General features: G+C 42.8%; 1 protein-coding gene and 1 non-coding gene across 10 annotated transcripts; both read right to left on the bottom strand.

Moving 5' to 3' along the window:
* Positions 1–13115: 13115 nt before the first annotated feature.
* TMEM164 (transmembrane protein 164) lies at positions 13116–161467 on the bottom strand. 9 transcript variants are annotated; one of them, XM_072956812.1, is made up of 7 exons: positions 160634–160792; positions 159244–159913; positions 103098–103147; positions 79494–79560; positions 46068–46146; positions 19304–19404; positions 13116–17604 (listed from the first exon to the last, which is right to left on the bottom strand). In XM_072956812.1, exons 2-7 carry the CDS (start codon positions 159631–159633, stop codon positions 17398–17400), a joined length of 894 nt encoding a protein of 297 aa, XP_072812913.1. In that variant the 5' UTR covers positions 159634–159913; positions 160634–160792; the 3' UTR covers positions 13116–17397. The 9 variants fall into 9 exon arrangements, with proteins under 9 accessions (XP_072812913.1, XP_072812912.1, XP_072812916.1 ...); XM_072956811.1 differs by lacking the exon at positions 160634–160792 and adding an exon at positions 160247–160382; XM_072956815.1 differs by lacking the exon at positions 160634–160792 and adding an exon at positions 160225–160382 and having other exon boundaries at positions 159773–159913.
* LOC116279366 (U6 spliceosomal RNA) lies at positions 69097–69203 on the bottom strand. The gene has a single exon (XR_004188724.1). It is a non-coding gene; the product is annotated as a U6 spliceosomal RNA (small nuclear RNA).
* Positions 161468–288358: the final 126891 nt, after the last annotated feature.

A 288358-nucleotide genomic window follows, 5' to 3' on the forward strand; every position in this document is an offset into this window, starting at 1 on the left:
GTGGCAGCATAGCTGTACTTAAGCCTGCACCAAATTTCTTCCAAATCGGTGCGTTACCGGGTGTTTCCGCTCTGTGAGCTGGTAGGGGGCAGTAGCGAAACCATCTGATGAGATGGGAAGGCTTTCTTCTGCCATCAAAGTTTGGCCATTTTCTCAGTTCAGGACAGAACTGGAAAATGCCCACGATGTGGCCACTCGGAGCTTGTCCACATTCATACACTAAGCACCTCACACACATAAACTTATCACCAGTTACTTTCCCAGTCCAGATGGGAGCCGCCATCAAGCAAGAGATCTCTGGGAGTGCTACCTCTATCAGCTGCTGCCTTTTCTCTCTACAGAAAGGCCACTGAGACATTGTTGAAATACCTCTGGCTCTTTCTCAACGATTTGCTGTCTTGGTTTCATCATGCATATTTCAGGATTAATTGCCAGTGAATAAATGCAGGACATTTTTCTGTTACATTGCCCCAAAGCCCCCACTACCCGTGTGAATTTGATGACACGTGCTTGTGTCAATCACAGTGGCTAAAAACAGCCATCTCAGATCTCGGAGACTCTTGTGGTTTTGACTAGTGCTCCATTAAGGCAGCCAGCTGCTCAGGGCCAGTTTCATCATTCAAGTTTAATGGTACTTGAGATTTTTTAATGCTTTAGATGATATTAATAGGTTCAGGTAGAATGAAGTAATTTAATGAGCCTACAGCATTCTTTTTTCTAGCATTAGTGGTTAACTCAGTGGTCTGGACAGATTTCAACTTCAGTAATCACACTCCACCTACCTAAATTCTTCCCAGACTTTCAGCACTTCCTCTTTAGATTTCATGCCTCACTGGGCACCTTTTAAATCGCTCTAGTGCTTCAGAGGACAAGCGTGATTGTGTGGGATGCGGCAGTTCCTCTCTGTTGATGGAAAATACTATCATGTCCACAGGGCCCCATCGCTGTGAGCTGGGGGGAAGTGTGCTGTGGGGAAATCACATCTGGATTCAGAGCTGCTGGTCACAGGGGTCCAGGGAATGACTGCCACTCTGAGAATGGCTTCTCCCACTTTTGACAACTCTGACTCCATGAGCCAAGTGTAGGTTGGGGCTAAGTTGATGGCTCCCCATCTCTGCCCAGGCTTTTCACCTGCAGGAGGAATAGCTGAATGGGAGGATGCAACTGAGGCAGGCCCTGGGTCTACTGCTCCGGCTACTCCGTTCAGAGGCCTTCCTTAATCCCTGTAGCCCATGGTACAATCCCCTGTTCCAGACCCCAGCTTGCAGGAAGAGACCTTTCAAGAATCAGATTAAAACGCTTTAGGGCCCAAGCAGGACCACCTCCTCATCCCCAAAACTTGGTTATAACTATGCTTCAAAATGACACATATAATGTCTGGAGTATATTGACTATCTCAGACTGTTTCAATGGACCCACCCAGAGGGCTGGTGGAGGGCATGCGCTTTATATAAACAAACACTAACCTGCACTTGCAGATCTCCATCATGACGAATGATCACCTTAGCTTGACGGAGGTTAGATGTAGGATGCGCTAAGTCTGGAGCGTGCACTGGGCAGCGGCTGCATTACGTGCCTCTGCGCTCACAGCTGCTCCGGCGTCCTTTAGCTCGTGCTCCACTCTAAAAGGACGCAGCCAAGTCACCCGGGGCTGGTGATTTGTTCAGCCTTTAGTCTCCCTCCATGGTGGAAGAACCACTTTGCTTTTTAATCAAAATCTTAGCCGGCACCTCATTAGTTTACAAATAGGAGATTAAAAACAGGATTTCATTGTTATAAAGTACAAATGTCTTCCAGTTACTTATAAAGTTAATGAGAACGATGAGACTCTTTTGGGGAGTATAAAAATTGGTAACTGGGGTGACAGATGACAGTTACACTTACAGTCTCTGGCGCTCCATTGAGTTCTGTATTGTTTTGGCTATATGACAACAGCAGGTCCTGATTTGCAAGGAGGTGGTATCATACGTGTATAGTTTGATGAATGTGGATACATCTCAGTCTAGATTGTAAAACCCCAGTGCGGTCACAACCTTCTGAACCAGGCCTCATAAGACCTGCAGGAAAGTTCAGGCAGAAGAAGCATCACTCCCGAGGTTTCAACAGAATGTGTCGACTCGATGGTTCCTGCTGACCCAAGGCTCGCCTTCAGTTGCCATTCTGAATATAACATACTCGATGTTTTTGTTCAGCGCTTTTTTGTTCAGTTCTTATTACAGTTTTAAAATATTATACATTGAAACACATACACTTTTTTGAATCAAATGTTTATGGAAACTTCGATCAGTTCCAACAGAATGCCAGGTCCCACAGGACGATCTGAAAACCACTGCTGGAGTCCCAACATGCCCAGTTATTTTGAGAGCCTTTGGCAAAGTGTCATTCCATCTCCTTTTTCATTTTGGCCTTTTCCTCCCAAATGTCAGGCTCAACGTGATCCATCAATATTTACTGAGTGCCTGTGCCCCCAGAGGCACGGCATCGTGCTTGGTTTCAGAATGAAGATCGCATCATTTTGTAAGACAAATGAACAGTCCACTCTGAGCTAATGGTTGTGAGCAGCATACAAGTTTGGTCGAGTTGGAAAAAGCCACTCAGACTGGGGCCCAGGCGACATCAGGCTGGATTTATTGGGTTTCCCTAGATGGCTTCCACTTCAGAGTGGCACTAGACCAGAGTTGTAGCAGCTCTGTTGGGAAATGGCATTTCTTTGCCCCTCCAACATGTCAGCAGCAGAGACCACTCACGACCGGGCACCATCACGATCCGTTGAGTTGGAAGAAGAGATTGTTTCACAGTGTGGCTGTCTTCCCCTCAGCAGGAATGCCAGGGTAGTTGGGAGGGAGATTACATGATTGCATAAGAAACAGGTTTAGGTACCTGCAGAATGGCATTTGGTGGCTGAAACTTTTGTTTCTTACTGCGAAGCTGCCCTCTGAAAGGCATCGGGCCCTTCCCATGACCAGGAGAGGGAGCACAGCCCAGAGAATAGGCCGCTCACTCTACGAGGCCGCCTTGAAGCCCAAAGAGAAGAAAGTTTTTGTACGCCTACTAATTGAAAAATCACCCCAGAGGGGAAAAAGCCAGTCATGGGGCAGGAGGAGAGAGAGGACAGTAGCGGTAACCCCACGCCCAGAGAGAGAAATTAGAGTAACTTTTGGAATCACCCGCTACGTAGAAAGGGCAGGAAGGCATGATTAAATTTGGGTATTGTAAAACAGGAAACACAGCTGGTACACAATAGAATGTTTAAATCACATTTTAACTCGGCAGGAAGCTGCTGAGCGTTGCAGCCATTGCCCAGACACAAGGAAGATCTGAAACTAAGAGTTGCTATCATCACCTTTCATCAAACTAGCATTTCCATCTCCATGATATTCTGGAAGCATCCAATGTTAGCTTATGTGTCAACATGTATGAGTAGGTGGATTTGTGCCTATCAGCATAGGAGACAGGGGCTGGCCAGACAGCTGGATGGGGCAATCGGAGTCCCTGCTCTCACATATCCTGGCAGAGTAGAAAGGGTGTCCTGGCCTGGAAAGAGTGGAAAACCCCTGTCTTTTTCTGAAGGACAGTACTAGTGTGAGTGGGGCCAACATTTCCCTAAACTTTCTCTACTTCAAACATTGAAATGAATTCCAGGAACTCTGCATGCAGACATGGCCACCCTGCTGGCATAGGCCTCAGCAATGGCCCCTTTCCCAGAATTGTGGTCAGGGACAGTGGTGGGTGGCCACAGTGACCCCTGCACATGAAGCCATGCCCCTCGGTGACTTGGTCCATGGTACTCGTGAATGATGGGGTTGCAAAGAGGATCATGATGTTTATCCAGTTGTTCCAATAGGATGAGATTGTTCCTGCTGGGTAGCTGGGCCTCGCTGGTCCCTTCCTTCCCTACTTGGGTGTATACCACTCCAGAAGAATCTGTGGCCTTGGAGAAGGTGAAATAGAAATTGCTTATAGTCATCCCTAGGCTGGGAGAGTGCAGGTAACACATTTGCTCTTGGGAAGGTTACACCATGAGTCCTGTAAGCAAGGTGCACAGGGCACTTGAGAGTTAGAACGAAACTCCCTTCTTTTCACCTCTTTTCTTGTTTACTTATTTTTATTGAGGCAAAATCCACACAACACACAATTACGTACCTTAAAGCATGCAATTCAGTGGTCTTTAGTGTATTCACAATATTGGGCAACTACTGGCTGTCCATAGTTTTAAACTTCTTTCATCACTCCATTAACCACTCCATCTCTACTAAGGGGTGACTCCCCATTCTCCCTCCACCATCCCCTAAGTCACCTCTAATCTTCTGTCTCTCTGAATTGGCTTATTTTGGACATGTCACATAAATGGAGTCATACAACGTGTGACCTTTTGCCACTATTTTACTTAGCATAATGTTTTCACAGTTTATCCAAGTAGTTGCATGTTTTAGTACTTTGTTCCTTCTGATGACTGAATAATATTCCATTATATGCATATACCACAATTTGCTTATCCATTCATCCATTGACGGACATGTGGGCTGTTCTGATCATTTAGCTCTTAGGAATAATGCTACTATAAACATATGTGTCTAAGTGTCTGTGTGGACATATGTTTTCATTCCTTTGGGGTACGTACTTAAGCATGGAATTGCCAGGTCATATGGTAATTCTGTTTAATTTTTTGAGAAATCATCAAACTCTTTTCCCCGGTGGCTGTACCATTTTATGTTCCCACCAGTATAAAGGGTCTAATTTGTCCACATTCTCACCAATACTTGTTATTATCTGTCTTTTTGATTATAGCCACCCTAGTGGGTTTGAAGTAGTATCTCCTTGTGGTTTTGATTTGCATTTCCTTAATGACCGGTGATGCTGAACACCTTTTCATGTGCTTATTGATCATTTGTATATCTTCTTTGGAGAAATGTCTATTCAAGTGCTTTGCCCCTTAATTGCGTTGTCTTTCTGTTAAGTTTTAAAAGTTCTTATATTCACGATATTAAACCCTTATCAGATATATGATTTGAAAATGTTTTCTCCTATTCTGTTGGTTGTCTTTTTCACATTCTTGATGTCTTTTGGTGAGCAATTCAAGAAAATTTTTATGAAGTCCAAAAAAATTTATCTATTTTTAATTTTGTTGCTCGTGTTTTTGGTGTCAAATCTAGAAATCCACTGCCAAATCCTAGGTCATGAAGATTTACCCCTAAGAGCTAATAGTTTTAGTCCTTATATTTAGGTTGCTGATCTATTTTGAGTTATTTTTTGTACATGGTGATGTACAGCAATGGTTGATTTTCTTATGTTGCAACACCCTTGCATTCTTTGGATAAATCCCACATGCATGGTATGTAATCCTCTCAATGTGTTGTTGGATTCAGTATTTTTGTTGAGGATTTTTGTGTCTATATTCATAAAGGGAAACTGCTCTGTGGTTTTCTTTCCTTGTGGTATCTTTGTCTCACTTTGGAATCAGGGTAATGCTGGTCTTATAGAATGTGTTAGGAAGTGTTCTTTCCTATTTTTTAAGAGAGTTTGAATAGGATTAGTGTTAAATCTTTAGATGTTTGGTAGAATTCACCAATGAAGCCTGTTTTTTTTTTTTTAGTTGAGAGGTTTTTGATTACTGATTCATTCTCTTGTTATAGATCTGTTCAGGTTTTCTATTTCTTCTTGAATCAGTTTTAGTAATTTGTGTGTCTCTAGGAACCCATCCATTTCATTAAGACTACCTAATTTGTTGGCATATAACTACTTACAGTATTCTCTTATAATCCTTTTAATTTTTATAAGGTTGGTGCTAACATCCCTGCTTTCATTTCCAATTTTAATTCTTTTTTTTCCTTAATGAGTCTAGCTGAAGATTTGTCAGTTTTGTTCTTCTTTTTAAAGACCCAACTATTGGTTTCATTGACTCAATTTTTTTTTCTATTCTCTATTTATCTCTGCTCTACTCTTTATTGTTTCTTCCCTTCTGTTGGCTTTAGGTGTAGTTTGCTCCTTTTTCTAGGTCCTCAAGGTGTAAAGCTAAGATGTTGATTTCAGAGATTCCTTTTTAATGTAGGTGTTTCTGGCTCTGAACTTAGCTCTGAACACTGCTTTTTCTGTATCCTGTAAGTTTTGGTACGTTGTTCCATCTTCATTCATCCCAAAGCATTTTCTTATTTCCGTAGTGATTTCTTTAACCTGTTGGTTGTTTAAGAGTGTGTCATTTGACTTCCACATATTTGCAATCTTATCAATCTTCCTTCTGTTATTGATTTCTAGCTTCATTCCATTTGGTCAGAGAAGATGCTTTGTATAATTCTAATCTTTTAAAATTTATTGCTAATTGTTTTATGGCCTAACATATGATCTATCCTGAAGAATGCTCTATGTACACTTGAGAAGAATGTGTGCTCTATCTCATTGGGTAGAGTATTCTGTATATGTCTTTAAGGTCTAGGTGGTTTATAGTGTTGTTCAAGTCTACCACTCCTTACAGATATATAAACTGTGTTATCTATTATTTAAAGTGTGATATAGAAGTCTCCACCTATTATTGTAGAACTCTTTTCAATTCTGTCAATATTTCTTTCATATCTTATGGAGCTCTGTTGTTTGGTGTGCATATGAATATAACTGTTATATCTTTTGATGAATTGATCCTTTTATCAATAAAATGCCCTCTTTGTCTCCTGTAAAAAATTTCCACTTAAAGTCTCTTTTGCCTGGTATTATGTAGCTACCTCCACTTTCTTCTGGTTATTATTTGCATTAAATATCTTTTTCCATCCTTTCACTTTCAACCTACTTGTCTTTGGGTCTAAATTGAGTCCCTTGTAAGCAGCAAGCATATAGTTAGAGCATGTCTTTTTAAAATCCATTTTGCCAGCATCTGTCTTTTCATCGGTAAGTTTAACCCATTTACATTTAAAGTGATTAGATAATAAAGAATTTTCTCCTGTCATTGTGCTATTTGTTTTCTCCATGTCATATCTCTTTTGTTACTCAATTCCTCCAATACAGCCTTTATTTGTGTTTAATGGATTTTTTTTCTAGTGTATCATGTTGATTCCCTCTTCTCCTTTTCTGTATCTTTTATTTTCTTAGTGGTTACCATGGGGATAGAGTTACCATCCTAAATTTATAACAATCTAGTTTGGTCAACTTTTAATTTTCCTTTTCAATAGACTATAATTTTAGAGCAGTTTTAGGTTCACAGCGAAGTTGAGCAGAAAGTACAGAGAATTCCCATATATTCTCTGCCCCACCTCCTCTACCTCACACACACATAGCCTCTCCTACTATCAACATCCTGCACGAGAGTGGTACATTTGTTACAACTGATGAACCTACATTGATATCAGAGTTTACATTAGGATTCACTCTTGATGCTGTATATTCTAGTTTTGACAAATATCTATTGAAATGTATCCACCATTATTGTATCATTAGAGTAGTTTCACTGCCCTAAAAATCCTCTGTGCTTCACCTATTCATCCCTCCCCCCAACTCCAGGTAACCACTGATTGTGGAACACCCCGTTTTAATCATTACAATAGCCAACATTTATTGAGTGCCTACTGTGCAATAAGGACCATGTTAGACACTTTCCAACAGCCTTTTGAATCTTCTGCTTTACAGAATCTAAATCAAAGACATTATCAGTTATCCAAGGCCACCTAGCTACAAAGTGGCAGAGCCAGGATTCAAACTGAGTTTGTCAGATGCCAGAAACAGCTTTTTTGTCATTCACTCTGCTGTCTTAATGAAGATGAACATGAGGGTGACAATGGTAGTGGCAGTAGTGGTGGTGTTAATGGCAGCAGTGATGGTATCTAACACCTATGGAAGTAGTGCTTACAATGTGCCAGGCTCTGTGCCAAGTGTCTTATCTATTCAGTCTACACCTGCTCCATGACGTAGTTATTATTGCCATTTTATAGATGAGGCTCAGGTTACACAACAATCTCTCTCAAATGCACAGAACCTACTAAGTAGAAGCTAGTGACTATCACTGAAGACTTCATTTTGACTATCCGCCATCTCTCTCTAGGGCTAAAGACGGCAAAGACATAGGACTAGGTCTTTTGCTGAAAATTGGTTGGGTTGGGTTTTGAAGTAAAAATCCAGGGACTTAGACTTTACGTTATCAGACATGAAGTCTGACAGCACTGCTTTCCCACCAGCAGGGCAGACTCTGCACTTGGCTGTCCAGCCTTAGTTATTGTCTTTCTTGTCACAGGAGGACCGCCTCCAGGCTTCTGGGCACACAACTAGGGCTCAGAAATAGCCCCCTAATCGGCCTCATCAGCTTTGAAGGAGGCCACTGCAGGAGGGGCCTAAGTAGGCCAACACTTTAACCCAGTTACAAGAGGGCAGCTGTAATCCGGGCTGATCATGTCTTGCTAAGCTCTCTCGGGGGGTGGGGGAAATGTCCAAAAACCGCTTCCTGTGCCCAGGCATCCCTGGATCTCACTGCAGACACTCCTTCCCCTTCTGGAAGAGCCTGGCCTCAAGGCTACAAGGGCCGAGCTTAATGAGAGAGTGGCTGCTAGGACTGAGGGAAGGTTGGTGGCAATTTCCCCCTGCAGTGAATGCCCATGGCTTTGGCTCCTCTGGGCTAAGGTGCTGCTTTTCCCTGAAAGGTCCACTGCCTAACCCTTCTTCCACCCTGTTGGAGGAGGTCAGGAAATCGCTGTCTTCCTCTGTGTGGGCCAGACAGCTGCTTACGTCAACCCAGGGAGTTCAGGATAGGCTGGGCTCCTTTCCCTGTCCCCTCCCAGCTCATCCCTGGCAATGACTAGCCTTGAGAGTTCCCCGGGGAAGCAGGCTGAGCTGTCTGGCCAGGCTGTGGTTGGGAAATAAAGAAACCAAAACTGTTGGGGGTGGCTGCTGGGTTTTGTGTGGCTCCCCCCATCCCAACTCCCTTTCTGGCTTCCACCTTCCCTCCTCGTCAGCTGGCATGGTAGGTTCCCCTCTGTGGGTGCCCCGGCCTCCTTTCTCTCATGTCCCACAAAACATCTGCCCCAAGAGACAGCTCAACAAAGTGGGGCCCCTCTGGTCAGGAAGCAGAAAGCTTACCCAGCCTGGGTGGACGCTGGCATGGAAGAAGGGGAGGATGGTGTGCTAGAATGAGGTGCATAGAGATGCTAACAGTTTGTCTAGAATTTTTTTTCAAACGGCTTTTCTCTACCAGGAAGGTAACTCTGATGGAGAAGAGGAAGGAGAATCAAAGTTAACAATGATGGCATTTTGATGATTCTAAGACACCTCAGATTTTAAGATGTCCACTATTTTATGGACCACTGAGAAGAAAAGCAAGCTGCTGATTAAATTATGTCATGCCATTGACTGTAAGGTACATCCCAAATTTGGATATTAAAAGGTTAAAAAAAAGTGTCTTAGAGTCAATGAAATACAGAAAAAGGCCTTAGCACTGAGGTATCACCTCTCTTACACACCCCACAGACTCCAAACACACAGGGCACATTAAGGCACCGTGTGTGCATGTGGTTAAAACCCCAACCGACTTCTGTGCTCTGAGAACAGGCATAGTAACCACACCGCCTGGAAATAGGACCCCCTTACATTGCACAGGACGGTGCAGTTTACAAAGCCCTCTCACGCCCACTTATCTCACTGGATGTCTCCCAGCTGCCCTGGAGTTCAGAGTTCAGAGAGCTTGACAAGGGCACCTGGGACCTGGGAAGACGAAGAATGGGGACTACAGGCCGCCGCGTGTGCTGAGTCCTACCGCAAGGCTTTTCCAGCTCCTAGAGGATGACCCCTCTCTGACAGGGTGGAGACAGAACTAGTGAGGGTGGAATTAGAAGTGGCTTTGAAACCCTTTTCCCAGTGAAATTATTTACAGAACCTCACTGTACAAAACGGAGTAAAACTGGACTTGTTCTGGGTGAAGCAAGGGGAACGGCTGGTACCTCACCCACTCTGCCCCCACCCATCCTCATCCCCAGGTGGCCCCTCAGGCACCTCCCCAGACTCCCTGAAGCTCTGAGGGACCTTCTCCAGACTTCGGAAGCAAGGGGGCTTCAACTCTAACTCTCTGGGCAATGTTCTTTTTCTGAAGCTGGATTTAGATATTGTTCTTCATACTTTTTGGTTTGTCTTAAAATTTTCCTTAAAAAAAGGCACTGGTGTAGATGGTCAGGTCAAAGAGATGACTCACAACCTGGAAGCTTCAAATTGAAACAAAACAAAAAGTTTACTTTGAATTATGAGCTGGGATGAGGTCTTGGTATTAAGATGTCTTTAAAGCTCCCCAGGTGATTCTAGCATGCAGGAAAGTCTACAAGCCCCTGTATCAGAGGCATCCTGTCAGCTGCAACACTCTAGAAATCTGAGGGTATGTCCTGGAGCGCTTAGGAAGGCTCTCCATTCTCAGGCGGCAGAATACTGGCGAGCCCAGGGTCTTTATAAAAATGTCAGGAAATTTGAGACTCTTGGCAACTAGGGAAGGAGCATCTCAAGTGACAGTCAAAGCAGGTAGCATCTTCCGCAGGCCCCTTGGATGGATGCCATGGAGGGGAGAGGCCAGGAGGAACCTGCGGCTGGAACAGCAGTGCAGCTGGGGATGGGTGGTCAGAAAGAACACTGATGTGGCCCACGCTAGTAGCCCCGTCGCCCATCAGAGCTTTGTTAAGGAAGCGTCTGAGTTGACCCTCCTTGCCAAGATCTGCCTCACTGTGAGGCACTGGCTGGCAGCAACACAGGAGGAGCTGGACTGGAGTTAGGAAGCCAGTTATGGAGGGCAGAGCCCTTTGGGTCATCCATTAGCAACTGATGCAGCTTTCCCTACTGTCTCCCGGGGAGATGCTTCAACTCCTCTGCCAAGCTCAGACCCCTGCCCCACATGTGCAGTCTAGATGCTGGACAAATGCTGACTGGGAGAGAGGCTGGTACAGGCAGTAACAGAGAGTCCTTGAATTTGGACTGGGCCGGCCTTACTGGTTGCCAAGGTTAGCAAACCACATATCCTTTGAGTAAGCCACTGCTATTTGTCAGCTTCACATCTGTGGATCTCTCTTCCTCTGCTGACCTTGGCGAAACAGGACAAGGGAAAAAATTCATTGGGGGACCAGGCTGTAACTGTCCAAGCTGCTCCCTACCCCTCAGTAGAGTACGTGACACAGTCCATGGGCTACCGGGGTTTTTGCGATGCAAACACCAACTCTGCCTCTGTGCCCTGGGGAGCAGAAGGGGGACACTGGTGGGGGTGAAAAGCTACCAGGGATGAGGAAAAGCAGTTAGACGCCTTGTCCACCCCCTCGCCCAGAGGTCTAGGGAGGGTTCAGGTGGAACAGATGCTGTCCATCTCTGTTCTCCATCAAACACCGTGTCCTCATCTCAGGAGCCGGGCTAGAGAGCCCAGCTACCAAGAAGCAGGATGGGCCACCCAGCAAGGAGGCCCACAGGCTGGTGCTTGAGGTGCCCAGGCCAAAAACACCCACGGCACCATGCAGGATAACTTGGGATGGGCAAGAGCGTATGAGGCCAGGATTTCTCACTAGGGTACCAATGGTGCCTCCCACCATTTTGCAGGACTCTGGGATAAGATCATTGTTCACTGAACACCTTCCATGACCCAGTCCTGGACCAGGGGCTGGAGGATGAATCAGACCCCGCCCTGCCCTCTAGGACAGGAGCAGTGTCCACAGAGGGAGAGAGAACCAATGGAGTTCAATATGGCTGGAGCAAAGGGTGTCTGTGGATGGGTCTCTATGGGACGTGGGGGTGAGGAAAGGAAGCAGAGATGTTTACAGGGCCCTGGGAAGGGATGCAGTCAGATTGGCATTGGAAAGACTGTTCCCTGCAGTAGGGGACACAGACTGAAGTGAAGACCTCCAGCAGGGGCGGATGCAATAGCCCCTGAGAGGTGGCCATGGCCTAGGTCATGGGTGTTTAGGTCTTTCTGAAACAGAAGACACACAGTAAGGCCACAGGACCAGCTTTCCTCACCTGCTCTGGCAGCCTCTCCCTGGGCCAGCTCCCTGCGGCCCTGCCCTCTTGACTCCTTAGCCTTTCAGCTCTGCTCTGAGGCTCACCAGGGTCCCGTTTGCCAGCAGAAGAGATGGGCCTGACTGCCCTGCCTGGCACAGTCGTGGGGCTCCCCTTCCTCTCTCTCGCCTTCCACATCACTGCCCGGTTCTCCTCCCATGTCTCTCAGGCCTGGGGACCCTGGGCAAGGGTCTGCCCAGTCATCCCAGCACCCCGGGCAGGCAGTGGAGTCCAGGGGAGAGTGCAAAGCAGGCTCTGAAGCCTCAGAAAACTGGCTTCCCAGACCAGCTCCTACACTGATTAGCTCTAGCCTCCGTTTTTCTCAGCTTCGGCCTGTTTCCCAGGGATAGCATGACTGCTCAGCTTTTGCGGGACTCACATCCTGTAATGTGTGTGGACGGACTTAGCACCGTGCCTGGCACATGGCTGAGCTATGGCTTTGCTGATGGAGAACCTGGGGCGACAAGAGAGCAAATGACTTGCTCAAGCTGGTGGTTCTGTGGCCCCACATGGGGGGCCACAGCCCCACTGACGGCTTGAGTGCCCAGCTGCCGGCCAGTGAGGAGCTCCACTGGCACTGGGGCCACTATGGCTAGCTGTGTCCCTTCTAGATGCAGCCACACCAGCAGAGATCAAGCAGGGCCTCTGCCTGGTGTAAAGGTGGGCTGCCTGGCGAGGAGCCCTGGACAGGCAGGTCTGACTATTCCCCCGGGTCAAGGTTACTGCCCCACAGGATAGTCTGACCTGTGCCGGCCACCAGCCTGTGCTGAACCAAGCCGGCCCTCAGGAAACTTGGGTAAGTGGGCCTGATCTCGTCTAGTTTCAGAGGTGTCTTCTCTAGCTCAGTCCTGTGGCTTGGCCCAGCACAGGTGGGGCACCACGAGCCCAGCAGATGTCCCCAGCAGACAAGACCTGCTAAGAGCACAAGGCCTGCCGGGTCCCCGGCAGCCCTGGTGGAATTCAAAGCCGCCCGTCCAGCCACGTGACTCCTAGGGCAGAGGTGTGCTGAGTGCGCCAGCTGCCCCGTGGTGGTCCTCCACAGCCCCGGCGACCAACGGCCCCTCTTGTCTACTTTTCAGAGCAGAAGCCCTTCTGAGAGGGTCCTGGGAAGCAAGGCCAAGACTCCTGGGTTCTCATAAATCTTTTAATAACAGTAAATGAAGGAAAACATTTAACAGTAAGTCCCATGGTGAGGGTTCCTTTTCATTCAGGAATCTTAACAACAAAAACACCTAAGACCAAAATTCAGAATGCTAAGTGCACAAATTAAAGACCTTTTATTTCCAAAGAGGTGAACAAACTGGTGGGGGCACAGAGCACCCAGGAACCAGCTTGGCAAAAATACTCATCCTGCAGCTGCTGAGGGGGATTACAAAGACTGGTTTAAAGGGAGCTGCTGTCGGGGCGGGTGACAGGGAGGGTCTGCCCAGGACCCACCAAGCCCACATTGGGAACGAGCAAGGACTGGGGCGAGGGGCGCGAAGAAGGAACTGCCCATTTCCTGGCAGAAAGAATTACAAATCAGGCTATCTTATTCTGTCTACCACAGTAACACCAACATAAATGAAGAATTCTTTCAAGTAGAATACAAAACAGACACCGAAAGAAAGCAGGTTTCCAAAACAACAGCTTGGCTTGAAATGACTTTTCTGTTTTGTTTGTTTTGTGCCACGAGTAGCAAACCAGTGTACGAAAGTGTCACAAGAGCAACAGCAAGCGACTAGGTTTTCCTGAGCACAAGTGGCTCACTGTATATACAGAAGAGGGAAGGCTGGCTCCCTCTCACGGACCCTACCTGGCTCCCAGAGGGCGGGGCAAGGTGTGCAGTGAGGAAGCTACTTCCCAGTCCTCTGGGGCCCTGCCAAGGAGTGTGCGAAGGCCTGTGGGACACCTCCCTTCCACAGGCTCCCAATTTACTAAAACCAGCCATGGCGTCTTGTCCTGCAATGCCACACCAGCCCTTCTCCGCTCACCCACCTCCCCATCTCGTCTCCCATCTCCCCTTCAGATGACTCAGGATCAGGATCAAAGGCTACAAATCCAAGGAAGTGCTTTTGGCCAAGGGAAGGAGAGGGAGGGGGAGGAAGGGTCTTCCGCCAGCCTGGCCCCAACACCAGCACGTGTGGAGACGGACTGACAACCTGCGACCTGCGGGCAGCTGTGCCCACTCCACACAACACTGAACTCGCAATGAGCAAAACCAGCAAGACCCCTGATGGAGGCTGCGGCCAAAGGGATGATCTGAGAGAAAGACTTGAGCTACCGGATAGGTGAGTGCCCCAACCGCCCCACACATCCTGACTCCCCTGCCAGCAGCTTCTGTGAATGCTGAGAAGTCCCAGGAGAAAGAGAGAAGGTTGACTTAGGGAGACTGAGCCTGTGGCTTCCTTGCAGACCGACAGAGGAACACTCATTGGGCCTCCAAGAAGAAAATGGGTCAGATCATCTTTGGTGTACAGAACCCAGTATCTAGGGTAGATGAGGGGCTGCAAGCAGGTAATTCTGACCTGAGGCCACAAGTTGGCCAGCTGAATAGACTCTTCTCACCGGCCCAGATCCTTAGCCAACGCGACCTGGGAGCTGGAGGGAATACACTTTTCCCTTTCCACGGCTGTTTTAAAAGAAACTGTCCACTTCTACAGATGCTCAGACACACACAGAGTTCCAACACGCTGGCAAATGGAGGGAATACACTTTTCCCTTTCCACGGCTGTTTTAAAAGAAACTGTCCACTTCTAGAGATGCTCAGACACACACAGAGTTCCAACACGCTGGCAAACGGCATATGGGAACTTGGCCAGGCTGGCTGGGGAACCTCCTTGGCATCAGCAGGAAAGCTCCAGGGAGGCACTGGTAAGCCCAGGCCCACCACTGCGGGGGCCATCCTGCAAGACAGGCTGCCATGGGTCTGGCCATGTTACCTCTCTACATGGGCTCGGCCCAAGAGTCAGGTACAGACCAGTGCAGACGCTTGCTGCTCCCCAACACCTCAATACTGGCCTGACTCCCGGGGGAGCCTGGGGACGGGGGCCCCCCTCGGGGCCTTCCCCCTACATGTTGCTGAGCCAACCTGGGGCCCAGAAGCCCTGCACTTCCCTTTGCCCCAGACAGGTGCATCTGTCTCTGGCCTGGCCAAGCCAGGCATGTGGCTTCCATTTTCTCCCTTTCTTTCAAGCAGCAGCAAAGTGCCTGCCAGCATGGGGTACAGGGCTGCAGCCAGGGCAAAGGCGAGCTTTTAGAGGCATGCCAGTGCGAGGAGAGCTCGGGTTGATTGGTATCCTGCACCAGGACACGGAGAGGGGGTAAGAGAGAGCCCTTTGCAGCGGAGATGTCCCTCCCAGGCTGCTGGCCCCAGCTGAGGCAAAGACTCTGCATCCTGGCTGGGTACAGACCCCAGGAGTTCCTCCAGTGATCTCCTTCCAACCTATCTTTTGGTCAAGAGGCCAAGGGGTGCTGAGGCCTTGTGCATTTCCTCTTAAGCCACGCCTACATGCAGCCAGTGGGCGGGGCAAACCCAGCCACACCAGAGGTGCCTCTTCAAGCAAGCGACCCTGGGATGAGAGGCACTAAGAAAAACTCGGCCAGATCCTCAAAGATGGCAGAAAATACAGTGTATTATGAGTCACGAGAAGCTCACAGGGAGCCAAAGCACTCCAGGTTCCCCCTCCTGCAACCCCACACCCTGGGAATTGATTGATGGCCCTGCCATGGTTGCTTTCCTGGGCCTCGCCCTTGCTAGGAAAGACTCCTCCATTCTGCTGCCTCCTGTAGGTCCACCTGTCAAAATCATGACCACTGAGCCAGTGAAACTCACTCTAGGTCTGGTACAAAAACACCTGAAATACTGAATGGGCCCAGGACAACTGGGTTGTCTAGAGTGGGAGAGGGGAGGGAGGCCCATCAGAGGAGGTCACAGAACTACTTCTTCTGTTCTTAAGAAATCTAAGTAAGAGCCAACAAGGAGTCACCAAATGCCCAGCCACTGCCTCCCTTCTTTAGGTTCATGGATGATTCAGGCTGTCTTGCAACAAAAGGTCTTCCTTTCAGAGCACTTCAACCTCCACCTGTGGGGACCTGATTCCTTGGTACCTCTCTTTCAACCTAGACATAGCCTTTGGGGGTGGGCAAGGTGGGAGCCTGTGATGGCCCCCACACTAAACAACACAGTGCTGAGTCTGGCAGCAGAGATGACATCTGGCCCTAGGGAAACAACACAGCAAGATCAGTATCATCCCAAATCCAAGATGCTGATCCTGTAAAATGGGATGAAATGGATCAACAGGAGTCCCTCCAGAAGGACCTAATGCAAGGATTCTCCAAAATCAAATATCCAAAAACAAATGAATAAACAGATAAACAAAATCCCAAAAGCCAAAAACAAACAAACAAAAAAAAACCAAAAAGAAAAAAAAAAACCAACTCTAGCTCATCCTTCCCTGAAGCTGCCTTTAAAAAAAGAGTAAGAAAGAGAGAAACTTCAAGGGGCACTCAAAATTAAAATGGCATCTATTATCAACATTAAACTAAAAGCAAGCATATAATTCAAATCACAGTTTTCTCAAGTTACCACTTCAGTTGATTAATTTCTACGCTCACTTCTGATCGGGATATGGGTCAGTTCTCAGCTCTCACAAGCAGAATTTACCAAAAGTCCTGCTTAGTGTTGGCTGTGGACATTTCAACCTGGTTCACTTTCGGATTCACCATCCCGACAACTCTCCATCCTCCTGGGTGGAATCTAGCCCCTGGGCTGGGTAGCGCCCCCACCTCCCAGCACTGGCAGTATCCTGGATGGAGTGGCTGGTTGGCTACTTGCTTTGAGTCATGGGACACCAGTGGGAAGAATCTGGCCAGTTCTACTTTGGCCACGAGCTGGGAAATCCCTTGGCTCTCAGCTTGCCGCTGGTATAGAAACAAGGCCTCAGTCCCCTTAGGGTGGGGGCTGTGCTGGAGACAAAAGGGGACCCCAGCAGAGGTCCCTGGCAGTGGAGAAACGAAACACACCCCATCTCATCACTTCGATGCCCAAAGGACTACTGCTTGTGTTCCCTTTCTCCTCAACCGGCTGCTGGTAAAGCACCAACAAGCAGAGTGAAAGCCACTGACTACCCATGTAAGGCCACTAGGAGCAGGGAGAGAGCCAAAGGGGAGGAGGACACGTCCAGCCATCAGCCTGACACCCCAGGTGCCGGAAGCTGTCCTGGGGGAAGAGCTGGGGAAGGAAAGGTAGTGGAAGAAAGGGACAGAGAGGAGGGAAAAAGAAATACACCAAATACCCTACTGCCCTCTCCCATGATTTCATCAAGAACTGGGTGTCCTCCAAGTCAAATCAGGACTTGTTTCCTCAGGGATAAAGGAAAAAAAGAAAGAAGAAACCCCAAAACAAAACAAAACAAAAACACACAAGCACCTTCAGTCTATTTTCTTGGCTGGAAGCCGGAGCAAATCCAGCACATATTTACACAAAGGCCCAGCCATGTATGAGAACAGGATGACCAGCTTCCCGTGGGTCATGGTCATGAGAGTCTGGTGTCCCGAGGCCCAGATGCGATACCAGGGGCCGTAGAATGGGTCTGAGATGGCCGGACACAGCATGTTGTTCAAATTCACTTCGGTGACCTGCAGGGACAAGGGAGGTAGAGTGAGCGTTCACCATCCTTAGGCTTCCTCTGGCTTCTGCCAGTTCAGCCGTGTCTACCTAGTGGGGACTAGACAAGGAGGGATTGACAAATCCCCACCTGTTCATAGTTGGGGGTTTTCTCCCCCTAGGTTTTCTGAGTGGGTCAAGGCTAGAGCCCTTTGGAGGTGATGGGGAAGGCCATCCAGCTGAAAAGCTGCTTCGTTCTGCTCAGCCTTGCCTTCTGGTTGGGCCCAGAGCCCGCTGCCGTCCCTAAGCATTTACTATGTGCCTAGTCCCGTGAGAGGTACTATGGGATAAAAGAGCAGTCAGCAGCAAGGTCCCTGCCTCTGTGTAACTAGTGACCAGTCAGGATGGAGTCATCGGTCTACAACATGTGACCTCAAGGCAGACGGTGCTCACCGGGTCTTCCCCACCGTGAGATCCGAGGCATGTACGGAATGGGGACTGAGTCCTCAGAGAAGATTTCACAAGGGAAGTGACACCTGAATGGACTTATGAAGGATGGATGGGGGTCATGAAAAGGAATGGAGCGAACAGAGCCTTCCTTGTAGGAGGCGTGGCCTGAGCCAGGCCCAGAGGTGAGACTGAGGATGGAATGTATGGTGACATGAGGACACTGACTCCTCTGAGATCAAGGAGTCCCCATGGAGAGCAGGAGTGATGGTGAGGGCGTGAAGGTCATACTGCTTCCTCCCTAGAGCACAGGAAGCATTCACGCTATTGACAAGGAGCTCCAACTCCCTCCCAGGCCAGTCCGAGCAGAGCAACATGCCAGGTCAGGGAAGAGAAAACGACTACTTCTCCAAAGGCGCTGCTGACATCAGTTACACGCCCGAGTCCGGCTAGGTCCCGCGAGGCTCCGCATGGCTAGTGCTCCAGGAATGCCGCTTGCACACCAACCCAGACGTGCCACTCCCGCCCGAGGACGGGCACGGTCCCACCATCCAAAGCCCTTCAAGCCCATTCAGGCTAAAGACAAGTCCTCACCACCTCTCAGGGAGGCGGGGGGTTTTCTACCGTGTCACAGCGGGGCAGAGAGCTCTCTGTCCTCAAGGATGAGGTGACTCACCCAGAGCAGTGGCAAAGCCAGGACTTGAACCTGGGTCTCCAGACCCCCAGCTCCTGCTACTCCCTTTGCCACCAAGAGACACGCCCATGCACTCAGCAATCTCGGGCTGTGGATAACTCAACTACTGAGTCCAGCCATCAAGCACACTCCAGGCAGGTATGAACATCCCAGAATGTCACGGGGTCCCCAACACCACACTTACATCGGCCACACGACTCAGGGCCTGGCAGCAGACCCATAAAGGACCCAAGGTCAGAAGCTTCCCCCCAGGCCCAGGGCCAGGGTTAGGATCCTGCCTCCCCGCGGGGTCCACAGCAAACTGCTTTCCCAGGCAGCTCACTATTTCCGATCCAAGTGGCCACAAGGGAAGGGCCTCCTTGCCTCCCCAGGGATGAAAGAAACAGTCATTACTGGAGGATTCAGAAAACTCTCTGAAGAGGCCAAGGCTGTGGATCGTAAATCAGCAACCCAGACACAACAATCTGACAGCCTGGCCTTTGGCATCTTGTATTTTCAAAACAAAACGATACACCAGCGCCAACCAGGATTATCAAGATTTATGAAGAACTCCAAACAGAGGGGATAGAAGGGGATAGAACCAAACTTACCAGGCCCAGGATCTGCAAGATGCTGAAGTGATAAAAGAACATGAGGCCAGTTGAAAGAAGGGCCCACCGGAAACTGCTGAGGGGCTCCGGGGTATAAGCACCTGGAGGAAAAAAGGAGACGATGAGACAGCAGGGTTGGTGACCCACTTCTCCCTTGCCCCGCGAGGGTGCAGGTGCTGAGGCCACAGGTGCCGCCTGCTAATCACCCGCTTCTGCTGCCCCGCCACGGCGGCTCAAAGAGACAGTCGCGCTGATTAGCTGGGTACTCCTATACCCCTTCCCAACCTCCGCTCTGCCATGTGATGCTGGGGCCATTACAAAGGCAGGATTTTTTTACACTGTTATTGTAAATGTAACACAGTTGGCCCTCTGCATCAGTGGATCTCACGTGCCCAGATTCAACCAACCACACTGGTGCTTGGTTGGTTGAATCTGTAGATGCAAAATCCATGGATTGAATGGCTGACTATACGGCACTAGAGCATCATCTGTGGATTTTGGTATCGTAAGGGTCCTGGAACCAGTCCCCCTCAGATACTGCGGGACACGACTGTACATGCCTACTAAAGGAAATCTAGAAAATGTTAAAAAGTAGAAATGAGATGGAAAACAAGATGAACACCCCCACCAGCACTCTACTAGCTGAATGTGACCACTGCTAACACGTGGGTGTCTCTCCTTGGCTGCTTTCCCTAGGCCTTAGGAGTTTCTTTCCTTTCTCCCTTTGATTGCTAACTGGAATCTTACTGTAGGCATAAGTGTGTATCCTTCGTTTCCACACTTACATTTCCTCATGTTTCCAAAGAGAAAGGTCACTAAGGAAGCATGGCGTGGGGGCTGAGAACGTTAACTCTGATGTCAGACAGATTTGGTTTCACACCTGGATTCTACCACTTACTGGCTGTGTGACCCTGGAAAAGTTGTTTCAACTCCCTGAACCTCAGTTTACTTGTCTGTAAAATGGGGCTACTTCTTAGAGTTTTTGTGAGGAGTAAAGGAAAGAATATACTGAGAGCTCTTAGTATGCAATCTGGTACAAAGTGTTCACTGTGTGCCAGGTACTGTCATTACCACATCATTATTAATATTTAAACAACTAAAGAATGTGCTATATTCAATTGCTGTGCCACTTCCCAACCGTGAGACAACTCTCTCCCCCTGGAACAAGAATGACATATTTTCCCTCGATTGTCACTCAGAACTACCATCCCAGGAGGCCTGGATGTATTCTAGACCTTGCAGAGCAGAGGTATGGCTGACAGGATGCTGTGGGAGATTGTGTCCTATAATGGGGGTGCTCCAGAACAAAAGGAACCTCCACCCCAGACAAGCAGGTGGCAACATAACATCTTGGAGTAGGATTTTCCCAAGTCAGTCTTTTGCCAATTCATCCATTCATTCACCAGTTACCCCTAGGTACCTATTATATTCTGAGCCCTGGGCCATGCTTTAGGGACAGGAACATAAAGAAGACAGGCTTCCTGTAGCCTCAGAACCACAACTGGTGGGGAAGGCAGACAAGTCAGGCAACAATGAGAATCCCGTATGATGGTCACAATGACCGAGGTCTGCACCACATAAATTTGGGAGGACAGAACTCAGCTTGGGGAAGGGGGTGGGGTGGGGATAAGGACCGCTTCTTGGTGGAGGGGGCACAGAGCAGAGTGAAGGACAAACATCACTAAAAGAGGGACCTAAGCATTCCAGAGCAGCAACCTACACCAAGGCAGACAGCTGAGGGAGCAAGACAATTCAGAGAACTACGGGAAAGAGTCGGGAGTACAGGGGACAGGGTGATGAGGTAGTGAGCAGGAGTAAGACTCAGAGGTTGGTAGCGCTGGTCCACTCCAAGCTGGGCCACGTAGGACCTCTGGAGCCACACTGAGGGCTCTGGGCTTCATCTCACGCTGTGGGGTCATGACCCTAAACGCCTCAAGTCTCAGGCAGGTAACTGGGAGCAGGGGAGGGACCAGGGACTATGAGGTATAAGGGATGCAGGAGACTGGCCAACTGGAAAGCCCAAGCCCCTTCTGAAGAGGGCAGCCACCACTCCGCTTCACCCCATCACTGCCCGATGGGGACGTGGGCCCAGCATTGCCAGTGTTTTCACTTTTGCAAGAGAAGCCAGAAGTAGGAACTTTCATATGGAATTTCCTGATTTTTAAATGTTGGCAAATAGTTCAAAATGTTTTAAAAATGCTCAATGGATCAAACAAAACATGTCTTCTTGGAAGGATTTCAGTCCATGGGTGGCCAGCTTTGAGCTCTGCTGCAGAGCCGCACAAAGCAGCAGCAGGTCTGAAGCAGGAGCGATAGGATCGGATGTGGGCGGGGGAGGGGCTGGGGCAGACAGTGTCCAGGCGCAGAGGCGGGCAGACCCTGCAGGAAGGAGGGGGAGAGGATAAGTGGCTTTGAAGATCAGAGCAGTGGGGCTGGAGGAGAGTGGATGGAAAAATGACCAGGATGTGAATGTTGGGAAGGGAGGATAAGGAAAGATCCAGGAAGACCCCCCAGGGTTCCAGTTGGGCCATCATTGGGTTGATGGTGCCATTTATTGCAATGGAGAAGAGAGGAAAAAGCAGATTTGGGATAGAAGGTAGAGAAATGAGGTCGATTTTAGACATGTTGAAATCAATGTGTCTGTGAATTACCCAAATGGAAGTGTCTCTTAGGTGGCCGGATACACTCTGGGAAATACAGCATGACAGGTGACAGTGTGGGCACTGAGCCAGGCAGACACAGGTTTGCAAATCCTGGCTCTTGTCACTTATCGACTTCAGGGCCTTGGGCAAGCCTTAGTTATCTCCTGAACTCAGTGTCACTCATCTACAAAATGGGGTACCACTGCCTACTTCACAAGGTTGCCAAGTAGATAAGATCATTCAAGTCATGATTGTAATGTCACACCTGGGACTTAACACATGCTGATTATTTTCATTAGTACATAAATCACAAAGTCAGTGAAAAGGATGGGGCTGAACATCCAGATGTAGGTGTCATAGCGCAGAACAGGACCCGAAGTCACAGGAACACATGGAGACCGAGTGAGCAGAACATGGCGGGGCGAGTGCAGAGGGGAGGAGAGGAGAGAGATGGGGTGACTGAAGCCCGCTGGCTCTTCTTGGGGAGAGGCCAGGCTTGCTATGGAACAAGAGGCAGGCTCACAGTACATCAGGGTTAGAAGGCCCTTGGTGGGTACTGGACTCATCCCTCCATTTTGTAGATGGACAAACCGAGGCTGGGAGATGGGCAGCACTGAAGTTGAAGTCCCAACAGCAGAGCCCCGGGCTCTCGGACGTTGCCAAGGGATTCACTGATCAACGTCCTCATTGCCACTTGTCCAGACCTCCATCACACCAAGTTGTACCATCTCTTTCCTTGTCTGTCCACCTGTCTAGATGAGCGTCTTGGGGTAGAGGACCGAGTGGGATTCATCTGTTTTCCTAGCATCTAGACAGTGCTGGGCAGGCACTGACACTGTGCACTTTCCTGTCTGCTGAATGAGTGGGAACTGGGCACCATGTTGTCACCCTGGCTGCAAGGGACATTATGGGGGAAGAGGGAACCTGGAGGACCAACATGTACTTAGAGCCCTGAGCTGGTTTCCCCAGGTGTCCCATCCCTCCAGCCTCTGCTTGGCTCCCCGCGGTAGCAGCTGGGCAGCAGTGACAGGGCCTGGTGGTGCCTGCAGGGAAAGGACGGGAGGGGAAGTGTGTTCAGCTGGGCTTCAGCAACCCTCCCTTGCTCTAAAGCCCCTGACCCTTTCCCACACTGTGATATGGGGGAAAGGAATGCTCAGACACTGGCTTGGACACTGCCAGGGGTCACGTTTCTCAGCGCTCTCACTGCCTGGAGTCCAAACCCCAGCTTCAGTTCCATTCATTCTGTGTTGCATCATCTGTCTCACATAAGACTATCAGTTCTCTGAGGGAGGGGCCATTTCTGAATCACCTCCCCACCTCCAGCCCCTGGCACGCAGCAGGTACTCAAATGATCAATGCTGCCTGGGAAACAAGTGGCACAGACTTTCTGGAGCATCTGTAAGACTCTAAATCTTTGGCTCAACAATGCTCCTTTGAGGACTACCGGTGAATGCCTCAAACATACAACAAACAGCCCTTATTTGCACAAAGATACTCACACCTGCACCACCTGTAACATTGGAACACTGGAAACTGACTGGGGAGACAAGTAACTCAGGTACCTCAATATTATGCAATAGTCTGCTGCCATTCAAATCACAACCAGACCAGCTACATACCTGTGTGCAAAGTCCCTTGTGCACAATGGCAAGTGTAAGTGACAGAACACCAAACGGTCCGTCGAAGATGGAAATTATAGCTTAGTGGTTTAAAACAAAGGGCTTGGGGTCTTTACAGCCTTGGGTTTGAATCCTGCCTCTGCCACTGCCTACAGGGGTGACCTGGGCCAAAGCGCTGTGCTGACCCTCTAAGCCTGTTTTCCTGCAGGTAGACTGGAGGGAGCAACGTATCTCTTGGGGCTGCCAAGTGAAAGAAGAGATATAAAAAAGTAAATACAGCAGCTAGCCTGGCACACAGGTGGTGGCTATTTTTATCATGGCAACCACAGCCACCCCAAATCTCACAAAAGCCTGCAAGAAGACTGGCAATCTTGTAAAGAGGTGATTTTTTTTCTTCGAAGGGGAACTATCACTGTGATTTCCTCTGCCTTTTCACTGCTCTTGGTACTTTTCATTGGAAAGGTGATCAAATATTCAATTTCTTTGAAAAATAAAAGGGAAAAAAAAAAAGAAAGCACCGTGTGGATAGATGACCCAGTCTACCTAGATGTATGCAAATTGTATGCAAGTGCACATCACTCTTTTTTTATATATACCTGGATGTGGCCCTTGGGATAATCTCAGTGAAAAACCAGTTTTCTTTTAAAGGAAAATAGAAACTTAAGCACTTTCAGAAAAATTAAACACATAAAACTTTTTTTTTTTTACTTTAAGAAAAAATAAATGTGACACTTTCTGCCAGTATCTTCTATCCCAGGAGGATAGAAGCTTTTCAGCTCTAAAGGTAGGGGGAAACCGAGATAATAGCTTTTTCTGAAATCAATTTTTGCCACAAGGAAGCTCACAAAGCTGGGAGAGAAGTCAATTGCACCACCAGCAGCCAAAACCTATCCCCAGGGGCCTCTCCCAAGGGCTCTTTCTTGCATCCTCTAATCCCACCCAGGTAGGACTTACACCAAGGTGCTGAGACTGAGCAGGGTGGCATCTTATTCTCTAATCTTTTTCCCACTTCCTTCAACTCATTCACTTCTGCATGTGATCCATTCAGTCCACACTGATAAGGTGCACACTGGGTGCCAGATTCCATGCTAGGAAGTGGGGATATGGAGGCAAAGACGGACCCTGCCCTTCAGAAGTCCTCTGTAGCTGACATGGGAGCAATGAGATGATGGAATAAGGGAAGCACGCTAAGTCATGGGGATGCCAAGGAAGGGGAGCTGGAGAAGATGACAGCTGCGATGAGGTTTGATGAAAAGGGAGGAGATGGGAAAGGAGCTTAAAGGGAGGAAAGGATGTACTGGGCAGTACAGTCTAAGAAGAGGTGTGGAGGCATGAAACAGCATGCCGTTTGCATGTAATCCCAAGCAGGTCTGTGTTACTGGAGCATCAAGTGGGAGGGGACATGTGTCAAGAGAGGAAGCCAGAGAGACAGGCAGGTGGGGTCAGGTCATGAAGAGCCTTGTCTGCCGTGCCTGGAACTCGGCCTTTAGCTGATACAGAGCGAGAAGGCTTTGAGAGGTTTGAAACAGGAGAGTGCAAGGTCGAGTATATGTTTCAGCTAGCTGGGCTGCTTTGGCGGTGGTGTGGATGGTGGATGGGAGAAGGACAAGACTGAAGACCAATTCAGATGCTGCTGCAGAGATCGATGACTTGGCAATTCATCTGACATGAAGCAGGCATCGAGGGGGACTCCCAGCCAGGTCTCCGACTTCAGTAACTGAGACGAGTTGAGTCAAGGGAGAGAGGAGTTCAAGTTGGGGGCACGCTGACACTGAATGCCTATGGATACCTGGGCGGACTTCTCCGATCGGCTGGGGATGTTCAGGTCTAGCGTTCAGGAGTGAGAGATGTCCCAGAAACAGAGCTTGGGGTCTGGATAAGATCGACAAGGAAGGGCCCACAGAATGAGATTAAATGACCAAGGACAGGTCCTGGAAAACAGCAGTTGCCAGGAGAGAGGTGACCCACGAGAAGACAGGACTGAATACAAGATGAAAAACTGCCATGAGCCACACATGGCAATTTACATTTAAATGAAATTAAAATGAAATACAATTAGAAATGTGGCTCCTCAGTAGCATCAGTCACATTTCGAGTGCTGGATAACCACATGCGTCTAGTGGCTACCATACTAGACAGTGCTGAGACAGAACACCCCCATCATCACAGAAAATTCCACTGGGAACACACTTCTCCACAGACGCAAACACTTCCACTGGGTTTGGCAACACGCTAGTCACTGGTCGTCTTGGCTATGGCAGTCTCAGGAAAGTAGTGATGCAGGAGCTGGATGTAAAACATGAGGAAAAGCTTCCCAGGTGCACAAGGTAAGAAAGGGAATTCCAGTAAAAGGGAACAGGATTTAGAAAGTCACAGAAATCACGAGCCAAATTCCCAATATTTCAGTCACTTCTGTGAATGTCCTCGCCATCCTTTTGCTCTTACCCGACCTACATCTCCCCACAGGGAGCCTCCTTCATCTCTTGCCCTCCAGTCACTGGTTTTTCTCCTTTGGCCCGTGCAGATAGAGTAGGTAACTTCTTTCTTTGCTTTGCTCTTTCCAGACCACTGGCCTTCCTTTCTCCTTAAAACCCTACGACCACCACACTGTCCCACCCACTAGACTTTCCCTTTACAACTGTCTTCAGACATATGGGTCACGGCCCTTAATATTCCTTGAGGTTATGAGTACCTAGGTCAGTACCCTCCTCTCCAAAACCACTCCTGTCATCTCTCTCGATAATATCAACATATGTCTACAGTGAAGCCTCCAGCACCCTGGACTCTCAGTTTCCTGGCCTCCTTTCCTCAGTGATCTTGTCCCCATCTCGCCTCGGCCACTCATTCTCATGGTCTTGCCTGAGATCTAATTATGAGTACCTGCAGCCTCTCATGAAGTCCAGCTTCTCTCTCTCCAGCTCACCCTCTCTAACCCTGACCCCAGCACTTTTCTGACCCCAATACAATCTGTGATCCATTGGTTCTACCGTCTTTTTTGCTGTCCCTCACAGTTCCCGCTTCCCTCCTTAAACTCCATGGCCCATCACTCTCATCATCCCTGGCATCCACCTTTGATTTCAGGGCCCCTCCCACTGTCATACTCATCTGGGAAAACCCCCGCCCTGGTCAACTCCTAACGCCCTCCCCCACCTTGCTGGCACCCACACAGCCAAACGTGGCTGGAGGACAACAGTGCTGCCTATTCTCACTTCAGACTCATGATGGCAAACCTCAGGTGCGTCTTTCCTGGTGCGAGGCAATCTTATACTGCATTTCCCAGGTCCTTTCACTCTTTCAGGCCACCATTTAATATTTTCTCCTCTCTTCTCAGATCTTCAATACTTCTATCTCGGCCTCACTCTCAGATGGATGACCTCGATTCCTATTTCACTGAGAAAAAAAGGAACCAGACAAAAACTTCCAGAAGCTCTCCTGATCACATCTGACTGCTTCTCTGCAGCAGTGCCCACCATGCTCGGCCTTCACCCTGTTACCATGGCTGAGCTGCCCAGGACCCCAGCCAAGGCAGCCCTTCCCTTTCAGATCCAAATCCCATCCCCTCTCACCTATTCAGTATCACTCCAGCAACTGTCTCCTCTTTCCCCTCCATCAACAATTTCTTCTTCTCTACTGGATAGTTCCCATTAGCATATAAACATCCTCTAACAGCTCCCATTCAAAAACAGATGAATACTTGACCTCACTTCCCCCACTGCAACCACCTCATTCCTGAGCTCATCTTTACCGAAGGACTCCTTGAAAGAATTGTTTATATGGTAGCTACTGGTCACATGTGGCTATTAAACACTTGAGATGTGGCTCGTTTGAATTGAGATGCACAATTAGGATAAAATACACACTGGATTTCAAAGGTTATAAAATATCCTGGTAATAATTTTATATTGGAATGATAACATTTTGAATATAGTGGGTTAAATAACATATAAGATACATGATTGAAAATCCTCACCTGTTTTCTTTTACATTGTTTTAGTGTGACTACTAGAACATTTGAAATTACATGTGGCCAACGTAGGTTTATGAGACAGCACTCATCTATATTTCCCAGTTGACAATTCCTCTCTCCCTAGTTTCTCTTAAACTGCTCTAATCAGGCTTCTACTCCTACCTCCCAACCCCTCACTCCACCAAGAGTCCCTATCAAGGTCACAGATCACCTTTTCATTGCTCAATCCAATGGCCAATTCTCAGGCCTCATCATGGCATTTACACTTTCTTTCTTGAAACATTCTTCACTTGGCTTCTGGAATGCTGCTCTCTCAGTCCTCCTTCTACCTCATAGCCTGCTTCTTCTCAGTCTCCTTTACTGATTTCTCATCTCCTTGATCTCTAAATGATGGAGAGGACCAGGCTGCAGAACTCTTCTCTATATACTTTTGATTCCCTAGCTGACTTCAACCAATCTCATGGCTTTAACACAATCTACCAGCTGATGACTCCAACATTTCTATCTCAGCCTGGACCTCTGTCTTGAACTCCAGGCTCACATAGCTCACAATCTACTCAACATCTGCACTTGGATATCTCAGCGGACATCTTATTCTTAAACCCAGCTTTTGATGGTGGCTCCTATGGCAGATCATTATAGTACTGGCTCCCAGTGAATCATACCCTCCCAGGATCCATACCCTTATGTCTTCTTCTCCCACCCTGATTTGGCCATGTGGCCCATCTGGCTCAGCCATGCAACTTGCTTTGGTCAATGGGACTTCATCAAAAAGATGGAGAGGTTTGATAAACTCTCATGCAGTGGGACTTGCCCTCTTGGAATGCTGCTGAGACCCCCTACCATGCCATGAAAGGCCTTATGAACAGAGGCCCAGCCAGCCCAGCTGTCCCAGTTGAACCCAGGCAGGACCAGTAGAAAAATGTCTTAGTCAGCTTGGGCAGCTGTAACAAAATACCATAAGATTAAACAACAGAAAATTATTTCTCACAGTACTGGAGGCTGTAAAGTCCAAGATCAAGCACCAGCAGACTTGGTATCTGGTGAGAACCCACTTCCTTGTTCATAGACAGCCATCTGTTTGCTGTGTTCTCATATGTTCTCTAGGGAACTCTCTGGCCTCTTTGTATAAGGGCACTAATCCCATTCATGAAGGTCCCACCCCCAACCAACCCTAATTACCTCCCAAAGGCCCCACCTCCAAACATCATCACACTAGGGGGTAGGACTTCAACATATGAATTTGAGGGGAGGACACAAATATTCAGTCCACAACGAAAAATGACCCAGTCAACCTACACAACTGTGAAAAATAAGTCATTGTTTTAAACTACTAAGTTCTGGGGATGTTTGTTACATAACAACAGATAACTAAAAGAGCACTTCCTCCCCCAACCCTCCAAAAAAGCAATAAACAAGCACAAAACCCCTTCTCTTAGTTTTCCTTATCTCAATAAACGGTAATTCATTTAAGTTACTCAGGCCAAAAACCTTAGAGTCATCCTTGACCATCCTCTGCCCCCACCTCACATCCCACATCTGACCCGTCAGCAAATCCTGTTGGCTGTACCCTCAGCATGTATCCAGAATCCAATGACTTTCCTCTGCCTCTACAGCTAGTAACCTAGGCCAAGCCACTAGGATCTCCTTCCTCTTTTATTACAAACATCACTTATAGGTCTCTCTACTTCTATCCCCTACAGTCTAATTTCAGCATAGCAACTGGGTGGGTGATCCCTTGAAAAATTAACTCAGATCATGTGAGTTTTCTGCTCAAAACCCTCCAATGGCCTCCCACCTCCCTAAGAAAATGTCAAACCCTACAATGATCTATGCGGCCCTATATATGATCTCCCCTCACCTACATCACCCCTCTGACCTCATCTCCTACCACTTTCCCCTTCCTTCACACAGCTCTAGACATGCTGACCTACTTGCTGTTGCTGGAATATTCTAGAAACCCTCCTGTCTCAGGGCCTTTACACTTGTTATTTCTTCTGCTTGGCATATTCTTCCCCCAGATATTCAGAAGCCTGCAAGCCTTCACTCAAATGTCACCCTCCCAGTGAGGCCTTCCTTTACTCTCTCTCCACTCATTCAGCAGTGCTGTAGCCCCTACCCTGCTTTATCCCTCCTTCTATACACTGAACATCATCTGAATAACTATATATTCTACGCATGTCTTCACCGTCTCTTCCTACAAAAGCAAGAACCTGTATCCACTTGACTCCCTGCTTTATCCCCAGTAAGTGCCTGACACAAAGCAAGGGGTTCAATAAATACTTGCTGAAAGAATGAAGTGAGCAGCTTAGTATGTTCGAGAACTTTACACAGTTCACTATCAATGGACTATCAAGTGGGAAAGAGGGATAAACAGTTGAAGGCCAGCTCTTTAAGAATTCTGTTTGCTACATTAGATTATTTTGGACTTTACAAAATCACCTGAGATGATGGGTGGGTTCTGAGGCAGGAGGTCTGGGGTGGAAGCCAGAGAGCCTGCATTTCTAACTAGCTCCCAGGTGCTGCCAGTCCTCAGACCATGCTTTACTTAGCAAGGGACAGAGCTCGCCTTCGGGCTGCTGATCAAAATAGGGCGAGACTGGAGGTAGGGAGACCAGTGTTGAGGCTGTTGAAATAGACGAAGTCAGGGATAATCTGATCTGAACTAAAGAAAGTAGGAGTATGAACGAGCTTGAGAAATGATCAGGAGGTCCTACTGACAGGATCTGGTCACTGACTGGATGAGGGGAAAAAGAGTCAAGGGCCATTGGTTATCTTCAGATTTGTGGCCTGGGTCATGAGTGAGTGTTGGTACCACCCCACAGGATAGGGAACATCGGTGAAGGTGTAGGTTTGGGGACAGAGAAGAGAATGACAAGTCTAGCTTCCGACAATGCCATCTAATCTTGGGTGCCCTCTAAATGAGACACCTTCATTTCGAGCATCTGCTAGCCTTAGTTACCCAGCAGATAGATCTCTGCGTGGTGCAACCTCAAGATAATCGTGGATGTGTGATTCCAATTCTTGGCCACTAAGTGCAGCAGACCCAAGTCAGCTTTCCCTTCGTCCAGAGTTGTGTGCCCACATGGAAGGTCCACCTTGTTGACCTTCTACCCTGAGGGGCTGGAGAGCCCACTCAGGCCAGGCTTCACTCTCAAATCCAGCAGGCAGACCTGGCCTAGCAGAACAAGCCCTGGAGTCCAAAGACCCAAGTCCCAGCTTCTACTCGTCCCAAGTTGCTCTGTGACCGCTTACATGGATCAAAACCCCTCTAAGCGTCAGAGTCCTACTGCCAGGGAATTTCTAGCTTACTCTACTCGGCAGAAGAACTGTAGGATCAGAAAAGCTAAAGGAACCCGGAGATACTCTAGAGAAAAGTGCTACTGAAGCATAACCCCCACTGTGCCTCACACGTTATGCAGTTAGTATTTGCTGGGTCTCTGTGGGGCTTTCAGCAAGGGGGAGCCAGCTCTTAGATCATTTGAGGCAATGAGCCTGAACCTCCAGTCTGTATCACAATCCCCTGGAGGGCTTGTTAAGAGGCAGCTTGCTGGGCCCCATCCCAGAGTTTCTGATTCAGTAGGTCTGGGGAAGGGCCTGGACTCGGGGATCTGAGAATTTGCATTTCTAACAGGTTCCCTGTTAGGCTGCTACTGCCAGTCCAGGGTCCACACGCTGAGAAAACCTGTCCTAGAAAACCCATGGAAAATGCTGATATCTGGGCCCTGCTCAGAGACTCGAATCGAGGAGATCTGGGTGGGCTCTGGAATTTCCATCTTAGTAACAATAACCTCAGGTGATTCTAATCAACCATTTTTTTTTAAAAAAAAAAAGTTGGTTCTAGGGATTGAACCCAGGACCTTATGCATGCTAAGCAAGCGCTCTACCACTGAGCTGTTACCCACCCACCCCTCTTCAGGTGTTTCTGACGCTAGGTCCTCCAGCCCTAGGGGGCGTCCTGGAAGAGGTACCAAAAGGTCTGGGGAAAGCTACCAGTAGAGGGGCCCCAGTCTGGCCAGGTGTGAGGAGCGGTGTCTGCTGAAAGCTGATAAAACTGAGGCAGGAAATGCCTGATTTAATCCCCTCTCCACAAATCACTCCTGAGCCTCAAATACTTCCTCTTCAGCGGGGAAAACCCCACGGTCTTCAGAAACTCACATACCCACCCTCCCGCACAAGTTTCAGCCCTGAGCCTATTTTTCAAATTCTTCAGCTCTTCCCGCACCCACTCACCCCTCAGGAGCCTTCAGAATCTACCTCTCCTTTACCCTGCCCCTCGCCTGACGAGCAAAGTAGAACTGGGAAACCAGTGAAAGAACTTTCTTGGCATCCTAATGCTAGTTAGACAGGAGGGGCAATGCGCTAGCCTGGGTTGGGGGAGAAACAGGTGGCACAACCTGGAACTGAGGTCGGTACTGAAGACAGCTTTCAAGCCTTCATGGAACAAAGTGCTCTTGCTTTAACTGTCCTAGAACCAACCTATCACAGGGGCTGTATCCCAAACTTCACCCCCCAGGAGAGAAGCTTAAAGCCCATTCAAGAGAAGTGGCTTGCCCAGGTCAAACAACATTGGGGTTCTTATCCCCCAGTTACCTGAAATGTCCCCGAAGGACATATGATTTGTCTGCACTTCAACAACAACCTGCTCACCCCATGGCAAGCCTGAGTCCACTGTTCCCCAAGTGTGAAACCAGAGTGCCCTCTAGTGAGACAGAAAGGGATTTGCAAGCAGGTTGGAGGAAGGACTTCTTACCTTCCTCACACTAGGCAGGGAGGGACCCCTCTGGAAACACGACACTGATGAATCCCTTCTCGGAACAAATGTTTTAAACCCATAAAATTAAAGGCAAAGGGTTACAAAAGAAGGCAATGACAATAACACACGGTTATCAAAATGTTTAAACAGATTTGTAACGTAGTATTTATGTGTTTCTCTACTAATGTGTTTAATAATAAGATCTAGCAACCACCATCATTTCAAAGCAGTGATGATCATAAACAGTGTTCCGAGCTGTCTGCAATGACTGTAACGTGATAGGAAGCCATCTGCGATTGCTATTGACAACAAAGCCGCAGGTATGGCTAATACCTACATTCATGTGCTGCGTTTCTGCTGGAGGTTAGTGAAAACAAAGATGTGATTATTTTTCTCATCCCAGTTAATGGGCCCTTTAGTTCCTAGTTGCGGACCCCAGGTTAAGAAACCCTGCTTAAATAAAAATGGCCACAATGAACCAACCAAAAAAACACACAAAACAAAACAAAACCTGGGAAAAGAGAAAGGGGAGTTTCCGGAGAGGGGGATTTGCGCCACCAGCCCTTCAGGTCCTCAAGCTGGCTTCTGTCCAAGCCATCCCGCTGGAAACGCATGGAAACCCACGATGGAGGCCCCACCAACAAATGCGCCTAGACCTGCTGCCCCTACACAGAATGGCCCTTCCACCTCCTCACCCTAAGGAGACCCGGCTCTCCTCTGAGGACACTGCTTCTCCCTTTGGCTGCTCTGAACAGAGGCTGTTCTTTCTGATCCCTCTAGTCTCACAGCAAGCTTTTTTTGGGGGTGGGGGGGGTACAAGGGGGGTTGGAGATTCCTCTAGCCCCCCATTATTGCTTCTAGATGTTTACTCTTTTCTTTTCTCCTCCTTTCAAGCTTCAGCCCCTCTTCCTCATCACTGTTACCTGCTGTCCTCCAGGTCACGATCAGATTCATCCCAGGTCAGTCTCTCTTGGTTCACAGCCTTCCGTTCCCACGCTAGGCCTTTGGCTGCCAGCATTTTGGGTGATTTCAACAGCCACGGAGGTGCCATTTCCAACATCCTAACCTCACAGCCTCTTGAACTTCCTCAACGCTGCCCACCTGCACCTCTACTCCACCCTGTTCCCCACAACCAGCTTTGGTCAGCACTGCCAACTGCCCCGCCTCAGGCAGGATCCTCTGACCACAACCTCCCAGAGTTTCAGCTCTCATATCCTCATTTCTACCATGCACCTGCCCACGGACTTCCTTGTGACCTCTGAGCCTTTTGGTGGCCCTTTCCTCCCCCTATGGATTTCCTCCTTGTTCATCAGCTCTCTCCAAGCTGAGCCTCCCTCCACACCAGCTTGGACCCCATGACCCATCACCTGAACTCTTGTACTATGGCCGGCAACTCCCTGGTGGGCTGAGGGCACCCTTCACCTCTCCCGTCCCCCCTGCTTTGCATACATTAACATACATACATAATTAATGCTCATTACGACTCTCTGAGGAAGAACAGTTGACCCTTAAACAACATGGGTTTGAACTCTGCGGATCCGCTTAAACGTTTTTTTCTTCAATAAATAAATACATATATATATGCTCTGCAAATGTATTTTCTCTTCCTTGATGATTTTCTTAATAATCTTTTCCTCTAGTTTACTTTATTGTACGAATACACTATATGATACATATACATATAACATACAAACGTGTTAATCGACTGTTTATGTTGTCGGTAAGGTGCCAGTCAACAGTAGGCTATTAGTAGTTAAGTTTGGAGGAGTCAAAGTTATACACAGATTTTTGACAGTGTCAGCACCCCTAACCTCTGTGATGTTCAAGACTCAACTGTATTCTTATATTACAATTGAGGAGACTGAAGCCCAGAGAAGTTAAGGAACTTAGCCAAGGTCACACAGCCACAAAGCACCAGAACGAAGATCTGAAACCAGGCAGTCTAGCTTCATAGCGGGCAGCACGCTCTTCTCATTGTGCATGTCTCAGAACAACCTGCCTCTTTGGGCAGCCAGGCCTGTTCACCTTCCTCTCTCTGCTAGCTTCTCAGTCCCTTTGGGTGGAAAGTAAGTTCAGGCCCGCTCTACAGATCTGGCCACCTTAGGTTCTCAGGGACTGGCTCAGGAAGCTCACCTAGGTGTCAAGACCAAAGCTGCAAGCTCGAGGGCAGCCCCGCCCGCATCAGAGGCCCTTGGTGCCTAGTCAGCAAATAGGAAAGCGCCACAGTTTCCCACTCCTATTGTTCCCTGGGTGACCTGCCCTTGGTCAGAAACCTGAAATATGAAGGGGTGAGTGGCACGTGATGACCAAAACTCTGTCCTGAACTCTGAATACCCCTTGCTTTCTGGATCTTCAACACCACTGAACCTACTTACAAAGCCCCAACCTTGGATGGATTCCTCAAGCCAGATGTTCTGCTCCTCCACTCAGGCTGCTGAGTGCTCCTGGAGAAAACGGGATCCCCCGACAGAAGAGTACTGGAAAAATGCAAGGAAATCTGTTTCAGGAGGGCCCCCTCAGTGCTAGTCACCAACCAGAAGGTTGAAGAGTGTCCAACAGAGTAGCTACTAAAGCCCTGCAGCTATTTCAATTGCAATTCAAGTTCATTCACTGTGAATCAAATCTGAAATTCCCTCAGCCTGGTCCTCCAGCCGCACTGGCCACACTTCATCTGCTCAGGAGCCACGTGGACAGAGCGCATATAGAATCTCTCCCCGGAGCATATCCCATTGGACGGCACTGAAACAGTCTGGACTTTTCTCCTTCTCTCATCTCATGCAGCATTTCCTCGTCTTGTCATTACCGTCCTCGGCCTGCCACCAACCCCTTTCTTTCTCAGGGGTTGTCACCACCTCGTGAGTCACCTGCTCCCCTTTCTCCCAGCACCTTCAATGTTCCCCCAGCACCTGAGCTGAGCATGCCCCGCCTGGGGCGGAGAGGGGAGGGGAGGAGGGGAAAGCAGGAGAGAGAAACCATTCCCCTGGCTCTGCAAGGCCCTTTACCCCTCCTATCTTACAGCCCTTAACTTATTCCTCCCCACTTCTCCAATGGTTGCACTTTCTTGGAACTCTCTGAAAATGTGGCACTCTTGATTGCCAGTCCTTTGATAATAGTTTCTATTGCCTGAGCTTCCAGGACAACCAGCCATGTCTCCTGTTGCTCTGACCATTCCTGCAATCTCCTTACACTTTTCTTCCTCCATCTACTGTACAAAGGTTCAAGTCCCCCCAGGCTTTTTTCGAAGTTCTGTTTCTTCCCCACCTGCACAGTTACCCTGGACCATCTCATCCACTCCCCATGTTTATATCCACTACTTTTATACCAGTGATACTGAAGTCAGTTTCTAGCCCAGACTCCTCCGAACAGCTCCAGAATATTCCATCCAACTGCTTTCTGAACATCTCAATTTGGATAGCCTAGAAGTGCCTCAAACTCAAGCAGAATCATTTTCCTGCCTTAAACATGCTTCTTTCTTCTGTGCCTCATCTGTCAGTGGCACCCTATCCTCCCACAGCCACCCAGCTCAAAATCCTGGGGCCTCTCCCTCACTCTTACAGCATCTTAAATGTAATAAACTCTATCAACTTTACCATTTATTATTTATTTAAACTAAAATAAAACATGATCTTAATTATACATCCTCATCTCCTGAAAAGATGAAAAGACGAGACTGCCACATAGTGGCGAAACACAGATAAACAATTAAATATGACATAAAAAGTGTAAGGAACATTCAAGAAAATGTGCCTTAGGCTGTCTAGGGAAGTCAAACACAGATTCAGACAGGAGGGAACACCTTTGAGCTAACTTGTAAAAGAGGACATGGGGTTTGCCAGGTCCAGGTAGAGAAGCTGGTGTGTGTGGATTGGGTTGGGGTGGGGCGGGGGGACCAGGTGGGCCTTAGAAAGTAAAGTAATGGGAGTTGAAGTCTAAGTGATGGGAAATGAGGTCAAAGAGACAGGCAAGGGTCAGACTGTGAACGGTCTTGAATGCTGCATAAAGGAGTTTAGTCTTCATCCCATATGGGTTTTTTAAGCAGTGGAGCAAATTCTGATCAGATTTGCTCTTTCTTTAATGGTATTCTAGAGACTGGATGGAGGGACAGCCTGGGTAGGAAGTAGGGGCAATCAGGGAACAGAGATGAGAGAAGAAACAAAGTCCCAGGAATGGAGGCTGAGAGCCTGGACTACGACAGGGATGTGGGGATAGAGAGGAAAGAACAAATCTGCAGGGGTGGGGTGTAGCTCAAGTGGTAGAGCACACGCTTAGCATGCATGAGGTCCTGGGTTCAATCCCTGGTACCTCCTCTAAAAATATATAAATAAATAGACCTAATTACCACTTCCCACAAAAAAATTAGTAAATAAAAAAATTTTTTAAAGGTAGAGAGAACAGGAAAAAAAAGAACAAGTCTGCAAATATTTTGAGAATTTGTATCATCAGAACTTCTGAACTGACTGGTATAGGGGATGAAACAGAGGAAGGGACCTGGGAAGATGCCTGGGTTTTGGGCTTTGGCACGGGATGGATGGCGGAGCCACTAAGACAGGAAATAGAGGAAGAAGAGCAGGTTGGAAGGAGAATACCTGTGGTGTTTCTCAAGCCTGAAGTTAGATTTATAGTTGGGGAATGTCTGCATGTCTGGAGCAGGCAGGGCAAAGGAGCCCAGGGAAACAGCCAGAGGAGGAGAACCAGGAAACAGGGGTGTCATGAAGCTCAAAGGAGAAATGGGCATCTAAAAGGAGGGATGCCAGCCATGTTAAACCCAGTGACAGATATGCACTCTGTATGTGTAAGACTGAGGCTTCGGCATTCCGCAAGGCACAACCCTGACCTCAGAAGCCCACGAGCTGGTTGTAAGACAGATGTGAAATTAACAAGAGGCAGTATGACAGTGGTGAATAATCATAATAAAAACAACAGTAATAGAAAACAGAACACAGCATTTACCATGCGTCAGGCACTGTTCGATGTACTTTACATATATGAGCTCACTGACTCCTCACGACACCCTATGAGGCAGGTATTAATCCTCTTCTCATTTTACAAATGAGAAATCAGATTCAGACAGGCAAAGGCACTTGATCTGAACCCACAGTCTATCTGAATCCAGCAACTACATGTAGCGTGGTCATGATGATGCCTGCCTGCCTGCCTGCCTGCCTGCCTGCCTAGTTTTCAATGCCAGTTTCAACTCTACTGCAGGGGTGCCTAACCTTTTTGGTGCCAGTGATCCTTTGGGCAGTTTGGGTCCCCCTCTTAGAATACATCTTTTAAGCATATAAAATAGAAGCTATGGGGTTATAAAGGAAGAAAATAATGTCAAAATATATTTTTTAAAAATATTTTAAAAGATAAGTGTTAAATTTTGAGGTAATGATGAAGTGTGATTTTTCAAGGTATGTGCAACAGCTGTAATGAGAAGAAAATATCTGTGATTTACATAAACAACACAGCAATACCGCTAATGCAATTGTAGGTTGCTGCCTGTGATTCTGAACGAAAGGAAATGCTGCATTTCAGTTGGAGTTAATGCAGGTGAAGACGTGATTTTTTTTTTCCTCATCTGAGGTCACGGGTCCTATAAATCTACTGAACTTTGTGAGGATTCAATGAGATCAAGATCATCTTGTAAAACTCGTACCCAGTGCCTAGTTCATGGAAAGTGCACAATAAATGTTACTCTGTAAGATGCAGAATAGGGTATGTGAAATGTGCAGCGTGTGGATATACAGGCACTCATTCATTCAGCCCCAAAACATCAAGAACAGAAGAAAACCTCCTGTTCTTGAGACAGGCATGTAAACAGACACGTAAGAAGTTCAGCAACAGAGTACTTACAGAGGGCTGCCTGGAGGTGGCTGCTGAGGTGAGTTTTGAAGAAGGACTGCTTTCCAGGCCAACAAGCTAGAGATGGGCATTGCTGGCAGAAGTCATGGCATTTTCAAGAGCACAGAGGAATGAAAGTTGCACAGTAAACTCAGGGGACTCTAAGAATTTGGGCATCACCAGAGTGTGGAGTACCAGGACAGGAGGAGCATGAAGGGAAAGGGGTAGGGCCAGGTGACACAGATCTTTTGTGACCCTGGAATTCTGCACTGTGCTCTGGGGACAAGGGGGAGCCACTAAAGGTTTCCAAACAAGGAAATGCTATGACCCAATTTGGGCTTTAGAAAAAACTTTGGAAGCTGCAGGAATGGGCTGTTAGTGGCAGTTGGGGAGGCTGGAGGCAGATTGGCCACACAGGGCCAACTGTCATGGTGGCAGTAAGGTTGCTGCCCTCCAGATGGTGGAAAGGGGATAGACTTGCGAGCCATCTAGGAGGGAGGAGGAGGAGAACATGGTGATCTCTACACAGCACCGGCACGATGTTTTCCATGAATAGATCGGACCGTGCCGGACTATCTGATAAACAGTATTGGGACAAATAAGAAACCATCCGGAAATAAAGTTAGACCCTTTATCTCACATTGCATACCACGATAAAATCCAAGTGGAGAGAAGACGCAAAGGTATGTATGTATGTATAAATAAATATATCAATCAACCTACTAATATAGCAGAAGAAAATATGGGATTTATTTTTTATGACCTTGGAGTGGGGAAGGGCTTATCTGGCCATGACTCGCAGTTCGGAAGCCATAAAATAAAAGACTTAAATTACATAGAAATATAAACATCCTACCTGGCAAAAATCAATCACAAGCCAAGTTAAAAACCAAGTGACAAAAAAAGTGGGGAAAATATCTGTAGCTCACATCACAAAGGGCTAACTCCTAATACCGATACAGAGCTCGTAGCACTCAACTTTGTAGAAAAGACCAACAACCAGAGGAGAATGAGCACGAGAGGAGCACAGAGCTCAAGGACAAGGAAACCAAATCCCAATTTCAACATGTAAAAAGAGGCTCAGCCTCACTCAAAATAAGAAATATAAATTAAAACGGAATCAATATACCATTATTTTTACCCACCAGATAGACAAAAATGTGGAAAGGTGGGAAATACACTGTTTTGGTGAGGCTGTGTGGAAACAGACACCCTTCCACGTTGCTAGGGAGCATTTAAATTGGTGTAACTTTCATGGGTTTGGAAATATCCAGCAAAACTACAAACGTATATACTGTATGACTCAGCAATTCCACTTGGGGGGATTTCTCCTTTAGATACACTTGCACGTGGGCAAAACAGCATAGGTTCAAAGTCGTTCAGTGCAGTGTTATCCATATTAGCAAGAGATTGGAAATGGCCTGTCTACTAAGAGGAGACAGAATAAATAAATAACGGAAGAGTTGTAGCCATGTGTTTTGCCTAACAGCCATACCACTGAGTTCAAATCCTGGGTTGGCCACTTACTACTTGTGTCAGTTTCCTCGTCTGTAAACTGGAGGTAACAGTGACACCTACTGAGAAGATCATGGGAGGGATTCGATGAATGAATGTGTGTGAAGAGCTTGAAACAAGCCTGGCAGCGCCATTAGTGCCACACAAAGTGTTGCTGTTTTGGTACACTGTATTTTCTCATCCACACGACAGACAGAACACATGCTGCTGCGAAAACGAGCGAGGAAGCTTCCTAAGGGCTCACTTGGAAAGCTCTCTAAGAAACAGTGTGAAGCAAAGCAGTAACAGCCACCACCACAAAACAGTTGTGTGCTGCGCTATTTGGGGATGTGTGTCTTAAGAAGGAAGAAAATATTTTAAAAATATATTTCTATATGCCAAAAAAAAAAAAATCTGGGAGGATAGGGAGAAAACAAAAATGGTGGCTACTGTGGAGTTGTAGGGGGCGCTGTGTGGATGGCAGAAGGGGTGGGAAGGTGTTTTTTTTTTCCCTTTTACAGAATGGCTTTTGTACCTTAGATTTTGAGCTATATAAATGAATTATACAAGAAAAGAACCAATAGGAAAAACCAGCTGATGGTACGCCCCTTCTTAAAGCTTTCACTGGTTTTCTGTAGCTAAGAATAAAGGCCAAACCCTTGACCACAGAGCCCTCCGTATCTGAGCCGTGCCTGCCTCTCACACCAGTGTCATCTGCGCCCCCTCCTCCTTCTGGCACTTATGTCATTTTGTCCAGTTACAAGGGTTCACCTCCCCTAATCCTACATTTGCCTAGTCAACTCCCACTCATCCTTCAGATCTCAGTTGAAATGTCACTTACTCAGAGAACTCTCCCCAGAACCTCCAAAATAAGTCAGCCTGTTTGGCTCCAAGCTCTCATAAAAGCATGTTCTTCTCCTTCAGAGGATTCACCTCAGTCCTAATTACACCTGCATCTATGTGATCATTCAACTCACATCTGGTGCCCACACTACACTGGGAATTCTAAGGGGAGGGGTGAGCTCTGATTTTCACTCATCTGGGCACCCCAAGTGCCAGTGCAGAGCCCAGAAGAAAGAAGACACTCATGTTGCTGGGGTTTGAATCTTTGTGTCCCCTGAATTCATACAGTGACATTCTAGCCCCCAATGCGAAGGTACTGGGAGGTGGGGCCCTTGGGGGGTACTTAGGGCACAAGGATGGAGCCCACATGAATGGGGCAAGGATCTTATAAAAGCCACTCCAGAGGGATAACTTCATCCCTTCCAGCTCATGAGGGCTCAGCGAGAAGGGGTGGGCTGTGGACCAGGAAGAGGGGCGTCACAAAAAGGTGACAATGCTGGCAAGTGATTCTTGGACTTCCAGCCTCCAGAACCATAAGCAATACATTTCTGATGTTTATAAGCCACCCAGTTGGTGGTATTTCATTACAGCGTCCCAAGTGGATACAGACCTATGTGTGAGATGAATGGATGAAACAGATGCGGGGGGCAGGGGATGATTCCCATGTTCTAGCTGGGTGACTGGGTGGTACCATCTGTCAAAAGCCACAGGAGGAAAAAGTAAGTATGATGAGGAAAAGGAGTGCACCTGGATCTGCTGGGTTGGGGTGTGCTCAGGACATTCAGGTGGAGATGTCTGAGCAAACCATATGAAACGGAAGCCCCTAAATCTGGGCCGCGGGTGGTGACGTGGCAGCTATCAGAACACACACTGGTGGCTGCAGTGTGGAAGCACGTGAGACCAAGCCCAGAGGAGCAGAGAGGGAGCCCAGAACGCAACTCGGAAAGTCACCATCCCAGCGGAAAGAGGAAGGAGAACTCCTGCAGGGGACTTGGGAAGGCCTGGCCAGTGAGGTGGGCAAGCCAGGACAGGGGGAGACACAGAGTCCTGAGAGCGGAACAGCCCAAAAAGGAGTGGTTCACAGCATCCCACATAGCACAGAGTGCGAGCAGGATAAAGCCCGAGAGGCAGTCATTAGATTTGGTCACGTAGGTGTTACTGGCGATCTTTAGAAGGGCTGTCTCTGTGAAGACGCGGGCAGTGCGGGTAGATGTCAGCAATGTCCTGATAAAGGGATGGTATTTGAGAAGAGGGCTCATCAGATACAGACAAGCATCAAAGTTATGTCCTATTCATGAGGGGATTTCAAATGATAAACATTTCATTTTTAATTTAAAAGTTATATATGTATAGTGTATTAAACTAGATAACCAGAGAACTAAATTCAGGATTTCATGGAGACTATAAAGCTTCTCTTAAAAACAAATATATTTTCAGGAAAAAAAATCAATATTTAATATTACATAGATAATACAGGTGGTTACATGGATAAGGCAGAAATTATCATGTTCAAAGAAGTGAAATTTAGGAAATATTGTTGGGACTATTTTTTTTAAGATGCTTAGCTGTGAAGGGAAGATGAAAGACAGAGTTGTGTGGAGTTGGACGAAGTTTTTCAGAATAGGGAAGACTTCTACATCCTGAAAAGCCAGGAGTGAAGAAGGAATTGAAGATCCAGGTAAACAGTGGACGAATTGATGGAATGAGGTTCCAGAGGAGGTGGAAGGGATGGGAGGTAACCACACCAGGGCCACGTTCGGGAGGAACACCACTTCCTCCAAAATGGGAGGGAGGAACGTAAGGATGGGTGCAAGCAGAGACACTTATTGAGCGGAGAGAAGTAGCTGAAGGAATTCCCACCTGAGAATCTCTATTTTCTCAGGCACTTATTGGGAAAACATCTACTGAGAGTGGAGAGGACAGGAAATTTGAAGAGACTGGACAGGAAATTTGGGAAGGCGGTAAAGCTTTAGCACATGATTTCTGAGAGCAATGTGTGGAGGGGCTGGTGAAAGACAGAAAACAAGTGTTGAGAACACAATTAGAATAGAGACCATGGAATTTCAGTGGCCCAAATCTGAATGACTTGAGAGATTTCCTCCAGTCGGCCAAGACTGGGCACAGCCATTGGACACAAAAGTTCCAATAATTGGCCATAAAGGTACAAGCTAACTGGAAAAAAGAGGAGGTTGAAAGGAGTAGAGATCTGGGTCAAAGAAAGGGACAGATAGAGGCTATGATCTCAAATAGAGGCATTTTGGGGAAAGGAAGGAGACGAAGTCCAGGTGGCTGAAGAGAAGGCAATGCAGAAGTCACTGTAGTTAAGAAGCCCAGACCTTGTGGGACGAGTGGTCCTCACCGGAAGGCTCTCACGATGCTGGCTGGAGTTGCAATGAAAGTACTGAGAGAGCCACAGGCCAAAGGCACCAAGGAATGCGGGGACAGTGACCAAGAAGTTAGGTGGTGGTGGTGGTGGTAATGGGAAAAAAAAGTGAAGAGAATAGTAAAGGAGAAAGCACTCTCACATAAGCTAGAGACAAAACAATGGTCTAGAAGAGACTGTGGAGAACCGGGGGCAGATGGGACTGAGCAGAGAGAGCAGCCCCCATTAGAGGGAGTTTCAAGGGACAGATAGGAGAACTCTGTGTTTTGTGAAGAGCTGGGGTGGTTATAAAAAATATAGTTCCAGGTGGCTAAAGCCAGAGTTGGGAGGAAAGGAAACAGAAATAGAGCCAGGATGGAGGGAGAAAAGAGCAGTGAGGACAAGGGGGGTCATATTTACTATGGTGGCGCCAGGGCTGCAGGAACGAGGGAGGAATGGGACTCCCTCTCAGCGCCACTCGGTCACCCCCAAACCACAAGAGAAGCAGAACCACGCCTTCCAGGGAAAAAAGGCTCCTGGGCCTGGTAGGTACTAAAGGAGAGCTATCTGGCCTTGTGTAAAAACTCTTGAGCCAGTTATTTCTGGAAAATTACAAGACTTGTAGGGAAGAGAAGCCCAAAATCCTCAGCTTTTTTGGTTTCCAGGGAATATTCTTCCCAATGTTTACTCCAGATCCACGCCCCCTCTGTGTGGAGGTCTGAAGGTGAAAGCAACCTCAGGAAATCCAGATTGTTTTCTCTAAACGCTCACCATTTCCCCCAAGTGAACAGCAGGTGGCAGCAAAGACCCAGAAAGGAAGGTGAGACCAGCCAAGCGCCTAGAAATGGTGGAGGGAAGGTGAGCTAGGCTTCAGAAATGCCATCAAAGCTCTCACAGATGCCTCACACCTGTCTGTCTTCCCCCTCACACAGGGGCTCCCTGCGGAAGGGCTGGGCCTGCCTGGTTCAGCCTGGATTTCCTAGTACAAATGCTTGGCACACAATAGGTGCTAAACAAATCCAGGCAGACCTCGAAGATATCATGGGTTCGGTTCTAGACTGCTGCCATAAAGTGATGGTCACAATAAAGAAAGTCATATGAATTGTTTTGTTTCCCAGTGCATATCAAAGTTGTGTTTACACCATACTGTAGTCCATTAAGTGTGCAATAGCATTACATCTAACCACACAATGTACATATCTTCATTAGAAAATACTTCACTGCTAAAAAATGCTAACCATCCTCTGACAGTGCAGGGTTGCCACAAACCTTTAATTTGTTTTACAAAAAATGCAATAAAGCAAAGTGCAGTGAAATGAGGTATGCCTGTCCGTGCTGAGTGACTGGCTGAAGCAGGACAGGTGGGAGGAGTCTTTTAGGACTGTGCGGTATGCGGAAAACTGCACTGACTTGCGAGAGAATCAAGGCCAGGCTTTGAATCCAAGCTGTGGGCAAGGTACCTAACATTTCAGAGCCTTGATATTTTTCTTTCCTCCATTTAGAAGGAAGATTTTTCACCAGGTTAGCTGTGATGGGAAAGTACATAAAACATGCCGAGTACACAGAAAATAGTCAAGAAAAAGTAGGCATTGGCAGTCCCTGTGGTTGTTATTACTGTTACTATTATTAACAGCCTCTTTTCTGGGCCAGGCACCAGAGGAGAGGGGAGAGAGTCACTAACAGTAAAAACTAAATTGGAAGTAAGACTTGGAATCCCTACTTCGTTAGCTTAGCTCCTCCCAACAGTGCAGCAACAGATTCAGGAGAAGGCTGCCTGGAATTGGCCACTTCGAGACAGTGCAGCTTCCCAGACGGTGGGGTTTTTTGAGGAGGTGGGGGAGATGAAGGTTACTTGGCATTTTTCAAGTCAGACCAGTCTTGCTCATCTACCTGACAGATTTTTATGGCGGCTCAGAGCACAAATAGGTTTAACTAACAGCCGTACACACTTGGGCAGGAACCTGCATCGCACACCTCAGAAACCGGAACCACGGGTGCTGGGGGTCTGGAGTCTTGGGACAGCCGCCTGCCTGGCTCCCTTCAGAATGAGTGTATCTCCCAGACGTAAGTTATTAGGAAGCTATTTCCTGTGCCACAGGGGACAGACCTGAGAGATGTCACAAGTCTCCTGGATTTTGGAACATCTGACTTCTCTTAAAGCTCAGTGGGGAAGAGTGTGTTTAGAGCAAATTAGAAGGAAGTGCTCTTTGATGCTGTGAGACCAAGTGGCTGCACGGGGTAAAAACAGCCTCAAAGAATATTTAGACATGTCCCAAGAAAGAGTTCTAATTGATAGAAACCAGGGACAAGGGCCAATCTCTTGACTGTAGGTAGAGAGACAGGAGAGCAACATGTTCCTGGGTTGACTGGTCCTTGAGGCTACCTCATGCCAGAAGTTCTGAACATTTGCTAGAATTCCTGAGTTTGGGGTCCATGTGGCTTTATGTCATTTTTAATGTGAAGAAATGAAACCCTTGCTGCCTGGGCTGAGGTGGGTCTTCCAGAAAAATCCCAGCGGCCCAGATAGAGAGGCTGGTGGCTAAGACCAGAAAAGTATGTCTTCCAGGTCTAGGGCCTTTCGGGAAGGTAAGAACACTGAGAAGCAGGGCTCTCACAACTAGCCTAGAAGGGACAGGAATGCACCTTCCCTTCTGTCTACTACACAACAGAGGGAGGGAATCGTTTAAGGGCTGGTGGTCGCTCTCTCGTGACCAAATAAAGATTTTCGATGGTCTGTTTTACATGAAGGTCGCTGCTCTTTCACCTGCCTCTTTCCTCAATCCCATAATCCCACAGCTCCTGGACTCTCACCCCTTTCAATATCTTCTTTGGTTCTGAAAGGATGGATCTAATGAGCAAAAGCACAAGGCCCTTCTCTTCTACCCTGTAATGCACAGAGCCCAGGGCAAGGCACAGGCAGGAGGGAGTGACAGAGTGTGGGGGGCTCTGTTCAAGCCTCATGCCACCACCCACCACGGACGAAGAGCCCAGGGCCTAGGCACTAGGCCAGGCCATCAGCAGCCCCGAGCACCCCCGCACAAAGGATGGTCCTGAAAAGCCGCCAGGCTCTTTGTGGGCTCGTCCATACCCATTTTCCCACTGCCTGGTGTCTGGCATAAAACCCGCTGCAGAGATGCAGCTAGGCAGCAGCTCAAGATCCTGATAGGCACCCCAGAGGGTGTGACTCCCCCAGACAGCAGGGAGCGGCGAGAGGCGTGCAGGTGGCAAAGGGGTGTGGTTTGCTGACCTTACCTCCTTTCCACAACAGGTAGATGGGCACCACGTAGAGCATAACATGCTGAATGTAGTAAATCTCCAATTCAAAGGGGAGCTGTAAGGACAGGGGAGAGAGAGGGGGGTTTTAGAGCAGGAAGCACTCATTCCTAAGTGGATCACCCTTGCTCTCAGGGACTCCCACCTTAGCAACCCCCTGCACTTCGACCAACTCCCTTCACAATTAGAGCAAAAAGAATGGAATACTTAGGACCTAGGCCAACATCTTCCCAAGAGTATTTTGCAGAGATGGTACTTGAAAAACGTTCCACTCAGAAAGTTTGGTTAAAAATTTAAGAAATGTTACATACAGTCTATCCCCTTGGAGATTCACCATGTATATTAGTGGTAAATTAAGGACCTTTGCGGTCTCAACAAGTAAGAAGCCTGCTTAACATTATTTATCTAGTGTTTCTCAAACTTATTTAGCCAGTGCCTTGGTAAAAAAAAAAATAGCACTTAGTATCCTACAGAATATACTTGAAGAAACACCACCTTATGTCACTTCCTGCTCCGGTGAGTAGGTGACGGATGACTTAAAAGCTTATTTTTCATCTGACATGAAGAACATATGCGGTAGGATTTATTAGTCCCAATTTCCAGATTTAAAAAAAAATAGATTGCTAGGTTAGGTCTAGATCCAAGAATAAAGAGTTTCTCCACGGGATACTTGGGTTCAGTCCAGAGTTAGCCCGACTTTTGGGTGAAGACCAAGCGGCTGGGCCAATCATGGCAGGGCTTGCCAAAAAGAGCGCCCCCCTCCCCTTCCACCCAACACGCCCACTCATTCACTCCTGTTTCCCCTCTCTCTTAAAAGTGGAAGGTCGAAATTACCAGAGCAGGGCAGTTTCCACCTGGCCTGGGGACCTTGCTATAGCAGTGTGGCCTGGCAGCGGGTGGAGAGTGGAAACAGCTGGACGGCTAACTCAGTTCCGGGAAAAGAACTTCAGCTGCTGGCGAGAGGCCTGGCCTCTGGGGCTTACATAGCCCTACACACACACACACACAGACACACACACACCCCCAGGGGAAGCCCAGAGAGACAAGGACACCCAGGACAAGGGTCAGCTGCCCCCCTGTGCCCTACCGGGTGAGCACAGAACCAAGCCTGTGAGCTCCTGAGAGAACACAGTTCTGGGCTTCCTGGCCCAGGAGCCCAAGCCTGCCTTGCGCCAAGAGCTGAAACCAAAAGATGGCAGAGCTCCCAGAATGGGAGCTGGGATGACTGTGGACCTTGGACAGAGTCACTGGCTCTGGCTCTTGAAAATAAAAACTCACGCAGAAGGGAAATTTCCCACGGACCCAGATGACGCTCGACTATGCCCACAGAAGGAAATGTAAAATCCCAGGAAAATAAATGAGGTTCCAAGCGTCTCTGTAGACCTTGCGGAATAGCTAAAAGAGGTCACGAGGTTTCACAACGGGCATCGGCAGCAAGTCACTTTGAGCTCCCAGCCAGGTCCCAAAGCAGCACCTGTGCCGAACCCTCAGACTCCAGCAGCTATTGACCTACGTGGGCTCACAGGGCCCACTTGATCCTCCCTCCCTCCCAGCCCTCCTAGAAAGCAAACTCCCCACCTGCATGTCCAGGGAGGCAGTTCAGCATTGTGGCCACAAGCAAAGACTTGGGAGTCTGTGAAAATCCCTGTTCTAGATTTGATTCTGCCACTTAATAGCCCCGTGGCCTCAGGCAAGTCACTTAACCTCTCCACCCTAGTTGCGGCACCAGTAACATTCAAATAATTTTGTTATAAGATAGGGATCATTTTTTTAAAGTTTCACCATCACAAACATTTGTAGAGTACTCACTGTGTGCCAGGAACCAAGCACTTTAGTTAAAGTTCACCTGTAACTGTTCCAATTAACTCCATTTTAGAGATGAGAAACTGAGGCACAGAGAAGTTAGATTAACTTACCCAAGGGCACACGACTCATTCGATGACAGAGCCAAGATTCTAACTCAGGCAGTCCAGCTCCAGTTTACAGCCTTTGTCCGTACACTCCGCTACCCTACGCCCGGCTCCTTCCCTCCCGCAAAAGCCTGAGGCCTGGGAGATGCGCAGTGGGGACCCATCTCCACTGCGCATCTCCACTGCGCAAAGGAGATGCGCAATGGAGATGCGCAGTGGCGAGGAGCCCTAACAACGGGCGTGGTAATGGGCAGCAGGATTAGCAATCCTCTTCCACCTGGGGACCAACAGCCCCCCACTCCCCGTTCCCATGTCCCCACCCTAACAGCCGGCTCCCTCTGCCCCACCGTGGCCCCAGGCCCTGCACCACACAGTCACCAAGCCTGGCCCGCAGTACAGGCCTCCCAGCTCCCGCTGGGGTTCTAGACACCTCCTGCACAGATCTCAGCAGGGGTGGCCAGGAGACTGCCTCCGAGACAGTGCCCTTCCTCTGAGGGCTTACTCGCCGCCTATTCCAAGAGTTCCCTACCTCGGTAGGTCACAGAGAGTGTTCCACTAGGTGTGGGCAGCGCTGACAGCCAGGGCCAGGGAGGAGAAAGTGTGGGAAAACAGGGAGAGGAAGTGAAGGGGTTGCAAGAGAAGGGGGCAACAACAACAACAAAAAATCCCCACAAGTGGCAGGAAGAAGGGAGCTGAATGCGAGCAAGAACCTACCAGTGGTCATTTAGTAACAAAGAATATTTAGTAAGTACTTCGGCACCAGGCTCTGCATTACTTTCACGTTAAATACTTTCAAGTGTGTTAGCTCACTTAATGATTGCAAGGTTCCTGTGAAGCAGGGACTATGATCATCCCCATTTAACAGATATGGAAAGCAAGGCACAGATATGTGGAATAACATCCAAAGAAGAAACGGCAGGGAAGAGATATGGGGGTAAAGGACATCCAGCAACAGAGCAGAAAAAAAAAAAAGCAGCTTTCTTTACCGAGCCCTGAATCTGGGCTGAGTCCCAAGAACTTTCTCTCCCCATCCTCTTTTCCCCATTTTATAAATGCTATCTGTAAAATGTCGTTCTTCCCCACTCCCCAAAGAAGTTCTCCTTGGCTAACTCATCTCTCGTACAGAACTCACATCTGGAACTCCACTCTAATGTACATATCCGGGCTCCTTTTCAGCTGGAGGATTCCCGAGGCTTTAGACAAAAAGTCCTACATCACTGCAATTGAAAGCCAAAGCAATAAAAAATGCTTTAAGCGACATAGGTCATAACTTCCTTCTCACGTCCAAGTTAACATCTTTTTTTGGAATCAGAAGAACAGACTGGTAAAGGTCTCTAGGCCTCTGGAGTCAGACGGCCTGAAACATGAGGTGCACGGGGTCCTTCTGGGGCAGGACCCCAGGCCTCCTTCCTCCCAGCCCTCCACCTTGACAGCCGCACCACCACTCTGCCACGGAGACCACCGATCCCAGTGGGCCCCGCATCCCTGGTGACTCCAGTCACCCTAAGAAACCCAAGAGTCCCAGGTCACCACCCAGTACAGAAACTCTAATCATCCCAATGCTGAAAACCCTTCCAGCTCCATCCTCTGGAACCCACTGACCATCATTAGCGAAATCCCCTCTATCTTCAAACTCTTCTCTGAAACATCTCTTCACCTTCTTACTTTGACAAAACCCCGGTCCCCTCTCTGAGGACACTGCTATCCCTACAGCCCTCTCAAGTTGTGGGTGGTTTGCCTCCCCTGTCGTCTTGTTCCACTGGGCCAAGAGGGGACCTGTCTGCTCTTCACTGCTGCTTCGAAACTTCTGTCTCCTCCAGAACATTCTCTTGGCCCCCTTCCTAGCCACTCCCCTGATCTGAAAGTCATGTCACCCAGTCTACCACCCACTACTCTTTTTGTCCCACTTAACTACAGATCCTCCCTGTCACTGCTTTCCAACATACCTTTGTCAAAATTCCTATGTCTTCAGCATTTAGCAATACTCTAGTCTCTCAATGTCTTGACCTCCTTTTCCCTCAAGATCTCACCTCCATCTCACTTCAGCCCTTTATTCCCAGGATCACACCTGTCACTACCAGCACCTACAACCCTTCCATAAACCATCACGCACCCCACTCTCCAACCACCACCAGCCAACCACCACCTACCAACTCACCAGCGCCTCCTTATACCCCAACCCGAGCAATCCTCCAACTTCACTGGGACCTCCACCTCTTGATCACTGACCTCACCAACCTGACATCCTCATTTCTGTGCCTGCCCATTACTCCCTTCCATACAGTCTCAACTCTCCTTACACTCTCCCTTTTTCCTCCTTGTCTCCAAAAACCATATTCCTTGTTAAATCGAACTCTCTCCCTTCATGCCCCTCTACCACGCAATTAAGTACAGCTGGAGAAAAAGATAAGCCTGTGCTGTTAATCCTTTAAATTCATGACTGCAAATTGTGAGTGGGCCCTTAATGCAACTCAGTCCATTCACTCTTCTCGCTCCGACTATTCCTCTATTTCACAACTTCTCCTGGGTTTCTCAAACTTTCCCCCATCCGCCCTCTCAGCTGGTGCTATGACTTTCTATTTCTTTCGGGGAAAGGGAGCAATCAGAAGAAAACCGATGCCCCTCTTCCCCACCTGCTGAGAGTCACTGGAGAGGCTAAAACAGGTCTTCATGATCAGGTCAACTTCGATGCGTTCAGTGTCATAATACGCATATTTCACTGTCAGCGGTGTGAACATCACCCCCATGGTCCTCCCAGGAACACCCACTGACCATCATACGGCCCTATGTCAGCACTTGTGTGTGGCCAGTGTGAGAACCTGGCAGAGATGCTCAAAAAACTATGGGAATGTGGGTCTGGATCTCAAGGAGGCTGGAGAAGATGACAAGAGTTGAAAGGCAAATGATATATATGTATATAAAATGCAAACGGGGAAGAGTAAAAGGACGAGATTCTAAGAGGCAAGTACTGACATATTCCTTAAGCACCCCAACAGAACACCTGAGCCACCCCGCCTGCAGACCCCTGGTCCGTGGTGCTCTTTCAAGAGGGAATGGGTGGCAAGAAATGGAAGTCGTAACTCAAGGGAATATTGATAGAAAGAATGGGAGAGCCTTGAACATATTTATAGACGGAGGGAAGGAGCCAGTGGGGAGAGGGAGGCTGAAGCAGCAGGCAGGGCAGGGGACACTGGCTGATGAAGAGGCCCCAAAGCAGGCAGGAGAGGTGTGACCCAGAACACACAGAACGGTTAGCCTTGGGCTCCAGGAGGTAAGGAGGGACAAACTGGCAGAACTGAGGACAGCCTGAGGGAGGAACATGCTGGAAGTGGAGGCAGCTTACAATCAGGAGCTCCCACTACCCGGCTGGAGACTCGTGTGACCAAAAGGGTCTGTGGCTGATGATGAACTGCAAAGTGAGCATGCGTGGTTACAAAGAAAGGACCCCGCTCCCAACTCAGCCCCAGACTGCAGCTCTCCAAAGAAATCAGGGCATCAAAACAGATCATTGCTACAGTCAGAATGCTTGTGTCCCCCTAAATTCCTGTCCGATGTGATGAGATTAGGAGGTGGTGCCCTGAGGAGGAGATTAGGTCAAGAGGTTATCAGAGGCCTCAGAGAGCTCCCTAGCCCGTCTCACCCCAAGAGTTTTCCCTGGACCATGCCAGCACCCTGATCTCAGACTTCCGGCCTCCAGAACTGGGAGAAATCAACTTCTGATGTTTATAAGCCACACATCCTATGGTATTTTGTTCCAGGAACCGGAACAGACTGAAACAATCATCCATCTCCCTTAGAGGGGAAAGGGAAGAGAAGAGGATGCAGGCTTTGGACATATTCCTGCCAACTGAGTTTGGCTTTGGAACACTTCATCTTCATTAGCTGACCATGGACTTCTGCTGTGGCTACTGGCGCCACAAACTCATTGGGACTAAATACTACTCATTAGAGGAGCCACAAAAGGGAGGCCCACAACCTAAAATCAACCGCCAACATGTTCACAGAACAAAACAGCACACTGCCATGAAAAACAACAGGTGCCACGAGAAAACACTCAGACGAATCCAGAATGTGGAACATTCTGCGAAACCACTGGCCCAGATTCATCAAAATGTCAATGTCATGAATGAGAAGTTGGGGGGGACTGTTCCTAGATTTTAAAAAGTAAATCAACAAAACCTGAAGAGACAGAACAATCAAAAGCAATCTTAAAAATTCAGTGAATCCTGATTTAAAAAAAAAAAGCTAGAAAGACATTCTTGGGACAATTGGGGAAATTTGAATATAAAAAGATGATTAGATAAAGCAGATAGTATTATAGGATTGTTGATCACTTTCTTGAGTGTGATTATGGTATTGTGGTTGTACAAGAGAATGTCCTTTTCCTTAGGAGCTGAGGGCTTAAGTATTTAGAATGGGTGTCAAGATGTCTGCAACTTTTTAGGAAATGATTCAGCAAACTTAGATAAAGAGAGAGAGAGACAAAAAATAAATATGGAAAAACAGCGATTGTTGACTCTAGCTGTAGGGCATATGGTCATTGTTTACTGTGCTCAATGCTTCAGTATGTTTGAAAATTTTTATAATAAAAAGTTGGGAAATTTTTAAACGTAAATAAATTTAAATAAGGTAAATCTGTATGAACTAATTTGGAAAAATCCTAAGGTGTATTAACTGGAAGAAAAAACGGTGCAGTCATTTTGGAGAACAATTTGTCAATATTTATAAAAAGTGTTAAATATCCATTCACTTTGACTCACAGACTACACTCTTCAGAATTTATACTAACAGAGATACTGGCACACATGCACAAAACTGTATAAAGATGTTCATTACAACATTAGTTGTAATTACAAAAAATATCTAATAACAAAAAAGCTAACTGAATGCCCATTGGTAGGCAAGTCATAAAATACTCTGGAAGAATAACTATGCAACCATTTACAAAAAAGGAGGTACAGCCATTTGTAGGTAAAACTGAGCAAATCTATACTGAACAAAACATGATCCTTTTTGTAAAAGAAAAAGGGCAGATCAGTCTTTGTATTTTTAGATGTCTGTCAGTGTATCGTAGGACTGGGATGATATTTACCAAACTGGGCAGGGAAACAGGACTGGGGAGGACTGGTTGGGACAGGGAAGGGGAGACCTTGACTTAGATTCTATATATTTGTATAGCTGGATTTTTACAGTAAATGAAGGTATTCATTTATTAATCATGTAGCTAAGAATTTAAAAGTCAAAGAGAGGTCAAAAGAGGAATGTACTCCTTAGCATCAATTACCTCTGGGTAGTGGGTGGGAGAACTTTCATGTTATATTCTTCATATCTGTGTAGTGCAGGAATCCTTAACCAAGAGGATGCATTAAGCTATTAAGGGTGACCAGTGTGAAGTTTTTCTAGTTTGTAAGAACCCCCTCTGTTAGAGTATCTGAGCACATCACAGACCCCCTCTCAAAACCCTTGTTTTCATTCTATCTTCCCTGTGACCCGACTCCCACCCCCGGTATGGACAGATGCCCACAGCCCTACCAGGCACAGGAAATTCTACCTTATGCTCAAGGTTTGAGATGGAGACAGGGAGGGAAGAGCAACTAGGGTGAGTAGTGTGAGGACTGACCCTTCCTTTTGTAGTCCAAACCCTATCAGGACTACTCCCGACTTCATTCTTGGTGCTCAGAGCCCTGGGGAGGGCAGGAGAACAGAATTGTGGTTGCCAGGTAGCTGTCCCCAGTCAGCCCACTAATGTCAAACAAAATATTTCCCAACTTTTTACTATAAAAATTTTCAAACATACTGAAGCATTGAGTATAGTAAACAATGACCATATACCCTACAGCTAGATTCAACAATTGCAGTTTTTCCATATTCATTTTCTCTCTCTTTCTCTCTTTATGGAAGTTTACTGAATCATTTCCTAAAAAGTTGCAGACATCTTGACACTTCTGTTCTAAATACTTCAGCCCTCAGCTCCTAAGGAAAAGGACATTCTCTTGTACAACCACAATACCATAATCACACTCAAAGTGATCAACAATCCTATAATACTATCTGCTTTATCTAATCATCTGTTTAGACTCAAATTTCTGCAATTGAAAAAAAAAAGTTAAAGGAAACTAGTCAAGCTGAGTGAGGCCTTGAAGGATATGCAATGGCTGACTGACCTGAAATTCCACTCAGTCAAGTTCCATCGGCTTGCCAGGTCGAGGCAGGCAGGCCTGGGCAGCTGTGTCTTTCACACCAGAAAATGCATGTGCACAAGAAATTGCACCACCAGAGTAAAATACTGGCAACAACCGAATACCCATCTCAAAGACGATGGAGAAAGACACTGAGGTACGTTTATATGATGGAATGTTACACCACAGTGAAAATGTAACTACAGTTATACTCAATAATGAGGGTGAATCTTAGAAATATAATGTTTAATAAAATAAGCAAATCCCAGAAGACTACATACAACATGATACCCTTTTTGTAAGGATCAAAAAGCAACTAAAATTAAATATCTTACTTAAGGTTATTTTATATATAAAATATTACAGATTTTATTACATACAATATATATTTTATACATGTATATACATAGTGTATATATATATGTGTTTATATTCTATGTATATGAGAGAGAGATTTCTTTTAAAAACAGTAAAGGAATAATAACCAGAATTCAGGCTACTGGTTCACAGCGGTGGGTAAGGATGTACGGTGTGGGGTGGGAGAAGCATGTAGGCTTACATCTGTAAGTTATGATCAATGTGGCTATTTCTTGGGTTGTGTTCATAGTTGTTTATAATATTATCCATAAATAAATAAATGCACTCATGAATAAAATTAAAGCATTATGGAAGAATGTTGAAATTTGTTATGAATCGAGAATTATAAGTATGATCACCTCAATTGTGTGCACCCAAGTTCTGTTTAAAAAGAAAAAGCAGTGGGAGTTTCATTAAAAAACCTGCCCAAGGTCTCAAGGCTGAGCCAGGATGTGAACCCAGGAAACCTGGCTCCAGAATGCATGATCTGAATCCACTGTTGTCTGTTCTACTAACCCTGATGGAAAAGAAACAGGGTCTACTGTTAAGCCTGAAGGCCTGACCCTACACCTAGCTACCACAAAATAGGCACTAGCTGTCCAAGCGGCCCCAGGTGGCTCTGAAGTCACCAAATCCAGATTTACTACTTCTTTAGACTATGCCAAAGCTCAAATTTCATGTGGAAAAAGGAGAGACGATTTGAGTAAACAAGAAGGTACCTCAGGACTTAGAAGTCCAGCCCTGAACGCGTTATTTGACTTTTTACTCAAGGAGGGAAAGTAAATATTTGCGTGGATCTCTCCACAGAACTCAGGGGAAAGGCTAATGACAGAAATTGTTCAAAAGGCCTACAGAGGAACCAGGGCAGCTGTAAGTCAAAAGACAGTCAGCTTGTGTGCAGAGGCCAAACCACACCTACAGAATGACTGAGCCGGGGCTGGCCTTTCTGCTCGGGCTGTATGACAAGGAGCTCCACGAGGGCCTTTTGTGCTGCTGACAGGACCAAGGCCTCATTCCCCTCTGCCTTGGGTTACAGATTACACGCAGAAAATGTAAGCCCAATGGAGTGGGAGGCACAAGAGGAAAGGTACTAAACTGCCGGTCCCTCGTCAGCCCAGGCAGTCTGCATCTATTTGAGTACCTTCAAAGGCCTTGAGCACGAGATGGTTTGAAATAAGGCTAACCCCACACTCACACTAGAGCAAAGAAAGGTACAAACACATCTGAGATTTGGGTCTTAGCCCAGTCAAAACAGCTCAAGGGCACTCGGTACCCAGTCCACTGCCCTCCACCAACCAAGCAGGGAGTCTGGTTAATCTCCTACTCCTTGGGGGCCCTTACTTGAAGGCAACCAGGGGGCCAGGCAGCCATTTGTAAGGCAGGCCTCCTTGCACTAATGCCTCCAACATCTTCCCCTAAACAAGACCCATCAGCTCTGCTACAAGCTAGAGCCAGGTTCATGAATCCCTAAATCTAGGAAAGGCAAATGTGACATGTTCCCTTGAGGCATGACCCTTGAGAAGAGGCCAAGAGATGGTGCTTGACCACCTCCTGACATGAGCAGACTCTGCTCACTTCTCTCTGCTTCTTTTCTCCTCTTCTCTTCCCTTCTGTTTAACTCTCCCATTCTCCATCTCTTCCCAGGCTCCAAGCCTGCTCCTAGGTTTTCTACAAGTACTGAAGGATGACAGAGAGACTCGCAGCAGCTCCTGGCTAGTCCAACACACAGAAAATGTGTAGAATCTTTATTTTCACAGATTTTTTTTTGAGAAAGAATTGTTTTGTCCCACTGGGAAGGGGCCCAGCATACTATATTTTAATGATGTTCCCCAAGTTAATCTGGATGCAGGTGTGCTTAGCCTATACTTGGAGAAATACATACTACAGGAGGCCAGCCTCCAAAAATCTAAATAGTAGGTGTGAAATTAGAATATTTTCTCATAGAAATGATAGGCACTCCCCTGGAAAATGTCATGATAGAGATAATGATGTGACTAGTGTTCAGAACAGCAATAAAGATAATCAAAACAGTAAAAATAATTCATAATTGCTGGTACATAGCACTTCTCTGCTAGACCTAAGTACTTGTGTTAACTAACACAACAACTCTATAAGATAAATGCTATAATTTTCCTTTTTCCAAGGAGGGAATTAAGACATAAAGAGATTAAGTAACTGGCGCAAAGGCTAGTTATAGAGCCTGGATGTAAACCAGGAGATCTGACTCCAGAGTCTACATTCTTACCCACTGACCTACATGACCTCCACGTGTGCTGAGGCCCTTTACAGTACAGAGGTAGCCCTTGATTAACAAATGACTCAAATCCACGATGGTCTGATCCCACTGAGAATAGATAGATGGCTAAACCAAAGAAGAAATATTATCCTACCTCTTCTGTCCCCACTATGTGAGCCCAGATCTGGAATGTTTTCATTACATTGCCATGGGAACTAATCAACACTGGGATCTACCTCCCTGATCCCCCAGACACCAACCTATTCATTCAGATATTTATTGAGCATCTAGTATGTGTCAACGATTATGAACAAGATACAAATGGTCCCTGTCTTCATGCACTTACACATACCTCACTCTAAATGCTGATTTCTAGGAGAACTCAGAAATCAAAAGATGATTTTAATCAGTGTTCCGCACTACTACATATAAAATAAATAAACAACAAAGACCTACTGTATAGCACAGGGAACTATATTCAATTTCTTGTAATAACATGTAATAGAAAAGAATCTGAAAAAAATTATGTATGTATAACTGAATTGCTTTGCTGCACACCTGAAACATTATAAATCAACTACACTTCAATAAAAAACAAAATAAAAAAAATCAGTATTCCAAGGGCTTATGACCACTAATATTAATGTTGTGTTAGCTACCTGATGGGTTATATAGGCTTCCTAATACCTCACAGGACTTAAAAATACTAGACAGACATAAAGCAGGTATTTATCAACTGATACAGAGATATTTCAGGAGAGCACTGAGAATAGATAGATGGCCAAACCAATGAAGAGAATTAGAATGACCTCCTGACTGCCCCCAACAGGAAGGACACAGCCATAAAAGGGTTGGAAAACAAGGCACAGACTTCCATTCCTGGTAATAACAAAAGCTAGGACTTAAAGAGATCTGTGACCCCAAAAAGCCACATCTCACTGTAAAGGTATGTGCTGTAAATACAAATTATCCCACCCCTAGAATGGTAAGGAAAATTCAGTCTCCAATCTTGACAATGAGTTGGGGTAGTAGTAAGGGAAGAAACTAGTTAGTTCCACTAAAAACTTGGAACCACAAGCCAGCCATCATGTGGGTTTGCAGGCTAAATTTACACTACTTGGGTAATCCAAAAATGTTAGGTTGAGTTTTATTTAGCATGATTCCAGACTGGTAGCCCTCAAGTGCCTGGCAAGAACAAAGACAAATCCTCTCTAGAGAAATGCAGGACTCAAAAAATTCCCACAAATAAAATCTTAAGGAAAATAAGTAATGTATAGTAAAAGAAAAATAACAACTATAATATTTAAAATAAAACCTAAACACACAAGGAAATAAGCCAAGAACCAGTAAAAACAGAGCTTCAAGGACCTCAGAATACTTACAGACTATGTTTAATATTTTTGAAAAAAATGAAAAATAATTGAAATTAAAAACTCTATTGAAATTAAAAACTCTATTGAAATTATTTAAAAAATAATTTTTAAAATAATTAAAATTAATTATAAAAATAACTTTAAATAATTTAAAAATTGAAAAACAATTTAAATTAAAAGCTCTATTGATACAGAAGCAACAGCTGAAGGCAGTGAGAATGATCAGAAACCTGATGATAGACATATGCCCACAGGCTTAAAAAGTTCAGACTCTCAAACAGAATAAGCAAAAACAAATCAACCCTGAAACACAGTAATTACTAAAACTGCAGAACTCCAGAGACAAAGAGATCTTAAAACCAATCAGAATGAAGAGATTACTTTCCAAGAAATAAAAGTTAAGACTGACCAATGATTTTTCAAGGCACCAATGGAAGACAGAATATAGTAAAATTACATCTTCATTGTGCTAAGAGAAAAATAATTATGAACCAAGGATTCTATATCCAGTGAAAGTGTCTTTCAAGAATGAAGAATGAATACAAACATTTTTAGGTAAAGAAAAACCAAGAGTTTGTCATCAGCAGATCATCTCTAAAGGGGATTCTCAAAGATATAATTCCAGCAGAGGCAAAGTAATGTTATATGGAAGGTCTGAGATGCAATAAAAAATAGTGAGCCAAGGAAGTGATAATTATATAGGTAAATCTAAATGAACATTTTTATATAAAATAACATATTATTTTTAAAAAAAGCTAAAATAATACAGAATTAAAATACATGACAGCATAAGCATAAGTTGAGGGTGATAAATAGTTAAAATGTTTTAAGGTCCACATGCAAAAGAATAAAGTTGTAACCCTATTTCACATCATATACACTCCTATGGATATACCCAAGAGATTAAAAAAAAAAAAAGTCCACACAAAATGTTGTACATGAACGTTCATAGCAGCACTATTCACAACAGCCAAAAAGAGGAAACAATCCAAACGTCTATCAACAGATGAATGGATAAATAAATATGGTATATCCATACAATTGAATGTTATTAGCCAATAAAAAGGAATGGGTTACTACTAGATGCTACAACATGGATGAATCTTCAAAACATGATGCTAAGCGAAAGAAGCCAGACACAAAAGGACAAACATTTTATGATTAAATTTATATGGAATATCCAGAACAGGCCAATCTATAGAGATAGATACCAAATCAGTGGTTACTCAGGGCTGGTGGCAGTGGGTGCGGAGTGTAGGCCACAGGGATGACAGCTAAACAGTACAGTTTCCTTTGAGGGTTGATAAAAATGTTCTAAAAATTAATTCTGGTGACGGTTGCACAACTCTGTGAATATACAAAAAAAAATCTACACTTTAAATGAGTGCATTTTATGTTATGTGAACTACATCTCAATAAAACTATGACCAAAAAAGTGCTGTAAGATCCCTGTATTATTTGAGAGAAAAGTAAAGATATTGATTGACTCTAGATCTAGGTAAGTATTTCTGTTTACATTGGTAGGATAACCATTAAAAAAAAATAACTGAAAGAGTGTGTATAACTTCTAATAAACCAGTAAAGGGAAAATAGAATGATAAGAAAATACCCAATAAATCCCCTCGAAAGGCTAGACTGAAGCTTAAAAAAAAGACAAAATGCTCCAACCTGGAGTTTACAACCCATATCAAACGGTGGCAGACCAAGTGACACACAGCGGTCACATCTGTGCTTAGAAGCAGGCTCTTCTGTGTGCGCTGGTGTTCGGGATGATGAGTGGAGGCCCCCGCCCTACCTAACCCGCTTCATTAATAAGGTCCCTGGAATAAAACAAACCCCCTGTGGAAGGCCTGGGTCCGCCAAGCAAATACCACCTTGGGAGAGACGTCCCCGCTTTGGTCATTAGAGACCAAAACTTTTTCCTCCAATTAGTTGAGGCCTATGGTTTTAGGTTCTAAAGGAAAATAAGTCATTCTATGCTGAAAAGTCATCTGAATTTTGACACACAAGCTAGTTTGAACTATTATGTAATGGGTTTTTAGAAACATACCTTTAACAGATGGGTGAGTGACTTATACACACAGGGCTCAGCCCAGGAATGCCTAGCTGCTTCAGTAAAAGCCAAGACTGCACCGAGTGGACGCCACCATAGACAGGATCCCTGGCTCTCTCTCTAGGGCAGCCTATTGTCACAGGGTAAGTGTTTGTGCCGTGGTTATTCCACGTATTAGAGCTGATGAATGGGAATGCTGTTATCCCCTGACCAGAGAAGATGGGGAAGCCTAGCTCTCCGGCTACCCTGGTCTCACTGTTCCTTTTCCCTCGAGGCTGCAGCAGCAGGAGAAGTCAAATTTAAACACATCTGGAATGACTATTCTTGCCTAAGGGCTTACTCAGTTAAAGGAAAAAGGATCTGCTCTTAGTTCCCCCTTTGGAGCTAGGAGTTTAGTCTGTAACCACACTAAAACACCCTGCCAGGACAAGGTTCCAGGCGTTATTTTCTCAGGGACAGCTCTGGCCCTGCATCTGCCAACAGTACCCCCTGGCCCTGCTCCACAGGGCAAGTCGCCATTCCTTTGCTCAAGACTGGAAACAGAACAGGGCCCATCCCTTTGGCCCCAGTTGCAGATGACCTTTGGCCTAGTTTGGAGACTGGGAAACAGCAGTTACATACAGTGAATGTGGTATGAGGCACAAATGGGAGTGGCCTGATTCTTTCAACACTTTCGAGATCATCTACAAATTGATCTTTCTCATCAGTTGTATCTTGAACACCCACTCCATACAGAGTGCATGTTCACACTTATGTCCTCATATCCCTCCAAGACACACACACCCACACCCATAAAGCTCTCTTCATGAATCAATGTTTCCATTGATTGTGTTTCAGTGTGCCTCCAGAAAATGGAAGTGGAGAGCAACAGTTAATGCCTACCTGGAAACAAATTCTGGAAATCAGAAAGCCATGGATAAGACTCTTTCCCAGTCAAATGATGGCTCCTGGAGTCAACAGTCTGTACCTGTCACAGGGCAGGAGCTGCTGTGAGTCTAGAGTTGAAGGTTCCTCCTGCTTTGAAACTCAATGCCCTTGGCAGAGCAGAGAGGTGGGCTCCGGATCAGCAGGAGAAGAGAAGCCACATTCCCTCCACCCTTTTGTCAGCTGACCTCTGTCCCAATGGGAGAGCCCCCCAGAGGGCAGCAGTCAGACCAGAAGCAGGGAGGAGCCAGGCAGCTTCTAAAAGATTCATTGTCTCCTCTTCCTCTCCATTCACCCTACAGATAGCCATGTCTAAGTGGTTGTCATCTTAGAAAAACATCCTGTGGTCTATAAGGACATGTTCTGCTTCTTTAGAACCACCCCCCCAACACCCCCCACCCCTGCCTATTTTGAGCCAACATAATTTACAATTCCCAGAAATGCCTGAGAAGCAGTGTACGCACTTCTGGTGCCAAGCCTGACTGGTTTTACAGATTTTCATTTAGCAGGTGTCTGTTGCTAAATCAGTAGCAGCTGTTAATTGCTTTTCCTCCCTCAAACCTTCAGACAGAATGAAACATCTGGTACTCGTTGTCTCACTTCAGGTTAAAATCAGATACCTTATCATTCCTCCTTTGGGTTCCATTTTTATTAAAAAGCTGTCAGCTAATGCCTGGAACAGGGAGCAGAGAGCAAGCCTGCCCCAGAGGAAGGGGAATGATTCTAAGGGCAACCCAGCAGGCTGAGGCTGCCTCTGGTTCCCAGACTGCATGCACAGATGCAGGGTGGCTAGGGCACCAGTCCCCACAAGGTGGAGCTTTAAGCCCATGCCTGGCCAAGTTACTTGGGACTTCATTTCTTGAGCAAGGACTCTCAGGACCTTGCTCCCCCTCTTGCTGACAGCAGCCCTCCCTGCCCTGAATCTGTTCCAGCACCAGCAACCCAACAGCCCAGCTCGTCCTCCTCTCTGGAGGGAAGGGGAAGCCAGGGCAGCAGGGAGGGAGAGAGGAGGGCACCTATTCAATATGCACATGCTTCTGTGGCCATGAATGGGGATCTCAGAAAGAATAAACTATACAGTGCAGGAAATTACAGGATCCTGTCATTTCTAGCTCCAATTTATACCAGTATTCTCTTGCAGCTTTTTGAGCCATATTTTGGTTTTTGATTCCCCCCACCCCCCGCCAAATACCTGTTTGCTGGGCTCCAAATCTGCTTCTTGATTCTAAGCCAAAACTGTTCTTAACAGTACCTTAATAGCAACTCAAGTATTTTAGATTATTAATAATAATCTTACTTAATCTTTATTGAGCACTTACTACTATGCATCAGCCACTGTGGTAAGCACTTTATGTGCATCATCTTATTGAAGATTTAGAAATTGTGACTGTCCTCATTTTACAATATGAAACAGGCTCAGAGAAAGGCTACTGATGTTGTAGAAGACTGGAACTGTGATCTGGCTGGATTAGAAACTTGTGCTCTGCTGACTGGGTATTTGATAATATTAAGGAATTACAGATATTGTCATAGATACGATAATGGCATTATGATTATATATAAAGTGCTTATATTTTAAAGATGTATAATGAAATATCTACAGTTAAAATTACATGAAATTTCTTTTGAAATTATCCAGGTGTGTGTGTGTGGGGGGACGGACAGTGAGGCAGTTTGAGGTGATATGAGGTATACTGATTTAAAAAAAAATGGCTATGAGTTGATATCTAAATGTTTCTCTGAGTTCAGCGAGCAGCTCTAGTAAGTTAATGGAACCTGAGGAGGGGAGTTGTGGAGCCTCCAGTCTATAGCGAGTCAGTCAGATGCACAGGTAACTAATTGGCCTTATGACAGGCATCTCAAGTGGGGACAGTCTTATAGGACTGAGCACTTAACCTGTGGGATCTGATGCTATCTGCTGATAGTATCAGAAGGAGTTAAACTGGAGGACTCCCAGGTGGTATCACACAAATGTTTGGTGTGGGGACCCCCCCAAACACCCCCACAGAGCATCCCATTCAGTGTTTATGTAACAGGGGAGGTGAGAAGAGTACTGGTCTGGGAGTCAGGGACCTGAGTACTGGTCCTAAAGCTGCCACTCCCTGGCTATATGACCTTAGGCTGGTCATTCACCCTTTCTGGGCCTTAAAATTAACGAAATGACACAGGTGAATGAACTACATGAATTTCTCAGGCCCTCCAGAGCCCTAGTTGACTTTTGAACTCAAGTGTTTGAACTTTACCTTTACTGTGATGCAATGTCCTTTCTGTTCCATTGATGTTATCTTTCAGGACCTTTTAGAATATTGAAACTGGCCCCCAACATAGCTTTCATTCCCAGATTTGGGACACAGGCAAATCTGACAGTTCAGTCATCTGTGCCTTCATCTAGATTAGCTCAACAAACCACTAAGCCAGATAACTGTCCTGCCCATAACCAAGTCCACAGTTCTCTAACTGATCATGAGCAACTTGGTCAAAAGACATATTACTGAAACCCAGATCCCCTCTGGCTTTCTCTAATTAACATTTGATTAAGCCTATTGAAATTAAATATGGAAAATTTTTCAATGTACGGGAAGGGGGATCCACGTGAGCTCCTGGTCCTGTTCCATGGGGCCAGAGACCATCTGCTTCATACACTGTGCCTTAATTTGGCTAGAAACTGTTCTGTATGGGTATAACATGGATCTAGAACTCCCAGAATTCTACCTTTGCTTCTTTTCAAAAATCAAAATCGCTATTCAACCTTAGTTTGGGGCACCTTGCCTATTTATGCTTTAGGATTTTCAAATTCACCTGCAGTGGATTTCAGGTCTTAACTTTTTTTTTCACTTTCTTTTTTTATTGAGGTGTAACTTATATATAGTAAGGTATACAATATCTTAACTTCTGTCAAGCCCTATATATAGTTTAGGCCTCATTTATAACAGCTGAATGCCTGACTAAAAGACCTCCATCTTTATCAGATATTGTTCCAACCACATCTGTTCGAAGACAGGTCTCCTTAAAGGAAAGAACAGAAGCAGAACAGCTGAGTGGTACTGGGTTGCTTTTTCTTCTTTGCACACTACATATTGGTCATTTTGCTTTCTTTGTCTTGCTTTCCAGGCCTTCTCAGACTTTCACGTGCACACTAATCCCCAGGAGATCTTGTTAAAATGCTGACTGTCATTCTGTAGGTCTGGGATGGGCCCAAGATTATGAATTTCTAACAAGTTCCCATGGGAGGCCAATTCTGCTAGTCTGTGGACCACATTTTGAGTTGCAAGGAGTCAGGGTACAGTGAGGAAGGTGGGGTGGTGTAGTGGAAAGAGAATGGGCTTTGAAAACAGAAACCTGGGTTCTAATTTGCAACTTTGCCACTCACTAGTTGAGTGCCTTTGGCTGGATTGCTTAACTTCTTTGTGTCTCAGTTTACTCCTTTATATAAACGAGATCACCTACATTTCAGGGATGCTGTGAGGATTAATTGAGTTGACAGAGGTAATGAATCTAGCACAGTTCTGGGCACATACAGAGGCCCTCAGTAAATGGTAGCTATTATGGTGAATGTCTGATGATGCCCATTGTTCCCTACCTTTGCTGTTATGAATCCTAAAATTTCAAAATTGCCCACGCCACACCTGGTGAATATCATATTCTAACCCACTGTTATGGACTGCATGTTTCCGTCTCTCTCCCACTGCCCACTCTCCCTCGCCCTGCAATTCACATGCTAAAACCCCAACCCCACAATGTGATGAGATTTAGAGGTGGGGCCTTTAGGAAGTAATTAGATTTAGATGAGGTCATGAGGGTGGGGTCCTCATGGTGGGATTAGTGCTGACATAAGAAGAGACACCAGGGAGCATGAGGGTTTTCTCCCTGCCTTGTGAGGACTCAATAAGAAGGTGGCCATCTACAAGCCAGGAAGAGGGCTCTCACCAGAACCCGCCCAGGCTGGCATCTTGATCTCAAGACTTCTAGCCTCCAGAAGTGTGAGAAATTTCTGTTGTTCAGTCTATGGTTTTGTGATAGCGGTCTGAGCTCACTAATACACCTCCCCTCAGCATACCAGCTATCCAATAAACATTTATTGAGCTCCTACTGTATGCCAGTCCTGAAGTATTTTATTTCCCTCTAGTTCCCTCATGGCAATGCAGTACCACTGTTCCTTAACAGAAACTCTATTAGCATTGGCTGTTCTTTTAAATATGCTTAAGATTCTGCATTTTGAGTGTAGATACTGTAATTTGAACCCCTGAAGTATCACAATGCCTCCTTTGGAAAAAAGTAACATTTCTCACCCTAAGCAATTCCAGACTCTGAATGACTAAATACCTCCACATTAAACAAGATCTTACTACCCTCAGGTCCCCAACAACAGATATTTATTAAAGGACCTCCTCAACCTGACAAGGGCACCTGTGAAAAACCCACAGCTAAAATCATACACAGTGACGAAAGACTGCATGCTTTCCCCTTAAGATAAGAAACAAGACAAGGATTTCCACTCTCACCAATTCTATTTAACATTGTACTAGAAGTTGTAGCCAGGGCAATTGGGTAAGAATAAGAAAAAGAAATATAAAACATCCAGATTAGAAAGGAGAAGTAAAATTATCTCTATTCATACATAACATGACCTTGTCTACAGAAAATCTTAAAAAAATCCACACATACAAAATATTAATAATAAGTTCTGAAAGGTTATAAGGTCAATACAGAAAAAATGAACTGCACTGTAGCAATGAACAATCACAAAATGTAATTAAGAAAGCAATTCTATTTGCAATACCATCAAAAAGAATAAAATACATAGAAATAAATTTAACAAAAGAAGTGTAAAATCTATACTCCAAAATCTATAAAACATCACTGAAAAAAATTAAAGAGCAAAATAAGTAGACATCCTGTGTTCATAGATTGGAAGACTTAATATTGTTAAAATGGATGGCAATATTCCTCAAATTAATCTATAGTTAATGCAACCTCTATCAAAATCCCAGCTGGCTGCTATGCAAAAACGGACAAGATGATCCTAAAAGTCATATGGAAATACAAGGGTCTCAGAGTGCCAAAACAATCTTGGGGAAAAAATGACAAATTTGAAGAACTCAAACTTCTCAGTTTCAAAACTTTCTACAAAGCTACAATAATCATTAAAACAGTGTGGTTCTGGACTCGTCCCCATGGCTGCTGCACCGGAGCCCCACGAGCCCGGGAAGGGGAAGGTTCTTTTTTATTTTATCCTAGCCCTTTAAGCTCCTAGGAATTTTAGATGTCAAAAAACATTCCCTATGCATGGGATTCAATCTTAAGTGACTCATTAGGATCTGCTGCGGCTGGCCTTGGACATTTTTTAACTAGTAGAATTAGAAGAGCATGTGATATTGGAGTATGAGGATTTATCTTGGTGACTTTAGGATGCTGGTTCCATTGAAGGCGTAATTATGCAAAGCTAAGAATCCAGGAAACAATTGCCAGAGAAGGAATTAAAAATAAGATTTTATATGAAAGTACCCACCTTGATTCTGAAATAAAACAAATTAATGGTGGTGGCGGCGGCGGCAGCAATTGAGCAGTCTTGAGCACAGAAAACCCAAATAAAACACTTCAGTGTGAACAGAGTTGAGATCAACTATAGAAAACATTTTACGTACCATAAGAAAGCTTTCACTCAAGTAAATAAAGTATGTGTAAGCTGTAAAAAAAAACAAGAAAACAAAACAGTGTGGCAACTGTATATATATCAATGGAATAGAACTGATGGTGTAGAAATAAACCCTTATGTTTACGTTTGATTGATTTTTGATAAAGGTGACAAGACACTTCAACAGGGAAAAGTCTTTTCAACAAATGGTGCTGGGACAACTAGGTATCCACAGGCAAAAGAATGAATTTGGACCTCTTCCTCATACTATATTTAAAAATTAACTCAGGTCTAAATACAATAGCTAGCACCATGAAACTTTATGAAAACACAGTCGTAAAACTTCATGACCTTGGATTAGACAATAGTTTCTCAGCTATAACACCAAAAGCACAAGCAGCCAGACAAATTAGAGATGAGGCTTCAATGTTTAAAGGTTTTGTCCATCAAAGGAAACTACCAATAAAACGCAAAAACAACCCACAGAATAGGACAAAATATTTCAAATCATATACCTGATGAGGGTCTAGTATCCACCATACATAACTCTTACAAATGAACAATAAAAACTAAATAACCCTCCAAAAATGAGAATGTATTTGAAAGGATATTTCCCCAAAGAAGACATAACAATGGTGAATAAGTACATGAAAAGGTGTTCAACATCATTAGTCATCAGAGAAATGCAAATCAAAACGATGGCGAGATACCACTTCACATCCACTAGGATGGTTATAATAAAAAAATCAGGTAATAAAGAGTGCTGGCAAGGATGCAGAGAAACTGGAACTCTCATATACTGTTAGTGGGAATAAACAGTAGAGCCACTTTTGAAAGCAGCCTGGCAGTTCCTCAAAAGGTTAAGCATGGAGTTAAAATACGACCCAGCAATTCCACTGCTAGGTATATACCCCAAAGCAGACAAACAAATACCTTTACACAAATATTCATATCAGCACTATTCACAATAGCCAAAAGGTGGAAACAACCCAAATGTCCATCAGTGGATGAACGGATAAACCAAACGTGGTATATTGTACAAAGGAATATTATTCAGCCATAAAAAGGAATGAAGTCTTGACACATGCAACAACATGGATGTGAAACAGAGCAGGACCCTGTGGGGTCCTCCTGGGTACAAATCCTTTGTGTTGTTCCCCCCTTTCTTGTTTGTAGGAAATAGACTTCATTCAGTCTCCTTGACCTTCCCTGAGTTCTAAAGAGCAGATTCAAACAGTTGCTATTCAGGGAAGTGAGGGAATACAGAGACAAGGGAGGAACAGTCAAGAAACAATAGTGCAGCCTTGGGGCAGGGTCCTGGTTCCTCCTCAAAGAATATATATAACAATATATTTTTTGTCTGTTTTTATCATTTTATTTATTTACTTATTTTTAACACCTCTATTGTGGTATGATTCCTGTACAGTAAACTACACATATTTCAGATGTACACTTTGATGAATTTTGATAAATGTATGTATACACAAGTGAAACCACTGCCAATCAAGGTTACTAACATTTTCATCACTCCCCAAGAAATGCAAGAAATATACATAACAACATCTTTGAGTTCTTCTGCAGTAACTAAGGCCCCCCATCCAGGTGGAGGATGGGAACTTCAGGCTGAGCACAAGATTCCTGGAGCAGCACCCGGTTACCTAACCGCCAACCAATCAGAAGAGAGTCACACACCCTGCTGCCTGCCCTCACCCCCCATTTTGCCCGTAGAAACTTCCCCCCCCTCAAACCATGGAAGAGTTAAGAGATTTGAGCATGAGTCACCCGTCCTCCTTGCTCAACCCTGCAACAAACCTTTCTCTGCTTCAAACTCCAGCGTTTCAGTTTATTTGGCTTCACTATGCATTGGGCACACAAACTTTTGCTGGGTAACAGATGAACTTCAAAACTTTATGCTAAGTGAAAGAAGTTAGCCAGAAAAGGCTACATATTGTATGATTCCATTTACATGACATGTTCGGAACAGGCAAATCCATAGAGACAGAAAAGTAGATGAGCGGTTGCCAGGGTCTGGAGAGGGGAGAGCAGGTGGCGGGGGGTGGGGGGTGTCCAATGCTTTTTGTGGTAAATGATTAAACAATCTAATATTAAATACTGGTGATGGTTGCACAACTCTAAATCATTGAATTGTACACTCTAAAAGGATAAAATTTTGGTATGTAAATTATGTCAATTAAACCCCCCTCAAAATAAAAAACAGACTGAAGGGAGGGAAAACAAGGCACAGATTCATTAGCATTTTGAAATGTTCAAAGTTCTTTGCTAACTCTTCTTTATCTTGTTATCTGCTACCTTTTCTTTATTTTTTTTTTGTTTGTTTTAAAAAAAAATGGAACTCTTCACGAATTTGCGTGTCATCCTTGGGCAGGGGCCATGCTAATCTTCTCTGTATCGTTCCAATTTTAGTATATGTGCTGCCGAAGCGAGCACTGCTACCTTTTCTTTATAATATTCCTGTGAGTTAGAGAGAGCAGATATCACTAATCCCATTTGACAAATGGGGAAACTGACACTTGATGAGGTGAAATGAACTTGGTCAAAGCCCCAAGCCCCAGCCAGAGGCAGCATGGGACCTGAACGGGGCACACAGCAGCGCGGCCCTGGCAGCACGCTAGAATTGCCTGTGAAGCTTTTCGAAAATAATTACGTTTTGCAATTGGCTCTGGTGATTCTAGTCGTGCAGCAAAGGTTGAAAACCACTGGTCCACAGACAAGAGAATGAACTCACCCACAAGATAAGGCTTTTTTACTGCATAAAGAAATGCTGCTTTGGGGTAGTGGCTCAAGGTTGAGGGAGAAAAGCCAGAGGCTGTGCCTTCTAATCTCATTTTAGAAAAGGAGAACCTAGGCAAAGAACTCTTAAGCTCTGGAAGCAAAAAGGCTACTTCCTGCCATTCTCATTCAAAGCTGCCACTCCCTCCCTGCGCTGGGGGTCTTGGATGTTACTGACAAACCCAAAGGTCTGGACATTTTATTCGAATGGGAAGAAAAACCAGGAGTAGGCAAAATTCACCTGTCAGGAGGGAGGAGAGAGGGCTGGCCAGTTCCCTAACCAAACAGGCTGTCTGGGAAACAAATGCAAAAAAACAAAGGCACTCTTAGTCAATGTGGAAAAGAAATCCTGCTAGGGAATTTTAATCTCACTGGGCAAGGCTAATTCCCAAACAAAGCCTCCTTCACTTCAACATCACCCAGCCTCAGGGAGCTGAGGCCCAAGGCTAACAATCCAACAGCACGTGCCAATAGCAATGCACCTCAATTTCTAAGGTGAGGTTAGGGGGAGTAGTAAGAACAAAAGCATCACTTAAACACTATGTGCCAGGCACTGGGCTAAGTGCCTAAGCTACACATCTCCATTCACCTGAGCACCAATAAGAAAATGAGATCACAAGAGATCGCAGAAGTTGGGTAACTTACCTAAGGTCCCATGGATAAAAGCAGAGGAGCCAGCCACAAAAGCAAGGACAGGCTGGCTTCAGGGTCACCAATTGTACCACTACACTATACTATACTAACTCTTCAACACCCATGCAGAGACAAAAGTACTTTGAAAATACACTGCAAACAATGTGAATAGTTGTCACTGCTCAAAAGTTCTATTCTGGTGTTTTTCTGTATTTTCTTTTTTTTCCACTATGAATATACTACTTTTGTAAAGAAAACAACATTTATACAATTGTAAAGACAGAGGCACAAAAGCCTCATACTCTGTGGTGGTTTGTTTTTTTTTTAATATATTGAAAAATAACCACCTTTTCATGGGTGGTAATTTTTATTTTTTAATTCTACTTTTCTGTATTTCACAATTTTTCATCAGTAAAGATGTCTTTTGTTGTAATTAGGAAAACATTATTTTAAGTGGTTTAAAAAATAATTAACATGGGAAAAATTTCATCTATTTGTCCCTCTGTCTTCACACCGAAGATGTCGTCCTGGACATGTATGCCAAAAATCCCTGGAATTTCTCTGAGTAATACAGAGGTTCAGGTTGATTGACTAACTCATTTACTCTATCTGTGGATACCTACCATGTGCCAGGCGTGGGACCCTGCAAGGGACATACCATGATAAACACTATCCTTGCCCACACAGACTAGTTATGATGCAGTGCTGGGAGCCTGGGGACAGGCTGAATATACAGTCCAACCAGATTATGGAGTACTCAACAGCTACTGTAAAAAAGCTACATCTGTACCTGTGGACAATTAGATTCTACTGTTAGGTTAAAGGAAAACATACTGGAGTAATGTTTATAGTGTGATGCCAATTATGTAGGAAACTTAAACCTGAACAAACCAACAACCCTAGAAATGTGAACATCTTTACGCATTTATGGGCCAAAGAAAAATGTGGAAACCAATACAAGCCTTAAACAGAACTTACCCCGGGGGATAGGATTGAAAGCGGGTGGGGCAAAAAGATTAACTTTCTCTTTATAGTCCTCTGATTAAATGGATTTTCAATGAGCATATATTATTCTTCTAAAAAAAAATCCTGAACGTATAAACAACCTTCCAAATCTCTAATGGATATCGTATAAAATTTCCACAAAGACTTGACTTGGCTTACTACTTGAAAATCAATCTAAATAATGAGGAAAGGGGAAGAAGGAAGCCCATGAGCTTTGGTACTGGAAAGATGGAAGTTCTCGGGCCACTTCTGTCAATTCCTGTGTGTCCCTGTGCAGGTTACTTAAACTTTCTAAGGCTTAATCTGTGATATGGAGGCACTAATGAAACTGGGGCCACCGTCATCTAAATCCCTTAAACTACAGCTTGATAGCCATGTCACCCAAATCTGGGTGACAGTTGTGTTTCCGCAGAGGCACCTGATCCACAGTGGGTGATCAATGTGTTAACAAATAATATCGTGTAACCTGCCCACTATAGATAACAGCAACTGTTGCCTAAGTTGTGTTTTAGGAATATGGAGCTAGTCTTGCCCAGTTCAAACTGGTCAAGACCACCAAACTATACTATGGGCCTGAGAGTGTCTGATGGATGATCTTTTGTTGTCAGAGGGCCAAAAATTCCACCCTCAGGTCATGCTAATGTCACCATTTTCTGAACATGCGTCCCATAAAGAACACATGACTCAGATAGGCTTGCACAGAACACCAATGACTTCACCTTCTTCTCGTCTCCAATAATCTTTCCCCATGCCTCAGACCACCCCATTTCCTTGTCCCATAAATATCCCGAGCTCCTTGCCTGTGGGGAGGTGGATTTGAGACTTGTTCTCCTAAAGTGGCTGCCTCGTGAATAAACTTTTTCTCTGCTGCAAACTTCGGTGTCTCAGCATTTGGCTTGCTGTGCATGGGGCAAACAAACCTGGTTCGGTAACACTCAATACCCATTTCCCAGGGTTTCTGTGAAGATCAAAGACTAATGATTAACAGCTAACACTGACTGAGGGCTTCCTATTTGCCAGATGCTATGCTACATGTTTTACACATAAACTGATTTAATCCTCAGAACAGCTTTAGGAGAGAGGCACTATTATCACCCCCTTATCACAGATGAGAGAACTGAAGCCAATACAAATTAGGTAACTTGGCCAAGTTCCCTCCCTCCCTCCCTCCCTCTACACACACACACACACACACACACACACACACACACACACACACACACACACAGCACACACACACACACACACACACACACACACACACACACACACACACACACACACACACACACACACACCACAGCCAGGGTATGAAGTTGGAGGATCTGATCCCTGAGTTCATACTCTTAACAATGACACTAGGGTGAGATATTTATTTGTATTTGTGAAAGCTTTTCTGATTGCAAAGTCCCATCTACTTGTAAGGAATTCTTAGCAGTGGTAGAAAAGAACAGAAACACACATGAAATCTAAACACTACAAGGGCTAAAAGACACGACAGAAGCAGTGTCACTAAATGTTTTCTGGTGACAGACAAATAAGTGTCAAAGTCTATATATACGAACCGGAGTTCATGACTTTCCATCCTGCTCTTCCAACTCTCAGTAAGGAGTTTACTGTTTCCTACCTCCATGCCTCTGGCCACAGCATTCCCTTAGTTGAACTGTTTCCTTCTGCAATTTGCATGCACACTCTAATTGCCCTTCAAGGCTCAGTTTGGACTTTATTTCTAAATGCAATGACCTCTCCAGGCAGCAGTGCGTTAAACTGCAAAGAACTCGGGTTTAGCTTTAGTTCTTACAAACCACGTAACTCTGAGCAAGTCATTTAGCCTCTCCAAACCTCAGTTTCCTCATAGGTAAAATCAGGTTCTTGTGAGAATTAAATAAGAACGTGTATAAATTACCTGGTACACAGTGGGTGCTCCATAAATGCTAATGTTAATCTAATCCTCTTCCCGTTTTTTTAGAACTTGGAACAATTGCAATTTAGCAATTAAGCCTGAATTGCCTCGCGATGTTCCTTTTCCACAATTTTGACTCTAATATTCTCCTAACATCTCGGGCGTTTATACCTCATCTTTCTAAGTAAACTGCAAGGTCCTTGAGGGCTAGAAATGTATGCTGGTTGCTTTTGCACCCCCTGCAGCATATGGCACAATACTTAACACAGAAAAATGCTCAATAAAAATCTGGATTGACTGCTGCGGCTGGGCTGGATTCATGGAGGATCTAAGACTCTCAAAGATTAATCTTAAAATAAAGGCAGTAATGAGACATATTCTAGGGCAGTCCCCAGAATTTGATTTTGGACCAGAAATCCCGGGCTCTTTCTCAATACGCTCCACATCCTCACACACTTCGCATTCCTCTGATCAGAAACACATTGACCTTTGTAGAAGGTTGAGGCACAATTTTGACCAAGTCGAGTCCTCAGAAAGCTAAGGCCTCTTTTGAAAACAAGCTTTTTATATTTTAAGTACTCTCGAGAAAGCTAAGGGACAGTCTGTCCCTAGTTCAGGTCCAAAACCCAAACTCTAACTTTTTAAAATAGCTCAATTTGCCAGTCACAGAAATAACTTTTCTAGGTCAATTAGCACGTTTCAATGTGCCAATTAGCAAAGAGTGAAATTCTCAAGCCTATTTACATTGGTGACAGTGAAGTTTTCCCAGCAGTGCACATGGGTACAAGGCGTGCCGGCAACAGAGTTACATCCTGAGAACATGGAGATAACAGCTGTGGATGGGGGATAGTCGCCCCAGTGATAAAGAAATCATTACTCACCCCTTCCACTCAGTCTGCATGTTAGGAACACTCAAAAGAACCACCTAACAGAGAAAATGAACTCGGCAAAAGAGGAAAAAGGAACTAACGTAACAGATCAGCATGGATACACAATAATGGGCATTTTTGATAATGAGATAATAATATACTTGAGGCTTTGGGCCTTGAAGAAAGAAGCCTGATGAAAAAAATTACCATTCTTATTACTATTATTCTAGTAGAAGACAGATGGCTGCAAACACAAATATAGGCTGGGCCAGAGTTTTTGGTCTGGGAAGGGGGCTGATACAGTGTCTTACGTTTCTTTTCTGTTTCCAACCTCCCTTGCTCAGAACACTCCACATTCACAAGAAACTGTCATGGGCATTTGAGGGCAAAAGGCACAGAGCTGGGGATGCAGCTTGGGCCCAGTGCATCGTTCTGAGGATGAGCTTTGCAAGGTAAGAGCTGTAACTGAAAGCAAATACGTAACCAAGTTCCATGGGCATCCTACTTGGCTCTCACCTCTTGGCTTTCACTTTCAAGAAGGTGGTTTAGACTGGAATGAATGATATGCTTTGCAAAGTCACAGGCATAAATAAGGAACCCAGCATCACCATCAGGCCAAAAAGCCACTGGCTATATCAAGGTGCTCACAAACAGCACATCTATTCTCCAAGCCATGGACAACTGACAGCTTGGGCTGGGGAATCTCAACATGGGACCCATGGATGGGCTTGAGGGGGGAAGGCGCAGGAGGTGGCGGTCTGTACCACACCTGAAATTGTATGCAAACTTGTCTCTGTGCATCTGGGAAGAAGCTCTAGTCCTCATCCACATCAAAGAAGCCGAAGGAGAGAAGCTAAGAAGCATCTCCAGCATCTTGACTCACTAGTATTCCAACTCACCCTGGAAGGGGGTCTAAAGTCTGAGTCAGGAGACCTGGGTTCTGGGGGCATCCACCTTGGCTTCCTAGGCAAGTCATTTCCATCTAAGTTCCCCCTCTAGAAGATAAAATTAGCCCAGATGGGCTTTCAGCTCTCCACATATCTAATAGTCAATAGTTCCATGATGCATTTCCCCTCCTTCCCTGCAAGAAACAAAGGAGAAATCGCCCTTAAGACATCTCATCTGAAGCCAGAAAGAGACCTACTCTAGAATCCTGGTGGCAAAGAGCACTTACTTGTAATACGGGCCACTGGAATACCCATTCCTTCTTCTAAGGTTTCAGCTTCTAAGATGGAGAATAAGGAGGAACTGGGACCTGGGCATTCTCTAGTTGGTCTGCAAACCCCAGTGTCAATGAGGCATAGATAGGCCAGACACGATAGTACATGGAAATTCAGAGATGACCCCAAATCCTTTAACTGACTGTGGCAACTTCCTCCAGCTCCCTCTCTATCTTTATATATGTGAGTGTATGTATGTCTGTGGTACTGGCATACACACTAATTAGTTCACTTTGTTTTGTTTCCTCATTATTGCTAATGAGAAGAAAAAAGGATTAAAAAGATCAAGGGCCAAGAAGGAAAAGAGGGCAAAGGAGAAGGCGAAAAGTTGACTTCCTGCCTAATTGGATCATCAGGCTTAAAGAGTTGCCTACCTTCCTGTGTCTTATTTTAAGTCAAAATCTGAGCTCAAATAAGGGGTTACAGAACAATAAATCCTGAAGGCCAAGGTAGCCTAGGAGGGGTCCCAACCATTTAAAATAACCAGATCAAAGCCAGTTGTCAAGACAGATACAAATGGAGCCACCACCCTGAGCTTTTATCAGCTTCATTTTAGGAAAAGAGCATCAAGATTATTTACCGGAGTGACTGGAATTGCCAGTTAAGAGAGAACTCATCAAAGAAGTTTCCGTGTTAAGGAAAGTTACTTGGACATTATGGTAAGCGGGCTGGCTATAGCTTGACATTTATTTGGAAAATACAAAGAAATGTCATAACAAATGTAACAGCAAATCTGCCACTGGAGAGGGGAAGACAGGAAGAGGAGGAAAAGGGAAGAAGGAAGGAAGGAAAGGAGGGAGAAGGGGGAGGGGAGGGGAAGGGAAGGGGAGAAGAGAGAAAAGCAGAAGGAGCGAGAAACATGTTTTCTCACAGATCAGTAAAGCTGTAAGGGCTGAATTGTGTCCCCCCGGCCCCCAAATTCATGTTGAAGCCCTAGTACCTCAGAATGGGACTGTATTTGGAGATTAGGGCTTTTAAAGCGTGATTAAGTTAAAATGAGGCCAACAGGGTGGGCTCTAATCCAGTCTGACTGGTGTCCTTTCAAGAAGAGGAAATTTGGACCCACAGAGAGGACGGAAGTGCGTGCCCAGAGAAAAGTCCACGTGAAGAGGCAGCAAGCGGATGGCCACCTGCAGGCCCAGGAGAGAGGATTCAAAGGGAACCAGCCCTGCGGGCACCTTGATCTTGGAGAGAATAACACCACCTTGCCTCATAAGTTTATTGTGAGGATTAAATAAATATCAGTCACGTAAAGCACTTAGCACAGTACTGAGCGCACAGAGCTCAGGAAGTGACAGCTGTGGCTGCTGTTGCTGGAGACGGGACAAGGGCTTAGGGAAACAAGGTCTATAGCTTTCGTGTAATACAGAACTAATTAAAAGAAAACTTCGCCGCCAGCTTTTTAAGTGACTTCAGGTATGTGAATGGGCCTTTGGGGGCCTTTATTATCAAGTTTGCACAATGGGAAGGAATTATAACATCCGTTTATGCTCAGTGGTCCTGTAAGGAGAATACAATTTGGCTTTCCCTGGGGAGCAGGTCCCACTAGGAAGAGAGACACAGGCGACCTGTTTAGAGGAACCATATCCACCTCAACTGATGGCAGAGACCGCTTGGCCAGAGCTGTGGGCTGGAAGCACTCAAATTCAGATCACCAACTCTGTGAGCCCAGGGGGAAATTTTCTGGTGTGCCACATCATCCTGGAATCAGAGAGAACTGCGGAAGATGGAGAAAGCAAGCAGTTTCCTCTCCGCTTGACCTCTCGGATCTCCAGAGAAAACAGTAACAGGGTGACCAGAAAGATGGGATAAGATGGCTTTGGATCCATTCCTCTGCCTTACAGTTACCTCTACAGGCAGGGAGGAACTTGGGCCCCAGCACTGCTCCACCTCCCAGTAAGGAACATGTTTTCAATTCGTTGGACTTGCACCGTTTTTGGGTGTTATCACCTATAGCTCTGAGACCAAGGCAGTTCTGATGCTACAGCTCACCAGGTGCAGTCAGTTAAGTCAAATAATGGGGGGGGGGTTGTAGAAGTGAGAGCCAAACTTCCTGTCAGCTGCCTGAGCTCCCTGACCCCAGCTCACAGGACACCACTGACCTCACCTCTACGTGCCGTACCCAGCATTCCCCTCCACAGGAGCTCACAAGGTCCATCTATGAGGTGCTTTGGACTCCTTGGAAGAAAGGGGCTGGGCCAGATAAGTTCCTGGGGATCCTGTAAAAATGCAGATCCTGATGCAGTAGGTCCTGATGCGAGGTAGAGCCTGCAATTCTGCATTTCTAACAAGCTGCACCCATGCAATGTTGGTCCTGGGACTACACTCTGAGTTACACATTTGGAATAACTTTTTATTATGAGCACCTAGGACACTGATTCTCCGAGAGTGGTCTAAGTGGACTCTGCAATTGGCATCACTTGAGGGCTTGTTATAAATCTTCATTTCCTGTCATCATGGTAGGTCCTCTCAATCAGACCTTCTGCGGATGGGGTCAGCATCAGTTTTTAGCCATTCCCTCAGGTGATTGCTGTGGACGTTCAGTTTCAGAACCATTGCATAAAATTAGTGGTTCTCAACTGCAGCTCCACATTAGAAGGTACTTTTTAAAACACTATGCCCAGGCTGCATCACAGATCAAGAACGCAGACCCTCCAAGGATGGGGTCAGGGCACCTGTGTTGTGTTGTATTGTGTTTTGTTTTCCCATGTTTTTTTTGTTCAACAGTTTGTTTTTGTAAAGTACCCTTAACTGAGCCTGGAACATACTGAGGGTTCGAAATCACTGTTTAGGTGAATGCTTTTTCCTTCAACATCTACTGATGCATCTAGTAAAACAATCAAAAGTGTATACATGAGCATTTGTGCAGAAGGAGTGACTAAATCTTTAGAAAGAGTGAAGTGTAGTTGTGGTTGTAGGATCTGGAAGCTTGGGCTCCACTCCTAACTCTGTCACTTAGAATTCATGTGACTCCCTGAACGTCAGTATCCTCCTCTGTAACAAGAGGCCATAATACTTGCCCTTACACAACATAGTATCTGCCTCTCACAACTGTTATGTGGAAAGACCTTGTAAACCATAAAATGCTGTCCAAAGAGGAAAGATTATCATTTTGAGATTTAAACTACAATATTAATGCATGAGGCAAATTTAAGTCATTAAAACTGAAAGCAGTAGGAAGGATTTCATAGGTGATTTCTTTTTTCTTTTTTTTTGTGGGGAGGAGGTAATTGGGTTTATTTATTTCTAGAGGAGCTACTGAGGATTGAACCCAGGACCTTGTGCATGCTAAGCATGTGCTCTACCACTTGAGCTATGCCCTCCCCGTCCCTGAGCTTTCCAACGTGGCCTGCTAATCCCTCCACAGCCCCACATGTGGAAGCAAGACGACAGGGCCCTGCCATCCCAGCCCTGAGGCCCCTGCTTCTCTCTGTGCTGGTTCATCACCCAAGGCCTGCCAGCCACAGTGGGATTCTACCTGCCAGCCACTACGGGGTGGGTGTGGGCCAGACTGCCCTGTGGGTTTGGGGGAATGGGGAAAAAATCTACTTCTTGCCCAAAGGGGCCCTTGGCAAAGCAGACAGGCTTTGATGCTCCCCAGCAGATTATTCTGGACCAATGTGGCTTGGTCCACACCAGAGGCCCTTAGAACACTCAGAAACCTCTGTCTAATGTGAGAGGTCCCCCACCCCCCTTCAATCCAACAAACCCTTCCAAGAGCTTCTCTAGATTTTTGTGGTCTGTTCTGGTTCTGGCCTAGACCCTTATTAAAGCCCCAGGGTTCCACAAAATACTCTCACCCCCATCAAGCTCCACTGCATTGAAACAGGCCTGCATCAAACCTCAACACTAAATATGTAGATATTAAACTCACATGGGGGGGTAGGGAATTAAGAGGTACAAACTACTGTGTATAAAATAAGCTACAAGGATATATTATATAGCACAGGGAATAGAGCCAACATTTTATAATAACTTTAAATGGATTCAATCTATTAAAATATTGAATTACTATGTTGTACACTTGAAACTAATATAATATTGTAAATCAGCTATACTGTAATAAAAATTATAAATAAAATAAAAATTATAAATAAATAAAAACTCACTTGGGCACATGAGCTAAGGATGAAGATAAGCACTGGATATATAGAGGCAAGCGAATACTGTTTTTTAATTTTTTTTTAATGGAGGTACTAAGGATTAAACCTAGGACCTCATGCATGCTAAGCACACACTCTACCACCAAGCTATACCCTCCCCCTGAGCAAATACAGTTTTGTATGTTGCTGGTACATTCCTAAAAGAGGCTACTTACCAGCCGCGTATTTACCACAGGAAACAGCAGGGCCAAGAGAGCTCCATTCAACATGTGCATCTGTAGCCTGGAGAGACAAAAAGATACAGTGCAGGTCACACTCTGACTCTGATGCCAAGGCAGACAAAAATGTGTCAGGTTATGCCATGCCAGATGGGAGAGCGTGGAAACAAGTGGCTGTCTGTGTAAAACGGCGCCAGAGTTGGCACACATGCATAATACATTAAAAGCAGCATATTTTGCATTAACCAAAATGTTCTGAAGAGCACCACCACTGCCTCAAAATCCCCCACTTTGTGAACACGCTTTGCTTACAACACTTCATTGCATAATGAGATCTGGGCTCCCTAAACATTTGCTCAGTCCCAATCTCAGCTCCAACTGCTGCAGCTCAGGCGGCAGCCAGGTGCTGGGTTATTACAGTAGGGACCTGTTTCTTAGAACATGGCTGCTGATTTACCCAATGCTCTTCCCCACACAGAGACCTGGGCATAAAAAGGCTAGCTTGTACAATCGAGGGAGCCAACTGCAGTGTTTTGCAGACTCACTCCCCTACTTTCTTAGAAATACCTTCAGGGGCTGCTGTGGGAGGTGGGGAGGGCAGAAGTGACAGCCGTCCAAGCTTTCTTTGATCTATTTTGCATACTGAGTTCTGTGACTTTTAAAGCAAAACAAAAAAGAAAAAGGGGGAAAAAAAGAGGAAGAAGAAAACCACTGCTGCTCAGCCTTGGGTAGTGATACTGTTTCCCAATACCAGACTTATTAAAACACATGCTAGGAATCCTTTATAAGTTAAGAACAAGCAAATCAAGAACAAACTCTGCTTTTGCGAGCTATGGGGATGGATTTGAGCAGCTTCCTCCATTGTTCAAGGCAAATGGTCCTTTACTATTGAGGAAGAAGCAAGGAATGACAGTCTGTTCCTCCCAGAGAAAAGCTAATTTGTTGGGTCACGTACAACCAGCACTCAGCCAACGTGGCTTTTAGACCTTAAGACACTAGCTGGCTCACCCTTGAGCTGTCTCTCTTACACACACTCACATGCAGCCCAGCCATCCCAGGATCTCTCCTATGCCCTGACTGGAACCTAGAAGACCCCCTCCAACTTTAGCTCCTCTCTTGGGCTTACAGACGTGTGCCTAAGACTAACAGCCCTTGTTAGAAGGAGCCTCAAGAGAACAGCACAGAAGCCCCAAGACTGCTCTTCATTTCCCCCAGTTTGCTTCTTATCACTGCTCATTGTTACCAATGCTGTGATGATGGTGATGATGTGCACTTAACGTATTCCAGGCAAATATCAAATTAACTGCTTTACGTAAACTCTCTTGCTGAATTTTTACTGCAATCTTATGAGATGGGTACCTTTATTTTTTCCATTTTGTGCATGAGGAAACCGGGTTCAGAAGTAAAGTGACTCATCAACACCACATATAGGACAGTAGTAGAGCCAAGATGCAAACCCAGGTTTATCTGACTCCAGCCCCAAACTCTTATACCACCTCCTTCATCCCCTTCCCAAGCTTAATGAGCTTTCAGAGGATGACTGAGGGGAGGATGCTCTTAGGCCAGGTTAGGCCACCAGTCCTCTAATTTAACAGGGCTTAGCTTCATCCATAAAAGGGTAGAGGCACACCATTGCAATTTCACTCCTGCTTGTCTGAGTTGGCTAGGCTACTATGCTTTTACAACAGGGTCGTTCTAGGGGGCATCCCATGCTCTGAGAAACTGATGGTTGAAAATCCTGGCTCAAGCCTCAATACCTGGATCAAGGGTCATTAACAGCCATTCTAGGCCTGCAATGAGGTAGAATGTGGCCTAATTCTGCCCCTGAACCCTCCTACATGACAGCCCCAGCCTAAACACTCACCCTGGGAGAGGAAAACAGTCTCACCACCGGCCCAGGTAAAGCTGAACTCTAGTGCCAGCCTTTGCCATTGGCTTTAAAAGAATGCTGACATTTACACAAGGCCAAGTAAATATTTAGGTACCAAAAGTTAAATCTTGAGGGTGATGGAACTGACCCCAAAAGTCTATGGAAGGCCAAAGAAAAGGAAGCTAAAACCAACATCAAGTTTCAAAATGACTACGAAATTCCAAGACAAAGACAAGCTTTGTTCTAGGTCCTCAAAACTCAGTTCCACAAGCTGCATATATCCCAAAGGGTGAATTATCCTTAATACATAAAAAAGCCTTGCATATCAATAATTACAAAAACACCTGACATACATCGAGCAGTTCCATGGGCCAATCACTGGGTGAAGTAGTCAAATGCATCATCTCATTTAATCCTCAGTTTTTATTATAATCAATATCACCTTCTTCAATTTCAGAGCTGAGAAAATCAAAGCACTAAGTGATTAAGTGACTTGCCCAAGATCAAAGAGATAATGAGTGAAAGAGGGAGAAGTCACACTCAGAGCTCACCAAGTTTTAAGCCTGTGTTTTTGCCACTGTACTCTGCACTTCAAATCTAAGACATGAACATTACACATCTTCTCTCTCTCTCTCTCTCTCTCTCTCTCTCTCTCTCTCTCTCTGTGTGTGTGTGTGTGTGTGTGTGTGTGAGACAGCAGACCAGGTAGGAAAAATGTTCTGGAATGCCCACGGGGCAGGAAAAGTCATACCTAAGAGCAATGGAACCCCTTGTGTGTTTGGTGGTAAAACTGCCCCAATTACACCACTGCACTGCCCTCTACAGACCCAGGGCACAGGCCAACAGGTAAATGACCACACCAGAGGCAAAGCTTTTTTTTTTTTTTTTTTTTGCTTTATACCCTCTGCAGCCTGCCACTCAGACTTCTATTGGGTATTGGAAATGGAAAATTAGCCACTAGAAAGTCCAGTGAGAGTTCCCTCCTCTGTACAATGAGAACAGTAATAGTACCAACTCACAGAATTATTATAAGGACTTGATACGTATAAAGTGCTTAGAACAGTACATGGCATATAATAAGACTCAAACACACGTTTCTTAAATAAATGGTGAAGAGCTCACCTAAGAGCCACAAGATTAAAAGGGGATGGGGATCATGAATCATGTGGGAAAGTCAAACTGTTTTAAAAATTCCAAGTGTGAAAAGAGGTGCAGAGAGAACAAAAGGACAGATTAAAGGCCAGAGCCAAAGAGTAGAGCTTGGAGAGGGACTCCAGGTCAGTTAGTCAAGCTCATAAATCTTCTTTGTGCTGGCTCAAAGACTTGGCCATTACCATTGTCACAAATATTTTGTCGGCTTGTTTATTTCTGTGTAGGATACTCTGCTAAGTTAGCTCAGTTGGTAGGAACCTGGGGCAATATGGCAAGTGTTACCAGTGTTACTGTGGTGATCATTTCACAACATACACAAATATCAAATCATTATGTTATACACCTGAAACTAATATAATGTTATATGTCAATTATATCTCAGTTTAAAAAAAGAATTGGCAGTTAAAACCTTCTAAATAAAATGCAGATGGTTTCAGTGACCAATTCTACCAAATATTTATATAATCTTGTCCAGAAAAATAGAACAGAAGAAAATATTTCTCAACTCATTTTATGAGGCTATTACTACCCAGACACCAAAACTAGAAAGGAGTGGGGGAGGGGGGAGGGGGAGGGGAAGGGAGGGGGAGGGGAAAGGAGGAGGAGGAGGAGGAGGAAAGCAAAAACTGAACTAATTATCCCTTGTGAACACAGACACAAAAATCCTCAATAAAATCTTAGCAAATCTACTGTAGCAATAATAAAAAGAACAGGATTCTATGACCAAGTGGGATTTGTCCTGGTTGATTCAATATATGAAATTCAATTAATGAATTCTACCAAATTAACAATATAAAGAATAAAAAGTGTATGCTCATATCAATTGATACAGAAAAGGCATTTGTCAAAATTCAACATCTATTCATGATTTTTTAAAAAAATCAACAAACTAGCAATAGGAGGGAACTTCCTCAACCTGATAAAGAACACCTAAAAAATACTACACTCAAAATCATACTTAATGATGAAAGACTGAATGCTCCCTCTACTAATATCAGGAACAAGACAAGGATGCCCACTCTCAGCACTCCAATTCAACATTATACTGGTAGTCTTAGCCAGTGCAATAAGGCAACAAAAATAGTAGAGATTGGAAAGAAGGATATAATACTATCCCTTCTTGCAAAGAATTATTACATGTGCAGAAAATCTCAAGGAATCAACAAAAAAAGTTCCCAAAACACATGATTATAGGATGACTGCAGGATTTCAAGGTCAACACACAAACATCAGTAATATTTCTACATTGTAGCAGTGTAAAATTAGAAACCGATTTTTAAAAAAATCCCCCAAAACTAAAATACTTCGGTATAAATCTAACAAAATATGTACAGAATCTCTATGCCGAGAACTGGAAAAATATTGATTAGAGAAATCAAAGACCTAAAGAAAGAGAATGACGTATCATGTTCAAGGATTGAAAGGCTCAATATAGAAAAGATGTCAATTATCACCAAAATGATCTATAGATTCAATGCAAGTCTGTGCAAAACCCCAGCAGGATATTTTGTGGATATAGGTGAAGTGACTCAAAAATGTATACGGAAGGGCAAAGAAAGTAGAGCAGCTAAAATAATTTTGAAAAAGTAGAAGATGAAAGAATCAGACTACCTGATTTTAAGGCTTACTATATAAAATTATAGCAATCAAGACAATGTACTATTGGCCAAGAAAAGACGTATCAGTGAAACAGAATAACCCAGAAATAGACCCACATTGACAGAGTAATTTGATTTTTCATCAAAAGCTTTAAAGGCCAGAAGGCAGTGAGTTAAAGTGCTAAAATGAGAGAACAAAACAAAACACTGTCAACCAAGAATTCTGTATCCAACACTACTATTCTTCAAAATAGAGAAATTAAGACATTTCCAGAAAAGCAAAACCTGAGGGAGGTTTGTTATGATTTGACCTGTCTTGTAAGAATTGCTAAAGGGACTCCTTCAGGTTGAAATGAAAAGACACCAGACAGTAACTCAAAAAACCACATGAAGAGATAAAGATCTCAGTAAAGGGAAAATATTGGGCAAGTATAAAAGCTCGTATTAATGTAACAGTAGTTTGTAACCCCAACTTTTTCTACATGATTCAAGATATTAGTACATTTTTAAAAATACAATTATTAGTCTATAAAAAATACAATTATTAGTCTAAAGGCTAGTGTTACTGTAACTTTCATTTATAACTCCACATTTTGTTTTCTACATAATTTAAGAGACTAATGCATCTTAAAATGATTAATTTTGGGGGCACACATGTATAAAGATGTAATTTTGTGACATCAACAAACTCAAAGGGGTGGAGATGAAACTGTAAAGGAGTAGAGTTTTCGTATATTATTGAAATTAAGCTAATATAAATTCAAATTGAAACATTTTAACTTTAGTATGTTAAATGGAATCTCCATGATAACCACAAAGAAAATAGTTGGAGAATACATAGGAAAGGAAATAATAAGAGTATTAAACTGTTACACTACCAAAAAAATCAATTAAACACAAAAAAGGAGAGTAATGCAGGAAATGAGTGACCAAAAGTTACAAAGTATATAGAAAACAAATAGCAAAATTACAGAACTCCCTCCTTATTAGTATTTACTTTAAATATAAATAGATTAAACTATCCAATTGAAAGATAGAGACTAGCAGAATGGATAAAAAAAATGATCCAACTATATATATGCTGTCTACAAGAGACTCACTTTAGAGCCAAAAACACAAAAAGGTTCAAAGTGAAAGAATAGAAAAAGATACTCCATGCAAGTGGTAACTAAGAGAGCAGAGGTGGCTATACTAATATCAGACAAAACAAACTATAAATCAAGAGCTTAAAAGAGATAAGGAAGTATATTATATATTAGTAAAAAGTTCAATACAGCAAGAAGATATGACAATTATAAACATTTACATACCTAGTAACAGATCATCAAAATATATGAAGCAAAAACTGATCGTATTGAAACAAGAAATAGATAGTTCTACAATAATAGCTGGAGATTTCAGTACTCCACTGTCAATAATAAATAGACAAAAGTAAAGAAATTAGGACTTGAACAACAAAATAAACCAACTAGATCTAACAAACATGTAAAGAACACCTTACCCAACAACAGAATTCACATTCTTAAGTGCACGTGGAACATTTTCCAGGATAGGTCATATGTTAGGTGGCAAACTAAGTGTCAATAGATGCTAAAACCTAGATATCACACAAAATATCTTCTCTAACCATAACAGGATAAAGTTAATCATTAACAGAAGCACAGTTGGCCCATGAACACCGCAGGGGTGGGGCAGTTAAGAGCATCAATACCCCCAAACAGTGGAAATCCCCATATAACCTTATAGTTGGCCCTCTGTACCTGAAGTTCCATATACACAGATTTAACCAACTCCAGATTGTGTAGTACTGTAGTATTTATTGAAAAAATTTCATGTATAAGTGGACTCATGTAGTACAAACACATGCTGTTCGGGCGTTAACTATAAAATGGGAAAATTCCCAAATTTGTGAAAACTAAGTAACACATTCTTACACAACCAATGGATCAAAGAAGAAATCACAAGGGAAAGTAGAAAATAAAATGCAAATCAAAATCATAATAATCTCACACCATTAGAATGGCTACTATCAAAAACACAGAAAATAGCAAATGTTGGCAAAGATATGGACAAATTAGAACTCTTCAACACTGTTGGTAGGAATGTAAAATGGTACACAGCTGCTGTGTAAAACAGTATGGCCGGTTTTCAAATAATTAAAAATAGAGTTACTACATGATCGGCAATTCCACTTCTTGGCATATACCCAAAAAGAAGTGAAAACGGTCTCTGTGGGATATTTGTACAGCCATGTTCACAGCAGCATTATTTACAACAGCTAAAACATGGAAGCAAACCAAGCGTCCATCAACAGATGAATGGATAAATAAAATGTGGTGTATACATACAAGAAATATTATTCTGCCTTAGAAAAGAAATTCTGACACATGTTACAACGTGGATGAATCTTGAGGACATTCTGCTAAGTGAAATAAGCCAGTTACAAAAGAATAAATACTGTATGATTCCACTTATATGAGGTACCTATCTAGAGTAGTCAAAATCATACAAAAGGCGGAAAGTAGAATGATGGTTGCTAGGGACTGGGGATAGAAGGTAATGGGAATTATTGTTTAATGGGTACAGAGTTTTAGTTTTTGCAAAATAAAGACTTTGTGAGATGAGTGGTGGTGATGGTTGCAAAACATGTGAATGTACTTAATGCTACTGAACTATGCACTTAAAAATGGTTAAGATGTTACATTTTATGTTAAGTATATTTTACCACAATAAAAAAATGAAAAAAGATCTCAGATCTGTACACCAAAAAGTCAACTTTACTGTATGATTTCGTAAATAAAATTCAAAAATATACATGAGAAGCAAAACACTGAACTCTCCCAGTCTCAGCTTTTACATCTACAAAATAAGTGATCCAGGATTCTAAGCCTTTACCCATAGCTTTTTCACTCTAGTTTTTTAACATTCAAATTTTCCAACATACAGAAAAGTACAAAAATAATATAATAAAAATCTCTGTGCCCACTATCCCGCTTTAATAAATTTGAACATTACTGATTCACTTGAAGCCCTGTGTATCCTCCCTAAGTACCATTCATCTCCTCTACTCCCTAACGAGGTGGAACCTTCATTCCGAAGGAGTTGGAGTTCTTCCTGTGTATCTATGTTTTTATACATTTGTACATTTGACTATATCCACAAGCCATATACATTGTTGTTTCATGTTTATCCTGTCAAATAAATGATATACTATATATAAATATGTGTGTGTGTGTGTGTGTATCCTTCTGCAAATTATGTTTCATTCAACATGTTTTCCTCTAATTATCCATGTTGGCACATGTATTCTGTTTTTCACTGCTGTATATTATTATTCAGTTGACTACATTAGAAGTTATTTATACAGTGTATGTTGATGGACATCGGGATTTATGTTTTTCCTTTTAGGAACTACATTGAGATTTGCTTCCTGTAATTTGTATTATAAAAATAATAGATATATTTCCATCATCCCAGCACCTAAGGTCCTTCCACTCTGACCTTCTGTTTCCATAAGTCCTTGGTCTGAGATTATAAATGTTTTGCCCACTGTGGGAGGCCCCACAGCACAAGCCTCTCATGTAGCAGGGAATGCAGTTAGGCTCTTACATCTTTTAACTCACTTCTCAGAATGCATGGCAAAAATCACTGAATCTAGGTGGAGGTCATACCAGTGTTTGGTGCACTGCCCTGTTAATTTTTCCATATGTTTGAAAATTTTCAGAATAAAAATTGGAAAACAAAAAACAAGTAAAGAAAAACAAACAAGTATAACAGGAAAGCTTGGCTGGCTCTCCCTGTGGGCATGAAGATAACTTTCTGGTTGCATAACTTTCTGGTGGCAACTGGTGCTTTCCCACCTCCTTGTTCTGGACCAGATGGGGCCATCCAACTGCAGAGACTCTAAAACCTTTCTTCCTGTGAATTTCAGGAAGCTGACCAAAGGTCCCATCTGGAAGGTGCTCAACTAATAAAAGGGGTTACTTATCCAAAAGCAGTTTTCATTCTGAAACTCTACTTATCTGCATGAAAACAGTTGTCCTTCCCTGGGATCCTAATTCCAACAGTAAAGTACACAGACGGTGAAGTGTCAAGACAAAGATAATGCTATATATTATTAACACTTATTGATTACTTAGTCTATGTTAGGTTTCATGCTAAGGGATTAACACGGATCATCTCTCATCTAATTGTCACCACCAAAGAAGTAGTTACTATTCATAGCCTTCTTTGATAAATGAGGAAATAGAGGCTAAGACTTTAAGCCTTGCTCAGAAGGCTCAAGAAGTGGCAGAACTGAGCTCACACAACTCAATAACAACAAAATCAACCCAATCAAAAAATGGGCAGAAGACCTAAACAGACATTTCTCCAATGAAGACACACAGATGGCCAATAGGCACATGAAAAGATGCTCAGTATTGCTAATTATTAGAGAAATGCAAACCAAAACTACAATGAGGTATCACCTCACACCAGTCAGAATGGTCATCATTACAAAGTTCATGAATAAATGCTGGAGAGGGTGTGGAGAAAAGGGAACCCGTCCGGTGCAGCCATTATGGAAAATAGTATGAAGATTCCTCAAAAAAATAAAAATAGACTTGCCATATGATCCAGCAATCCCATTCCTGGGCATATATCCAGAGGAAGCTCTAAATCAAAAAGATACATGCACCCCAATGTTCATAGCAGCACTATTTACATAGCCAAGACATGGAAGCAACCCAAATGTCCATCAACAGATGACTGGATAAAGACATAGTGTGGATGAAGAAGATGGACTGGATAAAGAAGATACATACACATGCCACACTAGTATTACTCAGCCAAAAGAATGAAATAATGCCATTTGTAGGAACATGGGTGGACCTAGAGATTATCATGCTGAGTGAAATAAATCAGACGAAGACAATCATATCACCTATATGTGGAATCTAAAAAAAATGACACAAATGAACTTATGTACAAAACAGAAACAGACTCACAGACATAAAAAACAAACCTATGGTTACCAACGGGGAAGGAAGAAAGGGATAAATTAGGAGTTTGGGATTAACAGATACACACTACTATACATAAAATAGATAAACAATAAGGACCTACTGTATAGCACAAGGAACTATAGTCAATATCTTATAATAACAAATAATGGAAAATAATCTGAAAAAAATATGCAAATGTATAAATGAATCACTGTGTTGTACAGCAGAAACTAACACATTATAAATCAACCATACTTCAATTAAAAAAAAAGTGGCAGAACCACAATTATAACCTAAAGCTATCTACTTCCACTGCTCTCTTCAAGATTCCGTGAAACGTATCTATCCAACAAAGCAAATGTTGAATAGCAGAGTACATCATATATATTCGTTCGAACAATGAAATACTATGCATTCATTAGAAATCTTGTTTAGAAGAATACTTAATAACAATGGGGAATAGTCGTGGCATATTAACTTTTAATAAATTACAAAGTAGCATGTACAGAATAATCCCAATTTTGTTTTGAAAAATGGGTGTATACACACAGAGGACTGGGAGGAAAGTATATCAACATATTAACAAGGAATTATCAGTTATTATTTTCTTCTTTATTGTTTTCTGTAATGTTTGATATTTTCCTCACAGTGAGCATGGATTACTTTTAAAATGAAAATGAAACATCTCTACTTTTTCTCTATCCACTGCACAGCTCCTACAGATCTTACCCAAACCTTATCTATTTTTTCCCCCGCCGGAATTACTTTTGCCCAATAATTAGCACAGTAGATTCTGAAGTTGGCTTCCAAAAGGACCAGGTGGGCTGACAAAGTATAAAGAGGCCCAAAATGATCAATCCCCATTCCTCTGCTGAGAACACCTTGTTATGCTTCCCCAGATGGGAAAAGTCATCTATATCTCCAGCCTCACTTTTACCTTGAGATAATATACATCCAAACACATGTTGAAAGCAAAACAGCCCAGGGAGGGAGAAAAGGAAAAAAAAAAGTCATTCCTGCTCCAAAAACCTTGAGGGAGACATCTAGGAGAAGATTTGGGGAGATGACAATACTGAGTCAGAAACTGTGGGCCAAGACTGTAGAAGTCAAAGCTCCCAGGAGAGAACAAAATTGAGTTTGTATACATTGGGAGGAAAGCCACTTCTGCTGTGTATGGAAGGGGAGGAGAGCCGTGAACAGTCAGAAAGCTTCCCTCTTCTAAGCATTAAGGAACAATATGTACAGTTGCAAGGCAGCAACCTGCCAGGGGCTCCAAGGACAGCAGGCACCAGAATATCATCCACATATGAAAGGGAACTTGTCTCCTTGAATTGCCGCTTATTTACTATGGATTTTCTAGGTTCCTGGTCTTTTTCCCTGTGAAATCTTCAGCATTCATATACAGGGCATCCTCTTCCCTGCAGAGAACAGCCTTAGTGAAGCTGCTCAGGTCAGAGGCAGTCTCCCAAACACCCTTTTCAGTAATGAGTCCAAAGCTAAATTGAAAAGCAGCTACCTCTGAGGTGAAGATGCTGAAAGGCTGATCCTTTGGAGGTTCCAGAGCAGCTGGTCTGTTGAGCACTGGGAAAGGGGGTGCTGAGATGGTAAAACCATCCCGAGACATTGACATAACAGGTTCAGTCTGAGCCTGTCTCATGAACTTTGAACAGTCCGAGAGATATGAGTCTCCCTGGGGAGGATCCTGCTGTTTAAAAATTTCAGAGTATAATAAATGGGATCTAGAAAAAGAGAGGGTCATGGGGCTACGGATCTCTCATAATATCACGTGGCCCCCAAGGCCAAAAGCATCAGTCTCACCATGTTGAGATCACGTCAGGCTGTCCTCAGGCCCCTCTTGCACCCCCATGCTTCCATCACCTACCTTGGCTCACATTCGGCCTACAACCCTGTCTCCATCCAGCAATGCACCCTCTGCTCTTGGCAGCACAGATGAAATTTCCTCTCATCTCCTTCAAAGGCCTGTCCAGACTGACTCAGCAGATACTCACGACCAAATCCTGCTTGCATCACAGATCCACCCCTCTCCATGTGTACATGAGAATGAGCAGATTTAAGGGTTTCAGTGTTGTGGGTGGGCTGGGGGTCCCCATACCCCACACTTCCTGAGGCAGAGGATGGAAGCCAGATCTCAGCTCTATATTTTTCTTACCTGGGGTAGGGTAGGGGGAAGAGCTCTCTGCCATTCAAACTGCCCGGATCAGTGACTTGCTCCCCTTAAGTACCCTTACCCTTGCAAGCACACACTTGGATAACCGGGACATTAAGCAGTGGATGTTCACAAGGCAGCTAAGCTGTGTGATTACAGACCAACGCCTGGGAAATCTTAAGTCATTCCCTGCCCTTCACCTATTCCTTCAAAATACCCCAGCTCAGAGAGAGGAGAGTCCCAACAGGCTAGCTTCTCTAAGAGGCTCCCAGCCCCTTGTGAAACCAAGAATTTCATCCTCCTCTAAAAACAGCAGCCAGGACACCAAAGAGCAAGCTGGAAATTAACAGGCTGCCAGCACTCAGAGCCTTTTATGGTGGCAGGATCCACGGAGACTGGGACGGGGTAGTGAGTACTTGCTACCAAGTTATGACAACACCTTCCTTAAGCCTGGAGAACAGATTCCAACAGAGAGCAGGAAACTCCGAACTCCCCAGTGCTGCCCAAGGCTGCTCCTGGCCACACCTGTAGTTCACTGGACTGGTGGCTCTTCAGCACCAGCCCCACCTATCAGATGCAATGGAGAGCTCCTAGATTTCCTCCGCTTCAGCTGGGGGAGGACCACGTAAATGTATTATCATATGCTAACTCTGCTCCAAGAACAACATTACACACACCAGAGACCTCTCCCCTTCCCCAAGCAGAGGGTTAGACTTCCCAGGTCTTGGAAAAGCTGAGGGCTGCCTAGGCTAGAGCTTGGAAGTAGGAGTATCCTCCCCACACCACTGAAAGAAATGTCTCGGGGCCCTGAGAGCAGCACAGTTTCCAGATGCCAAGAGCCCAGGTCTCCAGCTGACAAGTAAGTCCAGATGGCACAAGAATTTTGGCAAGGAGGTACAGAAACAGCTGACTCAGACCAGCGGCTGCTCCTTTTTATCCAGTGAGCCTGTTGTGGTTAGTAACTAAAAAGCCAGGATTTTCTAGCCTTGGGAAGAGACCAGATCATCTACAGAAAGCATCAACAGTCACCAATAAGGAAGGACTGGCTGGCTTTCAAGTCACATCTGATACAAACACACGTGACAGCTGCAGAGGGTCCCCAAGACTCAGGAAGAGAAAGATCCCTGCTCTGATCCTTACGCCAAAAAGTGTGACTATAAACTCTGTGTATCTATCTGTATCCCAAAAGAGCATGGGATGATATCACCAGGACGAACTGCAGCTTTCCAGAACTTTGCCCCACTCCAACTATGGGATTCCTTTTAAATACTTGAGAAATCTGTCCCGCTGTCTTTGAGCTTATGAATGAAGTCCCTGTCTTACTGCACACATGTAATTTCCTCTTCCATCCTCCCCTCTCTTTCAGGATGCTAGATTTAATAGCTCTAAATGCAGGGTCAGCAAAATATGGTCCTGCTCTTATGTTTGGGTTGGAGGGGGGCGCTTTGTGTGGTAAATACACATAACATAAAATTTACGATCTTCACTGTTTTTAAGCACATAGTTCAGTGGCATTAAGTCCATTCACCATGTTAAACAACCATCACCATCTCCAGAACTTTTTCAATTGATCCTCTTGTTTCTGTAAATAAAGTTTTACTGGAATACAGCCAAACACATATACACAAACACAAACACATATACATGTATCCATATATATACAGTATTGCCATTGCTTTCATGCTACAGCAACAGTTACATGGTTAAAACAGAGATTATATGGCCTACAACATCCAAAACATTTAGTATCCCCTCCTGTACAGAGAAAGTTTGCAGACCTCTGCTCTAAACCAAAATATATACTGGATTTCTAGTTTAAAATAGCACTTGCTTAACAGCCGCTAACACATACTCCCCCGCTTTCCACTAAAATACCTACGAAGATACAGAAAATGATAAAAACTCCCCCCAGATTACTGAAAACTTAGACTGATGGTCATCCTATTATGAGAATCTGACAGAAATCTCCATTAACAATAAAGCTAATGCTGAAATGAGGGAAAAAACAATCTGTGGCCAAGTCGTGCAGCAGAAACCTGAAACAAGATAGGAAGACAGAGTCCTTACACCACTGTCAGCCTCATGGCTTAGAAATGGGGAGTTCATCTAGTAATCAGCAAACTGAACAGCCAAGAATCCACTACAGGGCTACTGCTTGCAAAAGAAACCAACAGCTCCCCAAACTGGGCTATATCCATTCACAGACTCCTCTCATAAATCAGAAGGGCTGAAGGGATGGCTTTGGTGCTGTCACACTACCTTCTGGAAGCAGGAATCTTCACAAGTAAAACTCAGGGGCCAATGCATATAGGAGGTTGTAGTTGTTTACATATTTTATATGTTTAGAGTTTCAAGAGAATCTAGTAGTAGGGGTAAGCGATTCCACATGGGTTCAGCAGAAGCCACAAGATGAAGCTGCTAAATGCTGGAAGGTGGGCTGGAAAGCTCTGTGCATCAGCCTGGCCACCAGGAGTCAAGCTCAGAAGGGGTTCTAACCAATATCTAAGAGGATATGAGGATAGTCAAAGGAAATCCACATACCTTGTGTCTTTAAGAAATAATAAATAAATCTTCCTTCAATTTTGAATAAACATACCCAAAAGATAGCATGGTTCCTATGAAAACCTCTGGCAGCAGAAGGGAAACGCAGATCATTCTGAAGACTTGGAATAAACACAAAAGTCTAAATTTAGTGTCTGAACCAGAAGAAGTATTTTAGAAAACTGTATCCTCAAGAGAATACAAGAAAACATGGACTCTCTGAAACAGGTATAGAAAGCCACTGGAGTAAAACATATTGAAAAGGAAAGATAAACGAGGGTGAAAAGAGAGCTCAGCAAAGCAAGGGAGAATTACAAAGAAATATCGTAGCAGCAGAATTACATTTCACATTGGAGATGGCAAAGAGCAAAATCTATCAAATTCATTGTTTGGAAGCCAAACCTGAACCTCTCCCAAGTATGCAGAGGAAAAGGAAAGCTGACTAGAAATCCAACAAAGGTTGTTATTAGGAAAACTATTAATGTAACATGCCAAATGGGGAAGTCAAAGGAGAAAACCCCAATGAACCTCTCAATAGATTCTCAAAAAGCATTAGCTAAATTCAACAACCATTCCTAATTTTTAAAAGGGGCGGGTGGGGGGTGGGGGACTTGGTAATTTAAGAATAAGATAATTTCTTCACATTATAAAGGACATCTAATCTAAACCAACAACCAACACAGTCAATAGTGAAAGCACTGAAATCATTTCCATTAAAATCAGAAACAAGGCAAGAATTCCTGCCCGCACCACTATTATTTAACAGTGTCCTGGAAGTTCTATCCAATACAGCCAATGCAATCAGGCTTGAAAAAAAGCTTTGCAATTTAAAAAGAAATAAAGTTATGATATGGGTGTTGATACCATTAATTTCCAAACTAATTCAAGTGGAAAAACTGAGAAACTACTAGAAGTGTGAAGTATAGTGGCCAAGATAAAATAAACATGTAAAACCAAAATTTTTCTTACACACCAATAATAACTAGTTTGAAAAGGTAATAAATATTTTCTGATATCATTTATCAGAAACTACAAACCATCCAGGAATGATGTTGATGGGAAATACATGGGATACACAATCCACACACATGGCTAAAGAACATACAAGAAAACGTGAATAAATTAACAAATATACTGGGGGAGGGATAAATTAGGGGGTAGGGATTAAAAGACACACACTATTACATATAAAATAGATAAACAACAAGGACCTACTGTATAGTATGGGGAACTATATCCAATTTCTTGTAATAAGCTATAATGGAACAGAATGTGAAAATACATGTATATGTATATATACATGTATATGTATATGTATATGTATATGTATATGTATATGTATATATAAAACTGAATTGCTTTGCTGTACACCTAAAACTAACATTGTAAATCAACTACACTTGAAAGAAAGAAAGAAAGAAAGAAAGAAAGAAAGAAAGAAAGAAAGAAAGAGAAAGAAAGAAAGAAAGAACGAACGAAAATAAATATACTGTCTTTTCCTGAATAGAGACTCAATATGGTAATGATATTAATGCAATTTTAGGTTTAAAGTAATTCCAATCAAAATAAGAGGATAAAACATTCTAAGTTAATTTGAAAGGAAAAAATGGTTCAGATCAGCTATGAAAAAAGTGTAGGTAAATTAATAGGCTGGGGAGAGTGTTGAAGAGAGATCTGGCCTGCTAGCTGTTGCGAATACAAGTATGAAACTGGTGGCAAACACAACAGAGACACTGATGGGATGGTATAACAAGCCCGCAAATAAACCCTAGTACTGAGAAGAAAGAAATTTTCCTCTATCCTTCTAGGTTCTTCCAGCTGGTCTAAGAATTCAATTGGCATGAGGCAGATTAACAGAAAAAAATCAAACAAAATTTACCAACATGTATACATGGGAGAGACCCAGGAGAACTGAGCAACTCACCAAAGTGGCCAAAACCCTCACCTTAAATATCATCTTCAGCTAAAGACAAAAGAGGATGCTGGGTGTATTGGTTTGGGACTTCAAAGGGAGAGAAAGGCAAGTCACATGGAGATGGAAAAGCAAATGTTTGGTAAAAAAATGTTTGCTGAGCTAGGCAGAGATGATTGGACACAGAGGGGACTCTGATTTCCAGGGTCTGCCTAGAGTTTCCCTCACTATGCTTAGTCCTTTGCACACATCTCTGGTGATAGCTTTATTTCAGAAACAGGCCCTTTACTTAAAATCTTTAGGTAGCTAAGTGGGAGGTAAAAAGAAAGACTTCCTGAGTCTTCTGTTTCCTAAAAATAATCAGCCTAAATTAATCTTCATGCCAAAGAGAAATGTCTTGAGGTGGCAAATTTTGTTCCGCTACACTAGTAGTATACATAAGAATTTATGTATGATAAAATGTAACAGCAATAATCATAGGGAAATAGTTAATCAACAAACAGTGCTCAAATAAATGACAATTGGGGGAAAATATGTTCTATCCCTACCTCACACTACTCACAAAATGAATTCTAGATGAACTGACAGGTAAGTATTTTAAAAAACAATTTAAAAATTAGATTGTTTATCCGATCTTAGAATGGAAAAAAATCTTAAAGCATAAAAGCACTGAAGAAATTGCCATGGTCTGAAGGTGGTTTGGAAATCAGTCAATTTGACCAATAAAAACATAAACATATATCAAAAGCATCATCAACGAATTGGAAGGCAGTCTGGGGAAAATATTTACTACAAAGGTGATAACGGATACTCTTTATATATGAGCAATTCATGAAGATCAACAAGAGAAATATCTCTTTATAAAAAACTGGGCAGAGAATTTGAAGTGACGGTTCACAAATTAAAATACATAATGGGGGGGAGCTCAATGCTTAGCATGCACTAGGACCTGGGTTCAATCCCCAGTGCCTCCATTAAAATAAACAAACTTAATTAACTCCCTCCCCCTCAAAAGTTTTTTAAAATATATTTATAATGAGTAATAAGCACAGGCTACACATTTGGAATCTTCTGTAATGGAATTTGAAGGCAAAATAACAACAACAACAACAACAACAACAACAAAACAATAATAATGAGGAAAAAGACGAGCAGAAAGAAAAAGAGAAGCTACCAGTGTAATATGGGGGGAGCTGAGGAGTACCTGACTGTACTACCACACAGCCCTCTTTCCTCTCCCTTAGGTTTGCAAAAGGGAATCTTATTTACAAAGAACCCGAGAGGCAGGCTGGTTCATATGTGACTGGTCATGTTCCCTAAAGGTAACTGAGACAGGCAACTTTTTTTGAAGTTGCTGGCAGGGCAGTAAGCACAGAATGTTCTCTAAGGATATACTGATTTTACTCAAACCTGAGGAAGAGAACAAATTCTGTGGCCTGCATATTGAAGATGGTAGATAGCTCTTCAGATGAAAACCACCTAAAACAGCCAAATGAATAAAAAGAAAATGGCTCAGACTCAGAGACGCAGAACATTGCCTATACAGACACAACACAAAGAGCAATTCTGGTGCTGCTATATGAGCATCCACAGCATCCAGGAGCCAGGAATGGAAGTGGGGTGGGGTGTGCACAGGCGGGCAGGTGGCAGGATAAGAGATGGTCAGAAGCCAAACACTACCAGGCTGGAATTCTGGAAGCTGGAGATATTAGAGATCAAAAGAGCACCACGCCCAAAGTTGCTACAGTGGTGGGCCAGGCAGAAACCCCTTCCAATCTCAGCACCACATTCTAGTTACATCCTTTTCACTTAGGCAGCCAGTTCTAGCAGTAGACTTAGCAAGTCACATGTCAACTGAGGGCACATAAATGAAGCCCTCCGGGACTCAGCCAGAACACTGGGGAATTGTTATTCCATCTTGTCAAGGGCCCCATGGGAACCCTGTGAAGACTCTTGCTCCTTCACCACCTCCAAGAGAACTGGCAGTCCCTGCCCAGCATGGGGCATGCAGCCTGCTGGGTATACCATACCCACTTCCTGCAGTGACTGGGAATGCCTCCACAAAGAACATGCCAGCCCGAGCTTAGCTGGGAAGCAGACAAACTCATGTGTGGCTGGCACAACAAAGGGCTGATAGAAAAAGCAAGATATGGGTAGACAGAACCCACAGAGCACACTGACCACAGCAGTGCCGTCTGTGTATGGAATTTTCAGTGGGATGTTTTCATGCTAACAGAAGAGCAGAAAACATTCACTTAAGCAACATAAGGCAGTGATTAGGAGCACAGGCTCTGAAGTCAGAGAGAAACTGGATCAAATCCCACCTATACCACTCTTAAGTCACTTAAGTCACTTAAGCTTTCTCAGCCTGTTACCTTGATCTAACTGGGGATACTATTTGTACCACCCACATAGGTTTGTTGGAAGGGTTAAATGAGATAATCCATGTTAAATGTTTCCCACCTTGCCTAGGCACACAGTAAACCCGATTATGAGAATTAGCAGGGAATCACAACTCTACCACTACCCAATCTCAGCCAAACTATTTATTTAGTATCTCTTGGCCCCATCTGCTTTATTTGTAGTAGATATAATGTATTCCCTATCTCATAGCATTATTTGAAGTATTAGATGAGCTCATTTAAGACAAAGCACTTTGAAAACAGTAAACAGAGCTATACTAATATAAGGTGGAATGATTATTCTAAGAGCTGACTACTTTCTAAAACACTGATTTTCAACTTCACACTGCATTTGGTATTTTCACACAGTGGAATCATATGTACCCATTAAAAACGATATGTATGGTAAAAATGTGGATGAATATCCAAGGAATTATGCTAAGGTTTTCTTTAAAAACAAAGCTAATCTCAAAGGTGACATACTGTATGATTCCATTTATATAACATTCTTGAAATGACAAATTTATAGACATGGAGAACAGATTAGTTGCCAGGTGTCAGGGACAGGACACAGGTGGGAGGGTAGTGGATGTGGCTGTAAAACAACAAAAGGAGAGATACTTATGGTGATGGAACTATTCCTTATTTTGACTGGTTGCTATAGGTTAGCACTGGAGGAAACTAGTTAAGAGGTACACGGGATCTCTGTGTTTTTCTTACAACTACTTCTGTATTGTGATATGATATTTATTATAGTATATTTTATATATTTATCTCAAAATATAAAGTTTAATTTTCAAATGATGTGAACAGTGTGAATTTGTGATAAAGTGGGAGAAAAGCTTATGACATCATTAAGTAAACAAAGAATAGAACTATGATGAAAAAAGACAAAAAGTAAAGGAATAAACACAAATCTTGAGGTGAGGAAAAAACCAAAAAGGAAATCAACAGATTAAAAGCTGAAAATGACCTTTATATATACATATAAAAGTAAAAATGATAAATATATCCAAACTAGGTTCTCCAAAGGAACCAAAAATAGATAAAGTACTTACTGGCCTGATTAAAACATAAAGTATAAGAAAGAGAACACAAAACCAGACAAGATTAAGTCCAAGAAAGAAAACATGACTACAGATGAGGAGATAGTTTTTTTAATTATAAAATAAGAGCATATAGTACATGCTCAACTAAATTCATGGCAACATTTTTGAAAACTGAGAACAGATAATTTCCCAGCAAAATACAAATGACCAAAATTGACTCAAAAAGATTTGAATGGTTGAATTAACATATAAAACATTGGAAAGGTGGTTAAGAGTCTATCAACTGAAAAAGGCACAAAGACTTCACAGTCGCGCTTCACAGTTGAGTTATCTGACCTTTAAAGATCACATAATTTCTAAGGGTAATTAAAATATTCCAGGCCAGAGAAAAAGAAGGAAAATTCTGCAGTTCATTTTACATAATTACCATAATTTTAATCCTTCTACCTAAAATGAAAGGAATCCAATAGAAAATGACTCCAATCTTACTTGCGAATCCTGAGACCAGGTTCTAAATAAAAGACTGACAAATAGAATCCAGCAATGTATCAAAATAGTAATATATTATTATATTATTTCAGTAATGTAAGAGTTGTTCAAAACCAGAAAAGCTAATGACATAATTCACTATATCAAAAACTTAAAAAAAAAGAATAAAAAAATTGACAAAGCATTTGATAAAATACAGAACTATTCCTTTTTAAAAAATCTCTCTAAGTAAATGTGGAAATTATTTAAATATAATAGGCTATTTAACAAAAACCAACAGCAAGCATTGGAAAAACACAGAAAAAAATTCTATTTAAAATCAGTTATAGACAGAGTGACCCACCAGCACCATTTTTATTTAATTCTGTCTTTGAGTTTCTAGCAAAAGCAAAAACAGAAGAAAATGACATAGCTAGTATAGCCATTGGAAAGAAGGGATAAAACTAAAATAAAATTTATCGGAAGAAAAACAATTTGGTAAGGTAGCTAGATAGAAAAACTATTTTTAAAATTAATAAACTTTTTCTACTCTAGCAAGTGGCACTTAGGAATGGAAAGGAGGACAATATTCTATTCATAATGAACACAAAAGCTATTAATTCTTTAGGAATAAATGTCAAGAAAGGCATAAAACAAGATCTGAACAGATAGAAGGAAATTACCATTTCTTAGATAAAAAGAGCTATAAATTTTTAAAAAATCAATTCTCACAAAGCTGAAATATAAATTTAATGCAATTTTAATTAGAATCTCAATAGGGCGGGGGTAGGGGTTTGAATAAATGATATTAAAATGTGTATGTAAGAATACCAACGAACAGCCAAGAAAAATATTTTCTAAGCTAATGTAACCCAATCAACATGATTTATAACACAAATAGACACACAGATGAAACAGAATAGAGAATCCATAAATGGATCCTTGTATATAAAAAGTCTGATGACAAAGATGGCAGTTCAGTTCACAGGGGAAAGTAGGGATTATCTGATATATTATGCTAGTACCACTGGTTATCTATCTTTAAGAAAAATGTCTTTGGAGGGAGGGTATAGCTCAAGTGGTAGAGTGCACACTTAGCATGCAAGAGGTCCTGGGTTCAATCCCTAGTACCTCCATTAAAGAAAAATAAATAAATAAACCCAATTACCTCCCCCTAAAAAAGATTTAAAAATTTTTTTAAAAAGTCTTAACAAAGACTGGGAACTGAGAAGCTATAAGTAAATAATCATATTTGGATATGAAAAAGGCAAAAAATTATGTGGAAAAATATATCATCAGTAAAGTCAATATATACAGATTTGGGAAAAATATCTATAATAAAGATGATAGACCAAGAGCCAATATCCAAAATATACAAAGAGGCCTTACAAATTAAGAAAAATACAAACAACCCCTAGGAAATAGGCAGATACTATGAATAGAATTTCAAAGAGCCAATCCAATTGGACAAAAAAGAAAAAGAGGTAATACTGAAATCCATTAGCAGCCAATGAAATACATCCATTAAATTGTCAAAATTATAAAAGAACCATAACACCTTATGTTGGTAGACGTTAAAAAAAAAAGAATAATCTCATATACTACATATAAAAGGGAAACTTGAATTATGCCAGCCTGTTTTTATAACTCAGTATAACAAATATTTTTTATTTATATACAAACATTTGTGTGTGTGTGTGTATAAATTAAAAGCACCAGTATATAAGGGCATAAGCACAACAATGTTTAATTCGGCATTGATTGTAGTGGCAGAAACCTGGAAAGAATGTACATGTTCATTAATAGGGGAATGGCTAAATAAACTGCACATCCATGATATATTTCACAGCCTTGTAAAAGAGTAAGAACTATACCAATAGGCTTTGATGGATTTCAGTGAGATACTGCTGAATGAGAAAAGTAAGATGTGCTAAAGTATATAGATGATTGTATTTTTCTAAAACCGTTAACAAAAACAACAAAATATTTAAAAACCTGTGTGTGTGTGTGTGTACACCTACGAGTAGAGAGAAGAATACAGAAGGATACATACTGGTTTGGTAATACACACGGATGATGTGGAAAGGTAGAGGCAAGGGCCAAAAAAACAAAGAAAAGGAGAGGAGGGAAAAAAAATGACCACTATAAAAAAAACAAATTCAACAACCATATTTATGTATTTTATATGTATAAACGTATACAAATTGAATTAAATTTACAAAAGATACAATAAAAAACTAAACATGATTTCTGCTTGTAAAAAAAATAAAAGGAAGGCAATAACCAAAATAATCTTAGTGGTAGGATTAGAGGTGATGTTTATTTTCTACTTTATGGGTTTCTGTATTTTCTATAATGAGAATTGTTACTCTCATAATAATGAAATAAAACCAATAAATGTTACTTTAAAAACATTACACTGAAAAACTGAGCCCATTTTGGGAAATCAAAGAAGGGAAACAGGGTCAAATACCCATTCCGCTTAGGAGCTGTCCAAGGAAGAGACCTGAAATCAGGATCCATTACCCCTCATCCAGCAGAAAGTCGCTCACCTAAGGCAAGAGACTAAGCGGCTATTCCAAGAAGCTATTTGAAGCAGCAAATGGGGTATATTTTCCCCTACCTAACACTTTAATGACTTAAGTAAATCAGAAAGCCATTTACACCACTCTCAATTATCCAAGGATCTGCTGGGCTCTTTACTTTCTGCCCCCTCTCTATGGCTTGCGGCCATTTCCCTGCTCAGAAACAGCTCCAAAATGGGGGCCAGAGAAGGCGGAAAGAGACAAAATTAATTTGGTCTATTTAGCTTCTCATTAGCAACTCTAATAAAAGGTTTGGTAAGTGAGATGGTCACAACTCTTGGGTTAAAATGAGGGTTCCGAGACTCTTGAGAATTTCATTTAAGCAAACTTTACTTCAGATAAACACGATTTGCTTGCACTACACTTTAATGGATTTGATGCTTCCTATTTTAAAGAAGTCAGGACTTGTAATAAGGTGATATTTTTCTCTCCTCACTTTAATTTGCACTTTAAGAAAAAAAAAAACCAAACACAAGAACAAAGGCCTTCAAAGTGAAGAACCATATCCTCAGTGGAGCAGCAGGACCACATTGCAAAGATTCTTGAGAGGAGGGAAGCTGTCTGGCCCCCAGCATGCTCTCAAGAGAAACTTGAGGGCAGCAACCTTCCAAGGAAGCGTCCCTTGGCCACAAACCACCGCCACAAGGAATCGCTAAGAAGGATTTGTCAGGACTTGACAAAAGCACAAAGGCCAAATATCCACATACAACATTTCCCTATTGCAGCAGGTCCTTGAAGACTTTTGTCCCTTAGGAAACCCAGAGACAAAGCGCTGCAGGCTCAAGGTGTTCAGAGCAATGTGTTCTTCATCCTTTGTTATCAAACAGACAAAACAGTTCAGCAATAGCAACAGAAAAATGATTTTCCCTTACTTGAAGACGACGATAGCTCCCGGACATGGAGGGCAGGCCAGGAGGAAGATCTGCAATGGAAAAAAATTAAGTATGGTTATCAAGAGAAATGTTGGACACAGTGAGACAGTGTTACTTCAATAATAATAATAATAATAATAATAATAATAATAATAATAATAATAATAATAATAATAATTCAAAAAATAATCAAACTCTTACCCAAAAAATGTAATACAAAAAATTTAAAAGGCAAGCAGGTGGTTTTCCAAACATGTTTGCATTAGCACATGAACCTATGTGTGCATGTATGTTCTGGGTGTGTGTGTGTATGTGAGAAACAGAGAAGGGAAGAAGGAAAGAGATGGATGCAGAGCAAAGAAGTGTTTGGTGGGGTAGGAGATGAGGAAAGCCTTGCTTAGGCCCTTTCAGCCTCAGTAACACATCCTCTCAACCTTTAGAAGACTCAATTTTCAACTCTTCAATTTTAGTTATGACACAAGTAGCCACTATGAGAAGCTTTTAACCCAGGACAAGTTAAAAATAGATTCTGAGCATAGGACGAATACACAAATGCTATCTGGTTTGCCTCCCATGGGGGAAGGTGAATTAATCAATACCTAGCATTGTCAGATTTAGCAACTAAAAACATAGGATGCCAGTTTAATTTGCATTTCAGATAAACAATGGATTATGTTTTAGTATAAGTATACCCTAAATATTGCATGGAGCATACATATACTAAAACATTATTCATTGTCATCTGAAATGCAAATTTAACTGGGCATCCTGTATTTATCCAAAATTCCCTTTGATTTTGAAGGGGAGCAGAATTTGCTGCCTCAAAAGTATAAGAATTTGGCATAAGGATTATTTTAGGCTGATTGTTTTCAAGAAACAGCAGACATAGGAAAAGCTCTGAAAACTGTGTAGAAGTGACATAAGAGACAACTATAGTTACAAGGAAAATCTCCATTTGTAAGGATGTTTTCCTCTTCGGATCAGGAGGATGACTTTAAACCTCTAGAAATGCTCAAATGTGGAGAAGGCAAGGAACTAAATCTGCAATAATAATCTTAACCTTGTTTACTGTGCCTTTCCTGTTCACCTCCAGGAACTGCTCCCCCATTGTCCCCACCCCCCAAATCAACACCCAACATTTTTCTTTAGCTGGAAAAGATATTTAAGGTGGTGACTTGGGCCATTTCAGGAAGTTACTCAGTTTTCCTGGATCTCTCCCATGTGTACAGGAGGTATACATGTTATTAAACCTCTGTTTGTTTTTCTCCTGTTAATCTGTCTCTTATTGGGGAAGCAGGGGGTTCAGCCAGGAACCTAGAAGGGTAGAGGGAAAATTATTTTTCCTCCCCCACATTTGATTGGTTTGTTCCTATGCATGACTTAGGTGGTTACTCTCCTATTTCCCTCCCAAGTCAAACCAAACAAAAAGAACCCAGTTCATCTAAGAGACAGATAAGTTCCCTGCTACTAGGAATGCTGATTCCATAATTCTGGACCTCCAGGAATCTGCATGTATCTGGACCTCCAGGAATCTGCCCCAGGAGATTTGACCACTCCAGGCAGCCAGATATGCTGAATGTTTGATCAAAGGCATTCCGGAGGAATAAGGATTCACAAAATTGTTTTGTTTATGGAGTTATTTCACCTACAGTAACTTAATAGTGTGGATTTACAAAATCATTGATATTGGTCCCTATCTTGTGGTGAGCAGTTATGAACAGACATTATCTGCTCTATGGACTGGTTTGGCTTTGTCACGTGTGCATTCTATGGCATTCAGTTCTTCAGTTCTCTCAGGATCTACATTTAGAAGCAAAGGGTACTATAAGGAAAATCACTGTAAGTAAAGACGCCTGCTTGAATTCCTGCCAAGGAGAAAAGAATGGAAAAGAAAGAGTCTTGAAAGGAACACAGCCAGGAGTCCATCAACCACACAATACCTCATCAGAGAACCCTGCCAAGAAAATATCCATGGAGAACGTGCCTTTCCCCTGTGGATCAATTTGATTTAAAAGTGCAAAACCAATGACAATTACAGGTCCACAATCCTTTATCTGTGATCACCAAATCCAAAAGGCTCTAACGACTGGAAGTCTGACTTGTTTTTGTTCTTTTTTCCAAAACTAATGTGATAGCAAATATGACTTGAACTGAGCTGAGGCTATTTATTTTCTTTATTCCACTTGTGATGAGTATTCACACGTTTTTCCACAAACAGAATGTATTTTGATTATGGGGTGCTGTCCCAGACCCCCACTGTGAGTGTCTGTAAAGCACTCCGCCTTCACTGTATTGCTTTTTTAAAATAAAAAAAATGTGGACTTCTGAAATACATCTGACCTTAATGGTTTGGGATAAGGATTGTCAACTTGGAATTTCAGTTATCCAAACATTAACTTATCCCCACTCCCATACCCCACCCCACCCCTCAGGAGCAGTTGAGGAAAGAAACAAAGCTGGTATTAGTTAGCACTGACCCAGCAGTAAAGTTACTCACCTTAGGCAAGGGACCAAGTTGGAGGCTGTACATAGTTACCCAGCATCGGGCCCATCAAAGGCTACACTCAGAAGCTACAGTATACAGAAAGCAGACAGGGGCCCCCAACCACTTTTGGAAAGGTCCTCAATACTTCTGGAGTCACCTAAGAGCCATGCCAGCAGCCTTCCTGAGCTTCTGGAATACCCTCGATACTACCAATGTGCTAAACAGAAAAGCAAAAATGGGACACTGGGGCCCCACAGTTAACTCTTACTTTTCTACACCCACAGCCAAGAGGAGACAAGTAGATTCTTGGGAAGCGCACTTTCCTGTAACCACTCATTTGGTTGGTTCTGATCCATGACAGCCCTGTCAGAAGCCCAGAAACCTACTGAAGTAAGCAAGCCGCCAGTCCCAATTCAGTCATGGATCTGATTTCTTTTGAGGCAGTTTTTCTGGTCTAAACTCTAAATGAGTTTTCCAACAGTTACTTTCCCGTGGCCATGTCATTCCAACCTGCGCATTGGCCCTCCTCATCTTGCCTGTCTTTTCCCGACACCAGGATAGAGGGTATCTTTTTCAAGTAATCTTTAAATCAGATACATGTAGATATATCAAAAAAGCAGATTTGAAAAAGGACCCCAAATTCACCCCATGCTTTTCCAGTAAACTCATGGGTTTCTTCAGCAGCTTCATTTATAACACTGAACCTCTCCACTTTGTCATGCTGGAGCCACATCCATAATCATTATTAACCAAAGGAGCTGCCTGATAATAACATGTTAATTCAGAGGCCCGAAGGCCCCCCAGCCTTGGCCTGAATATCCCTGCTCTCTTCTTCGGTTGGCTGCCAACTGCCTCCAAATTTTGGTAGCACATGTTTTAGCCTGGCAGGTGGAAAATTAAAACTATTCCTCCAGCTGCAAACAGAGTGGTAAGAGAGGCCACTTGGAAGTGCACACAAGGATGGCAGGAAGATGAGAAGGCATCTGAGCACATCCCAGCATGTGGCACTTTGCATTTATGCTGCAATCTGCCTGGCTCAGCACCTGAAGAAACAGGCACAGGCAGGTAGCATGCAGAGAAATGCTACAAAGCTCTTCCATTTACCCTTCACCTGGAAGCAAAGTAGGGTCCTGTTATGAGATCCCATTTAACAGATGAAGAAACCTAGGGGAAAGGTTCTGACAAGCTTTCTGGCAAGAATCCGGGTTGGCAAGAATCCGGGTCCCCTAAATCCCATATCAACACACTTTCCACCTCACACCTGACATGGTCCCAGCCTCATGGGGGCTTCTCTAGACTCTAGCTCTGCTCTTTGACCCCCATGGCACACCAGGAGTCACCTCAGTGGCCCCACACCTGTGCCACCACACAGCTCACCAAATCTACTTACTCTCTACCAGGTGAGACATCCCAAAACACAAACCTACCTGGGCAGCAAATGACATTTACACACAGATAGCTTTCAGAGTCCAGCATTCCCTAAAGACAGGCTGATCTTAGCTCCAACCTACCTCATTCCCAGGTCGGCTGGGTGCTTACAGTTCTTGAATCCTTACAAAATTGAGGTCTTTTTTGGATGATTTTTTTCCTGGAAAAATCTTCAAGTTCCATTCAAAACCTCCTTCTCTCAGCTTCCCCAGGAGAGAGCAGCTCTCTGTGCTACTCCAAGGTTATCTTGTCCAGAAACTTAAAAATTCAGCTTTTTCCTAAGCACCCAATCTAGGTACCAGCAACTGTACCAGTTCATCCTCTGAACCACTCCGGTCCCAGGTTCCCATCTTCCTTACCCACACTCTCAGTATCACTTTTCCCACTTCCTCTTGCTGTGCCTGTTCCACAGTCCTATCAGCCCCAAGTTCATAGGCATCATTGTCCAGCTCCCTGTCAAATTCTGCTTCACCCCAACACTGGATTCAATAAACGCTCCTGGTCCTAATGCCTAAAGATCATTTTTGTTCGCAGGAGGAAGTGTTAGTACTTTGAGAAATGTCGTCAGGAAGGAAGGAGGACGAGTCACCAAGACCATCCTAAATGAGGGGCTAGCGGATTAAGCAGTGAAGGCGGGGGTGGGAAAACTAACTAAGAGAGAAAGAGAGCGAGAGAGGGACAGGAAAGTGGTGTTCAGCCAGGCACACAATCTTCAGAGGCCCAGCCCCATGGCTCCAGTCCTCCTGGCTCCACCGCCTATGATAACACCCAACTATTCAGGGGTTCCTGAGGACAAGTGTTTGTAAACATTGCCCACCACAGGAAAGATCCATGCCTTGGGCTGTCTAAAGTCTGTCCTAGGTTCTATTCACTAATGTTTATACTCTCAGGTCCTCATCTTCTCCCCCTGGATCACTGCCATCATTTTCTCTGGTATCTTACCTCCAGGCACACTGTTGCAAGAGGGAGCTATCTAAAATACAGTCTGATCTGCCCTCTAAAATCTTTTAATGCCTGGCCAGTACCTACAGGAAAAGGTCAAGCTCCTTAGCCTGACAGGCAAGGCCTTCTCTACTCCAGACCCCATCCACCTGTCCAGCATGGTGGCCTTATGCATTGTCCCAAACCATATCCTGAATATACTCCATGTGACTAACATGCTCCTACAATTTCACTTTCTAACAGCTTCATTTTATTCAGTTATGTGGATATGCAACTCAACCAGTCTCCTCCTGTTGCACATGTAACTTAAGCCAAAATTTTCAGATCCTTTACTATTTATTTAGTCTACATTTGTAGAATGAGAATTTCTAGGTATTCAAAGGGAATAAATATTTTCAGGCTTTTAACCTGTGATTCTAATCTGCCTTCCAAAAAATGTCTTTGACTTTACACTCTTGCAGGGAACATGGGAATGTGTTTTTGCTACAGCCTGGCCAATAGGTCATTATCACTTTTTAAAAGGCTGCAGAATTTGCTAGCTCAAAAATGACTCCTTAGCATAAGGATTATTTTGAGTTGGTTTAAAAAAAAACACAGCAGATACAGGAGAAGCTTTGAAAATCAAGGGGAAGGGACCCTTTTTGTAAGAGACATTTACATTTATGAGGGAAATCTCCATTTGTAAGGGTGTCTCCCATCTGTACAAGGAAGAAAAGGATGACTCTAAAGCCCTAGAAACTCAGCTTCTCAATAGAGAAGGCAGCAACTTAAATCTGCGTAACAACCTTACCTTTGTTTACTGTCCTTTTCCAGGTCACCTGGCATAAGAGGCTCCCTCCCCTCTTTTGTCTTTAGCTGGAGATGCTAATTAAGGTGGTGGCTTGGGCCATTTCAGGGAGTTCCTCAGTTTTCCTGGGTTTCTCATATGTATACAGGAGGTATACGTGTTATTAAAGGTCTGTTTGTTTTTCTTGTTGTTTTGTCTTTTATTACAGGGTAATCTCAGCCAAGAATTTAGAAGGGTAGAGAGAAAATTAATTTTCCTCCCCTACAACACATACACACACACACACACACAATTTGCTGCTCTCATTTGCATGTCTCAGATTACCAGAAATATTAAACTATTTTCTAACATGTTTTTTGGCCAGCTGTTATTTCTTCTTTTGGGATGTGACCATCTGTGGTCTTTGCCCATTTTTTAACTGGTGTGTTCTTTTTCTTATTGAGTTATAAGTGCTATTTATGTTTTAATGATATTTAATACACACTATTTGACATTTATTACAAATATTTCCTCCACGTTGCCATTGCTGTAGCTTTGCTTATGATGTTTTTTGATGTACGGAAGCTTTTTTTTTTTAATGGAGGTACTGGGGATTGAACCAGGACCTCATCCATACTAAGCATGCACTCTACCTCTGAGCTATCTAAACCTCCCTACCAGAAGCTTTTATATCTTTATGTAAGCAGATATACTTGTCACTTCCTTCATGGCTTCTGTCTTTGATATCATGCTTTGAAAGTCTTTTACAACCCTGGGATTTTAAAAAAGAATCACCTGTTGTTTTCATAATATTTTAAAATTTTAAATCTCTACTATCAAGAAATGGTATTACTGCTGTGAGCGAAAAATACTGCAAACCATATCAGGAAACAAAGAATGCTGAAGCCATCAAGTCATCAGCCACTGCCGCCATCCCTCAGTGAAGACAAGCCTGCAACCCAGCCTCTGCAGCCACTCACAATGGTGCACTCTGAGGGGACTCAGAATAAGAAAGGACAGGATACTGGCCCTAGATAGCTAGGTGCTTGTCAAAGGAATGAATTTAGTGAGCCCAAATGTTTGCTTCCTCCCGTACCTAGAAGAGCACTAAATGCTTTAAGTTGAGATGCCTGGTTTTCTTTAGTTAACAAGTAATCTTTTAATGTTCCAACTACCTGGTCTTTGTTGTAGAGCTCCTATATATCCTAGCTCCTCCCCTACCTCTTCAGAGCATCCCCTCAGAGTGATCTGAGAGGCTGTCATCCCTGGCTCTAAGGGGTTCGAATCCTCAGAAATGTCTGCCAAATAAAACATAACTCTCAACTTTTAGGCTGTGCATTTATTTCAGTCGACATTGTTAATTCTCCTCACTATTCCATAATGGCCTTCTCATCTTTCCTCTTACTTTCCCTTTAAATAACAAAGCATCATTTCCCCTATCCTCCCATTAACTCCTTCTGTTGACCTCTTTCTGAGAAACTACCATTTTTGTCAGTGCAAGGAGCTGACAAAGAGCCTTCCCTCAAGAATTTAGACAAAAGGGAAACAAGAGTACCTACTAAGAAACTCTTAGGCTTCAAAATCAACATACAATGGACTAAAAGGATTGTAAATTCATTTTAAAGCCTGACTGTTCCAAGACTTGAAAGACCAGATTGTAACCTGCTTGAATTATATCCAAAGAAAGAATAGAGCTGGCCAACCACTGAGGATTTAGAATAAGGAGACTCACAAAGGCATATTTGGCAGTGTCCATATCCAAGCACTACCCAGGGATTAGAGAATCTTACGCTTATAAACATCAAATTTTCTGGTCTCATTGCCAAATTCATCCTTATCAAGAGGATGGAAGCAGGACAGGTAGCACTGGCAAGTCGTTAAGATTATGGGCTTTAGAGTTAAAACAGACTTGGGTCCACATGCTGGCTCTGCCATTCACCATCACTTTAACCTTGGGCAAGAGATTGGAGAATTTTCATCTCTAAAATAGGGATAAAAATAGTACCTATGTCTCACGAGGTTTTGGAGAGGATCAAATGAGATAAAGCAAGCAAAGCATCTGGCACAATGTCTAGCACATAGCCAGCACTCAATACATAGTAGCTATAATTATTCTGATCTCCAAAAACAATCCATCCCTACCATGAGCTTCATCAGCAAGAGCTCATATTAAACTTTCAATTCATCTAACTTCACTTGTTCTATTTCCATGCTTGCATAGTAACACTCTAATATGTCCAACTGCCTACAAGGAGAGAATACTTAAAAAACACTCAAGGCTCAGTTTCCTCCTCTGTCACAGAGGGATTACAACAGTACTATCTCCTAGGGTGGATGTGAGGATTAAATGTTTGAAGCACTGAGTTCAGTGTCTGGCACACTGTAAGGAATAAAATGAGTTACTGATAGCATCATCCTTCTTGGATGCCCTTTCTGTTCTCCTCTCACTGCAAATTCCATCCAGGCCCATAGCAAGTTCTATTTCCTCCACAAAGCCTCCTCCAATAACTCCAACATAACACCTCTTGTTTTTCCAATGGCCTGTACAACTCATTAGGTACATAGATTTTACTTAATTTGGGATATTAAATGGGTCCCTGCTGCTGCACACAGTGTTGTAATAGATTGAGAACTAGGATCTGATCGATTGTTCCTCACTGGTGAGTCACTGAACAAAGTCCAAAGTCGTTTGTAGGGTAACTGAGGCCCTCAACATTATGGTCCTTAGCGACCTCAGCTGTTTTGCCAGTTTTTATTTTCCACTGTGGCCTCAGGTTTTCACCATGAACCTCAGTTTCTACATTCTAAAATGGAAAAGAATAATAGTACTTGCCTCCAATATCATAAACTCACCTGTTGTTTCTATGCAGATAACAGATGTTTTCTGGGTATTTCCATCTGGATGTCATACAGGTATCTCAGACCTAACATGCCTAAATCTGAACTTGCCATCTTCTTTTCCTAACCTCTTCCCTGGCTAACTGCTCCCTCAAAAAATTCGAGAGAAGGGACAGCTCCTCCAACAGTAGAATTCCAACTGATAAAGGCAGAAGGCAGGGCGGGGGGAATAAACACTAGGCAAACATTGCAGCGATAACTGATGCAAGCAAGAACCACTGATAGATGCTGATTAGTAATGAAAGATTATCATTTTTGCACAGGAAATATTTGTTGATTACAAAGGAAGAATAGCAACTTTATGGTAGAGGAATCTGGGAGACACTACCTTAGCCAAGTGACCAAGGTTAACATCACCAGTAATAACACATAGCTTCATATACCCCCTGATATGATGTACCAAGAAGGGGACAATATCACTTCTGTGGTATTTTTGCCCAAATTACCCAAATCTAATAATGAAAACAGATAAGTCCAAATAAGTCCAAATAAGGAACATTTTACAAAGTAACTGACCAGGACTCTTCAATACTGACAAGGTAATGAAAGAGACTGAGGAACTGTCATGGATGGAGGAGACTAAGAAGATGTAAGAACCAAGTACAATGTGGGATCTTGGATTGGGTCCTGGAACAAAGGACATTTGTAGAAAACCTGGTGAAATCAGAATAAAGTCTACAGTTGAATTCAAGCATCAATGCTCATTTCTCAGTTTAAAGAATTTTAACAAGAAAAAAAAGGAATTTTAACATGTTTATACAAGATGTTAACATTAGGGGAAGTTGAAGAAAGGATATACAGAAATTCTCTGTAAAATCTTTACAACTTTTCTGTAAATCAAAAATCATTTTAAAATACAAAGTTTAAAAAAAAAAGTATTGTTACCCAATCCATTAGCCTATCTTCAAACCTTAGAGCTGCTATCTTTGATGCCTCCCCTCTTTCTTAGCCCCCACATGCAGTCCCCAAGTCCTGTCATCTTGACACTTTAACCTTTTCAGTATATCTCAAATCCATCCTCATGATCTTTTCCTAATTCAGTTCCTCTCATTTTCTTAAACTACTTAAGATCAGTTTCCTATCTGATCCTCAAGACTACAATGCCTCCCCTTCTTCATTTTAGTTCATACAGTACTGCCAGGTTCCTATTCTTAAAACAGAGCCCTGATCATGTTATACTGCTCCTTAAATATCCCAGATGATAGATTCAACACAATCTCTATCAGAATCTCGGCTGATGTCTTTATACAAACCGACAAGTTAATTCTAAAATTGATATGGAATTGCAAAGTACCCCAAGTAGCCAGAACAATCTTGAAAAGAAGAGTAAGTAGGAAGGCCGACACCACCTGATTTCAAAACTTACTATAAAGCAACAGTAATAAAGACACTGTGGTACTGGCATGAGGATAGACATATAGGCTAATGAATAGAATTGAAAAGTCTAAAAATTGACACTCACAACTGATTTTCAACAAGGGTGCTGAGACCATTCAATGGGGAAAGAGTCTCTCCAACAAATGGTGCTGGGAAAACTGGATTTCCATATGTATAAGAATGAAGTCCGGACCCCTACCTCACAACCATATACAGAAATTAACTCAAAATCAATCAAAGACCTAAATGTAAAAGCAAAAACTATAAAACTCTTAAAAGTAAATATAATGGTAAATCTTCATGATCTCGATTTAGCAATAGATTCTTAGATGTGACACCAAAAGCACGAACAACAAAAGATATAGGTAAACTGGATACAGGTAAACTGGACTTCATGAAAATTAAGGTATTTTGTGTTTCAAAGCATATTATCACGAAAGTAAAAATGACAGCCTAAAGAATAGAAGAAAATTTTTGCAAATCTTATCTCTGATAAGGGTCTATTATGCAGAATATATAAATAGCTCTCAAAGCTCAACAATAAAAAGAAATTATCAAGTTAAAAAGTGGGCTAAGGATTCGAATAGACATTTTTTTCCAAAGACACACAAATGGCCAATATGCACATGAAAAGGTATTCAATATCATTAGTCATCAGGGAAATGCAAATCAAATCTACAATTAGATACCACTTCACACCCACAAGTAAGACTAAAATAAAAAAGACAATCACAAGTGTTCATGATGATGTGGAGAAATTGGAAAACTCATACACTGCGTCGGGATGTAAAATGGTGCTGCAATATTGAAAACAGTTTGGCAGTTAATCAAATGGATAAACAAAGACCAAGCAATTCCACTACTATGTATATATCCAAGAGAAATGTTCACATAAAAACTTACACATGGATATAAGGATAGATATAAGGATGTCCAAATACTCATCAATGAAAGAATGGATAAACAAAATGTGGTATACCCATCCAATGGAATATTACTTGGCCACAAAAGGAGTGAAGTTCTCATACATGCTGCAACTTGGATGAACCTTAAAAATATTATACAGGTGAAAGAAGCCAGTCAAAACAAACCATATATTATATGACTCCATCTCTGAAATGTCCCCAGTACGCAAATCTATAGAAGCAGAAAGCAGATTAGTTGTTGCTTACAGCTAGGGGGGTGGGGGAAGGACAGGTAGGAGAGTGATAGCTAAATGGTATGGAGCTTCTTTTTGAGGTGATGAAAAGGTTCTAAATTGACTGTGGTAATGGCTGTACATGCCTGTGAATATACTAAAAACCACTGATTGAACACTTTAAATGGGTGAAATGTACAGTAAATGAATTATATCTCAAAAAACTATTTTTTAAAAACAAACTTCATATGGCTTTTTATTGTCTGTTGAATAAAGTTCAAAATCCTTAATTTGGTATCCAAGTCTCTCCCCTCCATCATCATTTCACACCCCCTACACACCAGCATTATCACTCACTACCCTTTCTCACATGCTATCGAACCAAAATGAATTATTTACCATTACCCAGATGCCTCATGTAGTTTTCCATCTTTGTCTTTCCTCTTGCTGTTCTTTTCCCCTGGATCCTCACAACTCACCTTTACATGTTGATACACTGCTTCTCTTATAAGGCCCAGTTTAAATACTCCCTCCTTACCCTTCCTTATTCTTCAACCCTCATATACTAGGCCCTCAAAAACTTATTTACTGGGGGCAGTGTATAGCTCAAGTGGCAGAGTGCATGCTTAGCATGCATGAGGTTCTGGATTCATTCCCCAGTACCTCCTCTAAAAATAAAAAAGCCCTCATTATCTCTCCCATCCCCCACCAAAATAAAACAATTAAATAAAACAATAATAAATAAATTAAATATTTTTTAAAACTTATTTACTGAAAGAATAAGGGTAAGTAGTCCTCCCACTGCCAGAGGATAATCCTCTTAAAGCTACAACTGTACTTATCACTTCCTTTCCTAGTTAGACAGATGCTCACAGCTTCAGCCCCCTTACTAAGCCCCTGAGAACGGTTCCAAACTGTTACTCTCTACCTCTCCCCAAACCCGGCTCTTGATGAAGAAAACCAACATTACATTATGTCAGGGCCACCGAGTATAGCTGTGTAGGTTGTGCACTGCACAACCCTAGTGGCGCCATTCAATTACAGTCTATGTGAATGGCACCCTCTCCTAGGGTTGTGCAGTGCATAGCCATTCGTGGCAGCCCTGCTTGGAAACATCAGAATTTGTGAACAAAGCCCAAAAGTATATTCAATGAGAAGAAATAACTCTAACTATACTGCTGTTGAGAAGTGGGTATTTTCCAAATCTTAAGAAGATTAAAGAGAAACTTAGGAGAATAACATGGCCACAGCACATGCACAGTTTTTGCATGGAATTAGAAAACAGAAACATCCAAGAGAAAAATTGTCACTGATGTTTTTCCAGCAGTGGAGAGAGAAAAGGATACATGTTCTTGTCAATAAAAAGGTGTGATGTACCTACATATGAGATGGGAGGGAAGTGGGCAGGGCACAACCATTAAAAGAATAACACAGCTACTGAGGATAGGACACAAACAGGTCAGAACCAACTAGGCCCAAGATGGCAGAAGATTTGACTTCCAGTAGACCTTGAGCCTCATTATACTCTTATTACTGTAAAATAAGCCTTGCAGATAAGAAGTACCTATCATGCACCAATGCCATGACACTACTAATCAGACTAAATAAGGACAAAACTCCCTCACTGCCTTGGGAAGGTGGAGCTAGGATGAAAATCAGGAAATACAACCCCAAACCCCTCCCTCCCCAATAAATATTCTGCCCATTCATTTCTACACCCTATGTAACCAGCTTGCCAAAGAAATTGAGCACAGCTACTCACCTGAGTCTGCCCACTCTCCCCTTGAGTGTCTTATCACTTAATAAATCCTCACTTTACTTTCTTGACCTCCATGTTTCAGCTCTGAATTCTTTCTGTGAGGAGACAAAAACGTACTCTCTGGTAACACATGGTCTCCTCTCACATAAGACCCTTCAATTCCATTCAGTTCTGATTTTAGGTTATCAAATATGCCCCTGTTTAATTTGGCTTCAGGAATCTCGCTATCAGGAAGGGTATGACCTGGCTGATAGACACAAGTGTTATGTGTCTATACAGATCTCTCTCCCCTCATCAATTCATTCATTTGACTTGTGGTTTATCAAGCAGTCTTTTGCAAGGTTGGGGAGTGTGAAACCAACATCCCTAGGCAAGCTAATTAGACTCTGAATCCACCAACCAAACTGCAGAGTTAGGATCCATGTCATCTCCACCAAGGCACAGACACCCTCTAAATCCCAGTCAGAGCAGCCAGCAACAAGCCCCCCTCTGACGACCACATCTAAACCACAAGCAGCAATGCAGGACACCAACAGGGAGCCAGAAAGGGCTGGACAGATTGGCTGTGAAAACAGGTGAGCAGAGTCCAAGTATGACAGATGTTGGATTTGTTCCTTCTTTTCTCCTCACTCCAGTTCAGTTCAGCCTCTCACTTTCCTATTTGCTCTACCTGGCATATTTCACTCCACTTCTTCTACCTCCTCCAGAGGGTTCCTGGATAACTCCTCCCCACCCCCCAGTTTGATCACTCCTTTTGTGAATGCCACTTGTACATACTGGTACTATACACGTCTCTCTCCACTAGTCTCCTACTGTTGTAAATAATAATAGTAGTAGTGATGGTGGTGGTGGTGGTGATGATGATGATGATGATGATGATGATGATGATGATGATGATGATGATGATGATGATGGCAGCAACTGTTCTTTATTGAGTTCTTCACTATGTGCCTGGTACTATATTTGTGTATTCCTCATAGTAACCCTATGAAGTAAGTGCTATTCTCCACCCCACCTCACTGCCATTTACATATGAGGAAACTGAGCAAAGGAAAGGTCAAATAACTTGCCTAATGTCATACCACTCAGTAAATAAAAGAGTCAGGCCTTGAACCTAAAACTGTCTGATTCCAAGGACCACGTTTGTAGCCAAAACTACCTTTTGTCTCCCTCATTTGTCTTCTGAGGAGTTTCCTCTGCCTCCACTCTCTGCAGTGCCTAACAAAGTGTCAGACACAGAGAAGTTCCCTAAGAGACATGTGCCAGTGTGACTTGGCTTCTTGGCCAGAGCCCAGCCCAAGAGGCAAGCTGGAAGAGAAGGGAAGAGGGGTGGTGAGGACAGAGAGGCTTGACCTTTCGGGGAGCCTTGGAAGCCCTCCTCCTCTGATCCATTTAAGATAGGCTCACACTGCCCACCTTGACCTCAATCCCAGAAAAATATTTAGAACAGGGTGACCTGGTTGTCTTAAAACTCTTCCAGACAACTCCAAAGGAACAGAGCCCAGGCCAACCTGTGAGACAGATGGATGGTATCCAACTCCTGCAAGAACCAACTGTGTCAGGGTCACAGCCACATGAGCCAGCAAATGTTTGCAGAGCTCTGCCACTGGGAAGCTATGCAAGTATGGTCAAGGATTGGGGCACTAGAGGCAAACAAGAGTATTTTTAAGGAAGGGAGGTTTTATATATATATCTCATTAAGCCTCAGTTTCCTCATCTCTAGCAATGGGAATAAAAACACCTACCCCTTTAAGGGTTGCTAAGTTATAAAATGAGAATGTAATAAAAAGTACCTATCATCTAGTGCCTGCATCAGTTTGTCCTTGCTGGGGTTCTGGGCACACACAGAGATACAGGACACAGATCATGTCTGCAAGTTCACAATCCATTTGACAAAGGTCTTCTGGTCTAGATTATTGCCAGCACTCTGTCAACCAGTTATAAAGCTGGCTGGTAGATGACCCTAACTCTCAACAGGCCATTTTGTCAGATGAGAATTATGGCAGGAAAGAAGAAAACTACTGGCAAGAATAATGGTTGGTGTTTATGTCTTTGCTTCTAATTTCCCATCCACATCTCATATTAGGAAACTGGGGACAAAAAAACAGCAGATTAGGGGTCACGGGTTGGAGGGAATTATACATGCCGTTCTAGTCCTTTCATATTAGCTTGAGTTTTTATATCACAACCAATCAAACATAAAATCTGAAGGAAAAACATGTTTATGGTGGTTACCTCTGAGACACAGACTTCGAGGGGACTCTGCTACATGTCATATTCTTGTAATGTTTCGGGTTTGGACCATAGGCGTTGTATTGCCTTAATGTTAGAAAAACACAATTAAAAAGGGAATGTCACAAAGAATAAAAATATGGCACCCAACTCTGCTAACCTCCTGGAGTACAGAAGGGAGTCAGCTAGAAGTCAGAACAGGTTCAAAAACCCGGAAAGCTCTGTCCGAACAGTACTAGGGAAAGTGAAATTGCTGTGCCTCCCCACAGATAAGCTCCTTCTTCAGGCAACTGGAAAGATTTATTTTAATCCCCAAGACTGCCTCAAGCCACTGTTATGGCCCAGACACCAAGCCAGCTGGATAATTGGATATTTTTTTTTGAAGGGAAGGCGCCACTCTTTTGTATGTGACAGTAATGACAGGACAGTCACAGTGAGACTCTTTAACTCCTCAAGCTTTACTGATCGTTACATCTTCTAGGCAGGAAAAACTAAGGTACAGAAAAGTTGATCCTATTTCCTCACATATCTCAAAGAGCCCAGAACCCAGCTGTTTGGCTTTGCTATTAAAACTCAATGGTTCTAAATGCTGAATGCACACTAGAATCACCTAGGCAGTTAATTTAAAATAAAATCCCAATTCCTGGGGCCCATTTCTCAAGATCCCAACTTAACTGGTCAGGTGTGGGACATGGGAAGCAGTATTTTAGAGCATCCCAGGTGATTTCAAGGTATAGCCAGGTTCACGAACCCCAGCTCTACCCACTGCTGAGTACCCCAGTGTTCTTGGAGAACTCTCAGTCACTATTTTTTAAATTCTTCTTTAAGCAGTATACTCCCCTCAAAAAAAAAAAAAGGCAGACCAAAGAAGTCTGTAACCTAGACAATAAGCTGGGAGCACAAAGAGATAGGACTTCTGTGACTTGCAACCAAAGGAAGGTGAAGACAAAAAGTGGACACCTAAGAATGGACCAGAAACAAGAGAACAAAAAGCTTGGCATCTGAGCACCTGCCCGAACATCAGGGCATCAAACTCCTGCTTCATCTTCCGGCCTGGGTACCTTGACACTCCTGCCCTCCAGATGGAAAGCAACCCTGAATTAGCAAAGTAAACTCTTAAAAACACACTTTCTTCTTAACTGAACTTCTGAGAAAAAATAGGGATGTCTGTTTTTACAGAGGTCATGGACCAAGTTTTTCCCCCTGCGGCCTTCTCTCGCTTCCCTACCTGCGTCTGCCCCTGTGTCTCAAAGCAGAATAACAATGAAACATGAAATCAGCATGGGCTTGGAGTTTTGGAAAGCACTCTTCCTCTGCTCTTCCTCCGTCTGTGCTCTGACCCTAGAGCTTGGGTTTTGTTCCCAGCGAGGGAAGCACTGAGATGGATGAAAGGGCTGGGGACGCATGGAGTTGGCCTTTTGTTCCCTTTCTACAGTCAGGGGCTATTCTGGAAAGCAGCATCAAAAGAAAACTTCAGCCTGGGATGAGCTGAAATTGGACAAAATGTGATGAGGCATAAATGTGAAAAAAAAGAAAAAAAAAGAAAAGAAAAAAAGGGAAAAGGAGCCTTTCTTTACCAGAAGGGGCTCTTTTCTGAAAACTGCCTCAAATTATAACACTTTCCACATTTGGTTCCCTCCAGGAAGCTTTGCATTGTTACCTAGAACCCAAACGCTTTCTGTCATATTATGAGGAATTGAGGTAGATGCGAATGGCCCAGAATTTGGTGGCGCGTGGCTTCAGGAATAGCTGTTCTAGGCTCATTCTGTTTCCTTCAGTCCAGACAGACAGACAGACAGATGAGAGTTTATTCAGAGTGACCTTAAAGAAGACGCACAGCAGCAACACTGCGATGGACTAAAAAACATTGGTGGTTTGAGGGCACACAAAGCTGTCCATTATCTTTTCTTAAAGGGGCACAATGAATGCTGCTTTCCTTTCTTACTCATGATGACATTGGCCCACCAGTCTCCAAGGACTCTAGGTGGCCCAGTGGAAGGAGGCTTGGCTCTCGTAAGCCTTTGAGGTTGGCTTTGGGACTTTCAATCTTTTTAATTAGCCACCTGCTGGCTTGTCTTCTTACCGGCAGGGAGAAGTACCCAGCCTGATGTGGGACTCCTGGAGTGTGTTGTACAGGAAGGCAGATGAGAAATGAGCTATGCCGTCCTCTCCAGCCAACCACATCCCTTCCACAAGAATCCAACCTGGAAAAGCCCTGCTTTCCTTGCAACTTCCTCTCCAGGGGCCAACAGATGGGCCTTTTTCTCCTAAATGCCTTTGAACTTTACTTAGGTGACCCACTAGGCTGTGTCCTTTAATTCAGTCCTATGGCATTCTCTTCTGAGCAGAAGAAACCCGTAAGAATCATGACCAGAAGTGCAAATAACATTAAACAACAGGTATTTAAGGTCCCTGGGTAATTTTTAATAGCTGAGGCAGGGCCTCAAACCAAATGGCCTTGAAGGGCCCTCCTAGCTCTACAGGGGCTCCTTAAAACTAATAATAGTAACTAACAACAACCATCACCTCATTTATCAAACCACATGCTTACCAATCAAATGCTTGATGGTATAAAAAATTTTCTAAATGGTATTATCACACCAGCAGAGTGATTTCAGCAAATTGCATAATCAAGAAATACCCACTGAGCACTCAGTCATGTTCTATACTCTCTGCAGATGTGGAATCCTAGAGTAATGAAGAGCCATCTGTTATGTCTCAATTCTGTAAGCAGTGCCTTGGGTGAGCCGTACTCCCTGAGCTTTACCCCAGGCCCCGCATTAATGAGCCAAACCCAAATTACAGAATGTACTTTTTGCATTGCTTCATCCTCCTGTTTACCCTAATCTATTTGCTAATAGTGACCCTGATCAAATGATTTGAGACCCTCAGATTTCCACAGAAGGATGAGTTGTTCCAATGCATGCAGACTTTATTTACAGAACATACAGCTCTGGAAGAAGATACAATGGCCTGGGAATCAGAAGCCTTAGGTTTAAATTCCAGAATACCTGCTAACTAAAGTATGGACCTGGGCAAAAACCCTGCCCTCTCTAAACCTCAAAGTCCACATCTGAAAAAAGAGAGTTGGACCAGATTTGTGCTTCTCAGACCGGTTTAGCAGCCTACGAGTATGTCTCACCAGGCAAGAGAGGTGAGGCAAGGGATTTATTACGGAATAAAAGTTAAGAGCACTGAAGTTTGCAAATTATCTACATATCTTTTCATCTGTATCTTATCCCTCTGATAGTCTACCCTTTCTCACATGCAAAACACTTTTATATGCTTTCTTGAGTCAGAGAGCAGAGGTGAGTTATAGATACAGCAGTTGGGAATTCTACATGACCCAAATATTATCTTCTTATTGATGCAGCCCTCAACTTAGTCTCCTGAGCACACAAAGACCATCATGTGTATAGCAGCTACAAGAAGGTTGACAACCCCTGGACTAAATCATTCGTGCACTTGCCATATTATTAAGAACTTTGCCTTGATATTATAGCGTGCCAGGGGAAACCTGTAAGAAGTAATGCTGGAAGGGAGAGCAGAAGCCAGCACTCAAGGTCTAGGAAGCCACATGAGGGAGTATGAAATGTTCCCTCCGACAATAAATCCCCATGATTCTGCTCAGAGAGTGAAACTCGGATGTGTGCAGAGGATCCCAGGTCTGAAACTCTGGTGCTTTTTCCCATAAAAACACTGTTAGGGATCCTGGTTAGGGGCCGAGGGACTGTACTTCCATTCCATTTCAGATCAAATAGGCTTTTGCTGGCTGGTCTGGTAACCGGACCCCCAAGAATACTGTATCCATGGGAAAATGCAATCTGAATTCTAAACAGACTTCCGAAGAAACTTTTGGAACAAAACCCATTCAACAGTTGTTGGGGAATGCCTGGAAAGCAATGAAACACAGGACCTTGCTTTCCTCCATGGAGCCAGTGTTTGAAAAAAAAGACTGAACACTGCAATCACTATCTTAAAATAAACACAATATTCTCATTTTGATTAGTAGGATTATACCTACGTGCAAGCACTTAGTGGCATCATGGAATGTCTATTTATATATTTAAATTACCACAAAACCCCAAATATGTTGGAGATGACCAGCTATTTTTCACTCTAAATAAAGACAATGCAGAAATGGGGAAGAGGGTGGTCTCTTTAGAAGGAAACATGGATGCAAACCAAATCTGTAACTTATACACAATTTTCCTGTGTCCCTGCCCAATCAACTCCCAATTATTCAGGCAGCAATTCAACAAATATTTGAATGCTAAGTGCCATCTAAGTTTGCATGCTAGTGTCTCCATTTTCCTTCATTTCCCTTTCGATAGAAAATCCCTATATGCTTGCTCTTGAAAAAACACCCCACTTTCCCCACCTACTCACTTGGCCTACTAACAGTGAGGGATAATGGAAGTGTTGGTAATTTCCCAGAACTACACTCCAAATCCCCTCAGGTCCTTTTACATACAGAGTAGTCACTCTCAAAGTTCAATGTGTATACAGATCACCTAGAAAGGGGTGGGTTAAAATTCATTTTCACAGGTCAATTCCCTTTCCCCTTATCTGGACTCAATAGGGCTGGGGTAGGGCTCAGGAATCAGCAATTTTCATAGGCACCCAAGGTGACTGATGCAAACGGCTTAAGAACCAAACTTTAGAAATTGCACGGCAGATATTTTAGCTAGCTTGAGTCCCCAACCCTGAACTGAGAATAACCATTTGCCAATCAGAAAGCTGGGCAATCTGATGTGAGACACTGACAGAAGGTAAAATCGACGCGAGAGAAAAGACAGCATCCTAGTCAACTTGCCCCCAACTGTATTTTAGTTTTTAAAAATTCCATATTTTCACTTTAATCCAAGCAGATGGCAGTGCCTTTCCAGCAATCTCCTACTGGCACCAGAAAAGGAACTCCACAGAGACCATTTAGAAGGAAGGTATAAAAGTGGGAGAAGAAACAATGTTAATTTGCTTGGCCCTGCCTCAACTTTTTTTCAGCCTCCTTACCTCTCCTGATGGTTGGTTTCCATTTCTGGAACTCAGTGCTGCTTTGGCAGAGAACAGAGGCCAAGCTGGGGAGGTCTTTTCATTACTCACATTAATGTTTTCCTCTGTTACATGAATAATCAAGAGTTGACTGGAAAGAGGAATAAATGAAAGGCAAATATTCTACTGAGAGGTTAAATAGGATAAAGAAGGCCCCCTGTTGGTTGAGAGCTGTGAGGTGGCAAGTGAACAGTCAGAATCCCTGCCTCTTTTCATTCTCACTGTTTGCCAGGAACACAGATTTAAAGCCCATAATGTCAGCACTAAGCTTACGAGAAATAATCAGGTATCTGTGTTTTTCTATAACACTCAGAAGAGTCTTCAGCACTTAACGTTAACCCTAAATGTTAACCAACCATTGTTGATTCAGCCCCAAAGTCTACAACTGTAGACCTAGATCTGGTCTGACAATTTATTTTATTATGGTAAGAACATTTAACATTAATTAGTTCTATCCTCTTAAATTTAGAAGTGTGCAATACACTATTGTTAACTACAGGTAACGTCATGTAGCAGATTTCTAGAACGTGTTCATCTTACGTAATTGAAATTTTCTGCTCATTGATTAGAAATTTCCCAGCCCCTGGTAACCCTTTCTTCCCAGCTTCTAGTAACCATCTTCTACTCTGATTCTATATATTTGACTATTTAAATACCTCATAGAACTGGAAGCATGTAGTATTTGTCCTTCTGGGACTGCCTTATTTCATTTACCATAATATCCTCAAGGTGCATCCATGTCATAGCATATGACAGGATTTCTTCCTTATTAAGACTGAATAATATTCCATCGTGCATATATATTTTTTCTTTATCCACTCAACCATCAGTGGATGATATCTGGATCATTTCTACACCTTGGCTATTGTGAATAGTGCTGCAATGAACTCTGGAGTGCTAATACCTCTTTGAGATCCTGATTCCAATTCTTTCGGCTAAATACCCAGAAGTGGAATTGCTGGATCATATGGCAGTTCTATTTTTGAGGAATCTCCGTACTGTTTTCCATAGCAGCTGTACCATTTTGCATTCCCATCAGCAGTGTACAAGGGTTCCAATTTCTCTACATCCTCACTAACACTTATCTCTTTTTTTTTTCTTGCTATTATTAAAAAAATTGAAACACAAATGTTGGTCTGACAAATTTTTTTTGAAAGAAAAGTCCTAATCAAGATGACTCAATAAAAGAGCGGTTTAGGGTAAGAAAAACAGGTATCCCATGAGAATCCTGGTGCAGGATAAAGCTCAGCCTCAGGAGAACTAGAGGGTGGTTCTGGGTTCAAAGCGATCATGAGGAATGGCTAACTCTGTCTCTCAGGACATCTCTACTCCACTCTTACCAGCTTCCTGTTTCCTCATGGCTCCTGTCTCCTCGTAGCGCTGCTTGGACTTGGCCTGACATGACTGCTCCCCTCCCCAGCATCTTTTGGCTCTTGTCCCGGCTGCAAACTGTCTTGTTTAGTCTCTCAGCTTCCCAATTCTAATTTCCTAAGAGAGGAATATGCATGGCCCAGCTCATCTTATCAAGCCCAAATCACTTTCCAGGTGATCAGTGGGCTGTTTTGAGGACGGATGGACACTCTCAGTCCCATCAATTTAAGCCAAGGAGGTAGGGTCGCTGGCACAGTTCATGGCTACTGCCCTAGCACAGCTGGCGTGGAGTGGTTTGCCTTTGAAGGAGATATGGACCAGAAGGCACGGTACAATATATATACACAAGCCTGATGCTTAGCATGTAATCTGAAAGATAATGATACATCCAATTAGGAGCTTCAAGCACCCATAGTCTTACCTTCTTAATTAAGAAAACAGATAGCATCCAACCCCAACACAGACCTCTCAGCCCCCCACCCCTAATAAACTAATTTGTTTCAACTGGGGAAAGAATGCAAATGTTAATTATGTTGTATCACAGGGAAAAACAGCAAGCTGGCAGCTCCCTACGGTAAAGAGGAAAGGAGAAGAAAGCACGAGACAGGCAAATCTTGACAGCGGATACCAGTGGCCTTTAAGCCCATCTCTCTTGACAGGCCTTTAGTTGGCTTTCTTTACACCCTACGATCATCTTATCTTCCTCAAAGTTTCTCCAAGTGGCATGTGAGGTCAGTGTTCAATGTTAACTAGAACAAGCAAGCAGCATCACAAACCGACAGATGGCAATTGAGAGCTTATCATTCTTAGATTATTTCATTCCCTGGGGTGATACACGCCGGACAGTAAAGCATTCTATTTTGACAGCCCCCTAATAACGGCTGTCAGACACTTCTATTACTTCAAGCCTAAACCTTCCCCTCCATAACCTTCTTTCCTCCCATCAATTCCCAGTTGCAACAATCAGAGATGCCATGCCTGCTAAAGTCAGTAGGAATTTTGCTAGTGGTGAGCATCTGGATGGAGGAAAACACAAAAACACTGACAACTATTAAGAATACTGGAGAAACAACAGATCACAAAACAAAAATCTGGTGGTAGCCATCTAGTAAAATGAGCAACAGATGAAGAGAAATTAAAAGGTTGTGCTGCCTTGAAAACAATGTTTCTCAAATTCAGAGCAGGTCCTACTGGAGTTGAAAAAAGAAGTTTCAAATAGGGTTTCAAAGACCAGAGCTGCGAAGCCCTAAAGACTTGTGAAAGAATTTAATATGTAGTCTTATCTCACAATTATCCCTGAATGGCTTAGTTTATTGAAGAGTTTTCCTGCAACACACTTAACAACATTCATTGATTTGCATCTTATCACTCCAGGTAGGCGAGTTACAGTAGCTCTGAGGGAGGGAGCAGACAGAATGGTGCTGTTATTGGTACCCAAAGGCATTTATCAATCTTTTTGTCCCCTGAACCACCTATTATCCTTTCTTCAAAACAGTCCCTCAAAATCCCTTACACTTCTTTCTCACCAGACATACTATGTAGCTGTTAAAAGGAGTGAACAGTGCTACATGCACTGGCATCCAACTCTACTGTCTGACGAGAAAAGTTTCAGATTGTAGGGAATCATCCCAGTTTCATTTAAAAAAAAAGGAAAGAGAAATATAAAAGATCTAAAAGAATAAATGCTAGCTGTTAATAATGATTATCTCTGGTAGATGCGATGATGGAGGGTTTTTACTATTTTTTCCATTTCTGACTTCCTTAAATTTTTCTTACAAAACGTGGGTTTTGGTTTTTTTTTACAATCAGGAAATGGATATTTTTAACCCTCTACAGTTCATTGATAGGTAGTATCAACATGGCTTTGGTTTTCACTTCTCATTTGTAGGTTTTGGAGAGGCTAGAGGGGAAAGAGTAACATGGAAGGGTCTCTGAGGTTAGAAGAAAGTCATTCATTGTGTGTATGGGAGTTGACACTTAGTAAAGCTCATGAATGGGACAGAAGGCAGCGTGGCACAGAGGGCAAACTCAGTGGCCCTGGAGTCCAACCTCAAGTCTCAGCCTACTCCTCACTTGTTTTATTTAAGCTTCCTCCTCTGTTGACTGGTAATATGTATCAAACACCTGAACATGTCTAGCATATGATGTGCTCAGCCAGTGGTAGCTATTTTTACTTTCAGTGGGGGAGTTAAAGAGTTACTGAAAATCATTTTCATTCACTTCAGTTATGATGTCTGTAATTTAATCTAAAATACTTTCAGCCTAGACATCGTGAGGTGTATAAGTATATTCGTTTTCTACACTGTAGAGCAGTTAGTTAACATCCAGTCCTGTGCTGGACACCCAGCTGCACGGGCTAACAAGCCTTGATTCTGCGCATCCCTTCGCAACTTTGTTACTTTGGTGAGGACAAGTTGGTAGCTTGAAATGAAGTATGCAAGTTGGCAAAAACTATAAATCAGGGCTTTAAATGCTTACCAGCACACCACTGTTAACATCTGAACAACCCTAACTGAGCATACACACTCCAGGGGCAATCAGTTAGCAACTGAAATCTCTAATCAAAGAATTCAACACTCAAGAATTCAACAAACAAAAAGACAAACTACCCAATTTAAAAAATGGGCAAAGGTCTTGAACAGCTATTTCTCCAAAGAGGATATACAAATGTCCAAAGAGCACATCATTCATTATCAGGGAAATGCAACAGAAAACTACAATGAAGTGCCACTTCACACCTATTAGGATGGCTACACTTTTGAAAATGGAAAATTAGTGCTGGCAAGAATATGGAGAAATCAGAACTCTCGTACATTGCTGGTGGGAATGTAAAGGGGCTCAGCTGCTTTGTAATATTTCTGCACTTCCTTAAAAAACTAAGCATAGAATTACCATGTGACCCAGCAATTCTACTCCTAGGTATACACTCCAAAGAATTGAAAACAGAGACTAAACAAAAATACCTTTAAGTCAATGCTCACTGCAGCTTTATTCACAATAAAGGGAAATAAACCAAGTGCCTACAGATAGATGAACAAAATGGAGTGTATCCATAAAACAGATTATCATTCAGCCCTAAAAAGGAATGCCACATACTATAACATGAGTGAACCTTGAAAATACTGTACTAAGTGAAAGAAGCCAGACACAAAAGGACAAATATTGTATAATTCCACTTACATGAGGTAGCTAGACAGAAAATAGAAACAGTGGTTCCCAGGGGCTGGGGCGGGGAAAATAGGTAGTTATTGCTTAACACTTAATGGGTACAGAGCTTATATTTGGGGTGATGAAAAAGTTTTGGAAATAGATAGTACTGATGGTTGCAGAACACTGTGAACAGAATTAGCACCACTGAACTGCACACTGAAAAATAGTTAAAATGCCCAAGTTTTGTTATACGTTTTACTATAATTTTAAAAATTAATAATGTACCAAAAGTTACTGAATTGTATACTTAAAATGGGTGTAGTAATGGTATATAAATGATACCTCAATAAAGCTTTTCTCTAATCTCACGAGCAAGTCATGGGGGAATTTTGGAGGGTGATGGAAGCATTCTCTATCTTGATTATGGCGTATGCATTTGTCAAAAGTCACAGAACTCTACCCTAAAAAGGGTGTAAGAAGGAAGATATACGTTAATTTTTTTAATGAGAAAAAAAGCCACACTCAAATGCTTCAGCTATGAAATCCTTCAAATGGTTTAATTAGAACAATGGATACTAGAAATGATATTTCAATGGGGAACTTCTTGGTGTTCATTCCAGACAGGTGGATCCATTAGAAATAGTCAGGCATGCTCACCTTTGCATAAATTGGATATAAGACTCGGTTGGCCCAGCGTCCTTCACCTCTTGGGAATGACACATTAGGCTCAGGAGTCCCAACAAATCTTACGTTCAGAAACTTAATGGAGGATTTAGATGTGTGCTTTAATCAGAAAGTAAGCTGAATTCTATGGCTAGAATATTGTTGTGTGTATCTGCAGTGAACCCTTCACACAAGACAGTGGTTGCCAACAATAAGGGATGGAATGTCTCTGGGCATACAGATCAGGCTGTATGACTCTTTTGGGCCTGATTATCAATAAGTGTCTGTGTGGCAGAATTTGACCTGAATTGCTTTCACTGTAATATTCTAGCTGAGGGAGGAAACCTTTATAGCCCTCACTTACCTCTAACTACTGGAGATCAATGATACCCACCAAAATAAAATCGAGTAACTGCAGACAACCAAACTGGCTTATTAGATCAATGTGCAACAAATATTCTGGGGACTTCCGTACAATCAGCGGTGTGTCTGATCTTGACAATTTCAGTAAAATCAAAACGGAAGAAACAAAAAAATGATCTCCTTTCCCATTCAGGCTGTATGGCTAGCAGAGGTGAGGGGATGGGAACTGTTCATGTTTCGGCCTTATTTACAAGGTAATACTATTTTTTTTAACTGAAGTACAATTGACTTACAATATTGTATTAGTTTCAATGGTACAACATAGTGATTCTATATTTTTATACATCACAAAATGATCACCATGGTAAGTCTAGTTACCATCTGTCCTACAAGGTAATACTATCAAATGAATTTGTTTCTTGGAAAGATTTCCCATTTAATCCATTGCTCGCCTGGGTGTTTTATTCAAAGGGTCAAACTTTACAATATGGGTCCAGGAAAAAAGATGACATTTAGCAGTAGCACCTCTTTAAATCGAGCTGAGACTTAGGACCCAAATATCAATTTGGGGAGGGGGGGTGTCCTCTAGCCTCGGAGGCAATGTGGTTATGAGCCTGGCCAGTAGGTAACCTCAGACAATGGGTGAGCTGGGTGAGCACAGGAGGAAGGAGGTTCAGTGAAACAAGAGAAGGCAAAGACCAGCAGAAGGAAGTGAAGGCTTCATTCCATTCTTTTTCTTTCTTTTTTTAAAATCATATTACATTGTATTCTGTCATCATGAAGTCACTGTATACAACTCCTTAAAATACAGATAAAGGCTACTGGGAACCCGTATTCTAACTGAATTAGCAGAGCTGCAGCTACAGCTCTGAGGTCGTAAGTCCCTAGAGACCTAGATGAAGGGAGACCATGACATTGGTTCCAGTTCCCTGAGTATTTTATACACGGGCATCCCCAGTCATTTCACTATAAGGAGGTTGCAGCCTGCAACATTAGGCAAACTGCTTGAAGCAAACCCAATACATTAAAATCAAGATTTAACAACCAAGAAATTCACAGGCTATAATTCACATTACCAAAGGACTTTTTTCTCATTGGGTATCTGTGGAAATCCTTACCTTTGCAAGCTACCCTCTCTGCACCTGAAGTAGGAATTAACCTCTAGATTTATATATATCACAAGCAATTTTTCTCATTCTTACAAAAGACAGCAACAGAGATGAGTACATTTGAAGGAGAGAGCACTGGTAGCTCTTAGAGGGAAGTCCTCTTAACATTTAATTTCAGCGTGTATGAATATATCCCCGAGCTGGACGCCATGATCCAGTCCTGGGCCCCCTGTCAGGGCAGCAGACGGGGAAAACCCCTCAGTCTTGCTCAGGGATTTCAATCTTACTTCTACACAACCTTCACCCTCTGAGCCACCCCTGACCCATCATCTGTACCACGTGTATCACTCTCAGAAAGTCTGGCCCAGGTAGTACAGAAAATCAAAATCTAGACCCACTGAATCCCTAGAAGACAACTCTGCAGAGTTTTCTATGGAATACGGGTTCCCAGTAGCCTTGTGCTCTACACTGGAATTTGACAACATCGTAAAATGACTATAACTCAATAAAAAATGTTTAAAAAAAAGAAATGTTCAACCTCATTGAAAAGTGGGGAGGAAAAGAGCAATGAGATTAAGAAAATTCTAACAAGCGCAGGAGGGTATAGCTCAGTGGTAGAGCATGTGCTTAGCATGCATAGGGTCCTGGCTTCAATCCTCAGTACCTCCATTAAATAAATAAATAAACAAACAAACAAACCCCACCAAAAATTTTAAAAGCCCACAAAAAATAAAAACAACTAAAAATATTCTAGCAAAAAAAAAAAAAAGAGAAATTTTCAACTAGTCCCCTCAAGGAAAGAGGCAAGTGGGAACAGAAAGGGTGGGCTCCCAGGTTGTTTTTGAAGGATCAGGGAGCCATTCAAGACACACCTTTCAAGGTACCAGGACCAGAGGGCAATTCTGCCTGTGGCTAAGCAGCAGCGACCAGCCTGCCTCCCCTCACACAGGCGGTCTCTCTCTCCCACTTCCCAACTCCAAGCCTTCGGCGCTTGATGCTGCTGTGGATCTGAGCCACAGGAAGGCACACAATAACTGGAAGCTAATGCGAAAATAAATCACTTGTGTTTTCTGATGGGACTGGGTTTTGATGGAGTTGGTGAATCACTACTGCCCAGCTCTATCCAATAAAGGAGGGGCCAATAACTCACATCCTCTCCCAGTAGCTCGCATGCCCCTGGCGGAGATGACTGTGTAACAACACCACTCTCTTCCGGCTCTTGTTCTCTCATGAATGTTTAATGGCTCCCTATTACCGACTGTATCAAGTCCAAATGTCTCCTCTGGATACTCCAGCGTGTCACGCTCTGCCTCCACTGCACCAAGCTGGCACTATCTCCCTCCTCTCCCAATGCAGAGCTCCCACTGGGGGCAGTTTCCAATTTGAATCAGACTCACAGCTTCCTCTCTCTCCACAGTTCTCCCAGGATCTGGGCTGCCTTGCCAGAATTCCAAGTGGCCATCACATCAATGTTACTGTAGATTACTATAAATACTGAGCTTCTCTTAGCCATAAAAAAGGGGCTGTGCCTTTAAATAATCCATATGATCCTACACTGTCCAATATGGGCTACTACACATGGCTATTTCGATTTAAAGTGTTTCAAACTAAGCAAAATGAAAACATCAGTCCCTCAGTTGCAGTAACCACATGTCAGGGGCACAGCAGCCACATGTGGCTACTATATTGGAAAGTACAAATATAAAACATTTCCATCATCATAGAAACTTCTACCGGATAGTCAGTACTACTCTATACATGCAAGAGAGGAGTAGCCTACTGCGTGCTAAAATTGTTATTTGCCATCACTTGGATAACTTGAGGATCCAGATTTGACAAAAAGGAATGCACAGGACTTAGGGTTACAGCCCATCTCAAGTAACCAGAAAAGCATTCTTATCACTGATCCCAATCAGCTCTGGAAACATCACAGGTAATTACAACATCCCATTTTTTAAATAAAAAAGTCACATGCAGCAGACCTCAGGAACCCTTCAACAAAGCCCTGACAGACTAGTCAGCTTCAGTCCCCAGTACCTCCAATGAAAAAGAATGAAAAAAACAGGAAAATAAGCAAAAATGTTCACATTGTGGTAACAAGATTCTGGGTGATTTTTATTCTCTATACCAGGGCTCAGCAAACCATGGCCCACAAACCAAATCTGACCCACTGACTGATGTGCATATAAAGTTTTATTGGAACATAAACACACATGTCCTTTTCTATACTGTCATTGTCGGTGGCTGATTTTGTGCAGCAATGGTAGAGTTGGGCAGTAGTGACAAAGACAAAATTATTTACTATCTGGCCCTCTACATAAAAAGGTTGCTTACCCTTGTATTTTCTAAATTTTCTATAATGAGCATGTATTACCTTGCAATATTTTTCTTAAAAGGTCTATTTCCACATTGTGAAAGGCCACAAGGAACAGGCTAACAACTTCAGATTTTATTTTGTAAGTAACTGGGAGCATTAAAAGTTTCTGAGGAAGGCGAGACATGACCCGACATGATATCCACTAGTGAAACACGGAACACTAGTCATTTAAGAGGAAGAAATTTAAACTGAATGCCAGGCAAAGTCTGTGATTCTTCAACGGCTGTAACTTACTTAAAGGGGAAGGTTAACTTAAGATGTGGATTGATACTGTTTCCAAACTTCCTCCTCTGAATAAACCCCATGAGGTGGTCTCCTCCCTGCAGTAATGATCAATCAAATTTTATCCTCCAAAGAAAGGGGGAGGCCACGTGCAAGTGTGCAACTTTTGCCTGGAGAGGCAGTATGAAAGCTTCGGGTGGTAATTCTGTATTCCTAAAGTCAGTCTTCCATCTTCCAAGCTTTTTCCTGTCTCCTATCTTTCTTTTCTACTCTAGAAGGACACAGGGAGATGACAGTGGGTAAAGGGGGAGAAGGGGCAGGGAAAGGCACAAAAGGAAAGAATATAAAGTATTAGAAGCTTCTGTCTCCAGGGCTTTCAAGGAGTCCCTAATCTACCCAGCCTTAGAATTGGTCAATGCCCTGAATCCTAACTCCAGGGAACATGGTCGGTCCAGTTTTATATTTAGAAAGAGGAAAGAGGTATTTTTATAAGAGAAATCCTTGAATTCACAGGCTTTCTCAAGGTTGTCTATGCCCTCGCCACCTGCCTCAGGGCTACTTCCCCAGATATACTGCAAATAACCAGTTGATACAAATCATTGTCTACTCATTCTCTCAAGAATGAACACAAGGAAAGAATGGAAGTGGTCTGAAAGACTAGTTTCCTTTCAAATAAACACACTACCAATGACAAAGAAGATGCATCATCTACAGAATGAGAAACTCACAACTATCGTAATTTCAGTTCTGGATGGAAAACACAGTAAATAGGTCTCTGGGTGGTCCCCACCCCCCTTTAAACACCTGATGGTTTTTGGATTTCAGCAAATTAAAGCTGTGAATTTCATTTGGGGCACCTTATAAGACAGAACAATTTGCATGTAACTCTGCTAGCTGTTTTTTAAAAATGTATTTATGTTGTATTTTATTGGTTCCAGAGAGAGCAGACACAGAATGCACTCAGGTGCTCAATTATTTAACAGATCATAGTTAACATTTTATATTTTAACATATACCCAGTGCCGACAATTGTTCTCATGAGCTTTCTGAACCATTAAGCTGCACTGCTCTCCTTCCTCTAAATCAAATATAAGTAATTTGTTGTCATAGCAATGCTTCTTCCCACTCCAAAATAGTTCAATACACGCTTTGTTTCAGCAGACAACTATCTGTCTACCAAAAATTGGTCATTATCTTCCATCTTCTTGACAAATGTCTTATTAAATTTAGCTGCCTGGCTTTTACAGTCATCAGGAGACTGTATTTCTGTGGCACTTTCTAGCACCTGTACAGGAAAGGGGATTATAGGACCCCTGTGAAATTGCCTGGAAGCATATCACAGCTAAGTCGCTGGGTGACAGCCAATCTCCCCAGTCAGGATGACAACGATCCTTTGCCTTATTACCCAGCTTTATGGTTTATAGAGTGCTGTCACCCACTTTACTGGATGTGAGGCAGTACGAGGTGATGCTTATTTATATGCTTCTTCGATTCCCTACATCGAGTGAGTCATTTAACTGTGCGCATCAGTTGTGACTTACACTTGGTCTGAGCTCTCACCTCTAAGGCTAAGCTCTGCTTCTCTACCCTATTGGTGTGGTATATTTTAAGCTGCTGAGGGTAATTAAATAAGCTTTGGAATTGCAAACAGAAGGAACAACTGAGGCATAGGATACCATTTTGCCAGTTCCTTGTGCAAGGGCCCACTGACAGATATTAACTGTTCAGATCAACACACAAGACCGCACTGCAGAGTCAGCACCAACAGTCATGCTAACATCATGTTTGTAGAGCATGTTACAGTTGACAAAGCAGTTTTACAAAAATGATCTAATTTGAACTGTATCTCTTGTCCACCCACCCCCCACAACACACACGAAAACACAGCTGAAGCAGGATGTGGGTACCTAAAGTCTTGTTCCCTGCCTTACAATTTATCCATTTTTAAATAAGGATGAATACTTGGTGTTTCCAAATCCAGTTCCTTCAAGCCCTGACCTTTACTTCATGCAGCCATATTCTGTGGAAGCGAGAGCCTACCTTCCACCCCAATAGGCTGGAATTTCTTTCTTATTAAACTTCGGTAATAAAAGCAACTTTAGAGGAAAGAACCAGAGGATAGGGAGGAGAGATTCTTCGACATGAGCCAAAGTCTTTAAAAAGAAAAGAATGGGGTTGAGGAGATGGATGCCCATGAAATTTCACTTTTTCTTTATACATCCTGTATTTGTATTTTTTAATTTATGATCATAAGTTACTTCTATACTCAAAAAAAATTAATAAAACTTAGTCCTGACTGGCTCACCTGCTCCCCCTTTTTTGAAATTCTCTGGGAGGGAAGGGGGCGTCAGTAAAGAGAACCGGCTCAGAGTGCTTATTTCAGAAATACAATCAGAATCAGGGGCTGCCCTAACAGAGCCTGAAAATGAGATTTCACAGAACCACACAGGATCAAGAGCTGAAGCTGAAAACTTCCACTCCCACCCAAATGTGACCAAATGTAATTTGTCTCTCTGTATGGCTTCCAGCTTCATGTGGTTTGATTCTACTCGAAAATCTAATAAAAGGTGTAGTCGTGGCCATCACTTTCTGTTGCTCGGTCCTCGCGAGCACTTGTCTCCCAGACTTTATTTTTTTTCTGCAGAATGAGCAGAGGAGCAGATTAATTATTTAGAATCCCTACGCAACTATTATCTCAATTTCTGCACACCGCACCCCTGTCAGATGGAAAAGGGAACGAGTACTACCCACATAATTACAGCCATTGAAAGAAACTAAGAGGCAAGGAGGTAACGGGATTTGAGCCAGATCCCACAGAAAATCCTAGGCAATAAGAAGCAGAATGCCTAAGGGTCTGAAACCTGTCTGACCTACCAATAGTAATGTCTATAAGGCCCAAGAGAAATAAAGCTCTCCTTCCCAACCTCTCACCCAACCCAAAAGGGATACAGCTTTCAAAATTGTTTTAATGATGACAAAAGCCTCTGGCACTTGAGGATATGAGGGTGTTAATTTTGTTTGGCAAAGTCAAATTGCTTTAAGAATTTAATTCTATAAATGGGAAGGTGCAATTCTGATTTTAAATGTGTTTCTTCCCTGGAGCTCAAAATCCAATTTACCCAGCCCACCTAGAGGGATGCTTTTGCTTTCACCGAGTCACCCTTATTAATCTATCTACAGGCTAAGTTGCAATGGGAATGCCTATATTGATCATTTGATCAAAGGATGTAACAAAGAAATGTAAAAAGTAACTTACTACCCCTAATAACATAGCTTCAAAGTATATAAAGTAAAAGTCGACAGCATTAAAATAAGAGCTAGATAAATCCACTTTTGTGGTGGTAAATTTTAACAACTCTCCCAACAATGAATAGAGTAAGCAGACGAAAAATTGGGTAAGGCTGTCAAAGAGCAGCAAAATTAACAAGGTTGATCTAGTGGACACTGACCTTATGCTGGGCCACAAAGCAAGTCTCAACAAATTTCAAAGAACCAGACCACCCAGACCACATTCTCTGATCACAAAGTCAATTTAGTTAAGTTAGAAATCAACAATAAACTTTTAAATGTCTAGAAATTATAAAAAATCTTCTAAACATCCCACGGGTTAAGAAATCACAATGGAAATTATAAATTACTTGGCATTGAACAACATAACAAAACACTACATACCAAAATTTGTGGGATCTAGCTAAAGCAGTAGGTAGCTCAAAATTATGAGCCTCTAATGCTTATAGACAAATAAGAAAGTAGGAAAATAAATGAACTAAGCATCCAACTTAAGTCAGAAAAAGAACAAGAGATAAAACTCAAAGAATATATGAAATATTAATTGCTTTAAAAAATAATTTAAATTAGCAGAAAGTAACAAAATAGAAGACTAACATACTATAAAGAGGATTAATAAAGCCCAAATTGCTTCCTGTAAAAGATAAATAAAACTCAAAAACTTCTTGTAAGACTGATTTTGTTTTAAATAAATAATGTTACGAATGAAAAGGGCTTTAATCCTCGGGCAGATTTCCTGAACATAATTATATAGTAGCTACAAGTAAGTAAAGCATCCTATGCCCATCCAAAAAAGAAAGAACGAACGAAATAACGAAAGAACGAAAGAAAGAAAGAAAGAGAGATAGAGAGAAAGAGTAAAAAGGGCATTATCTTTTTAATATCTGCAGTCTCTGTAGTTAAGAGGCTATTGACAATTTTAAACCAATAAATATGAAAATTTAGACAAAATGGTCACATTCTTAGGGAACTAAACTACCAACACTGATTAAAAGAAATAGAATACTTGAAAATTCCTATCATCATGAAAGAAATTAAATCAGTAGTCCAAAAATCTTCCCACAGGAAGACACCAAAGCCCTGACAGTTTTACCAGCAAGTTCTAACAAGCATCCAAGAAACAAGTTAACTCCAAACTCATGCAAACTATTCCAGAGTTTTGAAAAAGAGGAAATACTACCCAAATGGCTTGATGAAGCTAGCATAAATACCAAAACCTGACAGGGACAGTCTGAGAAAGGAAAACTAGACCCAGATTTATTCATGAACATAGTTGTAAAAACACCAAATCAAATACTAGCAAACCATATCCAGGAACAAGAAAGATAATGCATCATGATCAAGGCGATTTGATTTCAGGAATACAAAGGTGGTTTAATATTAGAAAATCAATATAATTCACCACATTGAAAAATTAAAGAACAAAAGCAATACAATCATCTCCATAGATGAAGAAAAAGCCTTTGATAAAAAGCAGCATCCATTCATGATTAGACAAAAAAATAACTCAGCAAACTCAGAATAGAAAGGAACATCTATATTCTGATAAAAGGTATCAATAAAAAAATTTACAGCAAGCCCTATACTTAATGGTGAAACACTGAAAGCATATCCTTTAAGACAGAGAACAAGACAAGGGTACCCAGTATTCCCACTTCTATTAAACATTATACTAGAAGTCTTAACCAGAACAGTAAGGCAAGAAAATGATATTAAAAATTAAACGCAAAGGAAGAGATAAAGGTCTCATTAGTTGCAGATTATGGACACCAACATAGGGAACCCAAAAAAATCCTCAGATAAATTAATTATAATTAATTTTAAAGCATTTAGCAATGTTGCTGGATACAAAAATAATGACCAAAAATCAATAGTATTTCTGAACACCAGCAACTAACAATGACAACGTGTAAGTTAAAAAAAGAGAAAAAAAAAAAGACTAAAGACTTTACAGGGTAGTTGGTAAAGCCCCCATGTCTGCTGTCAGACTGCCTAGTTTCTAAACCCAGCTCCACCACCAGCTGTGTGACTTTGGGCATGCTCTTTAGTTGTTCTGTGCTCTACCTTTCAGATTTCTTGTGAGGATTAAATGAGTTAATACAGTTAAAGCACTTAGCCCAGTGCCTGGAACAAAGTAAGAGCTAAATAAATAAGAGCTGTTATTATTACTGTGAAGAAGTAGTTAATAGGCCTATTATTGAGAGCCCAGAGGTCCAAACTATTGGACTCCAAGATACCTCAAGGGTAAAAAGTCAGGGAGCCACCTGTCACAGGAGCCAATGAAACTCACTCATGTTTTCCCTTAGGCTGGGTGTCGAATTCCCACACCCAACATACAGCTCGTTACCCACACGCCCTGCTGTCTACAGAGCAATTAGCAAAAGCACACACCCTTTCTCTAGAGATTTCCGTCCCCAGCTTACCAACTCTTTAACTGGCAGCAAAAGTCAACAACTCCAAGCTTCCTGTAAGAATGAAATCCAGAGCTCTTGCTGGCTGCCCTTCATCATCAAGAGATGAGGCAAAACTCAGCTCCTTAGGGCAGACTAATGCCAGGGAAGCTTCTCAAGATACTAGGAGAAAAGCTGCTGCTTGTTACTGACTCCACATCTTGGGAGGAAGGAGGAAGACAGGATTATTACTTTTGAGCACCTACTATGTTCCAAGCACTTTTCTTAGAGTTGCACCAAAATGAATTTTTAAATTCTCTCTATAACCTAATATGAGATAGGCAGAAATCTTAGCCCCATTTTATAAATGAGACAGTGATTAGGTGACTTATTTCAAGCACAGAGCTCATGAGTGACATAAATTTGCTTCAAGCCCAGATCTGTATGACTCTAATGCCCTACACTCAGCTAGAAGAGAAAGAAAGGTGGGAAGTGGGTACCACGTGTATGAAGCTAAGGAATTCAGTTCTCCTGAGACCAGAAGCCAAAATTTGAATGCGAATGCAAACAATCATTTGGGAATGGCAGACTGAAAATCAGCAAACCAGCAGGGTATCCAAGTTAGTGCTTATGATGTAGCCAGACAAAATTCTGCTGCCATTTCGTGGCATGACTGAACGGTGTTTGGGTTTGTTTGTTTGTTTTGAGCAATGTTTTTAAAAAAAAAAAAACCCACAGAAATACTGCCACTGAATGGCCTCATTTCACCCACTCTTTTTCTGAAAACCAGGATATTCATGGCAGGAACATACACTTCTATGAGCTTCCCCAGAACGAGGTGAGAATAAGGTAAAATCAGCTTGTGGTATAGGGTTGGTAGCTGAAGAACAGGATGTTCCTGCAGCTTGAGTTTTGATGCCACCCGGTTTTTATCTCCTTCTGTATGGCAACACTGACGGGCTAACCGAAATGATGGCCCACGAGTGATGAACATCCCAAGGGCTTTGACCTGGAACCGGTGAGCAGAAGGCTAACATTTGTGCAGCACTGACTTTGTGCCATGTCCCACTGCCATCACAGCCCATCTGTCAGGGCATCCCCTTTCTGTCCCCACGTAAATGATGTTGTTCCTCCTGGTGGCGGTACCTAATCTGAACGGGCAGAAGAGGAGACAAGAGCCTGGCTTTGCGGGCAGCCCCTCAGAGACCTGCCTGATACAAGCTAATACACATACCATCCAAAATAAGAGCCTCCAGGTTCAAGAACACACTCGCTCACACATCCCAACGAAAACATAAAAATGTTTTTTTCAGATCAAAGCCACCAGTCTAACTGCAGCATCACACAGGTTTTGTAGATTATTAACCTTAAGTGCTGTTGAATACAAGATGATTTTTGATGACCAAGCAGATAAATGGAAGGTCAATTACACTCAACCTAGTTGTGTATCTACCTGCTCTTAAACTCTGAAGTGAGATCAAAGCTGCACGTACAACCTGCTGTTTAGATTGCTTCTCTTCTAGAAACCACTGTCTCCCACAACTCTCTTGCAAAGTAGAACACAAATTCTCATAATTCTAACACAGAGCAATAAAATATGAACACCCCATATTTAAGTGCCCCTTCAGTCTTTATTTGATCTTTAGAGATACTTTTAGAGACTACAAAGGCCTGAAATTAAAAATAACAGCCACTTTAAGAAAGCTGGTACTTTTTTTTGAGTAAATGGAACTTTATTTCTATAAATACAAGGAAAACACCCATTCAAGAGTAGCTAAAAGAGGGATGGCACCTCAAAGAAACTAGGTTCCCAGAGGGCACCCCAATACTGAACAGAGGGACTATGGGATCCCCAAACCTGAGATGAGCCTCATGGACCACAGATATTGACACTTGAAGAATGGAACTGTCTCCATAGGGGAGCCTCAGAACCCTACTCTAGAGTGGTCTTGCCGGGGGCTGGGAGGGTTAACAGGGGAGTTCAGAGGAAAAGGGGGAAAGAGAAGCTAAAAAGTCTTGAGTGGCCTGGAAGGAGACCCCTGTAGGAAGCTGGTACTTTTTGATGTAGATAAGGAGCTAACTGAAAAAAAAATCTATTTCTGTATAAATTCCTGAGGAAAAGCAGAACCAATGTGTAACTGTCAAAGCATAGTAAAGCCATTTGAGGTTAACTGACCCACCTAGGAAGCTCCTGGGAGCACCATGAGATTCTCCACACCTTTACATTTCTGATGCATTCTGTCCTCATCCAGTTGCCTGACGTTTCCACTGTGCCAGGAAGTGAACCAAAGTGTCACCGAATGTTGGGAGGGATCTTAGATATCATCTGGTCCAGCCGTCTCATTTACAGATGCAGAAAGTGAATCCCAGAGAAGGGAAGCAACTTACCTGACCCTACAGGGCTGGTGACTGGCAGGTCTCCCAATACAGCCCGCCACACAGTGATACAGAACTCTACGCAGGACTCCGCACTTCTGACTAGTTCTTTAAATGGGCCTGCAGAAAACTGGCAGATTGTTCTTCATCGATACAAAGAATGTAATTGGTAATCTCTTAAAATGACAAGTTGTACTAGCACAAAGTTACCAACACCAGCCTTGGCCAGACCTAGCTGTCCATACCAGCTTGGCCACTTTCTAGCTGTGTGACCCTGGGCATGTTACTTAACCTCTCTGAATCTTATCCTCATCTGTAAAATGGGAATGCCAATAACAGCAATGATTCCACAGGGTGCCTGGTACATGGCAAGTGTTTAATAAATATTAGTTGTGACTATCACCATAACCTGGCACCCTGGAAGGCAGAGCTGTCAGCTCCCTAAATCCTGTTTGTGTGGGGTAGGGGCTCAGGGAAGAGCAACCCAAAATCTCTGCCTTGAATTACACCTGACTCTTCAGAGAGCCCCAGACTTGGAACTGAACCTTGGACTTGGGAACTGGCAGGGAATAGGGGTAAAAGAACCCATCTTGCTGTACTAATTCTCAGGCCTACATATAATACCAGACACCTTCTGCCTCTAAGGTAAGTTAAGTTTTGCAAAAAGTGACTGAGGCAGAAAAGTCATAAACACACTAAGCTCGAAAAAGCCCCTTAGAAAGAGTAGAAAAAAGTGCAATAATTAGACACAGAGGAGTTAGAGTCAGTGGGCTGTTTCAGTAAAGGGAAAATTAGCCATCTTTCAGTCTCTTCAGCCTGAACTCTAATTCCAGTGGTAACCAGTGCTGGCCCTCCCCGGACAAGGTTATCAGAAAGAATAAAATGCAACCCCCTCCTCCCTCAACCATAAGGAAGCCAGGAAGCATAAAGCACAAAGTGGAATGCTCGTTAAAGTTTTAACCTGGGCCATTAGGTTCCCACGTTCTTCAACCGATCAACAGAACAGCGTAATAGGACCTCAAAGGGTGGCAGCCTGACACACCGGCCCTGGCTCTGCCAGCCCCTAGTGGTGTGACCTTGGGCAAGTCGCTACCCGTGCTGGGCTTCTTTCCTTGGTTGCAAAATGAAGAGCTTGAACTACAGAAACTCGAAAGGCCCTCTGACCTCTAGCATTTTCCTATTAATAAGTTATGCACAAAATCGGCCACCTAAAGATGCAGTAGACTATAAATGAGCCTTGATAACAAGCTCCCTGGGGAGCAGAAACCATATCTGATATTTCTTGCGTCGCTCACAGTCCCAAGTACAATGCTCAGCTCAGAGTAACTGCATGATAAATGTTGAGTGATACAGATTCACCACACAGCGCCTGGCATCTCATAAGCTCTTCACATGCCAGGTGATTCTCCACAAGCCTCTCTCCCACGAGACTTTTCGAATATGTCAGACTTTACCATTCCTGGGCTTTTAATAAAAAGCAGCATTGCACAAGAAAACAGCTCCTTGTCATTTCACATGACAATGATTGAACACCTAGGTGCCAGGTGCTCTGCTCTGTACTGGCACCTATCCTACAAGCTGTATGAGTCAGGGCGGGTCAGTTAACCTAGCCCGGTGCCAGGCTCAGGAAGTACAGTTACTGTTATTGAGGGACTTCTGAAACTTACTTCTTAGATCTGAGCTCTCTCCTGATAGGCTGGCGACTAACTAGCATACAATGGGATGAGCACTTCACTAGTGATGCACCCACACGCTCTGGGAAAACACAGGAGGAAATACGTGTATTGAAATATTGTTAAACATACATACACACACACACACACACACACAAAGCTTTGGGGGCCAGTTTAGGCTCAGAAAACATTTAATCAGTCTTCTACACTACTGGTTTCTAATCCTAGTCGCATATTGGAATCACTTAAGGAGCCTGAAAAAAATGCTGATGTCCTAGTCCCCAGCCCAGATGACTAGGTAAGAATGGGGTGCGGGGTGGGGGGGCAGGTATTGGTATTTGTTAAATGCTTCTTTAGTGACTGGAGGTGCAGCCAGAACTCCTGGCCTCTGCCTTCTCCAGCTCCACCTCTAGTCCCAAACTCGGTGACAGGTCCAGCAGATAACTCAGAGGCCTGCAAGAACCACAGAAATTCCATTTCGGTCACTCAGCAGACTATTCTCTGAGCCATTAAGATAACTTTGCCACTGCCAAAACATTTTTGGCAACCAAAACTTAAACAAAAAGAGGCTTTCTTAACCCTCAGTTAGTCAGAGAAGGCAATTAGCTAGTCCAGCCTCTGCCCCAACCATTCTATTTACTGAAGACTTAACTGGCCTGAGATCTCATCCTTTTGAGGGGGTTTCATTACTAAAATTGAGGTTTAATTTGTCCTTTCTCAAGTGTGCTACTCTTTGCCTCACACAGATGTTTCCTTCATGCTACAAGTGTTGTCCGCTCCCTCCACAACTCAGTCTCCAGCCAGTCTCTCCCCTGACCCCATCCTCTCCCCTGCCCCACTCACAGACACGCAGGCCAATTTGGTTCGCTTTTTTCATTCCTTCTTAATCAGCCTCTGCCTACCTCTTGGCCACATTGCTACTCTCCTACTTAATCCCTCCCCTTTCAGCTGAACCTCCTGGCCATGAGGTAGCTGCCTCATTCTAGCAGTCATCTCTCTGTACCCTCTGCCTCGCCCCTACCAGCCACACCATCAGCAAGGCCCCTGTGGGCACAGCCTCCCAAACATGTGATGTTTTCTCAGTTGCCAAATCATCTCTAGTGAGTTGGCCTCCTCCACCCATTGACTCTCCTCTACTGAAACTCTTCTCCCAGGATGCCAATCTTCTCCTTTCCTTCTTTACAAAAATAGTTCTTAATTACTGAAGAAATGTGTACTTACACCAAATTCAAATACAGAAACGCATTAAGTATAACAAGTATAACCTGAGGGTGCCCCTGCTTTCCTTAATAACTCGGGAGTAAACATGATTTGGGACACATCCTTCTAGACTTTTACAACATGCTCATAAACATGCACATATAAAAGGGCTTGTTTTCTTAGAAAATGGGTTCCTATCATACATACTGTTTCACAACTTTTTTTTAAATTTTAACACTATATTGTGAATATCTTTCAAAGAGAATACAGAGATCAACTTCCCTTTCAAAAGCCGCACAACATTCCATTGGCCGGATTTACCATCCTGCCACTGGTGGGCTATTCTTCAATGTTCTGATGCCATAAGGTCCTTGCACACAGCAATTCACACGCAAACATTTCTAGGGTAACTATTTAGATGTGTGTGGACAGTTTGTCACAGGACCAGGCTGTATTCACCAATTCCAATTGCTTTTTCTCAAATCCTCCTTGGTCTCAACCCCTTCACCTCACGTGACACAGAGGACCTGCTTCCTGAAACTCCTTCCTGTCTCGGGTATCTTTCCACTCCTGCTTCACTGAGTCTTTTTTTCTGCCCACAAGCAGGCATTTCCCAGAATCCTTTTCTTCTTTCTCTTCCCTGGCTTGCTTGATATTTGCATCCTTTCCCCCTCCATCTTCTCGAAATGGATGCCTCCTAAATCCTGTTGCCCGCCCCAACCACATCTCAACTGCCTGCTGTTCATTCCAACCTCAATGTCTCAAACATCCGAGACTCAACAAATCCCCAAATGAACGCACGACCTTTTCGCTAAGCTTCCATTTCCTCATCCAAAAAACAAAGGGAATGGACTAGACTCAATTTTTTTTTTAATTAGGAGTCTAGTATGTACTAGATGATTGTAGGGGATAGAAAAATTAATAAAACACAGTATGTACTAGATGATTGTAGGGGATAGAAAAATTAATAAAAAATAAAAAAAATTATTAGACTCCTAATAAAAAAATTAGGAGTCTAGTATGTACTAGATGATTGTAGGGGATAGAAAAATTAATAAAATTAATAAAAATAAAAACTCTCTGCTTTCAGAGAACACACAAACTAAGGAGTGGGAGAGGGACATAAACAATTATGTAACCCAAGACAGAAAAAAAAATGCTAAAATAGACAAGAATGGCTAAATCTGGCATGAAGGCTTGAAGAAAGCTTCACAAGAGGGAGCATTTGGGCTGAGCCTTGAATGATGACTAGCATCTTAACAGGAAAAGAAAAGACAGCGTTTCCGGGTAAGGGTACAGTATGAACAAGAGTATAAACTTGGGGAAGCGTGGAAGTGCATGGTACATGTGGCTGGATCAGACCACACATGGAAGAATGTACTAGAGGATGAAGCTGGGGAAAAAAAGGTTGAAAGTAAGATCATAGAAGACCCTGAATCCTATCATAAGGAGTTCAGGCTTTCTCTAAAGGGTTTATCTATTTGCCATGCCTGGTCTATGTGCCAACTCTGAGTAGTTGTAGCTGCCTAAAATGCTATGCTAAAGAAGATTCTGAACCTACATGGAGATACAAGTTGGGAAGATATGCATGTGTTTTGATTAGCAAAGTTGGCCTGGGGCACCATATGGTGTATGTATCTAGCTGTCTGCTATCCTTGCTGAAGGCAATAGGGAGCTAATGCAGGCTTTTGAGCAAGGGAACAGAAGGATCCAACATGTATTTTCCTTGTATCATTTCTGGAAGCCGTGTAAAGGATGAACAGAGCAGAAAGACCCCTACAGAAGGGAATTTCAGTCAGGAGGCTGCTATAAATAAGCCAGATGGTGGTGATGATGATGGTGATGATGATAAACAACCAGATGAATTAGGGCAAAGGAATCAAAGGAGAAAAGGAAGAGACAGGTGGAAGAAATAATGAAAGGCAGAATCAAAATGACTCAGAGATGATGATGGTGGAAGGGAGGCATGGAAATGTGTCAAGGTTTCAAGGGACTTAACCTGGGTCACTGATGGACTGCAGTGCCATTAATGAAGATAGGAGCCCTGAGGGAAGAGTATCATAATCCTTGCTTTTCACTCCAAATCCTCCAACCACTTTATCTGGCTTTTAAGCACCCTTAAGGATACTAGGAGGGAAAAAGCAGGACATGCCTTGCTTGATGGCCCCAGCATTTATATAACCCTACATATAAAACTATCATTCTTCCTTTTACCAAATCTCCAAAGAAATACCCATTAACATCTGATCCTAAAAACAGTGGGCTAATAAACCTTTGAATGTTCATGCTCTCAGATGATTCTTCCTATTAACATGGTGCTTTCTTTTTACAAGGCACGTTCACATATCTTATCTCATGAGATTGTCATGCTTACCCTACAAGGGAGAAAGGGCAAAGATTATCTCTATGATCAGATAGGCCATTACAGATACAATGGCCTCATATTTACTCTGCACTTGCTACGCACTAGATGCTGATCTAAATACTTGACATCACAAGAAAAACCACATAGTAGATTCTATTATCCCCATTTTACAGAGACAAAAACAGACCCGGATATGTCAATTAACTTGCCCAGAGAAACAGCTAGAAAGCAGCAGAGCTGGGGTTTGAACCTGGCCAGTCTGACTTCAGAGCTTGAACTCTTAACTGCTACACTACAGGTCTTATTATTTAAGAAGATTAGGCACAGAGAGGCTACCTGACTAGCTGAAACTACTAGGTTTTGTCAACTAGTTAGGGAGGAAAGCTACCACCAAGGCCAAAGTCTGGCTATCTTAACCCTATGCTCTTTCTATTATCCTACATTGTTTACCAAGAGAAATTGACCTCTCCCGCTGAACTGGCAGATTATTTTGACCTTTTCCCTTTTTGACCTTTGTCACAAAGTTTCTGGGTCTTGATGCTCCCCGTCTGTGGAGCCTCCTACAACCCTTCACTAGGAGAGGTTGCAGGCCTCTATTTGGAGGAAAGAGATGATGACATCCATTATATCTCCAGCCAAATGTGTCCCATTTCCAAACAACCAATATCTCATAGCAGATCACACTGGCTTCATACACAGGCTCACTGAGCATACAGACTCCCGGGATGACCTGCCTAGGGCAAGCAGCAAGCAATGGTGGCACTGGGGCCTGGCTCCTCTGTGGAAGAGAGCGAGCAAGGGCAGAAAAACATATTGAAAAAGCAGTTGCTATAGCAGTCAGGTAGCAAGGTGACCTGCAGCTGTGAGATCCTCACTGTCAAGGCTGTATTAGACAATGATGCTCAAAAAACAAGATTTCTGTGTCTCTGCAAGAGGGCAAGACCCAAAGTCCAGCTCCTTCTATGCCGGGATGGTTAGGGGTGGAAGGATGCCGTGTATGGTACTATAGAGAGACAGTGAAGCGGGAGTCAGAAGGCCCATCTCTGCATCTATTGAGCTGTGTGACTGTGGGCAAGTTGCTTCCCCTCTCTGGGTCTCAGTTTGCTCATCTGGAAAAATGAGGAAGGAGATGATCTCAGAAGTTTCTTTTCCATTCTGACTTGGCATCACTCTGCCATTTCAACAACCTGGAAAAGTATTGCTAAAATAGTCTCTCCACATCTATAAGTCAACCAAAGAAGCAGCCAGCTAGAACCGAGGGAGAGAAGACTTAGATAAAACAAAAATGACCTTTGTAGAAGGTTGCAAGTTAGGTAATATATGGACAGGAGGCTTAAGTACCGTGCCTGGAGCATATATTATGCTCAGAAATGTTACAAGTATTACTACTACTCCTAACTTTCAGAGTGTACAGAGAACCAAGAATTATAATGAGCTCTTTCTCCTAAACTTAACTCTTTTTTGCCCATCAGACCCTGTTCCAGGTTTCTGGTGTGTAAAAGGTCTGAGGGGGACCCTAAATGAGCAGAGGCACCAATTGTCCTTCGTGTTGATGGACAGTTATGACTGGAAAGTGGGAACCCACCCCTCAAGGGAGAGTAAAGAGAAAATGTAAGTGAGAGGAGCCAGAATTGATCCTCAGTTCACTGCAAACTGACCGTGGAGAAGGGGGTTAAAAAGAACAACAGGTGCGGACAACAGTGTCCTTTACAAATTGTTTTTCAGTTCAGACCCAAAGCAGGGAGTAAGAAATTTGGGAAGATGATCGCAGTCTGGTTTCCACGTGGGTCCATCTGAGCAAACACGGCGCTGGCTGTGAGGTAAGGCCCAACACCGCTCAGCCAGGCAGGAGACCCTGGGACCCGGTGGGCTCCGCATTCTTCTCCACAAATAGAATGCAGCCTCAGCCTAAAGGTCACCCCTGACTTCCCAGGCCCAAGACAGCACCTCCCTGAGAACGCACCCGGGGAAGACAGCCGCAAGGCGGAGGGCCCATCCGTTCTCTTTGCTCACTGGCCAGAAACCCCACCAGCAAACGAGGAAACATGACCTTGGCTTGGTGCTAGCTTGCAGGGATATTCTGAAGAGGGCTGAACCGCAAAGTCCAGGGAGCTGCTGTGCAGGGGAATGGAAATCCAAGGGTAAAACCAGCCCCTTTCCTCAGGGGTCCGTGAGAGGAGAAGCACCCTCCTGAAGCAGCAGCCAGCAGCAGCAGCAGCCCAAGGGGCCAAGTGGAAAAGGGCTGAAGATAATAAGGCACTTATGCACATGACCCTCAGCAACATTCCTGCAAGGCACAGGGAACAGAGTGCAGCAACAGGCGTGCACACTCAAGTGCTTGGAACTTAAAATAGGAAACTCTTCACAAATGCAAAGCAACAAGGAACAAGAGGTGATAGAAAAGGACCCTTTGTCATAGTCTCCCCTCATTTCTAAGGGCTGCTGTTTGTTTTAGGAATGCCTCTAAGCCAGATCCTCCCAGGGATCCAGGATTATTACAGAAAACATGACTTTAGCCTCCTCAATTCCCTCAACTTCAAGACTAAGGAAGTGCCTATTTACCCACAATGCTTGGGAATATGTCTGGAGGCCTTACAATGGCCTTGCCGGGGTGGGGCACCCTAACCCCAAGGCTGTGAAATCATCTGACCAAGGCCTTGGCCCTAGGAGGCTACACTTAAAGGGGGCCTCCCTTGAGTGACTAGCCCCAGTTCTGAAAGAGCAGCTAGTCTTCAAAATGAGAGAGGTTTACCATATCCTGGAGACACTGGAAGAATTGTCTTTTTTTTTTTTCTTTCCTTTTTTTGTCCATTTGCTGACATGTCAGGCAAGGCACTGGTCTTTTAACCTGACTTTCTCCTCGGAGCTCTGGAACAGCCCTCTCTCCTCCAATAATTTCTTAACCCTGGGAACAGGCGGCACTTGAGAAAGTTGCACTCCCCTCAGTCAAAAGAAATCAACGCAAGAATAAAAACTAAATCCACGCACCTGTCTCTGCCCACCCCCAAACCACTCCTTTCATGCTTCTGTCATGTACTCACTGGTTTCCTAGGCTACCGATCTCAAGAGAGTTGGCATCACAGAGCCAGCCCATTGATGAAGAGCAGCAATAATTAAGCCCAGAGGCCCCCAGAAAGCCAAGCTTCCTACCAATGACAGCCATCCTCCAAATTCTTCAGAAAGGCCTGGGTGATTTAAGGTAACTTTCAAATTCCCCACAAAGCTGTCCTTAGGCCTCAAACAGCTAAGCAACCCTGCCCTGTGGAGATTACACGGGTGCCAACTTCATGGAACCAGTATTTGCCTACTACATGAAACTAAGATGCCAAGGAAGCTTCTCTTGGGTGAGATTCTTAAAGCTGCCTTCCTGGACCTAATCCCTATCATCTTATCCCAGCATCAGGCGCCAAAGCTCGCAGCAGAAGCAATAATGATAATGATGCTCATTATCATCATCACACATCACAGCAAAAATGAATGAATGTTTACTATGTGCCAGATATTATCTTAAGTGCTTTATTAGCATTTTCTCCCTTTTTTTTCTCATTTAATCATTACAAAAGCCCTGCAGGATAGGTATAATAATTATTCCATTTTACAAATGTGGAAACTAGGGGCCAGAGTTTGGTTAAGTAACTTGCCCAGGGCTACACAGCTAGTAGTAGGATGTGAACCTACCTGGATCTGCTTTTATCCAGTATGCCTTGAAATACATACTACTACTACGACAGTTGCCCCTCAGTATCCATGGGGGATTGGTTCCAGGACGCCCCACAGATACCAAAATCGATGGATGCTCAAGTCCCTTCTATAAAATAGTGTGGTATTTGCATGTGACCTAAGCACATGCTCTTGAATACTTTAAATCGTCTCTAGATTATTTATAATACCTAATACAATGCAAATGCTATGTAAATAGTCAGAAATACAACGTAAATGCGACATAGCTACTTGCCAGTGTACAGCAAATTCAAGTTTTGCACTTTCAAACTTTCTGGAATTTTTTCTTTCCCAAATTTTTGATCCATGGTTGGTTGAATCCACTGAAGTAGAGCCCACAGTTACAGAGGTCCGACTGTGCTGTGAAAAACTGCTAACATTTATTGAATGCTGACAATGACCCAGAACTTCTGCTAAATTAGGCTTGCTTTAAATTATTTAATTTAATCCCTACAATTGTCCCATTAGGTAGGTACTATTATTCCCATTTTACAGAGGAGTGAAACTGAAGTTCATAGCAGTTAAGTAACATGCCTAGGGTCAGATGGTGATGGAGCTCAGAAAATATGGTCCAAAATTCAATCCACTAAGCTGAACTTGCATTAGGAAAAGGAGGCATTTCTATTGCCCTACTTAACTCAGCTGGGTTCCCTGCTGTGTCCCAATCCAAACCCACAGGGTCCCAGGGAGAATTGCGCAAGTAAATGGCAATGAGGAAGCCTGTCTAGCGGATGAATCTGGGTAAAGAGGACCAAGACTCTTTCTAGAAGTCTCTCCTAGCCATTTTTCCCTCAACCTGATTTCTGAAGAAAGCACCTCACGTCCAGCAGCCTCTGCTAATACTCTGCCCAGAACATCTAATAAGTGTTTACCCAGGGCTCCCAGAGCCGTAGTTAAGGGCCTTAATGTGCAATCTGGCTCTGCGCCTTATTTAATCAGCACCTGAATGAAATGTCTCTTTGCTAGCAACAGCCTGAGCACAGGCAGAGTCTCTCTGCAAACACAGCTGGTCGATTGGCAAAGGTGATTCAATTCACAGGCAAAATACACCCTGAGTTTATACCACCACTGATGTGTGGAGATGGGGAGACTAGGGGCATCGGGATGGAATTAGAATGAGCTCATGCTTCCTTTCTCCTTTAGATAAATCTCACCTCTCCCTCTTCTACCCACCTAAACAGCTGCCCACAGGACATGGCTTGGACTGTTTCTGCCGGGTGGGCCAATCCTCTCTAACCTCCTGTCTCCTGCCATCTTGTCCCTTTCCTCAGAACCACCAGGCCCAGGACGAGACATCCTACCCTTCTTCCCTCTGGCATTTCCTCCAGCAGGTCCTATGAAGGCACCACGGCCAAGGGAGCAATTCCCCCAACCCTCCCCTTCGGGATCTCGGGCCGGCAACAGGTCTGAGTCCCATGACACACCACACACTGACCGAGCGTAAGCCATGCCCTGTTCAGCTGGCAGCTCTTTCCCAGGGAAAAAGCCGAGTCAACAGAGAGGACAGTGTCCAGAAGAGGAGGGGTCCACCCCGAGCCTTCGGATGTCACTGCTGCATCCAAGGACCTTGGGGGGAGGCTCTCCCTGGGGGTCTGCAAGCAGGGTAGCAAGACACTGACAACCCCAGTTCTCTGGGCAGGTGTGTGTGAGCAGGAGGGAGTCCAAAACCTGGCTAAGGAACATGGGAAAGGCCACCTGCTCAAAAACATTGCGATACACCCCACCAATCAGAGAGCAAGTAAGGGTTACAAGGCCCTTTTACAAATTCCTGCCCTCCTCTACCCCAGTTGAGTCTGAGCCATTCACACTTCAGTGTGAACCTCCTAAATGGAATTGCTTTCTTCCTGATCTCCTCGGGAATATGGCCTGGGGTACACTGGAAAGAAGCAAACCGGGATGGGGTGGGTCAGAGGAGAGACTTGGAAGCAGGGAAAAAGGAAGGAAAGAGAAAGGTAGAAGGACAGCATCCCACTTCACCAGTTCTATAGAGTATGAAAGTGAATATATGTGGTTAATGTGCGGCTGAGGCATTGGGCTGTACACCAGAAACTGACACATTGCAAACTGACTACCTCGATTAAAAAAAAAAAAACATTTCACCAGTTCTGCTGCGGACTTCAGTGGGGGCAGCAATCATCCTAAGAGCACTAAAAACCATCTTCCGGTGGCAAGTGGGATGCCTGCTATCTCATTTCCTGTATTTAATGTCTGCTCGCTCTCATCAGTATCCTGTGTGTCTGTTCCTGATAGTGTGGGCCCTCCTCGGGACAGCACAGAGAACATGATTCTCTGTCTCACAAGACCCCCATCAAGGATTCATGGGCAAATGAAGCTGTCTTATCAACAGGCCAGTGTCGAGGGAAAAATTCCTGACCCCGATGATAATACACGAATCACTCCAGGTAATAGCTGGGATGCTTTCCTGTGAAAGAGGAAGCAATTCTGTGCTTTCGCATGTATTGTTTCCTATGCCCAGAATCCCCTTTCTTCCTGCAATACCCAGCAAACCCCTACTCGTTTGTACAGACGGGTTCATTGAGCACCTACTCTGAGGCAGGCCCTGTTAGAGGCACTAGAATAGAAAACAAGACAAACAAGGGCCCCTGCTCTCAAAGATCTAACACGTGTCCTTCGTGAGTCCAATGTCACCTCTTTTAGGAAGCTTTCCTTCATTGCACTAGGGAAAAAAGAAAAAACAGACCCGCTGTCCTCTCTGCTTTGTTCAAATTTGTTACCATACATGTCATGTTGTAATTTAGTTGATCTTTCTTCTTGCCTGTCTCACTCAACTGTGAGCAATAGGAGGGCAAAAATGTTTCTTACTTATCTTTGAATCTCCAGTGCCTGGCATAACGTTTGATGTACAGTAGGCTTTGGATAAATGTTTGCTGAATGGATGCAAGAATGAATACATTCCTGTGACCATATAAAATAAGAGTCCTGCAAACAGAGAGTTAGCATGCAATAACTCTGTGTCGAGACTTCCTTCCATTAGTTTCCAAAGATCTCAGAGACTGGAAGCATGGGAAGGGAGTGCAGAACTACTGGAAGGTGATGAAGGACACCTGGCCGAAATCCCCCACTGACACAACTCCTAGGCACCCAACAAGCCACTGGAACTCTAAAGCTACCTTCAAGTCCACCTCACAATAGCTCGGGGCCCTCAACCATCAACTTCAGCCACATTATCTAACACTGACATAAACACTGAGGCGCTGCCAGAAGACTAAATGCCCTGCCCACAGGCCACCCAGAATCACGCCAGTCAGGAACCAACTTCCTGCTTCACACATCAGCCATGAGAAATGACTCTCGAAGTGGGGTCTAATGCTCACTGGCATCAGAGTCACTTGGGAGCTTATAATAAATGCAGATTCCTGGGAGGGTGGGTATAGGTCAGTGGTAAAGTCCATGCTTAGCATGCACTAGGTCCTGGGTTCAATCCCCAGTACTGCCATCAAAAAATAAATACATAAACCTAATTACCTACCCCCCACCAAAAAAATGCAGATTCTTGACCTCACCCTATAGACCCTACACTTACTCAGACTCCCTGAATAGAGAGCCAGGCATCTGCATTAGAACAAGCTTCCAAGGGAATCTTTCACAAAGAAAGCTGGAGAATCTCTGCGCTGCACAGCCAGGGTCTCTTCAGGTCCCCTCAGCCAGTTACTCACAGAAGGCGCTCTCAGTTTAACAAAAGACCATGGACGTGCCAATAACTCGATGGGGGTGGGGGAGTCCTTTCACAATGTATGCATACATCAAATCATCACGTTGTGCACTTTTAATATCTTACAATTTTCTTTGTCAATCATACCTCACAAAGCTGAAAAAAAGTTTGAAAAGAAAAAAAAAGGTATGAAAGACCAGAAGTTGAGAAGCCTTGCAGAGGGTATTTCAATGAGGTAGGGTGACAATGAGCTACCCATTGAAAAATACAAAAGGGGAGAAAGAGATGGAAAGTGAGTCACCAGCCTAGTATTTTTTAATGTGTCTGATATTAAAGAAGGAAAAGAAGAAAGTAGACATTTCCAGATGTCTAACGGAGGAATTTAAGATCAACATCCAACAGAATAATTTCCTCATTGCAACGAAAGCGAGCAGATACTTTGGGCAGAGTGGGCTGTTCTTCCTAATAACCAGCTCTTTGTGATGGAAATTCAACAAAAAGATGTGTGAGCTGGAGGCGAAACCACCTCTCTCCTCTGGCTATTTCAAAAAACAGACAGGAGGTTCTCTTAATAGGCACAAGAGACCTAGGAAAGGCGCCCACTAGACCTCAAGGGAACACAGGCAGAAACACCAGAGGGGATAAGGGGAAGAAAAAAGTCAGCTCTGTCAGTCAGTCAGAAAGTATTATCCAGGTGCACATTAAACAATGAATGTGCATGTACGGTATTGTATTAAGCTCTGCAAGGAGTTACAGAGGGGAAAAAAAAACTACTTCTTTCCTTAAAGAAAAGTGTTCACACTGATGATGAAGAATGAACAAACATGCAAAAACAAGCAACGCAGTCAAACACAGAACTACCTACATGTATACAAAGGCATCAGTTAAACTACCGGAATAGTCCGAGGAACGTTCAGAGGGTCAGGAAAGGAGAACAAAAGGCATTACTGGAATGAGTAGAATAACTGGGGAGTCAAGTCAAGGTCATCCGGAAAGTTTCACAGAGGAGAATCTTCAGGAAGATCTACAGAGGGGAAGAACCCTTGACAAATCCTACGAAGACGGCAATGAAGGAGGCACATCCATGGCAAAGAGACAAAAATCCAGGGAGCCTGTGGATCACCCCCTGAGTAGGAGCCAGCCACATACTGTTCCTTAATAGCAAGCTCCATGCTGGGTTGTATTAACAGGTGCTCGGGAGGAAAGGCTGGGAAGGAAATCTTTCCTCTCTGCTAGGGGTGGGCTGTACCTCTAAGAGTCCCAGAGTCCAGGTTTATAGGCTGTGCATGAGACGGGTATGTAGGCACAGGCGTGGAGCCAGAGAAAAGCAACAGAAATGATTAGAGGAATGGACTCTAACAGCTATCGAGAAAGGTGAAAAGGAGTTGAGGTTTGCCAGTTTCTGAGTTAGAGGTAAAAATCTCTTGGCCATCTGCCAGCTCTGATCAGCTGTGCCCAGCTTCTCTGTTTAAGTGACCACAGAGTTATGCAGAAGATTAAAATGCTTTGTTTCCATGTGGCCCATTTCAGAGAGAGGATGGAGACAGGAAAAGGTTAAATAATTTGCTCAGGTTCCCTAGCAAAACTGGCATCATAATTTTAAATCCCAGGGCTCTCTGTGGGTTGTTTAATCCACCCATCCACACCACTTCTCTTTATAATGGATGCCCTCAAAAGACTGTAACAGTGAAAGATGGGAAAATTCTCTGCAAATGTCCTTGGGTGGGGGAATAAAACAAACTAAAAAGGGATGTCATGCCTCACTGCTGAGGCCCATATAAACATCATCCCCTTTGACCCCGCGGACTGATGACATAGGACACTGTCCATCTGATAAGCTGTCAGCAGATGGCTGGATCCCTCATTGTACCCATTACTCACCAACGTCAACCACAAGCAGGAGCAGTTATCAGTGCTCCAGACAACAGATGGGAATGAGGAGGTGTGGCTGGTCTGAAGTCAAGGAGGCGGGGGACAAAAAGCCTAGTTCTCAAATCTATCAGGTTTTCTCTAAAACAAATTCACCACAGAGCAAACAGAACAGATCAGTGTTCCAAAAGGTGTCACAAAAAGCTCAGGACCGTTTTAACATGTGCCATGCTACACTTTGAGCAAAGAGGGAAAACAGAAGAAAATAAACAGGGCCAAAAGCAGGTTAGCCGTATTTGGTGGGAACCAGACTCCTGATATATTGTAAAGAAGATAGAAAAACAAAATAGCAATGGCGACTCTCAAAAAGGATGGGGCTCACTCGGTATTACAGGCTAAAAACCAGAGGCCTGGGGCTCCGGAGTCAATAGCATCAATTGCTACTTGTCAAATGCCCAGCCAGGATCCTGCCTGCCTGATGTGCACAGACGAGGAGGGTTAAACGGCATCTGTTGGGTCCCACTAAGTTCAGCGCCCAATCAGGAGATGTTGGCACAGACATATATGGAACCAACCAGAAGTGGACAATTAGACAAGGCGCCCAACATGTGATCTTTTTGTTAAGTTCCTAAGACAGAGACAGTATAACTGAACGCAAAGGAGATAAAGGCCACTAATTCGAGACCACCAGTCTCTACAGATGCAACCATTCAAACTGTCTGACATTTTAACCCTTCTGCTGAAAAATTGTAGATTTAGGGACTTAAACAGCTATGAGAATCTCTTCCTGCTAAAGCCCACTGTGGTAGCTTGGTTCTAAAGCCACCTCTGCCACTAACTTGCTGGGTGATTTTTCTGGTAAACAGCATAGTCACTCAGTAAATTCATTCCCTGTCACCCATACCTGCCAAAATAATTCGAACAAGGGGACTAGCCAGGTTTGAACAAATACTCGTTGATGTCATGTGTAAACACCGCTGATATTCAGCAAGGCGTTTAACAACAGTGTGTTAATCTTGCTTCTTGCTGATCCCAGAACCCTTAAGCATCACCCGCTTGAGCTCAGATGTGAGCCAGTGCTGCTTCAATCCTACAAACCTCTATCGGCCCCCAGATGCCAGCACCCTTGAGATACCAGATGAGACCAAAAAGAAACCCAACAGCAGGAATATTCATCCAGAACAGAACACAGACACAAGAACTGCCCTACCTTATGCTTCCTTCTAAGGCTGGCCATCACCCAGAGCAGCATGGCTATGACAAGGGTCTGTGTAACAAGGCCTTGGGAATAAATCCTTTACAGACTGAAACATGGGAAGTAAGGAGACCAACCAATTTCCCTCCAACTCTTCCACTTCCTGGCCTAAAGCAATACTGCCTTGTTAGAAACTTAAACTGACTCTGAGGAGCAAGGCCTTTCTATAAAGCCCTAACTGAGTCATCCTGTTGAGAGACAGGCATCAGAAATATCTTTGCTAAGCTCCCCCTTTCATTTCAGCTAGTGTCTCCCTTTCCTTATCAGGACCTCTGAACGCCACAGAATTGACTGCCATAACATAGCCGAACTCAGCTAATTCACTTGCCAAAGCTTTTCTTTGTACTCAACATCCCCTTTGGAATACACACAGTCATGGGAAGCACTTTAATATCTCTTTCTCCAGGCTCAAGCTTATCGAGCACCACCCTAAATTAACATGATGCATCCAAAGTGTCTTACCAACAGTTAAGGGCCAGATCAATGTAAAGTATCATTACCCATACTTGCTATCATTAGTCATTGCTTTAACCAAATCAGAAAATTGTTTCCAACTATCTGTTGTTAAATTTCTTTTAAGAGAACTCACAGTAACTTTTAAAAATCCAGACATCCCTGCTTCCCAGGAAGAGCCATAGGTAAGGTATGGAATGTTGGACTCTTCAGAGGCTAGATTCCTCCAGGCCAGAAGTTTCTATTTAAATAACATAAAACATTGACTTTGGAGTAAAGGGCAAAGCAGTACAATCGTGCTGGGGCTCAAGAAGTCCTCAGCATGACTCTGTTCTTTGTCCCCACCCTCTAGCTTCAGTGTTTAAGCTAAGCACAGGACAACAGAAAAAGCACAGGTGACAGGAATCTGACCCTAGTCCCCCAAACACCCAAGGGCCAACATCATGTACCTGTGTCCCCAAGGGTGCCCTGGTCAGGTTCACTTTACTAGGAAGACACAGGGAGCAAAAGATAATAAACAAGGGTGAAAAGATTAACAAGGTCACCTGACCTGGACAAGGAAGCCAAAAGCATTTCTAGAATAACTCTCCATGGCATCCCCGGCCACTGCTTATGGAGAAAATCACAGGACACATAGACTGTCAAGAGCTAGGAATTGCAACTCTGCCCCATTTTGCAGATGGGAAAACTGAGACCCAGGAAAAGTACTTTCCCCAAAGTCATACAACTATTTAAAGCCAGAACGAAGTCTCTAGAATCTTCTAAAAGCCTCTAAAAAAACCTTTCCACTAAAAACCACGATACTGCCAGCTTTGACATCACACCAGTAGCAGCACCAGTCAGGCTGAAATTAGTCCTTTGTTGACCTTCCAGATATGTGGTTGTCAGAGGCCTCAAGACCCCTTTGTTGAAGAGGCACCCTCTGACCCTCACCACCTGCCATCCTAAAAAAGCACTCCTGTCTGAGAGCCTCACACAGCAGTGGCTGAGATGCGTTGTTTCCTTTCATTAACAAAAAGCCCATTCATTAAAAAAAGAAAGAAAGAAGACAGGCTCAAATTTACACAGAAGGTCTAGCTGGGAGAGCCCTGGGCTTCCTGTGAATGGCATCACTTCCAAAGAAGCCCTCTTTAAAAAAAAAAAAAACTACCCACTCCAGTCCTGCTGGATGCTTATAGCCATCCAATCAATAAGAGCTTCTTTATTCCAAAGCTATCCACACCTCCTTGCCACATCTACAAGACTGAAAGGGGTTTGTGGCCATTCAGCACATTTTACAGATTGGGAGACTGAGGCCAGGAACCTGCCATCAAAGGAGTTCCTCAAACAGAAAGCCAGCAAGTATCTGAGCCACAAGTAGGCGGCGCCATGCTGATCCCCGCAGAGACTGCCCTGCCATTCCGCAAACAGCTTGCAACCCCAAAGAGGGTGGGTTAGCTTTCCAACTCAGACGCTAATTCATCTTTTGGCTGCAGGCAGGCAACCTCCCATCCCTGGGACCAGCCGGGCCTGTAAAATGGAGATAAGCATCTCAACCTCCTCCCCCACAGGGTTGTCTCCTGAGAATAACCCACAAATATAAAAGCAATACAGATACTAATGACAAGTTTCAAAACTGTCCCTGAATAAAACACGCCAGGTTTTCCGAAGCCTGAAACCTAAAAAAGATTTTTCCCCCCTTTCTCCTCTTCCTCCTCCTCCGTGATTTTATAGTTTTAGAACATCTCTCCACACAGGCTGAGTACAGAAAGACAGTTTCCCTCTTGGTCCTCACCCAGATTATTTTTATGTATCTGGCAACTTTCCCTTTCAATCTCATTTCTTTTTCTTAGCACCGCTAATGGGAGGTAAAGAAATCAGCTCGCTGGGCGGCCCTGGACCATGACCTCGGGAGACAGAATAAGAGTAGGAAGATGGAGAGGTTCGCAGAAAATAAATACCCTCTCATCATGGACAGAGAAAGTTCACAAGTCATCCTGGGGTGTGTTTCATAGTGCCACTTAGTAGGAGCTTGATGCTGCTCCAGTACCTCGCAACTCAAAGGCAGACACCTCAGCCTAAGAGCATAAATTCCCAAATGAAAGAGTCATTAAGAGAAACCTGTAAAAGTATTTCCCCAAAGCAGCACCGTAAAGACCAAGCACCTTATGTGACCACCCCCAGGAAAGAATGTCACCAGGCTTCTGGGAAATTAACTGTGGCAGAGTGAATGGAGGGCTGGCCATGGTCCCCAGATTCAGAAAGGGCCACCTGGCTGGGGCTGGACTTCCAGCTTGTGAAAGGCCAGGGCAGGTCGGGAGGGGAGGGGCTGCCGGCCTGAGTGCCAGTCTTTCCTAGGGCTCACGTCCACTGTGGGGCTGACGCACTGTGCCAAGGTAGAAGAAAGCCAAATCTGAAATCCACACAAAAACAGCCACTCGTTGGAAAATCATTTTTAAGGGTCCCACTTCCCGCAGTGATGAGGTGCTCTACACTGCCAAGTGTCCTGAGCACACAAATGACTCTGATTGCTGAGGCTGCCCCGGGGAAGGGGAAAAAGTCAACGGACTCACATGCATCATGGTGACCAGGTGACAGGGGTTGAGCAGGTAGATGACGGTCTTGGTGGCGAACTTAAAGCCCACCTCCACCCCGAAGGTCAGGCACAGGGCTACTAAGAGCAGATTCTTGCTCAGGCTCTCTTTGCCTTCCTCTGGCCGCTGGGTCACCTGCTCTGGCTGGCAGCCACGGCCACCCCTACCGTCCTCCTTCGTCTGCCTCAGGATGTGCCGCAGGGCCACCAGGATCTCCAACAGGGCCAGGGTCAGGACCACCACACTTTCCAGCAGCCGCTGCTGCCAAGAGAGGAAGGCAGCACAGTCGGGGCCCCCATTGCCTGCAAAGCTGGGGTCCACGCCCCCATAGAGCCAGTCCAGGAGACTTTGGTAGCTATACCGGGACATGATGCAAAGTGGTTCCCCTCGACCACCGTGCAGGAAGCAAGAGCGAGATGGAACACAAGCCCAGAGGGTGGCCCGGGTGGTGGAACATGTACGGAGGGCACACCCCCGCACCCGCACCCCCCTCCAGACACCGGGTCACCTATGGCAGGGGACAGGAAGCTACACGCGAGGCCCGGGGCAAAGTGCTGGCTCTAACTTGTCCCCACGGCTGTCTGGGGAGCCCCCCGCGCTTCTCCAGTGGCCACCAACGAGGCAGGGTGGAAACGAGCCGTTGGCCAATCTAAAAGGAAGGAGAGGAAAAAAAAAAAAGGTCTCAAAGAGGCAGTTGCATCGGGAATTACGAAGCGGGGAGGGGTAACTAGCGAGGGAAGAAAAGGGGAACAGGGGCAGTGGCGAAACAAGCAGGGGTCAGGGGAAGTCGGAGGTCGGGAAGGTCAGGGCGAGGGCCGAGGGAACCCGGCAGCGCGGCGGGAGCGAACCGGGGGGCGACAGCGAGGGAACACGCGGAGGCCGGGCGGGGAGCTGGCGGGGCCGGGCGGGCGGGGAGGGCGACGGGGCTGGCGGGGACGCCGGATTCCTCGTCTCACGCACTCGCCACAGGGGGATCGCTTACTCCTGCAACCGCGTGGCCGTCTCTGCCCCCAGCGAACAACTTCGCCGCCGACGGGCCCCTCCGAGCCAATTTAGATCCGTCCCGGTCCAGCCTCCCGCCCCCGGGTACACCCCCGAGCCCCCAGCTCCACCTCCCGGCCCCAGACGCCCGCCCTCCGGGCAGCACCTCCCCCAGCCCGCGGCCCGCCCGGGACCTGCCCCCCTCGCGCGGGCAGCGGCGGGAGGAAGCCGGGAGGGAGGGAGACAGGGAGGGAAGGCGGGCGGGAGGCCGGGCCAGCCGGGGGCCGGGCTCCGGGCGGCCCCCTCCCTCCGCCCCGGCGCCGCATCTTCCCGCGCCTCCCGCCTGGCCCCGGGAACGGGCCGCCGCGCCCCTCGAGGCTCCACTCACCGGCAGCTCGGCCCGCGGCCCCGGCTCGGGCGTCAGCTCGGCTCCCCGCGCCCCAGCGCTCGACTCCCCTGGCGGCCGCCGCGGCCGCCGCGCAGGGCTCCTCCTCCCCGTCTTCCTCCCCTTGCAGCGGCCGCACTCGCTTCCTCCTTCTTCCCCTCCCTCTCTCCTCCCCCTCGCCGCCGCTGCCGCCGCCGCCGCCGCCGCCGCCTACCCACTCCGGTCCGGCTCGGCCCCGCGCCCCCCCACCCAACACGCCCTGGGGCCGCGGCCACCCCGCCTCCCCTCCGCCCCTCTCCGGCCTCCCTCGCTCCCCCCGCCGCTCCCACCCTCCGCACCTCCCACCCTCCGGCTTTTCGCTTCGCCCTCCCCCTCCCTCCCCCGGGCGCAGTCCCCGCCTCCTTCCCCTCCTCCCCGGCCTGCCTCCAATTCCGCACTCGCCCAGCGTGCCCGCGTGCAGAGCCACCTTCCTTCACCACGCTCTACGGGATTTGCCTCCTCCGGGAAGCCGTTTGGACTGACTCCGCCTCCTGCGACCCGGTTCTCCAGGGCCCTTCTGTGTACACCGAGCACCCAGTAGGCGCTTAGCCGGCCCTCGCTGAGTTCTTCGGGGAATGGACAGGCCCGTCTAGTGATGAGTGGCTGGGCCAGCTTGGCTTTGGGGGCTTTGCCGGGTATGGCCTTCTACTCTTTGCGTCTCCTCCTGTCCGTCCTGAAACAACCGACTTGTGCCGGGCCAGGCCGGCGTCTGCTCTCACCTTTCGAGCCACAGCCCTACTCTCCGCTTCAGTCCTGAGGACGAGGCTTCTTTTCCTACTTTGCCCCGCTCTTCCCTCTCCCGCTCTACTCCGGTGTTTGTCTCTAGCCTTCGGCCACACGACCCCACCCCTGCCCTCCTGCTCCCCTTTCTCCGGCCACGCCTTCTATCTCCATCGTACTCTAGCTGGAGGAAAAGAAGCTTCCCCTGACTTCTTTCCCTCCTCCCTCCCTGTGACGGAGCAGCTGTTTCCCAACCTGCACTTGGCCCAGAGTCCTGCCACCGAAAGGCTAGCCAGGACCCTGTGGATGTGGAGGGGCCCAAGCATTGGATGAGGGCCGCTGATAGAAACAGGGCCCCCTCTCCCCTGCCGCTTTCTACCCAGAGACTGGGGTTTGCTTTTCTTTGGGAAGGAAACAGGAAAAAGACTTTCTCAGGCTCCACCTCGTGTTGGTTTAATATTTATTGAAGACTCACAAAGAGGAGAATATCCAGAAAACCACAGTTAGGTACCTTGCCTGGGGAACACTTTCTGCTATTGGCTGTAAGCCAGACTCAAAACATAAAATACAGTCTCCTGTATTATCAGGCCATTGTCCTATCCTTTCTAAATCTAGTTTTCCCCACAAATATAGCCTCAGTGCCAGGTAGCCTTGTCTGATTCCAAGCTTTGTATGGCATCTACCAAGGACCTGATGCTCTTAAAGTGCTAATTAATAAAGAACAACAACAAACAAGAATTGATTCGGCTGCTCGCTTATTCAGTTCATTCTCCCTAGGTGTTTTTTTAAGTCCTCTGCACTGTGACATTAAAGATAAATCTGTGGAACTGCTGGCAATGACTGCAGCATGAGACCTCAAGTTTCTATCTTCTAGGAAGTAAGAATGAGTGTATAGCACTCAGTAAAAGGCATTATTCATCCATGCCGAACTTCCTGTTGGGAATTTGGCCTAGAGGGTCCTGTGTGTGCAAAACAACTGTTTAGTGACTTTAGCCAAGCAGCTTCCTCGCCTGGGGCACAAATTCCTCTTTTTCAAAGGTAGAATAGCCAAGTGTTTTGACACCTGGATTCTAATTCCGTGTATGCCATTTACTTGCTTTGTCACCTTGGGCAATTTACCTCCCAGTGCCTTCATTTCCATCTATCAACTGAAGGATTATCAATTATCTATTATTTTAGCTCCCAGGATTATGCACGTTTAAATGAGTTGCATTATGTAGCACATTAGGTAGTATCTGGTGCATAAAACATGCTCAATAAATGTTATCTTCATCCAGTTCTGCACACACAGTCGCATTCAGTGCCCTCCTCCACATATGCATAAACAATCCTACCCAGCCTTCAAAGCCCACGTGCGATGGCACTCTCCCCAACCCCCAACCCCAGCTCCCAGAGCTCTCTCCCTCCTCTGAACTTCACCAGCAGTTACTGCCTGCACTACGCATTTTATTCTGAATCACAGACTGCCTTCCATTGTTCTCTCATTGTTAGTTCTGTCTCCCACACTCAGATCTTTGACAGCAGGGATGAGTCTTCATCTTTTCTAAACCCCCCTCAGCACCTAGCAGAGTGGCAAACATAGTAGGCACCAGGCTGATACTGGGAGGGTGTGGTCCCCCTAGGTAAAAGGCAAACCATGATTGAGGTGAAGTGGTGGGTCAGATTTCAGAACCTTAAAAAGCTTCAGACAAATGTCCTGATCATTTTCTTGCTGGGACACGGGCCAGAGGCTTCTTGTCTCCAAACAGTAACAAGAGCAAATGAACTGGATTTTTTAAGTAAAACCTTGAAGCACACTGAAAAGGGAATCTAGACCTTGGGGAAAGTCATAGCTCCATGCTTCCATGTACTGAGGTACGATGAGGGGGTGGACTAGAATAGTTTCTAAGAGTCCCTGATTCTAGGAACTCAGCCTTCCAGCCTTTGATCCAAGTCATGTTTGAATCTCAAGGCAGAAAGCAGATCTAACTGGTTTGGTGATCTGAGCCTTGTTGAAACAGTACCCTAAATTCTTTTGTCCAAAGTACCTTCCCAGCTATGAACTCAGCTGACTTCCTCCTAAGGGGTGCAAAGATCAGAACTTATCTCTGTCAGACTGCGACAGGAAGAGGGCAGGGCACAGCCATTCAAGGAACAACACAGCAATTAACAGCAGGATGGCTGACGATTCAACCCCCAGTAGGCCTTGAGGCTCAAGATGGTGGGAGATTAGACTTCTAGTAGACCTTGAACTTCATTATATGCCTATTGTAATATATTAACATGCCCACAAGCGCTAGTCCCAAGGCTAGCCACAAAAGGTCAAAGAGTGGGAAATGGCCAACTTCCTGGGAATCCCAGCCCCTTCCCCAGGCTAGTTAGACTGGTCCTTCCACTTACTAGCATATGAAGCTACCAAGCCCATAAAAACTGGCAACACTGCCCCTCACAGCCGCCTCTCTCCCTCTTTGGAGACGGACCGCACTCTGTCTGTGGAATGTGTACCTACTTTGACTCTAATCTGAGCACCCAACCCCACTCCTCATGGCATTTTTCTTGCCTTTTGATGTATCTCTAAATAAATCTACCTTTACTCAACTGTGGCTCGCTCTTGAATTTCCTGTGCAAAGCCAAGGACCCACACTTGGCGGGGCACGTCCCAGGGGCTCAACTGAAGCCTGGGACACGGCCTTTCTCACGCCTCACATCTGTTTTTCCTGCATCAATACCACAGACAAATGGGCTCAGAAAGGTGAAGTGACTTGCCTAAGATCATACCAGTTCTTGGCAGAACAAGGGCTAGAATTTGGGTTCAACAGCAGAGGCCAGAGCAAGCTTGTTCATTGACTTGGCCATCTGACCTTTTCTCCTCCTGTGCTTTATATTCTTTGAATCCACTCCTGTCCTACCCACAGTCTAACCTGAAAGTCAAATGCATGCATGATCACCCACAAGCGAAAAACAGTGCACAATCCCAATATTATATGAAGAGTTATTAGTAAAAACAAGCTGCATGTGTATGGGGGAGAATGAAGAAAGAGGCCTTTGTCTTGATCTGAGTATTTGCTTACTGCTTCTTTCCCCCCCACCCCATTCAATCAACACCAGAATTCATTCCACAATTATTTCCTGAGTTTCTATTATGTGCCTAGGAATATGCTAGACAAGTGGGCAATCTCTGCCTTCAAGGAACTTAAAATCTAGCTAGGGAGACCAGACCAACAAACAAAGATTAGATAACAACACAGGAAAGAGGTGTAAATACAAACTAAGTAGGTAAAAGCTGCGGCCACAAGGGCAAATCTTGCATATTTCAAGTGAGCTGCACAGGCAGCGAGGGTAAGAAGAATTTCATAGTTGAACATCAGGCAAAACTCATCTGTGGAGGGAAAGGTCCGCCCGGTAATGAAGGGAAACAGAATTTGTCACCCTGATACAGGAAAATCGGATATGGGGCGTCAGGAGAGGTGTATCCTATGCCTCAGTTGAGCCCCTGGGATGTGACCCACCAAGTGTGGGTCCTTGGCTTCGTGCAGGAAAGAATTCAAGAGCGAGCCACAGTTGAGTAAAGGTAGATTTATTTAGAGCGATACATACTGCATAGAGTGCAGGCTGTTTCAGAAGGCAAGAGAAAGGCCATGAGGTGTGGGGTTGGGTGCTCAGATTAGAGTCAAAGTAGGTACACATTCCACAGACAGAGTGCGGTCCGTCTCCAAAGAGGGAGAGAGGCGGCTGTGAGGGGCAGTGTTGCCAGTTTTTATGGGCTTGGTAGCTTCATATGCTAGTAAGTGGAAGGACCAGTCTAACTAGCCTGGGGAAGGGGCTGGGATTCCCAGGAAGTTGGCCATTTCCCACTCTTTGACCTTTTGTGGCTAGCCTTGGGACTAGCGCTTGTGGGCATGTTAATATATTACAATAGGCATATAATGAAGTTCAAGGTCTACTAGAAGTCTAATCTCCCACCATCTTGAGCCTCAAGGCCTACTGGGGGTTGAATCGTCAGCCATCCTGCTGTTCATTGCTGTGTTGTTCCTTGAATGGCTGTGCCCTGCCCCCTTCCTGTCTCAACCAACTATATGTCTCTTTGGCGTAAGGATTATTTTAGGCTGATTATTTTTAAGAAACAGACACAGAAGTTACCCTTTTGTAAGAGACGTTTACATTTACAAGGGAAATCTCCATTTGTTAAGGTGCCACCCTGGTATACCAGGAAGAGAGAGATGACTAAATCTCTAGAAACTCTTAATAGTGAGAAGGCTACAATTAAATCTGCATAACAACCTTACTCTTATTTACTGTGGTTTTTTCCTGGTCACCTTGCATAACTGGTTCCCTCCACCCTCAGCAACCTGTGTCTTTAAAAGATAGTTCAGGTAGTGGCTTGTGCCGTTTCAGGGAGTTACTCAGTTTTGCTGGGTCTCTCCCATGTATGTGAAACTGAATCCCCTCTAAAACTGAGTTTCCAGGCTGAGTTTATTATTACCCTCTCTATCCAAAAGTTTATTCCCTTTCTTGTCCTGCCCCTGTTTCCCTCAGGACTGAGAAACATCAAAGAAATGGAGGGATTGAAACCAAGCAGGACTCTGTGGGGCCCTCCCAGTACAAAAGCCCCTCAGTGTCCCCCGTTGCTTGTCTGTAGAAAAAGGCTTTAGTCACCTAGGCCTTCCCTGGGTGCCAAAGAGCAGATACAGGCAGTTACTAATTAGGGAAGAGATGTTACCGAACATAGGTTCATGTGTCCAAGGCACAGTGAGGCCAAACCAACTAAAACAGAGTTTGGAGCAGAGAAAGGTTTATTGCAGGGCCAAGCCAGGAGAATGGGGGGCTCATGCTCAAAAAATCCAAACTCCCTGATGGTTTTTTGTGGAGTTTTTAATAGGCAAAATTTGGAGTGAGGGCTGAAGGGGAGTGACTTTCTTCTGATTGGTGGGCGGTGCTCAAGGATTCTTGTGCTCAGCCTGAAGTTCCCATCCTCCACCTGGATGGGGGCCTTAGTTCCTGCGGAAGAACTCAAAGATGTTGTTATGTATATTCCTTGAGGAAGAACCAGGATCCTGCTTTAATAGCTGCACTATTTTTTCTTGACTGTTCCTCCCTTGTTTCTGCATTCCCTCCCTGCCCTGATTAATAACTGTTTGAAACTGCCCCTTGGAACTCAGGGAATGTCTAGGAGGCTGAAGACTTCTTCCTATAAACATGAAATGGGGGATACGGAAAGGATTTGTCCCCAGGAGGGTCTCAAAGTGTTCTGCTCAGTTTCAGTGAGGAAACGCAGAAACAAAAGAAAAGCAGTTAAATGAGGAAAGTAATGACAATAGTTCAATGACAAAACTGAGCCCAAGTTCCTTCTCAAGGGAAATACATAACAATCTGACACAGATCTTTGAGTTTTCTGCAGGAACTAAGATTCCAGCACTCAGGTGGAGGATGATGACTACTTGCTGAACACAAGCACATAGACCCCAGACTGGTTGGAACCAGAAGGTTGATGATTAAAATTCCAGAAGTATCACTCCTGTTACTTCACCACCAACCAATCAGATGAAAGCTATGCGCCCTGCAGCCCTCACTCCAAATGTTGCCTTTAAAAACCCTTCCCTGAAATCCTCAGGGGAGTTCAGGTCTTTTGAGCATGAGCCACACGTTCTTCTTGCTTGGTGCCTACAATAAACACTGTGCTTTCCTTCACCACAACCCCATGTCAGTAAATTGGCTTTGCTGTGCGGCAGGCAAGCAGACTCAAAGTTGAGTCCGGTAATGTATACAGGAGGCCTACATATTATTAAATGTCTGTTTCTCCCCTTTTGATTTCTTTTATTGCAGGGGAGTCTCAGCCGAGAACCTAGAAGGGTAGAGGGAACATTCTTTTTCCTCCTCAACAGCAGTATAGCTCCGGGAGTTTGACTTGAGGGTACTGACAGGAAAGGTGACAGAAGCCTTCTGGAGGGCAGGTGATGTTCATATCTTGATCTGGGTCCTGTTACACTGGTGCACACATATGTAAACATTCATTAGAGCCCCACAGTTTAGAGTTTTGTACTTAACCGTATACCAATTATACCTCAATTTTTAAAAAGTTCAGAGAAGAGAGAAAACACCTGGAGCGGACATTGTCAGGAACATCTTCATGAAGGAATAGCTGGTGTTTGATTGGAGGCGTGGATGAATCTAGGCCAGTGGCTGTCAGCTCTGGCTACACTTTAGAATCATGGGGCCCACACCCGACCAACCCAATCAGAAGCTCTGGAAGTAGGATCTTTGAGTGGGCATTTTATTTTTTAAACCAAGGTTGAGCACTACTATGGGTTTGATCACTACAGTAAGAAAATAAAACCAAGGCAGATCAAATACCTTTAAGTGGCATATAGTATCTCATTTAAGCCACATGCTAGACAACCCTGAAAGATAGGTACTATTGTTATGATCCTCAGTTTACCGATGGGAAAACAGAGGCTCATGTCATACTGCCTATAAGTGTCAAAGCTGCATTTCGTACTAGATCTATTTGGTCCAAAGCCTGAACCCATACATACTATTGCCTGCCAGCTGATCCTGTCACTAGGGAGGCATATGCAGATGCTCTTAGTAGATGAGCTGGCTGTCCATGAAGAGATCACCGCTTTTTAAATGTTTTTTTTTATTGAGAATTAACTTTCATATGCTAAGACGCATTATTAGTCTTAAGTGTACAACTCCATGAGTTTGACAAATGTGTATGCCCCTGTAATCACCACTCAGATCTTCCTGCCCCACCCCCAGTCAATCCCCACCCCTAGAGGCAACCATTGTTCTGATTTCTATCATCATAGATGAGTTTTGCTTAATCCTGACTGCCCTATCAGTGGAATTATAAACGTGTACTTAATTGTATCTGGCTTATTTTGCTCACTCTTCTGTCCTTGAGGTTCATTAGATCACTTCTTATGGGATACTGAGAGTATAGGAGATGCTAAACCAATCACACCTGGGACCCATCAGGGCTCAGGGCTTTCACTGCTAAGCTGGTAACTGTTACTGCTGGGAAGCCCTTCTCCACCCCATTCACTATAGTTTCAGCCGTGTTCACACTGCTGATGTTAACAATGGGGCCCCCATGATGTATTTCTACTGAATTGTTCAAGACACATTAACCTCATACAATCTGGGAAGCAGAAGAGGCCAACTTCCTGGAACCAGAGAAAGATGTGTGCTGCAATGAACTTGGCCTCTGGACTCCAAAAGCCCCAGGAAGAATTCTGGTCCTCCTGGTTTCAGAAAAGTCCCAAAGAACATAATTAATATCTGGTGGGAGGAAGGAAGGGCATTTCCGGTGCAACCCCACTTTAGGAAAGTCTGATAAAGTCCTCATATTCCCGTCTATTCCTCCATCAGGGCTGAACCCAGAATGCCATGGCTGATCCCCAGGTAACACAAACTGGACACTCTTGGAGCTACTCACCCTCTCCTTCCCTCATCCTTCCGCACCAAGCTAATGCCAGCCTCTTGTGTTCAGGTTCTTCCTTCCTTCCTTCCTTCCTTCCTTCCTTCCTTCCTTCCTTTCTTTCTTTTATATTGGAGGTACTGGGCATTGAACCCAGGACCTCATGCACACACTCTACCACTGAGCTATTATCCCCACCACCCCCATTCTCAGGTCCTGTCTATTTTTGTAGGCAATTCCAAATTTCTAGATTTTCTAAGTTCATTGCTATGTGCTAGTCCATCATATGGACACAGCTTTCCTCTCTCTCCATTCAAGGTCTCCAGCACGAGGTGACAATAACTCCATCTCTCACAATGATTTCTTTCATCAGAGCTGTGAGAGGCTGAGAATCACCATCCTTGAGTTCTATTTTCTGACTTTATTTTAAGGATTTCCTTTGTGTAACCTTGAACTATGTTCTGTGGACTTTATTTTCAAGTCTCCTGGAGTCTCCAGACATCAAGCTAACTTTTCCATATGATTTTGTAGCCTCTGATGGATTTTTTGGTTTGATTGTTTGCTCCGGCGCCCTAACTTCTAACCTGCTTGATCCCTCTAGCAGCAATTTTCACTTGCTTGCCACTGGATCACTTGCTAAGAAACCTGACCCACTAGTTGAGAAAAATACTGTGTTCAGAGACAAAAATTATCCAGGTTCTAGCCTCAGGTCCTTGATTTACAGCCTAATGTGCTTCGCCCTTTGGTTTCCTTATATTTGGCAGAAAGGTACAAATGCCAACCTCTCCCTGCTTCACAAGTATATGCCCAGGACAAGTAAGACTTTACACCTTGGGCTCTTTATACATCAGGCCATCTGATTGATAGATGACTTCAAAAGATGATTACCATCATTAAATCTTAAATAATGGGAAAGCCATGCTTTCACAAGGGAAGCCACTTAGACATACGTATATCAGTTACACACCAAGAAAAGAAATAAAACCTTCAGTGACAGCACACACAAAAAGTAAGGTCTTTGCTTTGGGGGAAACTAACTGAACAGAACTGACATTATTAAGCCTTTTATTTATGACCTAAAAAGCCCAAGTCAAGTTGAAGGAAAAGTTCAAGACTAACAAATTACTCCTCAAGCTTCCAAATTTAAACTTTCCCTTAATTCCATTAATCAGCTATCAGTGGAGAAATGTTTTCTTGGCTCGTTGTCCTAAGTTACCACTTACTTTGTCATCAGAAATTCATTTTGTCATTGTTTAGCTATTTAAATCATGGAGCAGTCAAGTGGTTGTCTTTTTTCCAGGGGTTCCAAGAAAGGTCTGTGGTTAAATGTCACAGGCTCAGGCAGAGCCAAAACCTTGCTGGGGCATCCTGGGCAGAGCAGGGAACTCTTCAGGGCTTGGGCTGTCTGCTCTGCCCTTGATACAGCCTGGGGAAGACTGGCTGGGTAAAATGTCGTATAATTCAAAGCACAGGAGAGAACTGGCAGCCAGGATACTTGGGCTGGATTTGATTAGCTTGGGTTAGTCGCTCTTTTTTTTTTTTTTTTTGGAATCTGAAAGGATTTCAATCGCTCACTTCTAAATTCTCTTCCAGCTTTCATAGTCCTTGAAAATAATCGGGAATGTTGGTGTGACAAAACTGGCCTTACAAATCTGGGCTGCAGTTTGGAATCCTAGATAACTATCCTATTTGTCTCTGTCTATACCATGATGCACTAATGAAGAAATTGCTCCATTGAAAGGAGACATAAGCTGATTCATTCCAGGGCCAAGCTAGCCACAAGTGCATGGGAGATGGCAGACCCAGCAACTTCCTGAGGGAGGCTCATTTCTACTGGTTGTATTTCCTCACATCCTTTGTTATTGTTCTTTTCAGGAAACATGTATAGAGGGCCACTCTGTGCCAGGTAATATGCACAAACAGGTAATTTATAGCTGAAATTTCACAGATGACATGTATTTCGAGCATTAGGACACATCGGCACCTCTCTTGTTTTTGCAGAAGTCAAATAGTGCAAGAAGTATTTTGTCTCTGATACTGAAATTAACATAAAAATAAGCATCAACTTTATTTCATCAATCAATATTTGAATAACCAAGTAAACAAACAAATCGGACCTGAAATCAGAGAGACATGGGTTCAATTCCTTGCCAGTGATGAGCTTTTGCAACCCAGGCAAGTGACAATCTCTCATAGCCTTTTTCCTCATATGTGTTATATTATTCGAAGTGTCCACCTTCCAGACATCAAGCTAACTTTTCCATATGATTTCCATGTGATTGTGAGGATCAATGAGGTAATATATATGGAAAGTAGCTAGCACCCTGCCTGGCAAGTAAGCCACTCAATAACTATTTGCTTTAGGGATTTTCCCCCTTTTCAATTCCAGATATTCATTTTTAATCCTAAAGCAGAAATCAAATCTCCCCCAAGTCGGTCAAGTGGGCTGATTTTCTGTGGTATAGAATCCCTTTTTACTTCTGTAGCCTCAGGTGGAACTGACATCCTGTCCAGCCACAACATTGCAGGAGTGTTATTAGAAACCACACACTTTCCTGCAGGGGAGACAGAAGAAAGGAAAGAAAGAAAACCAAGCATCTGGTCCATGTGCGATTGATTTTGAGATGTGGGCAAGCTGGCAGTTTGCAGTTGCTCTTTTCCTGAAGTGCAACGCTGTCAGAAATCAATATGCTAAAAGCAGTTTTGGAAAGCTAGCTCGGGAACCCCTGGAGGATTCTGAAGCTGTTGCTGCATCCATCCTAGCTCTATGCAAGTCCCTACCCTAACCTGCTGCTCTGTAAGATAAGCAGTCAGGGCACTATCTCCTTCCTCTCTGTTACAGAGAAGATAAAGCTATCTGGTCCCTTGTGGGGAGACCCAAGAGCTCTGAATCATTGTTCCAGCCATGGAGTCAGATTGAGGAAAATAGGTAGATTTCATATGACTTAAAATTACTAAGAGGTTCTGATATTAACACCCCCAATTGGAGCAGGTTAAATAGTGTCCGGGGCAAGGTGAATTTGCATCTCTTCTGAGAATTCTTGAGGGGAAGCATGGCAGTAGCAATCAACTTCCAAATTGACACTTAGGTCGCAGTCTACACCTGAGAATTTTAATGTTACTGATGATAATAAAAACAATAACAGCTATCATTTATTGAGCATTATGTGCTAAATTATCTCAACACTGTGGGGAAACCAAGGCTTACAGAGAGAGGGTAAGTAATTTGCGGAAGGTCCTATCAGTAATAAGAGGAGGGGCAAGTTTCCAACCCAGATCTGTCTAAATGCAGAGCCAAACCAGCCAACCTCTCCACCACCCTGTCTCTTGCACAGACTTTTATAGGACTGTGGCTTGTTCTTGCAAAATGACCAACTAGGTCTGGAGGACTCATTTGTGGACAGGAGCATAGCCTCTACTGTTTGGAACTGGGGAGTCAAGAAGCAAACGAGCCACAGAGTTTAAACCCAGGACATCAGCCTCATGATCATAGTATTTTAATCATCTGAGCACTTGGTTAGACCTCCTACCATTAAAGATGGGTAGGCTTTTTCCCTCACTGCTACAAATCAGGAAGTGATTTAGTTCTTTCAAGGATTCATTTGGTGTAGCTGACATCTGCTTTCAAAACACTAGGGGATTGAATATCTTCAGAGCAGTTCCCTCTTGGATGGGATTCTCCAGATATTGATGGATTTGTTTCTAAGGAAACAGAGAGAGATAGAAAGAACAAAGGAATAAGAGACAGGAATACTGATTTTGCCCTTGGATTGGCCCCAGCATGCTAATCATTTCTCTACACCAGGAGTTCCCAAAATGAACGTTTTATACTCAGATTCCTAGTTTATCTCCATGCATCCCAGCTGCTTTCAAGAGCTTCCCCAACTTGGTGCTACCCTTTGTGGCAGAGCCTTAACTTCCAGGCCACCTCCTACTGCTTTCCTCAGTCTCTTCTCTTCATCAACCCTCTGTCTATTCTTTCATCCAGATTTCATCTCCAGATGCCCTCCTTCCCCTGGAAGGGATACTCAGCTTGACATGCATGTGACCCAGACAACTCATGATACACTATTAGTTCATAGCACAATGATAGATTCTGTTCCTTTCCATACTTGATATTTCCTTTGCTCTGGCTTAGAAGTTAGCAGGAGCTATATGTGGAGAAAGGTACAATGTGTCATTAAGGTAGATAAATAATAAGATGTGGTGACTGCATGAGACTCAGATGGAAGCTTTCTGCTTTCCCCTTTGGAATGGGCCATCTCTGACTTTGCATATTCTGGTTCTTCAGAGGTTTGTACAGCACAATGTTATATGAACTTAACCATGCAGATGAAGAGTGAAGGAGTCCACTAAAGAAAAATCTAATTGGACTTCAAAAGCAAATATAGTCTAATTGGACTTAAAAAGCAAACAGCATAATGCCTACAGGTAACAATCCTGTATTGTATACTTAAAACTTTGCTCAAAGGGTGAGTCGTATGTTGTGTTCTTATCTCCCCAAAATAAATAAAGAAAGAAGGAAGAAGGAAGCTTTTGGAGGTGATGGATATGTTTATGGCATTGATTGTGGCGACAATGTCACAATTGTATAGTTATCCCCAAACTCATCAAGTTGTAGACATTAACAATGTACAGCTTTTTGTATGTCAGTCATACCTCAATAAAGTTGTTTTTTAAAAAAGCAAACATAACTGGGTAGAGGGTACCTGGGTCTCTCAGTAACATTTCTTACAACTGCATGTGAATCGACAGTTCTCTCAAAATAAAGCGTAATTTGTAAAAAGCAAATAAAAATCTTTATATAGAAGATTCAGTCTAGAGTTTCTAAGAGAAAAAGATCAGTGGATAATTGGGTCCAAAGAGTTCTATTTCCTTCAAAGTTCAAAGGAACACTGATTCTGGGTACAAAAACCATGACCTTATTAATATTCAATTGATTAAAGGTAAAAGAAGAAAAACAAAAATCAAATGAGAAGAATGAGATCTTTCTCATGGTGTTGTTTATTCTCTTTTTGACTCTCAACACAATTTTCCCCCCTCAGCTGGGTCCACTACAATAACTAAAGCAGCTATATCATCTGACGGGGATGGTCACTCCACTCTAAACAGCAGGGATCTCTCCAAATTGTGATTTTTAAACAAAGGATTGATCAGCCTTCTAGGGCCATTTGCATCCTCTGGGTCTCTCCCAACCCTGCTGCCCCCTCTCTCTCTTGCTCTCACTCTTTTTCCCTTTCCCATCGCATCATCCAAAGATTGGATTTCATCCTGTTTTTCACAGGAGACAGACTAGGCTTGCCTGGAAAGAAAACATCCTCGGAGAGATTAGACTCTGACTAATTCTCATTTCCAGCATCTAAAGGCAGAGGATTAGATTAAAAAATAAATAACGTAATACTGTGCTCCAACTGCACTCTGCAAGTACTCTAATATATGGCATTTTTAATGGCAGCTGGCCAAGGTGCTTCTTAGAAGCAGGTGGCAGGTACTAAGTTGGTCAAAGGCCCTGTCCACCTAGGAAGAGGACAAGAGGAATAACTTAGAGTTAGAACAGAAAAATGACTTCTGGTTTTTCTTCCTGTTCTGATATAGACATTCAGAGTCATAAGTTTCGCATGGAAGTCTGTGTTTGTGCAAGCTGGGGGAGGGAGGAGGGCAGAAATGCTGTTCTGTGACAGCCAGCACCTATGGCTAAGGGGGCCAAATAACCATCATCAAACAGGACAAGCCTGGGTTTCACTTCTTGTTCCTCCTGACGCTCCTCCAAAGGTCTTTCACTGCTCCTCACTTCTTACTTTGATCTTTCTCTTCCTAACCCTGTCTCCTTCTGCTTCTCCTTCTCCCCTGGCCCAGAAAATTGTACTGACTTCCAAACACTGCCTAAAAGTGTTCAGATAGTGCCACCTGATTGGGGAACTTGGCAGGTATTTTCATCAGGCTCTCATCCTTGTCCCCTCCTGCTCTGGGTCAGCTCCCATTTCTGGGGTGAGACATCCCAGGCACCCCAGATGGCCCACAGAGTAACACTTCTGAATCTGGCTACCTGCCTTGGGGCTAGCGGAGGGAAGGTGGGGGAAATGACTGGCCTGTGCTAAGGGGACTTCCTTGGCTGTTCTACTCTACAGAGAAGCACCATTGCAATCGGCGGCTCGGATATTTCCCTGCTTCCCAGCCTCCTCACTCCCATCTGCCAGGATTCTTGCCTAGTCCTCTGGGCAGGTGAAAAAAAAACCCTGCAAAAATGACTATTGCTGCTTAGATTGCTATAATAACCAGCAAGAGCAATGTTAGAGGTCTGTAGAGGATGAGAGAGGAACAATGGAAGGGAGAGAGATGGTATTCCCTGTCGGTTAGGCCAGTATTACAAATAAGACCAGGCTGTCACTGGCTTCTTTTATGGAGTCCCTTTTCCTCCTGTAGTGACAAGGGAAATCAGAAGGGGGAAGAGTTTTTCTAGGGAATCAGAAGAGAAACTGAAATCATGTTTCATAGATTTAATTCTTTCCTTCATCAAAGGCAAGTTGAAATGGTGGCTTGATTCCCAAGTAAGGCAGTTGCCTGAGTGTGTGATGAGAAGAACAGAGTGAAGTGCCTGGTGCTACCTAATGGGTGCTGTCTGGGTAGCACTGTAGCATGATGGTTGATAGAGGCTCTGAGGTAGGGACAGGTGGTTCACATCTTCGCTTCTTCTGTTACCAGCTCCATTTGTTCTCTTAATCCCATTGCTCACCTGCTTAAGAACAGCACTCCAGGAATGCTCACCTCTCTCTGACATCAATAATTTCTTCCTCTCTTCATGCTGCAGTATCTACCAAATAAAGTCCTCCACTCGCCCCACATCCCTCTCCAGCTTCTGTCCCACTTCTCTTCCTGTGACAACAAAATTCCTTGAAAGAGATGTCTATTTTTACTGTCTCTAATTCCTCTCTGCTTCTCTCTTGAATTGTCTTCAGTTAGACTTTTATCACTATCATTCCATCAAAATAGCTTCTGTCAGGGTGACACAGGGACCTCCATGTTGTTAAATCAGATGGTGAATTCTCAGTCCTCATCTTGCTTGACATTTCATCAGCACTCTAAACTGTTGAACCCTCCTTCCTCCTTTAAACACTTTCTATCCATGGCTTCCGGGACACCATTCTCTCACCAGCCACCTCACTGGCTGCTCCTACTCAGTGCCTTTTGCTAGTTTCTCCTCTAAGTCCTGACCTCTAACCATTGGCGTGCCCCAGGATTCAGGCCTTGGACTATTTCTCTTCTTTAGACTCTTCCCCTAGGTAATCATATCCAATCCCATGGCTTTAACTACCATAGATACATTGAAGATTTCCAAATTTGCATCCGAGTTCAGACTTCTCTTAACTCCAGATGCATTTATCCAGCTGTCTCTCAACATTCCTTCTTGGAGCTCTAATAGGCATCTTAAATGTAACATGTTCAAACGGAATTCCTGATTCCTCCACCACAAGCCTGTTTCTCCTCCAGTCTTGTCCATCTCTGTTGATGGCAGCTCCATCCTTCCAATTGCTGAAGTCAAAACAGTGGAGTCATCCTTGACTCCTTTTTCTCCCACACCCCATACCCAAGACATCTACAAGACATTATCAGACTTGTCTTCAAAATCTGATCAGTCTTCCCACCTGAACCCCTACTGCTCTGACCCTGGCCACCACCATCCCTCACTTGGGCTACTGCAACTGCCCCAGCTCCTTGCTTCTGCCCTTAATCTCTTTTTTAAAAAAATATTTTATTATTGTATAATTTATTTTTTAAACTTTGGCAGAGAGGGGAGCAGGGAGGTAATTGGGCTTATTTATTTTTGGAGGATGTGCTGGAGGTTGAACCTAGGACCTTGTGCATGCTAAGCATGCACTCTACCACTTGAGCTGTACTGTCCCCCATGCCCTTGAGCTCCTAAAGTCTGTTCTTACTCAACACAACAGCTGGAGTGCTTAATTTAAAGTTTAAGTTAGAGCATGATGTTCTTCATGGAATAGTCTCCCAGGGCTCCCAACTTCACTCCGTAAAAGCTGGAGTCCATACAATGCCCTGTAAAGCCCTACCTGATTCAGCCCCAGCCTCACCCCTACCCTCTTCGTTCTTACTATTTTCCCACTCTGCTCCAATCACATTGGTTTCCTGGCTGTTCCTCAAACATGCCACACATGTTCCCATTTTGGGGCCATTGCACTGGCTGTCCCTCTGTCTCTCTCCCTGGATATTCACACGGATCACCTCCTTGCTTCCTGCAGGGCTCTGCTGAAATGCTAGCTCCTCAGAGAGTCCTAACTCATGCTATTGTTTCTCTTAACAAATATCACCATCTGCTATATTACAATTTTATTTGATTAATGTCTGTCTCTTTCCAATGTAAACTTCTTGGGAGCAGGGACCTTATTTTATCCTCTGTTCTACTCACTAGCACTTAGAATAGTGCCTAGCACCTAATAGTCAATTAATATTTTTTAAATGAATAAGTGAATGGACGAATGAGTCACCCCACCAAGACTCCTCCAAACAGTGGGGGGAGGGTATAGCTCAGTAGTTGAGTGCATGCCTAGCATGTATGAAGTCCTAGGTTCAATTCCCAGTGCCTCTGTTAAAAATAAAAAATAAATAAACCTAATTACCTCCCCCTATTTAAAAAAAAAAAGACTTCAAACAGATAGTGTCATATAGAACAAGCCCTCAGTAACACTTAGGCAAAGCAGCTAAAATGACCTGCTCACCCCCCCAAAAACCAGATTCAGATCTCAGTGAAAGGTAGCCTTTGTCTCAGAATAAATATTGACAACTCTACACCTGCTTTTTATAACTGAAAGTGAGACAGGAAGAGGGCAGGGCACAGCCATTCAAGGAACAACGCAACAATTAACATCAGGATGGCTGACGATTCAACCCCCAGTAGGCCTTGAGGATCAAGATGATGGGAGATTTGACTTCTAGTAGACCTTGAACTTCATTATATGCCTACTGTAATATATTAACATGCCCACAAGCACCATGACAGTCCCAAGGCTAGCCACAAAAGGTCAAAGAGTGGGAAATGGCCAACTTTCTGGGAATCCCAGCCCCTTCCCCAGGCTAGTTAGACTGGTCCTTTCACTTATTAGCATATGAAGCTACCAAGCCCATAAAAACTGGCAACATGGGGCCTCACAGCCCCCTCTCTCTCTCTTCGGAGATGGCCCGCACTCTGTCTATGGAGTATGGTACCTACTTTTACTCTAACCCGAGCACCCAACCCCACACCTCGTGGCCTTTCTCTTGCTTTAGATGTATCTGTAAGTAAATCTACCTTTACTCAACTGTGGCTCGCTCTTGAATTTCCTGCGCGAAGCCAAGGACCCACACTTGGCGGGGCACGTCCCAGGGGTTCAACTGAAGCCTGGGACACAGCCTTCCTCATGCCCCATATCCATTTTTCCTGCATCAGAAGTAAGGATATGAATCTTTATTTTACAGATGAATAAAATGATGAGGCCCAGAGAATTTAAGCAAGACACCTAGTTGGTAAAAATTCATCCTCTCATCCATTTCTTTCTCCATTCATTCAACATTTACTGAGCACTTACCACCAGCCAAGCATAGTTCTAGGCACTGGAAATACAGTTGTGAACAAGACACATGAACTTCCTGCCCTTCTTGAAGCTTAAACTCCAGTAAATGATCCTATGAGCAAAAGACCCTTGATGATGTTTCACTGACTTGATTTATTGCTAGTGGATCAGCTGATAGCCCTAGAATCAATCTTTTTAAAATGCAAATTCCCAGCCAGTAGGTCTGGGGTGCCCGGGTGCCACTGGTATTGCTGGTCCAGGCATTACAATTTTAACAAAGTCTTAGTGTGAACACACTGTTTCAAGGAAATAGGAACATCTACTTGGCCCCTGTCCTTTGCTATAACACAGTCTAGACAGAAGGACTAATTACAGCACGTGGAGCAAATTTCAAGTTACCAAGACTTGGGATTTCCTGACAGGTGTGTTAAACAGGGCACTGGGAACTCTAGAAGCAGCTGGTATTCTGAGATACAGCTGGGCAGGCGGCATCAGGGAAGTCACAAGGTTTCAAGGCCCCAGTCATTGGAGAATTCCAATTCCTGGGGATGGGGAGGAAAAGGACTGGAAAGAACAGAACAGATTGCCAGTTACAGAGGATTACCAAGGTCCAAACAGATGCCCAGGAACAATAGACCAGAATCAGAACAGAGATAGAAAATAGGGGCTTGAACTCTGGATGAAGATAGAAGCCATTACCATAGTGTTATGGTAGGATTTGTCTTGAATCCGTGCATTGAATTAGAGGCTCTTAAATTGCTGGAGGGCAAGATTGGTCCCACAGATGGGCAGAACTCACTGCATCTGTAGATTGGAATTCAAGTGGCTCTGGGGAGCAACTATGGATAGAGGAGGGCTTTGGGGACAGGAGACCCAGCAGATTCCACACTGCTCCTATCAGGAATTCTTAGAACTCACCAAGAAGCCAAAAGTGTGTTGGGCTTTCTTTTGAATGGTGTGGTCCAAAGGGAAAATTTAATATTGATTATTGGCCAGAGATAGTGAAAAAAACCCCACTGATTTCTTTCTTATCTGTCAGGCTAGAATGCTCTTGGATGTAAAGAATATTAAGCTAATACTGGGAAGGAAGAGAGAGCAGAGAGATCTGTGGAGAGTGAACTGATGGGAGAGACTGACAAAAGAGGACAAAGGAAATCTGGTATTTATAAAACTACGCCCTTGATAGGATGAAATGCAGGAGGGACCTGAGGAAGCCAGAACCTAATACTACAAATGTCACCCCAGGCTGTGTGCCCCAAGTGAACTTTGCAAACAAGGATGACTAAGCCCTGGCTTCCTTGAAATTCACTGAGCAGAGTGGCCAATCATCTGACATCTCTCCTTCAAAAGAAGCCGGAAAGGCAGTGTCGCCCCACTGACTCCGAACTGGACACTGGGAGCAGTACCGATTATGAGAGTGGCTTCCAGAGCCAAACAAGCCTGGGTCTGAATTCCTGCTCTGCCACTTCACTTGTCTGGGCCTCAGTTTCCTCATCTGTAAATTGGGATGATAATAAAATCACCTACATCACTGAACTGTGGGGAGAATTCAGTGACTGGATGCACAGAAAGTGTTTAGGACATTGCCTGGCACCCTGTAAGCTTTTGGTAGGTGTTGGTTGTTACTGCTATTGCAACAAAGATGGAACACGAGAGTCCAACCCCCTTATTGGCTAGAAAAGAAGCATGACATCCAGAGAGAAAGAGGCAATTGTTCCAGAACAGAGCAGGGCGAGGGACAGAAACTGGGTCTCCTGAACACGATCCTCTTCCCATTACGCAATATTGACTTTTCAGAGGAGTGGCTTCCCAACCTGTTAGATCACAAATACATTTGCCACTGTAATACACACACACACACACACACACACACACGTATATAACTGACACAAAATTTGCGTGAAATAGTACTTTGATAGTCTACATTCACTCACTCTAATATTTCCTGTTCTATTCTTTGAAATAACAACAAAAATAATAATAACTAGGAATAAAAAAACCCAACAGGGTCAGAAACGAAAAGTAGGAATTAAACAAAGCCAGCTGGAGAATATTACACTTGTGGGGGTAACACACATCAGAGCCCAGGAGAGGCACTCGGATGCCTATCACACTGAGTATAGAAGAGGCCAAATCTGCCCCACTTACATGAAATAACCATATCCCTTTCCCCCAACCACTGCATCACACTGCCCCTATTCTAAAGAAATCAGAAGCATTAGGGGAGGAGGACTGAAGGGCAGGTAATTCAAGTACATCTGGCCACAGGACATGCCAGAGCTGAGGGGCACAGGAAAATGCCCTGAATCTGAAATAGGATTGAAGATTTCAAGTAGGACAAGACTGGATTGAACATGATGTGATATAAAATTGGCTAGGAAACCCAGTGATGATGCCCACGTGATATTATTTAAGGGAGGGGAAGGAGATTGGAGCTAATTAAAAACATTAATTGTAAACAAGTTCCTTTGTATCACTTTTTTAGATTCCACACGTAAGTGATAACGTATATTTATCTTTCTCTATCTGACTTGTTTTACTTAGTATGAGAATCTCTAGGTCCATCCATGTTGCTGCAAATGGCATTATTTCATTCTCTTTTTAATGGCTTATAGCACAGGGAACTCTATTCAATAGCTTATAATAACCTATACTGAAAAGAATACGAAAAAGAATGTCTAAATGAATCACTATGCTGTACACCAGAAACTAACACAACATTGTAAATCGACTATACTTCAACTAAAACAAATAAAAAACATTAATTGTAGAGGGAAACATTTCATGTTGGTCCCCCTGTGCTCAGACTGCAGAATAACCTCCTTACATTTGCAGTGCTGCACAAAATTTTTACACACACGGAAACAACGTTTTTATTAATAGAGGATTCGTTAGATAAATTGGCATAGAGCTGTATGATGGATTATCATGTCACAGTTGAAAACTGAAGTATGTCTCTAATGCTGATGGGAAATTGCAAATGTGTGTATTTTTCTTGACAAAATAAAAATACAGAGGCATGTCTAGGGATTTGGTTATTCTGGACATTTCATATGAATAGAACCATGCACTATGTGGTATATTATGTCTGGCTTCTTTCACTTAAATAACGTTTTTTCAAGGCTCACCCATGTTGTAATGTGAATCAATACTCTATTCCTTTTTATGTCCAAATAACATTCCATTGTATGATTATATCACATTTTGTTCATCCATTCATAAATTGATGGAAATCTGTGTTGTTCTTAATTTTTGGCGATTTTGAATACTATTGCTATGAACATTCATGTACAAGTTTTGTGTGGACATGTATTTTCAGTTCTGTTGGGTACATACCTAGGAGTGGACTTGTTAGGTCATATGGTAACTGTGTATTTAGCTTTTTGATGAACTGTCAAACTGTTGTACAGAGTGGCTGCACATTCCCACCAGCAATGTATGAAGGGTCCAATTTCTCTGCATCCTCAACAAAACTTATTATTATCTGTCTTTTTAATTATAGCCAACTCAGTGGATGAGAAGGGGTATCATTATGGTTTTGATCTGTATTTCCCTGATGACTAGTGATGTTGAATATCTTTTCATGTGCTTCTCTTTTTAAAAAAACATTTTTTATTGAGTTATAGTCATTTAACAATGTTGTGTCAAATTCCTTTTTAAAAAAATTTTTGTCCAACTATTTTATTTATTCTGGGTTTTTTTGGGGGGGGGTAATTAGGATTATTTATTTATTTAATGGCAGTACTGGGGATTGAACCCAGGATCTCATGCATGCTAAGCACACACTCTACCACTGAGCTACACCCTCCCCCTTCACGTACTTCTTTACCACTGGTATACTTTCTTTGGAGAAGTGTTTATTCAAATACTTTGCTCATTAAAAAATTGAATTATACAAATTTGAGATAGTAAAATATAAAAGTATTAATAAAGTCTCACCTTGTAGGCAAAATTTTGTGTAATATAATCCTAAATTAAAAATTGTCAAGGATGCCGTAATTTTAAAGATGATGGGTAGAGGGAACTTTAAACTGTATTTAATCATTGGCACATAATTGTGCCTCTATCTGGTAAATGGAGATTGCTACTAGACTTCCTCAGAATTGCTCTTGAATTATTGGAGTTTTGAACGTTCAAAGTCTTCATGAAGACTCTGGAATAAAATGCAATCACCTTCTATAATCAGAACATGCTTCTGAAAGGAAATATGGTGGTTGCCTTTTAAAAAATATCTTTTATGATGTCTGACATATACATTAAAGCACATCAAATGTCCTAATCATGAGTGAACAGGTTGATGAATTTTTCTGCATGTGTATATGCGTGTAATCATCACTTCCTCGATTAAAGACATGGAACGCTTCCATCATTCCTTATGGCCCTTCTCAGCCTACAACCTCACCTCAAAAGTAACATTATTCTGACTTGTATCAACAATATGGCCTGTTCTTGACCTCAACTTAAATAGAATCAAGAGGTTTATATTCTTTTGTATGACTTCTTTTGCTCAACATAATGTCTGTGAGATTCATCTACATTGTTATGTTGGGGTGAGAAGGAAATCTGCACAGGAAGAAACGGTGATAGCAGAGATGCAAGTTTGGTTACATACAGGAAGGTTAATGATGAAGCGGGTGAGGTTTCTCCCTGATAAAAAAGGGAGTTACGAAGAAGGAAAAGGATAAAACTAGAATGAGTCTCGTGGCACTGGATTGGACTTGGCTGTATTGATATGAACTCTTGGTGGATTAATTTCCTGCTGTAACAAATTACCACCAAATTAATGGCTTAAAACAACATGGATTTATTTTCTTATAGTTCTGGAAGTCAAAAGTCTAAAATCAAGGTGTTAGCTGGGCTGCATTCCTTCCAAAGGCTTTAGGGGAGAATCTGTTTCCTTGCTTTTTCCAGCTTCTAAAGGTTGCCTACATTCCTTGATTCATAGTCTACTTCCTCCATCTTCAAAGTGCATCACCCCAACCTCTGGTTTCATCACCACATCTCTTTTTTTTTTCCTGTAGTCAAATCTCCCTCTTGTAAGAACACTTGTGAGTACACTGGGTATACCCAAATGACTCAAGAAATATCCTTATGTCAATATTCAGCCTACCACATGTAGTGTAAATATATTTATGGCTAGGTATAGAAATAAATATAGAAGTAAGTGTGTGTGTGTGTGTGTGTGTGTGTGTGTATGTGTGTGTACTGTACTTGTGTATATACAGATATTAGCTTCTGAATACCATTGTCATGTAAAAGAGTTAGGGCTTCTTCAAGAGATCACTGATTCCAAAGCTGTGGCAAGAAAAGTATAAGATAAGCCTGAAAAATCTTACTGTGCTTTTGAAAATCAAGGAAGTACTAAAAAAAAAAATAGAGGCATGTCAAAAGAAATATAAGCCAAGGGTGGTTCAACATACGCAAATCAATCAATGTGATACATCACATCAACAAGAGAAAGGACAAAAACCATATGCATGATCATCTCAACAGATGCAGAAAAAGCATTTGATAAAATTCAACACCCATTTATGATTAAAAACTCTCACCAAAGTGGGTATAGAGGGAACATATTTCAACATAATAAAAGCTATATATGACAAACCTACAGCCAGCATAGTACTCAACGGTGAAAAACTCAAAAGCTTCCCACTAAAATCTGGGAAAAGACAAAGCTGCCCACTCTCACCACTCTTATTCAATATAGTCTTGGAAGTCCTAACCACATCAGTCAGGCAAGAGAGAGAAATAAAAGGGATCCAAATTGGAAAAGAAGAGGTAAAATTGTCACTATATGCAGATGACATGATACTATATACAGAAAACCCTAAAAGGTCCACAAAAAAACTACTAGGACTAATCGAAGAGTTCAGCAATTTAGCAGGTTACAAGATTAACGTACAAAAATCAGTTGCACTTAGGCACATGAAGAAATGCTCAATATCACTAATTATCAGAGAAATGCAAATCAAAACCTTTATGAGGTATCACCTCACACCAGCCAGAATGGCCATCATTCAAAAATCCACAAATGACAAATGCTGGAGAGGCTGTGGAGAAAAGGGAACCCTCCTACACTGCTGGTGGGAATGCAGTTTGGTGCAGCCACTGAGGAAAACAGTATGGAGATTCCTCAAAAGACTAGGAATACACTTACCATATGACCCAGGAATCCCACTTCTGGGCATATATCCAGAAGGAACCCTTCTTCAAAAAGACACCTGCACCATAATGTTCATAGCAGCACTATTTACAATAGCCAAGACATGGAAACAGCCTAAATGTCCATCAACAGATGACTGGATAAAGAAGATGTGGTGTATTTATACAATGGAATACTATTCAGCCATAAAAAACAACAACATAACGCCATTTGCAGCAACATGGATGTCCCTGGAGAATGTCATTCTAAGTGAAGTAAGCCAGAAAAAGAAAGAAAAATACCATATGAGATCGCTCATATGTTGAATCTAAAAAAAAAAAAAACATAAGTACAAAACAGCAACAGACTCATAGACATAGAATACAAACTTGTGGTTGCCAAGGGGGCAGGGGGTGGGAAGGGATAGACTGGGAGTTTGAAATTTGTAGATACTGACAGGCATATGTAGAATAGATAAACAAGATTATACTGTATAGCACAGGGAAATATATACAAGATCTTGTGGTAGCTCACAGTGAAAAAGAATGTGACAATGAATATATATGTGTTCATGTATAACTGAAAAATTGTGCTCTACACTGGAAATTGACACAACATTGTAAACTGACTATAACTCAATTAAAAAAAAAGAAATATTAAGCCAGCTGGAAGGGGCTCCCATTGGCCAAATTGGGACATTTTGTGCATTAAAATAAACAATGTAAGTAACTGATTGTTAACACGTTGAATCATATGGGAAACTATGAGTTTGTACTGATATAAAGAAATAAGTGAGGAACTGGAAAAATACACTGAATGAGATTAATAGCAGAACAGACATTGCAGAAGAAAAAAAATGAGTGAATTTGAAGACATACCAGTTGTATTAGTTTTCTATTGCTATGTAACAAATTACCCCCAAATTTAGCTGCTTGAAACAGCATGCACTTATTATCTCAGTTTCTCAGATCAGCTATCCAGGTACAATTTACCTGAGTCATCCAGACTGCAAACAAGGCGTTTCCTGGGGGCTTGGTCATCTCAAGGTTAAACTGGGGCGAGACCCACTTCCAAGTTCACTCAATGACTGTTGTCAGAATTCAGTTCCTCACAGGTATTGGATTGAGGGCCTCAGTTTCTCACTGTCTGTTGGCCAGAAACAATCCTCAGTGTCTTGCCATGTAAGCCTCTCCAGTTGGAAGCTCACAGCACTTCAGCTAATTTCATCTAAGCAAGTAGTCAAGAGAGTCAGAAAAAATACAAACGAGGTGGAGGTTACAATAATCTATGGACTAATATTGGAAGTGACATCCCTTCACTTTTTCTGAATTCCATTTGTTAGAAGCAAGTCACTAATTTCAGCCCACACTCAAAGGGAAGATATTACACAGGAGTGTGACTAACAGGAGGTGGGGATCAGAATCAGAAGCTGTCTAGCACAGTCTGTCCTGTGGCCCCCAGTGGTTCATGTCCCTTCCACAAACCAAATATATTTACCCACTTCTCAGGTCCCTTAAAATCTCATCTCACTTGCAGCATCAGTTCAACACCCAGAATCCTTTTATCTATATCTAAATGAGATCTATATCTATACCTAGATATCTAAATGCTTTAGGCTCCTCAGATGTATTTCCTTATATATAATTACTAGTTCTCAATTTGAAAATCTGTAAAACTAGAGAAACATGTTATCTGCCTGCTAACTCTCACACAAACACCCAAAAGACAGTGGTGGAACAGGTGGAGGATAACTGCTATAGACGTCTCTGCTCAAAATGGGAGGGAATGGAATGTACAAAGGAGTCACTGGTCCACAACAGTTGTGAAATCTACCAGGAAAATGTTGAACATTACTTAAGTTTTGAGAGTCATAAATAATTCTGTATAGCACTTGGCTGAACCCACTGGGCTCTTGGTTCCAACTTCTGAGTCTTCCTTTTTCATGAAAAGTAGCACAAGTTTTTAAATGAGTGTTTTCTCAGGCTACTTACTGCTGGTAGAATTGTGGCCTGTCTCCTCATTTTGTACCATCACTTTCCCTTTCAGTCAAAGCTGACAGTGTTCCTGCTGATAGAATTTTCTCAAAAACTTGTTGGACTTCTGTGAATTACATTAGACAAAAACATAATTAAAAATCTTTTTTAAAAAAACTCCCTTCTCTGTCTTGGGGCTCTGCTGAGCCAGCTAAGGGACTATGCCCTTAAGTTTCCTAGGGCCCCTATTGCTCAATTAGAAACTCTGTGAAGCACACGCTTAATTGCTTTCATGGGCCCTTGGTGTTAGTGAACAATATGCTTACTGCGTTGATCTTTCCAAGGTCTTAACAAAAGATTGTACAGTCACAAATTTGGACCATTTTCACTGACAGGGTTCGGAAGCCATTTGTCAATTTCCTTCCTTTTTTCCTTTCCTCCTTCCTTCCTTCCTTTTTCTTTTTTAAGCTTCTTAGCACATAGCGTGTACCTTTAATTGGAGTATTCCCATCATTATGTCTGGAAAATCTTCATTTTTCCTCCTAAAAAAGGGTTTCCTATTACTTCCTTAATTTTCTTCTTCTGGAACTTTATTAAAACATATTTTAGAGTCAGTCAACTTAACTCTCTTGTCTTTAATAGCTCTTTCATGGTTTTATTCCTTTTTAAAAATATTGCATTCTTTATTTTAGTTTTCAAATCTCTATTTGCCTATGACTGTCTTGGCTGTTACAGTGTCTCAAATTGAGTTATTTAAATGACTACATAAATTTTTATTTACTACAATGTAACATTTCCACTTATTAATCCATGTCTGTTGAATAGAATTCAATGTTTTCTTATTTGTATGGGTGCTGCACTTTACCTCTTTGAAGACTAAATTTACTTATTTTATAGCATTCTCTATTGCATTCAAGTTTCTAAACATATCTTCTATTGCTTATTTGTTGGTTGTCTTTCTTTAATTTTTTAGAATTTTAGAATATTAGTTGCAGAGTCACCTTGACTGCTTCTGTGTGTGTTGTGTGTGTGTGTGTGTGTGTGTGTGTGTGTGTTTCCCCCTTTCTTTCTCAGCTCCCTTCTTAGGTTTGCAGTTGTCTTCTTCTGACCCCCTGTGGTTCTCATTCAAACCGGGTTATCCTATCTACTTGGGGATCCTTTCCTGTGGTAGTATTAGATATATTATAGATTTGATGTATAATCAATTTGTTCAGGTCCTAATTATGGACTTAGATCTGGTTCACCTGCCTCTCTAAAGTGCTCAGGTTCATATAATAAGTCAGGGCCCCTGGCAGTGATCGGTTTGGGCTTTTCAGCTGTTTTTTTGGTTGGGGGTGTGTCACCTCAGGTTTGTTTTGAGTCAATGAGTCGAGACAATTTTATTCCCCATCTATGTAGATGCTATGTTTGTCCCTCTCTATCCACTATCATGGTGTCCATTCTGATCTTTTTTTTTTGTATTTCAGTAGAAAACAAAACAAAACAAAATGTACTTATGCTAGGTTGGACTTTGTGTCTCAGTATCTACACGTCTGCATTATTCTAGTGGCCAAGATTGCAACTGCTACATTGTTCCTACAGAGGCAATTGCCTTTTGTAGCTAGACACACCTGGGTATGAATCTCACTTATGTCACATACTAGCAGCATGACTCATTATATTCATCTGTAAAACGGGGGTAGTCTTGTAAGAAATAAAGGAGATAATATATGTAAAGCCCCCAGAACCTAATACAGGGTCTATGAACAATGTATTGCCTCCACCTGAGTGACAATTGAATTTTTCCACAGCCCGCAGCCAGGAAAGTTCCCCTCAACCTTGGTTGATTTATAATATCTTAACTTCAGCATCTTTTGCTCTCTAGAAAGGCTGAGAATTTTCAAAGCCACCAATCTCTGGCTCCTTTTTAACAGTTCTTCCCTCACTTTCTCTCTCTCCTCTCACATTTTACTTTAAGTGGCAAGAAGAAACCAAATAGTACCTTCAAAACTTTGCTTGGAAATGTCCGTAGCTAGATAACCATGTTTACTAAGCACATGTTCTTTTCATATAACTGCAAACAACAATGCCACTAAGCTTTCTGCCACTATATAACAAAGATCCCTCACCTCCAGTTTCCAATAACACATTCTTCACTGAGCTGCTAAAGGCAATTTAGGTTATCTTTAACAGGGTTCTAAAAATCTTTTAACTCCTCACCTATTTCCAGACTCCAATGTCATGTTCACATTTTTTATGTATTTGATAAGCAGTGCTCCACTCCTTGGTACCCAAATCTGTATTAGTTATCTATTGTTTCAGAACAAATTATCCCCTAAATTAGAAACATGAAACAATGTGTACAGTTTCATACCTTCTGTGCATCAAACATCCAGATGCACTGTAGCTGGGTCCTCTGTTTCAAGTTCTCTCACAGGCTGCAGTCATCTTGAGACTTAGCTGGGGAAGGGTTTACTGCTAAGCTCACTCACGTGGTTGTTGGCAGGACATAGTTCCTTATGGGCTGTTGGACTGATGGCCTCAGATCATCAATGGTTATTGGTCAGAGGCTGCCCTAACTTTCTTGCCATCTGGACCTGCCCATAGGGTAGCTCACAACATGGCAGCATGCTTCAGCAGAGTAAGCAAACAAGAAGAGCCAGAAAGAGAGAGTGAGAACAAGGCAGGAGTCGTAGTCTTTTACAACCTAATCCTAGAGAAGACATTTCACCACTTTTGCCTCACTCTATTCATTATATTCAAGCCATTAGTTCTAGCCTACACTCAAGGGGAGGTAATTACACAAGAACATAAAACCAGGAGTTGAGGTCATTGGGAGCCATTTCAGAAGCAGACTGTCACAGACGTAGAATCTATTCAAAATTAGACACAAAGAGAAAAGAGAATTTTTTTTTAATGACAGAGTATCAGTAAGCTGTGGGACTACTTCAAGTGGCCTAATTAGATAGCTGAAGGAGAAAAGAGGTGAGGAGAGAGAACCAACATTTGAGGAAATAATGGCCCCAAGTTTTTCAAATTTGCTTACAACCATAAGCCTATAGATACAAAAAGCTCAACTAACCTCAATCATAAGAAAGACAAAGATAACTCCACAAAGACACATCATAAATTGCTCAAAATCAGTGATAAAGAGAAAACCTTAAACACAACCAGAGGGGGAAAGACATGTTCTGTATGGAAAAACAAACAAAATAAGGAATCAACAGGTTTTTCATGAGGAACAATGCAAGTGAGAAGGCAGTGGAGGAACATCTTTAATGTATTGGAAAAAAATTGTCGACTTGGATTCCACACCAAGTGACAATATCTTTCCAAACAAAACGTTGTTTCTCATCACAAGAAAAAATAATTTTGTAACTATGTATGGCAACAGATGGTAATTAGACTTGCTGTGATGATCATTTCAGTGCATCCAAATATTGAATCATTCTGTATGCAAATATACAATTTATAACATACATTTTATAAGTATGCAAATATACAATTTATAACATACATTTTATAAACTATAATTATGTATACAAGTGTATATGTGTACATTATATATACAAATATACAAAATACAGTATACAAATACTGAATTCATTACACCTGAAACTAATATAATGTCATATGTCAATTATACCTCAATTTAAAAAATACTGTGTGGACATACATATGTTCATTGGAATTTGACACAACATTGTAAAATGACTATAACTCAAAAAACAAATACTGTGTGGGAGGAGCTGAAGAACATTGCTTTGGTTGTTAGCTTCCTTGTTTGCAATCCACAGTTCATCCTCTTCCTATTTGAAGGGAGATCTCCCAAGATGTGAAGTATTGGTGGGGCACAGTGCCTGGCCTCAACTAGAGATGTTTAAGGTTAGAGATCCTCTCTCCCCATTTCTAGGGCAAAGAATCTAGGGCAGCCAACCAAGAGACAAGGATGATCAGTATCTAGTCACCATAGATTTGCCAATGCTTAGCCTCACCCGCAGTGTCCCACTGTACTCTTCCTGCTGGAGAAAGGTTGTGTGCTTCTTGGTGGCCCCTGACACCCTTTAGATTCATGTCATCTTCCAAGCCTGGCCCTCTAACCTCTCTTTGATTTTGGGAACTCCCCTCTGCCCCAATATCCTTTCAATACATTTTGGGGGGGGGACAGTTTGTTTGATCAGGTTAGCTATAGTTGGTTTCTGCTACTTACAATCAAGAGCTGTGATAAAACAGAGAAGAAAAGGGAGAGTTATGGAGAGAAAATTCTGGAAAGCCTATCAAACTTCAATCAAGCAGGAAACAAATACCTATTTTGTTTGATAAAATTGAAAACCACTGACTTGAAACCTTAGGGTAATTTTACTTAGGGTTAAGGAAAAGGAAAGTGTGTTCAATAATTTCTATACAAGAAATAGAGCCTGCTAGTTTGCTCCAGATGCCTGGACTTCGAACTCTTGGGTGGGTAGGCATTGAGTGTTGTTTTTCTTTTCTTTTGTCAATAGAGCCAAGTTTGGGTTTATAGAGAGTGGAGAGAGTGGCCGTGGCTGTTTGCCACTGTTAGGTAGTGGGAAAGATGGTACAGGGACCCTGGATTTGGACCTTCCCCAGTCTGGCTCAGATGTTAGGCAACTCTCCATGTCCTGATCCGGGTATCTTCATCGTTTCCTCTGACAGAAAGACATGTTTCCAAATCCTTACCCATTAATATGGCTGTCTGAGAAATCTAGAGCAGTGCTTCTCTTTGCAAGGTGTGGCAGGCACAGCAAATGGTAAATTGTATAGCGTTCTGTGAGAAATGCACAAACAGGCTGCTTGCAGGCCCAGGTGACTGGCCTGCGGGCTTCTCTATAATCCTGGCACACTGGTTATGAAGCTCTAAACAAAAGCAATCAAGATCAAATTCCCAGTAATGAAAAAGCATATGAAAAGGAATATATGTATGTATATGTATAACTGAAACATTATGCTGCACACCAGACATTGACACAACATTGTAAACTGACTATACTTCAATAAAATTTTTTTTTACTGTAAAGCACAGGAAAATATACACAAGATCTTATGGTAGCTCACAGAGAAAAAAATGTGACAATGAATAATATATGTTCATGTATAACTGAAAAATTGTGCTCTACACTAGAATTTGACACAACATTGTAAAATGATTATAAATCAATAAAAAATGTTAAAAAATAATTTAAAAAAAAAAAAACCAAATTCTCTGTCTGACCATTTCAAGGCCTCTCCAACCTATCCCAGCCTGCTGTTCTTCCATTGCTACCTGTCCCTTTCCCTCTGTCTAGCCAAGTCTTATTTACTCTAGTTCACGGGTTTTCAAATTGTGATCCAGGAAAAGGCTCTAAGTTTGGATGGAAGTTAGACTCAAGCCAGGAAAGTTAAAAACACACTGCTCTGGGCCACAGTGACCTCTCCCTCCCCTGATCTTGTCTTGTTTTGTTTGTCATGGCTCACATTCAGCTTTATATTTAACATTTCATAAATTATATCTTTTTTTTTTAATTTATGTAGCTTTGCTTTATAACGTTGTATATATTTCATACATATTTCATCTCTACAACAGCATATTTCAACTTTTGTGTACACTACATTGCTGCATTGTGTTCACCACCAGAAGTTTAGTTTCCATCCATCACCACACAGTTTATCCACTTTGCCCTCCCCCAACCCCTTTCCCCACAGGTTACCACTACTGTGGTCTCTGTATCTATGCGTTTGCCTTTGTTTAGTTTGGTTTGCTCATTTATTATTATTTTTCAGTGAAATCATAAGGTATTTGTCCATCTGACTTGTTTCACTTAGCATAGTACCCACAAGGTCCATCCATGTTGTCCCAAATGGCAAGATTTCATCTTTTTATGCCTGAGTGGTATTCCATTGCATGTATATACTACCCCTCCTAATCCATTCATATATCAATGGGCACTTAGGTTGCATTCTCATCTTGGCTACTGTGAATAATGCTACAGTTAACATAGAGGTGCATATATTTTTTTGAATTAGTGTTTTTGTTTTCTTCAGGTAAATACCCAGAAGTGGAATTGCTGGATTGTATGGTAGTTCTATTTTTAATTTTTTGAGGACTCTCCATACTGTTTTTCATAGTGGCTTCACCATCTTACATTCCCATCAACAGTGCATCAGAGTTCTTATAGTTTATATCTTGTCTTAGCTTCCCAGTGAAAATGGAAAATTTTGGAAAGCACAGTGCTAAGCTCACTCTTAGCACTTCATAAACACTCATTGAATGAATTAATTAATGTATGAATGAAAATAGTTAACATTTATTGATTGCTATGTGACAGATGCCATGTGACATGGTTTGCATGCATTGTCTCATTTGATCCTCATGACAAACCAATGAAGTGGATTTTGTTAATATATTTGTTTCATAAATTAGGAAACTAAGGCTCAGAAGACTTAAGTGACTTATTCAAGATCACATAACCAGTAACTGGTCGGCTGATATTTAAACTACTACTAGTCTCAAAGGTAGCATAAGCCAGGGAGAGATAATGTTAAGGACTTTAAAGATTTATAGTTCTGTATTGTGCTGTGCACCAGAAATTGACACAACATTGTAAACTGACTGTACTTCAATAAAAATGCATAAAAAAAGATTTTTTATTATTCATAGTCTTTATTTTTTTTTAAAGCAGTTTCAGGTTCACAGCAGAATTGAGCAGAAAATACAGAGAGTTTACACATAGCCCTCCCCACCCACACATACATACTCCCGTACCCTCAACATCCCTCATCAGTGTGGCATGTTTGGTACAATTGATGAATCAACACGGGCACATTATTATCAGCCAAAGTCCATAGTTTACATTAGGGTTCACTCTTTTTTTTAACATTTTTATTGAGTTATATTCATTTTACAATGTTTGTTGTGTCAAATTCCAGTGTAGAGCACAATTTTTCAGTTATACGTGAACATACATATATTCATTGTCACATTTTTTTTCGCTGTGAGGTGGGTTCGCTCTTGATGTTGTACATTCTATGGGTTTTGACAAATGCATAATGACATGTAGCCACCACTATAGTATCATACAGAATAATTTCATTGCCCTAAAAATCTTCTTGTGCTCCGTCTATTCATTCCTCCCTCCCTCCCACTCCCCAAACCCCTGGAAACCTTGATCTTTTTATTGTTTCTGTAGCTGTGCCTTTTCCAGAATGTCATTTGGTTGGAATTGTACAGTTTGTAGCCTTTTCAGACTGGCTTCTTTCATTTAGTAATATGTCTTTAAAGTTTCTTCCATGTCTTTCATGGTTTGATAGATCATTTCTTTTTTTTTACTGCACACATATTTTTTAATTTACATGTCTGTATGTTCATTGTTTCTAAGAATGTTTAGAACTTTAGCTTTTTAAATTTACATAGTTATCAAAGGAATAAAGCCAACCACAAAATGAGAATTAATTCAAAAAGATACATACATCCTGCTATTAACAGCAACATTATTTATAATTGCCAAGATATGGGGGCATCCTAAGTACACATCAATAGTTGAATGGATAAAGATGCAGTATATATATGTATATGTATATATATATGTATATGTATATATATATATATATATATATATATAGTGGAATACAACTCACCCATAAGAAGGAAAGATATTTTGCCATTTGCAGCCCTTCATTCACTTTTTTTTAATGTAAAAAAAGATTTAAAGTTCTGAAGTATTAGATGTTCTCTGACAGAGTTGGCAGGTAAAGTATCGTTTTAAATTTAGTTTTATTGAACAAAGAAGGAAATGAAAAACCAACACCAAATTAGGGCCATTGGTTCACTTTCTGCTGGCACCCTCTCTCCCTCCAAACTCTTTGCCAGACATACAGCACGTTTCTATTGAGTGAGAGCAGTAGCCCACGTTCATTTACAAAGCCCTAATTAAGCACTACATGTAAAGGAGTTTGCCATGGTTCCCAGATACTAAAATGTGTACATGTGAACCAGCTGTTTATGTAGAAGCTAGCACAGTGCCTGGCACATGCATAACAGGTCCTTAATAAATGAATCATTCATGTTATTGTTGGTGTTATTAAAAAGGATGTATGCACAATGTTTTGTGTGAGTTCATAGTTCCTGACTCACGTAAGCCTTAACATCCTTCTCTTGAATTAGATGATTTTACTGCATGTTAACAAATGAAGGAACTAAAGCTCAGAGTGGTTAAGATTTCTTCAAAGCCACACTGATCTAATACCAAAACCCATGCCCTTTATAATACCAAATACCGATAAATAACATGTATATCAATACAAATAAATGGACCATAAAGGAACACAGCAACCAGTTCTTACCAATGCCCTAGAAAAAATGCCTATGGTTTTAATTCAACTGAAGGATGAAATTCAGAGCTGTTGGTGGCCCCCTCCAGTAGCTCAATCAGACTTTACAGATGATAGAAACTTGGAGAACAGATCTTCTACCCATCCAGAAGCCAAAGTCCACTTGAGGCTGGCCTAATGCCCATTTAACAGCAGATTACAGGGCTCTGTCCTAACCTTAACATGGGGAATATAGTCAATATTTTTTAACTGTAAATGGAGCATAGCCTTTAAAAATTGTGAATCACTATATTGTACACCTGTAACTTACATAATATTATACACCTGTAACTTACATAATATTGTACAGAAATTATACTTCAATAACAAAAGAATCTTCTTGCTTGGTTACAGCCAGTGAGGAGCAAGCCAGTGAACCAAGGAGTCTCTGCGGAGAAAGAGATAAATAAGGTTGTTCATTCATAATACAGTGCTTAGGCAGAGACTGCTCGTTGACTCCCCACAGTATCTATCCTCACATTTTTCTATAGTAATAGGAGCTTTAAGTGCATATGATAGGCCAGGTAAAAACTGCATTTTTCAACATCCCGTGCAGCCAGGTGCAGCTGAGTGACTGGGTTCTTAGCCAACATGACTCAAATAGAAGGGATATGTGCAACTTCTGAGTTGTGCCTTTAAAAGAAAGAAGCATATATTCCATTCCTCTCCATAGGTGAGGGAGATTAAGAGGTACAAACTTACAGTTGCAAAATAAAATGAGTCATAAGTATGAAATGCACAGAGTGGGGAATATAGTCAATAACTGTGTAATATCTTCATATGATGACAGATGATAACTAGACTCGTTTTGATCATTTTGAAACATATAGAAACACCAAATCACTATGTTGTAACAGGAACTAACATAGTGTTGTAGGTCAATTACAGTACAAAAACCAAACAAACTCATAGAAAAAGAGATGAGATTTGTAGTTACCAGAGGTAGGTGGGTCGGGGGAGGCGGAATTAGATTAAGATAGTCAAAAGATATAAACTTCCAGTTATAAAATAAATAAATACTAGGGATATAATATACAACATGATAAAGATACAATTAACACTACTGTGTGTTATAGATGAAAGTTAAGAGAGTAAATCCTAAGAGTTCTCATCACAAGGGAAAAATATTTTTTCTCTTTCTTTAATTTTGTATCTTACTTCTTTTTTGGAGGGGAGGGGAGTAAGTAATTAGGTTTTTTTTAATTTACTTTAATGGAAGTACTGGAGATGGAACCCAGGTCTTCATCCATGCTAGGCATGTACTCTAACCATTGACTTACATCCTTCCCCCTAATTTTGTATCTCTATGAGGTGACAGATGCTGAAGAAACTTGTGATGATCATTTCAAGAGTTTTGTAAGTCAAATCATTATGCTATACACCTTAAACTTATACAGTGCTATACGTCAATTATATTTCAATAAAATTGGAAGAAGAAAATTTGAAAGAAGCATGCCTTTCACTGCCCATGTGCTCCTTTCTATGAGCTGGACTATTAAGGCAGCGAGCAACAAGATGGAAGGAGCCTGTGCCCTTAACATCCCCAAACCTCCATGTCAGCCCTGGACCACTTACTGGGACTATTAAGTGAGTGAAAAAGAAGCTTCTATCCTGTTCTAGTACAATATTTTGGTGTCTTTTATTAGAGCAGTTGAGCATGTGACTAACTAATTAGAGTACTAATGGGAAGATTGTTCTGGAAGATTGGCTCCTTTGGGTATTTGGTTCTGACTGGTTAGAGATAGAAGGACCTTTATCTGTCATCTAATCCCAGGTTCTACTATTTCAGATGGGACCCAGAGAGGAGAAAAGAATTTGTCAAAGACTATCCATTTAATTGGGGTTACCATCTGTTGCCATCCAGGGAGGCGATTCTCTTTATTTCTGTACTTGGCATTATTAGAGGCCAACAGTAATACACTTTCTAAAAATAACAAACTCAACTTGTCCTCGTTTCTAGAGACACCAATTTCTAAAAGCAGGTCTGTGGCAGCCCCATGAAGGCCAGCCTGCTGGCGGACTGTGGTGCTTGATGTTTTCAAAAAGCAACCATATTACGAAGTGATCCTTTGAACTATAAAAATAGGGACACCCAGTGTTTAGAATAATAATAGTAACAGGACTTTTTTTTAATTGCATTTTTCCCCAGGGAATCCACATAAACGTAGAACCATATATCCAGCACTGATTTGGTAAAAGTGGGAGTTAGAGAACTTGGCTGAAGTAAACACTGAGTCGGCAAGGTTGGCAGTTGTATGACAAGCCTTCAGAGTGTACATCAAGCATCTGTTACAAGGAAAGCGTGCTCTGAATTCACTCACTTTTGTAACAGAGCGTCAACCCCAAACCAATATCAAGTGTCCAGAATGCTGAAAAGCCAGGTACGCCGAAGAGTCCGATTTACCTTCAGCAAATAGGGGTGAGTGCCAAAGATGGTATATGAGAACAGGGAAAGATTTAAAAAAAAGATCTGGTGACACACGATGTTACAGATAGATGGCATTCCTCCACCGCGCTGACACTGCCTCTTCTGACCATTTGGTGGTGTCTCTTAAGAACTACCAAGTACAATTAGAACCAGCTTTAGAATGATTGTTAGAGGCAGGGTATAGGAAAGGCTCAGATCATGGCCTTTGGAAATGGATAGACTAAGGTTCGCATCCCTGCTCTGCCACTTCCTAGATGTTTTTCCTTCACTTCTCCAAGCCTCGATCTTCTCTGTGAGATACAGATAATAGTCCCTGCCTCACTTGGCCACTGAAAGGATTTGATATGCCATAGTCATGTCCAAAGCACTTAGCATGGAGGCTAGCATAGAGTAAACGATCAATTGTATGCTCTGCCATGATTGTGGCTTTTACATGGGATCCCAACACTGGAATCTATTTGAGCAGAAGGAGTAGGAATCCCTAAACAAAGGCCCCCTTTGGTAAAGGCAGCAGCTGTTACCTTTTATGGAATAACAGATTTACCCAGTAAACAAGAGGAAAATGCAGATGCCTGGGTCCTACTGCCAGAGATTCCAATTCAGTGATGTGAGGTGAACTTTTTTTTTACTTACTAGATTACTTGTTTATTATAAAAGAATATAACTCAGGAACAGTAGATGGAAGAGATGCATGGGGCAGGGTGTGGGGAAGGGTCGAGGAGCATCCATACTCTCTGTGTTTTGTTTTGTTTTGTTTAGGGGAGGGTAATTAGGTTTATTGATTTTAATGGAGGTACTGGAGATTGAATCCAGGACTTCATGCATGTTAAGCACACACTCTATTGTTGAGCTATACCCTCCCCCACTCATACCTTCTCTGAGAGCAACGGTCTCCCCAAATCTCCACGTGTTCACCAGTCCAGAAGCTCCCAAGGTGAAGCGTTTTTTTCACAAGCTTTCCAGATGATTCTAGCATATGTGTTCCAAGAACTGTACTTTGAGGAAGAGAAGCCTGGGGTCCTAGAATCTAGGGTCACAGGATGCGTGTACAGGACCCGGGGAAAGGCTGTCAGATGATTTCAACAATCGAGCAGTTCTTGGCTAAAGACTGTGAAACTGACAAAATCCGAGTTTACCCTCTGGCTTGGGAATGGGGGTGGGGGTGAAGGTCTCCAAGCTCTGGGCTCTCTTGGTTCCTTTAGGTCATCTATGTCTCGGAGTTGAAAAACTTCCAATTTAATTTCCTACCGCTGCTTTTACCTGCAACTTTCTGAAGGCTCTCGCTCCCACTCTTCCCTCTCAGGAAACACAAGTGATTGCTGACCAGACAGAAGGGAGGCTGTTATAGCTATGGTTCATTAAGCTGTTAAGTGAGGAGCACTCCACTTAACAATTGTTTTGTTCTCATCAAAATTAGAACTAGAGAGTGGCTGATAATGGGAAAAAAGAATGCATCTTCTCTGTCTGGTGCGCACAGCCCCCGCAGTTCAAAATCCCAGGTTCCCCTGATGACTGTCTGAATTCTTCAACCAGGATATTCGTCCTTTTTGTGTTGAAATCAGACATGAGGACAACAGACAAACTCTCCTGTTACTTTATCCAAGATCCCACAAAATGATTAAGTCGGTTTTAAACACACACACACACACACACACACACACACTTCATCTTTATTTGGCTAAGATAGTGAGAACAAGGTTGAAGTCACTACGAAAGAATCTGTTAAGCTTTAAGATTGACAAGGTTTGCTTTGACACCATCCCACCTTACTTCCATGATAAATAACAGGTGACAGAGACAGCAACCATCTCACAGAGGCCATAACTGAAAAAGTAAATCCCTAATATTGGACAAGAGATTCTAGGGTAGGAGGACTTTGAGGGGTCACTTGTTCCTTCTAGAAGGCCTTGGTTTTCTCAACGAGGCTTTCTGTACATGGTGAAATGTATTGACAGAGTACGAATTACATCTCCATTGAGATTTACCCACCCCAAATCCTCTCCCTTAGGAGTTTGGTCTGCAGTAGTGAGTCACTAGCTACACCTTCCCTTCTCCAGCAAGCCCATTAAAACCTCAAGGTTTTTCTTTTTCCAGATTTTGGATTCAATTAGATGCATAGAGAACATTGGCCTTTCTCCATTCTGTGGAAAGAGGTCAGTGGCTCACAATAGCTTGGAGAACAGTTTGTTTAATTCTGATATTTTCTGAAAGTCTACCATTCTAAGACCTTAGAGATCTGGTATTTCACACCAGCTAGGTTGCACAATCTTTCCCAGATGTGCCCTATCTGCCCCAGCTAGAGACCACTGTATCCTGCCCTCAGCACCCCACACTTGCTTGTTGATGATAATCACAGGTCGCAGAGTGCTGGCCCAGGAGTGAGGAGACCTAGGTTCCAGTTTCAGCTCTGCTACCAACATGCTGTGTAACCTTGAGCAAGTCCATTCCCCACCTGAGAATCGATTTCCTCATCTGTAAAGTGAGGAAGAAGATCTCTAAGGGTCGCACCGGCTCTGCCATTCTCGGAGTTTTAACATAAAGGCTTAATCAAATGTAAATGAGTCCTGTCACATCAGCTACCCCTAAGCCAGTGGTTCTTAAGTTCCAGTGTGCCTAGAATCAGCCAGGGAAGAAACTCTAGTTTTAGAAACGTATCCTACAATTGAAAATGATGCATCTACAAGATAATTCCTTGCATCCATTGATTGTATTAGTTAGCAGACGATGAAAAACAGCCCATGCGTCCATCAAAAAGTGACTGGGGAAATCATAAAGTCTTGTACAACCATATAACAGAATAGTACACAGCTGTGAAAACTAGTAAGGAAGTTCTCTATGGCAGATAGGGAAAGATCTTTAAGTTATATATATGTTTTTAAAGATGAAGAACAGTGTGTAAAGAGGGCTCACTTTTGTGGGGGGAATGGAAAATAAACATCTGCTTTTGCTTGATATCTGAAAAAGTCTCTGATAAAGAAAATTTGAAAGGATTCATAAGAAATGAATAGCAGTGTGGGGGGAGGGTATAGCTCAGTGGTAGAGTGCACGCTTAGCACTCACAAGGTCCTGGGTTCAATCCCCAGTATCTCCATTAAGTAAACAAACAAACAAACCAAATTACCCCCTGAAAAGAATTTTAAAAAATGATTAGCAGTGGTTACCTAGGTTTGCATGGTAGATGGGGGTGGGGTAAGGTCAGAACTGGGCAGCTGAGGACAGAGATGGGAGAGACACTTTCACTCTATACAGTTTTTTATATTTTTAAAGTTTTGCACCATGTGAATATATTGTCTGTTCAAAAATTATATAATACAATAACAATCCATTTGAAAACTAGTTAAAAATGCTGAGCTTCATGAGTCAGGACTCCAGGGGTTCAGAATCTGCATTTTTAACTGGCTCCCTGACCCCTGGTCCCCCATCGTAGATTCTGATGTAACTGGTGAGTGAAATACACTTAAAATAACCACTGGCCTAAACACTTTGCAAAACAGGAAGAGTGGCAAAGATGCTTGTAGTGTAAGGGAGGGCCTTCTTGTTCACGATTTCTTTACCAAGCAGCCCCATTTCACTCTGAAATTCTAAGGCTTCCAAATCTATACTTTACCTTTCCACTTTCCTACATCTTCCAGTGATGTGACTAAACCTTCTCTGGGAAATTCTGAGATTTTTTGACAGTGGAAAACATGAGGTCTCCAGCACCTATGTTTGTGTGGCTTTTCTCTTTCACGGGATCAGGCTAGCAGCACTTGCTCGTTTGGAGGAATAGGGTGGTTGGGAAAGAGCAAACCCCTTCCAAAAGATGATATCAAAGAGTGACTTCACTTGCCCTGCCAGGCTGCTGCCAGCTGGCCTGCACAGCGGTGTCCTTTGCAGAGCCAGCCCCAGGAGTAGCAGCAGTAACACAACCCCTGCCTCCTATTAAGGAGAACTGCCCGTGGATTTCGAGTCAGGGTGTGGACAATATGCAGGTTTTGCCTGGAGCTGGTTTATACTGATCCTTTGTCTGAGCCAAATCGATGAACTTTTTAAAATAATATTAAGCGACCTTTATTGCTTATGGCTGTTAAACACTTACCATGTTACCTTACTTATTTTTTCAGTCCTGCTATGTAAGTGTTTTTATCTCCATTTCACAGATATGGAAGCCAAGGCTTAAGTAGGTGAAGTCACTAGTCACAGTCCATACAGCTAACAGGCAACACAGCTGAGATTTCCATTCAGACAGTCTGATGCTAGGGTGTACTCCTAACCAATTGGTTAGGGTCATGACTGCTCAAAGCCAAGACTCAGTCACTCAGTAAGAAGTTCCTGCAACTCTGTCCCAGGAGCTCAGGGAATCTCCGTAGGCTCTGCCTTTCACTCACTGTCCTGATTCCTCATGTTCTGGTCGGCTGGGCCTGCTCTTCTTACTAACGTTGAAAAGCCCAGAATCTCTCTCTTTGGTCTGCCCCACCGCCCATTGGGATTGGCACTTCAGTTGGACTGTCCAATGAGATTCAGTGTTCAGCTTCTCCCTTGATCACTGGTTTTCAGATCACCTCTGGCTTCAGGCTCTCAAGCCCCCAGGCAGGTCTAACTCCAAGCTCAATCCTGATTTCCAGCCCAGGCCCTCAGCATGGGTGTAAAATCCTGGCATCCTACCAGGAAGAGAAGACCAGGCTCTCTGGGTCTCCCCTAGACTCTTCTTTCTCAACTAGCTGCTTCTGCTGACCTCTTGGCCTCAGTCATGTGCAACAAGGCCTCCCAAGCTTTGTCAGCAAGTTGACTTCCTCCTCTAGCATCCCACAAAGGAAAAAAGCCATCAGCAATGACCTACTGGCGGTCCAACATTGTACCTTGGAGCTATAACTTCATGATGGCATTTGCTGTACTTCCCAACTAACAATTGGCATGCAGTGTGGAGGCAGGAGAAGAAATTTCTAATACAACAACCATAGTTCAAGGACTTTTTTTGTTTTTTCAAGAGTAGGGATGAATTTGTACCAAACCAATGACTTGTTACTGCCTTGTTCCATGGTGGGATGCATTTGAAGACCGTTGGCTATAGTAGGGGAGGGCTGGAGTGTTTGGACATGTGATAGGGTAAAACAAACTGGTCCAGCCTCAGAGTGATCTTTAACCAATGGTGTTAACTAGATCCAGATAGGGAGACAATAACAACACCAGCTCAATGTTGGAGAACAGTTGCTTGATTCTGTTAGCCACAGTGAGACCCTAACCTTGCTTTGCTAATTTGTACTTTTTAGCATTTCCATGTAATCAGCCAAGTCCTAGGGGCTATGTGGAGTGAGACCACTTTATCTCCTTTTGCTGCTTTGACCACATCCTTCCCCTTCTCAAAACCATCCAGCAGTTCTCTTAGTAGAACAACAGAAAAACTAGGTCCCACCCATGGTCTGTTAACACAGTGTTGACACCCTGGGATTGGGAGCCCAAAAGCCTGAGTTTTGAATCCTAGCCCCACTACTAACAACCTGTTTAATTTTGGGCAAGATACTAAATCTCTCTGTTTCCCAGTTTCTTCCTTTGTAAAATGCGAATAATAATGCCACCAGTCTTATTGGGTTGTTATGAGTGGTAAATGAATTAATATCTGTAAAGCACTTGGAACAGTGTCTGACCATAGTAAGTGCCATGGAAATGTTTGTCAAATAAATCAATAATAAGGGTATTCAGCTGTTAAACAGATTATGTGTTGAGTATCCATGAACTAGGCAGGGGTTGTCCAATTTTGCTGTAGGGGGCCACATAGTAAATGATTTTTCAGGCTTTGAAGGCCACATGATCTCTTGCAGCTACTCAAGTCCACCATTCTAGTGGGAAAGCCGGCATAGACAGTATGCAAATGAAGGGGTGTGGCTTGCACCAATCCCAATTTATTTATAAAAACAGACTTTGGGCTCACAGGCCATAGGTTTGCTACCCCTGTGCTAGGGAATGGGGATACAGTGGTATGCAAAACAGACCCACTCAATCATTCTGTCTAGGGTGGGAGACAGATATGAAGTCAGTAATTCTTACCTTATCGATCATGATAAGTATGGAGAAGGGGTGGGGTGGGGGTGGGGGTAACATATTCTGGAGGATCAGCCAAAGCTTCTCAGAGGAGGTGGCTTCCAACTGAGATCAAGATCCGACTCAAAGTGGTGAATTGGAGTGTGGGGAGGGGCAGGTGTGAGACACCCTTCATTAACATCACCCTCAAAGACGAAAGATGTGCTAAACACCTTAAATACCCCAGCGTTACCCTTCACTTAGTCTAGGGAGAAATCATTGAAATTTTTATCCGATCTTTTCCTGAAGCTGTTTGTAACTTCAACATGTATAACCTCTCATGAGAACAGCAGAACTCAAAAGCAGACTACCTTGCCCCACAGTAGTTGTGTAAACTTGGGCAAGTTTCTTAATCTCTCTGTGCCAGAGTTTCCTCCGTCTGTCAGATGAGGATGACAATGTTGGTAGTGTCCACCTCAGGGGGTGGTTATGAGGACTAAATGAGTCAATGTATGCTACCTACTTGAAATAGTGCCTGGCTTATAGTAAGTGTGAATACATGTTAACTCCTGCTATTGTTGTCGATTATGTGTTTGATACTTTTTCTAGGGTATGCTAGGGTTTCCTTTTCTTCCTGCTAACATTGCCCCTTTCATATTCTGAGGAGTTCCACTTCACTACACTCTCTTGCTTCAGGATTTAGTTAATAAGCCAATAAGACAATGGTTAACCTGTACTGGACACTCATGTTCCAGATTCTGTGTTAAACAGTTTATGCATAAATCTCACCTAACCCTCAAAGTTTTAATAGTCCATTTAAATCGAGAAAACTGAGGCTCATTTTGAGTAGTAATTAGATGGTATTAAAGAATTACAGTTTCAAAAAGAGTTAGCCACATGAGCACCAATATACAAATATGAGAGACAGAATATAAAAATGGATGATGACCATCCCATATATAGAAAGAGAAATCTGACCCACAACCTGCAGCAAATGCCCAGAAAACCAACTCTATCTGCAATAACCAGTCCAGGAAGGCAGCCTACTATGAGTCAGACTCATAGGAAGTCAGACTGCTATCTCTAGGAACAATCCAGGAAGCCAAATACTAACTTCTGTAACAATCAACCCCAAATAGCCAGAACTTGATTAATAATTGACAGTTCCTCTAATTTTTGTCCCAGCTTCCAGTTTAGAACCAACCAAAGAAAGCCAAATATGCATCTCTAACGAATCACATAGGATGCCCTGGGTTTTTTTTTCCCCCCAACCAAAAAGTTTATTAGAATTTCACTGTTACAAACACTTGTAAGAAATCTTGGGACATAGGTTCTTGGCACTGAAATGGACTTTTCATCTCCTGGAATTCTACCATCTTCTGATGTTTGAATCCTCTCTTTAATTTAACTGACAAGTTTATATTTTTCTTTAACTATTTTTGGTGAAACTATTACATTTAAACATGAATATTTAAGTTTTTATGAAGCAAAACATACATCAGCAAAAGTGCACAAAATGTAAATGCATAGATCATAAATGTTCAGTGAATTATCAGGAAGTGAATACACAAATTATCTTCAATCTGAGTAAAGAAAAAACATTTTTAGCATCAACTAAGTCCCTCTTAAACCCCTTTCCTGCTCATATCATCTACAGCTTCCCTAAAGTAGGGCTGCCAGATAAAATACAAAATGCAATATTCAGTATCTACTTATGCTAAACAAATTTTCCTTGTTTATCTAAAATTTAAATATAACTGGGTGTCCTGATATTTTTTCTCTAAATTGGACAATGTTTTTGAAGGTAACTTCTTCTCCTTAATTCTAACAACATAAATTAGTTTGACCTTAAAAAAAAACTTTATGTGAAATGAGATCAATATATTATGAATAATTTTCCCCTGTGATTTCTTTTATTCCACTTTATGTGTGTGAACTTCACCCATTGTTCACTTTTATTGCTAGATTCTATTTGTTTGAATACACTGCAGTACAGTCTTCATTATAATATTGATGGACATTTGAGTAGTATCGAGTTTGAGCAATCATAATTAATGATGCAATTAATGTTCTTGTACTTATCTGTTGGTACTCATGTGGATAACTCTTTTTGAAACTATAATTCCTTAGTATCATCTAATTGCCACTCAAAACTCAAATTCCCTGAATTGTCTCAAAAATAAGATGCCCTGCTTCTAGTTAGCCTGCCTATAGTTTCCCCATGCCAATAGCCCCTGAGTCAGGGCATATCCAAAGCCTTTCCTTTTTCCACTATAAAACTTTCCCACTCCTCTGCCTGCCTTTGAGTGTCTGCCTAAGACTAAGTGACAGTGACTGACTCTTGTTAGCACAAGCTCAGAATAAGTAGCCTCTGCTTGTTCTTACTTGGTTGGTCTTCACTCTTTCACATTGGCATCTTAAGGATCACAAAGCTAGTAAGTGGCAGAGCTAGGATTCAAACTGCGGTCTATCAGTCTCCAGAGTCCCAAGTCCTTAAACAATGTACAATACTGTCTTCCCACACAGACTTCTAAGGTGTTCTTGAATTATACATTTTAGATGGCATCCTCTTCACCTTTTCCCATTGAAAGGAGGTAATCTGTTTAGGATTCCCTGATGCAACAGCCCCTGCCTCCAAGATAACTGGAGGCTCTGTCTCTGTACCTTCTCTAGCTCATCGCACAATTGGAGGTGTAACCTACAAGCAATAATCACAGGGCTGACAACACCTGGGGTCAGAATATGTGCTTTTTTTTTTTAACCCGTGGAATTTATCAATAAAACAGATAAATGGATAAATCTTAAGTTGGAGTTTTAAGTCCAGGGTCCTGCTCTTGCTCTTAAAGTCTTTAGGAGTGGGGGAAAAAAAAACCTACTGCCAGATATTTTTAAGTATTCCTTCAACTCAAATACTATGACGGTGGGTGGAATATGAGGAATTTTATTTCCCAAACAGCTTAAATTTAAAGATGTACTTCTGAGGAAAAATATTTTCAACCTAAGCTAAAAGGGAATCTTACTTAGTGAAGTTTTTACGGCTTTAAAAATACTAATGTTGTGTTTAAAGACAACATGATACTTGTCTTTAAAATGTATTAAAATGCTTAAAGTATGCTACTGAATATAGATGAAGAGTAGCAGGTCTAAAAGTAATATTCCTTAGCAGACCAGAGACTATTTCCAAAATCTTTGTTAGTCCTAATTTCTATGAGCCTGAGGCCAAATTCACTGATCTGAGTGTTTAAATAAAGGCTAGAACCCTGGTCTCTTAACTCCAGGTCCACATACATAATGCTTATATACTTAGTTCATTTATTTTTCCACAGGATACCACTTTAATAGCACTTAGGCAGAATCAGCTTTTCTTAGAGTTTTAGCGAAGGGTGCCATAGGTCCAGCCTCAGCATCTTACGAGAAAGTAAGATCCAAAGTTGGATGCAGGAGCTGCCTAATTACTGATTTCTTTGAACAGAGCTTTGATCACGGGTACCTCTCTCTAGGGCAGCATCACTTTAATCCTTGGTAAAAATCAGTATCTTTTTTTTCCAGTTTTATTAGGTAGAATTATTACAGTTTGCACATATACATTATATTGCATGTAAATACATATATACAATATGGTGCACATTTTTTTAGTTTACATATGTGTACTGATCATTGTTTCTAAGAACAGATTAGAGCTTTAGCTTTTTAAACTTACATAGTTATCAAAGGAATAAAGCCAACCACAAAATAAGAATCAACAGAATATGATAATCCAATCATAAAGGACAGTCAAATGTGTTTACACATACAGAACATGTGCTATTATCTGGGCTGGCACTATGAGTAGACAGTGTAATCCAGATAAAGATCTAACATTTGTTGAGTTCTTCCTATGTGCCAAGCACTGTGCTAAATATTTTATATGCATTCATTATCTCATTTAATCCTCAGAACCATACTAGGAATCAAATAATGCTCTAATCCCCATGGTGTGGATGAGGAATAAGAAACACAGGGGGCTCCAGCAATACTGATATGACTTCAGGGGATGGAGAAAACGTCTTCACTCTCCAGAACACTTCTGGGTAGCTCCTACCTGAATTCCCATTATTAAGAAACCGCTGGTTTTATCAAAATGCAAATCTCCCCAGAAGAGGCAATACATTCAGCCTTTCCAGCCCTTCACACTTCAGTTGGAATGAACATATCTCAGGTCTATTTCTGACTGCTGAGTTTGACAGGCAGAAAAGTGGAGAAGCAAGGATATCCTCAGTGAGGGCACAGACTTTGGGACATTTACTGACTATTGTGTCATGTGGTGAAGCATCAGAGAGCTGACCCTAGCTTCTGTTTCATTTTCAGTATCCTTCCCGATTAATAACACTGTCAGACCTCCCCATTTCTATTCCCCAAGCTTTCTTTATGCTCTAGACCAGACCATTCCTTCCCCTTGATATCTTTTTCTGCTTCATGAAAACCAGGTTATCAAATCTTTCCCTTAAAGCTCCTTGATACTACCACTTCCTCCATGCAGCCTCCTTTGATTAAGACTAGATCTGAGGAACCAGAGAAAATGATTGCCAATGTTTGCAGTTCAGCCTGACCATTCAACGCTTATCATCCAAGGACCGCTGCATGTTCCAATCTGTGTGTTCTAACAGACTTTGGCAAAGCCCACAACCTGAGTGGACAGATCTGGTTTTAATATAATCTGGTTGTCTTATGTAGTCAGAGTGTAATTCAGCACCCTGTCCTCAGCCCTCCAAGCATCCTATCTCCATTCCTCTTTTTAGGAAGTTTCCAAATGGATGGTTTGGACCAATCAGCTATCACCGAGTCAAAGCAATTGAAAAGAATGAGAAAAACTAACAAGTCAATATTCTGTGTCCACTCTTAGCTAAGCTTTTGATCTGTGGTCCGGAAAGCATGCCTGAATCGGTGTTTTCATAATAGCTGCCCTCCCCCATGTTGCTGCCTAAACTACTTGCAGAAAAGAGAGAGAGGAGGCTGTAAAGAGAGGAAAGAGAAGAGTTAAGCAATGTGTGCTAATCCCAGCTGATTGGTAGGTAGCTGCTGTCTTGTGAGGGGGGTTTTGAGGCCACGTCTGGGGAGAATGGGAAAGTGAGTCTGCCTGAGTAATGAGACCTGCTGCGGGCACGGGAGGAGAGAGGGGAAACAGGGCACCAGCTCTGCTCCAGAACTGTTAAGGGTATCTAGAAATGTGGACTATTTGCTGAGTCCTATCTGCTAGTGCCTGGCTGGCTGGTGAGAAACATTCCTCCAAACATCTGAGTGAATCAAGTGACTTGGTGGGAAGACAGCCAGGTTAAGGACTATTTTGGGGGCTATTATCATGCACCATGCCTATGTCTCCTGCATTGAGAGCACACGTTTGCCCTGGGTGCCCTGTAAGGAGGCTGATGTTGCCTTTACTAGGGGTCGTCTCTAGTCACTGTGCCCACACTGAAGGGTGCAGACAGAGATGGGGAGACAGACTCCTAGCCACTGAGGGTTTCTCAATCTACCGGGAAATTCTGATATGCAAATTCGTATCTGAACCATAAAGCAGATTGAAATGTATCCCGTAAGAACAGATTAAGGAAAATGCTGTTGGAGCACAAAGGGAAGAAATGAGCTTTAACCTACAGGAAGTGGGATTGAGGCCTCAGAGAGGGAGATCATCCAGGTCCTTATGGAGGAGCCAGCCTCTGAACCAGGCCTTGACAGTGGAGTAGATTTTAAGGTGTAGAGAGGAGGAGGAAATGCTTTCTTCAGGGTCTCCCTGCCTGTGCTTCAGTGGCTCTCAATCTTATTTACACCCCAACATCCCTGAGGAATATGATGTATCCCACCCAATCCCGTATCAAAATTGTTGAGAACCTCCAGCGTGCCTGGCTGGGAGCCAGAGGCTGCAGTGGTGCGGTCCCGCCTCTCCGCTGGGGGACCGTGCTTCTCACTGGGAGGATCTCCGCTCCGGTTGCCCGTTCTACCAGCTACCCATCCCACTGCAGCCAGAGCCTGCTTCCTTGCTTTAGTTTCCGTTTTTTAGCATTTTATTTATTTTTTAATAAGAAATACATGCAAATGAGCCAAAAGATGCAAAAGACTATAAATAAAAAGTAAGTTTTTTCCCCCCAAACCCTATCATGTCTAATGATTGTTAACAGCCCCTCATGTATTCTGCAGGAAAGAGTCCATATAAATACAAGCAAATATACATATACTTTTACAAATGGCAGCATATCAGACACGTTGTTCAGCATCTCACTTTTCTCCCACAGAAATATGCATCTTTGAGATGCTTTATATAAGCACATAAAACAAGTAGCCATTTTATAGCTGCACACTATTCCTTCATATGGATTTGCTATGAATTATTTAACCTGTCTTCTGTGGACAGGTATTCAGGTTTTCCACAATGGGAGTATATTTGTCCGATAAATTCTTTTTCTATTTCTTTGTTTTACTTTGGGGGGGGAGGTAATTACGTTTATTTATTTATTTTTAATGGCGGTGCTGGGATTGAATCCAGGACCTCGTGCATGCTAAGCAGCTCACTCTACCACTGAGCCATACCCTCCCCCCGCCGTCCAGGAAATTCTTCAGAGTGGGATGGCTGCATCAGATGATGTGAGCCTCTGTAACTTTTATACAATGCTTTCCATGGTGATGTTCCAATCTACACACCCACCAGCACAGTGTGTTATCACACTTTTTCATATCCCTCAATCTGACAGGTGAAAAATGAGATCTTATTGCAGTATTAAGTTGCATTTCTCTTATTATGAGTGACATTGAGCATATTTTTATATGTTTAAGAGCCATTTGTGTTTTCTCTTCTGTGAACTGCTTGTTCACATCCATTGCCTATTTTGTCTGTCGGCTTAGTGGTCTTTTCTTTATTTTAATTAATTTAATTTTTATTGCAGTGTAGTTGATGAACAACATAAGTTGCAATTCTAATATTATGTCTGGCCTTTATTAATTTGCAACAGCTCTTTATGTAGTAAAGAAAAGAGCTCTTTGTGATATAAATTGCACATTTTTCCCACAGGTTAAAGATCCTTCATTTTAGTCATGATATTTGTAATTTCTCCAATTTCTCAGTCAGAACAGGTAGCAAAGTGACTGCTGAGGAGCTCTCCCTGCTTCACTATTGTGTACAGTCTAGGGAAGTTCCTTTCCTTCTTGCCTTACCTCTTATATTCCGGATCCTAGTTTTGCTATTCCTTGCTAAAATGTTAACTGGTTAGTGATTATGCGCCTTTTCAATTCAAGGAATCCTTCAGAATCTGATTCAAGCTCTGTACCCAATGCCCAGAGATATACTCACGCACCTACATTTCCTTTTAGGGAGTTCACAGTCCTTCTGAAGAGTAGTGTTTCTTGAGTTGTGTCCTAGGTACAACCTGTATTAGGCTCTCTTGGGAGCCATGTTTAAATTACAGTCTCCTGAGCACCTCACTAGAGTGAAGAAATCAGATTCTTTGCAAATGGATGGGGACATGGGATTTTCATGTAAACACACTCTGATAATTTTGACACACACTAAAGCTTCCCACAATTTAGGGACGTCCATGGAATCAGGTTAAGAACCCCAGGTTAAAGTCTCAGTCCTCAACTAGAACACAGTTGCCCCTCCATCTCCCCAGTTTGCACATCCATCAGTGCAACCAAATGTGGACTGAAAATATTTGGGACAAAAATTCCAGAAAGTTCCAAAAAGAAAAACTCAAATTTGCCATGCACTGATAACTACACAGCATTGACATTGGGCACTGGGCATTTTAAATAATCTAGAGATGATTTAAAGTATACAGGAAATGTGCATAAGCTATGTGCAAATACTATACAATTTGATACAAGGGGCATGAGCATCCGTAGATTTTGGTATTCACAGGAGTGCTGGGACCAATTCCTCTCAGATACCGAGGGATGGCAATATTTGAATTCTGACAGGAAAACTTGAAAGAGGCGAAAGCTCAGGATTCAAGACTCAAATGAAGCTATAAAGGAGAAGTGACTGATAGGGAAAATGACACTTGTGTGGGGGTCTCTCAAATTATACCATGTGGTTATAAGAGCATCCCAGTCTGTGTGTGCATGTGTGCATGTGTGTGCGTGTGTGTGTGTGTGTTTGGGAGAATCACACTTGGAGCTCTTTATCTTTTTTGATATGTAGATTTAAAAAATGACCTTTTCAATCTTTCTCCCACTCTCTTCCCCTTCTTTCTGTCTCTTCTTTCATTAAAGCACAAACCAAGCACATCCCCACTCCAAGAGGAGAAGGTACAGTTGAAGGATAGAGGGCTTCATACACAAAGCAGGCTTTAGGGGGGGCCTGAGTCTTGCAGGAGCAGGCCATGGATAAGGGGGACTTGACTAGCATTTGATTTTTTCACAGAAGACTGTGCTAACAGAAAACAGTCACTTGGTCATCAAGACCCCAGCTCTTGGTCTCTGGGGGCAACAGGGCCATTCTTTTGAGTTGGTGGCACTTTCTCCTCCTACAAGCAGCCTCCCCCAGGGGATCCAGTGGCCTCCTTTGTTGATCAATGTCTGCTTCTTTCCATGAAATACACGATATGTTCTGACTACTCTCTTATAGCAGAGTCTTTTAATTGTGTGGGCATCTATCTGGACAAAAGCACCATACACACAATCTGCATAGGATGCCGGGGGTGGTCCATGGAGTTCCTGAAGCCCATCCAAGAGCTGCCTAGAGCTATCTTTCCCCAATGCCAGCCCGGGACTGCTGAGCATCTGGGTCACTCAGAAGCTTGTTAGAAATCCCAGCGCCTACGCTTCATTCCAGACCTATTGAACCGGCATCTCTGGGGCCTCTGCCTGGACAAGTTCTCCAGGTGGTTCTGATACAGACTGAAGTGTGGGACCTACTGAGTCAGAGTTCAGAACACAGCTGGAGGATTTCTTCCTGTGTTAACTGGTGTGTGTGTGGGGGGGGGGAGAGAAAGAGAGAGAGAGGGAGAGAGAGATCCCATGGGAGTCTTCTCCGAGGAAAATCAGAGAGCCCCGGGGAACGCAAGGCACTGGGGGCAGTCACGTGGGCCTAACATGTGAGTCTCCAATAAATAAGGCGAACACACTGATTTTGTTTTATTCCCAGATCAGACTGTTTGGGGGAGCGTGCTGGGAAGCCAGGTCTGCTTGGGAGATGAGAAAATAGCATAGTCCAGCCTAAGAGCTCTTCAATGATTCTCTTTATAGATACAGTCTATCTCAGCCTGCTGTCCTGGAAACATGGGCTTGGAAATGGAGGTGGACAGCCTGCTGCTGCTCAGAGGGGAGGGGAGGCTCAGGTGAAGGAAAGGCTGGGTAATAATAGAGCATCTGGTCATGGCAGCCTGCCCAGCTTCCGGCAGCCTGAGAGTGGGAGAGGGCGGGGGCAGGATGCACCCTCTCCCTAGCTCCACTGCCCAGACGAGGGCCCCCAGCTCCCTCAATGCAGCTCAGCTAGAGGCTGCTCTCTGGGGAGCTGTCTGCCTCTCTAGGGCAGCCCCCACCTTGCCCCACCCCTACCCTCTCCGCTACCTTCCAGCTAATAAGCCATCTTGGAGGAGATGGGGAAGGCAGTCCTTCTGGTGGGCTGCACGTGTTCCTCCTGTCAGATGACTGGAAGAACCACAGCAGGGGGAAGGAGGCAGGGATGCGCAGGCTGCTTACTAGGCACACAGAAGATGGAAGATTCTACCCAAAAGCCATGGCCCGGTCTTGCCACAGGAGAGGCCCCTCAGTGTTTGTTTCATGGAATGACCGTGGTTTCAAGTGGTCACCTTTGGTGTGAGGTTTACTCTGCCAGTCTGGAACTCAGCTCGCAGTCCCAGGAACAACCACTGGCTTCTAATGGAACCTACCAAGGATAAATAAACAAGCGCAAAGGACCAATTTCCAAACTCGACCTCCAGTTTATGAAGTATCAGGCACAGTCCTATCTGCAGCAGCGTTAGGTTCCCTGCTTGATGTGGTCTGGGTGCGGGGCTAACTCCTCCCAGCTTCCAACGCTACAGTGTCTCGCAATGGGCTCTACCCTTGTGTCTAAATTCTTCACCATCAGAGATGCTTCTTTGCCTAAGGGAATGCATTATCCAAGGAGGTGATATCACCCCCGAGGGGGCCAAAATTGGTTCTTAGAGGTGGAGGGATCTTAGATGTTACAGTGATGTGTGGCCCACCAAAAAGCCACAGCACGTAAACGGATATACACTACAGCTGTAGTATTAACAGTTCATGAGGAGAAAGAGACCAGGAAAGAAATGTCTAAAAAGGCTCTTGAGTGGAGCTATAATGAAAAGAAAAGAAAAGAAAAAAAAACCGTTGAGAAACACTGGCCCAAGAGGAAAGAAAAGAACCTCTGACTCCAGGGCCAAGTCTAGCTCTTGGCTGGCTTCTTTGCAGCTTGGCCTGTTATTTCTCTGGTCATTGCTGTCGGAAGCCAGAAAAGCACGTTTTCCCTCGCCGACTGCCCTAGCTGAGTCAGGGGGAGGGGAGCAGTAGACTGAAGAATGAAGAGAAGTTGAAGATTTGTGAAGGGAGGCTGATGAATAGCCTAATTGGAATTTCAAAGGCTGAAGCCTAAAGCCTACAATTAATTTCAAAACACAGCTTACCTGGCTAACATCCACCTCAGAATTCTCTGAATTTATAGTGTCTCTGCCTCAAATTGAATGACGATGCTCAAACTCAGAGAAGAGTCTTGAATGATCTTTGTTGTGGGTTGGTGACACCAGATGATGAAAGGGCTCCCCACCACTTGCTTCAGGCAGGGACTTCCTCATCGAATGTTCTTTACTCCTGATGCCTTTACTGACACCTGGCTTCCTGAACAGGCCTCTCTAGTGGAGGCAGTTCATTACCTCACAACCTACCAACTTGTAAGCCAGGATGTGAGTTTGGTGTCCTTGCTCAGAAGCGCTGCTTCCAGACCACTCCTCCTCCACCTGTAGGTCAAAATCTCTACTCCTCTGAAGCTCCTTCGAGGTAGCAATCCCACGTTGTCCCCTTGTGCATTATGGTCACTACTAACGTCTCCATCATTCGATGGATACACAGGCACCTGCCTCTCATTCTTTTCATATCAAGTCCTGCCATCTTTCTATATCTCTACTCAACACTTCAAAAATTCAGTCTGTGTTCTCCCTACAGCAGACAATGTGATATTTTAAAAACCTAAATTAAATTGTGTCACCATTTGCTTAAACCCTCCAGTGGCCTCCCATTGCTCTTAGGATGAAGTCCATATTTCTCCCCCTGTGGGGGTTACAAGGTCCTGTTTGATCACCTCCCCCTGCTTCTGGTCTGTCCTTTTGGATCCTCTTACTCTGCTCTTGCCACTAGAACTTGCCAAGCTCATTCCTTACATTTGCCCTTGCCTCTGCCCAGCAAGTTTTTCTCCCAACTTTTTGCAAGGATAACTACTTCTTATCCATCCAGTTCTTGGCTGAAATGTCTCTTCAGAGAGGTATTTTGTGGCCATCTGTTATAAAATAACCCCTTACTGCCACCTCACCCACTTACTGTCTTTCATTTATCCTACTTTATTATTTTCATAGCACATACTATGTTCTGACTTGATCTTGACTGCTCACTTGTTTTCGTCTGTCTCACCCAACTTGAAAGTATTAAGAAAAAAGGTCTTTGCCTGCCTTGTTCACTGCTGTATCATCTCTCGCACTTAGAATAGTGCCATGTACATAGTAGGTATGGTAGGCAGCCTCCAAAATGGCTCCCATGATCTCCCCCTCCTCTTATTCACCCCCTTGTGTAATCCCTTCCTCTTGAGTGTGGGCTAAACTCTGACTCCCATCCAGCAAATAGAATGAAGCAGAGTCATGGTGGTCACTTCGTAGATTGGATTACAAAGGACTATGCCTTCTGTCTTGAATGCCCTCTCTCACTCTTTTGCTCATTCACTCTGAGGGAAGCCAGCGGCCATGTTGGGAGCTGCTCTATGGAAAGGAAGGCCCACGGAGCAAGGAACTGATACCTCTAGTCGACAGCCAAAGAGGCCCTGAGACTTGTCAGCAGCCATGTGAGTAAGCTTGGAAGGAAATTGGAAGTAGATCCTCCCTCAGTCAAGCCTTGAGATGTAGGCCTGGTCAATACATAGTGAGAGATACATTCAAATTCCTGATTCAGACACTGTGAGATAACAAATGTTTATTGTTTTAAGCCTCTAGATTTGAGGGCAGTTTCTTACACAAAAATAAACAGCTAATATAATAGATTCTTAAGAAAATAAATCCTTGTGACTTAGTGAATTCTTGGTGACTTCCTCATCCTCAAAGATCCTGCCTTTATCCCACTTTATCTACCTAGTCTCTTGGCCACACCCTTGTCCTCGTCATCATCCATAATTGCTCCACCTCTGAAATCATAAGACATTTCACCCTGTAACCACACCCTCCCATCCTTCCACCTCAGTTATTCCCAGTATACTAGTCCTTCAACCTCACTGGGACTCAGTCCACAGACGCCATGTCACAGGTTGGGTTCCCCAGGAAGCAAACTCTGAGAGGGAGTTTAGTGTGCAAGATGTTTATTAAGACCTGTAGAAAGGAGGAGAAGGAAGCAGAACTGGGCAGATACTGGGATACAATGAAGGCCCAGTGACAGTCTTGGTGAATCCCATAGGGAAGTTCTGAAGCTACAAAAGTCCTTAAGCGTTGTTCTGAGTTGGGCCAAGATGACCAGGCCTTTATACTCACGTCTCAGTCAATTACTGAATGAGAGCCACTGGGGAAAGGGTGTGACTTCTTTGTGTAAGGCAGCTATCTCTCTGCATCTGTGAAGCAATCTCTGAAGGCTCTGGCAGCATGGCTGATGGCACTCCTTACAACCGAGGCAACAAGCCCTTCATTGGAAGGTGATCTGGGTGGTACATCACAGCATGTATCACACTTCACTTTATTGGCCTCTTTCCTGTCCTCATCTCCTTCCCAACTCAGCTGATATGCCATTGTTCATCACTCCAATTATGCTCAAGTAAGTAACCTCAAATCCTTGTTCCGTTGTCTTTCTGTGTTACCTGCCCAGGCAAAACCTCCAATCTTAAGTGAATTCAAGTAACCTTCTTCCTTCTTCCTGAACCTGAGCTGCTGAACATAGTAGAGAAAATCAAATAATTGTGCACACTAGTGTTTCCATAAATCTGTAGTCTCCATAAATCAGTTGGGTCCTCAATGCTGTCTATCAGTGTCAGAGTTCTCCCACTCACAAGATCAGCTATTGCAAACCTTCTCCATATCCTTCAAGGACCTGAACTCCCTACTTCTCCCACCCACTCTGTACAGATGACCTAACCTCCTCTTCAAGGAGAAAATCATTACCAGAAGAGAGTTTCTGCAACTTCTTTCCAACAAATCTCTAGGTAGACAAAATGTATTGGTTCTACCTCCCAAATAATTTTCAATTTCATTCACTTCTTAGCACATCTACAGCCACTTCCCTATTTCAAGTGACTATACTTTTATATTTGAATGACTGAAGCTGTCTTCTAACTGATGTATTTGACTCCAGATTTTGCTTCACTTCCATTGAAGTAAAACCTCAAATTTACTTTCTTTTCTCTGCCTTCACACATAAGTTTCTCTGTGCATACTTTTCTTTTTACATCAATCCCTGCATCCTGGTGAATTCCTCTCTTCTGCTGAGGTCTCAAGTTAACTTTCCACTCACTAAAAACTTATTTGACTCTCCAAACTTGATTAAGAGCTTGTGCTATATGTTTTCATAGCACCCTGTGCTTCCTTTTTCATGACACTTACACACTTTGTATTAGTTACCTATTGCTGTATAACAAATTACCCCAAACCTTAGAGGCTTGAAAAGAATTAGCATTTATTATTCCACAGTTTCTATGGATCAGGAGTGGCTTAGTTGGGTGATTCTGACTTGGGATCTCCCATGAGGTTGTAAACAAGGTGTTGACTGTGTCTGTAGTCATCTGAAAGCTTGACTGGGGCTGGAAGATCTACCTGGAAGAGGGCTCACTCACATGTCTTTTGGCAGGAGGCCTCAGTTCCATAGGGCTTCTTGAGTGTCCTTATTATATGGCAGTGACTCCTCTCGGAGCAAGTGATTCAAGAAAGGGAGAAAGAAGGAAACTGCAGTGTCTCTATGACCAAGTCTTAGATGTAACACATCATTACTTCTGCTGCATTCTACTTGTTAGAAGTGAGTCACTAAGTCCCACCTACACCCAAGAGGAGGGGAATTAAATTCCACCTCCTGACAAGAGCATAAAAGAATTTGTTGACATATTTTAAAACCATCATATACCTCTTTATAGTTGTATATTTGCTTGTCTGTCTTCACCAGACTGTAAGCCTCAATTGGTGCAGGTGCCATGTTTGTCTACGTCACTCCTGTGTCTCCAACATCTAGCATAGTGCCCAGAGCATAATGGAAGTTCAATAAGTGTTTGCTGAGTAAAGGAAAGAATTAATTAACTGAAAGCTGTTATTAGAATGGGGGAGGAGACACTACACAATAATGCTTTACGAATCATTAACGTCTTAGATCAAATTAGTGTATCAGATTAGCTTTGGAGAGAGTGGGGTCCAAATAGTGTAGTTTTTTTGGTAAGAATAAAAACCCTGAAGGAGGTAGAGCTAGCTAGCTCTGAAATCAATGCTGAAAAGTTGTTTTCTGATTTTGAACCTTGGATACAGTTCCTGAAGAGCCACAGGGAAGGATGGGGCTCTTTTTTTTCTGTCCGCCTTTTGGTAGGAAGATAAACAGTAGAACCAAGATTTTGGCTTTCACTCTAGACCTGACAAATTCTTCTGGAACTGACCATATTCTGATTCATTAGATCACAATGAGACAGAGTTGTCAGAACATTAAGAGACTAAATGCAGTCTCTTAAACAGTCTCTAGATATTACCAGCATTGCTTCCAGTCCTCTGTCTGAAGTGAAGAATCACCAGGAACTCTAACAGCGCAAACTGTGGCACCTAGTGCTTGAAGTTGTTGATAGTGACGACAGTGATTTCCTCACCAAGACAGGCCCATGGTGTGGTTTTGGATATTATTCTTGACTTTTTTTGCCTCAAGCCTTGTTCTCCATCCCTCCCAATTACTCTGCAAACTACCTTAATTAACCCATTTTCTGCTTAAATCAACTAAAGTCAGTTTCTGTTGCTTGCAATTAAGAACCTGACTAATATGGAGAAGTCAAATGACTTGCCAAAGTCATCCAGTCAGCAGACGGTGACATTTTGCCTCAAACATGAGGATGTCTGACTCCAGGGCCTAGACTCCTAACCCTTCTCACCCTTCCTTCCTGGGCAAAGATTTCTCTTCAAACACCCTGTCAGGCAGGCCTACAGCTTAACTGCCACCTTGACCTCAGCACATCAAACAACAGTCTCACAAAAATTATGGAGTTCCTAGTCTACAGAAAAAAACAAGTCTAGGGTCTTGGATTGAGGGTGGAAGGTCACACAGAGATGAAAAGGGGGTTATTCCTTCTTTCAGGAGAGCAAGTACACACTCATACTTAAAAAAAAAATCAAGGCTACAATCAGTGCTATTAAAGGGCAACAAATAGCTGTGGGAAGCAGAGTTCCTAGAAGGAAGAAATGATTCCAACTGGGAAAATCAGGAAAAGCACAAGAGGGTGGCATTAATTCAAACTATAGAAAATTCTATAGGATAAACTACTCATCTTCTTCAACAAATAAATTACAAAGAATAAAAGAAGAGAAAGAAGGGCTTTTAGAGATGAATAGATATTTAAGAGCCTTATCAAAGATGCTCAATATACCTACTCATCAGGGAAATGCAAATCAAAGCCACACTGAGATATCATCACACACTTGTTTGAACGGCTATTATCAAGAAGACAAGCGACAACAAGTTTTGGCGAGGATGTGGGAAAAAGGTAACCCTAGTGCAGTGCTGGTGAGAATGTAAACTGGTTCAGCCACTATGGAAAACAGTATGGAGATTCCTCAAAAAGTTAAAAATAGAGCTACCATATGATCCATCAATCCCACTTCTGGGTATATAATCAGAGAAAATGAAATCACTATCTCAAAGAGTAATCTACACCCCCATGTTCATTGCAGCATTGTTCACAATAGCCAAGACATAGAAATAACCTAAGTGTCCATTAATGGATGAATAGATAGAGAAAATGTGTGCATATAAATATATACAGTGGAATATTACTAGGCCATAAAAGAAGGAAATCCTGACTTTTGTGACAACATGGATGGGCCTTGAGGGCAATATGCTCAGTGAAATAAGTCAAATGGAAATAGACAACTATCGTATGATCTCATCTATATGTGAAATCTGAAGAAAAAAAGTCAAACTCATAGAAACAGAAAGTAGAACAATGGATGCCAGGGCTAAGGAGTAGGGGGAAAATGGGACATACTGGTCAAAGGGTACAAACTCCCAGTTAGAAAATAAATAGGTTCTGGAGATCTAATGCACATAATGGTGACTCTAGTTAACAATACTGTATTATATACTTGAAAGTTGCCAAGAGAGTAAATCTTAAACGTTTCCATCAGAAAAAAGAAATGTTAACTATGTGACGGGATGGATGCATTAGCTAACTTTATTGTGCTAACCATTTTGAAGCATACATGTATATCAAACGTTGTATACCTTAAACTTACACAATGTTTTTGTTTTTGTTTTATTTCCCTAGATTCCACATATAAGAGATCATATATTTGTCTTTCTTTGTCTTGTTTCACTTAGCATAATGCCCTCAAGTTCCATCCATATTGTTACAAATGGCAAGATTTCATTTTTTTTATGGCTGAATATTTTATTATACATGTATGTAACAATCACGTTTTCATTGTCCCTTTATCTGTCAATGGACATTTGGGTTGTTTCCATATCTTGGCTATTGTAACTAATGCTGCAGTGAACATAAGGGTGCATATAGGTTTCCATGTTAGTATTTTCATTTTCTTTGGAGAAGTACCCAGGACTGGAATTGCTGAATCTTACAGCAGCTCTATTTTTAATTTCTTAAGGAACCTCCATACCGTTTTCCATAGTAGCTGCACCAGTTTACATGCCCACCAGTGGTGCACAAGGGTGCTCTTTTCTCCACATCCTCAGCAACACTTGTTATTTCTTGTTTTCAATAATTAGCCATTTTAACAGGTGTGAGGTGGTATCTCATTGTGGTTTTGATTTTCATTTCCCTGATGATTAGTGATGTTGAGCACTTTTCATGTACCTGTTGGCCATCTGTATGTCTTCTTTTGAAAAATGTTTGTTTAGTTCCTTGGTCTCATTTTAAATCAGGTTGGATTTTTTGTGTTTTTTTTTTTTTGCTATTGGGTTCTATGAGTTCTTTATAAATTTTGAATATTAACCCATTATCAGACATAATGATTTTCAAATATTTTCTCCCATTCCATGGGTTGCCTTTTCATTTTGTTGATGTATACAATGTTATGTCAATTATATACATATATATTTTATATATTATGCATATTTGGGAAATGTTTTTTTAAAAAAAGACAAGACAGACTCATCAACCAATTGCAATGTGTAGATCTCATTTTTCCTGATTTCAAAAAATCTATAAAAACACAAATTAATAATATGTACACTAGGTATTTAATAATATTAAGGAATTTCTGCTTATACTTTTAGTGAGATGATGATATAGTTATTTTTTAAAGAGGTTTTATCTTATAGAGATACATAATGAAATACTTATAGATGAAATGATATAATGACTGGAATTTACTTCAAAATAATAGTGAGGGAGTGGAACTCTAAAGGAAACAAGATTGACCATGAGTTGAAAATGTCTTAATCTGGATGATGGTTAAATTGGGTTCATTGTACTATTCCTTCAACTTCTGTAAATGCTTGAAATACTCCATAGAAAAAATTACAAAAGTAGGAACAGGAGGCATTATATGGATGGCCTAGAAGTTCAGAACATGAGCTCTGGAGTCACATGGCCTGACTTCACATTTTGTCTCTGCCTTTAACAATTATGTGCCTTGAGGCAAGTGAATAGTCAGGATAGAAAGGACTGTGGCTGATGGAAGCTCCACCATCTTGCAATACCACCATGTCAACATACAGCCTCTGAAGATGCTGTAGAAGGGGAGAAAAAGACAGGAGGGATCCAGGAGACGTTTTTAAGGTCCAGACCTAGAAATGGTTTACATCATTTCTGTCCATATTATGTTGGTCAGAATTCAGCCACATGGTCTTAGCTTAATGGCGAAGGAGGATGGGAAATGTGTGACCACGAAGAAGAGGAAATTACTTGATGAGGCATGTTTTGTGCCCCTCAGAGTTACTTAATTTCCTATGCTTTAGTCTGCTCCTCTGTAGAATGGGGATGATGATGATAACATGTATCTCATAGGCTTATTTTAAGTATTAAATGATTTAATACATGTTAATTTCTCAGAGCAAGGCCTAATGCATAGTAAGTGCTTAATTTTATGTATGTATGTATTTATTTTAAAATGGGCCTTGACACGTGGAGAAGATTATTATCAGCCAAAGATGGGAGTTGGTGAAGCAGTCTATTTTATAAAACACAGCAAAAAAGCAAAAGGGAAATGTAGGGTGTGTTCAGGAAATAATGAGTATGTGATGGGCAGAGGAGGCCTCAGATACCTAAATTCAGCAGGCAGTGGACCACCATTGAAAAGATGGTGGTAGTGAGATGGCAAAATATCATAGAATCACGTAGAAACATACAATCCAATCTTCTTATTTTACAGAGAAGGTAATTGAGACAAAAAGAGAATTAAATGACTTGTCCAATGTGACACGTCTTGCTGATGGCATGGCTGAAATGAGCTCAGCCTTCTTAACTCCCCAGCCTCTGGTTTTCCACCATATTTTCTTCCTCTTAACAACTGTAAGAGACTTTAGGAAGATGAATTTGTCAGGTTTTAATCTCAAATTGCTATGAGCAAGTTACTTCATCTCTGGATCACAGTTGCCTCTTCTGTAAAAGGCAAGTTGTGCCACGTGATCTATAAGGTCCCACTTCTAGTGCTAAAATTAGAATTAAATTAAAGTTGAGAAAGTTTGGAACCACTTCAGTTTGATAGTCTAAGATAGAGATTGGTACTTGTCCCCCAGTATCAGTTCTCCTTCCTTCTTATACAGCACACAAGTTTAAACTGGGAATGTGTCTGCCAGAATAAATTTTATATTTCGAGCCTCCTTTGGAACTATGAGTGGCTATGTGACTAAAGTTCTGACCAGTGGGCTATAAGCTATGCTTCGGTGGTGGATACAACTTTCAGAAAGTATCCTTCAAAGGGGAATAGCTCTGTTTTTCTTTCTTCCTCCTGGCAAGAATGCAGACATGATGGCTGAAACTGGAGCAGACATCTTGGATCATGATGTGACACTGGCCCATGTATGGGAGCTGTGTTGAGAAATGTAGAATAACAAGGTACAAGAACTCTGGGTCCCAATGATTGTGGAGCCTTCAGTAGCCCTGGCTTCCTATCTTAACATTCACAAGAAATAAATATCTACCTTGTTTAAGCCACTGCCATTTTGGGTGTTCTGTCACTTGCAGCTGAAGCTATATTGTAACTGATATAGGAGATACTTGACGTACCAAATTGTACTGAGAGCCTGAACTGTTAGTAGGTTGGCAGAAACGACTCTAGGAAAGCACAGGTGACTTGAAGATTATGCCAAGATTTTGAGCCCAAATGACTACTATCAGAAATAGGGAAGTTGGAGAAAGAGGTGGTTTGAAAGGAAAAATCAAGAGAGCACATGAACATTTAATGCCCAGATAACACCAAAGCCAGGTTCTCAGCGACACTTGAATAGGGAGGAACTGAGTCTTCCCTCAAAGAGTCTCTTAGTTGCATTTCATCTTATTCTTAGAAACATGTCTTCTCATATCCTTTCAATCTAGTTTCCTTATCAAGACCCCTTGTCATTGCTTCTGGCCCCATGAGAACACTCTGGACCATACATAGCTGTCCTCTGCTGACGGCCATCCTGAATGGTACTGTTGTCTGCAGCAGAGTGGTAGGCAGTGGGGTGGGCGGGACGTATTAGTCCTTCCCTAATTTTGTGACTCACTTTGTCACCTGAGCCATGAAGCAACATACTTTATGCCCAGAATCACACAAAGTACGCAGCTTTTCCAGCACCTGGTTCTAACTAGACTCAAAGATAATCTCTTCAGAACCAATGGGGCACAGACTCAGTAATTGTGGTGGACGGACTCTAAGATGGCCCTTAATAATTCCTGTCTCTTGGTACATCCTTGCGTCATTCCCTCCCCTTGGGTGTGGGCTGGCTTAGCAACTTGCTTCTAACCTATAGAATGTGAAAAAAAGTGATGAGATGTCACTTCTGTGATTATGTTACATAAGATTTTAACTCTGTCTTGCTGGCCGATTCTTTCTATTGCCCTCATAGCTTGCCTGCTTTCATGAAGCAAGCAACCTGTTGGAGAGACCCACATGGCAAAGAATTGAGGGACGTCTCTAGTTAACAGTGAGAAGGGAACTGAAGCACTCAATCCAACAACATATGAAGAACTGAATCACACCAATAACCACGTGAACTTGAAAGTAGACCCTTCCCCAGTCAAACCTTTCAATGACACTCCAGCCCTGGCTGACACTTTGATTGCAGTCAAGTCAGAGACCCTGAAACAAAGGACCCAGTTAAGCTATATCCAAATTCCTGACTCACAGAAGCTATGAGATAATAAATGCATGTGGCTTTCAGCCACTAAGTTGATGGTAATTTCTTATGCATCAATACGTAACTCAGACAATAATATTTCCTCTATTCTCCTCATCTCTCCTCAGGCTCCTGCCTCCTCCATCCTCAAATCTCCACCATCCTATCAACTTATGCAAATATATGTCTTCAGGGACCTCCAGTCTACTAGTTCTGCAATCACAGAGTTTTGGCATTCTATTTGGGGCTACAACCTGGATGAATAAATAATCAAATATAAGCGTTTATCATTCCCTTACCTGTTGTACAGCACAGCTTAATTTAACTCTAGATTCACCTTCTGACTTCTCATATTTTTTTAATCTTGGTGTGTTCAGTTTCTCCTAAAGTTGTCCTGGGTTCTGAGGCTTCACAGAAGATCAATTATGAAGTCTCTAGCTGCTCACAGATGACTTTCCCAGAGTCTCAACTGGTTTATTTAGTTGGCTTCAGTTCATAGAACTATTTGGGTTTTAGTTTTGATTTTCCAGCCTCCAAGACAGAAGATTCCACTCTGGGTCTTTCAGACTATTCATGTCTCCATTCTTACTCTGTGCTGTTTCCCATTCTGAAGATATTTATGAAGACATCTGTGTTCTGCCCAAGTCTGCCTCCATTTCTGATTCATACTTTATTTTCATGTGCTTTAGCCAACTATAACTTTGTTAACCAGTCATCCTCAGTTGAATGCACATGTATTTTTCTATAAAAATAATTTTTTAAAATTTAACATTTTGCATGAAACTCTGTATTTTGGAAATATATTCATTTTTGATGTGTTAACATGTCTTCTATCTCTTATTAAGAGCTATGCCAATTTTCCTAATCTACCTTCACCATGCAAAAAAAAAAAACCAGCCATTTGTGCTGTATACCATTTGTTTTTCATTTGTTGGTGACACCAAATATTTTGCTATTCACTGCCATTCAGTATTTGTAATCCATGTTCATCACCACCATGTAAAATCTATGGAAACATCTTTCTCAGGAATTTTTTCTAGTCTAACTTCAATTTTTTTCACAACAAACCTCTATACAGCAAGCATGGGTGATACATCTACCATGAGTTAGGTACTGCAGATACAAAGATGACCAAGACATGAATTATACCCGCAAGAAGCTCACAGACAAGAGCTCTCATGTGTCTGTATGAGGGACAGATAAGTACACCAATATCTGTAATATTATGTGCTATATTCAAAGTATATTCAAAGGGTTATGGGAGCACACTGGTGGGAGTGAATAGTCTCCCCATGTGGGAGGGAGAAATTTTATCTAGAAGGTGGCTTTTGGATGAACTTTGAAGTCTGAGTAGCATTTTTGCACGTGAGAAGGGCAGTAGTGAATTCTAGGCAGAGAGGACGTAATATTATGCATGTTCAGAAAGATATTTATTGAAAACCACTTTTAAATAGAGCTTTAAGAGACTTTAAAATTGATTTCAAGTGGTTTCATTATGCCCTCTCCTAATGTTTCAGAGCTACTTCAAATGATGAAAAAAAATCTTAGGATTTGAAGTAGATGGTGAGTATATTTTTCAGCCCCTAGATTAAGACACGTTATCTTAAAAAGACAACTGTAATTTTGGGGAATAATAGAACCAAGTGTTTGAATTTGGATCTGTCTGGGAAAGTCAGTTCAGAACACATGTTCTCTTAGATACTAGTATATAGAACTCCAGGTAGAGGAACTCATGATTACAATCCTTGACAATCAGAGAACTAAATCAGAATGTCTGAAAAGGACTTCATGGAATTTGCCAGCTCTTTGGAACCAGTCGCATTAGAGGCTCTACCATGGGAGTCCAGCCATTCTGATAGTCTTTTATCTTTTGGCTGCAAGTAAACAGACACTCTACGTAGCTCAGGGGAATAGAAAATGTTGAGGGGAATATTTTGCAGGATTCTGGGGTGTCTCATAGAACCAAAGGTAGAGTGAAGTAGTCAAGGCCCAGGAATAGCAGAAACCAAGGCATGCCAGTAGTATGCCCCCAGGTAGCAAGGATGACAAACTTGGGGGGTCAAGCAGGGTTGAAGTGGGCTCCAGTGAACTGGGGCAGTTGTTACTTCCCACTAGCCAATTGTCGCCGTATAGGAATTTGGCCCAGTGCCACCCAATCCAGTAAAGTCAGAATTGTGGATTGTTATTTGACATTCCCTGGTTTTAAAATGTTCGCTAGTAATCCATATTAACATAAAAGACACTGTAAGGGACAAACAAAACACGTCTTCAGTCTCTGTTCCAAAGTGTTGCCACTAAAGTGATTCAGCTGCAACATCTTGTACTCTTTGACTTACTCTATTCAAAGTTTATGTTTCTTGGAGAGAGAAGTCTATTGGCTGAATATGAGCCAAGGTTCTATCCCAGCTAGGACTGGAAGGCAGAGACACTTAGCATAGGCAGGGCTACTGGGGGTGTGTGTGGGAATCCACCTTCATGTATAAAAGGGGTCATTCTCAGGGAATAATAATCATGACTAGCTTACATGAGTGCTTACCATGTGCCACCAAGTGATCTGAGTATTTAATGTACATTATTTCATTTAAGCCTCACGACAACCTAATGAGGGGATATTCTCATTCCCATCTTACAGATGAGGAAACTGAGGCTCAGAGAGGTTATAAGGGATTTGCTTGAACTCACACAGCTAGGGGTGGGGAAGCCAGACAGTCTGCTCCCTGATCCTGTGCTCTTAACCACCTCCCCATGATGCTTCCCTAACAGAAGGGGGATTGGGAGCCAGGCAGCCACCCTCTTTGCTTTATTGGGTGAGAAGTTTCCAGAAGGATAGCATGACGTAGTTAATGATGAAAGGACTATAAATCTGCCAGATTCTGACATCCAGGAAACTGACCCTCAGGCTGGAAAAGTGGCTTGCCCAAAGTTACACATTGAAGAGCAGGCTAGGTGTCCTCCCAATCCCCTGCTCTTTCCTCCACCGCCTCCCATTCTCAGCCAATCAGCTTCAATATTCAGGCTCCCTAACAACTCATTTACATTTGTGGGGTCCGCTGAAAGCACTACTCCAGTTTTTCATTCAGTTCAGTCTCTCAGCTGCAATTCTACCTATCCACCCTATTATCCCAAATCTGCTTGTTTGTTTATGAAAATCAAGGGAAGCCCTAGAATGCCTTCTAAGGAAGGAAGTACGTCATTTCCCACCTGTATTACTTTCTTCCGATCATCAGAGCTCACCAGTCATGGAGAAAGAAGAGTCAACAGCTTTCCAACGCTGGCCAGGAGGAGTCCAAAACTGTAAATAAATACTCAAAGGTTAAACTCTAGAGGCCAGTGTCCACTGCTGTCCTTGTCATGCTGTCAGCTAGACTTGGGTTGAAAGAACGTGCTTCCTACAGATCTTGGGAGTGAAAAGAATGGGTTCAGAGAAAGTGCTGGTGCTTGGGCCAGCCTTGACAACTGGCCTGGGACTTCAAAACATATGGGAAATCTCAGACCTGGTGGTCCATCCTGCGTGCTTCGGGGAGCTGCCCTTGCACATCAGGCCCTCTGAGAGAAGACTGTAGTGAGGAAAGGGCGTGAGCATGGGTCAGGCTGTAGAAAGCAGAGAGTAGGAGAAAGGCAGAATTGAAGTTAGGCAATCTTTTAAAGCCACTTACGTTTGCCTGCATCCTTATGTTACCCTCTTTGTTAACGCCTCCAGAAAGAATCTGTTCTACTCACTCTTGTTGATAGATGCTGACTCTTCCCCAGGAGGATTGATGTTCTCACCTAACCTCACCTGGGACTCTGGTACCCCTAGACAGGTGGTGCATGAGTGGGCTTTAGAAAATGCAGGAATCCTCTGAAATCATATGTAAAATGTTGTGGGTATGTGCATTTTTCTAAGGAAAGCAGTCATACATCTGATCAGATAGTTAATGGGTCCACAATCTTTAAAAAAAATGTATGACTGTACACCAGAAATGGACACATTGTAACTGACTATATCTCCATAAAAAAAGAGACAGAGAGAAAAAAAAAAAACAATGTACAAACCACTTGGCCTGGAAGCTTGAAGGTGGAGGACTGCTCTACAAATTGTGTCATTTCAAGAGCCATGAGCTAGGGTAGGGGTCATAAATTTTTCCCCAAGTCCTTAAAAATCACATGAAACTCACTAATAGAGTCACAGAGGGTTGGCTTGGGAGAGGTAGATCATCTTGAGGTGGACTGATGGAAACTGGAGGGGAAGGCAGCAGCAGAGGCATCAGAGATGTTGGGGGATTTCGGGGGGGGTGGCATCAAATCAAAGCCAGACATTTTGAAATAACTTGAGCAGAGGAGCCAATCTGAACGTGCTCTGCAGAGCTCAGCTGAATGAGAGAGACGAGATCTGAATGGCTGCGAGCAGACACTGTCTTGAAGAAGATTTGTGTTTAACTGTGATATTTAATATTCTTTTGCAAGGCAAAACAGTAGCAATCAATGTGAAAGTAAGGGAGCAGCTGCTGCTTCCCAAATACTGTCAACAAGACTGAAAATGTGCGAGGTGTTGTGAATAATGGCTGTAATTAAAGCAGTGCAGCAAGTCTGGTAGGATAAGCAGGGCTCCCAGGGTTATGATTATCAAGTTCGGTCTCCAAAGCACTACTTCTGTGTGTGTGTGTGTCCAAGTGTGCAAGTGTATGTATGTGTACGCATATGTGCCCATATACCTATGTATAGAAATGTGGAGAGTTGAAAGAAAAGAAAGAATCTGGAGAAAGTATCATAGAGGAGGAAGGTGAGATAAATGAGACTTGATGGTAGGAGGTGATAAGAGGAAAAGGGAGAAGATGCAGAAGAGAGAAGGAAAGAGGAAGAGTTGTCTTTTTGCTCTGTGGGCCAAGGGTTGGCAACCTACCTTACCGGACCACCTATATAAAGTAAGTCTATATACACACACACACACACACACACAATCACATTCACTGCATGTTATGTCTAGCAATAATTCTCTCTCTCTAATTTTTCTTACTTATTTATTGCTTTCTTCATTGAATTGTATGTTCCATGAAGGCAACGACCACGGCTGTCCCATTTATAACTTGGTAGTAGTCAGTTTAGGCTAAGTTATACTGCAGTAACAAATGACTCCCCCAAACAAAGATTTATTTCTTGCTCATATTACGTGTTGGCCATGGGTTGTTAATGGCTGTGCTCCATGTGTCTTCCCTCTGGGACCCAGGTTCAGAGTGGTCCCTATCTGGGATATCGGTGTTCACAGAGCAGACAGAAGACAGACCATAGTGTTAATCACTCTATGGCTCTGAAAGCTTCTGCTTAGAAGTGGCATAGTCACTTCTATTCACATTTCATTGTGAAGCAAGTCACATGGCCATTCCAGAGTTTAACAGGATGAGGAAGTATAATATACCCTCAGGCGAGGGTGACAATAAATTTAAACAGTATTACCATCTGCTGCATTACCACATTCTCAGCACTTAGTACAGTTCCTGGAGCAAAGTACAGTGTCCTATCCATGGTGTCCTGTGGCCTTTGGCTATTGGGAAGCTTCGTTCCAATGTGTCATGTGAGATTGGTAAGAACTTCCTCATGGTTTGTATTATGTGATATAGAAAATTGATATTTTCTCAATCTTATGTAATGTGCCAACAAGAGTATCTTTAGAAAAAAATGCTCTTTTTATTGCTTTATAGCATACAATCCAAGCAAAAACCATGTTTTTTTAAATGCAAAGACAGCTGCAAGAAAAATCTCCTAGCTCCCTTTTAAACAGATTGTTTTCTTTAAGCTCCTTCCATGCAAAAATTTCAAAACCACCACCAGTTGGGGAAATGGAGTGAGGGGGCCACTGGAGTAGGGGCTTTGGAGCTTTCCAAACAATTCAGAGAGATGGAAGTATCATTACTCTTTCGAAGTTTAAAACGTAGGACAGTCTGTGGGAAAACACTGAACTGTGAGTTCTCTAACAAGCATGCCAAGCTCGTGATGTCCCAAGCTGAACTTTTGCTATTCCCCTTCACCCAGGACCTGTTCCACCTTTAGCCTTTTCCATTTTTTTCCAGTTGCTCAAGCCAAATTGCTTGGAATTGTCTCTGAATGTTTCCCCTGTTTCTGTGTCTCTCTCATACCCCACATCCAGTTCATCAACAAATACTGTTAGTTCTGTCTTCAAAATATATCCAGAATCTGACCATTTTCTATCATCTCCAATGCTACCACCTTGGTCTAAACCATCATCATCTCTTAGATGAATTGTTGCAAGACCTCCATCTGTCAGCTATTGCTCTGGTAGTATTGCCAAACAATCCCCACATGTTAATTGCTTACAACATTTTTTTTGCTTGCTCCTGGGTCTGTGGGCTGGCTGGAATGGCTCTGCTTCAGGCTGAGAGTCAAGTTCATACCCTCTCCATGTATCTCTTCATTCTGGGATCAGCAGCCAGCTGGGATATGTTCTCCTCACGGCAGATGGCAGGTATACAAGAGGCCAAGCTAAATCAGGCAAACACATTTAAAATCTCTGCTAGCATCATGCCCACTGACGTTCCACTGGACATAGCAAGTCATGTGGCCATGTTCAGCAGCAACGTGGTCATAAATTATATTCTATTTGCTCGAGAAGAAAGTGCTGCAAAGTCACATGACAAAAGGATGCATAAAAATTCTCTAACAGGAGGGGGGTGGAAAATTAAGAACACTAATCCAATCTGCCACCCCCTCTAGCCGTCCTCTTTGCTTCTGTCTTTTTCCTCTTAGAATCTATTCTCAACATGACTCCCTCCCTCACCTCTTTCTGGTCTTTGCTCAGATGTCACTTTCTCAGAGAGAAAGTGCACTTTCCTATGCACACTATTTAAAATTGTCAGCCCCCCAAACCATCCCAGCATTTCTATCTCCCTTTCCTGTTTCATTTTTCTCTAAGAACACTCAAAACCTTACATGCTGTGTATTTTGCCTGTTTCGTTTATCATCTGTTTCATTTTAAAAGAATGTAGGCTATCCAAGGGCAGGTATTCTGGTCTGATGTGTTCACTGCTGTCTCTTGAGTGCTTAGAACAGTGCCTGGCACATAGTAGCCCTCGATAAATACTGAATGAATGAGCGAGCACTCAGCAGCAGGAACAAGAAGCTGGCTAGGCTAAGAGGAGGAAGAGGTTGCGTATGGCAGAAAACTGGGACACTATACCAAAGGTCCTGCCATTTTTGAGGAAGGGAAAGGCCATAACAGAAGCATCCCTGGGGGAAGGGAGATAATAAAGTATCACTTAATTCATGGTCATTTGGGGTCTATAGGTGGTGAGGTGACATGGTAACTCACAAATATCCACCATGCCCTCCTGCTATCTCCTTCTTGTCTGTCCCCCATCCACATGCAGAGAGGCAGAACCAGGATTACAAACTCATGTTTCCTGAGTTCCTTTTGTCCATTCTCCTCCCTTGGCACCACAAGCCAGGAATCTTCGATGGTTCAAGCTTCACGTAAAGCCATGAGGTCTGCCAGGCTGGCTGGTTTTCCCTGAGTAAGTCCCAGTGCGTTACTGCCTTGAGATAGAACCCTATTTGAGAAGCCCTTTGGTTTCTGTCTTAGAAGAAAGAGGCAATTCCATGCAGGTAGGTCCCAGGGTCAGCCCTAGAATCATGGTCCTCTAAGTCAGTGGGGTCTGGGAGAGCTGGCTGAGCCACCAGAAAAGGCACTAAAACACTTCATGGGGATCCAGGCCTCGGAGTGATTTCTAACACTCACTAGGCATCTTAAAGCTGGGTCAATGGTTGCAGAGTATTGGCCAAAATATCTATAGTTTTTGACTTTTTTAATCAATTTTTTTAAGGTTATATAGACAAACATGTGAAGAAACAAATTAGCACATATATATAAAGCATAATATAAATAATGTGTATAAGTGGTGTAGTAGTCACCAAAGATGGTTATTAAGGCTATTAATTACTTCTTCCCATGTACCAGCATACCACTCCCTTCACCAAAGAGTGGAGTCTCTTCTATCTCCTTTTAAAGCTGGTCTGGTCTCAGGTCTTACTTTGACTAGTAGAACGTGGCAGAAGTAACACTGTGCACAGTTTCAGGTCTAGCTTTTTCAGAGGCTTAAAAGCATCTGCATTTTCTGAGGCACCCAGCTACCTTGGAAAAAGTCTGACTACTCTGAGACCACCATGCTCTGAGGAAGCCCAAGCTAGCCACATGGAAATGCCATGCAGAGGAGAATCCAGGAACCCAGTCAACAGTGAGAATTGAGGCTCTAGACATAGAAGCCCAGTCAAGCCATCTTGACCAGTCCCCAGCTGTTTGAGTCATCCAGCTGAGCCTCCAGGGACCATGGAGCAGAAAGAAGCCACCTGAACTGTGTTGGGATGCCTAACTCCCAGCACTGTGAGCAAGGAAAGTGATGGTTGTTTTAAGACATTACGTTTGAGAGTGGTTCTGTAACAGGGGAGAACAGAAACAATGGAAATGTGTGCAGTGAGGGGTATAGTGTGGTGTCAAGCCCGTGGAGCCTGTATAAAGGCTGCCTGGGACTAGCCCATGACCTTGGGCATATCACTGAATCTCTCTGTACTTCAGTTTCCTGTCCTCTAAAACAGGGTTCGTAATATCTCAAATTGGAGTTGTGACAATTGAGTTCATTCATGTAAAGCCCTGTGAACTATGCCTGGTGCATAATCAGTCCTATGTAAGTGTTAGCTATTCTGTGATGATGATGATGATAATGGTGATTGGCATTATGGGTCAATCCATTTCATTCACATTTACTCTCTTGTCTCCCTGGGACCCCGAGAAACAAAAAGAAACCAAGTAGGACAATTAAAAGTACCGCCTCTCTAGCTACCAACATAAGGCTTTGGCATACAGTGTGAGCTTGGAATTTGGGGATTGAATTGAAGGCCCCAAATCATTTCTGGCTGACCTAGGAAGGAATCAGTGGATTGGGTGTGCCCCCTTTCCCCATCCAATTTTCCTCTGTATTTCCATTTTGCGTAGGCAAATGTTCAAGTTTGCATTCCTTAAGCACACATCCACAGGCTGTCATAGGAGCAGGGGGAAAGACAGCTCAGAAACTGGCTGGGAGGCAGGGGAAGCCAACTTAGAGAAAGACACTATCCTCAGATAATTCATCCAAGTGGCTACATCACAGGAGGAATCAAGGGTTGACTTTAGTAAATTACCACTTCCCCAAGGAGTCCCAATGGCCTGAAAAGTTCATGTAGCCTCTCCCAAGTACCGACCACCACTGGATGGGAAGCATGTGGGCTCTGGGAGGATTGGCTTCAATATAAAATAAAGTAGCTAATAAGTATTTCCACCCTTCTTGTCACTCTCATGGAAATACAAGCTGCCAAGGCTGAGGGGAGGTGGGTGTTAAATGTTCATCTGACTAATCTGTAAATCAGGGTGATGCAGCCTGTGCCCAGGCAGTAGGAGGCAACTGGGAGACAAGGGCCGGGCCCCTGAACAGTGTTGTGCAAGTGGAGCTTGGAGGGCTCTGGGCGAGGCACAGAGGATATGACTGGAGCTGAAAGTCAGTAAGAGGGGAAGAGTTGGAGTAAAATAATAAGGTGGACAAAGCCTTCCCCTGACTTTTCCGTCCCCTCCTACCACCCGCATCTGCTCCCCTCATTGTTTCCACTGCCACAGCCGAGCAGATTGCACAGACCTTCTCTGGTTGCTGCTCCCCAAACACCAAAATAATACCCCGCTCCCCACTTTGGCCATCCCCCTCCTCATATATTCAAAACTACCATTTCCCTAAAGAGCTGAGCCCCTTCTAATCGAACCCCTGAAAGCAAAGCCAGATTAGAGAAGCAGGGAAGAGCTGCCTGTGAGGGGTGAGAGGCAAAGGAAGCAGGGGAGTTCTGGAATCCAGCTGGTGTTCTGGAGAAGCAGGGCGAGGAGTGACTGACGGGCTAGTCTGGGCAGCTGCCTGGCTGCTGGATCCTACCCGACTTTACACAGACGGCTCAGGGCTCCGGGGAGCTGGGGAGGGGTCGCTGCCAATACACGGCGCGCTTGCAGGAGGGGAATGGTGAAGTTCCATGCAGACTGTGTCGGAACGGAAAAAACCGACAGAAAGCCCTCTCCCTAGGGGAGCCACCAATTGCTGTGTCGCTTGACTCTGCTTTCCAACAGGGGCACTGTCTGCCCAGCATCTGATGCTGCGAGGATCAAAAATAGCCTCTGGTAACTGCTAGAAGATCTGTTTATAGAGCTCCAGCCTTCACACCACCTGTGAGTTACACCCTACCAAGCAGTCTTTTCTCAAGAACAAATTTGTTCTTTCTCAGAGGGGGCCACTGGCCACAAAAGGTGAATGCTCTCCTGCACTCCTATGCCTCCTCCACCCAGAGGACCACCAGCGCCTGCCCATCCTGAGTGTGCGCTCAGGCACTGAGCACTTCTCCTGAGCAAAGCTGAATTATTCTGGGTCCCATTCTCTCCCTCGCTCTCTCTTTTTTGCTGGAGACTACCTAAGTAACCTGAACAACTTTAGCCATCCTAAATCCCTTCCAATGTCCTTCTGCTGCAGACCCTCTCCCCTTCCTATTCCTGGAAACCAGCATAATGGGTTGCCCCTCCCTCCCAACCAAGTAACACATTTTCATTTTGAAAGGGGAAGACTAAGTTCTTTGACCTAAGAAGTGACTGAAAGTGTGAATTTCAGGCAGGCCACCAGAAAGCTATTTTTGAGGCATAGGGGCTTTCTGGTGGCAACCTATCTCACCCATCAGTGCTACAAACCCTGCCTGTGTCTAAGACCAGCCTTGTGCCCCTAGCATAGGGCCAAGAGACTTGGACACAGATCTAATGACTTATAGGAATGAGGTAGGTAACTCAAAAAAATCTAGTGGGTGGAGTACACCAGTCTTTGTGGCAAACTAGAGACCACATACCCATCTGAATTACGAAATAGCAGTGCAAAAAGAAGATATTAAACTGCAAATGACAGCTTACCTCCCTGCCTGACAGAGAAGAGGAAGTAGTGGGTCAGGGGTGAATTAGAGAGGCGCGCATGCTCTGTTCACACAGGGCAGCCGCTCCTCAGCTCCAGCCCAGTGTGGCTGCAGGTCAGACTGTGTGCCTAAAGTTGGCGCAGCTTCCACATTTTCAAGAGAAACTCAAAGAGCTGATGTTTTTCAATGCAACATCTCCAGTTTTTTTAAAAATATTTTCCAATTACCAAAAAATAATCCCAGAATATTGGGCATGCCGAGCAAAACACATCTCTGAGATGCACACAGCCTCTCCTGGAAGCTGTCCCAATATATGACCCCAGGCATTAAATCAGCTCAAGATATTTAAACTCAGGCAACATTTAGCTTGACACTGATTATATGTTCATGAGTAGAAGAGAGAGAGAGAGAGAACCCAATCTAGAGATAATTTCTGTATCTCTTTAAAAAATCTCATAAGGGTGGAAGATATAGCTCAGTGGTAGAGCAAGTGCTTAGCATGCACGAGGTCCGGGATTCAATCCCCAGTATCTCCATTAAAAAAGTTTTTAAAATAAATAATAAAATAGATAAACAACAAGTGCATAGTGTATAGCACAGGGAACTATATTCAATATCTTGTAGCAACCTATGGTGAAAAATAATTTGAAAACAAATATGTGTATGGTCATGTGTGATGAAAACGTGCTGTACACCAGAAATTGACAGAACGTTGTAAACTGACTATACTGCAATGAAAAAATATACAGAGAAAGTAAATAAATAAATAAACCTAATTACTGCCCCCCACTCCCCCCGCCAGTCTCATGAAAAGTGCTTCGGCAAGGCTTCTGAGTGGAACAGTCCTGAAATTTAGCCAGTCACTGAATTCAGTCACTATTCAATTATCCATGGAAGGGTTGCCTGTTCTGGGGCTCAGAAGAATGTCAAAGTCTGTGCCCATTCCCTCCGACACTCAGTGCCACCCCTGGGTGCTACCTGCCCTTCACCTGCACCAGAGTGGGCACAGACAATCCTGACCCATGCACAGGACAGTTAGGAAAGCAAATCTGCAGTAAAGACAATTGCAGAATCCAGCCCCCCAGGTCCACGTTCTTGTGAATCTCTCGCAGAAGAGATCAGAGGGACTCCACTGTGGGCTTTACCTTAATCTAATGAGTAGAAATTGGAAAGAGGAATTTGCTTGGGGCTATCTATGCACATTTCTCCTCAAAAGTCTTTTCAAGTCATCCATAAACCCAAAAAGTATCAGACGGACAAAAATTCCTTCCTTTCCCCCCTTTACTCCCTTTCTTCTTTCTGTCCCTTTCATCTTTAGACAATTATTTATTGAATAACATCTATGCCACAGGCACTGTGCTTGTCACTGAAGATAGACAACAAGACAGCTGCAACCACTGTCCTCTGGAGCTAGTGCTCACACAGACGGGGAGAAGGGAGTTCACTGGAATACAGCCTGCGACACTTGCCCAGGCCTACAGAGGCTTCTTAATACATGTGTGTGGAGAGCTCACTGTTCTGAGGCCCTAGATCCATGTTATGCTATGTAGAGAAAACACGCGGGCTTCTCTTTGAATCTTGGCTCTGCCTCTTGCTACATGTGTCACCTCAGCCAAGTTATTTATCATCCTTATGCTTCACTTGCCTCATCGGTAATAGCAGTATCTACTTTATCAGATTGTGTGCTTAGCAGAGGGCGGGCTCATAGTCCTCAGAAAACACTAGATTTCCTCCTTTCGTCCTTCAGAATTTGAAAGTGATGCCACTGGCCCTCCATTGAGGATATGTACTTCTGGACTACTTTTTAGTGATGGAGATGGGTAATGGTGATACACTCACTCTTTTTAATTTGTGTTGGTCATCCTTCACTCTGGTCCTGGTTGCGTTAAGTAAAAGTCCAAGAATCCTGGCCAGTGGTGTGGAGAAGTCCACTTGCACAAGCTCACAAGAGCTGTTTGGGTGCGTTTCCCTACTCTGATAGCTTGAAATGGGCCGTGGTGGGAATATTTACACCACAGAAAATGGCAAACATTATAAATCATGGTTCTCCCTGCCAAGGAGCTGGTTGATAAGCATTTACCAGCATCCCACTGCCCAGGACTAGATGGAACTTCCCTAGCTCATCTGGTCCATCCCTGCTTCGGGGATGCGACTGGGGTGAACAAGCCAGATGTCTGGGCTGAAAATGTAAGGGGTCACTTTCTTAAGGTCACGGAAAGGCTGGCTCAGCACACTGTCCAGAGAGTGAGCACCTCCTTAAACATGCCCTGGGGGCCTCATTGCCTCATTCTAGTCTCCAATCTACCTCGCTTCCATACAAGTATGCTTTCAATCAATATTTATTGATCATCTACTATGTGTCAGGTTCTTGTCTAGAAACAAACAACATCTCTTGCTTTACGGAGCTTACATTCTCGTGGGGGAAGGGTAGGAATAAACACAATAAATAATCAAACATATAGCATGTTAGTGTGAAGTGCTAAGGCAGAAAAATGAAGCTGGGGAGGGGCTATGGCCAGCGTTTTGAAGTGAGTTGTAATTTTAGATAGCAGAGTCAGGGGAGAGCCTCACTGAAAAGTGACCTTTGAGTGAAGACTTAAGGAGGGTAAACAAATTAAGACTAATGGTTTTCTTCCATAGTTTGAGGGCTCTCGAGGCAAAGAGCATCTACAAGCTTCCTTCCGAGGCTCATACATTGATCCATTTATGCATTCATCCAACATGTATTGATTAAATGTCCGGTGCCAGGCATTGTACATGCTGAGGATAAATTAGAGCTAATACTTAGCTGTGTGCTCACCCTGGGCCAATGTTCTGAGCCTTTTCAATGCATTAACTCATTTCCTCATCATAATAACTCCAGGAAGTAAGTATCATTATTATCCCCACTTTACAGATAAGGAAATTGAGGCACAGGTATGGGGGCCACCAAGACATGCTACCTGTTCCCTAAAAAGCTCTCAGTCTGATGAGGAATATAGACATTTAAATAATTATAACATAATTTGATAGAAGGAAGGACAAGATGTTACAGGAACAAAGAAGGGCCCTATTTCAGCCTTGAGAAGTTGGGGGTGGTTGCCAAGAAAGATTTCTCAGAGGAAGCCATTGTTTTGCAACGAGGGATATTAAAATAAGCAGTTTCCTATCAAATTTATCGTAGGAGTGTTGTGGAGAAGGCCATCCACTACATCTTACAGTGTCTTCTTTTTTGAGAATCCTCAGAGGATTTCTCTCTCAAATCCCAGAAAAAAGCTGAGCTTCTTTTAAAAATGAAGAGGGGCAGGTATTTTTTTAGTTTATGGAAACTATGAATCCTGTAACTAATCAGGTTTCTATCCTTGCCTTGGCTGCTAGCAAGCTTAGAAATAAATTTTTTAGGGGAAAGGGTAATAGAGCATGTCATGTACTTAGCCTGCATTAGGTCCTGGGTTCAATCCCCAGTCCCTCCATTAAGAAAGAAAGAAAGACAGAAAGAGAGAAAGAAAGAGAGAAAGAAAGAAAGAAATTTGTGGGCCACCTCTCCAGGAACAGAAGACTGTTTTAGTAGACATTTTTTTTAGATGAATCTTGCCTCCCTGGGTTTTTGTTTCTTTTTCTAACTCTAATTTTTTTAGCTATGATTTTTTAGCATTTATTTGGCCCCCCCATTTTATGCATTGTGAAAGCCATTGCAAATAATTTTCAGAATACAGTAGAATATACAAAGTACATTAATTATAAGAGACAATGATACCAAGTGAGTCTTAAAGGATGAGTCTACCAGATGGACAGAGAGAAAAGGACATGCAGGCAGCACGAGCAGAGGGATGAAGGCATGAGTATTAATGGTGGGCACTGGGGAAAGTGAGCTGGGCAGGAGAGGGGCTCCAAGCAGAGCCCGTGGAGTCAGACACATTTGGGTTTGAGTCTCAGCTCTACGACTTTTAAGACTTTTATTTAATGTAGCTAAATCTTGATGTCTTTTCTGTAAAATGGAGATAATAGTTATCCATATCTCATAGAGTTGTTGTGAGAGTTAGATTCCTTCAGGCATCAAGAAATATTTGTGGATAAAGAGGCTGTGGTATACACACACACACACACTAGAATTGTGTATATATACACAACAGAGTACTACTCAACCATAAAAAAGAATAAAATAATCCCATTTGCAGCAACATGGATGGACCTGGAGATTGTCATTCTAAGTGAAGTAAGCCAGAAAGAGAAAAATACCATCTGACGTCACTTGTATGTGGAATCTAAAAAATGACACAAATGAACTTATTTACAAAAGAGAAATAGAACCACAGACATAGAAAACAAACTTATGGTTACCAGAAGGAAAAGCGGATAAGGATGAATAAATTCGGAGTTCAGGATTTACAGATACTAACTACTATATATAAAATAGGTAAACAACAAGGTCCTACTGTATAGCACAGGGAACTATATTCAATACTTTGTAATAACCTAAAATGAAAAATAATATGACAAGGAATATATATGTACAACTGAGTCACTATGGTGTACATCAGAAATTGACACAACATTGTAAATCGATTACACATCAATTAAAAAAAGAAATATTTGTTAAGGGCCCTCCATGCATGTGCCAGGTGCTGTGCTGGGCACCACGGGTAGAGAGGTAAATAGATGGAGATGGTGGTCTTGCTCCTCATGGAGCTTGCAGTCTGGTGAGAGTAACATCTGTAAGATGCTTAGCACATGGCAAAACACTCGATACATAGTATAAATAATCATATAAATAACAAGTAATAGTAATAACAACAGTCTAAATAGTCTTACATGTTCAGGGCATGAAAACTATGGGACTTTTCTTGTCTGAGCTGCAGCTTAGAAGAAGGGGACAGGAGGATGATAATGCTGGAAAAATAAAAAGAGGACAGAGATCTTAAAAGGTTTTGTATGCAATGCTAAGGTGTTTGGAGTCATATGGAGTTTTCAAGTGTGTGTGTGGTAGGGGTGGGAAGAGTGAGATGATTTTTTTAAAATTTAGAGTCACTAAGTTCTTGTGTCTGAGCCAAATCTCTCTTCCTGTAGTTTTTATGTTCATTTCTATCCTTCCCCTCCTCTTCCACCTCTGACCACTCCTGCCGCTACTACTAGCTCTCGGTTCTTGAATGATTACTATGCCAGGCACCTTGCTAAGTTCTTAACCTGTGCTTAATGGTACTTACCTCATTAGGCTGTGAAGACTATTATTTCCATTTTTAGAGATGCAAACTCTGAAGTTTCGAGAGGTTAGGTAACTTGCCCAAGGTCACATGGTTAATAAGTGATAGAGTTAATTTCTGAACCCTGGATATCTGCAATGTTGGCAGATAATACATAATTTTATCTCATTTCATCCTCACAACCACCACCTTGTTAGATAATATTATTATCCTTATCTTATAGATAAACTGAGTCTCAGAGAGGTTAAGTAAATTTTCCAAGTCACACAGCTTATCTGTAGTATAGCTCTACATTCAAATTTAGAGGGTATTATTATTTAACTGGGCAGATTTATCAAGTCTGTACTTAAATTCTGGGTGCTGTAGCTTAAATGCTTTGGTCACTAGATAGGCCAACTGAACAGTCGTTCTTGTTTTAAATGGGCCACTTTTTCCTTGAGAAAGAACTAGAAACAACTGTTGAAGTTGGCTTCCCATTGAAACAGCTTGACAATAGTTCCTCAGGCTTCTGTCTTTTAACAGAGGTTGAAAACCAGAGCTCATACCCCACCAAAAAGAAAAAAAAACCCTCCCAAAAGGGGACAAAGAGCTTTGTCCCCTGCCCCCCACATACACACACCACTCTCTCCCACATAACCTGACGCCACACAACCAACTAACTGGAGAAGGAGGATCTTGCCCGGGGTGATTTGGCCCAGCTACTGAAGAAGTCAATAGAGACAGAAGCTAATGAGTCTGGTCTTGACAGGTCTTTCCACACACACACACACACACAAAAATCATTATAAAATGTCGTTGTCTCTTGAAGCCTCTCAGCACGGCTTCTGATTCATGGGAGATAAGCTCAGAGTTGCAAGCCTGCCACCTTATTGCCACACAAAACATTAATCTTCTGGGGTTTTTTTTTTTTTCACCCTCCTGGCAGCACAGGGTAATCAGACAGAATTACAGCTCTGAGACTTTCATGATCATAGGATTTGCAGCAAATAAACTGCTCAGGCTTGGTATCATCAATGGCTGGCTATAGCTTTTTCTTTTCCTTTCTTTCTTTTTTTTTTTTTTTGTCTGTTTCTAGAAGGCCAAGGGCACCTTTCTACATTTCTATTCCACATATATTTCTTCAAAAAGCCTTGATTCTCCATCAGCAAAAGAAATTCGTTTACGCTACCCAAGGCTAGCATTCACAGATATTAGGACAACAGGGAGCCTGGGTGTAACCCTGGATGCTAGGAGCTTACCTTCTCGGCTCTGTTTCCTGAATGTGTGGGCAGGGTGATGAGCAGGGGATGAAGAGAAGAGGCTGGCTTGGGAAAGGCAAGGTCTGTGTAAAGGCACAATAAGGGATACGATTATGGTGGTGACGGGGGAGCTCCTTCTCCTCTCCCTTGCTGGATGGCTGCTGCTGCCTGAAATTTCACCCATGCTTGTTTGTTTTCTTTGACTTCAGTTTCGAGTCCCTGTTTGAATGTACATGTGTTTGGGAGAAGCACATGAATATGTTTCAGGGAATGAATTTGTCTTTTGCAAAGTGTAACTAGCTGAAAGCAGGGCTGCTTTTCCAGTAATTTACTGTTTTCAAAAAGGTAGTACATTAACCTGACTCCAAATTCAAAATGATTGAAAAGGGATAATACATTAAGAAGTGTTCCTCCTACCCTGGCTTAATTAACCCCATTCCTTGTCCAATCCTCTCACCTCTAATAGGTAACCCCTTTTATTAACTTCTTGTATGCCCTTTAATATTTTTGAAAATAGATGTGTGTGTTTTTCATCTTTTCCTCCTTTCTTCCATGAAGGTAGCATACTATATATCTTTCTCTGTAGTTTGCTTTCTTCAATGTAGTATATATCATTAAGATACAGTCACTCCTTGGTATCCACAGGGGATGGGTTCCAGGACCCCTGTGCAGATACCAAAATCTGGGGATGCTCACGTCCCTTATATAAAGTGATATAGTACTGTTGGCCCACTGTGTCCGTGGGTTCCTCATCCACAGATACAGAGGGCCAACTGTATTTCAGTATCGTACAGAGACAACTTACTCAATCATCTTTTTAAACAACTGCACGGTACTACATTGTACAGATGTACCATATTTTATTTATCCAGTTCTCTGTAGATGGACATTTGGGTTGTTTATAACATTTCACTATTCGAAGCAACGAATAACCCCGTACAACAAACAACCCTGTACATGAGTTGTTTCATCAGTGTGAAAGTCTACCTGTGAGATAAATACCCAGAAGGGTAAACGTTTCCACATATTGATAGATATTGCTCAGCTGTGCTCTCCGGGGGTTGCAACATCTTGCATTCTCACAGCAATGCTCAAGAGTGTCCACTTCCTTACTACTTTCAACAGAATGCTGTCAAACATTCAGATATTGGCAAATCAAATAAGAAGGAAAGAGGTTGCAAGTTTAGTTTTAATTTACACTTATTATGAGTGTGATTGAGCATATTTTCCTAGGTTCCAGGGCCATGTGCTTTGTATTAATTTATTTGTTTCTTCATTAAATGTTCTACAACATTCAATACCTACTTATTGGGCACTTCTGATAGAGTGGTCACTGTGCTAGGCATTTGGGATACATCAGTGAACAAAGAAGACAAAGATCTCTGCCCCCTCTAGAACTTACAGCAGTCATTCACTCATTGGTTCACTCATTCTACAAACCCTCAAGCAGGCACTGGGGGGTGTAGATGAGTAAGACCTAGCTTCTTCCAGGTTCAGTTTGGTTGGACAAGGAAAGGGTCTACTATACAATGGAGAGGTAATTGCTATGGGAGAGGTATGTACAGAATGTTAACAGAGCACAAAAGGGAAGCATGCAACTCAGACTGAGAGCAATACAGGAACCCAACTTTGAGAAAGACTGGCAGGTAACCAGGTTAAGAAAGAAGCAAACTATAACTCAAAAAAAATTTTTTTTTAAAGAAAGAAGCAAAGGATAGCTCAGGCAGCATAAAAGCACAAAAATGTGAAAACTCGGGTTGCCTTTTGGGATTGAGGGATGGTTCCTCATCACTGTCCCTCAGTAAGGAGAGACAAAGGCAAGGGAGCATGGACAAAGAGGTAGTTGTAGTTTTCATCTTTTGTGCTCACATTTTTCATATTTGGTACTCATTTTATAGTTATTGGTTGACTGAATGAATGAAAGAATACAGTTTGAGGTCATATACTAGAGTGATAAATTAGTTATCCATCACTGTGTAATAAATTTCCCCCAAACTCAGCAGCTTAAGACAACAAACATTTATTATCTCACATAGTTTCTAAGGATCAGAAATGTGGGAGTGAGTTATCAAGGTGGTTTCGGGCTCAGGTTACAATTAAGCTGTTGGTTGGGGCAGCCTTCTCGAGGCTTCACTGGAGCTGAATAATACAGTTTCAAGCTCATTCACACAGTTGCTAGGCCTTAGTTCATCACTGGATGTTGGCAGTATGTACCTTAGAGGAATACCCAACACGTATTAAGTACTATTAAAAATACAAGCTGTAATTATTATTGCCTAATAACTCTGAGGTGTTGTTGAAAGCTTTTAAGCAGATGAATGACCTGATCATCTTCACTGTTCCAGAACATTCCTTCCAGGTTTAGTGTGGGGAATGAACTAGAGTGGAGAAAAGCAGGAGGAAAGGAGACTCATTAGAGAGCAGTTGCAGGTAGGAGACAACAGTGGTCTGGTTAGGGTGGTGCTAATGGAAATGGAGAGAAATGGATTCATGCAGGGTCTATTCTAGAAGTAGAGCTATCCACACAGTGATTAGATGTAGGTGATGACGGAGAAGGAGGGAGGAACATAGGAGGAATAACAAGGTTCTTTGTGGAGGTGAGGTGAGGATGTTAAGTTGGATTAGGACCATGTAGAGTTTGAGGTGCTTGTGAGACATCCATGAAGAAATGTCCAATTGGCACTCAAGTTTATGGGTGAGGAGCTTAGAAGAGAGATCTGGACAAGAGATTTAGGAGTCATCAGCATATGAGTCACTGAACCATAGGTGTGGATAAGATTGCCCAAAGGAGACTATACATAGTGAGAAGAGAAGGCTGACTGGGAAAGAATCCTGATGGTCACCAGCAGTGGTGGGATGGCTGAGGGAGGAAAAGCCTGCAAAAGAGAATCAGAAGGAGCAGCCAGAGAGAAAGAAGAAAACCAGTTTGGTTTCCTTGTCCAACCAAACTGAACCTGGCCAGAGAGAAAGAGGGGGTGTGGTATCATATAAGCCAACAAAACGTCTCACAGAGAGAAAGAAGCCTCAACAGTGCCAGTGCTGCCTGTTGACAGACAAAGGTCACAGAAGATAAGGGTTGAAAATGATCCATTGAATTTACCAAGAAAGAGGTCATTGGTGATCTTCGTGAGAGTCATGTGACTGGAATGGGGTGGGGGTCGCTGCCCCAGCCTCTTCCTCTCAGTCATAAATGCACCATCATGGGAATTCTAGACCCTGGTGTTGAGCAACAATTCTTCATAAACAGAACTTTTGATCCCACAGGTGTCAACTTCTTAGAGACACAGATTCATGGGTGGAATTTACTGGAACTGGGGTACCCTTTGACCAAGATGATTATAATAGATAAAAGGAACTAACATTTACTGAGTGCTAATCACTTTACATGGATAATCTGATTTAATCCCGACACCAACCTTATGAGGTGGGTACACCACTATAGCCCTTATGATGTGCCTAGCACTGTGTTAAGTACTTTACATATGTCAACTTCTTTATTAGCCTCAGATAAGCCCACATGCCAGTATAGACCTGGGCTGAGCTGAGTTTGGCCAGGATTAAGGAAGGCATAAACCAAGATCCTCAGTCATTGGAGAATTTCTGCTGCCTCTGGGCTTCAGGAAGACTCTTTTCTGAGGAATGTAGAGTGATGAGGGCATTTTCTTGTGTGGATTATTAGAGCGGGACTGTCTGGAGCAGGGGCTGTCAGATCAGGGGATGTTTTAGAATATTACCTGAAAGAGCATGATTAAGTTGCTCCTGGGGTGGGGGCCATCTGAGATGATACACATTAAGCACTGGAAGGCCTTTAACCACGGTCTCCCCATTGTTCTCCTTTTTGGGTACAGAGGAAGCTCTGGGAACCTCAGAAATCTGATTTCATGAACACCCAAGTCCCCAAGGGAGCAAGAGAGCAGACTGCCATTTTAGATTGTAGCAATGTGGAGACAGCAGTAATCCCAGCTCCTCTATTAAGATCTCCAGGCACACACAGGTGTCCATATGCCAGGCAGAGGACACAACTGCTTGGAGCTTGCGTTGCCGTCTGTGCCTCTCTTGTGGTACTCAGCCCCCCAAACTACAGGAAGGTGAGAGCAGATCGTCTCCTCCACCAGACGGTGAAATTCTCAGTGGTAGAGATGAAATATTTTTACGTGGTGCCTCTGACGCCTTCTCAGCCTCAAACACGGTGCTAGGTTCATAGTGATCCTCAAGAAGTATTTGTTGAATTATTGAATAAAAGAATGAAGGAATTTTTCTTAGGGTCAGTGCTTGCTCCAGTTTACTTCTTATTTGTATTCAAAACCAGACTAACCTCCCTAACCAGCAGAGCATCTGTTGCTTTTTCTAAGGCAGGGATAACAAACAATAATAGCGTGGGAGGGCTAGGTCAAGTTGATTCAATTCAACAAGTCTTTAGTAAGCCTGCTATGAACCTAGTACTGTGTTATGTGCCCTCTCAGAACAGATACAAGCTTGTGTAATACGAAGATTTTAACAATTAATATTTCATTTAAAAATTGTCAATCACTAAATTGTACACTTGAGACTTGCATAATATTGTAAATCAACTATAGCTCGATAAAATAAAGAAAAGAAAAATATGAATGACAGAGAGACAAGCTGAACTGTGGCATACCCTTACTTAATATGTATGGTTTTTTTTAAACTTTCTTTTTACTTTTCTTCTTCTCTTTTTTAATGGAGGTACTGGGGACTGAACCTAGGACCTTGTGCATACTAAGCATGTGCTCTGCCACTGAGCTATACCCACCTCCAATCTGTATCATTTTTAAAGAATGCCATGGCTATATTCATACAAATAGATAAACATGTCAAAAACATTAAGCGAAAAAGGCAATTGCTGTGATACACAAAATATGCTATCCATTACAATCACACTTCTGTTATCAATGTCTAATTTAAATGCACTACTACCAGAGAAAAGGCTACAATACCAATTCTTAGAATTTGAAGTTTACTACTTTTGCTCCCCCCAAAATGAATATTTCAGATATATAAAAGGGTATAAACTAATATGACAAACACCCAGGTACCCAGCTTCAAAATTAAGACATAAGCAGTTTGCACAGTTCAAAAAGCTCAAAAAGTCAAGAGGCTTGTTTTCTTTTAGGCATCAAAATTCTTTTGGCGACAAAACCTAATGTGAACTGACCTGGGGCTATTTCGTAATCTTCATCTATGTGTCACTAAGTATGACCGGTCAGACATTTCAGTGCATAAATAGTAATATGTTTGATTTTGGGGTGTTGCCCCAGAACACACTGGTTATGTTACCTAATACCGGGTACATACTTGTATTCCTTTTCTAAAAGCCAAACAGTTCTGAATTCGCAAACACACATGTGGTCACAAGGCTTGTAGGTGAGGCAGTGTAAGTTTGTGGTCTATTGGGCCACAATCTGGGGCTCAGTTACTGAACAATGTTTCCCAGTGTTTCCCAAAGGAAGGAAGAAAGGAAGGGGGCTGGAAACCAAGTAGGTGTCCCAGAGTGTCTGGTACACCTTGTTGTGCTCCTCAGCCCCTGGCCCCCACCCCCATACCTCTTCCTTAGACTCCACCTTTCTTTCAGCTTCTGGCTTGCCTAACTCAGTGCCAGCCTCATCTTATATAAATTTCTTATTCCAACCTTTCTGTATTTGTCTCAGTTCCTCCCTATCCCCCAGGTTCTATGCCTTCCTCTCCCTATCTCTTGCCTGGGTTTTCTCTCTCAGTTTTGAGATCCCTTTGTGCTTGTCTGCCCGCTCCATCTTTCTGCTGTCTATTCATCTGGGTCCCTTGAGTCCTGGGTCATCAGCTTCAGGCCTGTTATTCCTTCCCATTAATCTTTGGTACAGCTCTTTCTCTCCGGGGCTATTGGGTTTTTCATCTATGTATATATCTCTCTCGGTTTTCCGCTCCTCATCTTCCAGTTTACTTCCAAAATAGGCATATTTAAGTTAAAAATGAAGCCAATTTAAAGACAAATATTTTAAAAATACATAGTAGTATGCCATGATACGTCTAAAATTTGTGATGGCAGTACTCAAATATCGTGAGAAACTTATTCAATAAACCTTTCTCCAAATGAAGGATTTTTTTTTTTGAGTGATGGGCCATCTAGTGGCGAATGGAGGATGACAATCATTCTGATCTGAAAAAATACAGTGAATCTTTAAAAAGGGAAGCTGCTTTCGACCCTCAAACCCCGCTAAAGGGTCCAAAGCACCATTCCTACAAATATATGTGTATGGCAAAGGTCAAGTCCCACCTGGAACACAGCTGGGTGTGATGTAGGACTTTAGCTGGGCGTTGTGGAAGGACGTGATATGTATGTGTATGTATGTATTCATATATATATATGTTTATGTTTACATAAACATATATGTTATGTATATGCATCTCAGATGACTTGATCGCCAAATTCATAAACTCCACAAATGCTCTTTACAGACATCACAAGGGCCTTTTGACTAGGGCAATGTATGTGACTGCCTTGTATCAAAGCTTTATTCTGGGAAGCCACATTAAGAGAGAATTAGTGCTGTGCAAGGGAGGAAATTGCTGTCTGAGAAGGGGATGACTTGCAAATCATATCTCCCAATTTCATCAGTCAAAACACCCAAGTCAAGACATTTCGGTTAGTAGTCAGTTATTCATCCAGCTAATGTTTATTGACCTACCAAGCAATATCATAAGACTATTCCAGTCCTGTTAACATACACTTGCATGTTGACAAAAAGAAAGGTATCACCTGATCAAGAAATAGATACAGCAGAACTGGTCACATTCCAGATATAGGGACTTCCAGGGAGCCTAGAAATGGGTTCCCTCCCATGCACTTCTCTCCAAGTTGCCCAAGTTAGAAATTTTAGCTAGAGTAGCTAATAGATATGTAGACTCTCAGATCACCTTCAAAAATTATTCCTGATTGAATTAGTAAAGCCTCTGAGGCTTATAGCTTACTGTTTACCAGTAAAAATAACGTATAAGTACTTGAAGACCTCCAAAAAAGTCCACCTTCAGAGCGACCGACCATTGCAATTTTCCCAGACTGTCTTGGTTTTAGCACTGAAAGTTATGCACCTTGGGAAACCGCTGAGACCCAGGCAGTTGGGTACAGTTGGTTTCTTTAGCTCCCTTAGAATCTTCGGAGCATTGAGCCTGAGCAAAGGAGCCACCATCCAAACAACCCTGAAGACGAGTCATAATCTAAGCTGTGTTTGAGTGGTTGCTGAATGTTATTTATGTACCACCCTCAGAACAATCTTATGAGGCAAGAGTAGAGGAAAATGGAGGAAGTAAATTTCTTCACAGATGAAGAGATGGAGACTCAGAGAGGAAAAGAATTTAGAGCTTGCCTGAGGTGACTTAGCAAGTAGCAGAGACCCAACTGGACCCAGACCAGTGCAGCTCTAAATCCTGCATCCTTAAGCAGCATGCCTTACTTCTGCTACCCAGACAAAGTGCTCCATCACAGCAGCAGATGAGCTGTCAGACTCCCTTTCTGGTCCCAAGTCATTGACTCAGGGGAATCTGGAGTTATCAGCGACTTCGATGTTTCTTTAAAACATCTTGGCAGCAAGTCTGCAAGATCTTAGAAGATTAGACGAATTGTTTTCAAAGTGTGATTTTTCCATCAATTTGATTCTGAATCATCTTAGTGACTACTTCAAAAAGAAATAATGCAGAAACTTGAGCCCTAAATTAAACCTACTAAGTCAGAATGTCTGGGGATCTACACTTTTAACAAGTGCCCAGATTGACCCAGGTGTATGGTTATTTGAGAACTGCTGGGCTAGAAGATTCTGAAAAGAACAGCCAAAATTCAACAAGTTCACTTCATTCATTTTCTCTATTCTTGTCGTATTCTCCCACCCCACCTAATGTGGACACACCTCAAGTTCCATGAGTCTGTCCTCTATCTTGGCCTTCTCTCTCCACTCTTCCCCAGAGGCCTCCATGATTGCCCCCACCTACTACATTATATGAGGAGCCAGGGTCTAAGTTCCCACCTCCATTCTACCATTAGTCTTATGACACTGAACAGATCAGTTCTCCTCCCTGGACCTCAGCTGTAAAACCCCGTCAGGACCACAGGATACCAGATCATCATTGTAAAGGCCCTTCCAGGCTTGAAGTTTATGAGCTACATTATTATTCTCAAGGGGTAGAATGAGGTCCAGCTGTAACAATCACCCAGGTTGTTGATTAGAAAAGCACATCCACCAACAGATGAATGGATAAAGGAAATGTGCTATATCCATACAGTGGAATATTATTCAGCCTTAAAAAGGAAGGCAATCCTGTTGCATCTACAATACAGATGAACCTTGAGGACATAATGCAAATTGAAATAATCAGTCACCAAAGGACAAATGTATGATTCCACTCATATGATGTATCTAAACTAGTCAAAATTACAAAAGTAGAAAATAGAAAGGTGGTTGCCAAGGGCTGGGAAAGGAGAGCAGGGGAAATTAATGTTGAAAAGGTATAGAGTTACAGTTTTGCAAGATGAAAAAATTCCTGAGATCCCTTGCACAACAATGTGAAGATATTTCACGCTACTGAACTGTAAACGTAAAAATGGCTAAGATGGTAAATTCAAGGCTATGTATTTTTTACCACAATAAATAAAATAGAAGAGCACAGTTGAGTCCCACCCCAGAGCTACTGAATGAAAATTTCAAGGGTTGGGGATGTGACTGTGCATTTTTCTCAAGTTTCCTGTGTGATTTTTATCTCCTCTAAACTTTGAGAACCACGGACAAAAATGTATAGTAAATCCTCTCTTCACTGCAATGATTTTAATATCATGATCTCAGCTTCCCCCTTTCCCCAAGAATATTTATGTGCACTTTCCCTTGCTGCCAGCTAGTGTGCTTAGAGAATATAAATTCATGATATTATTAGCCAAAGTGGAAAAGAATCCAAAAGGCAAATGTGTTGCAGAAGAAGGGCATTCAGTCCATTTCTAAGCCAAACAGAGATGACTTTGGATGCGGCACAGTTTTGGATTACCCATGACTCAGATCTTGTCCATTAGAGTGAATAATTGAAAGCTGGCTCTGTGTATGCTTACAGAAATTATTTTAAATTGTTCACATTAGATAAATCTCAGAGCTGAGGCTGTCTGTAAGAAAAGGTGGTAAGAATTTTAATGAGCATGTTCCCTAGAATGAGATTTTGTAACTTCTAAGCAACCATGAGGGCTCTTGTTTTCATTGTCACTAATTAGGGAGCTGCTGAGAAGGGGCTTGCATTATTCAAGGTCAGTGTCAGGCAAGAGGTAAGAAATTCAGTTCATATTTTGGGGGCACTTACCATGTCCAGGGCACTGGGCTCAATTCTTTTCATAGAAGATCTCATTTTATCCTTACCCTAGGTGTTATTATTATCCTCTTCTTTGCAGAAATGGGGGCTCAGAGAGCCTCAGCAATTTGCTGAAGACCACACAGCATGTAAGACCTAGCGCTTTCTGGCTATAGAGCCCATCCTTTTAACCCATCTCACTATGGCCCTGCTTGCACACAATCCTCCCCTTCCCCATACTTCTTACCTACTAACAGCTTCTGCCTAGACCATTAGTGCTGTCAGATGAGGGACATTAGAGAAGAAGCTTTAGCTAGCTGCTTAGAGGCTAACTTTTCACCTTGTCTCTCGTACCTGGACATTGTTCCTAAGATAAGTACACTTTGAAGCCCAGACCTGATACATGGGTCCCTCTCTTATTACCTAGCTTGCCCTGTGCCTCAACTCCTAAGGCTGGAAGCCTGTGTTTCTCTGGTTAGTCCTTGCCAAACTCCCCAGTCTCCCTCCTTTCTTGGACGTTCCTGCTCACCTGCTTCAACATTCCTAGGTTCCTTGCTGCTGCTCTGCTCAGGGGGTGATGATGCTGACTTCATAGATTCTGAAAATTAAGCTACCATTGGAATTGCAGCCCACAAAAGTATGCTAGGACCCATGTACTAAACTTAGAGTCTCCTAATACAATGGACAAAATGTCCAGGATGCAATTGAAAAATCACCTATCATAACAAGAACCAAAAAAAAAAAATTGAATTGGAAAAAACAACCAACTGACAACAACATTGAGATTAATCAGATATTGAAATTATCTGACAAGGATTTTAAAGCAACCATCATAAAAATACTTCAATAATGCAAATTCTCCTGAAACAAATGAAAAATAGAAAATTGTAGCAAAGAAATAGAAGTTAGCAAAAAAGTCAAATGGAAATGACAGAACTGAAAAATACAGAACAGAAATGAAAAACTCACTGGATAGACTCAGTAGTAGAATAGACATAACAGAGGAAAGAATCAGTGAATTTGAGGACAGATCAACAGAATTTACTCATTCTGAATAACAGAACAAGGACTGAAAAAAATTAGATCCTCAGGAACCTGTGGGACAGTAACAAAAGATTTAGCATTTGTATCATCAGAACCCCAGAAGGAGGGGAGGAGAGAGTGGAGCTGAAATAATATTTTAAACAATAATGGCTGAAGACTCCAAATTTGGCGACAGACAGATACAAGCCTTCAGGTTCAAGAAGCTGAGCAAACCCCAAACAAAATAAACCCAAAGAAATCCATGTCAAGACACATAATAATTAAACTTTTAAAACTAAAAAAAGAAGAAATCTTCAAAGCAGCCAGAAAAAAACAATGCATTACCTAAAGGAGAACGCCAATTCAAATTATATCAGCTTTCTCATCTGAAACCACGAAGACAAGAATGAAGTGCCACAGTTTTCAAGGGCTGGCAGGAAAGAACTGTCAATTGCAAACTCTGTACTTGTAAAAATATCCTTCAGGAATGAGAAGAAATGAAAGCACTTTTAAATGAAAGATAACCAAAAGAATTTTTCACCAGCAGACCTACCCCTGAATAATGGCTAAAGGAAATTTTTTAAACAGTAAGAAAATTATAAAAAATTATAAAAGAAAGAATATTGGAGCATCAGGAAAGACGAAACAACAGCTAGAGCAGAAATATGGGCACATATAACAGATTATCATTTCTCCCCATGGATTTTATAAATCATATTTGATGGTTAAAAAGTATAACACCATCTGATACTGAGGATAATAACAATTAAGAGAAAGAAAGGTGAAGGAACCTTCATATGTGGCAGAGACTACCCATCAAAACCTATTCCTCTTCCTCTGTGATGATAGATTTGTCACTGGGACATGGCTGCCCAGGTAGGAATTCCCTCTCCTAGTCCTAAACCCTTTTGCAACTAGAGTGGTGATGTGACTAAGTTTTCACCAAGGGCATATGAGTGGAAGGGACGTGTGCTGCTCCCTGGCCTGAGCCAAGTGGAGGCCAGATTATCTATGGTCTAGTAATCCATGGAAAGAGTCTGGATTTTTATTATATTTCTGGTGGGACTATAAAATGGTACAGTCACTCTGGAAAATAACTAGGCAATTTCTTTAAAAATTAAATGTGTTTTTACAATCAAACGTAACAATTGCACTCTTGAGCATTTATCCCAGAGAAACGGAAACTTATATTTACATAGAACCTGTACATGAATGTTTGGAAAGAACACATATGCCCTGCAATGGGTGAATGGTTAAATTGAGGTACATCTATGCCATGGAATACAACTCAGCAATAAAAAGGAACAAATTATGGATACATGCAACAGCCTAGATGAATTGCCAGATTATACTCAATGAAAAAAGCCAGTATCCAAAGTAACATACTTTATGATTTCATCATTTGTCTTTGAAATGACAAAATTAAAGAAATGGGGACTAGATTAGTGGGTGCCTGGGATTAAGGAGGTGGGTAGGAGAGGGAAGTGAGTATGGTTATAAAAGTGCAACACGTGAGGAATCCTTGTAGTCATGGTACTGCTCAGTATCTTGACTGTGATGGTGGATACATGAGCCTTCATAGGTAATTAAATACGCACACACGCGCGCACACACACACACACACACACACATACAAGTACAAGTGAAACTGGGGAAATCTTAATAATATTAGTGGATTGTATCAATGTGTCAATATCTTGCTTGTGATACTATAGGTTTGCAAAATGTTACCATTGGGGGAAACTGGGCAAAGTGTACAGGGATCTCTGTATTATTTTTACCATTGCATGTGATTATGATTCTGCAGTGATCTTGATCAAAAAGCCCAATTTTTTAGAAAGCTAGTATTTCTGGAGCTTAGTGAATAAACATTTAATGGAAGTCATTGGAGTGGAGTCACATGAACTGATTTATATTCTAACAAATCATGGTGGCTGCTGTGTGGAGGTAAGAGTGGGAGCAAGGAGACCAGATAGGAGACCATTGTGGTAGATCAGTATTCGTCTCTTTACTGCCACCATTGTACCAGAAATTCTGTTAGCTTGGATTGGAACTGAGTGAAGGTGGAGAGAAGTGGATGGATTCAGGATATATTTTGGTGATAGGGCTGACAAGAAGCTCATAGCTGGATGAATGACTATAAAGTTCTCAGTCCAGAGGATTTTTTAGAATGGGTCTAATTTGACTGTCTCTGTTATTTTAGCTCTTCAATTACAGTGTCTTCTCAGTAGCTTGGTCTTCTTGCTATGTATGGGATAGAAAAATAAAACTGCTTGAAGGTGATCCACCTCTCCTAGCCTAGGCCAAGTTTTAGCGTCTGCCTTGGTTTTTCTAGGATGGAGTGATCTAAACACAGGAGGTGCTGGGTCCCTGATGGCTGTGTTCCTGTACCTCAAAGCAGGAGGTGATCACTAGTGGCTCTCATTTCCACACTGGGAAATTGACTGTGACCCGCACTAACTTCCTGGAGACAGATATCAAGGAGGCAGTCACAATGCCTGAATCCTCTTTGAGCAGGATGCGTATGTGTATTAGGCTTTGGTTTTGAGGGTATAGATTCTGGCTGGATTGAGGTTCACTAAAATTGGGGTATAATTGAGTAGGCTTTTTGGAGGCTGGAATACCGTAACTGGACACCAGACAAATAGCTTTTCTCTTTTGAGATAAGTTATTTCTCTGGGTGAGAAACAGAGCATGAATCATTGGGATAGTTTCTGGAAAACCTAAGAATTTCCAGACAATCTTAATCATCCTGGAAACCTCCAAGCCTAGGACCTTGTTTGGCATCATGCTTGTCTTTTAAGAAATCCCACTTGCACACTTAGGCATTTTCCCCTAGATGGCCCAGAAGTGGTTCTGTTAGTTAGTTCAAGTTGACTTGAGGTCAGATTGTGTGATATCCATTAAATATTGTCTAGGTGAATGAGTACTACTCTGTTCAGTAATTCACACAAAGATCCTTTCATTGACTTTGTTAATTAAGATATGTCTTGACTGCTATAACAAAAGGATCCAACAACAGTTCCATGGCTTAAAGAAATTTATTTCTTTCTCAAAAAACGATGAGAGTGAGTAGTTCAAATTTGCAGGGGGTACTCTGCTCCACATTCAGGGACCCAGGTTCAATTTATTTCAATCCTCCATCACCTCAGGGACACAGGAGCCTTAATAGGGGCATCCAATGGTAGTGTCAACATGCAAAAGTGGGCTCCAGTTAGATGTGCAACAGAGGTGCTGGACTAAGGCTTGGAATGTGGATTTCCCTAGGCTCCTGAGTGCACCTAGGATGTAGGACAAGACCCGGATATTTTCTGTTCCCATTAGCACCTTCCACACATACCCCCTGAGCTATTCTTGTAGGAAAAGTCCATTTTCAGAAATGAGGATGGTGCTCCTACAGGTTGAGTACATGCTGACTGTGTGGCCATCATGTAGGGCTGGTAGTAGCCTCTATGGTACTTTTAGAAATCAGAAATCTCAAGAAACATGGAGATTTCTGAATTAGGATTAGAAAAAGATGACCCCTTTGGGCACACAGATTAGAGAAAGAGGTCAGCCTCCTGGTGGATGCAGTGCTGTGAGAGGCACAAGGCTTGATGAGGAGAGGACAGGGTAATTTCAGGCTCGCACCACCTTAACCTAGCACCTTTATGTACTGCGGCCCTTCCTAGCAGCTTAACTGTCCCACCTGCGGTTGCTGCTCTGCAGACACCAGGGGGCAGCCAACTACATAAATTGTGTCTTTCCTGCGGCCGCACTCCCCGCCCCGCCCCTCCCCTCCCGCCAAGGGAGGCTCTGATGTGCCCAGGAGATGTGGGGCAGCCTTTGCGTTCAGGTAAAATCTGTTAGCTCCCAGGGGCTCCTGGGCTCAGCTAATTTGGGCAATTCATTGCACATTGAACCCTTTGCAACTTTGAAGAATTGAGCTGCCTGTTCATTTCGCCCCACCTGTGGCACCTATTGCTTAAGGAAATAAAATTAACCCGGTTTCCTGCAGATTTGATTATATCTTAACAGGCAGAGCCATAGAACATTTTTAAAAGCAGTTTGGAAATCTGAAACATTCTAGCATAGTTCACATCATTTCAACAAAATTCCAATATATTCCTGTTTGCAAACAAAAGGTCCCACTAGATGACCTTTTTGCCAACTAGGAGACAAGGAATATGATTTTATGCAGTGTTCCCTTAAGGACTCTTAGAACCCAGTGTTTCCAGTCATAATTGTATTTGAGGATCTGAGTCTAGGAGGTTCCCTTGTTAATGTCTGAGGCGGCAGCACCAATGGTGGTGAGGGGGACAGGTCTAGATAATTGTGAGAACAGTTCCACAGTCTCCTGGCTTTGCACTGAAGCACAGGGCAGAGTAGAAGCACCTCTTCTGAGTGGGTAATAGGTGGTCTCTGGTATCTCCAGCCTCAGTGAGCAGGTCAGCTCAGGCCATGAGGATGGGCAGAAGGTGAGTTTGTGAGGCTGTGGGGAAACTAACAGGATTTGAGAGGGCTTGCTGAGATGCAGATGGGGGGGATCTGACTAAAGTGGGGTGTAGAAGCAGGAGACAGAGGGGAGTATCAGGAGCCAATGTGCTGAGTCGGTCGGGCCTCAGAGAACCAAGGGGCATGCAAGTAAGACTGCTGAACTGAGGCCGAAAGAGGCAAATAAGAACTCGGGCATCCAATGCTCCCAGCTGGGTTGTTACATGCCTGTATTTCTCTGGACAGACTGAGCCTAGGTAATGGGGTGGGGTTGGGGAAAGTAACCATGAGTCATCCTGTACTTCTCCTCCAGGCTGTAATAGGACTCTCTGTCCTGTGTAGAGACGTAGCGGACTTGTTCTGGCAAGGTGTCTGCACCTTCCCCTCTCAGAATAAATGCATTTCAGTGGGCAGCTCGGCACCCTGAATTGCTCTTAATAAGAACACTAATGAGCTTCAAACCACCAATATACTAGAAGTCAAATCTGGCTGTGCAGTCTCTGATGAGGCCTGGCTTTCCCAAAGAGGGCAGCATCCGCTGGTCTTATTTCTCCATCCTGGAAAGTTTAGTGACTGCTTTAGGGAAATTAAGGGCGTGGAGGTTGTGGTCTGGAAAACGGGAAGGAGGGTGGATTGCCTCATGTGTCATCTCCTCTTATAGCATCATGGTGTATCTGGGGACTCAGCTATTATTGACTATTTCTTCTCTCCATGGAGTATGGTGCCAAGCCATAGTGGGACCAAAGGGGTTAATGGGGACTTCAGCTTTCTTTCCAAAGAAGCTTGGATAAAAGAATGATCACTTTTGCAGAAAAAGTAGCTATCAGGATTGCTTGTGGTATGAGTTTGTTTCCTGTGGCATGTGAAAATGCTGGCTTTATCTAGTTTTATCCCCTACCCCGAAAGAGATCTATCTCAATATGAACTCATCTTCCTTCCCCTTTCCAAGGACTCCCCCACTCAAGTTCCCCTATCAGTAGCTTCTCACTTCCCTTTAGAGGTTCCCACCCAGTAGTGGTCGCATTTTACTTTGGTGAAAGGAGTAACTGAGAATGGGTAGACTGGCTTAAACCTTAATTGCCCTTCTCATCAGGGTTCAAAGCTGCCTGGGCCCCCTTTTCCCAAGGTCACGGTCAGCACCGTAACTGGGACTTAGTATCTTCAACTGATAGGAACCCTTGGAGAGAAGCTTGCCCAGAACTCGGTTCCCCTTTCTGCCCAAGAAAACGCAGACAATTCTTAGTCACTCCGTGATAACACGATGAGTAAGAAGCAGATGTGGTATTTGGACAGCAATCTTTAAACTGAAAATCTAGTACTTGTTCTATGACATTGGAAGGCCTTGTGAACAATAGGCACCCAATTAATGTTCATTCAGAGCAGTATAAATAACACAGTGGTTAAGATCCTAGCTTCCGACAACTTTTTTTTTTGTGCGTGTGGTTAAATGTGCATAACATAAAATTTGTCATTTTGACCATTCATAAGTGTACAATTCAGTGATGTTAAGCATATTCACAATGCTGTGCAACTACCACTACTATCTGTTACTGGAACTTTTTCATCATCCCAAACAGAAACTCTGTATTGACAGTGGATTTTGAATTTAGGTTCTGCCACTTGGTAGCTGTGTAAATTTGTAAAAATTCCTTAGGGGACCTCAGTTTCCTCATTTATAAGATGAAGATAATAATAGCACCTCTTCATAGCAGTGTGTGTGTGTGTGTGTGTGGTGTGTGTGTAAGCACAAATATACATTGTGATATTAATTAATATGAATTAGTAATATCAATTCATTGGTTAATTGGTTAGTTTTTACTTCATATTTATTGAGTTCTTACTCTAAGTCAAGCACTGTGCTTGAGCCCCTAAGAGGCAAGGCTAAAACTCAAAGTCAAATTGGCTTGACTTCAGGGCTTATCTCTGTACTGATTGTAGCGTGAGGATGAAATGAGATAATGAAGGTTCAGTGCCTGCCACAAAGCATTCCCTCAACAGATACTAGCTATCTTATTGTTATCATCACTGTTATCAAATTGAGTTTGAAACTCATGCCTCCTTAGCCTTCAAGGTAATGGTAGGCTGCTCTCTCTTACTGAATAGGAAATGTTCCAAACTTAGCAATAAATTTTCCTCTACATTTAAGTAGAAGAAAGAGGCAGGGAACCACTTTGATGTGTTTGTATGGCTAACCACACACACCTGCCACCTAGGGACTGCCACCCTAGCTGTATGGCTGGAGGATGCCCACTTCCTTCTCCATTTGTCCCTCATGGCAGATCCAGGGCCTAGAGCTGGCAAGGCCAGTAGTGACAAAGACCAACCTCCAACAGGTGATAGCAGCACTATTTACAATAGCCAAGACATGGAAGCTACCTGAGTGCCCATCAACAGATGGTTGGTTTAAGAAGATGTGAGATTCTACACACAAACACACACACACACACACACACACACACACACACACACTGGAATATTACTCAGCTACAAAAATAATGAAATATTGCCATTTGAAGCAACATGGATGGACCTAGAGGTTACCACACTAAGTGGAGTAAGTCAGACAGCAAAAGACAAATATTGTATGATAGCACTTATATGTGGAATCTAAAAAAAAAGATACAAAAGAACTTAATTACTAGACAGAAACAGACTCATAGGCCTAGAGAACAAACGTATGGTTACCAAAGGGGAAAGGAGGTGGGGAGGAATAAATTAGGAGTATGGAATCAACAGATACATATGACTATATATAAAATAGATAAGCAACAAGGATTTATTATGTAGCACAGGGGACTATATTCAACATCTTGTAGTAATCTATAATGGAAAATCATCAGAAAAAAATATAAATAAAATGAATCATCTGAAACTAACACAATATTTTAAATCAGCTATATTTAAATAAAAAAGAAATAAAACACTACATAAAAACCCTGAAAAAAAAAAGAATGAAGGGAAATCTCTTTTAACCACTGCCTCCCACAGCTACTCTCAACTCCCCTCCAAGACCACCCCAACCCCTCCCAGCAGTAGATGGCAGTGTCAAGGGGCAGCAAGAGAGGAAAGAGAATCCTAGCCTACTCTGCCAGGCCTGCTACCACTGAAGCTTTCCCATCTTCCCCTCTTGCTGTTTCAGTGTCAGTCTCATGAGGTGGTCAGGACTGAGGGAGAAGAGAAAGGGAAAGGGAGGTTAATGAAAGTGGGACAACTCTAGACTCAGTTTCCTACCTCTTGGTCATTTCCTAGCCCTCAGCCAGGGCTTTCCCTCCAAACCCACAAGCCTGTTCTCTATCTCAGAGCCCTTTCCCCAGCTACTTGCAACCTTCAACCTGCTGGACTCCCCATCTTCACCCTCCCACGCTGCCTTGCCTGAACTAAAGGAATCATTGTCCAACTCCAAACAAGGAGTAGGAGAAAGAGGTTGTCCCTCTTCCTGCTGTCAAGGATAGCCTGGGATCCTTGAGTGACATAGATGAATTCTCCCCAATACTCTGGCTCGATAGGAGGGATTATTTGCTATCCTTAAGCCACCTCTCATGTATTCCTTTTTCCATGTCTTTGTTTCTGTTGTTCCATCTCCTTGAAACACCCTACCCTCTTTACTGCCATCATTCATCTCAAATTCTACTGCTTTCTTAAAGCCTTCCATGGTTTCTTTTCCCCAGATGAAGCTTCTTTTTCTTTTCGATCTTCACTTTTCTCTGTGTGCGCCCCTCCAACTGGCACTTCAAATAGTCTCTCTTAAAGTTATTCATGTTAATGTCTTATCTCCCTTTATACCCAACTATCTTAGAGGCAAGGACTCTGAATCAAATGGTAGTCCCGTGGTGCCCTGCCCATAGGAGACACTTGGTGAACAATTGATCCTAATTGAAAGCACTTCCCATAGAAACATGGGTAGGCTTTGTTTACTTTATGGATTTGGGGGGATGACTGCGGGGGCTCAACCACTGTGTGAAACACTGATTTGTTTATAGGAAAATGCAGGCAAGCTATAAACAACAGATTTCAACATGTACACCGTGTTTATAAGTTGCACATGGCCTAGATTGATAGCAGGAAAAGAACGCAGCGATGGTCAGCTACCAGTTCAATCTTCTACCAGCAGAGTGTGGCATCAGTAGCCCCAAGCTGAAACAACCAACAATCCAAGTTCCTGTTCCCAGGACGGCCATCATTTCTGTCAGTTGAGGAGATGGAATTCTCTGGCAACAGGCAACAGAACAATGTATCAGCTATGTGGAAATCCAGAGCTGAGCTGGGAGGTGGTTGTGGAAGGAAAAGGGCAGGATTGGCCCCATCTACATTAAATTCTCTTCTGTTGGATCTGCAGGAGAGTAGAATTTGTCACGCCCAAATATGTCTCTTTGTCATGATGATTATTTTGAGGTTGATTATTTTCAAGAAATAGCAACATGGGAGAAGTCCAAAACCAAGTAGAAGTTAGCCTTTCTAAAGACATATTTCTAAAGGAAATCTCCATTTGGAAGTGTGCCTCTGGCTGCGCCACGAAGAAGGGAATGACAATCTTTAGAAACTCTTATCAATGCAAAAGGCAATGACTTAAATTTGCATAACAACCTTACATTTGTTTACTGTGCTCTGGTAACTGCCCATAACTGACTCCCTATTTCTAACATCTTCTTTGGTCTTTAGCTGAAGATGGTACATACAGTAATGGTTTCTGCCATTTCAGAGAGTGACTCAGTTTTCCTGGGTCTCCTATGTATATAAGTTACTAGATTTTTGTTTTTCTCCTGTTAATCTGTCTTATGCCAACTTAATTACTAAGCCAGCCAAAGAACTTAGAAGAGGAGAAGGAAAAAATTTCCTTCCCTATAATTGGTGTAGCTGGCAGGATACTTCACTGGATGAACTCTACCCACTTCAAGGGTGCTGCAGCTGAGAGACCCTGGTACATCTGACAAAAAGCTGGCGGAAGGTAAGATTTCTTAACACAAGATTTCTTAGTCTCTGGGATCTTTGCCTTCAGGGTCTAATGGAAGTGAGAGTGAAGAATCCTTTTTTCCTCCCCTAAATTTAGATTAGTAGGAGAAAATATATATGGAATTAGTTCCTTAGGCACAGTGACTCCGGTAAAAATTTGGTAAATGAGTTCTCTTTTTTTTAATTGATCCTTTCCCTTCCAGAGATGGTCACTATTTGTTTTTCTTTGTCTCTCTCTGTTGTGTCATTTGTCTTACTCTATGTCTTGAGAGCTTGGCTTTATGGCCAGTGAGAATATTCTTTCTTTCTGGTGTCTGCCAACCAGAGGGTGCATGTATCAGCATGTATCTGGCAGGCAGCTCAGTAGGCTGTGGATCCGGTAAGCAGTGTTCTTTGTCGAAATGTGCCAGCTCTCCGGGGAGTTTGTCATATGGGATCCCAGTTCATAAGGGGTTGTTTTCTCAACCTTCATTGTCCTTTTAGTGCTGGAAAAGTCCCATTCCAGTAGCAGCTGCCCAATGTCACAGTTTAGCGGGTCAATGACTGGAGGTGTCTCATGTTCTTGTGGGAAACCAGAGACACCATTTGCACTACATCATTCTTACTGCCTGTGACAACAAAAGTCTTTGCTTTCAGTTATTGCCTTCTTGTTCATCTCATTTGGTGTCCTAAGAACTTGGCCTGGCAACCATCAGGCTGGGGGCCTCCAAAATTTGGCCAAACAGAAACATGGATTGTACTCCATTTGCAACTAGATAAGTCTTTCTTTTGGTTATCTTTTGGAGCAAACTTTCTGGGTCTTGTAAGGGCTGTATCTTTTGCAGTGTCTTGTGGGATGCCTCTTGTATCTTTGGTTAAGCCATAGAAAGGCTTATTGGTCTGATTCATTATTAAGATTAATATAAGAACCTACTCGTCAATGGCCAGATGATGGATCCTTTGAATTGGCTTTCACTTTAAAAGTGAAAACAATTTTACTGAGCTCCTATCATAAACAACTATCTTACTGGTACCTATGGAAAGACGAAACTGAGAAGTGGATATAAAGGAATAGAATGGCTTGCCTTAGGGACTCCTTTAATAAGATGAAAGAAGAGAAATTAGACTTGGGGCCAAAAAAAAGTAAAGTTTGCATCTAATGTAAATTCCTCTTCTCCACTCTCTTATACACTTCTTTATCCCCAACTCCCTGTCCCTGACCATCCAGGAGACCTCTTGGGTCTTTGGGTCCCTGGTACAAATCACCCCTTTCCCCCACTGCCAACATTGAAATTTGAGCCTCAGAACATCAATTTAATTGGTGTCAGTGAAGTCAGATTTGCTAGAATGGCCTTGGTTCCTAGGGAGTTAGTTCATTTGATACATGTGGAATGAAAAAGGCACAATATTCTATTCTTTGTTGATACAGGAATATGATGGGGGGTGGTGAGTGAGAGGATGGCCATGTCCCAGATATTGGCTGAGTCTCTGGGATGCGCCCTGTCAAGTGTGGGTCCTTGGCTTCAAGCAGGAAAGAATTCAAGAGCAAGCCATAGTTGAGTAAAAGTAGATTTATTTAGAGAAATATACACAGGGGGAGCGGGGTGATTAAAGTAAATGTAGATACACACTCTGTCTACAGAGTGCGGGCTGTCTCAGAAGGCAAGAGAGAGTGAGCAGCCTCGAGATGCGGTGTTGCTAGTTTTTATATGTTAACAAGTGAGAGAACTATTACAACTACTTTGGAGAAGGGATGGGGATTCCCAGGAATTGGGTCACTGCCCTCTCTTTGACCTTTCTTGGTTAGCTTCAGAACTGTCATGGTACCTGTAGATGTAATTCACCATGCTAGTACATTACAATATGTATAATGAAGCTCAAGGTCCACTGGAGGTTGAATCTCTCGCCATCTTGGGCCTCAGGATCTACTGGGAATTGACTTTTCTGTCACCTTGGTGCTAATTGCTATGTCATGCTGTTAATGGCTGTGTCCTGCCTCCTTCCCACCTGTCTCATTGTTATCTGTAATAGATAAATTAAAAGTAAAAGGAAATGCCAGATTGGATCTTGATGCTAGATCAAACTCAGATTTCAATGAATCTGAGCTTTCGCCACTATCCTGAAAGCCACCCTCCAAGGTGGGGAAGGGCAAAACCAAGAAACTTGTTGAAACCAGAAGATAATGTGTAAGAGTTGTTTCTGTCCCAGCTTTCCTTCATGGGTCTTACAGATGCTAATAAAAATAGTAAGTTAATAGGAGAATGGAAGAGACTAGGGAGAGAATCATAGGACTCATCCCAGCAGGGTGGAAATCTTTAGATGGTTATTTAAAAATAGAATGAATAAAGCAAAAATTGATGGGGTTAAAACAAAGATTTTAATACAACACTAGCAAAAGGTTGGGAGGGCCAAAGAGACCTCCTGCTAGTTCTCCAATGTTAAAGGGCCCCAAACAAATCTGCACTATTTAACCCTATCTGGAAACATTTAAAAGGCCAGGAAGTGAATTTAGCAAAAGCACCCGGGATTAGTGGTAAGGCTCTCTTTGCTCTCCTTTATAACCCCTCCTACTTTCCAGGGCTCTGTAATCAGGTTCTGCCAAATTCAGGCCTCACTATGCAAAGCCCTTTGTGGATTTATCCTGGACTCCCAGAATTCACGTCCCCTGGACAACAACAGATATTTTATGGGTGAGTCAGCCCCTTGACATTCAGGCTGCAACTCAATTCTTTTAGGAATTGGAAGTAACTGGCTTTTTCTTGCAAATCTCTGCAAGGTCAAGTGTAGCCCTAGAAAAAACTCAAATCCCTACCAAGCCCCAAACCTCCCCTATTTTTCTCAAAATGCCTTTAAGTATTGGGGCATTGGAAACAAAATTGTCTTGAGGTAGAAGGGTTCTTTTTGATTAAATAAAGTAATTATCTGCCTAGAAAACAAGTACTTTGTGTTTTACGAAAATAACTTCCAGTCCTTTATCAGGTATTTGATTGCACCAGTATGTAATTTTATGTATTTCCCTTGGAAATCTTTTATGGTCACTTTAGCTAAATTATTTCATAAGCATTATTTCATAAGCATTATTTTATAAACTATGATCCTACTTAGTCAAGTGTCCAAACTTTTTGATGTCTTTGTCAAACTTCCCCAAATCAAATTCTAAATGAAGTCCTTTTGACCTCTAGCTAACTTTGGAAATTTTTCAGAGGGCCCTTCAAACTTCTCAAAGAGAGATATTAAACTAATTAGGCTTATTTTTGGTATATTAAATTACATGGGAAGCATGTCAAAATAGTGATGCTGAACTTTCTTTGATTATATTTGTGCATATATGGTATTAATATAAATCATCTAGGAATTGTAGAAAATTCCTAAAATCTGATGTGTCCCCGTATAAAGTTATTCTTGTTATTATCTTAAATGTTGTATGCTATGGAAATAATCAAATTTTCTTTTCAATTGTATTGTAATGAATTCTAATCAGACCTTTAACCACTGTAATTTTTAAGTCTTTTGTCATTTACAGTTATTATTTTACTCTGATGCTTTTATAAAAGTTCTTCATCTTCAATAAGACTCATGGAAAGAACTGTGAGTACAGATTTCTGATAAACTTTCAAAGCATACCATTGAACTAGATAAGAATTTACAGAACTGCAACAGAGAAACTGATGGCTTCACAAAACTTCTAACGAAAGATCAAGATTAACAAGAATTACATGGAACGGAGTGAACTGAAGAGAATGATTATAATTTTTTTGTAACTTTTTATTTGAAATATTGCTGGTCCTTTAATCTTTTATTTTTCCAGATTTAAAGAAAACTTTCCTCTTAAGCTCAGTATGATTTACAGCAATTTGGTAAATTACACTTTCATAGGCAGAATTAAAACATTTACCTTTTTCTCCCTACCAGAATTCTCCCTCCACAATTTGGAAATTTATAGTGAGTATTCTCATTTTCATGGAAATATATTTATTTGCATAAGTTCAATAAGCATCTGCTCTCCTTGTAACAAAGCACAGTTGGAAACTGGTTATATTACCACGACTTTGACTGTAATGTCATATTTGAGAGAGACATATGTAAACTCAGATATGACCAGACAGCTTAAAGAAACTAGATTGACTTTATGAAGCCAGTATCTGGGGGACCTCCAGAAGAGAGGAATTCACCCATAGGTATTGCAGGTAAAGTCTGATGGCAAGTGTTTGGCTTGGCTTCTTAGCGTCAAGAGGCTATTAAAAGCTCAATATGGAATTTTCTTATGAAAAGTTCCAGCAAAGCAGATTTAAAATAGCCTATATGATCAATCTCTATTCTTACTGCACTTACGTAAATAGTTGGGACAAGTTGATTGAAACATACAAATTTTACATACAAATTCATCTAATTTGACTATATTGGTAGGAATGGGAGTAGACATTTTAGAGAGAAAAATTACGTTTCAGATATACTTTATGAATAGGTTCCAGTGCTGTTCATTGTCTTTGAGGTTTTGTTTTCCTGAATTCTGGTGTCCTTATGTCTGGCCACAACTCTCTAAACTCACATTTCCAATTTTCTCCCATCCTTTTGACAGAATCACTAAATAACTAAACTGCTTTTTTTCCTCCTGAAGTCCTGTTAACTGAAGCTAGATGATTTGATATAAACTTCAGAGAAATTTCCACAATAGCTCATGTTTAGACAATCTTCTTCATGCCTGTTGCTGAATGAGCCACTCAGAAGGTATACCTGATGACCTTGTCAGAGACATTTCAAACTACAAACCAGGGAAATCTGTCAGATTGCCGTTACCTGCCCTTACTTCATCTGAAGCTGTGTCAGGGAGGAAGAAATTTTGCTCAGCCTTTCTGGCTGGACTAAGAATTAAAATGACACAAGACAGATTAACTGGAACAAATCAAACTAAAATTTAGTAACAGGTGTACAAGAGAGAGACCCAGGAAAAGTGAGTAACTTCTCAAAATGGCTGAAAACTTCACCTTATGTACCGTCTTCAGATAAAGACAAAGAGGTTGTTGAGGATTGGGGTTTGGGACCTCAAAGGGGAAGAAGGCAACTGATGTGGAGGAGGAAAAGCAAATGTTTGGTAAACAAATGTTTGCTGACCATGCAAAGACAATGGGACACAGAGTGGACTCTGATCTCCAGGCCTACCATAACTAGCATATTCTTTGCAGATATCTCTGGTGATAACTCTATTCCAGGAATGGGGCTTTAACCTAGATTTTTTAGGCAGCTAAAGGGCATGTAAAAATGAAAGACTTCCTGAGTCTTCTGTTTCTTAAAACTAATCAGCCTAAATTATCCTCATGCCAAAGAGAAACATTTTGCTACCTACAGATACTTTGAACCTAATATCTAGAAATCTCCTTGACTGGAAGCTCTCAGGGCTCAGGCACTAGGCTTATAATTTGTTCCAACCATTAACTTTTGTTTTTCTTTTATTTCCACAGAAGTAACATATTAAATACCTGATTTCTTTCACAATATAGGCCAAACTTTGGGGGCCCATTTCACCCACCTTCTGAAATGAGACACAACTATTTAACTGAACTGAGCTATTCTCAGGACTAAGAGACTAATTTAGTGAAATGGAGAATCTCTGGCATAAAGATTATTTTAAAGAAACAGCAGACATGGGAGAAGCTCTGAAAACCAAGTAGAAGTTACCCTTTGTAAAGGACATTTACATTTGTAGGGGAAATCTCCGTCTGGAAGGGTATTTCCTTGCTGTACCTGGAAGAGAGGGATGACTCAATCTCTAGAAAATCCTATCAGTGTTGTAGAAGGCAAGGGCCTAAATTTGCATAACAATCTAACACTGGTTTACTGTGCCCTGGTAACTGCCCATAACTGACTCCATATTTTCAATATCTTTTGTCTTAGGCTGAAATGGTATTTAAAGTAATGGTTGCTGCTGTTTCAGCAAGTTACTCAGTTTTCCTAGGTCTTTCCCATGTATACATGTTATTGAACTTTTGTTTGTGTTTTTCTCCTGTCAATCTGTTTTATGTCAACTTAATTATCAGGCCCATCAAAGAACCTAGAAGAGGAGAAGGAAAATTTTCCCTCCCTTACAGATTCAATTGTTAAAAAGAAAAACTGCTGGCCCAAAATTGTGTCACTTGTGCTAAAGCCCCTGATACCAATCCTAGATTTAATATGTAATCTAACTGCTGTTTGGATCTTCACTAGAAGTGTAATCTTAATCAACCAGTCAGCACCAATGAGGTCATCTGCCCTGTGGGCCCTCTCCATTTCCTAGGCCCCCAGAGGAAGAAGAGGCAATCTGTATGATAAAACTCTTGCCCTTTCCTTCCCCACTAAATGCAGATGTCCTGGCTTAAAAACAATCACATCTTTTCTTTTCCCTTCCTCTTACTTCTTCCTATAAAACCTTTCCATTTTGTACAACACCTCAGAGCACCCTTCTAGTTGCCAGGTAAGTTGCTGCCCCGATTCATGAATTGCCTAATAAAGCCAATTAGATCTTCAAGTTCACGCGGTTGAATTTTTTTTTAACACCAGTCACCACAATTCTTAACATTTTGATATTCTATACATTAAAGTGACATAAAATGACAAATGACATAACATGTAACAATTCTAGTTTTAAACTCATTTTGCCCTAAGATCCTATTTTGATTGGATTTCCATAGGCTTTTACAACTGGAAGTGAACTAAGGATTAGTAGTCTAACTACTTGAGGCCCTTGTGGAGTTTAAACTCTTTAAACACTTTAAATAAAATATTTCCAGAATATATAAAGTAGAAATAATATAACCAACACTCACATACCCATCACCCAGTTTAAGAATCCATACTAACAGATACAGTGCTGGTTACACAGGAATGCTCACTTTGTGAACATGAATTGAGCTGTACCCTTTTATTTTGCGTTCTTTTTCTTTTTTTGGATACGTATGTTACCTTTCAGTAACACTTATCAAGAAACTGACAGATACAAGTGTACCTTCTGAATATTCTCCGAATCTCATCCTCCTACTGTCTGCAGAGATTTTCATTCCTGCACAAGTTTTTCCACTTTTGCTACATATGCCTGCATCCATAAACAGTATGTAGTATTCTTTGCATCTTTTTAAACTTCACGTTAGTGGTGATCTGTGTATATACTTCTTCAATTTATTTGTTTTGCCCCACACTTCTTTGTATATTATTATAGTCACTAGGAATACATTAGAAAAGACATGCTTGTGAGATATTTATCTACTTTGAACCTATGGTTACTTTTCTTCTGCTCTTTGGGACTATCTACTTGAAGCTTTTGAAGAGGTTATTAGACTTGGTTAAATCACTCAACTTGAAGGAATCTCTAGAAAACAGTCCATTTTCCCTTTCCAGGCCCCTAGTCTCCACCCAAGGCTATACCTCAGACTTGCTTCTTCAAGGCTTAAAAGTATTCAAACAGCAATTTCAAACAACACTTCCTAAAAGATATCTTTTAATACCTCTGAAATGCAAAGTGGTGTGGGGAGATATTAGCATGCATATGAAAATGTTACACAGGCAACTCTGATTTCTTCTGAATGTTAACGAGTTATCATCTTGAAATTCACACTTACTCAGTTCTGCATCTCGATTTTTTGAAGTCTCTACCCTCAAATAGGGACACATGAGGGCAAATTGAAGTGAGTGAGGACAACATTTTGCATGTAAATCTTGATCTCATTTTGGTGTTTAAGACTCACGAGAGAAAAACCCTCAGATAATATACCATTTATTTTATGCAAACGACTGATTATTAAGGTGAAACTAGGTTATCACACAACTTCTGTCATTCCCCAGATAAAGATGTAACAGAATAACACTGCTCTTTTGAGAAAATTTCCAGTTTACAAATGTGAATAGAGCAAAATGTTTTAATTTTTATCTAAGTATTGGGAGCATTTTGCAGAGTACCTCATTTTCCAAAGGAGAAACCTCAATTTACAGCTCTGCAACATTGGGCATCTCACTTACCATTTCACTCACTAAAGTTTTCTTTCCTTTAGCATATCTGTCTATTGCAATCTTAGGGAGTTGCTATTAAAAGCATATGGCTTTGGTACTACAATTTTTTGGGCAGGCGTGATGGGGAGGGGGTAGGAGGTACAAATTTAGGTCAAATCATCCTGATGTTCTTTGCTGTAGCTGTTAGTGAATGTTCAACACACAGTGAGGCCAAACTGAAACATCAGAGTGTGGAGCAGAGAAAGTTTTATTGCAGGACCAAGCAAGGAGAACAGGTGGCTCGTGCCTCCAACTGCCAGCCCCCCACCCCCACCCGAACTCCCCAAAGGGTTTCAGCTGAGCATTTTTAAAGGCTAGGTAAAGGAGGGGGGAGCTGCAGGGTATGTGATCAGCTGCAGCTGTGCACAATTCTCTGATTGGTTGATGTGATCAATCCTTAGTTGCCAGAAGGTCTGGGGACTATATGTTCATGATCATCAAGTAGTTAATTTCTGCCACGTGGTGATGGTTTTTAGCATGTGAAAAACCCAGGGAATATGCATGAGATTACTTCAGAGAGGATTTACAGCAGAGGACATAGGGGAGGGGTCTGTCCCTGGAAGGTCCCAGAGGGTCCTGCTCAGTTACATAGTCACTTCTTCCTATAATGTAAATAGATGTTTTTACTTTTGGCAAAGAAAGAATTAGGGAATAGAAAAGCACTGAAATAGTCATATTAGTAGATTTGTGGATAGGTCCTGTGGTGGGAAAAAAGAACAAACATTTCTGGAGTCAATTCATTCATGGAGTCAATAAATGCTTTTGGAGTTCCCACAGTGTGCTGATCATTGTCCGTGGTGCTGAGGGAACAGCAATGAGCAGGACAGACCAGGTTCCTGTTCTTGCAGGGTTAATGTTCTAGTGGGGAGAGACAGATGACAAATAAGTACACTAATATAATATTTCTTTAGACAATGGTAAGGGCTATGTAGAAAACAAAATGAGATAAGGCGATAGAGCATAGTGGTGGTGGTGGGTCAGGGAAGCTCAACAAAACATGGAGTTGCCGTGTGACTTGGCAACATAACTCCCCTATTTATACCTTTTAGAAATGAAAACTTATGTCCACACAAAACCTCATACACAGATATTGACAGCAGCATTATTCATGATAGCCAAAAAGTGGAAAGTCCTCAATGTTCATCAACTGATGAATGGATAAACAAAAGGTGGTCTACCACTACAATGGAATAATACCTAACCATAAAAAAGATTGAAGCAGGAACCTACTGCATAGCACAGGGAACTGTATTCAATATCTTATAATAACCTATAATGGAAAAGAATCTGAAAAAGAATGTGTGTGTGTGTATATATATATACATGTTCACTCTTCCATCAAGCTTAAACTATCATTTATTTTTTGTAGACATTTTCTTTTATATGTTTAGAGACTGATCATCCTTTGATCGTCCAACTCCTTAAAACTGGCTTGTGTCCTTGATTTTCCTCCCGGAAGTTTTCACATGTGCCACTTTGTAGATGAAAGCTTTTACTTTTCTGAGATCCACGCACCTACCTCCCATACCTGTGACCTCTCGAGTCCCACGCTGGTTTCCTGACTCCTTCCACGCATTGGCTGGTGAAAGGGTTAGAAGCCAGTGCTACAGATGGCAGTGGGACCCTCGTCACACATGGAGGAGCCCCCACCATCTGATTCCAAACCCAGGCTGCCTCCAGTGCGGTGATCTGCTGTCCCCGTGATGGGCGGAGACCGGGCAGGCAGGGGACCCGGACTCACCCTCCCTGAGAGAGCAAGGGTGCAGGTAACCTGCATTTTGTGGAGCTGACGGCCCCCGCTGGGGCCTCCTGCACTGAGCGGTGATGCCATGAACCTGAGCGAGTGTCAGAAGCTCCAGGAGGCTCCACAACGCTCACATCGCCGGCTCCCCAGACGCAGTAGGTCCGGGGGGAGGCCAGGGAACGAGACTGCATTTCTAGCCAGTTCTAGGACATGCTGCCGTGGCCGGTCCGGGTTCCCCCTTTGGGGAGTCCTGCTGTACAGACGGCGTGGTGCCTGTGCTGACGGCCGGTCTGTCCTCTGTTACAGTTCGTATGTGTTGGGGGAAGCCCTTCCCGGATGAAAGCTTTCATCAAATACGTGGCGGGGGAGCTGGGCCTGGACCACCCAGGGGCAGACTACCCCAACATCTGCGTGGGGACTGACCGCTACGCCATGTTCAAAGTCGGACCGGTGCTGTCGGTCAGCGTGAGCACCCGTCCTCCGTGGTGGGGCCCTGTCCCCAGGAGAGTCACACACGCACATGCAAACACACGTGCAGAGATACCCAGCCAGCTGCCCACGGTGAGGGCCCAGGTTGGAGACCTGGGAGGGGAGCCAGGGCCAGGGACCAGGTGGCCATCCATCCCCACCCGGCCGGCCACCTCACAGTGGGTTACTACTTCATGCACCTGGCGTTTAGCAATGTGTGAACACAGCAATCTCCGGTTTTTCTCGTTTTCTAGTGTGGGCTCCCTTTGTAGGTAGTGATACAAAGGCAGTGCTACCTGGAGCTAAGGCCGTCCCCGAGGCTGAGACAAGGCCCTCCACCCCTCTGGTCGGCTGAGATGGGGGGCGGAGGCAGGCACATCAGCCATCCAGAACGCTGCCTAGAGCCAAGGGGTGTGCAGTCCAGATAATTCGTGGAAGACAGCTTCCCACATGCCAGACACCATGACAGACTCTCCAAGGAGAGCCTCTGCCGTGGGAGCAGCACGTGGCTTGTGGCACCGGGAGGGTGGGAGGCGGGAAGGCAGGGGGATGGGAGGAAACAGCACAGATAGAATCACGGAGGCGTCAGCCTCCATCCTGCTGAGCCCCTGGCCAGTTACTCAGTTTGGCTGCAGCAGAGCTCGTGGTGAAAAGGGAAGATTTGTGCAGGGTTTCCAATGGAGGGGGCTGTATATGTATATGTATATATACATATACATATGCATATATATAATATATATATGTATATATATAATATTTATATATATGTATATATAATATATATATGTGTATATATATATTTTATATATGTATATATATATTATATATATATAAAACTGAATCACTTTACTATAACCTGAAACTAATAAAACATTGTAAATCAACTATATTCCAATCAAAAGTAAATTAAAAATATTGAAGCACTCAAAACATGAATTAACTTTGAAGCCATTATGCTAATGGAAAGAAGCCAGTCAGAAAAGGCCACATATCATATGATTCTGCTTATATGAAATGTCCAGAATTGGCAAATTTATGGAGACAGTAAATCAATGGTTGTTTATGGATCAGGAGGGGATGGCAGTTGGTGGGCATAACTAAAGGGTATAGGCTGTCTTTTTGGGGTGATGAAAATGCTATAAAATTAGGTAGGGGTGATGGTTGCACAACTCCGTGAGTACACTACAAACCATAAAATTGCACACTTTAAAATGAGAGAATTTTATAGTATGTGAATTATAGCTCAATTTTTAAAAATGGTAAAAATTATATCTTGAATACTTGAGAAACAGTACTTTGCTACTCATTTCAAAGTGAGAGTAAAACATTTAAAAAGAAGAAAAAAGTGAACGAGTGAGTCAGTCATCTGGTTTGTGAGGAAACAGGGATTGAGACCGAGAGAATGGCAGGTGCAGAGGTCCGAAGAGTGGGGAGAGGGGGTTTATTTGAGGAACAGAAAGAAAACCATATGGCTGCTGTTTAGCAAAAGAGGAAGAGAATGAGAGAGAAAGTGGAGAAGTAGGTAGAGATCGGATAGCCTAGTTTTTTTTTTTTTTTAAAACACACAATAAGAAGGCATCAGAGGGTTTTAGGCGAGGGAATTATACGATCTGGGTGGAATTTTGCAAAGATTCCTCTGGCTCCCAGATGAAGACTCGTTTGTGAACTGGGATAACAGTAGAGGCAGGGAGACGAGTTAGAAGGCTACTTGCGGAAGTTCAAGTGAAAAATGATGGTGGCCTGGGCTGAGAAGATGGAGAGAAATAGATAGGTTCAGAACACTTTTTGCAGGTAGGACTATCAGGGCATCCTGATTTACTGAGGGTAGGGTGTAAGGGAAAATGAGAAATCAGATATAACTTCTAGAATTTTGGCCTGAAATACAAATAAATAATTGTCTTTGTTTCCAATCTCTCTAGAGATCTTTTGGACTATGGGAAAACATATGACTGTATCCAGTTCTAACTCGAGAAAGCAACGTGTGGATCTGCCCTTATTTCCTTAGTCACTCACTCACTATTATATTTCAGTTTTCACCCTTTGCTCTTTCAAATAATCCAATTCCCATCAATAGCTGTGATAATAACAATCTGAACAGTCTTTTTATCTTAATTTTATGCTTCATTGTTATTATGTTATTACTTCCTCCCACTGTTTTTTCTTACCTCCTACTTATAAACTTAGACTTTCTAGAACATAAACTTGCCATGAAGGCCACCACCTGACCATTTGTATCTGCCAGTGAGGTCAATTCAGGGTTCCAAAGAACTACAGGAGGCCACATTTTTCTTAGGAGTTGCCCATGGAGCTTTGAATTGTCTGTGGTTTTCAATTACTTGTGCTATTCTTTTTTCCAAAAGCATAGCTAATTGAGTTGGCTCTAAGTCTTTGGAAAACACTTTATAATGAAGAGTGAAGCGCTGGCCAAATTATTTCATGCAACTCAGTTAAAAAGCTCTATAGGAGAAACTTAATAAGGTCACGACAATGTATTTTTTCCTTTTATATGCATTCCAGTTTTATAAAAGCTTTGCTTTCTAAAATTGCTTTTTAAATTAATAAAGATTTCTTTTTTTAACATTTTTTATTGATTTATAATCATTTTACAATGTTGTGTCAAATTTCAGTGTTCAGCACAATTTTTCAGTCATTCATGGACATATACACACTCATTGTCACATTTTTTTTCTCTGTGAGTTATCATAACATTTTGTGTATATTTTCCTGTGCTATACAGTGTAATCTTGTTTATCTATTCTACAATTTTGAAATCCCAGTCTATCCCTTCCCACCCTAATGAAGATTTCTAAATAAAATAAACTTCTCATTGAGAAATTAAGTAATCAGTATTAACTTAATCATCAATTTCATTGGCCATATAGATTAGTGCAATTTCTCATTAAGCTACTTGGAAGGCATTCACCTTTCCTTCAGGTGCTGTTTATCTAACAGAATTTGAAACAGACTCTTTTGCATCCAATACATCCTAGTGTGTCTCATTACTTTTCCCTCAAGCCTAATTTCTCCTGTGTCCCCTGTTCTAATAAACAACACTGCCATCCAACTGATCAGCAGAGTCAGAAAACTCCCTCATCTCCCTCATTTAATTAGTTACTAAGTCTTATCACCCACCCCCTAAATATCCTACTCATGTGCCCAGCCGTCCATCTCTATTCATCACTATTGCCACTGCTTTGGCTCAGACCTCTCTCTCTTTCATCTGGAATATTGCGATTTTGTTATGACAAATCTTTCTCTTATCAGTTGGCTTCCTCTCCAAAGAATTAATTCCTTTTTTTAAATTGAAGTGTAGTCAGTTTACAATGCTGTGTTCATTTCTGGTGTACAGCATAGTGATTCAGCTATATATATAAGCTATATATATACATATATACATATGTATATATACACATACACATATATATGTATATATATGTATATATACACAGAAACATATATATGTGTATATATATCCCTTTTCATATTCTTTTTCATTATAGGCTATTACAAGGTACTGAATATAGTTCCCTGTGCTACACTGTAGAACTTTGCTGCTTACCAATTAATTCTTAATTAATTCTACTCCATGGTGATTTTTCTAAATGTAAATCTGATTTTTAATCCCCTACCTAAAAGCTTTCAATGGCTCCCTATAGCCTTTTGGATAAAATCCAATCCTTAACATGGCATACAAGATCCTTCATTATTTGTCCTCCATTCACTTTTCCAACATCACTTCCAACCCTCTCCCTATGCCCTAGGTATCCTGAATTACTTATAGGGACCCTACATATGTTATGAGTTTTATGCTCCATTGACTTTGTACATGTTGTTCCTCTGTCCAGAATAATGCCCCTACCCAGCTCCAGCAAACTCCTATTCTCCTTCAAGATCCAGCTATAATGTCTTTTCTGAAACTTTCTAAGAGCCATTCCTTGGCCCTGGGCCCTGATAGAAAGTATGTACCTAATGAATGCTGCTGAATGGGTAAATGAATGGATGAAAGGTAGTTCATGAGGCCAAGGGTGAAAGGGTCAGGAATGAGGACTCTGGGGTATTGAAGTGTGTGAGAAGCTGAGCCAGAGAGGTTGGATGAGGGACGGGAGAGGGAGGAAAGTTGCAAAGAGTAGAGGGAAGAGCAAAGGCAAACTTGTGGTTTCTCTGGGTCAGGATAACCTTCTTATACTTAGTTCTTTCATAAAAAGGCAAACATGATAACTACTGAACTAAAGCCACCTACAAAGGAAAGGCACCGAGATAAGCCTTTGTAGAAAGGGGAAGGAAAACAAGATCATATGGAGACGGATACACACTGTTTTTGTTGTTATTGTTGTTACAAATAGAGTCATATGTTTTCTGCATAGCTCAAAAGAAATACACACCACAAACAACCCTATATGTTTATTGTTCTAGTATCTCCTCTCCCTGCTAGCATCATCTGGGAAGATTACTCCCCCAAAACCACTCCTGCCCCAAGGAACTTTGGAAAGAAAGCTAAAAGTGCATGAGAGCCTTTAGAGCTTCCATTACAACTTTTACTCCACATTCAATATAGGAAAGAGGTGTACAGTAATAGCTCAGCCCCCAGATATCCCATGACACTAAATGAAGAAATATCTGTAGAATAGTAGGGTTAGAAATGCTCTTGAAGGTCATTTGGTTCAACCCTCAGGTATCACAGATGAGGAAACTAAAGCCCAGAGAGCTCGGGTTACTAGCAGGGCTGGGAACAGAACCCATGTTTTATGGCCTTCTTTTCAGTAAACTTTTCATTACAACAAATCCTTATTCATTCAACAGAGCCGATTACCGGTTGTGTGCCAGACATTGTACAATGTCCTAGGGATACAGAGATGAATAAGCCATAGTTTTGGCTCTTAAAACACTCACAGTCTAATGAAGACCATTTACAGTAGAATGGAGTATGAATGAGAGGATTATGCATAGGAGGACAGAGGAGAGAAATGCAGCAGAGCTTAGGGGTGGGATGGAGAGAGGTGTCCAGGAAGGAAATCATCCTAGAGGAGGTGAAACCTGAAGTGTCTTTGAGAGGAAGAAAAGTTAGCTAGAGTTTATGTATTCTGATCACTTATAGCCTATATTGTTTGTTTTTCTCACTGAATGCAGATTGTGCCAAATATGCATGAAGTTATGTCTTGCCTTTCCCATGAGATTGTAAGTTTTTTTGAAAGACAGGGGCCTGTCTTTACTGTTATATTATCCCATAGGGCCTAGCTCCTTCCTGTGTACAGACATGGTAGGTAGTTAATAAATACTTGTTAAGTGAATGGATAAATACATGAATAAATAATTATATTTACTGAATGCTTACATGTTTTAACTGGTTGAAAACTCATAAATTCTACAAAGAAGTAACTATCATTATCTCACTTAACAGGTGAGAAAGCTAAGGCAAAATGTTTACTTATTATACAGTAGAAAGAATGAGGGATCAAGAAATTTGCTTTTTTTTTCTTTTGTTTTACGAGGGGGAGGTAATTGGGTTTATTTATTTATTTATATTTGGAGGAGATACTGGGGATTGAACCCAGGACCTCATGCATGCTAAGCAGGTGCTCTATCACTTGAGTTATACCCTACACTCAAAGAAATTTGAGTTCTGTACACTGCTGGTGGAAATGTAGTTTGATGTAGCCATTATAGAAAACAGTATGGAGAGGCCTCAAAAAACTAAAAATAGACTTGCAATATGATCCAGGAATCCCACTCCTGGGCATATATCTGGGGGGAGCTCCAATTTGAAAAGCTATATGCACCCCAATGTTCATAACAGTGCTATATACCATAGCCAAGACATGGAAGCAACCTAAATGTCCATCGACAGATAACTGGTTAAAGAAGTTGTGGTATATTTATACTATGAAATACTACTCAGCCATAAAAAGAGAATTAAATAACGCCATTTGCAGCAACATAGATGGACCTGGAGGTTGTCATACTAAGTGAAGTAAGCCAAAAAGAGAAAGAAAAAATATCATATGATATCACTCATATGTGGAATCTAAAAAAAATGAAACAAGAAGATACTAATGAACTCAACTACAAAACAAACAGTCTCACAGACACAGTAAACAATCTTAAGGTTACTGGGGGAAAGGGAGTGGAAAGGGATAAATTTGGGAGTTTGAGATTTGCAAATGTTAACCACTATATATAAAAATAGATAAAAACCAAATTTCTTTTGTATAGCACAGGGAACTATATTCAATATCTTGTAATAATCTCTAATGAAAAAAATGTGAAAACAAATATATGTATATCTATGCATGACTGGGACATTATGTTGCACACCAGAAATTGACACATTGTAACTGGTTATATTTCAATTAAAAAGAAAAGAAATTTGAGTTCTGGCCTCCAAGAAGAACTAGACTAACAACCATTTGTGGTAAATGGCTTAAGCTGTTCAAACATCTATTTCTCCCTGATTATGCATCATAATCAGACTGGACTAAATTAAATAGTACTTCACTGGCAATAGTGAAATGACTGGTCTGAGAAACAGCTTGGCTTTGGAATTGTGAGAGCAAGGTTATTTGAACATAACTTTGAGTTGTTACTGTCTAATTTTCATGTTCCAACCAGCTAGGGAGTTAGCCTGCCTTCTCATTCCTTACCTATATTCAGTGATTTCCAGATGCTGCCAAAAATCTAAGAACCTAAGTGTTGCCCAAATCTCACCTGTCATCACCCAGGCTGACTGGAGTCCACCCCATGGCCTGGCTCCAGAGGTGGTGTTATGGTAGATCTGCTTTGGTCCAAGTTTTGTTCGAGGTCATCATAGCAGTTGCATTTCTTTTAGGTTAATACCACAATGAGGCTAAAAGCTAAAATCTTGCAAACGTTTCATGGAGATATTTGTCCAAGGAAAAGATAGAGGAACCCAAGGTCTAATATGACTTTATTTTACATTTCTAACTATTTGATCATGGATTGGCTTGGCAGTTTGTTGATTTGCTTGTTTAGAGTTAGTATAAAAATTCAAATTCCTCTGCCAGTCATATCTGGCACTCCATTCTCTGCCCACTCATAAACTCACAGATTCCTGTACTCTAACTATAGCTTTACACAGAACTCCTGCAGGATGTGTTCAGCCCTGCTCTTCCTGGACCATTTCCTTGACTTTTTGAGGCCCACTTGCCCATGCGCCAGCAATGCCTAAAAGGCAGCTGCTATTAGAGCTTTAGCTGCTAATCCTCTCTGCACCTCCATAGTGCATTTGGCCCACTCCCTACAATTTCCTCTTGTTTGCATGCACCAGGGTGTGCCACTGATTCAAGAAATGCTGGAATCCTAAGCAAGTATTAGCAAAGTTTCCAAATATCCAAATGCTGAAGCATTGTACTCAGAAGAGTTAGAAACATGTTCAAACAGAGACATTGGAATGTCATTGGCTTTAATGTAACAACAGGTGGTTGCCAAAGTCATCTAAGCTAGATAATAATCAGCTCTGGCATTGATTTGCTGTTGAATCTTCAGTTGAGAACATATACAGCAACTATGATTTCTAACATCATGATCTTATTTCTTATTGTTGCTTTTTTCACCCTAAAATAAAAACTGATGACTGTCTTGTCAGATGGAAAGGGGAGAAAGTTAGGAAAGACAATTAACAGTGGTAAGTGGAGAGTAGAAAGTGAAGAAAACTGTGGCGCTAAACAGTGGATCAAGAGAACTGAGTTCTAGTCACAGCTATTTCATTATCTGGCTGTATGACCTTGGGCAAGGCCACATCTCAGGGCCTCCTATTTTTCATTTCAGTCTCTTCTGGAGCAGAGTTTATCAATCAGTGGAAATTAAAATTGGACTAGGTATTAATCGATATTAGAAAATTACTGTTAATTGTATTAAGTGTGGTATTGTGATTATGTTTTTTACTCCAGTATTATTGAGATATAATTGACATATAATACTGTATAAGTTTAAGGTATACAACATAATGATTTGATATATGTATGTATTGCAAAATGATCACCACGGTAAGTCTAATTAATACTCATCACCTAGCATAGTTATAGTTTTTTTCTCTTGTGATGAGAATTTTAAAGATCTACTCTCTCAGTAACTTCCAAATATACAATAAAGTACAGTCGTCCCTTGGAATCTATGGAGGATTGGTTCCAGGACCTCCTCCCTGCCCCTGAATACCAAAATCCATGGATACTCAAGTCCTTACAGCTGGCCCTCCATATCCATGGTTTCCACATCCAAGGATACAGAGGACCAGCTGTATTGTTAATCATAGTCATCATGCTGTATATCCTCAGAAATTATTTTACTTAAGGTTGGAAATGTGATTATTTTTTGAAAAACATAAGCTGTTAGAGATATATACTGATCTATTTATAAGTGAAATGACATAATGTCTGAGGTTTATTTTAAAATACATTTTCCCTCCAAAAAATGTTTTGTTTAATTTAGAAAGAGGGTTGGCTAGATGAAACAAGAATGGTGAAATGTTAATGATTATTAAAAATTGGTAATGAGTACATAGGAGTTCATAATACTAGTCTCTTCGGTATACTTGAAATTTTCAATAATAAGGTGTTAAATTAAAAAGATAAGAACTTGTTTGTTTCAAAGGAAGAGGAGGTAGAATATAGAAAATACATGGGGACAGGAAAGGAAACTATAAACAAAACAAAAAGACAACCTACCAAATGGGAAAAAATATTTGCATATGATGCAACTGACAAGGGCTTATTTTCCAGAATATATAAACAGCTCATACAACTTAATAACAAAAAATAGACAACCCAATCCAAAAATGGGCAGAAGACCTAGACAAGTAATTCTCCAATGAAGACATACAGATGACCAATAGGCACATGAAAAAATGCTCAGTATCGCTAATTATCAGAGAAATGCAAATTGAAACTACAATGAAGTACCACCTTACACACCAGTCAGAATGGCCATCATTAAAAAGTCCACAAACAATTAACACTGGAGAGGGTATGGAGAAAAGGGAACACTGTTGATGGGAATGTAGTTTGGTGCAGCCACTACGGAAAACAGTATGGAGATTCCTCAAAAAACTAAAAAGAGACTTACCATATGATCCAGCAATCTCACTCCTGGGCATATATCTGGAGGGAGCTCTAATTCAAAGAGATACATGCACCCCAATGTTCATAGCAGCACTATTGACTATGGCCAAAATGTGGAAGCAACCTAAATGTCCATTGACAGATGACTGGATAAAGAAGATGTGGTGAGATATATATATATATATGGTGGAATACTACTCAGCCATAAAAAATAATAAAATAATGCCACTTGTTGCAACATAGTTGGACCTGGAGATTGTCATTCTAAGTGAAGTAAGCCAGAAAGAGAAAGAAAAATGCCATATGATATTGCTTTTATGTGGAATCTAAAAAAAAAAGACACAAATGAACTTATTTACAAAATAGAAACAGACTCACAGACATTGAGAACAAATTTATGGTTACCAGGGGGATAATGGGGTGGGAAGGGATAAATTGGGAGTTTGAGATTTGCAGATACTAACTACTATACATAAAATAGGTAAACAACAAGTCTATACTGTATAGCACAGGGAATTATATTCAATATATTGTAGTAACCTATAATGAAAAAGAATATGAAGGTGAATATATAGGAATGAAAAATGCTGTACACTAGAAATGGACACAATATAGTAAACTGACTATACTTCATGAAAAAAATTTTTTACTTAAAAAAAGACAAGAAAATGCTTGAGGAATAAAGTTAGTTAACATAGGAGTTATATGTTTTCTATCTGTGTTTATTTTCAGCATCAAATTAGTCTTATGACCAATACTATATAAAGACCATTATTACATGAGTAAAATATGATTTTTGCATGATATTTTATTTGGATACCATGAGTCACGAGTACTGACACTTTTTACATGTCATCAAGGCACACCTTTCTTTTACCAGACAACAGCACTACTTTATATCCTGGCCAGGCCAGCACCTAGAAACAGCTGTTTTCCACTTATCGAATGACAGCATCCCTTCTGGCAGTGTGATCCCATTGGAATGAAGAATGGTAAACCGCAAAGTTAATTGAAAGTCACCACAGGGACGGAATGCTGGGGTTGTGATTGACTTAGGCATACAACTTGAGAAACGAAAGAACCAAATTTGTCCAGGAGATTAGTGATGATACAGTAAACTTGTGACTCACTCTCCCACTCAGGTTTATTCAAAATGTTGCAAGTTTGGAATATCCACCTCTCCGATGTAAACTTGCAGAATCTATGGTGAGCAAATCTTACTTGTTTCCAAGGGTGCATCTGGGAATTGCCTTTGCCGGAGAGAGGTGCGCTGGTTTCTTGGCCCTGCACCCACTCTGGCTGAAGTTTACTGTTACCATATCCTGCCTCAGGCCAGGCTTGCTTGAGATTGTGCCTTGCCAAAGTTAGGTGAGGGGTGGTGGGGAGGAAGGGGCAGGTGAAATGGGGCCAGTGACCTGACTCAGTCATATGTTTGTTTCTTGCTATATGTCCTCGAGCTATTCTAGTCGGCCTCTTACAATTTGGTATTTGTAAGGGTGTGGGATCCTTTAGCTTAGGCATCTTGGTCCTCTCCATCACTATTGCCTCTCTTTGCCTATGGCAAATCAGTGTCTCAAATTTTATTCTGTGAGCCCTCAGGCCTGACTGATTTCTTCAAGAGTTCTCTGTCTTTGCCCAATAGGGGAAAGATATTGCTCTTATAACTGGGAGAGATTGAGGAGGAAAATAATACTAACATTTATAAAGCACTGACTCTGCCAAGAATTGACTCATGAAATCGTCACAACAGTGCTATGAAGTAGGAACTATTATTATCCCCTTTCTACAGATGAGCAAATGGAGGCTGGGAGAAGATAAGTGACGTGGCCAATGTTACATGGTCCATAAGCTGTAGAGCCAGGCTGTAAATCCATGTCTATTTCATGCCCAATCCCATGCTTTTAACCCCCTCACTATACACTGCCCTCTGAAGGAGTGCCCACCGAACTGCCATTTACTTAACTATACTGCAAAAAAGGGCTTCTGTTGTGAGTGGCACATGTAGGGCAGCTCAATTGCTCTTTGGTGGAAAAAAGAAAAATAAACAAAACTATACTACAATCACTCCTGAGGAAGTCTCACCAACTTGATTGTCAAGAACATGGCTTATTCTCTTAGTATGTTGTCACCACCCTTAACCCAATTTCTTGTGCAATACATGTGTTAAGTCATTAGAAAGAGGGAGAAGAACAGATTTTCCTCTAAGGCACAGTTGGGTAACTCTTCTTTAAAGTGACTAAACAATTCTGGGGCTTAGGAGCAGTGTAGAGGCTGGAGATTCACTTCACTCTGTAGGATCCTAAATCATGAGTCAGTGAGTTGGAGGCTACTCCCCATTTGGGGGAAATGTTACAAACAAGAAAGAGCAATGTTAATGAAATAGAATTAGAGATGAAATTCCTCTCCTCAAGACTCAGTATTTGCATGGGAGGGGGTGGGGTTTGGAAGGGGACATTTCCCCAGGGCTCTGGTAGACAGCAACACTGTAGTGTATACCCTGTAGAAGTTACGACTACAGGAAGCTCAGGGAAGGCAAGCAAAAGAAAGGAGCAGAGTTGAGTGAAACTCATCAGAAAAGTCTTCCTGGAAGAGGTGACTTGAGATGAAAATTGAAGAAAATAATGTACAAAAAATAAAGGAAAGTAATGGGAAATCAAGATGAGGGGAATGACCTATGCAAAGGCTTACAGCTGTGTGTTTGAGATTAATTTGGCATATTTGACTAGATTGCAGAATAAGAAGAGATTAAACAACAATCATTTATCGAGCACCTACTGTATATTAGGCATTGTTCTAGGCATTGCAAATGCAAAGGAGAACCCAATATGGTCCCAGGTAGCCTTTGGGGACCTCTCCATCTAGCAGGAGGGACTGAGATGTACATAAATGAGATGCATGGTTCAATGGGTGCTCTAGTCAAGGAGTATCGTGGGGGCCATGATGGTGAATGACCTGGTATCTGGGGAAGTTTGGCAAATTTCTCAGATGAAGGACATTTCAGCTGGATTTTGAGGGTGGAGGCTTTGCCAGGGGGAAGGGGAGCTTTGGGGGAGGAGAAGGACATTCCGGCAAATGGAACAGAGTATCTATGAAAGTGCCTGTTCTGGAGGGGAGGGGGCGATCGTTGGTGGGGTGCGCGATTGGCGGCAGCAGAAGTGGGGGGAAATGTGGTTGGGAGCAACTTATTCAAGGCTTTGTTGGCCAGGCTGAAAGTTTCACCCTTTGTCCTGTGAGCGATAGGGAGCTACTGAAGGTTGTAAGAAGGCAGAGGAGTGACAGACCAGGAAGGCAATTCTTAGAGAGGCTTGGAGTGAGTAGACTGATTGGGAGGCCACCTCAAGGGTCCCTGGAAGAAGTGGCCAGTGCTCTGGACCAGGACTGAGGCAGTGAGGGCAGAGAGCAGAGGACCATTCCGGGGATGTGTCCACAGGTAGAAACCACAGGGTTGGGTGTCATGGAGGGTCAAGGAGAGAGAAAAGGTGACGATGACCCTGGGCTTCCAGCTCGGGTCCGTGGTGATGCTATTAACTGAGGCGGGGAGCACAAGACTGTTAGTTGCCGGGGCGTGAGTGGCGGCAGGTGGCAGATTCAGCCTGGACTCCTTGGGTTTAGGCTGCCAGTGGGACGTGCGAGTGGACATGTCCAGCCGGGAGTGGGGTGAGAGGTGGGCTGAGAGCCACCAGGGTCCAAGTGGCGTGAGTTGACCCCATGGGACCGGATGGCGTGTCTCTTCTCCCGTTTACCCCTTCAGGGCAAGGGCTGCAGACAGAGCCTGGTGGGTCCCGGCACAAAAGGGGCGAGGTGGTGGGGCACACCGGCTTGGGCTGAGAAGGCACCCTTCTTTGAGCCTCTCCCAGAAACCTCGTCCCTTCCCCTCAGGACCAGTGTCCCCTTCCCACGGCCGTGCCCCTGCCAGCGGAGGGAGGTGCTCTGTGGGCAGGTCTCATGTTCCACAGGGGCCACGAGCCACGGAAAGGACAGTCTCTTCAGCTTTTGAGCTCTTTGGGGGGGTGTCTTCTAGTGAAGTCCAATAAATTAACCACGGGGGACTTGGGACAGAAAGGACAGATACCTAGGCTATACGATGACTGCTGGGGCATCCAGTGCCGACAGCTGAGTCTTCAGTGCTACGAAGCCAGAAGCACATTCACGACAGCATTTTTAAGGATCCAGCCTGTGCGAGCCACTGCGGGTCTCCTAGGAGTCCTGAAACTTTAATTAGACCCAGCAGGTCCCATAACCAAATCCCATAATCCCATAAATCCATAGCAACAAGTTAGCCAAGAGAGTTTCCGTTACACTCTGAATGCAAGTAATATTTATCTCCGATGGTAGGAAATGGTTCTTAGAACCACTCACAGGTGTTGCTTTAACTGAGATTTGCCATAGTCACCAACAGCTGATTTGGGGACAGAGCTACTAGTAATGTGCCTACCTAAGCATACACTTGCGCACATGCACACATAAGCACACTTTCTTGGTGGCTTCAATATCTGCTGTGTTTGCTCTCAAACAAGTCCTGGACTGGGAACTAACACTGGGACTGGGTTACTTGGGGTTTAGCACAGGATCATTTACCTCAAGGTCTCTTCCCCACCACTTTTTTTCTTCCCTTTAGGAGCAGTACAACTACTTGGGGTCTTCTCCCCATATGTGATCTGTAGGCAACCCAGAAACTGTGGAAATCCTGCTACTAAGAACAGTAGCCGTTAACCCCCCAGTGCCACAGACATCCCCCGAGTCCCTGTTGCCAGTCCTTCCTAGGCTATTCCCTCAAAAATGCTGTCCTGGAACAAACTGAGACTCACAATTAGTTCTGACAGTGACTTGGTGGTCATGGCTGGCCATTGCCAGTCACTTTAGGTGGTGAATAACTGGGTATCAAAGGTAAGGAATGTGAGGGAACCCAGGATTGGCTCCCAGACCCCAGAGTGCTAAAAGCTAGCTTTAAGAAAACCACCAGGAAGTGACCTGTATCTTCTCTGAAGTTCCCCAAAACTTACAAAGAACATGTAGGAAACTTCAACTTAGATTTAGCCTCTGATGCTTGACCCAGACCTATGACCATTGACCTAATCTTACTTTCAGATTGCTCTTTCCAGGGATGGCCTTGGTCTCCCAATGATTTCTTTATTAAGTCCCCGAGGTCCCAAAGCCAATCATTGAGAAATTCCTCAGGGAAGTAGGACCCTGGTTAACTCTTAAGTATTAAGAACCCCTTGCTTTGCAAGGACTTTTATGTATAGTCAGCCAAGCCCTTAGACCCATGGGAACTAATTGTGCTTTCTTTTCTGAAGCCAGGAAGAGGGTGGTTATGGGTAGGTACATTCTAAGATAACCCCCAGATCAGGGCAAATTTGACCTGTTGGGTCCCATAAGTCTGAGGGGCTTCTCCTCCAGTCCCTGTTAAAGACATCTTCAGTGCCTCCTTGCTTCCAGAGCTGTTGTGGACACTGTAGCTCCTTAAGTGTAAGGGTCTCAGAACTCCTGAAATATTCTCCTTCAGGCTCTTGGATCTCCTGGCTGACAGATGCAGTTTTCCAAGGAATCCTTGAAGGCTAGCTAGCAAGGCAGGGTCCTTGCAGCCAGGGCACCCAGTACTAGTTTTTTGACCCTGACCAGTAGAGAAGGCCCCATGGACCAGGCCAGAGCTGGAGTAGGATCCCCAAGCCCAGCGGAGTTATGCCTTTCCCTGCCCAGGAGAGGGGCACCAGAGTCAGGTTCTTGACCTGAGAAGGAATGAGTTACTTGCCCACTGATACTGCACAGTAAACATCTTATCCCCTGCCCCTTGCTTTTTATGCCCCCTATGCAATGATCCCCAAGTTGCTGTCAGAGCTAAATATGAGTCTCAGTTTGATCCTGGAACAAATAGTTAACCAAGGTGGAGAACCCAAGACTACTAGTCCCTGGTTTTCTCAGAGCCAATTGCTGCTATACTTGAATGGCCTAGGGTCTTAAGAATGCCAGTATCCCAGGGAGCATGTCCAGCGACAGGAAACTCTAAGATTCCCAGGGAGAGTTTAGAGGCTACTCTGGGACCTTTCATCCTTTCCCCATTAACAGTCCAAGAGGCAAGATTTATGAGAATGAGCCGTTCCTATCTAAAGGAACTTCCAAGCTTATAGGAGGGCTGAGAGCCCGCTGAGGTCAACTACCCTGTGTTAGGGAAACCCCAAAGTGAGAATGTACGAAACTGCCCCCCCACCCCAAGTTGTAGGTGGTGTTAGCCTCACTGGTGACAGCCTTAGCCAAAGGGAACAAGTGGTACCACTTTGTAGATACAAATAATCTAGTACTTAAGAGCTCAGCCTCTGGAGTCAGAAAGACTTGAGGTTGAGTCCAAGCTTTGTGACCTGGGGACAAGCTACTCAACCTCTCCAAACCTTAGTTTTCTAATGTATAATATGGAGACTATAGATGTACTTAGCTCACAGGGTGCTCATGAGTACTGAGTGAAATGATGCCCATGAAGCCTTTAACATAGGCCTTGACTGTAGCAAGAGTTCAGAAATGGTGCCTGTTGTTGTTGCCATCACAATCTCATCAGTGTGTTCACTGGGATATAGTAGAGAAAGAAAAGGCCAAGGGGCAACTACTAAGCAGGCCAAATTGCTTGGTACCAGAGCCTCATGAGGCCACCCTTGAAAGCATTGATTTCCAGATACTGTTTATAACAGGGTCCTTGTTTTCTCCCATGCTCCATGAGACCTGAGACGTGGGTGCCTCCAGAACTCTGGTGGGATATGTAGAATATTCATTTATGTGTTTTCCTCCTACCCTGCCGTCATTGAATTTTGTCACTTGTAGCCCAAGGGCCTTTCTCCCATAGCCAGGCTCTTGTTCTGTTTCCTAGTGCATGTGACTGAGGTGTGGGTGGGTTCCTCTAGGACTGATAAGAGCTGGGTTACTTGGTATAAGCACTGCTTCCCAAGGGCGTGTATTAGGACAGGACAGGTGGGTGGCACAAAGGAAGTGACATTTACTAGCCTACCCAGGCTGGTCCTTAGGAAACTGCTTCACAACTGACTAGGCAGCCTTAACAACGCAGATTCCTTGAACCATCCTCAGAGAATGGAGTAGAACACAGGGTTGAATAAAGTCCCAAGATGGGTCTGATGCACTGCCAGGCTTAAGAAGCCAGGCCTGTCTGAGCAACAATAATTCTCACATTTCAGTGAACATTGGATTCTCTGGGTGGGGTGGGGCCTGAGAAAAATGCAGATTTGAGAACCAGCCCACTAGATCTTCTGATCTGGTGATCCTGATCTTCTGATCTGTAGCTGATCTGTAGGTCTTAGAAATCTACATTTGTAATCAGTACTCCCAGGTAACTCTGGTTTAGGAGAAATGATCACTCCCTTTGTAATCCTTCCTGGCTAGTCCAACCCAAAGATTCTCCAGAGAAGGAAGGGACTGCCTTATCAACTACAAGTTTCTATACCCGCTTCATATCAATATATAAGCTCCTAAATCCCTTTTAGAAACTGTTGAATTTTTTCTCATTCTTGTGATGATGTGTAATAAAGAGTAATTCTGGGCGAAACAATATTTTTATTTTTGATCATTATATCATCGAAGGTGGTATTAGTTATCTATTGCTTCAAAACAAATTACCCCAAAATTAACAGCTAAAACAACATTTATTGTCTTACAGTGTCTGTGGGTTCAGAATGTGGGCCAGGCTTGGTGGGTTACCTCTGGCTCAGGGTCTCTTACAAGGCTGCAGTCAAGGCCTTGGCTATGGCCTGTGGTCTCTTTCAAAGGCTCAAGAAGGGGAGGGTCTGCTTTCAAACTCGCTCATGTGACTGTTAGAAGGATTCAGTTCCTTTCTGACTGTTGGCCAGAAACATCAGTGCCTGACCATGTGGACCTCTTCATAAGGCAACTCACAGCTCACAACATGCAGCTGGCTTCTTTCAGAGTGAGCAGGGAATGGGGGGAGGGGAGAGAGAGGAGAGAGAGAGAGAAAGAAATGCATCTAGAGGAAACAAGGCAAGAGCAGCCTCTTAGAAGTGAAATCCCATCTCTTCTGCCA

This window comes from Vicugna pacos, chromosome X (genome assembly GCF_048564905.1).
Source record: "Vicugna pacos chromosome X, VicPac4, whole genome shotgun sequence".
In the NCBI taxonomy this organism is placed as follows: domain Eukaryota; kingdom Metazoa; phylum Chordata; class Mammalia; order Artiodactyla; family Camelidae; genus Vicugna; species Vicugna pacos.

Bases quoted from the DNA above. Each gene is read 5' to 3' on its own strand.
- TMEM164 (XM_072956812.1), bottom strand. From the start codon at position 159,633: ATGTCCCGGTATAGCTACCAAAGTCTCCTGGACTGGCTCTATGGGGGC. The intron at 103,148-159,243 runs GTGAGTCCGTTG...TTTCCATTGCAG, and splicing joins ACCTGGTCACCATGATGCAT to ATCTTCCTCCTGGCCTGCCC. The intron at 19,405-46,067 runs GTAAGGTCAGCA...TTTTTCCTCCAG, and splicing joins CTACCTGTTGTGGAAAGGAG to GTGCTTATACCCCGGAGCCC.